The 288,358-nt window shown below is 39.1% G+C and overlaps 2 protein-coding genes and 2 pseudogenes across 20 annotated transcripts; 3 read left to right on the top strand and 1 right to left on the bottom strand.

Annotated features, from left to right (window-relative positions):
- The first annotated feature begins 6,911 nt into the window (after nt 1-6,911).
- LOC147829973 (uncharacterized) lies at nt 6,912-152,091 on the top strand. 16 transcript variants are annotated; one of them, XR_015447204.1, is made up of 8 exons: nt 8,227-9,341; nt 9,445-9,527; nt 86,391-86,604; nt 87,402-87,497; nt 92,421-92,733; nt 96,803-96,963; nt 119,539-119,636; nt 150,862-152,091. XR_015447204.1 is itself a non-coding variant. In XM_087200768.1 (3 exons), the coding sequence occupies exons 1-3, from the start codon at nt 119,166-119,168 to the stop codon at nt 124,903-124,905; spliced, it is 399 nt and encodes a 132-aa protein (XP_087056894.1). In that variant the 5' UTR covers nt 118,391-119,165; the 3' UTR covers nt 124,906-129,340. The 16 variants fall into 16 exon arrangements, 1 of the variants encoding a protein (XP_087056894.1); XR_015447211.1 differs by lacking the exon at nt 96,803-96,963 and having other exon boundaries at nt 8,232-9,341; nt 150,862-150,961; nt 151,700-152,091; XR_015447206.1 differs by lacking the exon at nt 96,803-96,963 and having other exon boundaries at nt 8,233-9,341; nt 150,862-150,961; nt 151,323-152,091.
- LOC110344459 (uncharacterized) lies at nt 38,018-194,003 on the bottom strand. 4 transcript variants are annotated; one of them, XM_087200762.1, is made up of 8 exons: nt 152,086-152,213; nt 100,508-100,645; nt 100,358-100,427; nt 62,886-62,977; nt 55,969-60,365; nt 48,378-48,440; nt 42,965-43,034; nt 38,018-39,584 (listed from the first exon to the last, which is right to left on the bottom strand). In XM_087200762.1, the coding sequence occupies exons 2-5, from the start codon at nt 100,531-100,533 to the stop codon at nt 60,119-60,121; spliced, it is 435 nt and encodes a 144-aa protein (XP_087056888.1). In that variant the 5' UTR covers nt 100,534-100,645; nt 152,086-152,213; the 3' UTR covers nt 38,018-39,584; nt 42,965-43,034; nt 48,378-48,440; nt 55,969-60,118. The 4 variants fall into 4 exon arrangements, 2 of the variants coding, with proteins under 2 accessions (XP_087056888.1, XP_087056889.1); XM_087200763.1 differs by lacking the exon at nt 152,086-152,213 and adding an exon at nt 109,870-117,056; XR_001184272.3 differs by lacking the exons at nt 38,018-39,584; nt 42,965-43,034; nt 48,378-48,440; ... (2 more) ...; nt 100,358-100,427; nt 100,508-100,645 and adding exons at nt 136,010-138,365; nt 155,426-155,484; nt 157,545-157,807; nt 193,888-194,003 and having other exon boundaries at nt 152,086-152,303.
- On the top strand, nt 84,493-84,591 carry LOC147829974 (U4 spliceosomal RNA; annotated as a pseudogene).
- Nucleotides 194,004-285,102: 91,099 nt separating the features above from the next.
- LOC101716316 (heterogeneous nuclear ribonucleoprotein U-like protein 1 pseudogene) lies at nt 285,103-287,486 on the top strand (annotated as a pseudogene).
- The last annotated feature ends 872 nt before the right edge of the window (nt 287,487-288,358 follow it).

A 288,358-nucleotide genomic window follows, 5' to 3' on the forward strand; every position in this document is an offset into this window, starting at 1 on the left:
ATTGAGCCAATACTCTTAAGTGAAATAAATAGGACACACATGTGTAAATACCGAATAGTTTCTCTGGTGTGAGAAACTGAAAGTGTAAATAAGGACTAAAATGTATAATAGGTAATGTGAAACAGGAAGAAAAGGGGCAAAGGGGAAGGAAGTGGGAGGGCTAGGTGAAAGGAAAGAAGGGTATGGAATTAATATGAGAAAATGGAAAAATAGGAACAAAATCTTTGTAAATAGGGAGGAATGGAGGGGTTGAAGGGAGGACTGGGCAAGGGTGAAAAATCAGAACCAAGAGAGATTATGTAAAGGTGCAAATTTCCAACGATGTATGTCATTATATTGTATACCTAAAATGTACCAATGATTAGAATGAATAATCGATAATGCAAAATAGGAAGAAAAGGTCCAAAGGGGTAGGGGTAGTGGGAGGGGCAGGGGAAAGGAAAGAAGGGAAAGGAAAAATGCTGAGAAATGGAAAAAATGGAAATAAAGTCTTTGTAAATAGGGAAGGGTGGAGGGCATGAAGGGAGGGCTAGGAATGGGGAAAAAATAAGAACCAAGATGCGTCATGTAAAGGTACACTTCCCAATGAGAAAGGTAATTGTGTTGTATACCTACAATGTACCAATAAAAGAATTTAAGAAAAAAAAAAGACTTATATCAAGTCCCCTCTGCCTAACTTTGTGGCAATTATCCTAAAGTTTATTTTGTACACCAGTCACACAGCCCGAGGAGATGCCAATCACATAGCTCTTGTTAGCGTTTCTATTCCAGGTTCTTATGTTCAAGAGTTTGTAACTTGGCCATAAGAACTAATCATGGGATGAATCCTGTATATAAAAGTCACTTCCTAGAGGAAATTTTTTTTTAAATTTAAAGAAAATTTTTTTCCCATTTTTACATTCTCTACAGGCCCCAAAATGAATTAGCAAGTCTAATCTCATAGAAATACTGTACTTCAGAGCCTTTGTGTCAGCTTGTAACCTGACTTGTCTGCTAAAGGTTATCACTTGGAACAAAAAGATGTGAGTGCATGTGTCCTACATGAAAATATTTTTTCTTTAGGTGGTGATGGGAGGAGGGCTGATCAACACTGAAATCTCAAGTTTGAGTTCAAGGCTGTGTTTCAGAATGTAAACAAGATGCAGTATTGTAGCTATGCCTTTGGATGCTCTCTCTTTCCCTTGACCAACTTCTAAAATGTTAAGAAATTCTAAACTGTGAAAACAAAGATTCAGTTTTGTTTACCTCGCAGCAACTGCAGGGGGTATAGATTGCAAAGTATGTTCCAAGTATTTTATGGACATTATGCCATTTAATATTCACATGAAGTCTTCAGGGAGGCATTAATTATTGACTTCATCTTACCAAAGAGGACACTTGTTCAGTAACTTGTCAGAGGGTCACAAAGTGAAGCCAGACCATGGGCAGAGGTTAGATCAGAGGGTCTCTATGTAGTCATAGCAGAAACAGATCTAATACTCAAGTGGAACAAACTACTCTGGGCTAAATATCTCCTCTAAAGGGCTTAGTTCCTACTATGCAGTAAGTTTGGATGGCAAGCACTAGGGCCTTGCACAACTGAGCCTAAGTAAAATGCTGACACAGACAGATCCCCCACTGTCAATTTCCCTGATCATCTTCAATTCATTCAAAAAGTTTTTATCAGAGTTAACTGATCATGATGCCTGGCAGGTAGTCTTAAATCAAAGCTATAAATATTTTTGCTCTCCAAGCCAAATCCCATACCTGGCCCTGACTCATCTTTATGCAAGGTGAACTTGTCCTCAAACGACTGTTAGTTATTAAAGTACTTTTGATCAGCTCTTCCCACAGTATTTAGCAGTAAAGGTTCACCAAGTTTCCTGCTTTTTCTTTCCTCATGATTAGTAATTTAAATGGAAAGAGGAAGGAAAAAAACCTCAAAATACAGTACACAAAATTTTTTACCACCTTTCATCATTTTAACAGTGTATTTTTAGCATAAGCCCAATAAGCAAAAACTAAGTCAGTTTCTGTATTTGGCAAGGAGCCTGCTGCAATATTGATGATATGATACCAATCAGATACCGTGAATATTATTTTTTAGCTTTAATAAGATGCTTAAGCTTCTAAGACGAATGGTTTAAAAGTCTAAATTCATATTCATGCCAAATACATAGGACATATTTTTTCATAATTGTTCTTGTCCCTTGGGTCAGTAATACAGTTTATAATCATCATAAAATTTCATTCTTAATTCCTTTTATCAGAAGGAAAATATGGATGGTTATTACCCAATTAGAATACTCCTGATGCTTTTAAGGTAGACATTATGGGGTTTTTGGAGTTTCACTGAAGACAATTAAAAAAACAAAGAGCAGCTGGGTGACTTCAAAGTGGTTTTAAGTACTTGATTTGTAGAGATTTTCAGCTGTTCTGCCATGCCCTGTTCCCACTTGTCTTGTTCTCGTATCATCTGTGATGTAATCAAGGAATGACTGGACCATTTCCCCATGTGAAAGGTGCAGGAGTATGAGTTTTCATTTGGTAGCTACAGAGTCCATTCTGACACAGTAGACTTACAGTTGCCAACACCAGGGAACGAGGAAAAGGGTCCCCAAAACACTTGTGACAAATACCTAAGTCTAGAGTCTGTCCTTTTGGCTGGATGGAGCATCACCACTTGCTTTGGGAAACACAAGAGATGTGGTCTTAGGATGGATGCTTTGTGAAGCTGTTTACTGACGTGTGTTCGCCACATGATTCACATGCTATTGGCTCGAAAGCAACCTGTGCCTGAACACAGCCCAGGAAGGCTAACTCTGTTACCAAGACTATAGTTTCTTCCAGAGAAATTAAATGGATCAAAGTGATTACTATCTGCAAAAAGAAAATGCATAAGCATCAAAATTCCATTCTAATTAATTGTGAAAGAATTACAAACAATTCAGGCTGACCCGCCTTCTGACACAATTTATGTGTAATTTCTTCTTTACTGAATCATGATCTTAAACCAGAACTGGATTGAAATCTATTTTTGACTCATTTATAACTTTTTAATTTTTATGTGGTTCCAGGATCTAATTTAAGGCCTCTCACATGCTAGCTAGTTCTCTATCTACCACCATATCCCCAGCCTGATTTACCAGAATATCTTAATTTCCTGTACACATGTCCGGTTCTCCAAAAAGAAAGCCCCAAAGTTCATAAAATTCTAAATGCTTACTTAATATTCATATGGAAACACTCTTTATAAAGGTTTCACATTACAAAGTTGCCTTTGTGCTAAGCCTTTGAAAACAATGGTTGCGTTTCTCCAACCCAGGACAAGCTAGGGAGCACAAGGATGAGTTGGTGGATGTGGCAAAGGGAAACAAAATTATTTAAATACCTGAAAATTGCTCTCATTTACAGGCTTGCCACAGTTTACAAAGTACTTTGCGTGTATTTGTATGATTTGGCAAAAAATCAGCTTATTAAAAACAATTTGCAGTTGTTTCCTAATACACTATTTGTGAATGATGGTTTTTATTCATGGACAAATTTTCAGTAGAAATATTTAACTGTAGGATCTATGTCATAAAATATGATGAAACAGTATGCATCTTTTAGGTAAAAGTCAAATTGTAGTTTGAAAGGGATACAAGTTGGTTTATCATTTGAACAGGTTTTGTCCCCTATGACACATTTGGCATTAGTGTGTTTTGCTCTGGCATGAGACTGATGCTTGAACACTAGATACTCCAGTTCTAAAAAGCTATGAATTTTGATATATGGCCCCTCATTATGAAAGCTTACCTCTTTATGGCTTTACCAGGTGAGTGTGGGGCCCCAGGCTTTTCTTTTGGGCTTTCTGACCTAGAGGAATGAAGCTTGGAACCCGGGAGGTGCAGGCGCTGACTTGCGAAGGAGAGAGAATCCCACAGCTGCAGGTACCACTGTACTCAGTGTGCTGGGAAACCCGAAGGAGGGAAAGTGGAGTCGCTAACTCTTTCAAAGTAGGAATAGAGCCTCAACTTTTAAGGGGGCTAGCCAAACAGGTGTCAAACTGCTGTACTTCAAAGACAGGAAAACCCTTCAAACGTTAAATTGTAAGAACACAAAATAACCTGCATTCAGGAAGACAGGGAGCCAGTAATTCAGCGTCATGTTTGTTCTAGTTAAATGGTGCGTGTTTGCTGGATATTAACTGATCCTATGAATCCCTCCTCTAAGTAGATGGCAGCCTTTTCCACCGGAAAGCCACGTTTTGAAATTTTTTAAAAGTCACTTGAGTTCAGATTGAAGTTACTAGGTAAAGACTCTCTCTGGGCTAGTTTTCACCCTTAAAATTAGTCTGGTTTAAAATTACCATTCCTCGGGATGTTTAAGAAAACTCCATGGAAAAGTTTTAAAGCCTTCCTGAACATCAAGACCAAAGGCATCAGCCTACAGTGCAGCCTTGGAAAACAAGCAGATGGACAAAGAGCTTAAGGTCTGAGAGAGATGGCCTGGAAGTTCCCCAATATCAAGGTATGGGATTCCTGGGTTGTTTTTCCCAGCTCACAATGCAAAGTCTTTGGTTTTTTTCCAATTCCCAAAGTCCTTAAGGCTGTCTGTGGATGTAGCAGTTTGAGCCTTGTGTCAGTGTTAAATTCCTGTCCAATTTGCTCAGAGTAAAGGGATGGTGGGGGTGGGGATGGGGAAAGGGGCAGAGAAATGGCACATGCTCTTTTCTTTTTGCAGGACTGCCCCCACCACCGGCTCTCAGAAGAATTAGTGGACAAATGTGTAAGTGAGAAGGAAATGGACGGGAGAAAGCCAATCCCACTTCAGAACAAAAAATTGTCCTTCTGTGTTTACATTCTCAAAAAGCAAAAATCCAGAAAAGGTTGAGATTAGAAAATTCCTGGGAAACCAAAAAGCTTAACCTACATTCCATACTTTTATCAAGTTAAGCTTTCTGAGCAACAAGGTCAAAATGAACTGTTTCTCACTTACAAAGCAAGTCAACTTATTTTATACATATAGCTATAAACTGTTTGCAAGTTTCCTAAGGCAGGCACTCTGAATGAATTATGAATGGAATTAGCTAGCTTGACTTGGAATTTCCTCACTTTTACTGGTTTTTAAACAAGATTTTTATACACTCATATGTAATCGATGGTACCAACACATGAAAAGGCCCTTCACATAAAACACTCTGTTTTTGAGTGATTTTGCAGTTAAAGAACCTTAAAGATGAACTTCTAATATGGAAAAGGGAGTTTTACATACTGTTTTAAAACTGATATGGAAAACTGATGAACTGGCCACAGACTTCTGTGAGAAACTAAAATTGAGTTTATATTTAAAAATGTGATTTTATATGTTTGCTCCTTTTTATAAAACCAATCTGCTTCTCATATTCTTAGCCATAATCACCTTCAAAATGTATAAATTTAGTATTTGATTATTAAGTTTTAAAGTTGTACGGTAGGATAATTTAGGTATTCATAAACACAGAACACAAGAAAATCCTTCCTGTGTACAAAAGTACCTCCAAAATTATAACCCAGAAAGTGAATGCTACATTACCTGATTTAATTTTAGCTGATTATTAGCTACTTCATATTTTAATATATGTTTCTCCATATAAAATTTTCATTGTATGAAAATTTTACTACAAATTGTCACATCCAAATTGAATTTGATAGCAATCTGTGTGCACAAAAAAGTAAACCCAGAATAAATGCCAAGGTAAAGAGAGAAATAAACTTGAATTGTTTTTTTCCCAAAAGACACATGTTCAAATTTATTACATGTCTATCAAGAGAAGATTAATATAATACACTTATGATCTTTCTAATGCAGACAAAAAAATGGACAGTAAAATTCCAATAATTTTTTGTCATATAGCTGATATAAGTAAATATTTGGAACTTTTAAAGCAAAGAAACAACTAAAAATGTTGTTAGAAAAAATACTCCTACTACTTAGAATATAATTAATTGCACATTTTAATGGTCACAAATTTCAGTAGTAAAATGTGTTTCCAAATTTCTTGCCTTTTCAAGTCCCTTGAACATATAAGGGTCTAAGAAAAATCCTTTTCTTCAGAATGCATTCAAAAGTATTCGCCATCTTAACAGAATTGTGTATTTTGGGGGGGGGGGGTACTGAGGATTGAACTCAGGGCCTTGCACTTTTGAGGCAGACAGGGTGCAACTGAGCTAAATCCCTGGCCCTACTGTGTATTTTTTTTTTTAAAAAAAATACCTGATTATAGCATTACTATAGGACTGAAAATAGATTCTGGATTTTTTACTTTTGGAAGGGGGAATGGTGTGGAAGAAGAGCTTTACACTATGTTCTTATGTTCATTTAAATGTATACATTTCCAAGTTTCTTCGCAAGAACACATGGCCTCACAATTTTACAGAGACTGAATTTATAGGCTTTGCAATCCTCTTCTATTAAATTTCTTGAATCAGGTTGTATTAATCTTACTTAAAATTTACAAAAGACTACTTACAGCAATAGTATATCAGAAAAGCAATGAAGAAATGTTTCCCAAAAATTTTTAAATGCAAAACTTTTAGCCTGAACTCCTGAGAACATCGTCAGTAGTAAAAGTTTGTTTCTGTACTTCCATGCATGCGCATGCCCTGCATTTCCAAAGGCAGCCCTGCCCTCTCACATCCCCATGCTGCTGACAGGGCCCGACTCAAAAGCAAGTACTCATCTGCTCCACCGCGGGGGCAGAAACATGGAATTTTATTATTTATATCCATTCCTTTTCATTCTGTTTCTATTGCTCTCAAAGCCCTTGATAGCAAATGTCAAACCACATTTAAATGGACTTGTTTGCTTTTTAACTCCGCTGTTTCAGCCTATTTCAAATTCAATACAGTACTTTGTAAATTACAATAAACAGTCATTTAAAATGTGTTAAACACCTTTCTCATACAACTTATAACAAATACATCGAAAACATGGGGGTATAATTTCCACTGTCAATTGCATCTATTCCAAGCTAGAAACATTAAGTGAACATTGCTTATGGAGAGATCCTCAGAGACGCCATTTGCCCTTGAACGTCGTCAGCCTTGCCACCTTAAAATCAAATGCTCTTGCCATCCGGAAATTTAAAAATGAGAAGCGTCCTCACCCTAATAACTTGGACCAGCCTCTAAAGGAAACTGGAGGCGCGTACGTGGTAACTTTTACTTACCTCTCTTTGGCTTTAGTAGCGAGTTTACTTAAAAATACTTACTGGCAAAAACGTGGCTAATTCTAAAATGCAGCTTGAAAGCTTGGCTATCCCTAAGGAGAAATGCTGCCATGAAACGCGCCACTGATCATTTATTTCCCATTTCACTAACTTCCAATTAACACAGAGATGCGGACTCTTCCGAGGGCAGCCTTAGCATCACTTTGGAACTGAGAAAGGAGACGTGGCCGCCGATCCTCTCCAGCGACAAAGGCACCCGTCTTTCACTGGGCACCGTAACCAACCTGCTCTCCCCCCGGAGGACAACACTTTTGAGACCTCGCACCCCTCTTTACAAACCTTCGCGAGGCCCTGGGGAGAGGGGATAGGCTTGGGTGGGAGACGATTCTCTTCGCAAAGCGAGGCGGACTGCCAAGGCGCAGGCTGCGCGTCCGAGCCGCTTCCTGCCGATCGCAGCGCACACTCGAGCGGCGTGGAGGAAGTCGGGCTCCTTCCCTGGCGGAGCCTCCGCGGGGCCCGGGAAAGGACCCCGCGGCTCGCGCTGGGCCCCGCTCCCGGCCCGCGCACCTCTTTGCGGGACCCCAAGCCCAGCGCGCGCGTCCGAGCCCTGCGCGGCCAGGAGGCGGGGAGAGGAGTCCCGGGCAGCGGGGCGCTCGCATCTCCGGAGCCAGGCCGAGCAGGGAGAACTCGGTCCTGGAGCCGCGGCGTCAGGAAGGAGCGCACTTGAACTCGCGCGGCCGGTGACCGGCGCCATCCGAGGGGACCCACGCCCCACGCGCAGCTGGAGCTGGGTCTCGCTGGCTCTTCGGCCTCTCAGGTCGGGACGGCCAGTCCCAGGGTGCTCGCCGGAGGAGGGGGCACCGCCGGGTCCCCCGGGGAGTTAGCCTCGCCCGGGGGCAGCGTATCCCACTCCCGCGCTCCCAGTCTGAAAGGGGACCAAGAGCTGCCTGCGGCAAAGCTCGACTTACATTTCATTTTCTTCCGATTTGGAAAAATGTCACAGGAGAGGGGGAAGGGGGAATTCACTGTAAAAATGACTTCGAGGGGGGCTCAGGAGCGGCTTGCGCAGGGCTCGGGCGGCGTGGGCGCCCCGGCGTGGATTCCCGGTCTCGCAGCGCGCCCTAGTGGACACCCTGCCCCTCGCCGCCTCCCCCTGGACGTCCGCGCCTTTCCTGGCTGGCGTTACAATCTGCGATATATTATTTCTTCCAAAGTATTGACAGTGTGTGAGACTCCGGTAACCCCGGAGCTCTTGTCTGTAATCAGCACATTTATTCACATTTAGAGGGGAAAATCCGAATTAAATCCCCTTGACCTTGGATTGGGTTACAGTGTCATTTTCCCTGGATCCTCTTCTAAATCCAGTCCACACTGCCTCTCTGTCTATTACATGCTAATTTAATTTTACTGTGGACGATATTTTCAGCATTTGCTGAGGACAGTAAATTTTGTAGTTTATGTTATTTCACTTTTTATGACTTTTTAACACTTAATAAAATTTTATTAGAGCACTTTTGTGTTTACAAGGCCACAAAACTCTTGGCAGGTTGTCAGAAGTCCTTTTTATTATGATCCTACTGATATACTGCGAGTAATGAAATAATCATGTCCAGAAATGTATCAAAGGCCAGAGGGATTATCCCACTTAATAGCTCCACAGATGCGCCCAGAAGGATGGGGACGCGGGCAGGACGGGCTTCGAGGCTGCAGGAGGAAGGAGTCAGCCCCCGCTTCTTTCTTTACCGTTTCAGTTGCTTTCCTAAAAGGCTACATCCAGGGTCATGTGACTTTCCGTGGTCTCAATAAAAAAAAGAATTTATTCTATTGCAAAATGTGCTTTTCTTTCTATTCTCCTTGTGTGGACATTTAAGGCTGTTCCTAGTGGCAATGGGGCTGGCTCAGCACATCCGTTGTCAGTCACTTTCTCTTTTCTAAGTACTTTCTGTGCCATTTAAGCAGACGATGGTGACACTGGTGTTAAGCGTGCGACTTCTACAGCCTACACTGCCGGCATAGGGAGGGACCCAGGAGGTTGCAAGGTGTTTTAATGTCCTTCCTCTCTTGCCAGCACTACTTTTTGCTCTTGCGTTTTGTTTTGTTTTGTTTTGCAAAAGAGGCAACAGCGATCTGCAGACTCTGCTTTCTGCCTTGTACCAGAGAGCCACAGTATGTATGTAATTTAGATTTTTAATTTTTTTGTTAGGACTTGTAATAAGAAGGACTGAAATGCTGCAGCTTTTCTTTTTAAAAATATTTCCTTTTCTTTTAAATAGATGTTCGATCATGTAACACACTGGTGTTTAGTTCATTCTTGCTGCGAAAGAAGGCCATTGTACTTCCTGACCCCAAAAGCAAGGTGGGTGGCTTTGTTTTATAATTAAATTTTCTGTCTTTAGCTTCATAGTTCTCTGTTATTTCCTAAATAGCGAGCCAGAGTGATAACAGAGATGAGGAATGGACTCATAAATGGAGTGATTTTCGAATGACTGTAGCTATATCCATAACATGTGTTCTCCTAAAACTTTGGCAGTTTTTTTCACAAGTGTGTGTGTGTGTGTGTTTGTGTGTGTGCATGTGCGTGCATGTGTTATGTCCCAACATGGCACATTGGGATTTTGTAATCTGTCATTGTTTAACACAACCCCTGGGAACTGGGAGCCTCCCTCTGGACAGTCTCCATCACACTCTCGTGAGTTCTCCCATTCACATGTACATGAAGCTGCTCTTGAAGGCTCTTTGATTTCAACTTCAGGGGAGCAATTTTGTTTTTTTGTATGTCGTTTGCTACCCATGAACACTACTTAGCACCTGGTCTGGTGTGTGCTGTGTGCCTGTGATGGTCTAGATTCTAAAAAGAACATAATGAAGGATTGCCCCCATCCCTTAAAAAGATTTATGTGCTGAAACTATTTTGGAGGTCATTTTTCTTTTTATGATGTTTTCCATTTGCAAAAATAAGACAGTTTTTTTTTTCTCTTTGTCAAATTCTCCAACAGTGAAAGAAATAGGAAAGGAAGAAATATTAGGCTCTGAGTAAGCATTCTTCTTCCATTACTGCCTGTTTGTGTTCTTTATCTTTTACTGCAAGAGGTGGAGAAAAAGATTCAGATTGTAGCCCTCTAAATTTCAGTGTTTTCCATAGGGAATTTATACCCAAGTGCGGGAATCAAGAACGTATTAATTTTCATTCCGCTGTAAAGTGACAGTTTGATTTTATAAGTAATTTGTGTCTAGAAGAATTTCAATATCACTTCAAAAGCTGCAATAGTTTGCAAGTTAAAAATCTGTCTTATTAGATTATGGGAAGTAAATCTCTCCTAAGGTAGATATTTTTAATGCACCTAAGTGTTTGTAGATTGGTTTATGTGTGATAACTGTTGTCATAGTCATGGAAGGCCTACCTAGTGTTCACAGGGACATTTCTGTCCCTTCTGAAGCCTTTAGTGTGGAAGGGAAAGAGTGAAGCCCTGATCTTATCTTCCAGGAAATCCATCATGGCAAAGCAGAGAGAAACCCAGCCAGGGGCATGAAAGGCCCCTCAGCAGTTGAGGAGCTGTCAGAGAGCAGGCAGTGCAGGGTTGCCAACGTGCCTAGAGCTGCTCTGCTCATTCTAATTCTGCTATGCATTGCTCCTGTGGCCTTGGACAAGTCACTTAACCTCTCTTTGCTTAGTTTCCTCATCTGTAACATGAGGTTAATGTCAATAGCTCCCTCCTGGTTTTGTTAGGGGTAAAAGTGCTAATTCCTATGAAATGCCTAAAACAGACCTTGGGTGCTTCTTAAAACAAACCCAGGCAAACTGCCATATCCACCACCTAGCTCAGGGCCCGGCACATAGTGAGCCAGTAAATACTTGTTGGGTGTGTGGTGAATGCTATTTTCTTGAGTGTTCTCATCGGTTCAGGGGTGGCTCATGGGACATTAATGAAGGCCATGTTGATCTCAGGCATGGACTTGACTCTGCTGACAATGGAGAGCATGCAGGAGAGCTTGTGTCCAACCTCTGTTTTTCTTCTGTGGGTTTCCATATGGTCTTTTCAATTAATAATTGGGTTATCAAGGTGTTGAGAAAACAAAGTCCAAATTTTATTTGAGTCTCTCCACTCATCATATGAGTAACAGTTAATTGATAATCTAATATACTTCATGTCTCAAAGCACTCTATTAAACCTATTATTCAATACATGGCAGTTATGGGCACTATGCTAAATTCTTTGCATCCCAGTATTGACTCTTCATGCAGGTAGTTACCACAATTACTAACTTAAAGGTAAAGAACAGAAAGCTCAGAGAAGTCAAGTGACTTTCCCAAAATCACACAGCTAGTAAGAAACACACCTGGAAGTTTAATGTAGTCTCTGAGAAGGTAAACCTCATGCAGTTGGCACCGCTCCACACTGCCTCCCACTGTTTGGCTTTCTAGAGCCCCCAATCAATTTCGTCATTTATAATTATTCTGTAAATTATGATCAAAATGGAAACGATTATGGGTGAGACCCAGGCCTATTATCCCTGAAATGTCTTGAATCTTGATCAAGGGAGTGACACAAAGCCCATGTTGCAGGCCTCGCCTGTCCCATCCCACTACTACAAGCAAATTCCTGGATGGAGGCAGTAGGGAAGTCAGGGTTACCTCCCCCACTTTGGAAAAATATGATTAAGCTGAACATATTTCAACTAGTCTTAAAACATTCAGAGAACAGACTTACATGGTGATTAAAGGCTAAGAAATCAGAGCCTGTACAAGTGGGTGGCAGAGCAGTTTTTTATCTTAACCAAAGGCTCCTTAGGAACTTCAAAGATCCTCATTCTGCCAAGATTCGTGCTGGGTGTCCTGGCCATTTCAGCAAATGCAGAACAGCCCAAGACAATAAGGAAGGCCTGGATGCATGGACAAGGTTCAATGCATAAGCAGAAGTAATAATGCAGGAGCCTGAGCTTAGCCATAGTACTTATTCTGTACCTTGGAAATAAATCATACAGAACCCCCAAAGAGAGAACCAAGGAGCCAGTGAGGGTTATAGGGAATGCTTAACACTCCTCCAGTAAAAAAGAAAAATCCTTCGAAGTTAAACTTTGTAAGTGGATGGTGGAAAGATGAGAGCCAGTGGCAGCTGTCTGTAAATCCTACACTTTTCCTGACAAGAAAAATCTTCTTCTTAGGTGGAGGGAGACTTTGCCACAGACAGAACAGTTAGGATTAAACTTTGACTCCTGACTTTGTAAGTGCCACTGCTGGGAGAGAGGGAGGGAAAAGGAGAGGAGATGAGGGCTGCTGCCTAAGAATGCATGATTCTACAGAGCCCAGGCTCACCTCAGAAATCTGGAAGCAGCAGTCTATAAGCCAGGAAACAAGGCCGTGCCAGGCTGGGAGGACTTGCTGGGAAACTGCCTGTTCTCTGACACATGTGATAGGAGCGCTTGATTCAACCTTTCTGTCTCATCTCTGAGTTTTCCTTTTTGAGAGAGAAAGCAAATCAGATTTTAAATACATGTTAATGGAGTTGAGGGAATTTAAAATATAGTTAGAGTTTGTTTGAATGTTTCACTATGAAATATGAATAAAAATTTTTAAATAATAAGAAACCTATTCTCTTGATGAATAACTGATAAGAATAAGAGAAAACCAAAAATGCAGCATCTGCTGCTAAATTCAGTCCCACCACAATAAAACTACTGTATAGTGCTATAGACATTAAAACTGGGCTTTAGAAATCTGTAGAAAGAACGTATCTATATTGCAGCAGACCCAATTTTAAGCCATCAAAACTTTTAAAGACCTTGAGCCATTTTCTTCACCCTTTCTTTCTGCATCTGCGAATTTGCCAAGTTAAAGTTTATTGCTATAACAAGGTTTGAATGATAGTGCATCTCGTTGGAAAAGGTATGCGTACTTTTTGATTATTTGATGGAAAGAATGCGTGCTGTTCCTTTTCATACATCTTTCAGACCAACTGCTCTGATATAAATAAAATCTTAAAAAACATATTTACTCGTTTTAGGCTAAAACCAAACATGGTCTTGAGTGATTGCTGAAAGGATATTTTGAATGAAATGGTATCTCAACGCTACTCTAACCTGCAGATCAGCCCTTATTCCCCAAAGCTTCAGAATCTAGAACAAATACAATGACCAGCAAGGCCAAAATGCAAAACCATGGCCAACAAAGCAGTGAACACCAGCGGGCTCCCGGGGCAGGAAGCCACTGGAATCTGGTTGCTAGGAGACACTTGTCTTTCCCTGGCAGCAGGAAGATGTCCTTGAGCATGGCTTCCCCTGTGGTTGCCTTTGGACTAGCTGTGATTCAGTCTGTCCTCCATAGTGCTGTCCTCCCAGCAGGGCCAACCAGCCCCATATTACAGATGCCACTGAGGGATAGTGGTGGGTCCTGTTTCCTTGGAAAGTTTCTCAACACCTCTGTTTTTCTGATGTAGTTTTCTGAAATCAACAAATAATATACCTACTCTGAGTTATGAGAATAAGGAAAAATAGCTTCCTGTATGATATTTGCCCCATAAGAATGTTACAAAATAAAATCACATGCTAAATGAGATGAAAAAGCTAACAAGGGTTGTAGGGGGGAAAAAAGGAAGAAGATAATTAGTTAATGGTAATTAAAAAGGAATTTCACAGGGGAGAAAGCACTAGAGCTGGAGGATTCACCCAGGGAGTTATGGTTCTGGCCTGGAAACACCGCTGCAGGAGCTGGGTGTGTGTGGGGCGGGGGGTGGTGGAGGCAGTGAGCTTGGCTTCCTTGCTCAGAGAGACACCCCAGCACCTAGGACAGTGCCTTGAAACCAGTGGGAGCGCGGGGCCAAAGGAGCCCAGGAGAAGGCAGGTGCTAGAAGATGGGCGGCAGGGTGGGAGCTCAGCTGGTGATTCAGGGAAAAGTCAAATGGAAGGGTGTGCAGTGGCGAAGGCTGACTTTATTTACCAGAGCATCTGTTCTAGAAAATGGTGAGAAATGAGGTGGGTCAGGCAGGCTGGAGACCAGTTAAGAAGACTGTCAAAAACCAAACTAAAAGTGGCTTAACAAATTGAGGAGCTACTGTGAGATTCCTAGCCTGGAAGAGATCAATGTTATATGGTTAACAAATGCTCTTTCAAATGCACTATCTCTTAAATATGTGAGGTTTATTACATGTCAATTATAACTTCATAAAGCTGTTAAAAATACATGATCCTGTTACATGTTCAAGATTTGGTGAAATAGACCTTATTATTATTTCATTTTTACAGATGAGGAAACCGAGACCCAAAGTGAGAGGTCTGTGGCTTGCCTGTGGTCCTGTTTCCATGACAAGCCAAGGTTTCCGGGTCTTCTGCCTCCACATGCCTCATTTGTTCCCCGCTGGAAGCAGCCCTCTACTGAGGGATTTGGGACAAAAATGTGCCTGTGGTTGGAGCAGCCAGCTGGGAGGCGATGGCAGATGGCTGTGAGGGGACTGCAGGGCTGATGTGGGGGTTAACAAGGAAATGGGGCAGCAGTTTTCCCTTCCTCCTTCACCTGCTTTCTTGCCTGTCCTTACCTGGTCTTACCTTTCTCCCCCATTCTTTTTTCTTCCTTGCCAGTGCCTCAGATGTCTAAGTGATTTCTTCTCGCTAAGAATTCTGGGACTCCTTGGCAGCTTTAGGGCACTGCTGTACTACGGGGAGAGGAAAGGCAACACCTTCTGGATCTGAAACGTTACCTCAGTGGTCCCTCTCTGGAAAAGTTGGATGGGAAATGAGAGCACAAAGAATGAGATTGGTAGTCCATAACATATTTCAAAAACATGAGCTGGGTGTGGTGGTTCCCACCCATAATCCCAGGTGCTTGGGAGGCTGACGTGAGGATCACAAGTAAGTTCAAAGCCAGCTTGGGCACTTTAGTGATACTCTGTCCCCAAAATAAAAAAGGGCTGGGGGTGTAGCTCAGTTGTACAGCACTTGCCTAACAAGCATGAGACCCTAGGTTTAATTGGCAATACACACACACACACACACACACACACACACACACACACACACACACAGGTTCCCAGGCACGCACCCTAAGCTTTGAACAATACATGGGAATGTTGCATTTAACTATATATTTAAAAGACCATCTTCTAGACCTGGTTTCAAAAGCACGCGTCCACCTCTTATGTGTTTGAGCAAAAATGCCTGAACTGTATTTACAAGCAACTAAGACCACTTCGAAGAGCCAGCATAGTGCGTGCTCTGGGCTTTGGAGGCAGATGTGTCTGATGTTGGAATCCACTTTCTACCATAACTAGAGGTTACTCATACTCAGTATTACTTAATCTCTTTGAGCCTCACTTTCCTCATCTGTCAAACGGGAACAACAAGTCCTATTTAAAAGATTTATTGTGACAATGACATAACCATGAAAGCTGTTGAGTGCAGTAGCAGGCATATCTTGCCCTCACCATGGTAGCCAGCAGCATCTTCATCCACAGCACTGCCTGAAACACTTTGTCCTGTTCATGGCATTGAGAAAAACAGCTTTCTTTCTTTTTTGTCTTTTAAACCTGTGTTTATTTTTATGAGTCCATGTTTGCAGTGCAAAGTGACCCCATTCCTCACGGTGAGTCGGTACATGCCAATAACACTTCCTAACTCTCTTATTATCCCCTTCCCAACCCTCCTTCCATCTCTTTGTCTCCTTCCCTTTCGCAAAAGATTGATTTAATTTTGCTCTTTATGTTTTGGATCTCTCATCTAAGAGAAACCATTCAATATTTAAGATTGGTTTCTTTCTCTATTGGATGTCAGCAAGGCTGAAGCTGATATTTGTGATGTTACAACTTCAGTGATTGCTTTTCCTGTAAAAGCCCTGTTAGCAGCCTTTCTTTTCAACTCACATGTATAGAGTTATTCAGTCAATGGCACGGAAGAGTCTTAGGAAATGTTTGATGAGTGAACACATGAAATGGGTACCACCAGGTCTCAAGCAAGTGTGTCTTCTTCCATTGATTCCAGTGAGGAGTCTCTGTTTCAGGGTTGGGGCGAGCTGTTGATGAGCAGGTGGTTCTGTGGAGTAGAGACTACAGCTAGCTCAGCCTCCCAACCATTTCAAAATTCCTCTTCATTATACTGCAAAGCAACTGGCTGGAAAAAGACCTAGTTAACTAGTTCTTTTTAGGGAAAATATCTAGGTTGACAAGAGTTCTTTTCCCCCACTAAATTCCTCTCCACACCTTCCCATTGGGTGACTAGATTGACTCATTGTTCCCAACATACCAGCAGAATTTGGGTGACAGAACTCTTGTTCCATGTTCCTTTTGTCTCCAAAAGCTCCAGCTGTTCTGGAGAGGGCAGATGTGACAATCTCCAGTCCCTACCCTTTGAATCTTACTAATTCTACTAGTTCACTGCTGAACCCCAGTTTGCATCGTGGATGTAGAATGTTTGTATTAAGCAGCTGAACTAGTGGCAAATTGGGATAGAAGACAAGCAAACGGTGAGATCAGTAGCTTGCCAGAGTGAAGCACAGTTTGGGCCAGTGAGACATTATACAAACACCTGGAAACAAGAGGTCTCCTCTTAAAAATAGAGTCAGCTGTGTGCACACCCTTTACTCTTTTAATAGTATTTTGAAAGTTAAAATAATTTTATTTATTTAGTTTATACTTTATTATGAAAGGTTCTTCTTCCAGATTTCACCAAGAATATTGGTTCTAAGTAATTTTCAACAGGTTGCAAGATCCTGTTGAAGTCATCTTACTTTGGAGCCCCTTCATTTGAGACTCAGGTTGCCATGCCAACACCCATTTTCAAGCCCATGTTGAGCCCAGGCACCACCTCTGCATTTGTCTGGAGACCTCTCTCCTCAGGATCAGGCTCTGTACTTCTCCCAATATACTTGGCCCAGGGATCCCATCCTAAATGAATATCAGCCTAGACCACCAGACCTGTGTCTGAGAAATGTTTTTCTCCAGCACACATTTTCCTATCCATCCATCCACCCATTCATGCATTCCTCAACCAATACCCTCACACGGGTTGTACACTCTGAAAGGTGGACACCGCTGCTGTTTTCTTGACTACTTCATCTCTAAAACCACCTAAAGGGTAACCATTGAAGAATATTTGTTCAAGAAATGAATGAAATGTTATCATATGTCAACTATGTATTAAAACAGGAGGAGGTATTGATATGGCAAATGACAGCTCCGGCTTTCCTGGTGTTCACTATTATTTTCCAGGATGGCTCTGTCCCCATAAGAAAAAATAGATTTTAAGGCTGCTAAGGCCCTTTTTATATTCAATTGACAGGCGGGTTCAGTAATTGACAGTGTAGTGCACTAAAACAGATGCCCAGGACCCTTCTGAGGGAAAAGGGGACAGCAACAAAAGCCCCCAGCTTCTCATCAGACTGACTCTGAGCATTTCTTCCTGAAGTGCACAGCACCTCCAGCTGCTAACGGTTAGAAGAGACTATGGAGACCCGGATCTTAATGCGCTGTTTCCTACAGGTCTTGTTAGTTCCTAAAACCATCTGTAAGAAGTTATTGTATTTGGCTTTCTTAAGCCGTATTTTTCAAGCAACATTTAATTAGTGCTTGTTAAGATGTTTCGAGCGCTTTGGCCGCTTCTCTCCTCCCTGCTGTTCTCCTTGGTCAGCATATTTTCTGGTAGCGTTGTTACCGGGAAGGGACATTGATGCTTCTGTTTGGAATGTTGCTCCGTGTGGCTATGGGAAGCAAAGTCAGCGGCAGCTGAAGGGAGACCAGGCTGTCAGATCCACTGCGAAGCAAGGTCTCCACGTTCACGGCAGCTATTTTGAAAGGCATCTGGTTTTGACATTTTTGGAGAAAACCTAGACCTCAAAATGGGTTTGGAACTGACCGCTATAGGAGTGTACACTGGAGCCCAAGAGAAGAATGTCACAAAAAGAAATGTGTTTGAACTATTAAGTCTAAGCCCTTTTGTAAAACTCCACAAAAAGGAGTTCCCTGGAAAAGGTGTGCTTTTTAGTTACTCCAAGAGAAACTAGAAAAAACCCTGCAAATTAGTTCATGGCAGTGAGAAAATCCACCAATACTTACTGAAAGAATAAATATGTTGAATATAGTTGTATTGTTTTGGCAAATTTTTAATATCATAAAATTAACTAACATTTCAGACAGTTTTACAAAGTAAGACATTTTTCTAAATTCTTTATTGGTATTTGGACGAGAATGGCTGATTCTGGTGCTGGCTGAATAATCACAAATGCACGTCAAGTCTGGTTATGTGTAAGGAAAGTATTTCAAAACAATAGGGAATATTTGAAAATGAGGAAATTAAGGAATGCATAACTAGGTAAGTTAAGAAATGTTACATAATCTACTAAGGAAACGCACTGATTTTTTTCCCAAAACACATTCAGGAACAAAAATTTTCATGCTGGTTAATGATAATTAAAACAAATGATAATTAAAACAAATTTCCTTTATCTTTGAATTTTAATGTGCTCCTGTAAGGTAATCTTTGATTAAGGAGGAAGTACAACAAATGTAATGTAAACCTAGCCAAATTATTAAGCCTCTATATTCCACGATAAGGTAGTTTCTATTAGAATCCTATTTGCCTCCATAATCTAAAACTTCTAAATATATTAAAGGCTTCAGTGATGGATTAGTGTTTGGCACTGGGTGTCAAAACATTTCCTGTTGAGTCCTTAACCACTAACAAGTTTTTTGTTTGGGAAGGGGGGACAGGGAGAAGGGAGAGGGAAGAGACAGAAGAAGGGGCTGAGTTGGCCACCTCTTGACATCTGAAATCTTTCTCTGTCACAGCGACTTTTTTGGCATCTGTTGATTTGCGGTGTTGTTGTTTATCCATATATCGTTCACTTGGACTCACTGCTTAGATGCAGATATCTCAGAACCATCTGCAATCTTGCTAGGTAGTTGTAGCAGCCCTGGCGGGCATCTGGTTGTCAGTTATAATTGCATCCTTGCTCCCAAAGTTGTGAGATATTCCTGATTTCCTTTGAACACACTACTGGGATTCACCACAGTTTCAGGCCATTGCTGGAGAGGCTGCTTTAGTCTACTTGGAAAGAAGATTTATGAAATGAAGAGGGATATCCACTTTGCGGGAAGGGTGGCTGTTTTGGTCTGCATTGGGTTTAATGATATAGCAGTTTCCTCTGAAGCCTGTATAATTCACTCTTTGAACACAGAGAAAAATAGTACATCCGAAAATTATTTCCACAGTGTTGCCATGTTTACTGTTTCCTGTTGTCTTTGTCTGAAAGTATCTTAACAAAAATTAGGGTTGAGCATAAAAACATTTGAGGCAGGGGATAAAAGGAGTTGTTATTGAGTTTCCCTTCCAGGTTAATGTGGCCTTTGATTTAAGCACTATAGACTCAGGACAGGATATGACACCAATTAAAAACACGAAACTTAATTTTTGGACTAAACAATCACACAGTCCTTCTTCTGGTGTCTGGTGGAAGGCTACTGACATGACATTTATTTCTTAGTCGCAATCTGAAATTTATTGAGTCAGCTTTATTTAAGGAACAAGGGCAGCAACTATTAGTACACCTAAAGGCCTAGCAATGTCTCAAGATTATAAAGTAGCTATTATAAAGGAATATGTTTTACCTGATAACTGTCAGCACAAGGTCAAGTATGTACACATGCAGACTAACTCCATGAGCTCAATCTACTCATCTTGGGTGAAGGTAGATTTTGATATGAGCTTTAAATTTAAGAATTAGTCAATTATTTTTATCTCAAAAAAGTACAGCAGGGAAAATTTGTACTAACAACCCCTTCTTAGCCTTAACTTTAAATTGCATTTTTCTCCAGAGGGTTTTAGTAGTTACTGAAAAACAAGTTTAGATAGCAATCACAAAATAATACATGAGCCATTTCAAAAAGATGAAAAGTAATGTATTTAAATTATCAAATTAAATATTAGCATTTATTTTTAATGCAAAGTAATTGAAAGGAAAGCAGGCAACATACAATGAGCCAGGTCAACCTCCCCATCTTTTCACTTTGACACCTTGTTTAACTCTAGCTAATGATCCTACGAAGAAAGTGTTAGTGGTTTCAGTTCAGCCCCTGGTGGTCTATGTCACATATTGCATGACCTGCTGGTGGGTCCTCCAGGACTATTTCTCATTTACAGACAGTCGCCTTTTATAATTCCGTCTGGAGGTGGAGGGGGTGTGAAGGGAGAGTGTCTTGTTGTAACCCACTTATTATGCACTTGAAAATAATGAAAATGTTTATAGAAAGAAGTCAAATTAAATTTTGTAAGGCACTTTAGTGTGTTTGCATGTTCAAATTTGAACCTACCACTCTTTACGAAGCTCAAGTCATTATGTTTAAAACAAAAAAGTCGCTTATGCCTTCTGCTCCAAGTGGAAAATTACCACAGACGGCAGTTTTTCTAAGCCACGAACATTCTCATTTCCCATGTGCAGTTGGCTAGCTCCTCACTGTATCCCCAAGGAATCTGTGTGAGCCTGAAATACTGCAGAAAAATGAGAATGTCCACACTTAAGAAGAGCCAAGGCAGCATTCATAATAATTGGAAATAAGAGCAGAAGATGTGGAAGAGGAGGGAAAGATTGATTCTAGTTTTCTCCCCCCACCCTCGCCCCTGTAAAAAACAGCAATGCAGGGTGCCCAGGTGAGAGTTGAATGTGGGTTTGCTGCTTAATTTTTATAAGATATTAGGGAAAATGAAAAAACACCAACCCTCTTAAATATCCTGACTCAAAGTTGCAAGCAGCAAAAGCTAAAATGAAAGGAATCAACAAGGCCAAATTCATTACACAGCTTTGTGAACTGCTAGAAGCATTTCCAGGAACTGCGTTTTACTTAGGTTTGCTTTCACTCTGAGCTTGAGTGTTAATTTTTGACTAGTCTTTTCTATTCTTTTGTCAAATGTGCACAGGCAATTGTTTCAGCATCACACACACACACACGTTCTATATATTTAAAGAAAAAATACCTCTAGCTACTTGATGACAATGCTTTAAAAAGCAGCTTGATATTAGCATTAGAGAATAGAATACTCTCCAAGAAAACTCGCGTGGGTGCAATGTGTTAACTGTATGCTGTGCCACCATTTCATCGTGTACGAGCGGATGGCAAAATGGTGGTTGCAGTATTTTGTTGTATAAGGGCTCCTTCGTGTTCAGCCTCGGATCACAGAACCAGTTTGTATACCAATGGAAAAGCCAGGTTTCTCGGGCCCGGGCACTGATTAAACAAAGCATACATGCACACACACACAAATCTTCTTCCACTTACTAATTTCAGCAAAATTATAGATAAATACCAAATCCTGTTTAAAATTTTAAAATGCAACAGAAAAGATATTTTAGTTAAACATGAAACTCCCAGTGTTGCTAACTGCATATGTTATTAATAGACCTTCCAACGTCACAGTTAGTAAGCTGCCTTAAGAAAAGATCCAAGACAGAGTTAGCATAGGGAATGTGAATGTTTTACTTGTGAATAAACGATCTTTCCAGATCAAGGTTGAGGTCATTGGCAAGCTAGTTTAGGTGAGCTCATTCCATAGTTATTTGTACATGCAAATCAGGGTTCTAGTATTTTAAAATAGCATTTTATTGCCTTTTGTTTATGAGAAGATTTTGGTTGATTTCTTTTAAAAAACCCTAATATTAAAATAATTAAGCAATTTGCTTTTGTTAATTGTGTGCAGTTTTGATCAGCTTCTAAACATAACCAAAGTTCAGATACATTAACTGGATCTCAAGTTGAAGAGAGATGAATTTGACTAAGAGAAGAATTTGACATTGCCCTGTACTACTTGCAGCTGAATTACCACTCTCTTTTGTTTAAAGAAAATACTTCTTCTCAGGGAGGTTTATATTTTAAGTCTGTAGAAAACTGAGGCACATAACATATAGTATTTGGCGGGGTTTTTTCTTTTTGACTGTAGTTGCCAAACATTTGAGATTATAAAAATGATAGTGCTACATAAAATAGACCTGCAGCAACACTGTTTATGGCACACACAACAATATTATTTTCTGCTATTTGGTGTGGAGAAGTTGTAAATAGGAAAATGTGTAAGCTATTAAATCTAGTAGCAATAGGAGTCTTAAAGCAAGGTTTATTATACCAATGCCTGAAAAGCTTTACTTTTTTATTTCGCTGTGTTAAGCATGTTTGCAACAGTATTTTAGCTCTAGAGCTATTTATCTGGTAGCATCTTGGAGAAAGAAGAAATGGACAGATGTCCATAAACGAAGGGCTCCACCTGGTGGTAGAGAGATGATATGAAATGTTGAAGAGAACTAATGCTGCAAAGGCAAACAGATGGAGGGGCAGCAGTGTGTGTGTGTGTGTGTGTTTGAAGGAAAGAGAATGACACCATTCCTCACATTTGGATTCCAATGTTGTTTTAGCTTCCCACATAACATCATTTGATTACTTCTTTTAAATTCAATCCTTTCAATACATTTATAAATGATTTTATCAATACATTGATAAAGCATTTTATCCCATATACTGTACATGCATCTGAACAGATATTAAGGTGTGGCCTTGACAGATCTTAAGAGCAATAAAAGGCAAAGCACCTATATCACCTGGTTATCTAGCAGACAAATGCCATCTAGCAGACAAATTTAAACAAAGAAAGCATTTGCTGCAACATGAAGGTGCTCTCCAGGTGGCTTTGTGCTCACCTCAGCCGGAGGATGTGGGCACGATGTGACAGGGAGCTCAGACAGAGCAGGGGGAAAATGGCTTCAAATCCATGACTAAGAAACAGATAATGGTTCATTTTTAAATGTCATCTGTGGCTGAAATGTTGAGGAATTGGAATCCATGTATTGTGACTCTTCCACCTTTTAAACTCTAAAATTAGGCCAGGAATTACATATATCAAATGCTATGCAAAATGTAAAATAGGCATGGCTGTTTATGGCTCTCTGAGTAAGGTGGAAATTAAATCTTCAGCCTCCAATAAAATTGTATTTCTATAATAAAACTGCTGCACCTTGACTCTAGACTACATTGAATCCCAAATTAAACACCCCATTTACTGTACTGTAACAAGCAAAAGGGTTTGCTACATTGAACAATATTACAGATAGGAAAAACGTATTATATTTCCCTTTATCACCTATATGGAGTGCACCAAAAAAGGCTTGTTCCCCACCTCTTCTTTCTTATGAATATAACATGTTAAAAAAAAAAAAGAAAGAAGGGAAATTCATAAGGTTTGTCTTTTATTGCTCCCATTTATATTTCTTCCTAAATTATATAAATCAGCTTAAGTGGTTAGGCCTAAAAAAGTCAATCAAGTAGGATATTTACTACAAAATGTCCTACTGCATTTCCTGGATAAGTCAGGCTCATAAGCAGAAACAGCTGGTGTGCTAAAGGCTAGGTACATTTCTTTATGCATTGTATATAATGTAGACGCTTTCCCTATAGCACACATGCACACGTACTGCTACAGAATCTTTGAAAGTTTTAAACTCGAGGTCACATTATGTGTCTCTCTTACACAGTAGTGGTTTAGAAGAATTAAACTGGCTGTTATTTTAGGCAGCCTAATGTTATAGGTTGATATTTTTCCCTGTCATGTTATGGCTCGGTCACCACTGGCTTCTGTTCTTTGTGAAGTGGCTTTATTGGAAAGGAAACCTATAGAGGAAGAGGAGCAGAGAGGAGGAATACTGATGCTGCTGTCTTACTACCTCAAGTGCAGCCAGCAGCGCTGCGTAGCTGTGTCTCTGCCTCTCCTCCTTTGGCTCGGCCACGCCACCCTCTAGTGGACCGAGCTGGAAACGTCCCCTCCTGACTGTCGCCTGCTGCTCTTCATTTCACAAATATGATCCCCTTCCCCCTCTCTCAGGAGATGGCGGATATTATTAACCTTCAAGCGCGATACAGCGAGATGAATGTTAATCACGAAGGAATTTCTAATCAAGTTTAATGGTGTAGGACACAGAGAAATTGTGTTAGCAGTTTCAATCCTGCTAAAAACGCTAATTGTTATGTTTCCTGTGATAGGTGAGGATAACTCGGAAATGACAGTGGCCTCAGCCTTTCAGTTGGAAAGTCATTCCCAATAATTTTGAGGTAAATATGGGGGAAAGGTTAGAGTCCTTAGTATGAATGACTTGTCAAGAGGCTAATTTATTCGGAGACATGGGAGGTTTGAGCCTTGATGCCTACTCAGCATAAGAAAAGATAATTTTCTGCTGCAAGGAACTGTCTTAGTGTGAGAAGCCAAAAAAAGTTTCCTACCTGGGACAAGCACGAGGCTCCACCAGGGGATAAGGAGGTTATGGGATGGTACACCAACCTTCTGAGCACCTTCTTTTACACTCCGTGGTTCGTTGTCACTTTTGCCAACATGTAAAGGTAATTTTTAAAAAGTACACATTGCATCATGACCTAGGAATCACAGCAGCATTTAGGAGTCTTGGCTGAGAACCAAGAGAAACACCACTTTTGTCTTCCTTGGATTTGTCTCTTTCATTAATTCATGAGTCATGACCTATGCTCTGGTGTAGGGACACTCTACTGTCCCTAGCTTTAATATTGTCAGTCTCACAATGCTGGCGCCTCATGGACTTCATGTGCCTGTGCTGGGTGGTTTCTGGGTATTAGAGATGGGATTCTTGTGGGGCAGATGCACCTAAAGGTAGAGCGTGAGCGATGTCTTCAGAGTATACTTTTACTTAACTTTAATTACTTGAACTTCTATGACTTAAATTCACCCTTCTGCCTTCTACTAGTTTGTCATGTCTCCTACTCATGAATTGGAAAGCATTTTGGTGCAGTGCAGTTTACTAGCTGATGGCAGACCTTGAAAAATATCCTTGTATTTTTGTAATTCACATCTTTAGTCTTAAGTTTGGAAAACATCTAAGTGCTAAATTTCAAATTATTTAAAAAAATCCATTAAGATATGAGGCCATGTAGAGATGGACCACTTTAGCTGTAGACTCTCAGCTTCTATAGATAGTTTTTGTCTACCTCTTTTCCTTTTTCTTTTTACAGATTCCTATAAAACTGATCCAGTGTATGGGTGATATAAATGATTCCTGGTGCCAAATTGAGATACAGTATCAGTGACCAACATTATTTTCGCATCAATAATGATAATTATACTAATTAGTCCAGGCATCACACCTGTGCAAAGCCCTTATCCCTATTTTACAGATGAAGTAACTGAGACACCAAAGGTTAATTGTTTGCCCAGAGCCATGTAGGAACTTGGTGTGTACCACGGTTTAAATCTCACACTCTTGCTCCCTTGGCAGTGGAGCAATTATGCCTGTCTTCAAAGAAGGGAAATTAGTTATTGCCTATTTCTCAGGAGATTGGTATTGATGGACAATGGAGGAAAGAGATCACATAGTATTAGCTGTGAAATTGTAGAATCTTATTTGTATTAGTTGCATCTTTTACTATATTTTTTTGGTTGTGGTGACTTTAGTATCATGAAGCTGCAGATAAATTGTAAGCACTGACAACAATCACCCACGTAAATCAGGAGATAGTAATTACAGGCGGGAGAGATCTTAACATAGCCTTTGTTTCAAGATAAATTCTACAAAATACCTAATTCTTTTCTTTTTTTCACAGAATACGTGAGTTTCCCCCCCTACCCAAATGTTTTAGTGAAAACTGCCATTGTACATCGAGAGGCAGTTTTGCATGTGTGTGTTCAGAGAACAAATGTGGAGAATTTATCCCTTGGGATTAAAAAAAAAACTCAGCAACAACAAATTTGAAAACAGATGGTTCTGATACACTCTGATAAGAATGTAAACAGGAAAATATCTTTGTTGACTTATTCTTAGTAATCAGTAATAATTAGTTATTGTCTAGAGATGAATTACAGATTTTACAAGCCTGGCCATGAACAGCCGTGCAAAGTGAAACTAAATTTCTGCTATGGATGAGGAATCAGTGACTCCTTCTGAACCTTCCTCATTAACATTTTCCTTGATTGACATGAAGGAATGAACCCCCCGGAGAGGATGATTTTTGCATTCTTTGTTGTTTCTTTTGTCAAATTTTGATTTAGAAAGATTAGCTCATGAATGGGTTCATTGGAAAAAGAGCTTAAAACTTCTCTACAGCTTGGAGAACTAAAGCTCTCTTTATTTTCTCCCTTTCTTCCCTTCTTACTTTATTTTCTTTCTTTTCGTGGGTCTTATTGTTCTAGATAAAGATAAAATAGTTTTTGCTTTGGAGTCTGGACTGGTGTTTCTATAAACTCATGGTGTTTCTATAAACTTGGGATATTTCTTTGTCCAAGAGTTTCTTTGCTGATGGCTACTTAGGTTCGGTAAACATTTAATGAATCCTTCCCATTTGCATAGCTCTGTGCTAGGCTCTGGGGATACTAAGATGAATCAGACAAGCTTTCTTTTGAGCCTACTGTGTAGCTGGAGGGGCAGGCACTGTACTTTAAGAAGAAGGCAAAGTGGTATGGAGAGGTGGCAGAGGACCCATGGATTCCTCAAAAGAGCAGAGATCTTTACAGTGAAGGCAGTTATTCAGGATTAAATGTTGCCACTCGCAAGTACTAGATACAGAGATCCTCAGGCCTGCAACTCTGACATCCTGAATGGATTATGAAAATTCAAACTGTTGGCCAGTACTTTGGTAATTTTGTACCATCCTATGCCTGGGAAGCATGTAGATAAGCTCATGATCCTGCCCTGATCCAGAAGGCCTGGAGAAGTACTCTTCCTGTAATAGAGAACAGCCTGCATTTCCCCATGGCAACATGCATTTGGAAAGAGCAGTGTCTTATTTAATATGCAATTCAGCTACCTTAAAATAGTTTTTAATCAAATAAACTGATACAAATATTATATTTACAGTATATTCCAGCAGCCTGTAACATTTCCTTTGTTCCACAATATTGAAGAAGTGCTTACTATGTGCAGACACTCTCCTAGGGACGTGGATTAACAGAACAAACACTATGTGTAAACTCTCCTTGTGGCACATAAAATCTATTGGGGAAAACAGTATCAAATGGATAATTTCTAAGCTATTCATTAATTAAAATGTGACACGTACTACTGTAATCATGGATGCTGCTATTTGTCCACGCTGCTTTTGTTCTTTTGTCTGGTGATGGCAAAAGAACTTTGATTTGGAGAATCATCCTTTGCTCATTGCATACAACCTCCCTGAAATTGTCAGTCGAGATGACCTGGTCCTCACCTGGATCCAAGATGGCTCTTCCAATAATGAACATTCTCAGTAGTTTCATAGTCTAAATATCTTGAAAGTTTGGTTCATCTTTAGCTATTCCTTTTGAGAATTAACCCTAGATCCTTGCAATCAAATTTTAAAGTTAATCTGTTTCAACTATTTGCAACCAGTTACAGTGTTTATAGCATTGTCTAAAAGCCAGGATTCAAATAAAAAGTAAATTAAATTGTGGCATGATTTTGATGGATTTTTGGAGTTTAGGAATAGAGATTCCATCCAATTGTGATGCCTGGAACATTGTATTTTGAATAGCATAAGTTTGGTGACAGAGGATTCCATCTTCCTGTATCTGCAATAAATAATATTTTTATAACAATAATATCAGAAGCCATAATATTTGTAAAACAGCTTGAAAATATGATAGTTGTAAAAGCTATTCCATGACAGAAGTCCAGAGATGGTGAGGTATGTTAACTTTCTTCTCTAAGAGTATTGAGTACTTATTTCCTAAAGTGGCCAGATCCAGAAATAGAGGTATAGATGAATCATTTAAAGTTATAGAGTTACTCAACTAAAGAGCTAAAAACTCATGAATTAATCCAAACTGGGGAAGAGATGAGGAGAGAAGGAAAGTCTAAAAATGAGTAAAATTTCACTTTTCATGGAGAGAAGTCAACAGCTTCTGACAAATCAATAAAGTGTAAACATGGCATTTATTTTGAGCTGAAAGATAGGTACAGGCGTAGTAATTACTTAGAGTTAAAGTAGAAACCACTGGAAGAGCTAAAACACAAATTTGTTAACAGTGACTTCCCTTAGGGGGTAGTTGGTGGTGAGAGAAGGTATACAGAGAGAGTACAACTTGAAATAAACTTGGCTGGGAAGATCTGGCTTTTCAGAAGTCTCGAGTGCCTAAACTTGTGTTGGCATCAGGAAAGCAGCATTATTCTGACTGTGTGAAGACAGTCTCATCTGCAGCTGAAAAATAATCTTGTGTCAAATTTATCACAGGTCAGGCCTTTTTTAAATATTATACTTTGGGTCTGTAACTGAAAACATATGTGTGAAAATTGCACAGAATCCACGTATAGAAAGAGGACCATGCTGACAGGAATTGGAGACTGAGCACACAGGAAAGGAGGTAGGTTGTTTATCCTGGAGAAGAGAAAATTGAAGGGAGACAAAATTAACAACCTTTGGGCAGTGAGGAGGAACCTTGGAGAACACTGGCCAGATTTTTCCTGTCCCTGGACCAAGCAGAAAAAATGAGTTTGGACTGAGGAAAGATTTTTAGACCCAGGAAGACTTTTTGAATTGTGTGACTGAATTTAGGAACAGGCTGTCCCCTAAACTTTGATAATACCAGAAATAAGACAGAACTATTCATTTTCAAAATAAAGGCTTGTACCAGACTCAAGGATTCTTAGAATGTAGCAAGCACACACTATAGTTAGAAGTCTGTGAATTTACATAGGGAGAAAAGTTAGTGAGAAAGTAGTCTAAATACAAAGTCCCACTGTGACTGTAAGTCCCAGGTAATATCTCAATGGGGGAATATCAACATTCACATTTTTTTCCTCCGGAGTACTGTGCTAACTATTGAGTCTCTTAAAATTTGTATGCAAATACATATACACATCATTTTATATATCATGTTTTAAAATAATTTCTTATGTTTCTGGGAGTAGAGCTATCAAATTCTTAGTTTGCACCATCATTAAAAGATTATAGTTTATTTTCCTAACAAAAGAATAATGTTTTAAGTGCGGAAAAACTTCAAAAACACAGAAAGCACAGGAAATACAATCTTTTTTCTTTAACTAAAAAGTAAGAAATCTAACAAAACACAAACAAATTTGGCCTTGCTGGATACTGAAAACAGCCATGGAAGTCCAGCTGGGTTTCCTTGACAGGAACTGTTACCCTGGGTCTGTCCTTTTAAGACTACAGTAGGAATACATGATCAGGTTCCTTACTGCAACTGGCTCTCTCTTTTCCATTCTTGGACATTTAGGTATTGAAGCAATGATGAGAAATGCAATCACAGAATATTGACTTACCTGGCACCCAAATGAAAGCCACTTCTTCTAGAAAGCTGGCTGGGTAATTTGTGTCTAGGTAGCTGTGGTCTTGGCACATTTAACTAAGACACTAAAATTAATATTTGGGTGTTGGTTCAGGCACTGTATTTAACACCTGGATCTCTTTCTTCAACTTTGGACTTTGGGTCTACCAAAGAACCCTGTGTACCTGGAACTCATGGTGGGTTGACATTTGGATTAGGAGAGCAGGAAGGGGGAATGAGGAGAAATGACTTTGGTTCTATAACCAACAGTGCTGGTCCCACCAGGGTAACAGAGCCAAAAGAATTATGAAAATTGCAGACCATGCTGGTCACAGATGATGGGAGGCCCCTCACTGGCTGGATCTTCCTACCCAAACAAAGACTTCAGTAGTGTACTTGTCAGGTCTCAAATCATTGCAGTTCTCGCCCATCACCTCTTCTGTTCTTGAACTCTTGAATCAGGATGGCACTGTGGTTTCCCTTCATTTTCTCTGGAAAAAGACTCTCCTTTCTCTATATCCTGTCCTCTTGGTAAAAAGGGTGTGCAGAATTCACAGGAGCTGTAGTTCTCACTTGTTCAGATGCTGCTACAGCAGGCATCAGTTTATAAGTCCTTTCTGCCCTCTATGCTTTGCTGGTTGCAGTGGTTGAATTCACATTTGCCCTGAGCACATTCATGAGGATTATGCAATCGCTTGTTGGCTCTGCACACTGAATTTAGAGAAGTTCGGAGCCAGAAGGAAGCATTAAGGAAGTTTTAAGCTCGTAAGCTTTTAATTCGCAGATGAAAAAAATCAAGACCTGGAGAAACTAGATATGTTTCCCAAGACCATCTAGCTGCTTACTGGCAGATCTGAGACTACAGCCTAGGTCGTTTATTTCCTAGGATTCTTCTGCTACTTCCAGAGAGGACATCCAGGGAAGCCAACAGCAGCTGTGAGATCTCATCAGCACTCCCTGTTGTGTTCTGCTTGCACGAATATGTATTCTAGGGGGCCACTGGCCCCATAATCTAGTAGTTGAGATTTGAAGAACAATCACTATTAATAGATATTCTCTGTAAGTTAGCATGCTTATTTTCCCACAAAGATCTGTAGCATCAGTGTTTAGATAGTAAGAAGAGGTTTATTTAAGGAAATCCAGCCAGACAGAAGTTATTTTTTGCACCAATTAATTCTTTCTCTACATCATTTTAGTTTCTAAAAATCTCAAAGAGCAAATGATTCTTATTATTTCAATTTTCAGCTTCTTTATATATAAAATACAGTGATAACGATGAAGACATGGTCTTACAATCCTGTAAAAACCTGAGAAAGATAGCTGCAGATGTAGCTCAGGAGTAGAGTGCTTGCCTAAAATTTACGAGGCCCTGGGTTCTATCTCCTGCACAGGAAACAGAACAAAGAAAAAACAAAAAACACTAAAAATGTGACATTCTGGGTTTGGGTTTTCTGAAGAGCTGAGATTTGGGCACTGTACTTCAGTCTTGTATACTTCATAAAGAAATCTTTTTAAAATGTATCATTCTTCACTTTCTACGGTGAATAGTGTAGGTGGGACACACTAAATCCCCCTTGGTTAGGCAGGGGCAGGTATATAAGAAAATCATGCATTTGAGTTTGTACTGATATGGATATTGTGACTTTCAGGGCCTAAAACAGCATTCAGGGTTTTTAAGGTTCCTTCATCCAAACTGATGTAGTTTCTGGAAAAGCAACAAAACAACAGGAAGAGAAGTGAGGAAGGTTCAAGGCCACTAATGAATAGGGCAATTGGCCAATGGAAAAATGCCAAGTGCCTTTTTATAACCAAAATGTCTTTCTTTTTTTTTTTTTTTTAAATACTTTTATTGGTACATTGTAGGTATACAACACAAGTACGTTTCTCATTGGGAATGGTATCTTTACATGATGCATCTTGGTTCTTATTTTTTCCCCATTCCTAGCCCTCCCTTCATGCCCTCCACCCTTCCCTATTTACAAAGACTTTATTTCCATTTTTTCCATTTCTCATCATTTTTCCTTTCCCTTCTTTCCTTTCCCCTGCCCCTCCCACTACCCCTACCCCTTTGGACCTTTTCTTCCTATTTTGCATTATCGATTATTCATTCTAATCATTGGTACATTTTACATATACAATATAATGACATTCATCATTGGAAATTTGCACCTTTACATAATCTCTCTTGGTTCTGATTTTTCACCCTTGCCCAGCCCTCCCTTCAACACCTCCATTCCTCCCTATTTACAAAGATTTTGTTCCTATTTTTTTCATTTTCTCATATTAATCCCATTCCCTCCTATCCTTTCCCCTAGCTCTCCCACTTCCTTCCCCTTTGCCCCTTTTCTTCCTATTTCACATTACCTATTATACATTTAGTCCTTATTTACACTCTTAGTTTCTCACACCAGAGAAACTATTGAGTATTTATACATGTGTGTCATATTTACTTCACTTAAGAGTATCACCTCAATGTGCATCCACTTAGCTATAAATGTCTCTAATTTCTCATTTTTTGTGGCTGAGTAGTACTCCATTTTTATAAAAAACCCACATTTTCTTTATCCAGTCTCCAGTTGATGGGCATTTGGGCTGTTTCCAAGTTTTAGCTATCACAAACTGTGCTGCTATAAACATGGGTGCACATATATCACTGTGGTATGATTCTTTTAATTCTCTGGGGAAGATCCCCAGCAGTGGAATAGCGGGTCAAATGGGACTTCCAGTCCTAGTTCTTTGAGGTATCTCCATACAGATTTCCACAGTGGTTGCACCAGTCGACACTCCTACCAGCAGTGGAGCAGGGTTCCTCTTTCCCCACAGCCCTGCCAGCATTTGTTATTGGTTGATTTCATGATAGCAGCCATTCTTTCTGGAGCGAAGTGGAATCTCAGTGTTGTTTTCATTTGCATCTCTCGAATGACCAGTGATGTTGAACATTTTTTCATGTATTTATTTGCTATTTCTACTTCTTTATCTGAGAAATGTCTGTTCATTTCAGATGCCCATTTTTGGATTGGGTCTTTAAATTTGGGAGGTCTGATCTTTTGAAGTTCTTTATAGATTCGAGATAGTAGACCTTTGTCTGAGGAAGAGCAGGTGAAGATTTTTTTCCCACATTGTGGGTTGTCTCTTCACACTGCTGGTGGTTTCTCTTGCTGTGCAGAAGCCTTTTAATAAGAAGGGATCCCACTTGTTGATGGTTTGTGCTAGTTCATGGGCAACTGAGGTTTTGTTCATAAAATCTTTTCCTACACCGATGTTTTTAAGGGTTCTACCTAACCTCTGTTCCAACTGGTTCAGAGTTTCTATTTTAATATTTAGATCTTTAATCCATTTTGATTTTAGTTTAGTGCATGGTGAGAGATACAGGTCTAGTTTCAATCTTTGGCAAGTTGAAGCCCAATTTTTCCAGCACCATTTATTAAAGAGGCTATCTTTCCTCCAGTGAGGGTGTTTGGCTCCTTTATCGAAGATGAGATGGCTGAGTGTGTCTGGCATTGTTTCTGCATCTTCTAATCTGTTCCACTGGTCCTCAGGTCTGTTTCCTTGCCACTACCATGCTGTTTTTATCACAGTAGGTTTGTAGTATAGTTGCAGGTTGGGGATTGTGATACCCCCTGCCATGTCTCTGTTACCTAGAATTGCTTTCGATATTCTGGGTCTCCTTGTTTCCAAATGAGTTTTTGGATTGTTTTCTCAAGGTCCATGAAATATGCTGCTGGAATCTCAATTGGAATTGCATTAAATCTATATAGCAGTTTTGGAAGTATGGCCATTTTCGCTATATTAATCCTTCCTACCCAGGAGCAGGGGATGTCTGTCCATTTTCTGCTATCATCTTCAATCTCTCTTTTCAGAGAGCCATAGTTTTCAGAGAAGAGGTCTATGATTTCTTTCGTTAGGATGATTCCTAGGTATTTCAGTTTTATGGATACTATTGTGAAAGGAATTATTTTCCCTATTTCTCTCTCAGTGAGTCTGTCACTGGTGTAGAGGAAAGCTATTGATTTTTGTGTGTTGACCTTGTAACCAGCTACTTGACTGAATTTGGTTATTAAGTCTAGAAGACTTTTGGTGGAGTTCTTGGGGTCTTCTGTAGAGAGTATCATGTCATCTGCAAATAATGACAATTTGAATTCTTCATTTCCTATCTTTATTCCTTTTATTTCTTTCTCTTGTCTAATTGCTGTGGCTAATGTTTCCAGAACTATATTGAACAAGAGTGGTGATAGTGGACGTCCTTGTCTTGTTCCTGATTTTAGTGTGAAGAATTTCAGTTTTTGACCATTTAGTATGATATTGGCTGTTGGTTTTTCATAGATGGCTTCTATCAGTTTGAGGTAGAGACCATCTATTCCAATTTTTTTGTAGGGTTTTTATCATAAATGCATGTTGGATTTTGTCAAATGCTTTTTCTGTGTCTCTGGAGATAATCATATGGTTTTTGTCCTTGGCTCTATTGATATAGTGTATTACATTAATTGATTTTCATATATTGAACCATCCCTGCATCCCTGGGATGAATCCTACTTGATCAGGGTATATGATCTTGATGATCTTCTGCATTCTGTTTGCCAGTATCTTATGAAGGATTTTTGCATCTATGTTCATTAGTGAGATTGGCCTATAGTTCTCTTTTTCAGTTGGGTCTTTCTCTGCTTTGGGGATCAAGGTAATGCTTGCTTCCAGGAATGAATTTGGGAGTATTGCTTCCCTTTCAATTTCATTGAAGAGTTGAAACAGTAGTGGCAGCAGTTCCTCTCTAAATGTCTTGTAGAATTCAGCAGTGAAGCCATCAGGGCCCGGGCTTTTCTTAGTTGATAAGTTTTTAATTATGTTTTCAATTTCATTGGTTGATATTGCGTTGTTCAGGATTTTTAGGTCTTCTTCGTTCAACTTTGGTAATTCATATGTATGTAGGAATCTGTCCATGTCTTCTGTGTTGTCCATCTTATTGGCATATAGGTTCTGGAAATAGGTATTGATGATCCTCTGGATTTCTGCTGGGTCTGTTGTCATTTCACCCTTATCGTTCCTAATTGCATGTATTTGGGCCTTTTCTTTCCTTTTTCTGACAAGATTAGCTAAGGGTTTGTCAATTTTGTTGATTCTTTGGAAGAACCAACTCTTGGCTTCATTGATTTTTTGTATTGTTCTCTTAGTCTCCATTGCATTGATTTCTCCTCTGATCTTTACAATTTCCTCCCTTGTATGAGCTCTGGGGTTGTCCTGTTCTTCTTTTTCTAGAAGCTTGAGGTTCAGCATCAGGTTTTTTAATTGGGCTCATTCTGTTTTCCTAATATGAGTATTCACTGTTATGAATTTCCCTCATAAGACTGCTTTCATTGTGTCCCATAGTTTCCGATATGTTGTATTGTTATTGGCATTTAGTTGAAGGAACTGTCTGATTTTTTCTTTAATTTCCTCTGTGACCCATTGGTTATTCAGAAGTGTGTTGTTCAATTTCCACGTGTTTATGACATTTTTTGAGTTTCTTTTTCTATGGATCTCCAATTTCATCGCACTATGGTCTGATAATATACAGGAGATAACTTCAATTCCTTTGCACTTACTTAAACATGTTCTATGTGTGAGTATGTGGTCTATTTTGGAGAATGACCCATGTGCAGCTGAGAAGAATGTGTATTCTGATTTAGTGGGGTGGAAGGCTCTGTAAACATCTGTTAAGTTCATTTGTTCAAAAGTTCGATTGAGTTCTAGTATTTCATTACTTATTTTTTGTCGAGTTGATCTATCTATTTGTGATAGTGGGGTGTTGAGGTCCCCCACTACAATTGTATTAGTGCATATATGCCTTTTCATGTCTGTTAGTATTTGTTTTATATAGTTGGGGGCACTAATGTTTGGTGCATAGATATTTATGATTGTCATCTCTTCCTCTTGGATTCTTTCCTTTAGAAGGATGTACTGTCCTTCTTCATCTCTCTTAATCAGTGTTGGTTTGAAATCTACTTGATCTGCCAAGAGGATAGCTACTCCTGCTTTTTTTCGGGTTCCTGTCATATGGAGTATTGTTTTCCACCCTTTAACTTTCAGTCTATGAGTTTCCTTTTGAATGAAGTTTGTTTCTTGTATGCAGCATATTGTTGGATTTTGCTTCTTGACCCATTCTGCCAGTCTATTTCTTTTGATTGGTGAATTGAGACCATTAACATGGATGGTTATAACTGAAACATATTGACTTGTCATTTCCATGACTTTTTCTTTTTGTTCGGTTCTCCCTCTTTATGTTTAATTTCTTGTCATGCCAGATGGGTTCATTCTGCTTTGCTTCCTGGGGTTGTGATCCTCAATGTCTGTTCCTAGGATATTGTGTAAAATTCTTTGGAGTGCTAGTTTGGTATTCACAAAGTTCCTAAGGTGCTCTTTGTCATGAAAGTATCTTATTTCTCCATCCATTTTGAAAGATAGTTTTGCAGGGTACATCAATGTGGGTTGGAGGCTGTTTTCTTTTAGGGCTTGGAATATGTCACTCCAAGCTCTTCTTGCCTTGATGGTTTGTGTTGAGAAGTCTGCTGTGATTCTGATGGGCTTTCCTTTGTATGTGATTTGTTTCTTTTCTCTAACTGCTTGTAGAACTTTGTTCTTCTGTTGGGTTTCTGGAATCTTAACAATTATATGCCTATGTGTAGATTTTTTTTGATCAAGGCTATTTGGAGCCCTGTATGCCTCCCTTTTCTGTATGTCAAGCTCTTTTCCCCTGCTTGGGAGGTTTTCTGCCATTATTTCTGTGAAGAGATTTTTTTATGTCATCTGCACTCTCACCTGTTTCTTCATTGACTCCAATCAGTCTTATGTTATTCTTCTTTGCATCATCTAGCAGCTGCTGGATTGATTTCTCATGTTCCCTTATAATTTTGAAGCAAATATTCTTTTCCTGGTCACTAATTGCAATCTTATCTTCTATATCTGAAATTCTGTCCTCACTTTGCCTCATTCTGCTGTGTAGACTTTCAGTGGAGTTTTTCATCTCCTGGAAATCTATTTGCATCTGTTTTATGGATTCCATTTGTTTCTTATGTTGGGATTCCATCATGTTCCTGAGCTCCTCTCTAGATTTATTAATCACGTCTTGCACTAGGAGCACAATTTCTCCTGTTATCTGAGAGATTATTTCTGATTTCCTTTTTTCCAGATCCCCTTTTGTTGCCAGTTCAGTGGGTCCAGGTGGTTGAGTATCAGATTGTTCCATCTCATTTCCCTTTGGGGTTGCTGTAGGTGATTTGGAAGTCTGGTTTTGAGACTTATTTACATGTTTTCTCATTTCGACTGGGGTGGGGGCCTGTTAGCACTTGCATGGATTACCTCCTCTGAGCTGGGAGAGGTGGGACAGGGGCCAGGAGCAGCAGTAGGGATGGTGGCCCAAAAGCCCTTTCCTGTGGGCTGGGAGCAGTGGAAGGGATGGTGGCCGGGAAGCCCCTTCCTCTGGGACAGGAGCAGTGGGACAGAAGGTGGCCCAAAAGCCCTTTCCTCTGGGCTGGGAGCAGTGGGAGGGATGGTGACCAGGAAACCCCTTCCTCTGGACCAGGAGCAGTGGGATGGCGGCTCAGAAACCCCTACCTCTGGGCCAGGAGCAGCAGAACTCAGTACTGTGGTCTGGTGGTCCAGTGTCCTCTGCGTCTTTGTAGTGTGGAACCAGGTGGCTGTACAGTGGAGCGGGGTGAGGGGGGTCCCCCCAAAATGTCTTCATTACTTTTTTCTACCTCTGTCATTTAAAATTACCTTCTGAGCAATTTTCTTATATGTTACTTTTGGTCTAATATTCGATTGGTTTTACCACCAGGCATACCAGGGGTAGGTACACGTGAGGCTTTGGGGACAGGGGACAATCCAAAAAACTGGGGACCACTACCAGGGATAAGAAGAAATACCTACAGGTGAGCCTTGCATAGTCCAGTTGTGTTGTTAACAAGGGTTTTTTTTTATTAATACATGTTTGCAATACATAATGTTTACATTCCTTGTGTGGAGTTGGTATGTGTATGTAACACATCTTCATTTTTTCATCCCCTCCCCCAATCCCTCCATCTCTCTCTTTTTTTTTTTGCTTAAATTCTTTTATTGGTACATTTTAGGTATACAATATGTTTACATTTATCATTGGGTGCTTGTACCTATACACGACGTATCTTGGTTCTTATTTTTTCAAAAGTAACAATTTTTTTTTTGTTACTTTGGATAGAACCTGGATCCTTACACTTGTGCAGCATGCGGCGAAGCCACTGAGCTAAATTCCCGGCCTCCCTCCATCTCTTGATCTCTTTCCCAATTGAGAAAAGTCTATCTCCCTACTTTCTCTCATCTATCTTTTATTTTACTCTTCATTTATAATTTGCATTTCTTTTCTTTTCTTTTTTTTTGGTAACAGGGATCGAACTCAGGACCTTGTGCTTTTGAGGCAGGAGGGGGACCCACTGAGCTAAATCCCAGGCCCCTATAATTTGGATTTCTCATGGAGTACTACTCTGCCATAAAGAAAGATAAACTGGGGTCCTTTGCAGGAAAAGGGTTGCACCTTGAGACCATAATGTTAAGTGGAATAAATCAGACGCACAAGCTTAACTATGACATGGTTTCTCAACAAGGATTTCTGACAGTTCGGTTTATTCATGTAGAATTAGTATACGTTGTATGATGAATAGGACTCTAAGGTTGTAAACACCTCTGGACTCGAAGAGTTAATTCTAGTCTCTGCATCTGGGAGTTACATGACCTTCTTCCTGGACTGGTGTGGGGAAATAATTTTAATATCCCCTCTCTTTAGCTGGAGTGGTGGGAGGTGAACATGAGAACCAAGATGGCAAAAGATTTCTCTCGAATCATGTCCCAAATCAGCCCATGATACAACCAACCCACTCATTCTTTTTTTCACAACTGGCAACAGCTGCAGATAGAGAAGACTGAAACAAGATTCTTCACACTCTGGATAAGTAGCAGGGATCTATATCTCTATCTCTATTTCTATATCTATCACATACAGATATTCTATGCAGTACATACATATTATATGCTATGAATATAGGACACACACATATGCACACAATTAAAAGCAGAGATGCAAATTTGAGATGTCCAGAAAGGAACTATTATACAAGAAAAACAACTGAGAAAGATGAAGGAGGAGACAGTGAGCTCATCCAGGAGTGTGGAGAAATATTCTAGAGGAGCTTTAGAGAGAGAGGGAATCTGGGGAGGCTGCCCCAGAGTGAGTTGGGACTATTGAGAGGAGTCGGAACTCATTTGGCTGTGTGTTATTCCACATTCTACACTGCTACACTGCTGCCCACAGTAACAGTCTACACTGGCATGGCTTTCCCTCATTTTTGGAGTCCAAATTGTGCCTCACTAGAAGCAGACTAACTTTTAAGGTGAACAGTTTTTCTTTCAGCTGACATGCTTTCATTAACAAGAATATAAAGCCTCCTTCCCCCTGCCCATGACATCTGAAAACTAAAGTTGAATCCACTGCTCCACTCTCTGCCCCCACCAAGTTGGTTTTGATTGTGATCTAGATAATAGCAATAAATATTGTGCTGAGCACCGTCTCACCCCCACCCCGTGCCTATAAAGAAAGCAGGAAGATTTTAGTCAGCTGTCTAGTTTTGAAAAATCTTATAGCTCTCTGGGTCTCATTTTTGGTGTCTGTAAAAGAAGATGCTTGACTGGTCCATGACTCTATGCAACTGGACATTAGGTTCATTGATTGCCACACTTGTAGCACAAATGCATTTCTGGAACAGTAGTAGGTGCTGAACTTGTCAGAAATTGAACGGGAAATTGGGAGATAAGGCAACTTCTTCCTATAAACCCAGAAAAAGTGTATGGACCTTTATCACTGCCAGGCACTTGACTAGTTCATCAGAGACTAAGTTGTGTCCTTTTAGCCTTGTCAGGGACTCAGTCTTCCTCCGGATGCAGTCTCGATCATACCATGGAAACAGCAAGGGAGCAGGACTGCACTTCTTCCAATAGGAGCCCAGAGCCGTTCTTTGCTTCCCTCCTTGGGGCGGAAAATTCCATCCCAGTGGGCAGAAGCAGCCCAGTGCATAGGCTCTGCTCTGTGTGTCAAAGGTGAAGTTTCCAGTTAGCCTCCTGTGTTTCCGAGCGCATTGAAGAGCCCCTTCCTTATGACTGGCTTGACGGTTAGAGCTGTCTACAGGAGAGAAAAAGTTGGAGCATTTTAGTTTCTGTGACAATTATAGCTCATTGTAAATTTTTTTCAAAAAAGAGTATTAATATTGATAGGGAATTTTAAAGGGATAGAATGTAGAATGTAGCAGAGAATGTAGAATGTAGAAATATAGAACGTAGTAGAGAAGCAGAGAAGGGTGGAGAAAGAGCAGAGAATTGGGCCAAAAATTCTTGTTCTGTGACCCTTAGAGAATCTTTGTAGGACATGGGAACATGGGTTAGAGCTTATCAGCCTGCCTGTGCTGATGACATGTCAATACACTGGGTGCAGATGGCAGCAGTTGATTTGCTTTATGGTGAAAGTGGCATTTTTGCAATTCACCCTTGATAAAGAATGTGAACAATTTGTTAAAACTGATTTGTATTATGAATAGTATTTACTACAAATAAATAAATATCGTAGCATCCACAAACAAAATGAGTAAAGACTCATTTAAAATGAGAGCTAGCATGAAATGACTGGAGAACTACCTTTATGAGCACTGTAAAATGTCTACTATGTTGAAATATCTTTGTATTTATGAATTGACATACTTCCATATACTTCTGGTTGGACTAGTAATAATGATGGGAAAAACTCAAACATTTTAAAAGTCAAGCATTTTTCAGATATGAAGATATCTAACAAGATATGGAGCATTACAATTAATAGGAGGCCTCGTGGTTTGTAAAGGTCATTTAAGATGTTTTACAAGAATTATTGAATAAGTGTGAATAGTACTTATATCTGCTTCTTTAACCTCAAACTGAAGCTCTTCAAGGGCCATGAACACAAATACCCTCAATCAAAAAAGGCCACATGGCAGTCTACGAAGAATATAATTAAAAGAGCCCATTTTAGGCATATATGCAATTATTTCAAGATATGTTCATGATTTGCATTCAGTAGCAGGATTGGGTTATCAAGCATACAACTTAACACCCTTAGTAATCATATTAACTGAAATAAAATGTCCAGAATCTTCAGGAAGTTGATTAGTAATCTACATTTTGTACTAATTGTAGAAGGGCACATTATAGGTTATAAATACACAAGATAAAAATTCCAGGTTACTGAGTGCAAAAAATAAACTTTCGCATATTTTGAGAAGCACTGGTTGGAGCTATTTATAATACATTAGAGTGTACTAGCACTTTTTTGGTAGTATAAAAAGTAATAGAATCTTAGTAATATGAGGTCCCACTAGAGATATTTGCTATTAAATTGTTGCTGAGTGCGCTGAGGTTTGGGGAAGAATTATCGAGTTTGCAGATTAGCAAAGCAGGTTCTGGCAATGTTTTAAAATTGAATCAGTGATGCTTTAAAATGAGGTATATTTTACGGATTCACAATAAGAATTTAAAAATAGATGAAAAGATTGGTTTGTTACCCTCAAGTGATGTATGTTAATTAGTGCTTTTATGTAAACTGATTTCATGTTTGTCTACAGGTTTAAGCATATATAAGCCAGGCAGTGAGAGTGAGGCTTAGATCAGAATAGACTAATAGAAAATGAGGTATTAATTCTAAATAAGTATTTTCCCATTTTACACTTATTTGTTTGTTTCTGTATGTATCATTCAAACATTATCAGAAGTACAAACCTACGGTGGCCTAATTATGTGACACTAGTCTTCAGCCTGAATTTCTAGTTCTGAGCTTGATACATTTTGTTTCACCCTGGATGTTGCCAGTAGAATTTCTCTTCTCTCCTGGGTACTGTAATCCTTGTGGGGACACCAAAGCAGGGATATGTCATATGCATTCCTTTTTCACTTGCTGTGAGGAAACTTTTGTTTGTATCTACTGAAACTTGTTGAGTTGTGAATGAAATTGCCCAACATAATGAAGCTACTTGGTGGTAGAAAAACTGTTAGATCTACTTTCTTAACCATGTCCATCAGTTTAAAGCTTAAAAGGTCCATGATATGACAACAGCACAGTTATTTCTCCCTTTTTTGTTACTATATATTTGCAATAGAAAGTAAATAAATTCATCACAGGCAACTTGAAAATATACATATTGCATCTTGATCCTTTTTACTTCCCTTTCCTTGCTATTTCTCTCATTTCCCCCCATCCCCAAATTCCCAAAGTCTATCTCCCTGTTTCCTATCATCTATCATTTATTTGAAGAACATGGAATTCTTTATAGTTGTCAAATAACTGCTTTAATTATTTATTGCCCTGTGTTTTACCTTACAATTATCAATGGTGAGAAGACACTTACTGGAAGCTCAAAGAAAAAATTCTAGTAACTTGTTAGCAATAGTTTTCAGCAATTATCTCCAATTTGTTTTAAAATTTTTATTTAAACCAGAATTACTTTGTTACATATAAAGTAGTTAGCTTGTCTGATATGATTATTCAAAGAGCATTTGTAATTAATTATCATGAAATAGCTACTGGACAAAAAGTCTTTAATAAATTGAAATAATTTTATGATATTAATAATTATACATATAGTGGTGGGGCTTTTGTTAACTATTCACATTATTGTTACATGATAAATTTAGATATGCAAGGATTCTGAGAAGTTTTCCAATTTACCTTCTTGTCCTCAGGCTGAAGGTCTACCCCTTCCTTGAGGATTCTTTCGGCCTTACAACTTGGAACTTTCTTTGCTGTGAATTCTGTGTCATGTTTGTGCTCCACCCTTGGCATTTGACAGTGGTTTCCCTGTGCTGCGGTTTTGTGCATGTTGTCCTACTCCTGAACCAGACTGTCAGACCCTTCTAAGTCAAAGATTAGATTTAAACATTTTGATCCCCTTCCCCATATCCTTAGGCAGTGGTCTCCCAATAGAAGATGTTCAGAATACTGGGAGAAACATGATATAAATTTAACTGCTAATCCTTAATCATCTTCTCTTGATATTTGATCAACTTGAATTGGAACCTGTTAAAGATGCTGGAGATCTTAGAGAGGATCAAGTCTAGTTTCTCTATTTTTATAGATAATAAAACTGAGGGAGGCCTAGAGAGCAAAATCATTTAGCTCAGATAGTGCTAGTTCTCTGGCAGAACTTGGAACAGAATTCCAGTTTCATTCATTCCAGGTCCAGAACTCTCTTTTCAGAATGTCATTAGATGTCAAGAGTGGTGTATGAGCTACTTTAGGAACAAACTTCATAGACAGACTATACTTTCCTTAGGTTTGTTTATTTGAATGAATGAATGAATAAGCAAATGAATGGATTATTATAACTGCCTGAGATGCCAGCCCAGTATTCTTTGTATTGTATTTAGAGATTGGCAGCAGTTTTATAGTGCTACAGATGTACTCTGCTATCAGCCAGTGACCCTGGTAACTAATTTACAACACGTGGATAGTCTACATTCTCTTGAACATGTGTTTCTTACCCTTTTAATTCCATGTCTGTTGTGTTGCTCATGGTGGAAGGTTTGGGAAAGACATCTTCATCGTTCACTACTGATACAAATAGGGCAAACCAGGTTAGTGCATTGTACATCTGTCTCCATGGCGAGGAAAGGCTATTTTCAGCATTCTCAGACACGTAGCTAAGCAAGTCTGGGACTCTCTGACATTACATATATATAATTTCTCTGCTAAACAATGATCTTATTGAGTTTGCTGTTCAACCATGTCTTATGTTGGATCAGGGGTGTATCTGTTCAAAGCTCAGTTTCCTCATTTGTCCAGCTTCATGGTATTTCCTCAGATAGGAAAGTTGCCTGTCAGGCTTGACTGCTTTTGCTGAGATTGCTGGGGGTAGTTTTCAGTGAATGAAGACAATGTAGTGTTTTCATTTGTGACAGATGTTATCTCATTCCTAATTTTTGTTCAGGCTATCTTAAGGAAAAACACCACCCTATTTTCTTTGACCAACTTTAAAAAAAGATGAAAAAATCATTTCAATATGAATAATAATAGCGAAAAGCACATGACAATCTAAGCTTTTGAACTCTGAGACAGCTGGGGTGCCAGCATCAGAGTGAGTTTTCTCTAATGACTTCAGTGCACATGTGTGCACAATCAGGGTAGGCAGTGTGCTCTTAAACAGTCCTATGTCATGTGGGGAGTTTCCATTTCTTGACTAACTAGACTTTCTGGATGGGAATTGTCATCCCATCATGAATGGCAGGACGATGTACAGGGAGGCTGGCAAGTGCCTTTGCCATCACTTGAGACATTCCCTGCTTTTGCCTGCCCTAACTTCAGTGCTCTGGATTGCCATCTGGGCTTGGGGACCGGGAGATTTTGAAGACTCTCCAAGAAAGGAGAATGCAATGAATCATTTAGTATAGAAAACTTGATTAAAAGCTCAGTCCCCAAGAGCACTGAGATTAATTGGAAGCAGACTATTTGGACTTCACCTTTGGTCAGCAGCACAGGGAAAGTTACAGACTCTAAGAGGGGAGATGTGGCTCCTCATTGCCTTTATTGCAGGCAGTCACGAGAGTGACAGGAACTCACTGGGACCATTTACTGTCACAAGTGCTGGCTGTGAGGCTAAGTTCTGTGGTTCCTTGGTTACCTCACCTTGGCATTTCATGAAGAACTGTCTCACCAGTTTGAGGGCTAACAGAGTTGCCAACTCCTCCCACTCTCAGTTCACCAAAGAGAGTAAACACATCCAATCTCATTTTCCCCCTTATTCCATACATGAAGGAAAAATTTTATACTGCAATATGAAATGACCATAATGCAGGAATGAAATACTTCACATGGAATATACTTAAATTTAGGACAGAGTCCCTACAATTGTCTCTCTTAAAAGAAATTCTCTGCTTTTGCTGTGGACCTGTAAACATTCACACAAAATTGTGTTTGGGAAATCACTATCCTGGGGTGAGCAACACTGAAAAATTCCTTCTGCTCAAGAGCATAGCATAACTCTGTTCTTAGCTCAAGCTAGCTGCTGGGGCTTGCTGGGCTTTTAAAAATTCTTGTTGAATGTCAATTAGTACTGACTGGATCCTCATAGAGGAGTTTTAGTGGATATTGCTGGTGTTATCATAATTAATTAATTTACTCATTTAACCAATATGACCAGACCTAGGTTATGTGCTCGAGAAATAATATAAGATAAATTTGCTACTCTCAAGGAGCTTTGAACTCATGTTCAAGAGTTGGTTATTAAAAAAGAAAAATCAAAACAAAACAAAATGGAAAACAAGTATCCCTTTTTATGCCATCAGGACTCATATAGAATATAGAAGGAACTGTAAAATGAGTATTTGTCTATAGATCCTGAATATAGCTTTATTGAATGAGTCTCACTTTCTGCTTATTTTTTCTTTATAGTACTCAATAAAGCCCCATAAAATAATAATAAAGTAATGTAGAAGTCATTCAACCAGATAAAATTCTGACAATGAAATTCAAATAGCAGAGTCTAATGCTGTGATTCTAATGTGATTGAGGGGCATCAAAATAAAAAAAAACACAGCAAAAACAATAAGTGAAGCAAATAGGAATAATGAAGAAAAATCTTATGATATAAATTATTCTAACTTGCTTTCTGCAATGATAAAAATTAAGTAAACATTTAACAAATACCCACATTACTTTGAGCTATGTGCAGCCTTTCATTACCAAAGATTTCTTTCAGCTGAATAGGCTAAGAAATTTTAATCTTTGTTTTGAATAGAAAGGTATGTGTTCAAAATCTTACTCAAATTCAATTGTTTGCAAATTTAAAATGGAAAGGCTTTGTATGTTACCCTTCTGATTTAGGACCCATTTCAAAGAGACATTGCTCACTGGATAAACTACTGTTTACAATCCCAAAGCAAAACAAAGGGGTCTCAGGAAACTTTGACATTATCAGATATTTGAGATTGCGCTGCTACAATGATGAGTAAAAATAAATTCTTGGCTAATGAGTACATGAATTTAATTAATGAATTACTTTAATGATCATATTATCTTGCATTGTATATAGCTTTATAATTTGTAAAGTGATTTCACACAATAGCACTTTAAAGAAATTAACTGAGTATGTTGGATTTTACTTTAAAGCCTTGAAGCCAATGAATGTCCTTGGAGGCCTACAGGCCACAAGTGGCTTTGGACCCCTAGTAACATGGCCTCACAACATTGTAAACTTTTAATATTATCATCTGATTTTTAACAATATTTTTTATGATTGTATCACAAAGTGTTTGAATGCAGGCTGTGCGGGAAACAACAGAATGTAGAATAGGGGAGTGCTACTTCTGCCTCCTGTGCCCATCACACACAATCAGTGGAATGGAAACTCATGTGTATCAGACATTCCACCCTTGATGATTTGGCAAGCTCAAATTATGGAAAATAATTTTATGCATTTTGATATATTGGTGAGACACAATCCTGTGAACAATGAAAAATATGCAGGCTTGCTTTTGGTTTTGATACAGGGATTTGAGAATAGGTTTCAAGATTTCAAACAAAATAAATTATTTGACTTATCTGTGACTATATTTTTAATCATCATAAATACATTGCTTTCAAATTTTCAAATGGAATGTATAGAGTTGCAAACAGACATTCAACTCCAAGAAAAATTTGATCATGTACAGTTTCTCTACTAGACTTTTAAGAAGGCTTACCTTCCTAGAGAAACATATTCCTCATTTCACTATCATGCCTGATAGATGTCTTTGCTTTTTAACCATATATACATTGTGAACAACTATGTTTAAAGATAGTGTGCATTAAATAAGATTAAAATTCGATCAAGAATTTCTAATGAGCATCATGAGAACTCACTAAGAATTGCACCCACTTCGGTGGAAGCAGACATTGATGCATTAGTCTCACAAAACTAAAATCAAATATACCACTAGTTATATATTTATATTGCCCTTTTAAAATATTACAATAAAAATATTAAAATAGGGCCAGGGATTTAGCTCACTGGTTCTGCCTCCTGCCTCGCAAGTGGAAGGACCCGAGTTAGATCCCTGGTGCCAAAAAAAAAATTAAAAAGAAGTAAGTTTTATTACTTATACTCATTAAGTATATTATATGTTTTATATACAGCTTAAGACAATTCCTCCTCACTAAGTGCAGTGCGGGCAAGCCAAAAGGTTGGACACCCATGGCCTACGGTGAAAACTGAATCAGAAATGTGCTAGGAAATATAAATAATTAGAAAAACAGAAATGATAAAGTATATACAAAAAACTTAATGAATAAAATAAAAATAAGCCAAGGATCAAATAGTAGTTTAAAGCATCATACTACTATTATTTTCATGCAATCTATGACAGAGTTGACCCTTAGAGCAGAATTCTGCCTCCAATTAATGTTTACATGTGTGTGTGCATATGTGTGTGTATGGGTGTGTGTATACCCAGGCATGTATCATACAATTTTCTATTCATTCCAGAAAACTAAAACATCTGGAAAGTTACAATCAAGTATTGACACCAGATCAAGAGTAAAAGTTACCAAGACAGCAGCCATTTACCCTAAGTCTTTCATTTTTCCCTAGTTGGAGCCATGGTTTTGCCCCAGCTTAATGTCAGTAAAAGCAGTTGCGTGCAATTCTCCCAGATAATCCATCTGAAGAGCCCCACAGTGGCCCTTCATGAAACTCTCCCTCCTTGCTAAGGCTGTGGATGACAGAAAGGCTTTCTTGTGAAATAAGAGGCAAAAACACATGTGGTAACTCACTTCAAGTTCCCAGACACCCAAGTTCTCAGTTGTGCTCCAAGGACTCAAACACAGCCCTGATCATCAATTACAGTGAGTTCTAAGATGTGTCATGGGAAAGAACATTGCAGCTGCCCTGGGCTGATAAGTGTTACATGAGGTTTGATGCATGTTACGTTGGTAGTAAGTAAATTATTGAAGTCCTTGATTTTGTAGTTGTTGATTTGTTTTCTTGTACAGTTTTATTCATTAAATATACTTTCAGCAAGATGGAGTTATAATACACTCATGAGAGTTAGAAGAAAACTTTAGTTCAGTCGACTTTGGGGGTCAGGTTCATGTTTTGCTTAGTACCTAAAGAACTAAGTATCCTTAGGCAAATTGCTTAATCCTTCTGTGCCTCCGCTTCCTCATGTGCAGATATGGATACCAGTATTCCATCACATTTTTTGTTTTTTTGGTACTGGGGATAGAACTCTGGACCTTGCATTTGCGAAGTAGATGGAGGCACCACTGAGCTAAATCCCCAGCCCTGCATCACATCTTTATGAAGATAAGATGAGATATCTACAGGAAAAGTCATCATAAAGTATACAATGATGTTAAAAGAGGCATTATTATCACTGTTAATATTTTATAACAGTATTTTTATTATAAAAGTAATATTTGTTGTAGAAAATTTTACAATTATATGAGTTATAATGTCCTGACAGCACACCTGGGGGATACTTGTGTGTCTGCAGATCCCACTGAGTCTAAGCATCTGCCTTCTACTTATGGGGTTTGCAGCCATTCCTGTTCAGGAGCTGACTTGGAACTCTGTATGACCACAGACCACCTGTAATGCCTAAACTCCTAGGGCCATCTAAAGACTTTCACCCAGAGACTCCTCAGAAGAAACCAACCAGCAATACTAAAAGCAGTCCCTAAAAACTATGGGGCAACTTGTGTACTGGAAAGAGACCTCTGGGATGGAAACCAAGGGACAGATCTCCAGTCTCAATTCTCTACTAACTTTTCACGTTCTTGGGCCTTGGTTTTCTTATAGTGAAATGACCAACTGGAGCTGGATATTCTTTGAGGTAGATTCTGGGTAGAGTGTTGCTCAATCTATGATTTAGGTGGGTTCTTCAGGTACCAACGGGAACAAATGAGGAAAGTGAGACCTACCTAATGTCTTCTCAGGGCACTTCCCATAGTATTTCCAGGTGCCTTCGGGAATCTTGAACAACACTAAATGAGAGGGAGAAAGACATAGAAGCAGCTGTTGTTGGTAAGGGACCAAAATTTCTTTTTCCTCTAAAACGAAAAATAGCATGTCTCAAGGCATTTAGATGTTGCTTCAGACAATGGATTTCAGACTATATGGAGCTTTCAGAATGTTCTGGAATGAAATATTCTTAAATAAGAGTATCTGAACACTAACGTTCAGATTTGATGCTGGGGTACTTTAATCCTAAATAAGCAGCAGCTACTACACTGGTTAAAGGAAGCTTTTATAAGTGATTTGGACACGGCAGAATTTCCTTATTTAAGGCAATTTACTGAAAATTTGGGTCAGAACTGATAATAACTCAGTAAGTAGAGTCTTTTTTATTTGTTTGAACTTGTTATCAAGATCTCTTCTATCAGAAAATTGTGTTAAATATTATGATATGTTCTGTCAAAAAGTGGTTTTGCTTTCACTTTAGTGTAAGAACAGTATATACCAGACTCTGAATGACTTAGAAGCTTAAAAAAAGTGGTGATTAAAAATGAATTTTTAAAAGCATAAGAAATCTAAAAACATGAATTTTTTTAGAACATAATGAAATACAAGTTGAAAGGAAACTTGCCAAAGTGACACTGCTCTTATAATATTACTGGAATAGTCTTCCTGGGTGAATCAGTAATTCACTATTTTTTTTGAATTAAAGAGAAGCTGATGTACTGACATTAAATTCCACACAAATATTCTGGTTATTTAATAGTAATTTATTGTAGTTTTACTGGAAATTTTCTCCTCTTAGTTCTTAAAAGGTTTTACAGGCTCAATTAGCACCTTTACTTCTAATAATCAGTATTGATTTTACTGCATTCATATTAGATTTTAAAAATTTTACCTAGAACTCAAATCTTAACTATTTTTGAAGTAATATATCTCATTTAAAAAAACAGCTTAATTGAGGGACTTTTGTTGCCATCTGGAAAATGATAAATTTCCATTTATTCAGTTTGGATTCTTTATTCAGAAAATAAATTACAATTCTGGGTATTATGAGCTCTTTGCATTTGGAACTGTTGGCAAAATATTAAACAAGAATGTATGTATCATTTTCCAGTAACTCCTTAAAATTGTATAGCAGTGGTTATTTTTAATCCTATTGCAGATTCTGTTTTCAGCCTATTTATCTCTGTACTTCAATATACTTGATGTGTCCAGGAGTTGATTGTCCTGCTTACAACTTACATTGATTTTGCAGGGCACATTAGCTGGCTGGGGACCTCCGAGGTGGCCCCAATGTTATAAGATGTCCTCCTGCAGAGATCAAGAAACCATCAGGGTTGACTCCTGAGCATTCAGTGATCTGTGACAAAGAGCTGGAACTACTTTTTTTTTTTTTAACAATATCAGTTTTTCCCCCTTAGTATGCCTGGCTTTCTCTGACATGGGACCCACTGCCCTTGGAATGTAAGCATTTTACCAAAATCTTTCCATTAAATCCTGCAGATTTTGTTTACATGTTTCCTGTGATCTTGCATGTGGAATTCAATTTTATCTTCTTTTGCCATTTTTGGTTGTTTTTAGCATTCAGTGACATTAGTAGGAGGAAATGAACAGGGTTTTTGAGGATGCTTTTCCAGTCACACATTTCATAAACATTCGAACTACCTTGGGTTGGAGAGGAAATGTCTGCCTCAACATTAGTGATGTGATAATGGGCTTCACATATCACCTGGATGTTAATAGAATGAAATCACTTACTGCTTCTGAAAGCAGCTTTGTTCTTTGTGGTGTCCTGACAGCACTGTTATGAGCATAGTGGGCTTACTATCAGGGAGGTGAAAATCAGAAATAACCTAAGCTTCCCTTTACCACTGGTGTGTGTGTGTGTGTGTGTGTGTGTGTGATTGTGTTTGTGTGTGTGTTCCATTTCTATTTAATGAGCTCACTGATACTTAATGGAAATGACCAAAATCTAGCTAGTTTCATAAAGAGTTTCTGGGTCTACAATATGCTCTGCTCAGTGACATGCAAAACTTCTAAAGACAGGGGACCTCTAACTCACTGCAATAGCCCATCAAAGGTGCAACTTTATTCTCTCATAACAGCTTTGTAATGGGATCAGCAGACGTACCTGCAAACTTTTCCCTGAGCTGTGCAGATGTGGCCATAAAAGAGTCATATATGCCACCATGTATTTTCTACTTTCTTTCAAAAAAGGAATTTGCTTTCTGATGATGGCAGAGTGGCTGCCATATAAAATTTCCTACAGGTGCATATTCACTTAAAGGAAAGCCAGTCTGTGAAAATCAGGAACTACAAAATGAGAATGATTCTCGGCCACTATTAATTTTACAAAAGCTTTTTGCTTTGCGAAAGTAAAGCCACAGAATAAAAGCCCTCTCCAGTGCATTTATGATACTCTTTAATTAATCAAAATTAGATGACAAGGTATTTTTCAGATAGACAAATGTCACCCAAATTAAGATGGATATTATTTAATAACTTGCTTTGCAGTATTTTTGGTTCAGAAAAACTCTAAACTGCAAATTGATTTACTGTACAATAGGTTTATTTAAAAATAGGTATGTATATTTTGCCTGAAAAAAATAGGCCTTGAATTATTGTTCACAAAAATAAAATGTGTGGTTTCTAAAACTTGGTTTTGAGGTTTTAACCTATTTCTCCTCTGAGGGCCATGGGCTTGTGAATAGCACACATTCTTCATATCACATTCACAGTCTAATCTGGTTTTTCTAGCAATCACTTGGATAGGTGTAAACAGATAAATAGTCACATACACCATTGATTGCTATGGCTCATTTTTCATCTTTTGAAATAAAAGCCCAAGAGAATTTTTGTCAGGATAAATTGGACATAAAAAAGTTCTCTTTTGAAGTGGATACTTTGAACATGGCAGATTTGTGGGGAATTTTCTTTTGCCTTTGACTCCTTTTAAGATCTAGAAGGCTCTACAAAATTGAAATTTTAGTATATGACTAAAAAGCGTGTTTATCTGACCCTGAATTAAAGAAGTGCTTTTGAACCAGGGCTGGGGTGGTTTTAGTTTTTGCAGTTTCAGATATATTATCAAGTTTAACAATAAATTTAAATATTATAAATTAGTTGACATTCCCTTAATTAGCCCCAGCTATATTCCTATAGAAATAGCTAAAATATGAATACTTACATTTATTTCCACATGCATCTAATTACATTATTATCTGAAATAATTCCTCCCTAATGATTCTTTGAACAATACTGCCTATGTTTTCCTCCTCTGCAGACTTTTTATAAATAACAGTCTACATCAAAACAAACAGTACATTCAGCAAGTGTTATAATATGGAGAAAGGTGAGTTGGAGAAAGCAAATGAACCAAAGCTTTGTATTCATAACAAGCTTCTAGACACTTTTAATGTGGAATGCACAATAGATGTGTACATTGTTCATTGGAGTATTTTAATATTTCTTTCACATAAAGTCATCCATCAAATATCCAAAGAAGGCAAATTACTCACAGAGAAGAATCTGAAGAAGCCCAGAAACACTGAGCTATATACTATAGCATCATGGGGATAAAATATACAGTGAATAATTATTGATAATACTACTAATAAAGGAAACACAGTTGCTAGATAAGTGATCATATTAAAAACAGGCCTTTTTTATTAAAGTCAAAGAAGAAAAGACCCTATCAATTCTGGTCTATCATCCTTATTTAAAACAAAAATAAAAAAACTCTCCTAGCAAATCCCTTTAGACATTTTAAATCCTACATAAGACATACCAGAATTAAAGAGCATTTCATGGGCTTTTGGATGGCATGACTACAGAATTACTATCCATTGCATTATAAGAAATGGCTTCCCCTCTTTCTAGGTCCCCCTAGTGCTCAGAGTCAATGTCTAACTCACTTTAACAGCTTAGGGGAGCTAGTAATGTCAGCTTTCCTTTTTCAAAGGAATTCTTCCATTCAGAGCATTACATTGCATCAAGGTAACATACATTGCTCTTTAGTACAAGTTTCTTTATTTTCCAAAATTCAATTTCTTTCCATATTTATTTCTTTAAGGACTACTTAAATTCACTGAAATAAAAAAATTCTTATACTTGCTGCATGCCATGGAGCCATGGGCATAAAAAACATGATGTGAATTCAAATACACATCCTTTTCCCACTCGTTTCTATTCTCACTGCCAACTTTGGCTCAATAAACAATGACCTTCAGCTTAGTATGAAGGAAGCAGCTAGTACATAATGCATGGAGTGGTGCCCCTCCAAAGAATGAAACTCTTCAGAATGGCCAGAACTGAAAATAGAGCAGAAGCCCTTGAAAGCAGGACACGAAGGCAAGTTTCAAATTCACCTGTGGTAACAACAGCAGCCACAGCTGAGTCAGAGAAATCATATCAAGCCCAGTTGTGATGATCATGTTAAAAAATATGACCCAGGAATAACTATGCAAAAATGACCCTAAAATTTAAAAAAATATGACCCTAGAAGATATTCATGAAGTGAGAGCTGGAATGGCCATAGAACTGAAGAAGAACTGAGATCATCTAATTCATTTCTTATTAAACACAATCCTCAGCTTCTCCAGCAAGAAAATGGAAACATTAATTCTTTCCACATTTCTCAAAAGTATGTTTCAAAGATTCAAGAATTTAAGGTTGTCGGGCTTGGGATTTAGCTCAGTGGTTTCCTCGTGCAAGCGCAAGGACCCGAGTTCAATCCCCAGTACCAAAAAAAAAAATTTCAAGGTGGCAAAGGATCAAATTGCTACTTATCAAAAAATAGAGGATCTGAGGAACATGATGGAATCCCAACATAGGAAACAAATGGAATCCATAAAACAGATACAAACATTTCCAAGAGATTAAAAACTCCATCAAAAGTCTGCACAGCAGAATGAACCTATGTGAGGATAGAATTTCAGATATAGAAGATAAGATTGCAATTAGTGAGGAGGAAAAGAAAAATTGCTTTAAAATTGTAAGGGAACATGAGAAATCAATCCACCAGCTGCTGGACAATGCAAAGAAGAATAACATAAGACAGATTGGAGTCAATGAAGAAACAGGAGAGAGTGCCGATGACATAAAAAAACTGTTCACAGAAGTGATGGCAGAAAACTTCCCAAGGAGGGGAAAAGAACTTGACATACAGATAAGTGAGGCATATAGGACTCCAGCTAGCCTTAATCAAAAAAAATCTACACATAGGCATATAATAATTAGGATTCCAGAAATCCAACAGAAGAACAAAATTCTACAAGCAGTGAGAGAAAAGAAACAAATCACATACAAAGGAAAGCCCATCAGAATCACAGCAGACTTCTCAATGCAAACCCTCAAGGCAAGAAGAGCTGGGAGTGATGTATTTCAAGCCCTAAAGGAAAACAGCCTCCAACCCAGACTGATGTTCCCTGCAAAACTATCTTTCAAAATTGATGGAGAAATAAGATACTTTCATGACAAAGAGCACCTCAGGAATTTCATGAATACCAAACCGGCACTCCAAAAAATTTCAGACAATACCCTAGGAAAAGACAATGAGGATCACAACCCCAGGAAACCCAGCAGAACGAATCCATTGATCGTGACAAATTAAACGCAAAGGGGGAGAATCCAACAAAAAGAAAAAGTCATGACAAGGCTTTTGAAACTTTTAACTTCATCTCCCTAATGAGTGTATAATTTAATCTAATTATTGTACTGATTAGTATTTTTCTGATTCTAGAGTTGCACACCATTTCTTGTGCTATACTGGCTAGTTATCATCTTCTTATGTCTACATTTTAATTGGGTTGTCTATTAATGAGCTCTAAGAATTCTTTATATATTCTTGTCATAGGTTATATGCATTGTAAATATGGTCTGTTTAAGGACTACTTTTCATTTTAATAATGTCATTTAAAGTTCTAAATTTTGATGGAATCTCATTTATCAATTTTTTCTTTTATACATCATGTTTTTTGTATCCTAGGTAGTTCTTGCCTACCCTGAATTCATAAATATTTTCCCTTATAATTTCTTCTTAAAGTTTTATACTTTTAGGCTTTCTTATTTAGGTTCATAGATCCTTTCAAGTTATTTTCATGCATGGAAAAAAAGGGTTGAGGTTAATTTTTTATATACAGATACCAAGTGTTCTAGTGCCATTTGCTGAAAACACTATCTCTTCCTCAGCTCTTGAATTGAGTTTATATTCTATAAAATGTTAATGTTAAATAATCTTTCAAAACTCAGTGGACCATATATGTGTGGTTCTATTTCTAGATTCTCTGTTTTATTCCAATGATCTGTATGTCTTTCCTTACATCAACACTGCCTTGATTACTGTAGCTTTAGAAGAAGTCTTAGAATTAGGTACTAAACATCTTCCAACACTGTTTTTGTTTTTGTTTTTGTTTTTAACTTTTCTAGGTCCTTTGTACTCCTACATAATTTTTAAATTTCAATATCCAATTCTTCATTTATAGCAAGTATACACAGACCTGAATTTTTATATATACCTTGTGTTTTCTAATCCTGATAAATTCAAGTACAAGTTCTAGGGACTCCTAGAGATTTCTTAGTATTTTCTCTGTAGATGATCATTTCATCTACATATAAAGATTTTGCTTCTGCCATGCCAATCCTATCCTAGTTGTGTCATTTTATTGACAGACTATTTTGGTGGGGACTAGGTTTCAAAATTTAATGGACAGATAAAGAGTAAGCATATCTGCCCTTGTTCCCCACCTTAAGGAGAAAGTATTGTATCTTCTCCATTTATATAAGGCATTCTCACTGGAAGTATGGAGTACATGTCTTTAATCTGTTGAGAAGTTTCTGTTCTACTTCTAGTCTCCTGATAGCTTTTACCATGAACAGCTGTGGAATTTAGTCCAATACTTTTTCTCCAACTAGTGATAGGATCATATGGCTTTTTGCCTTTCCTCTCTTAAAATGATGACTTTTGGGGGTGGATCTTCCAATACTGAACCAACACTGCCATCCCTATTACAAAACCACTTTCTACATCCTGCCAGATCTGACTTCCAATAGTTTGTTTTGTTAAACAAATTTCTATCTATGTTCATACTTTTTTCTTCTATTATCTTTATCCAGTTTTAGGATTAGCACAATGTTGAGTTCCTAAAATGAGGGGAGAAGTGTTCCTTCTTTTTTCTGCTTTGTTTGTTATAAATTTATCAGTTAAAATGTTTATGAGCCTGCCGTTGTCTTATAGGTAGGTTTCCAAGCTAGGAATATACTTTCTTTAATAGGTGCTATTCAAATTTTATATTTCCTCCAGAGTTAGTTTCATTAATTTGTCTTCCAAGGTACTTCTTAGAAGTTGTAAAATTTATTTCAGAAAAGATTTTTGTAATATGCTTTCTATATCCTTTTAAATTCTGTAAAATCTGTAAAAAAAAAAAAATTGCTACTTATCTAGGACTTGTTCTAACCAGCAAAGCATCGTGCGGTACTCTCGAAGAGTTTCTCGAATCCCCGAGTGAATTGGTCTCAGAGAGTTAGTACAACATCCACAGTGACAAATTTACTCACCATCAATGAATTGCATTAATTCCACTATTTGTGAATCACTTTCCCATCTGGGAAGAAAGTTGCCGAATAAATCTCATTCTTTTCAGTATCTTGGCTAGGGAGGTTCCAAAAAAAAATGGATTAATCTTTTATGACCTGAGAAAGTCAGGCTTTCTCTTTTATTAATTTACTAAGTATTCTTTTCCACATGAATTTTAGCACAGTGGAAATATGACAGGTGGCAGAGGATGAGCGTAAGGGAAAAGAGGTAGGAGGCCCTCTTGGAGGTTTCTCTGTTCATAAGATTTGGGATTGACTTTGGCTTAAAACGGGGGCCCCAAGTTAACAAGTAGGAGAACTACTTTAACTGAGACTTACTTTCAGTTCCAAAAGCATCTCAAAATTTTAAACGATTCATCACAGTCCTAGAGGTCCAAAGTCTTAAGTTCTTACCTTACTCCTAAGCATTTCCACAGAAGCAGTCTTATATAATGTCAGTGTATGTACTTAGGAACCTCAGTGATCTAGATCAAACCTTAATGCCACCAGTGTTCACTGTTTGACTTTGGCCAAATTAATGTCAGCTCTTTGAGCCTCAGTAACATTCTCTGTAAAAAGGGAATAAGAATAACAGCACATTAGAGGGTTATGGTAAGATTAAAAAAAAAAAAGGATAATGTATGTAAAGCTCCTAGTATTGTGCGTTGTGCACTGTAAACCCTCACCAAATGGTCACTGTCATGGTGGCCTTGTTTGGGCCCACTCACAATTGCTCCACTTGGCTAGAAAGGGTGCCCTGAATGGTGTAGGAGAGTCCACTAGACACTAGTTCAACTCCCTGATGTACAAACAGTGAGCTATAGACAGTTTTGCTGAATCTTGTTGACATACCTGCCCAATGGTTTTGAATCTTATTCTGGAGACTGATCTGCTTGTGCTCTCTCTCTCCCTCCCTCTCTCTCACTCTCTCTCCCTCACTTCCTTCCTTCCTTCCTTCCTTCCTTCCTTTATTCTGGTATAGGAAACAACACCGGAGATGATATATGAAAATATTATTTCTCCCAACCTGTTAGCTGTCTAATTTGCCAAGTTTGTGTTCTCTAAAAATCAAAGAATGAATTCTAGGAACCAAGGAGGTTAAGAGCAGAAAGATATTTGTTAATAGGATAGCTCCTGAGAGGCAGGAGGAGTCCCAAATTGATAGCTGGGGACCCTACTTTACAGAGGAGTTTTATAGAGCAAAACCCATGTGTGTATAACATGGACTACAGCCATGATCAACCAATAAGTTACAAGTATAGTCACTTAGGTAATAGTGGTCCATTTGGGAAACAAGTCACATAACAAGTGTGGATGGAAAGAACAAGGATTCTTCTAGGAAGTGGTGGGTCCAGAGATCTCTGATCACCCACTGGGGTGACTGACGTTTATCTAAACTTCATTAGGCCTAGTGTTTGTCCTTTGAGGAGGTATAGAGGTCTGTTCATCTTATCCCTAACTTAAGGCCAGGCCTCCAATAGATGTGTCTCCAGCCTCAGTTGTGATGTGTTTCATCTTTGTCCTGACTCTCTTGAAGACCTAGCCCTATTTGACTCCTTATAATATTTCTACCTAACTCAGCTGTCTATAATACTTCCTTCACACAGAAAGCATGGAATTAGACTGCAGGTCCTGGGGCAGGCCCTTGGAGAAGGGAGAGTCCTTGACTCCTGGAAAGGTAAAAATGTATAGAATTCCTTTTAAAACAATAGAAAGCATATCTGTACATACAGATGAGCTAGTAATGAGAGACATACAATTTAATTATTTGATAATAGTGTTAGCACATAGGGTTCCCCAAGGCCAGGCACTGTGTTAAGAGCTTTATGTAAGTTATCTCATTTAATCTTCGAAAGGATTCTAAAAGCCAGACACTATTATTATTTTAAACTTTAAACCCAAGGATTCTAACTCCAGCATCTGTGCCCTTGGCTATGATCCCTAACTACCATTCAAAGACAATGTTGATTGCTAACTAATTTTTTAAAAGTACTCAATGGTCCCAATACAGCCTATTCTCTTTGAAGACTTAATCCTTATGCTTTGCCACCATGTCTCGATGATCACTTGCAACTCCATTTATTAGCAGGCATGGTCTTTTATATTTTTATCATCAATTTCCAGGTTACAGACAGATGTCACATGTTTTGTTAGTTAGATGATGTTTCACCAAAAGGAATGTAGGGTTCTCACTTGCATAGCCCTCTCTGGGAGGTCATCAGTCTCCCTGTTTTGCTGCTAAGGAAGCTGAGCTTTGGCCAGGTCACTCCACTGATGAGTAAGACCTAGTATGGCTTGAACACATGACCTTTGATTCAAATAAATAATGAAATCACTGTTAGTCTCTTAAAATTAGAATAATGTATTTTATGCAACCAAAACAGACCAGTGACTTTGATATTGATGGATAAACCATTACACCATCTCTCTGACACCAGTCTATTTCTAGCTCATTCAGCCAACATCACCAAGGGTCTCCCAAGAGCTCAGCACTGTCAGGGAGGCAAAAATAAATAGGATACAGAGGCTGGCCTTAAGGAACTTATTTGAAAGGGGAAATTAACATCTTCAATCAATAATAATAATAATAATAGCCATAAATGAAAGAATAGGGATCAGCGAATTGAAGGAGTTTTACAGGGGACAGAGCACATGTCAAATAAATTGTTGTCTATTTTGTCTCTTCTACCAGTTGTTTTGTTTTCACAGATACAATATATAGTATTTTATAAACTCAAATGAAAGATTTCATACCCTCAGTGAAAACATTTGAAGTTGATATTTTTAGTTTTCTATATTTACTATTTAATTCATTTTAAAGCCATTCTATGCCCTTTAACTGCCGCATTGAAAATGCCTCTGAGTAATGCACTTATGCAGTTTCTCTTTAAGAAAAGATTCTGGGCCTGTTTTTCAGATGGTCATTCAGTGATACAAACCTGTAGGACTGAGATAAATTGCTCCTGGAAACATTTTCCTCTTGGAAAATCACAGATGAGACTAAATGAGACATTTTATATATATAGTAGCAAACAGTCATAGGTACATTTCATTTTGAAAGTCCCATCTGTCTTGCAACCCAAACAGGGTTTGGCACTGCAGAGTGATTGCAGCACTTCAGAACACAGTAAGAACTAGGGATATGCACCTGAGGCCAAAGAACTTGCTGCATGTTTAACATTTGGGCTTATTTTAAAAAGCAAACATATAATTAAAACTGTAATTATGTCTCTGGATCTATGTGGCCACCATGCTTTGCAAAGCATAACTCGAATAGTCCAGCCCCCCCACTTAAGTACAACTATAGCTTTTATAACAAAAGAACCAGCAAAGCTTTTTGCTAGGATTAGAATTTTAATTGATATCATTATAGCTAAAAGTTTGAACATGATGGGAATAATGACTCGTATTTTTCAGTATCTTATTATTCATTTTACATCTTTATGTCAGCTATGTGCTCAAGTCCACAGAGTCCGTGATATTTAAATTAATAATGTAAATTTAACTATTGCCATTAAAGCAAAGAGCTAATTAGGTCCCTGCTTGCTGACTGGCAGTGTGATGCAATGGGTGAAGTGCTTTGTGCTGATAGCTAATACTGCTAGGAAAATGTGAATTGAGCTCACTTGAGATTAAACAGCCTCTAAGATTCCAAAGGAAGGGAAAAAAAAAAAAGATTCAATGAAGAGATGCAAATAGCTCATCAAGCTGTGGAGATGAAGGTTTCTGAGATGTTGTGCAATTATTTTGTGGCACTCATTCATTTTGTGCTTTTCTTCCAAGCACTCTGTGGAGATGCAGTTTTTTTCGGGCATCAGCTACACTGTGTGCCTTTCCCCATAATTTACCATTCTAAGCCAGCCAGACAAGTAAGCTGAACTTTGCCCGTTTGGTAAACACCTCTTTCAAATAAGCCCTAGCATTTAAAAACAACTATATTATAAAAAGGTTAAAGACATCCCTATTTGCCGTAAGTCTCATTTCAGAAAACAGCCCAAAAATAGATAACAGAAATGGACAAGGAAAGGCAAAATAAGGTTTATTTTAAATTCAGATAAGGAGACTGTCCTAGAACTTCTACAAGCAGAAAAATAATGCAGCAAAACATAAATGGCATAAGCACACACTCCATCTAATAGAAAAGTCTTTGGTGATTGTCAGATACAAAATGAGGGCTTCTTATATGGTGTTTCCTTCTTGAGCTGAGTCTCTGCTCACTGGCCCTCTGGCTGGCTTGTTGGCTGCTGCAGACTGGCTCCATGAGAGCTGCTTCCAGGTCCTGGGGCAGCCCAGCCTCTCTCTCTCCTCTCAGTCTCTGACACAAGTAGTGGGCCGTTTGAACTTCTAGTGGGGAAGCCAGGATGATGGGGTAGGCCTGCCTGAAGGGGACAAGGGACGGTAATTGAATATGAAACAGAAAACGGGAAATTGGCTCAATGTGCCATTTAAAAATAAGTCTTGAACTGAATAAAATGTAAATATTGTGTTCATTGAGGGATAGCTTCATAAGTCATGTGAGATGACTCCATTTTTTAAAAAATGCTCATATTCTAAGGAAACTGATTATTTAATTGGATTGCTACAACCTAACACCATTAAATATTTGCTTCATTTAATTTTATCAAATGACAGTTCATGCATCTGTGTTAATGAATCCATTTGTTAAGAATATTTCCTCATAGCTAACTTACTCATGTTCTTCCATTTTCCCCAAACGTTCTCCTTCCCATTCTCCCCATTTCTAAGGCATCAGAACACAATTCTCCGAGGGTGAGTTGTCCTTCCCTGCAGAGGCTTTCTCAAGGGGAACAGTACCACCTCCACCAAAAGCATTGTTCCCCTTTACCTCCAGCTTCACAAGAACTGCACCAAGCAGCAAAATAGGAGTCTCAGACACTAAAAGCCTATGCTGGCTGACAGTGTGGGTAGAATTCTTCTCCTAGAACTTGTCTGCATGGGCTCAGTGGTTTTTGTTTCAAACCAAGTATTACTTTTTATTTTTTGAAGAAATTGGATTGTTTAACATTTCTAGAGGCAGTGCTGCATGTAGGTTTGTAAAAATAACAGTTGAAATATATTTAGAGATTGTCACGGCTTCACACACGAGATCATCTAATTCTCAGGACAATTTCATGACTGGCTTTGAAGTCAAACAGATCACTTGCATTGCACTGGAACTTAGTTTCCTTATCTGTAAAATGGGATAATGATACCTCCTGGTTTGGTAAAGATGAAATTATATATGTAAATTGGCTGGTAGAATAGCCCATAGCCTAGGGTCAATAGTGGTTTTCTACTGATTTATCAGGAAGCATGGGATTGTCATTCCTGGGAATTGATAGTTACAGTTACAGAGCCATCTACTAATTTTCCCCATATTTGAGCAATATTGGCTAGTTATTTAGAATATATCCTCTTTCAAAAGGGAGCTATCTCAGAAGTGTCACCGAGTCTGTTCTCTCAAACCTTCCTTCCAAATTAAACCACTCCAAAATCCTGAAAATTCAGAATAGATCCTCAGAGTTCAGTTGCTGATATTCCGTTGATTGGATGTACCAGTATCACTTTAACCACAACTCTATTGATAAATATTTAAGTTGCTGTCAAGTTTGAAAAACCTTAAATAGTGTTGTGGTTAATACAGTAATCATATTTTTCCTAGTCTAGTTGACTTCCTCAAACATGATCTCTGGAAATGAGATAGATGGATGAGCTAAAAATGTGTTTTTTTATGAATCTTCATCATAATTTACCATATTATGAAGTACTATATGAATATAGTTTCATCAAATTCTAGTCTAAGAATGGGTTTTTTTTCGTGCAGAAAGTCTTTAATTCAAAAATTTTTACTGAACGATAACTCTGTATTGAATGTAATAAGTATTTGTCAGAAGACACAATAATGGAAAAAGTACCCAAACTCTAAAGCATCTTTGGAAATTGACAGACAAAGAAGAATTGCCATAATGGGCATAAGACCCTTAGGTAGGAGTGAAGAACTATTATCAAACCAGGCTGGCTCACAGGAACCAGGGCAGGTAGTAGCTAACATTTATTGAAGGCTTCTTCTAATAGCCAAGTCTGTGATAAGCTCTTTATATAGATTGTTTTACTAAATTCTCCTTCAAGCCACCATTTTAGAGTTGAGAAAACTTACTAGCATCTGAAAGCAAGACTCTGGAAGCAAATTTTTCAGGGGGAAGGAACAGTCCCTAATAATCAACCCAATTTTCCTGTTTTGTATCTAGGTTACAATCTTGGTACATTCTCCAAAAACTTTGTAAGAAGTTGAAATCTCGGGCCAGGGATTTTAGCTCAGTGGTTTTGCTGCCTGCTGCGCAAGCACAAGGACCCGAGTTCGATCCCCGGTACCAAAAAAAAAAAAAAAAAAAAAAATGCAGAAGTTGAGATCTCTTTCCCTGATCTTGGGGTTAACTAAGAAAAAAGCAAGGAAGAAAGGCAGTTGAACTGTCCCTCCAGAAGCCTTTAGAAGTGTTAATGCCACCATGATGTTCTGTGAGCCTGGTCCAGCCCTCTCTGAAGACTTTCAGGATGGAAAGAGCCAATGCTCTGCCAACATTGCCAGATGCCATGGCAGGAGTGAATGCCAATGGAAGGGCCTTTCATAAAGCTTACTTTCTTCTCTAAAAGACAAAGACATTACCTGTTCATGTCCAGATCAGACTCCCAGGCTTTCCTGCTCACCTTTTCTTTGCTGAACAAATATATTTATCATGGTCAATGTATAAGAAATGACCCTCATGTGCAGTCTCCTTTTGTCCCTCTGCCCATGCCTTAGGCCATCAAAAGACACAAGATGCTAACGTTTTGTAGGATTTACCTCTAAGACACTGGTGTTAGAAAAGCAGCTAGAAGAATTAAATGTACTTGGTACCAACCAATACAATATCTCAGAGGTCTTATCATTGATTTTCCTTCCGAGTTCACAGGAAGAGGTAGGCTGCTTAGTTTGCCTCAGTGCTAGAATAGTCTGTAGAGAGAAAAGAGAAGGGAAATAAGTGGAAATGTGATGATGCTGGGCAGTTTTAGAAGCACCACCATGAGGCACAATGCCTGGAACTATCGTGCAGGCTGTATCTCAGAATTGGACCTTGATCCTATCCCATGGAAACTCTACATCGTGAAGTCCTCTGTGCTCTCAGGATAAAGCCCCGGCTCCTTCCTGTGCTGCACACAACTCTTTTGGATTCTGTTCCTTCCTCTGCTCCCAGTACCTCCCCTCATACCTCTCATACCTATGGTCCAGTCTTACTGATCCTTTTTTTTGGTTCTAGAATTATGTATCTCTCTTGCTTCAAGGGTTCTGTACCTGCTGATTTCTTTGCCTTTAGGAACTTTCTCCTTTTTTGCTCCTGGCTGGGCTACCTTGCATGCTACCTTCTACAGGAAGCACTTCCTGGTCACCCAAAACTGGGTCATGTTCTCTCTGATGGGTCTCTATGAATGCCTTTGTTCTCCATCTTTATTAAATTGCTTCTCCCACTGACTGAAATTCCCTCTCACCTGTTTCCTCTCTAGGGTGCAAGCTGGTTGGAGAGCAGAGGCTGTGCCTTATTCCATTCTTCTCATCTAATTATTAGAACAGTGATTGGCTCAGAGAAAGCCCTTCATAAATGTGTGTGATCGTGGAAGTCCTGTCTTTGTCTCCTCCTTAGATGATGTGCACTGACACTAAACACACTAAATGTATAGAGACTGATATCCCTTCTGCTGCATGTTCCACTGAATGCAGGCTGCCAAATACCTGTTCCCTCTACACAGCCCCCACCCTCTCTCTGTTTTAACATACAAACACACACATGCACCCATACATGCACAGTTTTTCAGCTACATTATTAAACTAGAATCTTGCCTATCACACTATTTATGCTTTGAAGCATTTACACATCCACTCTACATTTATCAAAAAAAAAAAAGCCTGATAACTCTACTAACTCTTTACATAAGCTTGGAAAGCAGTTGGTATAAGCTTAAAGGTAACTCACAGTGTTCTGTCTTCCTTCCACTTTAAATAGCTGAGTGTGGCTTCATGAACACCCCCAAAAACTCTCTTCAGAACCCCCTGGTTGATTTGGGGATTAGAAAATAGCATGCATGCATACATATTGTGGTGGTTGTTTGCAAAAGTCAGCTAAGACCTGAATAGATAAGCACAAAATGTGTCATAGAAGTAGTCAATTATTCTTGGGGTAGCTGTCCCCAGAGGCTTGCAAATCACCAGTGCAAAATACAACATACTTTCATGGAATTAAAATGCTTATTGGACAAATGGCACAAGTTCAAAGAGTGCCTTTGTTTAGAGCCACCTAGTGACATTTTCTCAGTTCCTGGCCAAAGAGTGGGAGCTACTACTTACCATCTACCTCCTGCCCTCTTAACCTGTAGCTTGTTACATTAAGGTAGGAAAGTTTTATGTGTATAATTTGTGAAGTCCTCTTGAACAGATAGTGCTATATAAATGTGAAATGCTGTTATTAATAATAAAGGTTGGATAACCTAAGAATACTGTAGAATTAAAGTAATGAGATTCTATTTTTAGGTAGACTTGCCAATAACATGCAAGTATGATAAGGCTGTGATTTAAAGCTCTCTTTAGCCTTTTGTAGCTCAAAAGAGTACATTTTCTGGGCTGCCTACACACAGTAGTCAGCCTCACAGAGCTCTATTAAGGCTAATGGTAGTTCCACATTTGAATCCCAGCATGTCCAGCTAAAAATAGGCCTTGGTCTTTCAGACATGAGAGTGTGTCTCATAGACAACTAACTTTCACGAAACGTAATCGGCCTTTTTAGGCCTCTAGCAAATCTGATCACTCTTTTTTAAAGGATAAAATAATAACTCTAGAATGTGTTTTGAAATTTTTATACATCTGTAATTATATGAAGATATAGGATGTGTTTGGGGAGCTTAGTTATGTTTGTTTTCAGACTGGAAAAAATATTTCACAGAGACCCAGGTTCAAAGTGATTCATAACTGGGAGAGAAGTCCCACTCCTAAGGAAAAAAAAAATAATTAGCTCTTCTTCCACTAATGTTCAGGTCAATGCTTTGTCAATAACAGTAACTCTTCTTCACCAATTTAGTGCAGCCTATAAAGATCATTATGACTCATAATTACAGATGCAGATTTATGTCAAAATGCCTATATAAATCTCCAGTTCTGGAGATGGGTCACCTCTTATCAGAAAAAAAGATTTGTGTGAGGAGACACTCTCCTTGATCTGCTAGACATTTTTCTCTTTCTATTTTGGGGGTAGAATTGTAAGGTTTGCTTTCAGTGACACTAATACAGCCCAGAGTGTGTTACGGATTCACAGCAGGAAGTGACAGGGAGCTGACTGGCTGTGGAGGTGGGCAATGGCGAGAGGGTGATGTAGCTGTGGAAATAGCTTTCGGGGGTTACTGTTATCTGGCTAAATGAAGAGCACCTTTAAACACCTGCAGGGCAGGCGCTGTAAATCGAAGAAAGATGATTATCTGGATGGAGGGAGATGGGTTTTAAAATGACTGACTCTTGTTGTGGCTGAAGTCTACTGCTTGATTCTGGGCACAGGGAAGACATAGTCTTCATGGGTTATCAGATTCTACAGAGGCCTGATTGGCCATTTTGCTAAAGATTTAAAAAATGCATTTCCTGCTAGGAGAGCTGAGCTTTCAAACATCACCCGGTTTCCAGAGAACAACCTCCTTGATGGCAGAGGCAGGGTTTCCCAGCACCTGTGGAGGACACACACTTTCTTTATGTGTGCACAGGCAACTACTCAAAAGCTGTGAGATCTTCTCTTTAATAACTATCTGAATGCTGGATTTGAACTATTATTCTGAAATGCTCAGCAAGCGCACTTTTTTCCTGCCTATAGATCTCAACCAAAGCAAGTGCCTATGTACGCAAGACCGGTACAAGGATATTCACCATATCTTTATTCATTACAGCCCAATCATGGAGACAGCCCAAAGTCCATCAAGAGGTGAATCAGTAAACAAATTGTCACATATCCTTGCATTCAGCAATAAAAAGCAACCAGCTCCGATCCCCACATAACATAGATGAATCTAAAAATGTTACTTTAAGTGAAAGAAGCCAGACACAAAAGAGCGCATAGTGTTGGAATCCATTTATTTGAATTTCAAGGACAGGTAAAACTGATCCATGAAAATAAATCAGAATACTTGTTACTTCCATGAGGCAGAGGGTTATTGACTAGAAAGTTACACAAGGGAACTCTAGGTGATGAAAATGTTTTATATCCTAAGCCGGGCAGGGGTTAACATGGTATATACATATGTAAAAAATTCATTGGGCTGTACACTTAAGATTTGTGCAATTTACTGTTTGTAAACTACAGGTCAATAAATAAAAGTTTTAAAAAGAGAAGAGGAAAAAGGGAGAAAAGCTTATTTTATAAGAGCAATCATGAACAAAGACAGAATCACATAGTCTGAAGAGTAAATGAAAATGGATAAATAAAAAATATGAATCTTTCACCTCTTCTCACTTTTATCACAGGACATGAAAATGCGGGGCTCAGAAAACTAAAATCATTATGCTATATGCTTAGGAATTCATTGAGAATTCTTCAAAGGTTTATTTCAGAGTGTTCCTCTCAAGTTAGGAAATGTTTCATTGGCAAGTTTCTTCTTAGGAAATGGTGTTGTTTAAACATAAACAGCCAGGAAATAGATATTTTCAGTTGATTCATCACAGGTCTGAACAAGAGATCAATTAGTTAATGATACTGTTATCCCTAACCCTACTTCAAGAAAATGTAGTTCATCCTCTTGAATATTTAGATTAATTAGGGTAGGAAGCTGTGGTGTTTAATGGCAAAAAATTGATATGAAGTAAACATTTTCCATTTTTCATACAGCATTCCTCTGTGCATTTGTCTTATGCTAAATATTTTCTAGTTGTTAAAAGAAGTCTTCATCAGGTACTTGCCTTTCCATGTCACTAACGAAACAAAGAAGCTTCTTTTTCTTTTCTTTTCTTTGGCACCGGGGATTGAACTTAGGACCTTGCGCTTGCGAAGCAGGCGTCGGCACCACTGAGCTAAATCCCTGGCCCAGCAGTTTCTTTTTTAAGAACGATCATGACAGAATTCCCAAATGGTGCCTGGTTCTCATTATTCAGTTAACATTTCCACTTCTGATATCCTAAAGTTTGTCTGAAACTGTTAATGACATTTCTAAAATGCTTTGAATTTTTAAATGGATCCTAGAGATCACTGAAACCTTCCTCTTCACTGAAGATGAGGAAACTGAGATGAAGGAAGGTTAAGCAGCTCCCTTGGGCTTGTCTCCTCTGGCTGCCATCTTGCTTAAAATTTGGGTGCTTCCCTTGAGAGAATGATAGATTCCATGATCAAAGAGATGTCACTCCTGCATCCCTTGAGAGCATGTGCACATCGTATAGAATGGAGTGGCCATGTAAAGATAGTCTGTGGGACCTAGAGTAGGTCCCAGTCATGGGATTCTGTTTCCAGTTTCTAGTTGCCCCACACTGAAGCCTTTATCAGACACTCTAGGCTAAACCTATGTTTCTCCTTACCTGTAGCCATGCACCTAGAGCTCTATGAACCAGTGTGCTGTACACAGTGGCCTGCGAGCTGCTTTGCCTGTTTTCAAATCTCATTCACTGCTTACTAACTACATAGCTGAGTTTCTCACATTTTAAATCTCAGGTCCCTTGTCTGGAAAATAGGGATAATAATATGATCTTACCTTTTTTTTTTTTTTTTTTTTTGTACTAGGGGTTGAGCCCAGGACCTTATGCTTGCAGGGCAGGCGTGGTGCCACTGTCCTAAATCCCTGGCCTGATCTTATCTTTTTTTAAGGTTCAAATAAAATGACATAAGTCAAGTCAGCCTCCTTTAGATAATGTGGGCATTTTAACAAGAAAATTATACCCCACCTTATTTTTCATGATTTTCCCAGTTTCACTTTCTTGAATATATTGTTCAATGAGCAGAATGACCTCCTCTTTCCATCATGTCCTGTCGGGCTTCCTCTCAGCTCCAGCTGCCCTCATTGTTAACTGTCTTGCCCTCTGCCCTCCCCTCATCTGCTGATCTCACACCACATGTGTAGCTCACAGTACACATTTTAGCATCTAATTCTTTCGGTCTTGTAATGCTCTTCAATTATTTTAGTGGATGTAAGCTTTTAGTAGCCAGGGACCACATAAGGTATTTCTTTTGCGTCTTTACCAGGACCTAACACAGTGAGGAGCATGGTGCAGGTGCAATGAAAATCATTGCAATAAAGGAATTAAAAGGAAACAAACGCTAAACATTGATCCTAATGATGATTGGTGAACTATTTCAGTCGTGATATTCTACAAAATCATTTTTTAAAGTAGATTTTATGTAGCAGAAACACTATAGCCAGGGAAGGGGCTTCTTGCCTGGAGTGGAGCTGTGACTTTCATTATAACCTACAATTTGAAAACCTGGTGTTTCCTTTTAGTCCTGTTAAAGTGTATGTGGTCTAGGTATCAAGAGAAAGTCCTGCTTTGAATTTATGTATCAAATAAAGACCCATAGCAAAAAATAAAATAGGAAAACATATCTGCAATTCATGTCCATGGTTTTGTTCTTTGTAAATACTAGGGAAGTAATAGAGCCAACAAAAATATACAATAGCACTTGTAAAACTTATGGTAAACACTATAAATATATTGGAAAATTATTTCAAAAGCTTTAGAGAAAGAGCCCTAAGTACTTGGACCTTACTATAGCAGAAACCTTTCTTCCCTTTTATTCTCCTATGACTGCCCAGCATCCATTTCACAAAAGATCTTTCTCAAGTAGAGCTCAGAATGCATAGTAGTTTGGAAGATTTCCACTTACTCTGCAACTTTAACCTTTTCAAGGCCTTGGTCCAATTTTGTGGTTTATTTCAACAACAAATATTTTTTCTTGTTTGTATGAGTTCACTGCTTGCCTTAGGCATCCTAATTTTAATCTTTGTGTAGTTCCTAGGTAGTGGCCAAGATATGCTAGCTGCCAGAAAGAACAAAGACAAGGAAAAGATAGTTCCTGCACCTTGTGCTTGACATTTTGGGGCATGAATCCCAATTCTTTATCCAGTTTACTTATTCAAAATGCCAGTATTTGGCTGCAATTGTTAGAATGAAGGGGTGTACCTCTACATAGCTATGCAACTATAATACACAGGGTTTTCTTATTTTTAACTAATAGCTAAAAATTGTATATATTTGTGGTATACAACTTGATGTTTTAAAATATATATATACATCATGGGATGGCTAAATCAAGATAATTAATGTAACTAGTACATATTCATTTTTTGTGGTGAAAATATTTAAGATCTCCTCTTACCAATTTCAAGTACATAATACATTATTATTATTAACTATAGTCATCATGTTGTAAATAAATCTCTTGAACTGATTCCTCTTATCTAGCTGACCCCTGACCAATATTTGCCCAATCCTTTCTGTCTACCTCAGGCCCTAGTAACCACCGTTTGACTTTCAAGTTTTATGAATTTGAAATTTTTAGAGTGAGGTTATGTAGTTTTTATTTTCCATACCTGGCTTATTTTACTTAACATAATGTCCTCCAATTTCTATTTTGTCACAAGAGATGGAATTCCTTTTTATTAAGGCAGAATTGCATGCCATTGTGCATAATTTCCATTAATGGACACCTAGTTGATTCCATATCTTGACTATTGTGAATAGCACTGCAATAAATGGTGTGCACATGTCTCCTTGGCACACCAGTTTTATTTCCATTGAATATATATACCCAGGAGTAGGATTGTTGCACAAGATAGTAATTCTATTTTTCATTTTCTAGTATCATCTTTCAACTTTTCTTCATATATCTGTCCATTCAACAACTATTGAATATCAGTTCTGTACACATCAAAGAAGAAAATACCAACACCCCTGCTATCATGGAGCTTAATTCTAAGGTCTTCTTTTTCTTTGAGCTTCTTGGACATTGGTCCTTTGTTACTTTATCTGAGTTCCCATCATGTTTTTGACAGTAACAGCAGATAGCTTTCTGCATGCCTGTGGACAGTGTGGATTTTAGTTTTCAGCATTATTTGTTTTTCTTATATTGACCATCTCTCTCTCTCTCTCTCTCTCTCTCTCTCTCTCTCTCTCTCTCTATATATATATATATATATATGTATATATATATATATATATATTTTAAGAGTCTGGTATAATTTTTCTCTTTAAAGCCTTTGCAGTGAAGACACTTTCTTTTCCTTTCTTTTCTTTTTTTTTTTTTTTTGGTACCGGGGATCGAACTCGGGTCCTTGCGCTTGCAGGGCAGGCGGTGGAACCACTGAGCTAAATCCCCAGCCCTGACACTTTCTTAATAAAGTGTGTAATGGGAGCATATTTAAACAAAGAAAATTGAAGTTATTGTAATTTTCCTTACATATTCAAATGTCTGTGATATTCGGACAATTAGTTTATAGATTGTAGATTGATAGATCCATTACTGTTTTGCAGAAGCTAGTGTTATTCTCAGTAAACTTCTTTTACTTTTTTCACAATCAAAAATGGAATTTCCTTGTTGTACCATTTGAAACCCACCATCAGTGCATTAAAGTCCAATAGTCATAGCATCCACCTATGTGTTCAATTCTGAGAGATGAATGTAAAGCTTACAGCTAGGTTTTTGGCTCTCATCAAGGATGGTTAACAGAAAGTGTGGTTCAGTTTCACACCAAAATTGGTAGGAAAATACACTGTGTTAGGCGAAGCATTAGTCAGTATAGCCTAAAGTGTTAACTGTTCTTTTAGGTAATGATGGTTTGATGAAGTACTGGGACGGTGGTGTAGTGTTCAAGATGAAGTGCAGCTTCTCTGTTACATAGGCACTCTTTTCAGAATTGTTGATGGTGTGTTCATCCCTGCAACCATGATGAGATGTACAGCAAATGGAGAAATCTTTGCTTAAAGACTAGATTCAAGATGGCCTGAAATTTAATTCAGTGGCCTTGCAAGCGCAAGGTCCTGAGTTCAATCCCCAGTACCAAACAAACAAGACTAGATTAAAGAAATCAGGAAATACACAAACCCCTTCCTGTTTTAAAGGACAGTTTTTCAAAGCACAATTTATGACTGTCCTACATATTCCACTCTACAGAGGCAGTTGGTTGTTACCATCATGTATATGTATTCCAGGCTAGAGCACTATGTAGGAATGTAATCTGAAGCAAAGAACAGTTGAGAAGTCATGAATTACAATTATGAATGGAAGTTATGAATTGCAGCTAAAAATTAATTACATCCATGTCTATGAATTTCAAATAGATTTTGGAATACACCTCTACTTTCCAAATAGAACTTCCAAAGAATTTCCTTTATGTCTTGGAATTCATAGCAAGACAAGTCCCTTTATTGGTTATAGAATTGAGCTAAATGAAAACAGTAAAATAAAATAATTTAAAATAACGAAACGGTAACATTTGCAGAACTCTTTTCATTTGCCAAGCGTATGCAAATCCTCAACATTATCTTGTTAACTTTTATTTTAATCTATGAGATTTTAATACCCTTTTAGCTGCTGAAGAAACTGAGGCACAGGGAAATAATAAACTCTCCCAAGCTCCTATATTCAGTATTTGGACTGGATCTGAGACCTCTTCTAGATGGATATTTTGTGGTTCTTTTTAGAAAATGGCTCCTGATTCTTTACAAAAATCTCTTTGATATAAGACATTCATATCCAACTTCAAAGCTGCCCCATCTGAGTAGCTTAAAATTATCTGGTGCTTACTTACAACCTTTTTAGTAAATGCCCTTCTGGCTTGGGGAGGCTTTGGTATTTCATATTTAGTAAAAGTGTCTGCTATCTGCCCTTAGAAAATATCTTGGTTTTATGTCTCCCAGACTGCTTGTTGCTAAAGGCAAAATGTGAAATGGAGAGTGTTGGACTTTCACTGCACTATAGAAATTAGGTGCAACTACTACATTAAAAGCAACGGCAGGTGCTGTAAATCTGAACTTTGTTTGGAGGAAGAAAGAGAATAAAAGCAAAACATGTGACAGTGGATAGGCTGCAAATTGCAAAGGTGAAGACAGTTTTCCTAAAGAAACAATTAAACTTTTCTACAAAGAAATCATATTTTATTTTGGACTGCACTTAAAATGTGATGGTATAACACAGATTTCCAATTAATGAATCATTTGATCAGTTTCTACAAAGACATGAGATCGTTTTCATTTCTTCTCTTTTCCCAATTAAAACAATTTCTTATTAAAACAATTCATGTTTATTGTATAATATCTAGAAATAAACAAATAACCCCAAATATCATAACACAGAAATAACCATCATTAACATTTTAGTGTATTTCCTTCTAATATTTTACACAAACATGTATTTTAATGTAATCTATTCTCTTCACTTGTTAATATATCACAGAATCTTTCTATCTTATTAAATATTCATTGATGGCCTTGTTGTTTAATGGTTGTTTAGCATTTTATGTGTGATTATATTTTAAACCATATGCTGGAAACTGAGGTCATTTCCAGTTTTACACTGTTAAGAGCAAAGCTGCAATGAACACTTTTGTAGCCAAATCTTGGTACACATTTATGATTATTTTCCTTAGAATAAATTCCCATACTGCACCTGTTGATACCAAGGATTTGGGAAATACACTGTCCAATTGCTTGTCCAGAAAGACACCAATTTCGGATTGGTGTACTTGTGATCTTTCATTTGAGCCCTTTGCTGTGCTGTTATCTCTACACCAGTAAAGCAGGGCCCCGCTTTACCTGTTTGTTCAGCGAGACAGTGAATAAGCTGAGATAGGGCATCAGCTACTTTTCCATTCATTTTCACCTCTACCTCAGTCTCCCTATTTTGGTCTATTGTACCTGGGTAAGGTTAGCGTAAAAGAGACATAAATGGTAGATAAGGAAGCAGAGTAGGGAGAGAAGTAAACACTCTTCTAAGCCAGACTCTTGTGGATGTGATGTTTTCCTTGTAACAGAATTTTGATAGGGAACATAAAGCCACTCCTTATTTGCATTTGTTTCCTGTAATGACTGGCATTTGAAACACTAGATTGTGGTGTGTGAAAGGAAGCAAACCCGACTAGGCTGTCTCAGTGCTCAGCTCATCCTTCAGACAGTGGCTGGAATTTCCTCTCTGGAGAATTCTGCCCCTTGTCAGTGGGCAAGCCTGGCTTACTGTAGGAAGTAAAAATGACTCTGGTCTTTAGAATCCTAAAGCACATCTTTAGGAATCAAGCTGGTCACGAGGAGGGACGATGCTCACTCTTAACTCTTAAGGAACACTTTGAAAATATGAAATTTCGCTTCTGTCTTTTCAGAAAACACTTAGAGTTGTCAATCATTTTTTCTTGCCCATATATATATAATATATATATATATAATATATATACCCATATATACATATATATATACCATGCAAACAAAATAGGGAAAATTAAACTCTTTGGATGCTATCTCAAAAATAGGAAAATGAAAAAACATCATATTCAAATAAGAGCAGTCTATTTTGGATAAAAATAGTGTTATTTTATAGCACCAGCCCCTCATTGTCCAATTATATCCATGTAATAACACTACAGGCAATACTGCTTTAATTCTACATAATTTACTTGCAGAGTCATACAGAATGGAAATATTGTTTTCATTTTTTCTTGTGAACAAGAAAAATAAGTAATTTAGTATGAAAAGTCCTGGGGATTAGACCAGTTGGGCTGATCTGCTTCACTGAGCACAAGGAGGAAAGTAGAGCTTTCTTCATAATAAAATGTCTCAGTAAAAAAGCATAGTTAAAGCAAGACTACATTTCATAACCCAAACATGAACCAAAATATTGGCCATATTCCTCCAAATAGTTGACAGATATGGGTTTAGTCCAAGGTACATGTAAATCAGAGTTGTTATGCATTAATCTTAGGAATAAATGGACCATTTAGCCTATAGATCGAGTGTAAGAGTGCAAAAAGTAGTTTGGATCAATGATAATTCCAAACTGAATTATTCAAAAGAAGTCTTTCTTCTGTTATGTCCTTCCTTTATAAAATAAATCAGTGTGTTGAAGTATATTGTGTTTTAAAACTAGCCTTTTTCCAAAATCCTTCAATTCAAAACAGTTTCTTGCATGTCACATACCTCTTCTTAACCAAAGTCAACTGTTTCAGATTCCGTAGCAAGCTTTATTAATATCTACCTTTAGTGTGTTTTTATTTTGACAAACTGACTGTCACCTGCTCTACAGTGTTCCCGTTGTAATAGTCTTGACTGGTGGCATGCTGTAGTGGTGAAAGAGCTTCACCAAAACCACCACACACCTCCTGGGAGAAAAGACTTCGAAGCTGCTAAATACTGAAATGATTTTGTTAGCATCCTTATTAGGTCATTGCAGACTATGACTGGGCCCACAACACCTTCCCTCATTTGCAGATTGAATAATCTCATAGTAGTAGCCTGCCAGCCAAAGCAACACACACAGCCACAAAGAGAGCATCTTCCAAAGAGGAAATGCAAAGTCCTTATTCACTGACTTTACCCCATAAAACCAGATAATGATGGAAAGAAACACTGTTTAACCTTTTTGGGAAAATAAAACTTCTCTGGCTTCTTAAAATGATAATAAATATTTCTGAGCTCTATCCAGACATGTAAACACTTAAGAAAGAGTCATGCAATGCAGTGATTCTCAAACTCTGGTACCCTTGAGGTGTAAAGGTTTGGCTGGAGTACTTCAGGAGGTCCTGGGCTGGGGGCTCCTCCTTCATCTGGAGCAGCCCTGCTTTTCTCTGGAGTTCTACCTTAAACCTCTTTCTAAGTGCTCACTTAAAGGAAGGCTTCCTTAGCAATAATAACAGTGATAGCAATAACAATAATAGAAAAGTGCTAGTGTAACTATAAAAATGTGATCTAACAATGATTTAAATATGGTCACAATGTTAAGTCAGCCACAGACAGTAGCATTGAAAACTATTCTGATTTATTCATAGACAATTTAGTTTATGTATTTATATTTATTCATTTAAAAAAACTGAATGATTCTTTAGTAATTTTTGTTTAACAGTTGAAAGTCTGGATATTCAAAATTCCAAATTCTATACACACTGGAAGAAATTTCCACCTTGATCCTGGCTGTACTTTGTCTAAATGAACCTTTGAGCATAGACTCATCAGTCTCACACAGATCCTCTTGTCCACATTTTCGCTTAGGAAGACCATGTCTTCAAACATCGCATCATCCACATTTGTCAGAGTCTGGTTTCTGGGATGCTTTTGCTTATTTTTCATGTGGCTTTTTGTTGGCTTAGGCAGAATTCCCCTCTGAGCAGTAGGACCATATGCTCTGCACTGAGCGTTTTCTCCAAATTCTGCACAGGCTGGACGTTGGCTTTCACTGCCTTCAATTTCTTTGATTGATGTAAACCCGTAGCTGAAGCCTGAGATCCAAGTTCATCACCAACTCCACAAGTTCCAGGGAGATGCCAGACCCTAATTTTTCCAGGTGCTAGAACTTGGGTATCACAATCTTGACACGAAAACTGAACATGACCTTCTTTTTGTTGAGCATGGGTTTAGGAAGGAGCCTAGCTCTCCCTAGATTACAGAAATCCTGGGACTAGCATTTAATGGGTGTTCAACAAATGTTTGTGAAGGGCCAGGTATTTAGCTCAGTGGTTTCGCCTCCCGCTGCGCAAGCGCAAGGACCCGAGTTCGATCCCTGGTACCCAAAACAAAACAAAACATGTTTGTGAAACAAATGAATGGGGAAATATTAAACCCATATTTAAAGACCAAGATCCAAATCTTGATTCCTTGATGGACCTTGGGTTTTTTTCTCTTAGCTTCTTTTTCTCAAACTGCATGAGGAGTTTAAACTAGATCAGTTTTGAGATCCCATCCACCTCTGACTGGAGTTATGACTGAAGAAAGATGTGCTGTATTGGAATCAGTTGGAAAGGGAAAGAGCAAGTCATGAATGTTGATGGTTAGATGGTCACTGAAAGCAGCCATCAGTAGCATCTACAATACCCAGCACAGCCTGCACCAAAAGTTGTATATCACTTTGCTGCTCGCTAGCAATTACACACACATCCTCAGCCTTCCGTCAGCCCCATTTCAAAAATTACAAGACTGAGGTTCAACAAGGCAAGCAATTTTCTAAATGTCAGAGTTGATATTAGGGATTCAGTCTTGAGATTGCATTAACCCTGTCTGCTAAAATACATGAAAAGCTTCTGTAGCCAGGTTGCCCAGATGGGAGGGAAAGCTAAACTGACAGAGGCATTCCACAGAGTTGGGGTAGCTCAGTGTTCCTTGCCCTAGAAGGAGGCCCATAAAGTCTCATGATTTTCCATACACATGAAACTTTATGGCCTTTTGAAAGGTGAGTGAGTAGATTTGATTCATTGGAAGTCAGAAACAGCTTTTTAAACATTTGGGAATCAAGATAGGTAGTTAGTTTGCCCTGTAAAATTTTCTTATGGATGTCGCCATTAGAAAAATTTATCTTTGCTTAGTATACTGCAAAACTTATTCAAACCTATCACATCTTTGGCTTCAGTCATTGTTAGTCCAAGGTTTGAGCATTAATCCATGGTGCATCTTAATTCATGTGACTTTAGAAAGTAGCGATATGTTTTGCTATCTCCAGATTTCATCCACGGAAAATAGGTCACCAAGACGTCACATTTTATGAGGTTATTTATACCTCCTCTCCCTTTTGGGCTGCAGTTTTGCAGATTATTTTTCTTCGCTGTATTAATGAGAGGAGTTCAGTGTACTAGAATTTTGTTTATTGAAGAAATTGGCATCTAGGAATCGTGAGTAAACAAAAAGTACAAAATGTGATTTATTGAAATCCTTTAGCTAAGAAAAGGTACTTTCTAATTTCATAATATTAAATAAGAAAAGCTTAAAATGAAAAATGTTCTTTATTTGCTTAATTATTTGTCAGTTGATATAATCTGTATGTGTAAAATCACATACAGATGATCTCAAAATCACCCAACTATGCTTTAATAATCTTTGCTTGAGTTTCACATAAACACATATTCCAACATAACAATCTTTTTGATGGCCCCTTGTAAAAAAAAGTCTTATCCAGTACTGACTATAGCTTCTAGACAAATGAGCAAGATAACTTTTTACATATCAAAGATAGTTAACAAATGGCAATTATGTCTATTAGCATACAACTAACTATAAGTTCTAGCTTGTCCTAATTATTTCTAATAATCTCTGTGGAGACTATTACCTTAAAAAGTATGCCTGTGTTGATGATAGAAAGCAGGTCGAAAGGCACTGATTTATTACAACCCTTCATTAAGGTTAAAAGCATTCCAGTGAGATGAAGACATCTGCCTTGTATTTTCACATTGCAGAAGAAAAGTTAAGGACAGGAAGAACAAAAAGAAAAAAAAAACAATGTTCCAAGTTGAATTCAAGCCAGGTTTGAAGAAAACAATTCTTGCTTTATATCCTTAAGAGTTCTTAAGAAACTTCCCATGTCCATGACTATCGCTTATTATTCTGCTACTAAATATGTTTGATATTGAAAATTAATAATAAACATTATGCTATGTCCCTAAATTATTTTTCAAATTTTTGCGCACAGTTAATCAACACTAGTGTCTCTTGATTTTTTTTCTTTCCTTAAAAAATTAACTATGAAAGCTACTAATCTAAATAATTAAGATGGGTTAATTATGCAGTGCACTGGGAGCGATTTTTGAAATGGACCATTTCTTTCCACTTCTTTTCAAGGTAGGACTGGGTAACATTGGCAATTATAGGGTTTAGTGAACAGTCACTTGATATCTTGGAAATCAAAGGAAAGGGCCACTGGAGAGGGGCTGAACTTAGCTGTTGCCGGATTTTTATCTCTCTAAATGAGTGCTACTGACAGGAACCATGTGTTACTTACCTTAGCCGAGGAAGAGAACATGGGTGGCTTTCCAAGGAGCTGTGACCTGCCTGTGTGTGCATGTCTACCTGTGAGCTCGTGGACAAATCTGATGTATTTATGATGCTTAATAAACACTCAGAGCCACATGCGAGCTTGGGGACTGTGTGTTTCTCTCAATTTAAAGGATTATATGTGAATATTCAGGTTGATTTTTGCCTTAGAATTAAAATCAATCTTTGTACTTAGCAGTGTTTGTCACTGCGCAAAAGCATTCATGGATATGTAAGCTCCCCTTGGAAATGACAGAAGGAAGATTTATAATTAAGCTTGTATTTAGCTCAAGTGAAAATAAGAAATAGCTTGAGCAAAGCTGATTACCCCAAAACAGTAAATTACGGATTTCACTTAAGTACTTACATAGATACACCTCATATTGTGATGTCAGAGCTCTTAAGTGGCATTTTACCAGGAAAAGCAGATGGAAGTGGCATTTTCAATTGTGTTCTTGGGTTGTATAGCTGTTCTATCTTCTTTTACTCTACCTACATTATTATACGCGAAGCGATTTTCCTATAGAAAACATGTAGTGGGGTGGGGAAAGTTCCTGATTTTAAAAGAATAAAAATTCAGCCAGGCACGGTGGCACATGCCTGTAATCCAAACACCCTTGGGAGGCTGAGGCAGCAAGACTGCAAGTTCAAGCCTGACCTGGGCAACTTAGTGACTTAGACAATATCATATATTTTTTAAATGGTGGGGCGGGGTGGGGGTAGTACTAGGGATGTACTATACTGCAGTGCAAAGGCCCTGGATTCAATCTGCAGTACAATAGGAAATAAAATCTATTCTGTCACTCTTTTTTATTGTTTTGTTTGTTTGTGCTTGTGGTACTGAAGGCTGAACCCAGGGAGCACTGAGCTACATTTCTAGTCCTTTTTATTTTATTTTGAGACAGAGTCTTGCTAACTTGCCCAGACTGGCCTTGAATTTTCAATCCTCCTGGTTCAGCCTCCTGAGTAACTGGGATCACAGGTTGTATGCCACTACACTTTATGTAGATGGACCATTTATATTTAATGCAATTATTGCAATGTTTATATTTAAGGGTTTTTTTTATATTTAATTTTTTCATTGCTTTTTATGAAGCCTCTTTCCTCCCTTCTTTTGTATTATAGAAACTTTTTTAGAAGTTTATTTTTGTTTATTATGGTTTTGAATATAACCCTTCATATGGTTGTTGATTTTTTTGCAGTTGTTCTAGGGATTATATAATATATACTTCTTATAATCTACTTACACTTAATATGTTGCCATTTCAAGCAAATGTAGTAAACATGCCACCTTACTGATCTTTTTCCCTCCCCTATGATGTTGGAGTTGGCGTATATCTACCCATATTGAAAACTCTATCAATGTTATAGTGTTTTCCTTTTCAACCTTTCAACCTCTTTTAAACAAGAGAACAGGATAGTCTATATATCCAGGTATTTGCCATTTCTGAGGCATTCTTTTCCTTCTTGACATCCCAAGTTCCCTCCTGATATCACTTCCTTTTCTGAAAAACTTCTTGTAGCAATGAATTACCTAAGTTTTCCTTCATCTAAGAATGTTTATTTTGCCTTCATTTCAGAATGATATTGTCTCTAAATACAGAATCCTGTGTTGATATAGCTTTTCTTTCAGTACTTGAAAACTACTGTTACACTACTTCCCCCCCTTCTCCAAGGTGTCTTATGAGAAATCTTTGTTCTCCTATGTGTAATACTCCATTTTCCTCTGGAAGCTCTCCAGATTTTTTCCTTTGTCTTTAGTTCTCAGTAATTTGGCTATGATGTGAGTTTCTTTGAGTTTATCCTGTAGGTAGTTCACTGAACTTAACTCTTTGGGTTTATATCTTTCACCAAATTTGGGGAGTTTTCAGCCATTATTTCTTCGTTTCTTTTAACAACATACTTTTTCCTATCTTATAAAGTTTTAGGTGTAGTGCTTTCAGTAATCTTTAAAAAGAAGTTTTCAGTACATAAGTCCTTAGTCCTCTAATGTCATGTGGAAATACTGAACCAGGAAATAGCCATGACAAAATCATTGCTGTGTCATATAACAAGATAGGCATGGCAGTAAAGATCCATTCATGCACTTGTATAAGATGCATATGCAACTCTAAAACATGCTCATTCTTAATCTTGTGGCTGGTCTAAATGCTGGCGGATCAAAATATACCATAATGTGGGACATTTTTAGCTTACAGGTAGTCCTTCTGTTCATGTGAACATGTGTGTGCATGCAACACTCAGCCTTATTCCAAAAAATGAAATGTTTGGAATTAGATTTCCTTCAAATAGTGGCTGATAAAATTGAATGAGCCCCACGTTCAGAGTTTTTCCTTCAATAATCCTGGCACAGAGCCTAAGGACTTGCAGTGCAAATAAGATGATGCTAGAAAATGTCAGTGCTGCTTGTTCTGGGGCCACTGCTTGAGAATGGCTCCCACAAGGGAAGTAGCAGAGTTCCCAGAATTTGATGCAATCCTCAAAAATATAAATTAAAGAGTAAATTGAAATTTATGATTGTCTATTCATTTTATGAGATTTACAAAGAACAAATTCATTCTGGTCTTGAGCTGACTTCGTATCACAATTACTCTTTAAAGTTTTGATGAAAGTGAACATTTTAAGTCAGTTCAATTGCCATTATATATATATGTGTACATACAAAATGCATATGTAGTACGTCATGCTAATAATATAAAACAAAATGAAAATAATCCAGTCAATCAAATGACTTATTGGGTTTCTCCAGTGTCAAAAACTTTTTAAAAAATGAATTATTTTAATTGCTTCTCACACATTCAGGTTTTAGTTTTAATCTCAAGTGATGCTGTTAAATTATGGTTTATGAGGTAACTTGCCTCATGGTCTATTTTGGCGTGTCTAGTAAGCTAAGAATGGATTTTAAATGTTTAAAATGTGAAGAAGAAAAAGAAGGAGAAGAAGATGTCAATGTCTTAGGGATTTTATGTGGTAAATTGGGTACAGTGGTGTGTGCCTGCAACCCCAGCTACCGGGAAGGCTGAGGAAGGAGGATCTCAAGTTCAAGGCCTGCTTGGGCAACATAGCTAGTCTCCATCTAAAATTACAAATAAACTACATGTGGCCCACAATGTGTAGAATACTTACAATTTGACCATTTATGGAGAAGGTTTACTGACCTACATCTAGAGCATTATCTGATTATATCAAGGAAATGGGATAGGAATGGGGATTGAAACTATGTTTTTTGTTGTTAGATTGCTCTTATTCAAATCCTAACTCCACTAAACACTTTATATAATTTTGGACTATTAGCAAAATCTTTCTGTGCATCCATGTCCTCATCTACAAAATGTATATGATAAAATCTCTAATACAGGACTACTGTGTGATTTAATGAGCTAATACATGTGAAATTCATAGAATGGCACCTGACCAAAGTCAACACAAATTCAACAGTAGCTCCTACTTCCCACGTGAGAGAATACTGTGTAAATATTAAAGTGATATTATACTAAGGTTTTAATAAAATATATATGTGTGTGTGTATTTGATATTAAGTGAAAAAAAGAAAAGCACAGAATGTGCTATACAGACTGTAGAATAAGTAAAACATAAAAACCTATGCACTGGAATAGAAACAGAGAGAAAAATGCCCCGATTAGTGAGTGACGGCCATGTTAGTCTGACAGGACTATGGAAAAATTTCTCTCTTCTATCCTTCTGCATTTTCAAATTTTCTAAAATGCACTATGAAGCTGAGCTTGTGACTGAACCTCAGGAGTAGCTTATCCCTTCCCAAGGTGCTTATCTCTTAGATAGGATAACAAGATGAGCTAGAGCCCTGCTGGTCACCATAATTCTGCCAGCATTTATTTTGGTCTTTGGAAGTTGGGCCCCTCACATTCTTTGTACATAGTTGTATTTAATTAGGACTCAAGCTAGCCATAAAATGTGCATTAATTGTCTGTTATTTCATAAATGATGGCCAAAATAACAGCCCTTGATAGGAACTGTTTGGGGGTAAGCACCATTTGGTCTGTTCATCTTCCAAGGCGCCCTGCCCCAAGCAAGAGATTTCCATTTGTTATCTCCTTTTATCCTGGAGAATTACTAATCCTGCACTGCCATATTAAGTACCAATTAAGCAGAGATTTGTCATTCCTGCTCGAGAACATTGAGCTGGGCTGTGGCTGCATATTTCACAGACTTCTGACAGAAATTATTTTAATTAGACTGCTGCTAGCAGCATTTAAAATAGTCTGTATGGGTAGAGAAAGGAAGAATGGCTCCTCAGTCAGATAATTTACTTATTTTTCTTTTTCACTCACCATAAATCTTAGGATTGTGGTTATTAAGCCTTTGGAGGGGGAAGGGGATAGACAGGGAAAGAAATCAGCTAAACTTTATCTTACTTTAAATACCACAAAAGAAAAATCTCCCACAGCTTTACTGGAAAAAAAATTTTTAAAAGAAAAATGTGTTCAAGCAAAATCTGACAGCAACAGGATATTTTTATATTCTAAGTATCTAACGTTTAAATAACAAAGAGGATCCATGTACCTTTGCTGTATTATGAAGGTGAGCCCTTTCCTTTTTATTTTTGTTATGCCTCCCCTGCACAAATTGAAGCTATTGCTTGGCAATTGTTAGGTTAATCTGACATTGAAGGACAAACTTAATAAGAACTACATTGAATTCCACATTTGGTAGACCTTGATTAAAAGCACAAGATTTATCATTTTAGAGGGATACATTTTATTTTATTTTATTTTATTTATTTATTTTTTTGGTACTGGGGATTGAACTCCGGTCCTTGTGCTTGCGCAGCAGGTGGTAAAAGGATACATTTTATTTTATTGATTCATTTACTAAGATGAGATATAGAATGAATAAAACATTTTTTTCTCTTTTGAAATTTTTAAGTAAGGATTTATTCTTCAAACTCCCAGAATTTCTGATCAATACCTTGTTAATTAGAGCATTGCTCAGTTTATTTCTAAAATTTCTGATTTACTTAGTCAGATCAAATGTATTGGAGCACTTATTCTTAAATATGGTATAAGATTAAACCATCAAAATGCATATTTTCCTTTGACTTCTTCACACATATGGTCCAATTCTCTCTTTATGAAGCAGCCACAACCCCATCATTTTACCTTTAGTTGATATTTTAATGCTTCATGGGTTATTTTAGAAGTTTTCTACATGAAAGCCAACAAATTCCAAAGTAGAAGATAAATCCAATGACTGTTGGTAGCATAAGGTCTTAAAAACAAGTTAAAAGACCCTTTCTCTGCCTATCACTAAAAATGAAAAAACTAAGTATCACACAATTTAATAAGAAGGTTGAGAGAAAGAGCTGGTTTGGATGTAACACGAGGAACACTGACCTGCCCATGGAAACCCAAAGGTCCCAGTAAGTCACACATGGCTTATAATCTCTCTACTAGACTAATTTCACCATCATTAAAAAATTTTTAGAAGAGGAAGCATGAAGACATGGTTTCGCTTCTTAATATAAAGCTTTAGAAATGCTAAGCTGTGTAACTGCTGAAGAACTTGTGTTTAGAAAACATGAGGTTAGAAGTGCTATTGGCTTGTGAGAACCGAAAGGTGACCACAAGGAATGACAGGCGTCAGTTGGAGGAAAGGAAAGACTGGCCACGCCCACCAGAGCTCTGGAGATGGAGATGGTCTCCCCTGCCAGGCCTGTGTGGTGGTCCCACGAGCTGTCTCTGTTTCTGCCGGCACTGAGAAGTTGGACATGGCGGCCACAGACGGATGGCTATGGAAGGGAAAACAGGGCTCTTCCTGGAAACAGTTATTGGCAAGAAACTATTATTGGCTAAGAATTAGCAGCAATTGGGATGGGCTTGAAGTCATAATCTTTACCGGATTTCTAACTATTCAAAGTCAAATTCTTGAAGTCTAAACTCTCTAGTAATTTTGAATGAATATCATACTTCTCTTTAAGTGCTTGTCACATGTTTAATGTTATAAAGAGCAAATTATCATTGACCAATATAGAAATTCCAAACAAATGCTTAGATCAGGTTGTAAAATTCAGGTGAGGGAAGGATATGAACTTAAAATCCCAAGATAAATTTCTGCCATGATTTAAAATCAGCCATTCTTTTCTCCTTGTTGATATATGTTCTATTTGATATCATCTCCTAAAACAGAGCTTTTTTATCTACATTGAAATCCTGGTGAGGCCCATCACAATCCTCTCTGATCTACTCACCTGTCTTAGCAAACAGTTCAGCAGCTGTGTATCTCACATGCTGCTCCAGTACTTAACTTCACTGTGCATAGATTGGAATGGCCCTTGAGACTGAAAAACTAATCACCAGAGGGAAAAACATTTTTTATCAAGTGTATTATCACCAAGAAGTTAGAAACAAACTCTTAGGTTTCTCTTGAGCTGCTACCAGATTCATAGGATCCAAACCTTGAAGGCAGAGTCTCTAGTCCATTATTTTTCAGTGTGTACTCCCAAAACAGCAGCAACAGCAACTGGAAACTTGTTAAAAATGCAAATTTTTAGCTTTGCGCAATGGCAGTATCACAGCCAATGAGGTTTATCCGAGGCACGATTATTGCTAATTTTTTAAAAAATGCAAATTTTTAGTCTTTGCCCCAAACCTAGTGTATCAGAAACCCTGCAGTTTGGGTCCAGCAGGTTAATAGTTTCATAAGGTCTCCAGGTGATTCTGAAACTAAAACTTGAGAACTATTGCAGTGGTCCAAGCTTGACTGTGAATTGTAATCATGTGGGGAGCTTTAAAAATTGATGTTGCCTGTGTTCCAACACTAGAAATTCTAATTTAATTGGTTTGGGGTGAGGCTCCAGAGGCAGTATTTTTTTAAAAGTTCCTTGAGTGATTCAAAAGCACAGTGAGGGTTGAAAACCACTGGAACAGCCCAGACAAAAATAGCTCTAGTTTCATCCATTTCTTGGCAACAATTGTTCATTGCTTGCCACAGACCTTTCCAGAATGTTAGACGATTACCCCCTATCCTTCTGAATTTTTACTGCCAAATGTTTCACTGCACATTGATGAGTAAGGTTTGTTTTTCCTTAGCACTTTCACTTTTTAGCCCTTTCACGTTAAAAATTGTTTTCATTATAACCATATGTTAGTATCTTCAGGATTCTCATGTTTTTGCAGTTATCAACTATGATGGGATTAACGAGCTTTGTTAATCCCTCAAAATGAAATACAGACATACAGAACACAACTCTCCTGCCAGTTTAGTGGTGACAAGCACATTCACTTGCTTCACTTTGGAGGGTCATTTTGTCCTCATCTCAAAACTTTTTCATTAGACAAGCTATTTTACATGATTACTTCTACATTTCCATTGGGGGATTAAATCAAGGCAGGACTAACATGCATATAGATGGAACTACACATCTAAAACACTTCTCACCATAAGGCACCCAAACAAACTTCTTCAGGATTTAACCAATATTATACCTGTTCCTTGCAGTAGTCAACAAACAGTAATTGAGAAGAAACTATATATTCAAGTAAACTCTAAAGAAATAATATTGAGTACCCATGGCATTGATAGTACTTCAACAGATACTAGCAAACAGCTACCCATTACAAGGTGGTCTGATTGAAATTTCATCAACAAAGAATAGCCTGTAGAACCATATTCAAAGAGTTTTACAAGTTAACGTTGGCAGTATGTGGTGCTGACCCTCCAGAAAATGGCAATAAATAGGAGCATGGATGGAGGCACACAGTGCCATTTCCACAAAACCAGGGTGATGGTTTAGACTTCTCCCCTCTCATATACAGTAAAACTCACTCATATGCTTGTTGAACATATGCCAAGTATTTATTAAGCATCTTCTATGTAAAAGATGCCAAACAGTAATAACAGAAAAAAAGCTGTTACTGATACATTACCACAGACAAGTATTGGTGGCCCTACTGGGTCTGGCTAAAGCTCTCCAGTTTTCCCGGTAGCCATACTTGCTTGACCATGCCTGGGTTGTTTGGTGGTTGGGGGTTGCTGAATGCCAAGTGAATAAATGCATTGTCTATTATATGCAGGTTTCACCCTGTGTGGAGTAAAGAAATGGAGACATTTTTATGAAGGGTTATTCACTGGCTAAAGGTCCAATGAGATTTGGGGAATGTCTTGCTATCTGACTCTCCATTCTGGTGAAAAGTCAAGAAAATGCACGTGGGAAGATTAGAGTCTGAATTAATATTCTACCTGTCTTCAGTACCCTCCCCCTTAAATAAACACAACAACCCACGTTTTCCCCAGGACCGGGGCTCCTCAGCCCTCTCCGAGGTCAGGATCCATTTGGTTTGGTTCTGACCCATTTCTCAGCATTTGTAGGTTAGAGGTTGATGGTTTTTGCTGCCGCAGAGTTTCCATGGATCCCACCCCTCAACTTCTGACGTATTGTGTTTTGCAGTTAGCACAACTGAACTGTGGGGCGTGTGGCCAATGCTGAGGCTGAGGAGAGAGAGATGGGCGTCAGGGGGATGTGGCCAGGAGGAAATAAGAGCAAATTCCTCCAAAACGCTCTGACAGGAAATGACAGAGTATCAGTCTCCTACCACTCCACTCGGCCGCTTCTGGAGGGAAAAAGGCCTTCCTAATCACGGAGCGGAGCCAGAGCGCAGTAGGTGAGGATGATGAAATAATAAAGCATTTCCCGTGTGTGTTTTTCATTAGGCCGGTTTTGTTTCCCTTCCAAGTGCTGGGGAAACAGAACAGAAGCCCCGCTTAAAGCACGCGCAGCAGCACAGCCTCCCCGGGGAACCGCCGCTTAGCTCTGACGGGAGGGGCATCCCGTGGACCGGTTTCTAACACCTTCCTAATGGAAACCGTGATTTGTAAAGCCCTCTTTATACCCTTCGCTGCATAATTAGTAGCCCAAAGAGCTGGAGATTAAGACTGCTGTTCTGACTCCCAGCATTTTTGAAAATTTGGCAAAACGTGGAATGTTCCGTGTGGAGAGCCAAGCAGGTAGAGGGCTTTGAGGAGACCCAGCCCTGGCTGGTGGGGCTGGGCCGCGAATCACTCAACACTTATTATATAGAAATTAACTGGCTCGATGTCAATTAGTGAGAATTTGTTAGCAGACATATCCGATGGACCTCCCCTCACACAATTTAGTAGAGTAGTTATGGAAAAATGTATGAATAACTTCCATCCAAACTGACTTAGTGTTAGGTACTCCAAGTTGTTTGGTCCCCTTTACTAGTGTGTGTGTGTGCGTGTGTGTGTGTGTGTGTGTGTGTTCAAGGCCAAGGCTGAACATCAATTTTTACCCAGATCTCAGAGAAGATAATTAAGAGGAGCTCAGAAGCAGGCTGGCTGGAAAATACTCTCCAGCCCTAAGACATAACCAATCCAAAATGCCTGTTGTTAAATGGGTCATAAAAGCACCAGGAAATCAATATTTGACTTTCTCTTTCAGGGACGGTGGCTGCTACATGCAGTTTCAGATCAATCTGCTATCGTCACTGTGCCTGAGACCCAAATAATTTCTCTGTCAACTCTGGACACTTTGAAGGTAGAAATCTCACTCGTTTATCTTTTTATAAGTAACTGCCCCTCCCCATTCCAATAGTGGGCAGATTTTGTAAAATAAACTGTGTAAAATAAACTTTTGTAAAATAAGTAAAAGAAGGACTTATTTTATTAAATATCTAGGAGAAATGCTCAGGTGACCTGAAAATGTAATTAAACCTGTAAATAAGTAGATTACTGGCTGAAAAGCGAGATTGATAGATGAACCCCTTCAGCTAAAAGGGATTGCTTAATGGACTGGACAACAATCTTGGACTCTGTCCACCTCAGAATCACAGGTCCAGAGTCAGGCAGGCTCCACTCCACCACTTCTCTTCCTAAGATAAATGAAGCTCCAGCAAGCTGTTGTGGAGAGGCCCTGGAGAGGGAACCCAGGGCTGCAGGCAGACACACGGGTGTGCTGTGCCCCAGACTCCCAGACAGGGGTTCTGAGGAATTCTCCAGACTTCCCACCCAGGAGGCCTAAGCAACTTGTTCATCTCAAATGTTCAAAGTTATTTTTGGCTTTTTGAGAAGAAGATATTAATTGCACTAGAAAATGTAGAGCTGAAAATGAAATTAAAACCTCAGAGGGATAAAAATAGGCTGAAACAATGAAAAATTACCTGTTGTAATTGTAAAGGTACTTATACCATTAAAGGAAAAAGAGGCCAGATATTCTACCTTCTTTGTGTTAAGGATGACTAACTTTCTAAATCTGAGCTTTTGATCCTTCTTTTCTGAAGGTAGGTTAGATGTTTTTAGTATTATAAATTTTGACCATTCTGTGTAACTAATAATAGTACTAATTTAAGTATTTGGGGGCATTTTTGGATTTATCATCTTGGTCTTCTGCTTTAACTTACAAACTAAAATTAAATGAGCTGTTCCCTATTGTGCTGTGTGACACTTCAGAAATTTGACAATGTTAAAACAGTATCTTTTCTCTGGTGCCGATCACAGCTCTGTAACCTATATAATCAATGCAATTTATCCTAGGGTAGAGGCGGCAGCCCTGAGTTCAGTGCAGGTTGTCCAAGTTGAGTTTCTGTTTGCAACTGTGGGCATCTATCCAGGTCTCTTTGCTTCAGGACAAAAGATCAGACCTTAAGCCAGCAGCTCACGGTCAAATTCACTCACAGTATGATTTGGTCCACAATATTTACTACTCTCCCTGAGGAGGCAACCAGATGGATGCCTCAGTGAAACCCAATTTCCAATCTAGTTTTGCCAAACAAAGCATGTCTGGCTTTCAAATTAGGAAAGGTAGAATTCTGTCCTCTTCTCACTTCTGGGAGAGAGAAAAGGTATAGTCCTCATTCCTGTCTAAACCCATGAAAGAATATCCTGAAGGTCATGACATTTGTGTTGTTTAGCAAGCTAACAAACAGTGGTTTACATCTGGTGATAATAATAGGAAATGGAAAAAAATAGCTTCAACTCACATAGGCCACCCTATATACTCAATCTTGAATAAAGTAAAGGATGGTTTTGATGCTAACATCCATTTTTCCTCCCAGAGTTAATCATCAGTAAAGTTAGTGCAATCATAACTTAGTAGTTTTTTGGTTTGAAACTCATCAAATTTTGTACTAGATTCATTTTTACATGAAAATTTTGTCCCAGCACTCATCATTTGTTTGGTACTAGACTCACAAACTACAACTTACTGGTTTTGATTGCATCACAACTCTCTACCCTTTCTCACCAAAATAATCTGTGTGGTACTCATCATTTTTTGATACCAATCATGCTTTCCAGAACCAATTAACCACAAGTACCAAGGTACCACTGTATTTTCCCAAGTATCCCAATTTATCTTTCGATTGGAGCAACTCATTTAACTCCCCAAATCCTTATATTCTGGCTTATCTTGGTTCCGAGTTCTTCACCTTATTACATTGTGCATCATGGGAGAATGGTTTGGTTCTAGAGTCAATTTAAGAATATCAATTTCCAGATTAAGTATGAGTCTGCGGTCTTTAATAACTATGCCAGACTGTCTATGGAAAGAACACTTCTATCAGATATTTGCCCTGATATGACACCCAGCAGGGATGATAGGTGAGATTACTTTTAAAAAAGTGACTCTAAGGGACCAAGACCTGAACAAATACTCTGATTTCCCATGAATCGGTTCAAGAGCAGTCAAAATAGAGCTCTTTAAGAGAAGAGATACTCTGAAAGCTGCAAGGATCTTTTTCATATCACTTGGTTATTACCAAATGCATATAGAAAATAGTCCAGAGACTAATGAAATTTGGAAAAAGAATTATTTCTTAGTTTTATTTCCTAACATTTATCAAATAATGAATTAGTGGTACTGTGAGCACGTGGACAAATTGGTGTGTGGCACCTATAATGATATGCTAACCTCTTAGGGGGTCTTTACCCCCTAAGACCATGTGAAGGGTGCTGGTTGATTTGGAGTTGAGTCTTGATCTTCCACTGCCCTTCTGATATGGGTCATGTGTGCTAGTTGACTAGAGTGATGGTGCCACAACCTGAGGGGTGAGAAAGCATCATGATCCAGCAAATAGGCCAGGAGCCAGACTTCCTGGGCCTGAAACTCAGCTATACCACTTCCTTGCTAGGGAAGCCCTGGAGAGCGATGTTGACTTTTTGTGTCTCGGTTTTCTAATCTATGAAAGGGAGTTAATTCTGTTACCTCATAGAGTTGTTGTGAGGGCTAAGAGTTCACAGGAAGTGAATTTTGCTCAGCATTAAGCATTTATAATTTCTATCTCCAGCTTCTAGGCTCCTCCCTGCAGCAAAGGCCATCTGTGGTAGGAGTTCAGGAAAGGTCCTCTCCAGCAATGATGCTTATGGTAGCTGACTTTGCGGAGCACAAAGTGAGGTTTCTCAATGCTTCTCTCTCCCAGAACTCCTTCACCACAGTTCCTTCCACAATGCAGCTGCTCATTCCAGCTTCCAGAAAATTCTCAGCCCTTCCTCTGTGGCCAGATCTTCTCACCTTTTTCCTCATCTCAGGCCTTTTGATTCCCTCCAAGCAGTATTATGTCCCCACACATGTAGATGAAGTATGTCTCCCTGTTTCTCCCTCCTGCTTCCTCCCCGTCATCCCACCCTATCCATTACCGCTGGTACAAAAGAATCCTCCTTGTAAGGAAGGAGAAGGAGAAAGGCTGTGAATAATTACAGGTTTAATATTTTTATCTCTGTCAGAGTAAATAACTTTCTAAAATACATTGAGATGATCCTATGAATCTTTCTAATCTGAAGGCAATACCTAGAGTCTAGTCATTGGCATCTACTGCAGTGACAAATTAATTTTTTTAAATATACTATTTGCTGTTGAGCACACTGGCAGTGTGATAGAATCATTACTTTATTATTATTTGTTGTTTTTAAATTACAATAGCAATCTACATTAAGAAACCTACTGAAGCCTATATTTCTCTTTTTACTGAACCATCAGTATGGATTGAAATTAATTTCAAATCATTCCTTAAACAGAACATTTAATGTTTCCTTGTTATTCACTACTCGGTTGACAAAGACAAATTCTATTTTGAAATATTATGTGACATTACCTGATACTGTTTTCCTATAAAGAAAAAAATACACCTATTTTTCTGCTTAATGAACTAAGATAACTGAAGGCTATGGCACTCGATACATCTTGTGGCTTTTATGATTTTGTCCAATTTTGCAAGATTCATAATTCACAACTCCAGTGGAGAAAGCAGGGGTGGGCATGAATGGAAATTACTAACTCATCGAGTAGCACCGCTGAGTGGAAAGCCCCGAGGATGACTAAGTTGAGATGTGCCAAGCTCTTCTCTAAGTGCACACCAGGTTGGTAGCAAAGCCATTCTTACTCCAGCCCCATTGCTACAAAAGAGGAACAGTGTACAAAACTCCCTTAAGCTCCCTGGCTGCTTCCTCCCAGTACCCATCCATCTTTCTTGGATTAGCAGATTCCTACCTTCCATCTCTTCCTTGCCCCATTCAGTTCTCAGAATGGCTGTGATGGTAGCTGTCTACCAATAATATCTCCCCACCACCACCAGTGCTCTAGTCTCAGTCAGCAGGATGATACTGCCCAGGGGTAAGTCCAGAGATGGGGACTAGTCTTCTTCCTGCCAGGGGATTTGTGCTACATGGGGAACTGCCCTTTCTTCTCCCACCTGAGGTGATACAATGCATGGTTGTACATGCTGAGCACAGGTTGTTGACCTTGCCACCCATCAGCATGACAAAGAGAAGAGGGTACTGGTTGGAATCATAGTTCTTGGAGCTGACATCTGGTAAGTTAATAGTTACCCACTCCTGTGCAGCTTCTTAACTTCCCGAGCCATAGTTTTCTCATTAGGAAAATAAGTAGGTGAATGCATTGTTGCATTTAAGACCTTGGGACTCCACAGTCCTCTGTTTGTGATTATAAGATGCTGACAGAGTCCTTATTCTTTTAAAACCTTGGTTTTCTCTTCTGCAAAACACAGACAAGAACACCTTCATTAGCTCACTCATTCATTCATTTAATCATTTTTTCAAAGACACAGAGTACCTACTTTGTGGAGCACATAATATGAATACAGGGGATGTAACTGTGAGGAACACAGTTTCTGTCCTTACAAAATTTATCTTTTAGACTGAGGATTTAGCTCAATGGTGCTGTGCCTGCCTCCCAAGTGCAAGGTCTTGAGTTTGATCCCCATACCAAAAAAAACCCCCAAAACTTACATTTTAGTGGATATGGCAGGTAATAAACAATAAATAAACTTGAACTCAGCTAGTGTGCCAAGATGGAATGAGTTGATGTCTATGAATTGCTTATAAAGTGCCTGGTATATGACAAACCCTGAAAAGTGAAGGCTAGTACTAATAATAACCATGAATATAAAATATTCTGCAATTATATCTGGTAATAATAAGAATACGATATTCCTTTTCATTATTTCAGTGAGTGGGGACTTTTTTGATTGGCATAAACTGCCTGCATGCATCCAGAGGACAGAGAATCAACAGTGATAACCCTCCTCCCTCCCACTCCATCTGTATCATTTTGCTAAAAAGCCTTAGAGGAAATGTGTCTTCTTCAAGCAGAAAAAATTTAATTTTGGCTGAATTGAATGAGAGAAGCCAGGACTATTCAAATGGCCTCTGTATTCTGTCATTGGCACAAAGGCGAAGACAAGGCCCTGGATCCTAAGTAGGAATCTACCTGGACTCACAGCAGTGTCCGCCTGCTGGACAGAATCTCTTGAACCCCTGGGGTGAGTAACTCTGTGCCCTGCCCTTGAGTAAAAACTTCAGCTTATATTTACGCACAGGATAAAGGACAGGTGAGAGTAGGCAGGTAAAAATATGTGCAAGGCACTTTCTCTTCCTGAAAGTCTTGCGTGATTTTCCTATAAAGAAGTAAGCAGAGCACAATGTTAACTGATTGTTTGGGCTGGAAAAGTAAAGTCACTATAAAATTTATCATCCAATGTGGGGCACCTGTGAGAATGAAATTAGAATTAGTAATTCTATCAGAACAAGGAATAAATTGGGACCAGGTAGTAAAACAGGATACATATACTCCCTGGGCACACATCCTCAGGAACATAGCTTCTATTGATTATTAATACTCATTTCTTTTGGAGAAGGACACGATCATATTTATGAAAATGTCTCAGAAGTAACAATATGCTAGTATATCTTTGTCATGGTGCAGCAATATATGAAATATTTTGAGCACTTCTTCATGTGAAAGAAGTTGTACTAGGCCTTACAGAAGGTATAAAGTTATCCAGGACATGACCTCAGACCTCAGGAAATTTAGAACTGAGCAAAAATAAGAAACTATGTAGAGTCCATCTCATGGAAGAATGTGAGACACTGCGAGAGGGGCTCAGAGCAAGAGTTTTGCTTCTAAGTGAGAAGATGATATGGAGGAATTCAAGTTGGCCCTTTTAGTTTGGGATGCACATTGAGGCCATACTCTTAAGTGAAATAAATGGACACATGAGTGTAAATACCAAATAGTTTCTCTGGTGTGAGAAACTAAATGTGTAAATAAGAATCAAAATGTATAATGTGTCAATGTGTATGTGACAATTATTATGACAATGTGTATGTGACAAATATGGTAATGTGACAATGTGTATAATGTGTAATGTGTAAATGACAATGTGAAATAGGAAGAAAAGGTCCAAAGGGGAAGGGGAAGTGTGAGGGGTAGGGGAAAGGAAAGGAGGGAAAGGAAGAAATATGAGAAAAGGAAAAATGGAAATAAGGTCTTTGTAAATAGGGAGGGGTGGAGGGGTTGAAGGGAGGGCAGGGGAAGGGGGAAAAAATAAGAACCAAGATACATCATGTAAAGGTAAAAGATCCCAATGATGAATGTAACAGTATTGTAAACCTAAAATGTACTAGTGAAATTAAAAAACAGACAAACCTGGGTGAGAGTAGCGAATGATGAGCATCTGAGCATTCTTGGATGAAAATGTTTGAAGGTAGGTATAAAGGTAGAAATGTGGCCTGGGACCACATAGTGGAAAGTTGAGGGCCATAACTTTCAATGTGACGGCTCGGCTCTGGAGGCCTCCTGTCCCTGCAGTCCCAGAGGAGGGGGGAGGGTACAGTTCAGTCACACAGCCAGGGAAGAATCTATGCCTAAGCAGATGTTGTGGCCAGGTTTTCAGGAGTGTATCCATTTTAACGGGATGAAGGACTAATTTTTAAAAACCCAGATTTGACATTAAAACAGATTTTTTTTTCCTCTAAATTAATTGGCCTTTACATGGTGAATGGGGAAAATACTTAAAAACCTTTTGATGGTTTAGATTCTCTGAAGACCTAGTGAAGAAAAAGGGGGAAGTTCTAAGCGGGGAGTTAATGGTCACAGTTTACCGTTTCTCACCATTCCAGAGCAGGGATCACCACAAGACTCGGCAATGGAGAGGTATGGGCAGAATCCTCTGGAAACTGAATTGTAAGAGCTGCAGAACTTTCATCAAAGGCCCTAAGAAAGGGGACCCAATTAGCAGGAGAATAGTTGTGTCCTGTTACCTTGGGCCATTCCAGAGTGGTAGCTAGGAAGCCCTCCCTCTTGTGAGGCTGGCTGTATGTTCTCCTAACCCTTCGTCATCATGAGAGGCCAGACAATTTAGATTTGTTCCCTTGAAAACAGACTCAAAGATGGTGATTTGCATTTGGAAGTTTATTGAGCTGTGCCTTTGGATCAACAGCTGTGAGGGAGCAAGGGCTGCAGGATGGGCAGAGAAAGCTGTGATGCTGTCATTGCAAAGGTCTCAGTGGATCCCATGGATTGATGGCCCGTCAGAGATGTCCCATATTGAGTAAAGCCTTTGGGTCCTCCCTCCTTAGTCCTGTAGATGACTTATGCATGCAGGATGCCCTGAAGAAGAAGCATGACCTTGAGTGAAGTAACCGGATTCAACTGACAGCAATGCCAGGAGAAGGATTAAGCTGGGACCTGGCAGCTGCCAACACTCCCAGAGCCTAGGGCAGTGATGATGAACCTTTTAGAGACCAAGTGCCCAAACTGTAGCCCAAAACCCACTTATCACAAAGTGCCAACACTGCAATTAAACCTGGATATCCGATGCTCGGCTGCTGGGGCAGCTTGGCTCACATAGTAGCAGAGAGGGCTCTGTGTGCCCACTGCACCACCCGTGCTAGAGGCCTAGGGGAGGGAAGTGACTGTTGCACTCCTCCAGAGGAAATCTGAGCCAGCCACCATAGCATACGCTACACCAGTGGTCCCCAGATCTAGCAGTATGTCTCAGAATCACCTAGAAGGCTTGTTAAAATGTGGACTGCTGGGCTCCAACCCTAGAATCTCTCATCCATTAAGTCTGGGGTATGGCCTAAGAATTTGCATTTCTAACAATTAGCCAGACAAACATTTCCCTAACTTGCCTCATCGTAAAGTTTACTTCAGAGATACAGATTTACCAGGTCTCTGGGAAGCTTTATTTTCAACAAGTATTACAGGGGTTCCAAAGTAGGCAGTCTATGGGCCATGCTTTGAGAAACACTGAATCAGACAGTCCCTAAGTTCTTCATTTTCCTTTGACATGAGTCTGAATTAAGCCTAAAGAATATAGGGTAGTAAAATTGTATAGTTACATTATCCATATGTGAACATATATGTAGTTGACATGTATAATTAGAAGCTTAGAGAAAAATTTGTTAATAAAAAAGGTAAAAGTCCTTTAAGAGAATGGTGATTTTTCTTATTCTTACTCATTCCTTCCAAGATGAGATTTAATTTTCCATGACAATCATTTTATCAAATGACACACCTACAAATACATAATTTTCCTTTGAAAAAATTCAATATACTGTTCACCTCCAGGGCCTTTTCTTTTCCAGTGAAATGATTTGTATAATTTCACACCTTAGCAGCAGTCTTTGAATTTTTATTGATAATTGTGCATGATTTGTTATGAGGACAAACACACATCGATAGGAGCATTGAGCACTGCAAATTATAAACCCAAACAAAATGAAGCAACTTTCTGTTTGTGCTGGCTTGTCTGACAAACATGTTTTCTCACTTTGACCTTGAAAATGAAACTAGAGTTTAATCAATTGTTCAGTCATTTTGAGGCAGATTTGAATATGGACTTCATTCAATCTATTAATTTTGAAATTATAATATTCCAACTAAGCAGAGCTATTCAAACAAGCCACTGTGTCTTTTTTGTTCTGGTTTTGTTTTTTTAGTCACATCAAACTTTGTTATCCATTGTGATCATGTTCAGCTTGGGGGTTTGGTACATACACATACTAAACCTTGATCATTTGACTCCCCTGCCTCACCTTTCCTTCTCCACTTTCCCCTAGATTCCCTTCCCATCTCTACAGAGCCCACATCTCTGTTTCTTAACATGGATTTTTTATTTTGCTCTTTAAATTATTTCTATTTGGTGTTTCTCATATGAGAGAAACTGTGCAATATTTAACCTTCTGTGGCTTCTTTCACTGAGTATTACGAAAACCACTGCATCATATTCTCTAATTTTCCAAGTATTTAGTTTCTACAGTAGGAGGTTATTAATGCCTATTTGTTAATTCACAAACTTGCTCATTTTCCCCTGACAGCCAATAACCTATGGTTTGTAACAAGTATTTAATGAACAAATGCAGGAGTACTGTGATATTCTAAGATGAAAGCTTTACAAAAGGCATCACAAGACATTTACTAGTAGGCAATATGTATTATCATTAGTAATTAAAACTACATTACCCTTGTCAAAATGAATGGAAAAATGAGTCTTATGATGTACTATTCTTGTATTTTATCATGTTTGTTTCTCATCTGCCTACCAGGGTGTTTCACCGAGTCTCCCAGTGCAGTTTCTGCATAGTGTGGTAGAAATATTAGAGAACAACATGAAAGAAGATGATGGATTCATTCCCTGTTCATGCACCAGGAACTCACTGTGCAAAACCCTGTAATCTAAAGTGGGCCTCCCCACTGTCATTAATGAGTAAGCAAAGTATTGCTTTCCTTATCACTTTAGAAAAGTGTTCTAATTCCCATCCTTTCTTTACTTTTGCCTTCAATTTCTAGTACACATGTATCTCACTTGGGTCATGAAATTTTTCCCACTACAATAGATGGTAATGAAATGGAGACAAAGAATATGCTGCCTATTTATTCAACCAACACTTCAATACATGAGTACTTAGCATGTGTAAATGCTGATAGACACTATAGAGAGATGAAAATCAATAAAACAGTTCCTGCCCTCCAGGAATTCACTGATTGGAGAAACCAGTGTATGAACAAATTAATTGAAGTGAAGTGGAGTGAGGCCCATGTGACCTGGAAATAGGGTTATATTAAATAAGACTCCTGGCTCCATTTTTTTGTAAATTTAAAATTTTGTATACTTTCTGGGTGATTCAGGAAGAATTCACTGATTAAGTGTGAAAATCATTGATTTGTAAAGTGTGATTGCCCACTGCTGCCACTGCTGCCAAATGCTAGCCTGCTCTGCAGTTGACTGGCAAGGTCGTCTCCATCTAGAGCCTCACAAGCCTCTCTGGCATTGCTCTGGTCAGAAACGCCAATGGTGACAACCACATGGCTCTGCCAGGATGCTTAGTTGGCCTTGTAATGCGTGACCTGGTCCTCTTCACACCCTCTGCCAACCTGTGGCCCTTTACCTGTGTTGTTGCCCACAGAGAAGGGCATCACCACTGGACAGTGCTCTGTGTCCTTCCTTGAATGGGGAGAAGCCCCGAGTAAGTAATACCCGGTCAGGATACATAAGCAGAACTGTGGTTCAATGATTCTGTGTCTCTGTTGAGCCAATACAGTAGAAAAACGCTGATGCTTCCTTCCCAAATGACCAGAGTGCGAATCCTAACTCAGTCATTACTCCATGAGTTTACTATGTGATCATAAGCAAATTGCCAAATCTTTCTGACCTTTATTTTCCCCTCAATAAGATAGATACCTGGAAATAAGATTGCATTAAATAAAACTCCCAGCCCAAATTAAGGGCCTTAATAAACATCTGTTTTCTCCTCAATTATAAAACCATCAGGTTTATTCGCGGTTAGGGACGGTTGCTAAATTAGTGCCTCCCATGAAACAATTGACATTAACCACAGTAAAGCACCCTCCTTTATTGACTGGACAGAGATGAACTAACATAGACAATGAAAGCATATTTCAGAGATGCGCTTTGCCAAGTCCACTTTGATGTTTCTATTATACAAGAGAAAAACCAGATGGAAATGATAAAATGGCTAAGCTGGGTGCAAATATAGGAGCCAGAGGTATTTTTTTGCTAGTTTTCACCCATGGAAGTATTTGGCACCCTCCCCACATTGTAGAAGAAGAGAGCTTCTTTTCAAAGCCTGCTCATCACATAGTCCCTGTCCAGAGCTCAAGAATCCTTTAGCAAAATCCAACTGGGAGTTAAAAGCAAAACTGAGTTGCAAGCATCTGCTTTGGAGGCCTCAGATAACACTCTTGCTTATCAAACCTTGATCAGAGAGGATGCCAGAAACACATGGGAAGGCCTGGCCCTTCTAACCTTTCCACCATAATATTTGGAAACGAGAGGGCTCGGTACTTCAGCAGGGGCCTGAAAGAGAGGTCAGTGTGCCTAAGTTCAGTTTCACACACATCCATCAAACCTGTCCCAAATGCCAGACATTGTGCTGGGAGCTGGGGTAGCATTAGAACATCACAGAGGCCAGGAAGTACTGCATCTCTGGAGTTAAAACTGTTCCAGAGCACCAGCACCTTGGTGAATTCATACCCACACATGGCATCTCTTTTTACCTTGCAAATTGGCCCAAATACAATACAGCCATTATTATTTTTTGTTGTTTTATATGTATGAGCTCACAGAGTTCTAGGCATTACACAGAATATAATCATGGTAGTTTCATATTCAGTGTTGACTCATATTTGAGAACTCAGTTACCTAATTAAAAAATATAAAAAATCATATTGAAGAGGATGATATACATGAAAAACTCATAATTTTTGAATTTCAGGACTGATCTCATAATTACATGGAATGATTCAAAAAGGCACCCAATTGAGTACTAGCCCATTGTAGGTCCCTTAACTATATATAGTAGGCATCACCAAGATTTGTAACAAATCAGAGAAGAGTTGCTCTAACAGACAAGCAAAATCATGAGTATAATTAGGCAACAATCAATAAAATTATGCAATCATTGAGTTGGAAGGGATTTTGAAATTTCATCTGATCTCCTCTTGGAGCTCGCCTAAGTCTGTCAGCCTTATTTGTAGCCCGGTTTTCTCATCCTGTCTAAGCTTGTTCAGGATGAATCAATTTTTGGTTTTACTCTTTACAAGGGCCTAAAATGAGAATTACACCCTGACTTTTTTTTTTTAACAAGCTGCATGTGCTGTCCAGGGAGAAATGTTTTCCCTCTAACCTCACAGTCCAACTTCAAACAGAAAATGTCCTTCTGGAAAGACTGGCCAGATGCAGGTATATATCTTGGGAGTTGTTCTGGTTTCTTTTTAAATTAGGCAATGAATATACTTCTTGACGTGCACACAAAAGATTTGTGGCAAAAACACCTTTCTTTTATGTAACTGATTTTCCTTTAATTCCAGCCTTAATGTATATCATTCTTGATGCATAATCTCAAATGGGCTTTGAACTAGTGAATGCTAACTTTGAATAATGAAGAAAGAAATGACAGTTTACTTTATAGCTGGGTGCAGGATACATGGGGTTGAGGGGCAGTGGCAGTATAACTGTTCACCTTTCACCTTGGCACAAGCAGGTAAAGTACTAAGGGAAGTGATTAGTAGGAGGTGACAATAAGTTAAAACCCAAAGGCTATGCGTTCCCCATGCATTTGTGTTCCTGGGTTTGTAAGGCAGCGTTTAAAATAAAAAACCATCACTAAGACAGAAAAACTGCTATAGTTATATCATCGCACACTGAGTTGCAAACCTTTTAATGAAAGACATAATTCTTGGATTGTCTACTTTATACTATATTCTTATGCAAAACACTTTAATGCCTGGTATAAATTACTTTAGACTTTCTTAGCATGTATTACATTTTTTAATCATAGGTGTTCAGTTCTATTTTCCATTTGGAGTCTAGGAGAGCAATATCCAAATCAAGCCAGAAGAGCTCCACACCTCCAGCCATTTCTTCTCTGATCTTGCTCTCCCCCCCACCATCCCCCACCATCTTTCTTTTTCCCTCTTCTTTTGGAACCTCCTCATCCTCCTCCCCTCCAGGACAGTGAAAGCTCCTGGCACATCCTCAGTTGGAGGGTAAAATCTGGTACTTGGTCAGAAAAGTGAACAAATACAGCTTCCATGAGCAAGATGTTGGACAAAGAGGTCGTTGGAAATCCTCGGCCTACCTCACAGTAGGGCCATCTGTAGCAAGAGGAGGCTCCCCAGCAGAACTCATCCCTCTTCCCAGTAGGGTACCTGAAAGTGAGTACAAAGAGCACCTCATGCCCATCTGCCTTCTAAGAAGGCCACAGCTGAAAGAATTTGAAAATACTCACATAAAATGGCATAGGCCAGGATCCATTGTGGGTCCCCAGTAGGGTGCTGCTTGCCTGACTCTGCGCTGTGGTCAACTTTCTAAAACACCAAAGAGACCAGACTGCTCCTGGCACATTCTGCTTCTCTTCCATTTCTCCCTGGAAGCCAGAATTCATCATTCATGTATGCCTCCATCACTCTGTCCATATGCCTTATGTGTGAGGGGTGCTGGGATCCAACCCTGTGCCTCACACATGCTAAGCACACACCCTACCACTAAGCTAATCCCAGCCTCCATAAACTTTTTTTCTTTTTTATAGCAAGTGCTATGGTGGACCATGGCTGGTGCATAGTCTTCCTGGATGATCTGTAACCACAAGCAGGACCCGGATGTAGACAGCTAAGAATCCCAGGGCATAGTACAGTGCTGGTATGCTCAAAGTGTGCTGAGTGAATGAATGATATATCTTATGGAGAAAGCTGTTAGATGTATTGGCTGCCATTTAAATCATTTATATTTTCACGTCACAGTCTGAAAATTGTATAATGAAAGTACTAAATACTCTGTGATGGTGGCACAATTTCATATTCTGCAGTCTAGAAAATATGCAATTATAATAAAATACTGAATGTGTTTATTGATTTTAATTCAGGAGACTGGCAACATAGCTGCATTTGAGGTTTTTTTCCTGGCGGAGAGGGAGAGTGAATAATTTAATTTGTCTTTTGCAGGAATCCCCTTTTTTCCCTGATGGAAAAAAATGCAGCTTTTACTTATTTATCTGTAATCTTTGGAGAGCTCTATTTTTTCAGCTGGTTCTTCCTATCTTGGTTTGGGGTCTGACTAGGAGGTTGTCCAAGGTTAGCTAAAACCCTGGACGAGATGACTGTTGGCATCTGTTTCTGCGACTATTGATTCTGGGGCTGTGCCAGATCTCTGGGGACTGGAAAGATTCCCTATCTGAGGCTACTTGGCTACAAAAACCCTTCCTCTAGCTCTTGCCAACTAAAACACAGTAGGAGCAAATGTTGTGTGGCAACCGGGTATAAACACAACAGTTGGAATGCTTCAGAAAGAAGTTTGGATTTCCTGGTTAAGTGTATTCAATGTTAAAACAACAATAACAGTGTTAAAAACACATTTGGGGATTGTTAGAATGCCTTACCCACTGATTCTCATTATTACTCTTAGAGGCTTATTGGATGCACTGGTGTCTTTGAGAAATATTTCCTTTGGGCCCATAATAGAGCTATGTCCACACAGACATGATAAGATGAAGATGAATTAAAGTAGTGCTCAAATAAGGCCAATATGATGTTTATTAAATGAGCTGCTTACTTTTGAGAGTATGGGATAATGAAAGGGGAATAGAGAAACTTGGGTTCTGCTTTTGACTATAACCTTTATAAAGCTCTGAAAGTTCAGATAAATCATGTCTCTGAGCCTCAGTTTCATCATCTGTAAAATATGTAGATCACTTGAAGAAATCTCCGATTTGCCTTTTAGCATGGAAGGTTGGTGTGCTTTGCTGCTGTTTGAAATAGACCCAGTGTCCCCACCCCAGCATGTTTGTGCTTGAGGAGAGAGCAAAGGCTCATTTTAGATTTTTTAAATCATAGCTTTTGGTGTTGGCACAAGGACAGAAACATCAAGAATATCTCTCCCAGGAGCTATCCAGGGGGAAAAGGCCCTCTTAGGAGTTGAATTGTGTTCTTACCTGCCCTGCCCCCAAAAGAGATATAGTAGGTATTTGGAAATACTGTTTTTTCAGATTGAAGCAAGTTGAAATAAAGCCATTAGGGTAAACTCTATTCCAATACCAATGGTGTCCTTGTGCAGAGCGGAAATGTGGGCAGATGATATGGGGAGATATGTAGAGACACAGGGAGAAGGGCACATCAGGCAGAGTGATAGTCACACTACCACAAGCCAAGGTATGTGAGGGGTGAAAAGAAGTACAGGAGGCAGGATCCTTCCCCTACAGGTCTCATGGCCTCCTCTGATGTTTCATCTCAGACTACTAGCCTCTAGAACTGTGAGTTGATACATTTCTACTATTCTAGGACACATGGTTGTGGTATTTTGCTACAAGAGCCTTAGGAAATTAATACAGGCTGTTAAATGAATCAGAGGTGACTTATATCTCTGAAGCCCAGGATCCACTTGGCATCTCTGAAAAAGGGAATGGATGTGTGGTCCAGGATGAATGTGTTTGATGTTGTCCAGGTGAGAGAATAGGCATGAGACAAGAAGAGAAAGAACAAATTACGGTGAAACTCGTGATGAACATGGAGAGGGCTGGGACTAGGGCTGATAGCTAAGCTGTGTGCACAGATATAGCCTCCTATTAAAAGGTGAAGTGTGTCTGTACCATGTACATGGCCACTGCTCCAAGCTCCCTGAATATCCTGTAGCCACTTCAACTGTCTCTGCTCACCAGAGGCTCTGTCCCTTCCCTGAGGCCCCTGAAGAGTCCAGGAAACAGGAGGCATAAGTGAGATGAGCTATTACTGTACAACTGAGCTACTGCTTCATCTCCAAATGCCTTCTGGGTTTCTGGTTCTTTTCCTAACAACTCACCATAGATTCAGGAGTAAGACAGAAGGGACAAAAGATGACCCAGGAGATAAGCAGAGAAAGATCAGTTGCTCACATAGATGCTAGAGGTAAGACTGCCTTGACAGACAGATGGCTGGGCACCTGACCACCCATTGAAACTACCCATAGAGACTCAGGTGAGCTGGCAAAGCTTGGTGATAGGAAACTCCTGTGTCCATCAGTCTAGCTGGCAGTGGGATGGGTAGAGGCAACACTAATAACAATAATAACCCTTTTATCTCTCAGTATGCCTCATCTCAATCTTTACAAAGTAGGCATCTCTAAAAGTAGATATCATCATTATAGTCATTTATAAGTGAGGAATCAGAAATGTAGAGATGTTACATAATAAACCTAAATATCTGTGGCTAATAAGGAATGGAACCAGGTTTTAAACCCAGGAATACTTCCCTCCAATACCCAGGCACTTAGCTCCTAGTGCATTAGCCCCCATAGGCAAGTAATTGGCCAGGTCTAAATCAGCAGCCTCTCAGATCTGAGAGTGCATCTTGTGTGCCATTCCTAGGCCAAACCTCTAATTTTTCACCAAAAAATCTTTTCACCAAATCGAGGTGACTCATATATAGATAAAACCATCTAATAATGAACACATTATTTTCCACATTGTCTAAGACTTTTATCCAAGATATTTACTGGATGTCCACAGCAAGCTGAGCATAACGTGTGCCATGGTCACCTACTGGCATTTTCTGGATTTTTTGTATTGGAAACAAAACAGGGACTCCCAATTCTCTACTGTCCAGCTGTGACCTTGTGAGATTACATACCATTATACCTTGTGAGATTAGATACCATTCTAACTGTAACACCCCCTGCCCCTTACACCTATCAAATATAAAGGGGCATTTCCCAGACACAATTCAGATTTATGGGTAACATAAAGGCAGTTATTCTTAAATATTTGCCTTTATCATCTAACCATCTCTAGAGCATTCTTAACTCTTTATCCATGTTTCCCAGTTAATTCTGTTTGGTGAACACCACCCAAGCATACTCAAACACACTGCATTTTAGAAATCAATGTAAATGTAATTGTACCAACGTCAACTAAGATAATAAGATCTGAAAGGTCATAATGGTCCCAGACATGCCATGAATAATAGCTGTAAATGCGACTCAATGATTGATTCAACTGATGACCATGAGGGTCCTGGGGAAAATGAACTATTGAATTTTCTTATATGCTGTAGTATCTTCTCAAGCACCTTTATTTTGGGACTGTCTTTTAGGCTCATTGTGTTGTCCCTACATGCATTACTGTAACCTGCAGAAAAGAAACTGTGAAAGTACAACTTGATTTCATTGCTGTATCCATTGCAGCCTCACTCCTCTAGCATAGAAAGACCATAAATCATTAACCTCCATGCTTTATTATTAGCGTTACATACATTTGTGTAACTTTCCTAGGGCTGGCATAAGAAAGCTCTACAAAGTGAGTGACTCATAGTTCTGGAATTCAGAACTGGGTGGTTCTGCCAAGGCCTCTGAAGGAAAATCTGTTCTATGCCTTTTCCCTAGCTTCTGGTAGCTCCAGGTTTTCCTTGGCTTGTCGATGGATTACTTTAATGTTCTGTCTTCACACTGATTTCTTCTCATATCTCTGTATCTTTACACAACTGTCTTCTTATGAAGACTTAGTCATATTGAATTAGGGGCCACCCTATGCCAGCACAACCTCATCTTAACTAATTACATCTGCAATGACCTTGTAAGGTCAATGTGACCACTAAGGTCACATTTTGAGGTGGGGGGGTAGAACTGAAACATATCTTTTTGGGGGACACAATTCATCCATACATTCAACATTCAAGCATACAAACATTAGAGTTCATATTACTATAGATGTTTGGCTACAGTCAGAGAAATATTTATGAAAACTTGGTTATAAATAAATAGTTTAACTTTTTTTACTTTTTAAGTTATAAAAAAGTTAATGAGCACATATAATGTTTATATGTCCGTGTGTCATATAACAATGTTCAGTGACAGATCATATAATCGCCTGGGGACATCATACCCATCCCAGTTTGTGTAAACATACTCTATGATGTTTACACAATGATTAAATCACCTAATTATGGATTTCTTAGGCAAAATCCCTGTCATTAAGCCACATGTAACTGTGTAAGGAAGAGACAATAATAAAATGAATATCAGTGTGTACCTGTCAAGTTTAAGATATAGGACATGACCAATAAAATTAAAACCTCCATAGGTCTCTCCCTAATCCTATCCTCCTCCTTCTTTCCTGATGAGCAAGACCGATGAAGTTCCTGACTTCCAAGAGCTTGCATTTCAGCTAAGGAAGATAGACAATAGCCAATGACAACAATAACAAAAATGAGAAAGAATATTTGAAATAAGGAAAGTGCTATGCAGTGGATTATATATAAAATATAGTAATGCCACAGAAAGTAGCTGGCTGGCTATTTTGGATTAGAAGGTCAGGAGGGTTTCTTTAGAGTGGTAATATTTAAGCTGAGATCTAAGTGAAAACAAGGAATCAGCTATGTGAAGATAAGGAAGAGAATTGTTCTGGGTGAAAAGATAAGGAAATGCAAGGCCCCAGCGAGACAAACTTGTCCAATCAAACCTCAGTGACTGGAACTCTGTAGGGGAGAATGAAATAGAGTCCTGGTTAAGAATGGTTTTTATGACCCATAGCAAAGAACTTTAGATTTTATTCTCAGGGCAGTAATACTGTTGGAAGGTGGTTAGCAGGAGGTAACTTGTCCTGACTTAATGTTTCAAATGATGGCTATTGCTGCTTTGTGGAGAATGGAGGCCAAGCAGATGAGCAGCAAGACCTAGTCTGGCCAGATGGCTGGAAACGAAGATGGATGCAGGGTGGAACTGAGATGGGCTCAGAGGAGGCTCTGGAGGGGCTTCTGGAGGCACTGGGGTGGGCAGTAAAGGAAAGAGAAGGTGGTGCCAGTAGTTTTGTTCTGAGCAATTGAATGGAGTGTAGTGTGTGTATTTTAATGAGATGAAAAAGATTTACAGAGGAGCGAATTTGGAGAGATGTGTAAACTACAAGTTTTCTTTTGCCAAGGTTGAATATCACATCCTGACAATCAAGTAAAGAATTTAATAGGCAGTTTTCTGTATAAGTTTTTATTTGTTTGTTTTTTCAGTGTCGGGGATTGAACTCGGGACCTTGTGCTTGTGAGGCAGGTGGCAGAACCACTGAGCTAAATCCTCAGCCCCTAAGTCTTTGTTTTTTGTTAAAAGCAATTCCCATTCCTTGTGAACTGTCCGCAGACACCAGTGGGCTAGGTGAGTGTTTGTAGAATAACTGAATGAATGAATATCTGCTCAGGTTCTCTTGAGGAATGAACTAGTAAAAGAAATAATCAAAATATTTTAATACCTAAAATATGAAGTAGGAAATGGTGAATTGAACAGAAAAGTTACTAATAAAGGACTGTAGGAGTTCCAAAAACGTTACGGGGTTTGGGAAAGCCTTCACTAGAAATGTGTGACCTTTAATGACAGAATACCATTCAGTCATGAGAATGAAAAGAAAAATAAAACTACATACAACAACAAGAATAAATTCCACAAACATAATTTTGAGTAAAATAAGTCAGAGAAAAGAATACACATTGTGTGATTTCATTTATATGAAATTCAAGAAAGGCAACACCAATTGATAGTGTAAGAGTCAGAATAGTGGTTAATCTATTGGAGGGGAGCCTTAAGGGAATTTTGAGATTCTCTTCACTTTTTGTTTCCTGGGTTTTATTTATATAGGTATGTTTACTTTGTAACAATTCTCCTGTTTGTACACTTGTGATTTGTGTACCTTCTTAATGGGTATTTTGTCAAGAATGGTGAGGGATCTGAGATTCCCCTATTTGCAAGCCTGCCACAGTTATGGGTGCTGGAAGAAGCTATGGTTCTCCTAGGTCAGTGACAAAGAAACATACACCTCAGGGGCCAGGGATTTAGCTCAGTGGTTCTGACGCCTGCCTCGCAAGCGGAAGGTCCTGAGTTCGATCCCTGGTACCAAAAAAAAAAAAAAAAAAGAAACATACACCTCATAGCATAGCTAAAAGCATGAGCTTTAAGTTTGTTCAAACCCCAATCCCCCAAAGTTGTATTAAAGGGATATAGATGGATGTTGCACATGCAATGGGGTCTGCCACAGCTGAGGGACCCCAAGCTTGAAGAAGCCAAACCTTTCATAATGGAATACAAGCAACCTCTCCTACCTTTGCCCTAGAGAGAGACAGTGTCTTTGTTATACTAGATGGTAAAGACACCTGGTCTCTGCTTGGGAGGAAGACCTGTCACCCAAATTCAAAAGCCATTCTCAATACAAGCATCCTTGAAAAGAGTCTGGAACAAAAGTTGTCCATGCCTCTGCTCAAGACATGCAGAAACACGAGAGGCCTCCAGAGAATCGTCACCCAATAAGATCAACTTGAAGAGAATGTTCACAATTGCAAATAGGTGGTATTTTATCCAGGACTTATTGAGGCATAATCAAGTTGAGAGCAGATGACTTTGAGCAGTTGAGTTTGAGTGGAGCATGGGGCTTTCCCTGTCTGACAGGTCTTTGGACATAGGAAGGTCAGTAAAATGAAACTCACATGGACAATTTTATTGTATTTTTTACTGTTCAGATAAAGGCTTGTAGAAGAGAAGAAAATCACATAAAAAATGAAATAAGACTTTAAGGAACTGTCCCTGGATCTCATTTATTCTTTCCCCTACTCCCCCAGTTGTGCAAGAATTTGGATTACTTAGAGTTGAGATGTAGAAAGTGTTTCCATCATAATATGTGCACAGTTCAGTAGGAATTTTATTTTGAAAATAAACTAAGAAATATGGAAAATAATAAACTCAAATGCCTTTAAAAGTTTTTTATTTCCATAATTGAAAATTTTAAACCAAAATTATATCGGCCCTAATTAACTTTACCCTGAAAGACAAATCTCTAAATTTCTCTTGTCTTATTTACAATAAATCTAGATGACCCAGTAGCATTTAAACAGAAATGTGATCTACTTAGTGTTAACAATTTCTTAATATTTTCTCATTGAAACATACATTTTTATGCTACCTGGGTAAGAGTATGGAAGTGAATATTAAAATCCCATAACTGTATCTTGGGGCTGATGCTGTGTTTTCACATTTTATGATCTATCTTAAGCTGTTTGATTGAATGGCAGTCTGCTGTTTAATCAAAAGCCATGTGTTATTCTATGTAAGTGTACTGTATTATAAAAGTAAATGTAAAATTAATTTCAGGATATATATGTTTAATTACACAGCCTCGTATTACATAGCTGAATCAAATTGTCCATTGCTTCTTAATAGCTTAAAAAACTTTGGAATTAATTTAAGCAATGAAGCCTGAGATATTTTTAAATAGGTTTTTCTCAGATCATAACTCAGTTCTCGAAGTTGGGTCTTTTGTGGTTTTTACAATTTAGCCCTTTGGTTGGAGAAGTCAAGGATATAACATTTATTGAATGTCTGCTATGCACCAAGCAATAGGATAGATGATTTATATATGTATATCACCTCATATTAAAGCCTAACAAAATTCCATGAGGTCAGAGTAATTATTCCCATTTTATAGATGCATAAGCGAATCAAGGATAAATTACTTGAGACCACAATGTTAAGTGCTGGAACCAAGATTTGGATCCAGCACTGCATAACTCTGTATTTAAATTATTTTTAAAAATAGGACTTGCACATGAGTAGAATGGAAGGATGAATATATACCACTAGGTTAGTAGTGATGATATTCAAGTTAAGTTTTAATTCTTCATCTTACTATTTTACATCTTCTGAATTTCTGGTCAAGTATAAGTATACAAATTTATTGAACTGTAGTATAGGACTTAAAATGACTTGAGAAGTCATTAAGAAAGATACAATTAATGCCAAGGGGTCTCCTGAACTGTATTATATAAAATCTCTTGACAAAGGAAGTTTGAGGTTGGTAATCCTCTGAAAGATTATGGGCTGACAGGGTGCCTCCTACAGAGACTCAAAGGTTTGGCCCAAAAGATAACCAGCTCAGGGCTCTACTCCAAGCTGGAAATGTTGTAGAGGACAGACCTCAAATGGCTTAATTATTGCTAGGTCATGTAAGCAATAATGATCCCTACTTCCCCCCAACACCATCTTTCAAGTTTTCTCTAATAGCATATGGGAATCACCTGGATTCATTTTACTATTAAAGGATACTCAGGGTTTATTTAATAATAATCTACTTTGTATCCTTGTATAGTCTGGATCAAGATTCAGTTGATCATTCCTTCCTTTTCTCTCAGTATTTCTGAACTAAATTTAATTATTCTTTGAAGGAATGTGAATGAAGGGTTGGTTAGGAAGTAGTAGATGATGTCATGTGTCACTCAGATTCCCGCTTTTGGACTGAGATATCATTCTCTCAGCTTCCGGGAAGACTGTCACAGCTGAGACTCTCCTGTGGGTTTGTCCATGGGCAAAGGCAGCTGCCTTGCCTAAGGTTAAATGGCCTCTCCACATGTAATGCCTGGAATCTAAGTGGGTACAAAGCCCGGTCCTCTTGTCTCAATTTGAGGACATTTCTGCAAAACCAACCCAACTCCAGATCTCCCCCATAGGATAATGAGATTTCTGTTACAATGATATAACAGTTCAGTATCCCCTTCTGCCCAGTCCTCCTTTCCTCACTGTCTTCTATTGCAATCACCCATGAGACTCTGCATGCCAATCTGTCTCAGAGTCCCTTTCCAGTAAACCTGAGCTAAGACTCACCTGTAGTTCCTATGGCTTCCACTCCATCATTCTCTCACTGGTGAGCTGTAGAAAGAGGAACTCTGAAAGATGAAGATCACCATAACTCTGCCAAGCAGACTACCAGATGGATTGCCCTTCTTAGAGGAGCTGAGCAGGAAGTGAGTCAGGTGGGTTCACATAGCAAGTTTGCTCAGGAAGTCTTTCCAAGTCCCAGGGTCCAGAGCTGCACTGTCTGTGTCCCCTATTAGCCTTTCACTGACAACAGTCTCCATGGAGTAGGAATAAAATGAGCATTGGCCTCAACTCAAGCTCAAAGACAGTGTGACTGATCTCCTGGACTTTGGAGGCCAGAGGGAACACTGACAGGTCAGTGCTGAGATTCTTCTATGGTCTCAGCAGAACTGCAGCAGCAGTAGTGAGCCAGAGGTCTCCAGTTCAGGATGCAGTAAAGACGCCACTTCGTGGGTGGTCCTTTGCATTCCGATGCTTGTCTTTTGGCCTGGGCTCCACCATTAATCACACATACAAGGAACCACAGAATTGAAATAGAGCCTGCCTGCTCTGGATTTGGGTGACTGGGTAATTCAGCATCCTATCTTGGATTTGCAAACGCTATCACAAAGCTCACAGAAGCAAAGTTAGAAGAGTGAGATAGCCTCGGAGGACACCACAAGGAAGCATGTTATCTCTTTATGAAAAATACGCTGGAACAGATTACAGTGAGAAAACTGGGTCAATAAAGACATGGGATTTAATCACCCATTTGGGGGATTGTTTCTTTAAAATTAGAGTGAGTTATTTTCCCCAATGCGGCAATAACTGTTACCCATTTTGTAGACCCCCAGAATTTCCTCTAGATAAGACCTGTAACTCCCATCCACACTAATACAAATGATTGATTGATTTCACTGGGAAGACTCCAGGAGAATAATCTTTGAATGTCACTGTGAGTGGTGGCGCCTCTCCTGCTAAACTGGTTTTTCACTTCTCAGATATAATTTCTTCTCGTAAGCACTTCAAGAAGTATTTACAGTATGAAACCATTTCATTCAACCAGCAAATTGATTTCATTTAACAGTGGAAGCTTTGTAGAGAGCCCCTCTGACTAGATAGGGATGCAATGTTCCTCAAAATCAATCTATTAAAAAAAAGTAAAACAATCCAAATAGCCAATAATCCTGTTTGTTAACATTATTTTTGCCAAAATTGAAATAAAATTATTTAAGTCACCAGGTTTCCTTCTTACCTTGACCACTAGGAAACTCAGGGCCAAATTTCATAAATTAATTACAATGGCAAATTTTAACTGAGATTTTTCTAATACATTTCCTCTTCCTTTCTCAGCCTACTTACCCAACATACAATAATTATATAGTTTAAGAAATATTTTGAAGAATTTATCCTGGGTGAAAATCAAGAAATATTCTGGAAACTATCTATTTTTATCTGGTGGGTACAACATCTTAAGACCAAAGTAGGGGAGACAAGTAAATTGTAAGTGATTAGATGTTCAAGTTCAACAACTCTCCAAAGATCAAGAATTTGCTGATGAGTGGCTGAACGTGGATTATATGTGTTCCACAGGATGGAATCTATTTTCCAAAACTGAATAGATCTGTGCCCCCAGCAGTTAAAATTGTGATAAATTGTGTCCTAAATATTCTTTGAACTGCTGAGTTTAAATCAAATTTAGATATAAAAAGTTTCATTTTACATAACCTAGGTTTAAGGCTTCTATTGAGTCTTCGACATGATTTGCTACAATGTATGTTTTTGGTATGAGTCCAACTTCTTAACCTGTCTATGGTTTAGTGATAAAAGTTCCCATTAACTTAAATAATATGCCAGTACTGAAAGCTCTCAGGCTACTTGTCAGTGTTCCCCATGTCTTTAGTATATTCAAATAAGATGAATCGAACCTTTATAAAAACTGACATTAATTGATAAGATTCTCTGTATCAATAACTATCAATTTAAAAATACAATTCTGTATTTTTTGTATATTGGAATCGGAGATAATGGGACATATATGTTGAGACAGCATGGGCTCAGATGTGCTAAAAATATAATCCTAGGGTCCCAGTGACTGAACACAATAAAGGTCTAGCTCTTATTCCTGCTAGCCCAGCCAACAGGAGTTGGCTAATTCTTAAGGGTAGCTACCTTCCATGCTGTGACACAGAGACCTAGGTTCTTTGTGTCTTCTGTCTCTACCGTCTCCACACACCCCCTTCATTGTATTGTGACAGGAAAAATGAGGGTCACATTGCATACTGACTCTTGTATGTCTCAACTCAGAAATGACTCCTACCTATAGCCTATTGTCCAGACCCAATCATTTGGGAAAATGTGAACATTCAATGAGCAGTAGATGCCTCTGTCTTAGGGAATGGTTAGCATTCTGAAGGAATATGTAAATGTTACATCTGATTCAGTTAAAATGTAGGTTAGTTAAATAATACCTCAGTTCTTGGAAGATCTCTGAGCAGTTGAGAAGAACAAAGGCTTGGTTTATCTTTTGGCCAAATTTTAGAAAGGAAGTGGAAAATTTTGTTAATTTGGATGGGATAAAAGAAGCAAGACAACCCCAAGAGAAGCTGATGTGTTGGGAGACAAAGGCAAAGCTCAAATCCTTGATAACGATTGTAATGTTTGATATGTCTGGGGACAGGGGTGAATGGGAGGTGGGAGCAGGGGATGAACAGTGGCCATATCATAGATTTGCTTCTAAAGTCAGTGTAGAGTCATGTTGGAATTCATATCATGATAACAAATAAACAGATTTTCATTTCACAGACAACAGCTGGGAAGCTAGCAATACATTCTAGATATGATGATTTTATGAACCCTGACAGTGGTAGAGATAGAGATCAAATACTTGGCCACAGCGTCCACAGCACATGTTGATGATGGGAGTTAAGAAAGCTGTAAGTAAATTGGGATGACTTTCAGGTTTCAGGCTTGGGAAACTGGGTGATGACTGGGACATATTCACTGGAAAAGAGCAAAAACAACCTGAATGTGGAGAAGGTGATAGGACTGTCATATGCATGATGAACTGAGTTGTGACACAGAGCAAATAGTTAATAATTATTCTTTGAAATTGTGTATTTCTTACTCCTTCAAAAAGAAAAGAAATGACTGCTTCCGAGTGGCTGGGGCCCACATAGAAAGGGTCTTTTGAATAGTATCACATGTCTACTAGAAATTAAAACAATAGCCAGGCTTGGTGGTACATGCCTATAATCCCAGTATTTGGAATACTGCTCCCTCAGTGTCAGAGTGCTTATATAATACCCTGATTTAGTCCCCAGTACTGAGACAGGAGAGACTGGCCCAATGCTTCCCAAGAACTACTTCTCATTTTTCTGAAACATCTTACAGTCAGCCTGCCTGTATCGGATGCCCCATGGCCACTCTGGGAGATATTTGCTTCAGCAGCAGGCTGATCAGATCACAGACTGTCCCAGATGCCACCCCCCCCACCAGCCTCCCTCAATGATTCTACCCTTCTGAAGCCCTCCTTAGCTAGGTCCATGGGGCCCTTTCCCTATCCATGACCAAACAGAAGGTCGGACATAGGGCATGCATGAGCCCACATTTTTTCCTTTATAAGGAGCCTCCTTACACCCTTCACAGATTCAGCCCAGGTATTGTTCCCTCCTATCCTGGAGCATAAGTTCTAATAGAGCCTCTTCCAGATGGCGTTTTTGCCTGTTTGTGATTTCTGTCTTGAGGAGACCAGGCTTGCAGGTACACTAAGAACTGGCAATACCAAAGGTCACTGAAGTGGCAAACAGCCAGAACTGATAATGCTGGAGACAGCTGGAAGCCAGAGAACAATGGAGAGCAATGAAGAATAGCCAGCAGCTGCCATCTCCTGTGGCTAGTAGAGTTTCCTAGGCCTGCTAGAGCTGCTTTCTCTGAACAGCAAGGAGGGTTGCTATTATTAAAAGAGTGGATAGCTGCTAGCATCCAAAGCCCAGTGCTGTTAACACTAAAAGAGCTACCCTCAGCCAATTTGTGATTTCTCTACGAAATGAGCGAGAACTCTCAGCCAACTGGTAACAACTTGGAAGCACATATGAGGACCTTCCCTTTTAGGGAGCCTGGAAGAAGAGGGCAGACAGTGCTGATAATGGCAGCTTAAGAATCCATCCACATCGATTTCCATTTTATGTGTGGCTAAGAATGGTGGCTGATGACCTCTGTGTGTTGGGGGGGGGGGAGGAAGGAAGGAAGGAAGGAAGGAAGGAAGGAAGGAAGGAAAAAGAGAGAAACTTAAACAATAAAACTCAATTCACAGTCAGAATTGTCCCCTTCTGAATTGGAGGCATTCAGAGTTAGTCTAATCCTGATGCTGTGTGCTGCTCATTGAGTTAGACTGCTTGAATCATGACTGAGTTGTTTAGATGTTATCAGGTCTATGCCTACACCAGCATCTCCAATTTGGGTTAGGATCCACAACCTCCCTGCGAATCTCCTAGCTAGCCTCAGTCAACCTTCCATCTGCCCTCCCATCTGCCCTGCTTAAGATACTGCAGGCCTGATAATCATCTAGCTGGCTTCCTAGAGCATGATCCAGGCACTGTCTCTGGGCATGGGTCAGGAACTACTTTGTATGGTTGGAAATCATGCCTACTAAAGCAATGCTCATCAGTGCCTCTACAACTTTCAAAATATGTTATTATACTCTTCCCCTAAACTTCAATGAGATACCAGATTCAGTGCTCAGTACATGCAAAGTACTCAGTCAATATTTGTTGAATATTTGTTGAATATTACATGGTGACAATTTTTAAAAGAAAACTCTTATTACTCTACCATACACCTTACACATCTGTGATTTTTTTAATAGCCCCCATCCCAGTGATACATAACTCTTTCCTAGTGATGAACAAAAATGTAGTGGTAAACACAATTTTCACTGACAGCTGACTGGAAATAGCTAAATTCATCATATATCAGTGGCCTAAGAATTCAACATATATGTGTCAGAGGAGTGAGGGAGACAGATCAACCTTCTTTGTAACACAGTTTCTCAAAAGTAATATGATAAGGACTCTTTTTGCAGACATGGAAAACACAGCAGGAAATGGAACAACATATTTTTAATTAGAAATATTCAGATTTACTCTTAATTTAATTCAGCTGCCCAGCAGCCATGATTAGATTTGCATCATGATGTATCTTCAATACTATCTATTTTCATCAGTGTAAACTTTCTCAAATATCATTCTGATGGATCCTGACATTTTAAAATATGTCCTATTGTCCTTTTCTGTGCAGTAGACCAAGCATAGAGTGTTCACTCCTATATCATTGTCACCGTACTATCAGACCAGATGGCTACTTCATCACAGAATCAAGAATTAGGAATAATTTATACTCTTCTTTGCTCTAGAATGTGAAAATAGAAAGCACTGGCTGCACACATACTTGGGGAGAGCAGCTCAACTCCGCAGAAGCATCCTTGTCAGAGGGCATTGGTGCTACGGCTATATCGTCTTCAGGAACCAGATTTTCTTCTGTGAAGCCCTGAGCTCTCAGAGGGTCACAGAGAAAATTGTTGAAATGCAGTTTCACCCCATAATTAAAGTAGCCCCTCTTTAAGCTTCTATTTGTTAAAGAAAACAAGTTGTAGTTAAAATAGTCTAAACTGGGAAAGATTATATCTGAATCCTCCATTGTTTCATATTCAAGAATTTCTCTAGGGAAAAAATATGAATGTTGGCTTAATATTCAGAGCAGTTGTTTTTGTGTCTGTGAACATTAAATGTTAGAAACGGAAGAGCTATTTATCCTCAGCTTGCTGAAGAGAACAGTGGAAATTTCTCTTTATTGGTCTATAAATAAGCAAAGTCTGAACACACCCTTTATTGGGAGAAGAGCCATGGCAACTCATTAGGCACACCAACTGGCTCATCAGGATCGCTTTATTTGATATTTCTGTAAGCTTGCAGATGGAGGCCTAGGCAAAAGATGGTCCTCAAAACTATCAAAAGCATTTAACCCTAAGGTCTACTGGTATTCTCTAGGTGAAAGAAAATACATATAACATTGTAAATGCTCCTGGTTAACAGGTGCTACTGTTAAGAAAAAGCTAAGTAAAGTATCATTTAATGCCAAAATGACAAATCCAATGGCCACTGGTTTCTCTTCGTTATCAACAAAGTAGTTTGGCATTTGTGCTTTGTCTATATAGTACCAAAACAGCTTGTCTGTTCAGTAAAAAACAAACAAGCAAACAAAAACCTTTCCCAAATACCAGCTAAGATACCTGTTCAAATTCTGCAGACCAAAGATTTGATTGAATTAATTTTATATATCAATTATTTGTAGTGGTGAACATGTAGAAAAGTCATTGAAAATGTGTCAATTATATGGACAATAAAATCCATCCTTTCTATTTGAATCTGTTTAATTGCTCATGTGTGTTGGCTTTTTTAGATTTGATAGCCCACAAAACAGCCAGTTGCACTAGAAGAATTTAGTTGTGTAGGCAAAATTAAAAGGTTATCAGTGTGAAAAGTAGAACAGACAGGGAGCTAACAAATTGGCAAGAACAACAGGCAGCTAGCAATAATTATGTTCCCTTTCCAAGGAAGGAACTCTATCTGCCAGTGCCTTGTACGTGATATGAGTCTTATACTCGTATTAATGATGATACCTCTTCCATCAATATCTTGGATTATTACCAGTGTCTGGAAGAAATTTTATTGGCTGCTGCAGTTCATTGAGAATTAATTGATATGACACCCTTACTCTACATGAACTTGGAAAAAAGTCTGTCAAGTGAGTGATTTAATTCATTTTATGTTAATTATAAATTATGCCAGGAAACACTGTTATGGATTGTCTTGTTTCCCGCTTTCAGATTGCATGTGTGAGCAGTTTGTACTTCCGACATGCTGGATCCCCTGACTTTGACTGACTGACTAACACCTTAGGAAAGGCATTAATTTGGCATTTTCACTAACACTTGCAATATGCCATGTTCTTAAACAAATTAAGCCAGGAGGAGGCAGCAAAATGGCCCACTTGTCTTTATTTGTAATTTAACCAACGTTACGAGAGACAACCTCCACATTGGTTTTAAATTCCATTTAAAATTTTTACTCGCACTCTGAATATATTTAAATAATCTCCTGAGTGTTTCATAAAACTGAAAAGGAAGAGGGTGGGGGTGGGGCTGCTGGCTAGTCAAATGGAAAATGAAAGATTATTTCAGAAAGAGGACAAAAAGAGTTGCTGGTTGCATAGTAAGGCAGCGTCGTGGAGAACTCTTATTTTCATTTCCTGTGCAATGCTGTCAATGAGTAGATTCCTCTTGGTGCTTCTTTCTGTGAGCACAGGCTCCCACTTTTATTAAAGGAAGCCCGTCAGAACAGGGTAGTTGTTATGCAGAAGCGGTAACTCACATAATGGGGGATGGCATTTCTTTCCACTTGTGCTGGTCCGCTGGTTCTAATAGCAACCTGGAGCTCAATTTCCTCCTCAAGAACATAGCATTTCATGTGGAATGTCAATTATTAAAATGCAGTGTCCCGTGTCTTACTTCTCACTAGATGAATTCATTTGCAAAACTTGCTAATTTATGCAAATTATCCTTAACCTGTAACTGCCTGGAATCTATTTCACTGATTCTATTTTTTGACAGTCTGGAGTCTAGACGTGGGAAGGAAATCCATTAATGCAGAATTTGTCAGTTCTGTCATCATTATATTGGTTATTGAGTTGTTAAAAAAAACAGCAACAACAACAACACCAACAGATAAAAATGTGATATTAAGTGGAAGCCAGCCGACAGCTAGTGCTGAAAAATCTAGAGATTAAATTAAAGATAAACCAGAATGAGAGGATCTGACACCTGCATCTCCTGACACCCCTGAGTAATGTTAGAAGCTAATGACCTCTTTTCTGGAAGAAACTAACTGGTTAATAACCCAGGAAGGGTCTATCAGCTACTAAGACAGATACAGATCATGGGCAGATAAGAAATTTTTCTTGGAGGAAGAAGGAAACTGCTTAGGTTTTAGTGAATAAAAAGCACAAAAGGAACTATATCCAATTCTTTATTTTTGGTCATGATTTCATAAAAGACAAGGCAGCCAAAAGGAATGTTTGTCTGGAAGAAGGGGATTACTACCTGCACGTGTGTGTGTGTGGTGTGTACATGTGCCTGTGTATGTGTGAATACAAGGAGGAGTGCAAAGGGGCCTGCCCCTTGCTTCTGTGCAGGTACCTCATTCATCAAGTCCTGAGGCTTTCCTCTGAGCCAGCTGGGCTTTGTGCATGCCCACGTCAATGGCATCATATTTCCATCAACAGTTGGGAAGAGATATATGGTGATTTTCGCCCCTACTGCCCCTCACTGTTACAGTCTCTTTTTATGAACAGTGTTGAAAAAGAGCTTTCTGCAAACCTTGGAGCTGCTTTTCCTTTTCCTTTTTGTAGGGCAGAAGAAGGGTTCTGATTCCTGGCCTCCCTTCTGAATCTACAGAACGTAGATCCAATCCTTTTTACTGGGTGTTATTCCAGTTATGTCCACAGTGAGCATCCTGGATTAGATTAGCTAGGGAGGGGTAGGTGGGGAAGCAGCTCATCCTTTGTGTGTGTGCACTTCTGAGGGAGGGTGGGGGGAGAGGGAGAGAGAGGTCGTCTGTGGAAATTAGCAGCCCCTGCAGACTCGCATCACGTTTATGTTCCAGAGCCCACCCTGCACTGTCCTTGGGGATCCACTCTACCCTGCTGAGCTGGAACTGACCTGAGTCTGCTAGGCATGTGTAGTCACAAGGTTACAAGCTTATAACCACCCCACAATTTTTTTTTTTTTTTTTTTTGGCAGTCCTAGGAATTGAACTTGGAGCCTTCATGCTGAGCTACATCCCTGGTCCTTTTTTCATTTTTTATTTTGAGGCAGGGTTTCACTAAGCCACTAAGTTGTCCAAGCTGAACTCAAATGAGATCCTCCTGCCTCTGCCTCCCAGAGTGCTGGGCCTGTAGGGGAGTGCCACCACACCCAGCTAACCACTCTTCAAGTGTACCAATAGTAGTAAAGTGGGAAGGGCATTTGCTGCAGATATCAAAATGGATTCTTCCAACTCCATAACAGATTCTAGTGAAAGAAAAAACAGAATCTTCTCTGAGTAAAATGTACAACTACCACTTCAAGGACCCTGTCCAAATTCTGAAGAATAATAAAAGAGCATATCTTTAATCTTTCACTTGCTCCTGGTTCTCTCAGAACCGTGTCTCTTTAAATCTACCGAGGATGATATTCCTTCTGGCCCACAGGATGCCAAAGTGACTTGATGATTTATTTATGCAGCGCTTGGCAGCCCATCATCCAGATTGTGGCTGAAGCTGAATTTTATGAGCCTTCCCCTAGTGAGTATATTTTAAAATTATATTAAAAATATATTTTTTGAAAACTTCAGTCATGTTTGGCTTTGCCTCAGGCCCTGACAACAGTGATGATGGGAATAAGAAATTAATATTGCTAAGGATCTTGCTGGTGAAATTTTTACTGTGAGAGCTTAGAAAAGTGTTAACCTTTCCATTTGAAGAAGGGAAAAAAAGGTATTCAGCCCTAAATGCTTTAGGATATCGAATGTGACCTTTTCTATTTGTATTTACTATCTGGTCACTCTGTAATTATTTACTGGGCTTCTTACTGTCTTCCAGGTAATATCATGACCCCAGGGGACTGTGGTGAAAGAGAGGAATGCTGGATCTTCTCTTCTGGAACAGACATTGCAGAGGAAGAGATGGATGATGAACAGGTAGGTAAATACTGCAGGTGAGCAGAATGGTTTCAAACCACAAGAATAGTAAGTTCCATGTGAAAACCGTAAGTCTTCTTGAAGTGCAGGAGTTAGTATATTTGCTGGAAGGACGGCTTCTCTAATGTCACATCAGAAAAGGAGAGGATATGGAAAAACTATTTTCTAGAAATTTTTCCCTTGACAAGATCCAGGTCAAAGGAAAAATATGCTTTCAGTCTCAAAGACAGGGTTTTGACCAAAAGATGGGAGTTGAAGATACTGAGGTGCTTCTAGATGCAGCTTTATAGCTCAGCATTGTGGGTTCAAACTAAGCAGGACTCTAGCCTACTTATTGTGAGGACCAATTTTGGAAAGTCTGAAGTAAGCTCAGAGGATGCAGGATTTTTATCAATGAATAATGAATGGTGACATAGCAAGGATGAGAATTTAAAATCCGAGTCAGTCTTTATTGAGATGATTAACACTAATACTTGCATAATACTTTATATTGTGTCAATTCTGTAAGATAGTCCAATCCTTCCATTAGATGAAGAAATGAAGTCACAGAAAAATTTATAGTCTAAAAATGGTGAAACTAAGCCCGACCTGGTGGCCCGTGCCTTTAAATCCAGCATTTTGGGAAGCTCAGGCAGTAGGATCACAAGTTCAGGCTCAGTCTGGCATCTTAGTAAGACTCTATCTAAAAATTTTCAAAAGGCTTTTTAAAGGTTGATGGAGATGTAGCTCAGTGCAAAGGCCTTAGGTTCAGTCCCTGCTGCCACACACACACACACACACACACACACAGCAAAACTGGTTTATAGCAGTTATTTACCCAAAAGAACAAATACTTCACAGCCTTAAAGGAAGCATTCTTTGTGATTATGTCCCTGCTGCTTCTGTATCAGCTGGAAGTGAAAATTCTTGAAATCTATAATTTGGTGTCTAGTTTTATCCACTTTTGTGCATTTTGTAAAAACTGAAATGATGCCTTCAAAGTAAAAAGCAATTATTTAATTAAGCATATAGGTAGAGAAAGTTAATCTTATCTGCGAAACAGACTGATTGAGCCTACGGTTTGCCGGACAGTCAAGTAGACAAGAGGACTCAAGCTCACAGGCTCACATTTGCTCTGATTACTGGCAGTAATACAGATCTTACTGCACTCACCACTGAAAAATGAAGGTCAAAGGGAGGCCTGAGATTGTGTCTAGACCAAAACCATAACTAAAAAGAACTACTACAATTTAGACCTTTGCCAAAGAACTTCCAGCCAAGGAACAAAAAATTAATCATTCAAATTAAACTCACTTAAATTATTTTAATACCTATCTTTAGTAAACAAAGACTTTCTCAAAACATAAAATTTCAGAGAATTTATCACTTATTAGGGAATAGATGCAATTATTACCATGTAACATTAATTAAGTGTCAAAAGCATTTTAATTAATTTATTGGATACTAGTAAAGCACAAAGATATTGAATAGAACATGAAATTAGATACTTTCCTGCCTGTGAGTTTGCAATCACAATTCAACAGGCAAACACAGCTCAATACTCTTAAGTTAGTATGCATCTATCACCAGGAAACTCGTTAGTGATGATCTTTTTAAAAATTTTTATTGTTGTACAATTTCTCCACAATGTAGCCTTCAATGCCTAAGTCTTTTAGTTGAGATTGCTGTTTGAGAAAATTGTGTGTGTGTTTCATTGAAGGTACTTAAGCATAAATTTGCCCCAGGGTTGTAGTAGTTTTGTTGTCCAAAAGTATTGAGGGAGGAGAGATCCAACTTAATAGATATTCCTTTCTGTCATAGGCACAGCTACACAGTATATTACACTGGCTGTTAGGGAAACCTTGGGGATGGTCAAACCTCAGCCTTGGGGATATGGAAGAATTTTCCTGCCTCATTCCTGTCAGGGGGTTAGCGCTTTGAGGGTTATGATAGATTCTGAACTCTGTGGGGCACACTCTGAAACAGTCTTGGAGAAGCTGGTTCATCTACATTCTAGAGGAAAGTTCCTCAACTCATTAAATGCCTGAATCTCCTAGGATTCATAAATGCTTTTCTCATCCAAAGCCAGTAGCTCCTGTTACCGGTTTTTGCCTGAGCTTTGGGGCTACACTAAATTAGTTTAATTCCTCTTATTCATGATGGCTGGGTTTTTAAAAAATTATTATTATTCTAAAAGATTCTAAGTCAAAGCTCCACTTGGGCCAGAAGTCCTAAGCAGTCAATACCATATTGATGGACAGGTCTAGTTTGGGAAATACGTAGATCTGAATTTGAATCTCAGCCTTGGTAATTCCTATTTGAACTCGGTCATTGATTGCACTACTCCTTGAGCCTCAATTTCTGTATTTGCATGTGGGAATCTGTGTGTCTACTTTATCGGGTGAAATGAGAAAAGAGTACAGCACAAGACATCTAGAAAATGCTCAAAACTTTGTGCAAGCTCCTTTACCTTCCTTGCTCTTTAAGACTTGCCTTATAAATATAACGGCATCTCATACATCATTTCAAGTCACAAATATGCAAAGTGGTTTTATGACTCAGTTTCATCTGACTGCATACTTCATCTGAAATTTCTAAATACTTCACTGCTACAGTGGAGCCTTCCTCTAATGCCATCCTTGGATTTCTTGCTCTAGAGCCTTTGTAGAAATGGAAAGGTATAGAACAGCATTAGCTTTCTTTGAACGGGGCTTAGGTCAAACTCACTCACCTTATCATATAGCACATGGCATAATGGAGAATGGGGTTTCCATATATTATCCTCCAAGGTGATATGAAATTCCACTTTGTTGTTAAAACTTAATTAAGATCTTCCATATGCTAAAGCTGTCATTCAAAAAGTCAAAAATGGGATTAACAGTTACTGAGTTCTGTTGTCAATACTAAGGAAAATAATCAAATTGCTTTAATCAATTCATCACTTTCTCATCAAGGAGCATCCTGGTAACATTCACTGAGGCAGGGATTTGGTTCCTTTCAAAGTGTGCATCTTAGAAGCAGAATTCTGAACAGGCTCTGTGATTCCTGCAGCACGGGCTGTTTTCCTAACAGCTATCTAGACAGGATCAGTGCTGTTACTAAAGGAGTTATACAATGGAATGGGGGCAGTTATAGGTATTCCCTTCTTCTGAACTAGCTTGAAATAAAAATTAAATGGGCCTTGAGCATTTGTGAATTGCAGTGTTTCATTGGGGCCATGGAACACTAAGTGAGGCTCAGAAACAGGGTGTTAATTCAGGCCTAATCATTTAATTCCACTCTGTTATGTGCCGTATTTATTGCCCTCCTGGATCTGTTTTCTATGGCTTGATAAAGAGACAGTGATTCTCTGAAGCTCAGTCGGGGACCATTTTATTTATATCGTTAGTTAATCCAATAAAAGCACTGGCTTCAGATTCCTGCTGTTATTTTTCTGTTTTGTGGCCTGCCATTAACTATGAAAATGCCAATAGGGTTTTCATCTCCTGGGCTGGAATTGCTTTTCGGTTGAGTGGGAGCTTGGAAGGAGTGAGCAAGGTCGGCACTAGATTGACTGGAAAAGTCAAGTTTGTTGTGTCCAGATACAAACTGCCCAGGAGTCAGTTCAGGTTTTAGCAGCAACCGGAACTTCGTATTATTGTGTGTGCTTGACTGATAGTTTTCAAAGTAAACTTGGGCCCTTTTAAAATGTGATTCTATTTGTGAATTAGACAGGCTTTCTAAATTTTAAAAAATCAAACCTTGCTAGAACTCTTCCCAAAGCAAAAACAGTTCTGTTTTGGACAGAAGGAATGGAACATGGCAGTAAACCTGTTTACGTATGTCAAGTGCAGGAGAAGTCATGAAAACCAACAGGAGCCATTCAAGAAAATTACACTTCAGAGCCTTTCTTTTTGTTTTTAAGTTTTAACTGTGTAGTTTTATTGTTTTTCTAACAGTCTCTAAAATGTTACAGAGTGGCCCAGAATAAGGAAATGATGGTGGGAGATGGATTTATAGAGGCAGCTTAAGTTAATGGTATGGCAATCAAAAGATAACACAGGTACATTAATGTAACACACTGTGTAATTGCCAGTGCTTCCAATGGAGTTAATGTGTAGTTATCCATGTAATAACTGACATTATTTCATAGCAGATATGCAATTAGCTCATCTAATTCATTTGTGTAGTGCACAAGTGAAGCAAATCATCATTGTTGCACACTAAAAGGTAAAGATGTTTTCAGAGCAAGTGAACCTTTCGATCTGATAGGTCATATTTTTAAGTCTGTCTAAATCATATATTTAGCAAGTAAGTGTGAAAAATAGTAATAGTGGCTTCTATGCTGATGCTGGTACTTAGATATTTGAAGCAATTGGCACTGCAGAACATTGTATTTGGGTATGTGGTTGGAACTGCATCAGCAAATCTGCTTGGAAATGTATACATCAAAAGTTAGTGCATTCTCATGGCAAGGTGGGAAATGGATATTCATTTGTTTTGCCAAAAAAAAGATTATTGACCATCTTCTATGGAATAGCTGATGATTTAGATCAGTCCTCTAAGCAATGCCTAGGACCTGATAAGCCCAGAACCCTTGCCTACCAGAGGGGGCAGAAATTTCTGCAGTCCCCAAAGCCATCAGAACTGAATACAATGAGCAATCTATGTGGTCCTCCTAAAATACACAGATATTCTTGTGAGTTGAGGGAGGAGTGGGAATGTGCAGTATATGGTGCATCTAATAAGCAGGACTATCACTTAGAGCGTGAGAATTTGTGAATTATTTCATCATTCAGTATCACATTTGCTTTTCAAAACAACCTTGTGAAGTAGGTAGTGCAGGTAGTTCTATTTTACAGATGTGGTAAATGAGTCTCATAAAGTTCACACGGCTGTTCCAAGGTCACTTGTCAAGAAAATAGTAGTCAGGTCTTCTTATCCCTAATCCACTATGAAACCACCAAAAGAAAAAGAAAAGATGGAGAGAAGCAATGTGAATGAATGACAAATGGCCCCACTCATGTCCCTGGCAGTTCTAACTGGTCCTAATTTTGTTACGTAAGTGTGAAATCTTGTATTTTAGAGAGAAAACAAAATTTTAAAAATGAGAAAAAGATTTCAAAGAAAATGTGGGAGTCCATGGAGAGAGCTGGACAGAACGGCAAAGACATTGAGAACACGGGATTATCAGAGTGAGAGGAAGGTGTGGTGGCCGGAGCTGCAGCAGCCTAAGGAGCAGAGAGGACGCCAGGATCAGAAGGATGTCACCGGGAAGCCACAGGCTGTGTTGAGTGGTAGCCAGTGGTGACGGTGGTGGCAGGCCTTGAATACAGAGTTTACTGTAGGGAAGGAAGACCACTAACAGTTTTGGGTAGGAGAATGATGTCATAAAAATGGCTTTTTATGAGGATTAGTCAAGTGGTGTGTGAGAAAAAGTAGCTCTTTGTTGGCAAAGACACAAGTGCTATGCCCATAGCATAGCAATTGTCTAAGCATGAGGAAGTGCTAATACTGCTCAAGAGAGTGTACAACCACAAGGATTTAATAATTCTCTGGTGAATTAGGAAAACTATTTTTAAATGTCCCAAAGTATTCAAACAATCAGCCACAGCTGCTTTCCTTTCTCAAAAATAACTCAGAATTAAACTTGGCTCTCAACACACATGAAAAACAAAATTAGTCAATTATGTAAAATCCAGGGCAATACCTTACATTTAATAGGTGCTTAATAAATTTTTCTTGTAATGTTGGTGAAAATATTATCCAATTCAAGCAAGAAAAAAACATATTTCTCTAGATATCTAGCACTTATAGATGTCAATATCCTTGTTAAATTACAATTCAGAAAATTGCTTTGATTGTTCTACCCATTTTAAATGTATAAATGTAGATTAAATGAATTTGGAGATCATTGCTGGATTTTCTGTTTCTTTATTGGCTGACTGTCATAGAAAAGTGGTAAGAGTGGAGGAAAAAATTTAGTGTTATGAATTGAGTATGGAATCTTTATTATAAAAAATCCATAAAACTTTGTATTTGCCAAAGGTTGCAATATCAATTAATCATGCCTTTGAAGTAAGTAAGCTCTATTATTCTTTTTTTGAGAGGGTACCAGGGATCGAACTTGGGACCTTGTGCTTGTGAGGCAGGTGGTGACACCTATGAGCTAAATCCCCAGCCCAAGCTCTATTATTCTTAGACAGTCTTGGCTAAATGATGAGCTAAGATCAGTGGACTTTTAGGAATACCCAATTCTTCAGTATAAATTGTCACCTCCTGTAGACAAGCTTGATGCACAGGTTTCTTATCATTGTTGGGCCTCAATTTCCTCATCTGACCCTTTTAGGTACCTCTGCATCCTGCAGTGCCCAGACCAGTATAGTTGGCAACACTTCATTTTCTCCTGCCCCATACTAAAGTTACCTGTCCCAAGTTTCAACTCACTCTACCCAGGACCCTCATTTTAGCTAAGCTGATTACCTGCTGCACACCAAGACAGTCCTGAATGTCCATACATCTAGGTATCGGCTTCTCCAGACAGCTTTTTTGCATTCTAACAAGATTTAAAAGGCTGAAACTGAACAGTGAAAATGATTTTAAATTCGGGTTCCTCAATTAGCTAGTGTGGAACATTCTAGCAGAAAGTGGAGGAGGGCCAAAATCATGCCTATACCTAAGGCATACCTGGATAGAGCCTAGCCCCTCAGTGGCTCCAGGTTGTCAATCCCAGACCCTGGGTCCAATGATCAGGAGCACTTTTCTGGCTAATCGTATATGCCACCAGCACTTTCCCGTTCAGCACACATGAAGTCTGCCCCGGTTGGATTTGGCATCTTTGCTTCCTATAGGTTTTACTGCAAAGGGCTGCACCCTGGTGTCTGCTGGCCCTCCTCTTGTGTTTGCAAACATGGGCATGTACTCATGGCCATGCTTTCTGTCGCTGGAGCAGAGAGCTGCCCTGGATCCCCGCATGATGCACTCTTTCCTCTCAAACCAATTGTGGCACTTGCTTCCCTCGGCTCTGGCACCTACCTACAGCTGTGGTTACTGAAGTGAGACTGTAATTTGCTACAGCATGCCAGAGTATTAATAGACAATTATTTATTGCAAATCAGAACCATTTATACTGTTTACTGGCTGACACAATGTAAAATTTTGATCCAAATGTTAATGTGTCCATGACATTGCATAATTCTGTTCCATGCCATGGTTTTTCTTTTCTAAATGAATCGAACTTGCAGTACAAGGAAATGGCATTTTTAATGGATGAAGGATTTACAGCCCCAAACTTATAAGGCTATTATTTGTGTAACTAAGAGAGAATTGACTAATTGCAATAACATAGCAAATTAGACAAATTTAAGATTATATTGGGAACAAATTTGTAGGGAGAAAATGAAAATAGCTCACAAAGTTCTTAAGGGTAACTGAATAAATCTCACTTTAGCTTTACAGGGCAATTGTATTTTGGGGGAAAATCAGGTACCTTTGAGGCCAAACAGACTTATAAATATTCAATTGAGTAGAACATAGATAAAAATTACCTCTTCATAAAAAACCGTATGTGTAGGAGAGAGCACTTCCAGTTCTCCAAATGTTTACTGAAATTGCCTACACAAATGTTTTCAGCAGTTGGAGGAAAACAAAGAGCTCTATAGCAATGTGGCTTTGTGGAAAAGTCACCAATTGTAGCATATTTACCTTCTATTTGTTGAGAATGTAATGCACCACGAAGGAAGAATGATTTCCTAATGGGTATCTTCATGATTTTTCAAAATAAAATATGTGCATCAGCAAAAATAATATCACTTTCTTTCTGAGGTATTCCTCTTAGATTGTTTATATCGATTTCTGTTATTCTGTTACCTCTACCCACAGAGAGATTGTTAAGATAAAAAGTACCTCAACACAGCTCTAATTAAAGTTTGAAAACTACACTGGTTTGTGGAAACACAAGGACACTCAAAGTGAAGATTCTGCAGTACTGTAGTCCATGGGGATCCCACAAATTAATGATGAGAAAAAATGATGGAGAGTGCTCTAAAAATGATAAAATATTTATATGGACTTTCAAATTAAGTAAAAATGGTCTCCTCTTCTCTAGTTGGCAAGATCCTCCCTCTCACTGGTGTATGATTGCTTTCTTAGTTTTCTTTCCTGCTTCCTGTGACCAGTCATACCCTTTTCCAGGCTATTCTCCACAATTTAGTCATCTTCCTTCTTCAGTGTGTATCTTGTCTTACCTCTCTCCTTCCAAAAGCCCTCGCCAGCATGATGAGGATAAAGTACAAGCACTTTTGCATGGTGCTCAGCTCTGAACTTCATATCCCTTTCCTGCCCTCCTTCCCCTCAGCAACCACTCATTCTACAGGTCAATACTCAGCTACTGATGATTCATCTTCAAGCTATTTTCTCTTTGTGACACCCTTCCACCTTTGATTAGCCTTTACTGATGCTTCAAAAATAAGTTGGAAAGAAGGGAAAGGAATAAATATGAGAAAAGAAAAAAATGGAAACAAAGTCTTTGTAAATAGGGAGAGGTGGAGGTGTTGAAGGGAGGGCAGGGGAATGGGGTAAAAAACAAAGAACCAAGATAGATTATGTAAAGGTACAAATTTCCAATGCTGAATGTCATTATATTGTATGCCTAAAATGTATCAATAAAATCAATTTTAAAAAGATATATCATGTAGAGGTACAAATTCCCAATGGTGAATGTCATCGTATTGTATACCTAATATGTACCAATAAACTTAATGAATAAAAAAAAATGAGTTGGATGACTTCTACCATAGGAGGCCTTTGAAGGGCCCATGAGCCAGTTGGCTGCCCTTTCCCAAGTGCCACCTTGACCTTATTGCTTTGGATTCTGGCACTGCCATACCAAATGAGAGCCTGGTTCTCTAACTAATTTCTCCATTGTGCTGGAAGATCCTCAAGCCATGACTTCTTTACTGGGTGTGGCTGCAGAGTGAATACCTACAAACATATGAAAAATAAGTGAAATATCTCCTGAAAACCTGTGTTGTCCTAGGTACTAAACATGGTCATGTGAGGAATACAAAAATTGTGTATATGCTCCCTTCTCTCAAATAGAATAGCTTATGATAAAGTAAGAGGTCACATAAGGCACTCAGAAATAACAAAGCAGAATATAATAAGAGTCAGAAGAAAAGCAAGACTTGCTACTGGCTTTCAAAATATTGAGATTCATTCTTCAAAAAACATTATCTTCTCTTTCATTCAGTTACTCACTTTGAAATTAAGTACCCTGGAATTAAATCCTCATTCAGTTACTTATTAACTATGTAGCCTTGGATAATTTACTTTATCTAAGCCTCAGTTTCTTCATTTGAAAATGAAGATAATAATATTAACCTTCCAGAGTTCTATGAAGGAGAAGTCAGATCATGCCCAGGGTCTAGTGCATAGAAAAGACAGCAAATAGAGCCTGGGATGTTATATCAAGACACTGTACTACTTTGTCCCTCTGACCTTTTCCATTGTGCTTCAGGTTTTACCACTCAGAGCTCATATTTCAACTACTGGAAAGATATTTTAGAATGGGAATCTTATCTATCTATGGTAATTAGCTTGTTTTCAAATTAGGACACAATATAGTACTCAATTCTTTCCAATACTGATTATAAATTAACATTTGGGGAGCCTGTCTTTCTACTAATTTTTATAGCCTAAGCCTTAGTTTGTGTCTTTTGAAATTTTAAGGGCCCAAGGACAGAAACCATAGCTACACTTTGTAGGTAGTCAAAACTTTTTATTGAATTTGAGTTAGGGAATTTGAAAGAAATCTGATTTAATTAGTAAACACTTATTGACTTTTTGGATAGACCCTCTTGCTGTATCCATCTCCCTTCCATAAACTCTAGAATTAAAAAGAGTCAGGGGAAAGCAGTAACCACATGTGGAAATGTAGGCAGCTAGGGATCCAATGAACAGTTGAAATTGGATCAGACTCTAGTATTAATTGTAGTGCCCATGTCAGATTGAAGAATCGAGTACCATTTCTATAATTTACTTGATAAATGAAGCCAAAACCATTGTTCACCATATTAATAGTGGACCTGCGTGTATATGGTAGTTAAGGATTTGGGTTGTAAAACTAGACAGACCAGTAGAACTACGTGATTTTTGTACAAATTACTTAATCTTTTTAAACTCTGGATTTTTCAACCATTTCACAGACATTGTAGAACCTACCTTGCAAAATTGCTTTATAGGTCAGTTGAGCTATCAGATATAAAAAACCTAACATAGAACTCAATGAATAGATATTTTTTTTATTATTTTAAAGATAAGTCACAAAACCTATGACATTTTAAAGTATATTGGCTTTCTTTAGATGTCCCCCCAAAGCTTCATGGGGTCATAGATGGGGTTTTTAAGAGGTGGCTGGATGTAGAAATTAAGTGTGTGATACTGGGATCAAGGGTGTATGATTACTAAATTAGTGCACTAATTGGTTTGGCATAGTTCTGGGTGTGGATAAGGGGAAGGCCCACTCTGGGTGTGATTGCTACCCTTCCTAAGGCCTGGATAGAATATAAGGGACAGAAAGAGGGGTGCTGTAACCATTTGTTGCTTGCTGCTTTGCTGCCTTCTGCCTGCCATGAACTGTTTCTCCTCTGCAAGGCCCCTCTGCCATGCCACACTGCTTTGGAGCCAGCCATCTATGGACTGAAACCTCTACAAACTTTAAGCTAAATAACCCTTTTCTCCTTTAACTTTGGATGTCGGATATTTTGTCTCAGCAATGAGAAAAGCAACTAAAACAGAATGAAAGGGTCCCTCTTGAAAGAGAATTTTATATTGTTCTGACTCAGCTCAATGCCTATTCCACACTCATGTAACAGTGCAATCTTGTCTTCCACCAGAATGCCCAAGAATGGCACAAATGTGAAACATGCATTCAAGAAACAGGATCAACAGAGCTCAGACTCCTGACTAAAACAACACAAATAGAAATTTCCTAAATCATTCACCCACCCTCTTCAGTACATGATATCTCTTAGTCTTGCTTTCTTTGTTAACAAGTAAATTTGGGATGTGAATGTGTTAATCAAGAAGAAAAGAAATACTTGTAGTTATTCTCACAGAGAAGTGAGGAAAGTTGTTCAGCTCAGTCCTCTGCATTTAGGAAAAGTCTCAAATTAGCTTTTGAACATTTTTTTCCCTAAAATACAACTACAAAGACATACTGGCAAGTTTGAAAGAAAATATACATGAGATAGATTTCAACTTGAGTTCCTACATTGGTTCACAAAGCTTGCAGCAGCACACTATTAAGAAAAAAATATTTATACATTATTTAAATGCCATTGGAATAATTTCCCCAGTGATCTTATATTAAATATTTTGTATTAAGGCACTAAATTTATGAATCTTATTGACAATATGACCCAATGTATATGCTCTTTCTCTTTTTAATCCTCAGACCTCTAAAATTAGAAGTCCTCTGAGCCACTTTCATGACTTTTAAGAAATATACCCTTTTCAACTCACTCATCTAGTTAAGACCGGATTTTGAACAACAGAGGGAAACCACCCCCTTTTCATATTAAATGTATTTATTTTTGTTTCACATCTCATTTAAAGAGGGAAGCCATAAACAGGAATATATTGGTTAAGAGCCAGTTTTTAATTATGTCTAAGGGAAGAATTCAGTGGGAGTTGTGTAGGCCTCTGTCACTGATGTACATCAAGAGGAATTTAGATTTTATATTATTTGTTCTAAACCAGAACATTTCACTTATTATTCATAATACATGTTGAAAGCAGACACCAAAATGGCTCATTTGGAGCCTTTTTGTGCTTGCCCGCTAATGCACATTAACGCCAGTACACATTCTGTATTACAGATCCATAAAATGCATTTACATAATATTGAAATTATAATCCCAAATGTGTACTAAAAACCTTTATGAAAAATTGTTACTGCTCAGCTACTATACAGTGGCTAATTTTTAATCTTCAGCCTCTCAGATGCAAGTAAAGATGGGGTATTCTTTAAATAAAAATCTCTGGAGTAAGAGCCAGGAACTTTCTTTGCCCTCTTTTAAGCAGTTTTTAAGGGGAGAGATATAATAAGAAAAATGTTGAACAGTTGTGTTCACTTTGATCCTGGCCTTTTGTGGACTGAGGGCTTGACTTTTTAGATTAGATGTAAAGATCTCTAATTCTTACTATTATCAATGAGATGAGGGTTTTGTGATTTCAAGAAAGGCCCCTTTCTGGTCTGGGTTGAAGCCCCCGGAGGAAATAAAAAAAACAGTGAAAAAAAACAACTGCTGGCCATATATATGCTTGGTGCTGTGGTAGATTCTTGAAGAAATAATAGAAACAAACACTTAAGAACTGCAATGAAGTAGCTATCTATCCCTTAGATGAAATCAAGTCTCAGAGAGGTTTGGCACCTGCCAAGTCTCCTATCTCTCAGATGTAGACACAGATCTGTTGACTCCCTCATTCCAACAACAGCAGTGTTAATATGCATGCTTGACTCTTCAAAGGATTCTGCAACTGTGCACTTGAATATTTTTCAGAGAGTTCCAGAATTAAGGACATTGAATTGTGTTTCTACCAGGCTTTCTTGATGTGCACTTTAATAAGGGGAGCCCATGAATGGACCAAACTCTCCTCATGGGGTAGGATGACCATGCCTTTCTTCTGTGCAGCTGGTACTTCATGGCCATCACTCCTCTTGCCTTTCTCGTGGTCTTAGGCAGAATTCTCCTGCTGTGGAACCTCACGAAGTTATGCTCAATTCACCAAACTGTGCAGTAAGGAAACTTCTCTGCAGCTCTCTCATTTAACTTCACCTCCTTCTTCCTCCTCTATCTCTTCTGAAATTGACAGATGCAGGAAGGGAATAAGAAATACTCAAGCCCCAAAAGCCTATCGCCTACTAGATAGCAATCTTACACCAGTGGCTTCCTGACAATGGGCTTAGAGAGCCAGAAATAAAGACAAATAACTCCCCTACTTTATTTGGGGAATTTCGGTCAGTAAAAGGGTTTCCTTATTTTCCATTAGTCATTTATTTAATTTTTATTTGTTTTATACTAACGAGTGTCACATACACTGAATACAAATTCAAAAGGCAGATTTGTTCAGAAGTTATTTTTTATGCCATAAAAAATATGTCCTGGGAATGTATGTAATTTTAAGGTTACAGAACATATGCATTTTTCATTTTGGTAAATTTTGAGAAATTGTTCACCATAGAGATCACGCCAATTTACACCCCTCCTTCCCAAACTCACAGCAGCAATACATAAGGGCTTAACCTTTTATATCAAGAGGTTCTGGGAAGCAATGACTAAACCTTGAGAGAAGATGGATTCAGAGGAAGGTTGGACAGAGGCCTGGGTTGGTGGACATCTGCTGGACAGATAGCCTGTTCCCAGGCAAGTGACAGAACAGGAAACAAAGAAACTCCTGATGATCCCATTCTATGCTTTTCAAACAACTCTGAAATAAACCCAAACATATGTGTCTCTTGTCTGCTGCTAAAAATCTCCAGGAGGTAAATTCCACAGCCTTCTTGGGTAAACTTTTGGGCTTCTCACAACTCTTCTGAAAGTTGAGATGGTTTTCCTTATGTCTAATATAAATCTTTCCTGTATACATTTACTTATAAAAAAGAAAAAGAAGTGTGCTAACACTTCTCCAAAGCAATTCAAGTTCAACTATGTACATAACATGGCTCTATAATTTCATAGCTAAAGTATATATCTTCCTATTTTTAAAAATAGCATACATCTTATTATTCATTTTAGAAACCTTTAGTACCTACATAAGAAATACCATGAGCCCTTTCATTTTACCCTGCATTTAATTTAGCAATGGGTTTTATAAAGACTGCCTATGTGTGCAACTGAAAATTTTGCAGTGCTTTCTTTCTTCTTTCCATACTTTATAACCAGAAAATAATGATACTTTCATAATTATTAGATACTGATGAATGTGTAAATATCTTAACAGCAATCCAATATCACTTCTGCTGAAGGAGACAGTGTCTCTGTAACTGAGAAGCTTGTAGGTCATTTCTGAGTGTATCTTTCCCCTGCTGTCTAGATACAATGACTATTTTAGGAACATTTGGCATCCAAAAAAATCCCAGCATTGTGCAAATTAAAACATCTGCTTATACTTTGACACCCTCATTCTTCAAAGGTTAGTTGGATTTGCGGTTGCTTTGTTCAACAAGACTGCACTAAGAGCCCAAGGATGCACATTTAATTATTGGGAAGATATGTTTGACAGAGCTGTGCGGGAAAAATTACCCTTCATATTCAGACCAGCATTAACATTTTTATAGAACGAGATTGCCTGAGAGTCAAAGAAGAGGGAAATCTCCAGGAAAATAAATATGAATCTATTTGGTCACTCGTCTTCTCCTACTGATTTACAAGATGCCAACCAATGACTCTTTGCTCTGTTCCCTAGAACTCATCAGCTTGCTGTTAAACTGGCATTTCTGATTTCTGCTGAGGTTAAAGACAGCAAAGTAAACTCTGCTTCCAACAATAAATAACAGAGGGAGTTATTCTTTTCATTCAAACAGGCTTTAGATCACAGCAGACAGCTACAACCAGGTGCATTTAGCAACATTTGTCATTGCCATGAATGCAAAACATGTAAAGAATCTGCTACAAACGGGTCTATATCCAGCCTTTTTCCACCTTAAATATTTTTCCATTTTTAACTGTGGCTGAGTCATTGTCACCCACCACTATCACCATAAGGAAGGGCTCTGATGACCTAGGTAATGCCAGCAACCCCTGACTGGTTTGTTTATTTATCCAGGTCAGCTGTGCCAGGTAGCAGATTGTAGCCTGGAAGGCTTTCTGTATCTCAAGCCAAAGATTGATAATCTTCTCCCTGGGCAATGCCGAGATAACACATGTCAAAAGGCAGCAGTGGCTGGTAAGCCAGCTCAGTACTCACTCAGCCCCACCCCTCTGCCTGGCCCCCTCTTGCTGCCGTCCTGTTCATTGCATTCCAGGGGCTCACAGGCCTTGACTAAGGGAAGAAAGGGATAGGAACTGTAATGCATCACACAAGCAGCAAGTGGGATTTGGGGAGACAGAGCCAGCAGGTGAACAATGGCTCATTTGGAAATTTGAGGCTGGGTGTGTGTTATTTGTATACTGGGGACCCTTTGTTAAGCTTGCCCAGCTGTGTGGACACATTGGTTGCTGGGGATGCTGCTCTGGAGCTGGAGATGAATTTTCAGAGAGTTCAGAGTTACTTCCCATCTAATTTGCACACAAGTTGAAGGAAGGCACTCTCATCAGGGACCTGCTGCAGAAAAGCTGCATGGTTCTGAGATTTATTTTCCTTCTGCCAAGTATATTATTTCCAAACTTGCCTTTTCAAGATCTTGCAAATTCCCTTGAAAGATGATTTAACAATTTCATGGAAACAACAGCAAAACAAAAGGCCATGTTGATGAGGGACAGAGGTAAAGTTGGGTTTGAAATGAGTGACGAACCTCGTAATGAGGTGTGCAGCTTTATATATTAAGCAATTTCTCTGCGATACTTTTCCAGATGTGATGGAATACATTTATTGTTGTGCTCATCTGAACTGAAATAATACAAATGAGATACTAAAATGATATCATTATGTGCAGAAGTAGGCTAAGAATTTAGAATCCCAACTCTATAAGTTAACAGCTGTGCATGAAGCAATTCTGAGCTGCTTGGAGTCTGCAGGAACCTGTCTAGCTCATATGGACTGCCCGTGATCTACGTGTGAATCCTGCATGTTGATAGTTCAAGGCTACTTTATTTCAGGCAAAAAATAAATAGCTGGTAGTAAGAAGTCTGTCTCCACTGAAGCCACAGTACAGTTGAAGACAGCCACTGCAGTAGAGCAATAAAACGGGATGAGTTTCAAACTACCAGATGGTACCCTGTACAGTGCCTGAAATAAAATAGAGAATTAGGGTGCCCCAAGGTGTGCACAGGAAAGGCAATTACATGAAATAAATGGGCCTCGGGCCTACAGGATGCTCAAGTATGCTACACAGGAGACATATAGTACATCTGGTGAACAGATTTTATCACACACTGGAAAGTCATAAAGCACGCCGTTGAATATTGGATCCCCATCTCACAATGACATTTTACCTGTGTTGGTATTCAGTGCTGTTTATTTTAAAAGGTGCCGTAATCTCAATGATGTGTTTTAAAAGTCTCCTTAACATTGTTTTCTACTCTCCGCCATTATAGAGGGGACAGATTGATACAATGCATGGAGAGCCTGTGGACAAATAGCCACTGTGGTCACAGGAGATCCTGTTCTTATTTCATTTATCTCATTGCTGATGTGATTTGAGTAATAGGATTATATTTGTCAGCACTCCCCATTTGGGAAAATGCCAACACATTTTTAATGCTAGTTCCCACATCTCTCTAGATCCACTAGCGTTTCCCTGCCCACCTGCCTCTCCCTTTTCTTAATGTTCAAAGAAATGGCTATTTTCCATAGTTGGGGAGTGTGTTGTGAGAAGGATTTGTTGACATGAAGGCCTTTCCTGTTTCTTCCTCCATGGAGGCAAACCTGCTTTCTGCTTGAAAATGGTGCTCTCCTTTCTACTGTAAAATGACTGAGAAACACATAACATTCATTATTGTTTTAAGAGTTGCTGTAATAAAATCCCCTCAGTACTTAAAGATAGTTTTAGTGTCCCTTCTAGGATTCATCCTCGCTTTGATAATTGGGTAATTGCGTCCCCTCCCCCACCAATAAATATTTTCACCCAATTAAGTTTAAAACTGTAATAAATTTTAAAGAATTATAGTCTAAAAATTCATACCCTAGAACCAGTATTAAGTATGAATATTTATCTGAAGCCGCTGTGCAGTGCAACCCGAGTAAATGCTGTCATACCTTCTGCACAGTGGCCCAGCTCCCAAAGCTGCAGCCCGCTGGTGGCTTCTAGAAAGCTTGGCAGGAGCCCCAGATGCCAGGCAGGACTCATGCCCTGCGCTGCCCAAGTGGTGATCAGACAAGCAATCCTTCACTTCCGTGTTTCTGCCTTTTTTGTTTCCAGACAGCATTCACTTTGTTTCCATTCATCCATTTCCCATTCACTTATTCACTTGTTTATTAGTTCATTTCTTCGTCCCTGGTGGCTAATACTGAGTGCAGAGAGAAGCACAGGATGAAAAAGGTCCCTGCTAGTGCACAGCGTACCTTCCACTCCCTTCCATTTGCTGCACAAACCAATGTGTCTGGATGTATCTTTCAGGCCTTCTGTTGGCCAAGCTCACATACTCTCAGGGCTAAAGGACAACTAAATTACACAGGGCAGTGTCCCTGCCATGTGGATGTGTAATAGACAACAGAGCAGCCCCAGAATGTTGGTCAGGAGTTCACATTTCAAACTCTAGTCCCCTGGAGACACTGGATCTCCTGTTCTCTTCTGTTGAAAACAGAAATTCAATTGCAACCTCAAAGCTGGTAAGTTTTGGCAACAGTGACAACAGGAGCCCTGGAGCCAAGAGGAAGGACAAAGGAGCACAAATGGCAGAGCTGAAGCCACAGCCTGGGAAAAGAAAAAATGCAGGACTGAAAGAGAGGAGGTGAACCAATTACTCAAGAAGAGAGAGGACCCAAAGGAGGAAATTAGGGTCCTGGCTGGCTGGTGAGGGGACAGTGAGCCCTGACTCCAACACTCACCTGGTCTTCTCGGACCTGCCTCCTCCTTTCAGCCACTCTGTCTTCTCCTCCTAGGCCAGCCCAGTGTACAGTGCTGTCCCTAAAGGCCAAATGTGTTCTTCCCTGGTCACCCCTTCCACTCCACCATCACAGCGTAATCATACGTCCCATTCCCACCCATCTGCACACAGGGAAAGCACGTGGCTGTCACTGGATGCCAAGGCAGTGGGATTCTAAGTGACACATGGTAAGAGAACAATGATTTAAAACCCCAAAACAATGACACTTAATCTGAAGGTAACATGGTTTGTGTTCTGAGCTCTGTCAATGAAGAGTGTGTCAATCATGATACTCAATTGGTAGGAAAATTATAGGATATTTAGGGGGAAATGTTATCTTCAACAGCTTATATAACTTTTGAGAACTTTTGAGGACATTAACAAGGAAGCCACTTTATAATTCGGGCCCATAATACCTGAAAAATATCAGAATCTAGTAATTTTGGCTCTTCAAAAACCAGGTGGGGGCATTGGTGGTGGCAATCAGAGTTTACAAAAAAAGAAATACACTAAAACTTGAAGTTCAACTGCTAACTGGAGCTAAAGCTGCCTGGCACTTGGCTTTTCATATCATACACAAAACTAGCCAAGATCATGGTATGATACTGCATGTTTTATTCACTCTGAAGTATTTCAGACAATGTTAATTGTTTTCAAAGATTTACAAAGTACATTTAAGAAATACATTTACGAAACAGTCTAAAACAAGAGCAGGACAAAAGGAGGGGAAAGAATTTGCAGAGATTGTCCTGTGTGTCTGGATTCAATTTTTACTGTATTCAGATTTTTCATCAGTTCTTAATAAGCAGTATAAGCCGAAATTGCGGGCAAGGGTGGGGGAAGAATGGTGGTGGTTGTAGATTTTTAGGAAAATAGCAGGAGAAACTATGTGGAGGAAGCTCTTGTTATGAATCCTGTAAGTTTGTTTCAATGCTGTCTCTCCAAGGGCAGGTTGGGCTACAGCTGGCTGCTTGCCGGTCAATGTCAGTTGGTGTGTTACTTGCCCTAAGGATGAAGTTTTCTGGAAAAAAGGATGAGACCAGAATTAGCCAAGGTTCCAGGGAGCCTCTCCAGTAGGAAGTAGCCTGAGCAGGTGCATAGAAAGGTCGTTTCCATGGCAGCTGTCACTAGGCGCTCTGCCAGGGAGGCTGTCTGGTACTTAGCAGGCTGGATGCAAGATGTCGGCATTTCCAAACTGCCCTGCTGTAATGCAGGCAGTTCTTGGGCAGCCCTGGGCTTTCATGGTGCAAGGCATCATAGCACTGTAGATACAAAGAATGGGTCTATCTCTTAGACTCATCTCAGCCTCGGTTCTCTATCCTATGAAGTGGGTGTGAAAATACTGCTGTTTTTCTCATAAAACTATAATGCAGGGTAAATGAAACATCCACATAAAAATACATTGCCAGACTTATAGCAAGAACTCAATGATGTTTAGCTGTGGTTATAAATAACTCTGTAGACAAGGACGAATGAACTAGAGGTACAGAGAGAGGGAGGAAATGAAGTTCTCCTGTAATGGAGCATTGCAGAAAATCATCAGGAGACTCAGATGAGTCAAACAACATTTGGTGGAAGCGTAGATGGAGGTGTGCAGGTGGTGAGGAATAGTTGCACTTCACCTGCTCTCCTCCTCATGTCACAGGGTTTTCTGACATTAAGGATCAATCACATCCCAGGGGTGGCAAGTGGTGAATGTGAGAGAAAAAAATCTAGAAACTGGCTTGTGGCAGTAAATGATGAGAACTGCATGGTGACTTAGCTGGTAAGTTCATGGCTACCAGTGAACATGTAGGGATAAAGACAGGGTAAGAGGGCAGACAGGTCCTGAAGTTAAATGTTGGTTATTAGGAAGGTAACTGAAGCCCAGACAACTCCCAGTTTTGATCCTAGGGATGTTGTCGATGTCTTTCAAGCAGATCAGAAGATCTAGCCTCCACATGTGAATAAGGGTTGGTACAAATGGAAAGGTTTTATGCTCAGAAGAAATTGTTGCTATTGAGGGGCAGGAGGAACCAATTCAGAAGGGCCTGAATGAATATAAATGACATCAGATGTTTGCATTCAATTTTCTAAGGTGACAGAGTAAAACACATTTTAATTTAATTTCCAGGGAAATAAGAAGTATAGTAAAAATATGCATTTTTAATTGATCTACAGACAATTCTAAAATGTTCTGGAGATAAAAATGATTGAAAAAGACCTGATCTGTCAGAATTCACCAGCAGTAATGTAGTATGAAGCAGAAATGAAACGAGACTGTAGAAAGGTTTCCATTCCCATCTTATTAACTAAACAAATATGAGATTTGTAAGGTTTAGCAATCAGCAAACACCACACTAAAGTTAGTTCCCTATGCTAGATAACAGAATAATAAGATATATAATTTTCCAAGCTAAAAAAAGAAGAGAAATAGAAAGAGAAGCTAGTAATTATGAGAACAACACTTATAAATGAAAAGTCCACAGATGCATACCACATTTTCAGCTATCATTTTGGAAGAAATGTCTATTTTTTACTACCCTTTCTTGGCTTACTGTCTTGAATTCTATCTCTTTGACACCATTAAATCTCCTTTATCAAAAATCAGTGGCCAAATCTGCTTACCTGTGTATGTAACTACTTGTTAAATGTACATTTATTATGGATCCGTGACATTTCGGACTCTGTTAGGTATTGGCTGATATCATTCTTGCTCTCTGAGAGTTTACAATCTGGAGGAAAGGCATATGATCACAGAGAGATAATACACCACGAGGCAGGCAATCAGTATTATGGTTCTATAAAGATAATGCTTTGAGGATATGACACATGAGACAAGAGCTGTGAATTCTCATGGGGTGGACTGAAGGGCCTTCATGGGTGTTCAGGATTTCATCAGTGAGGGCAGGGTTGTGAGCAGATTCTGTAAGCAGAGAGGATCAGGAATGAGCCGGGATGTGGTGAACAAGTTTCAGAAAGCTTGTGGTGGTGGAAAGGGCAGCAGCATGGAGGAAGCACCTTCCCATTGTGGAGGGCCAAGTTTCATATATGATGGATTCTAAATAGAACAAAAACACTGTTCTCAGAAGTTCTCAGAAGTGGCATAGAGAGACAAATAGTTCTGGAGCAAGATGACAATGGCCTGGACTGAGCCTCTTATTGAATCTATAATAGACCAAATGGAACAAGGAGGCATTGGGGTTGGCAGACACTGAGGATGGAGAGTGAACAAGGCCAAAGGATCTGTTGGGAGTGGGGAATGGGGAAGTGGTTAGAAGAAAAGGTTCTTTTCATAGTTCCCATTCTTTTCAGCCTTTCTCTCCCACATGACATTGCTCACTCCTCCTGCCTTCCAGAAGCTCTCTTCTGTTTCCTTTAATGAGGCAGCACTACCCTGCTTCTTCAGGTCATGAGCAAAACCTTAATAAATGGCCTTCGGTAAGAAGTTTGGCTCTTCTTTCCAACACTTATCTCTCCGAAAGATTAATTGATTTATGTGTCTCAGGTCAAGTTTGAGTTAAGTGGTAGATCTCTGAGACCATGAGACTTATCTTAGCTGAGCTGAGTTCCATTCCGCCCAGCCCCCACCCCTAAGAAAAGACAGAGGTAAGAGATTTGGTTGCAGGTGTGTACAGATATAAGCTTTGGGAATTGAGATGTTCCTAAAACTTTCTTGGCAGGGGAACTAATGCTTCATACCAGCAGGCAAAAATAGTTTGAAGTTCATTCCCAAGATAGTGAGTTTTAAATAGAGATTTGATTTGAAACGGTGGACAAATAAATCTTCATCCCAGGCATCCACATGAAGCACACATTTGATCCAACAGACAGCAATGAGTCCTTAAGCGCTGTAATGACCCCTCCTGTCAGGGTATTTATGAATTTACAGAGCCTTCAGATATCTGGATCTTGTGCAAGCATGATAAAAGCCCTCTGAAATTTTTGCTCAAATAAATGAGTGCTCAGCTAGCTGTGTTTCTTAAATTAAATGACTCAGCCATTGTTCACTTGTAAAATACCCAAGAGTCCTAGTCTATATTTTCGAGAAATGTGCTGCATCATTTCTGTTGGAAGAACAAAGCAGTTTGGGGGCTGTAGGAAATCACTAGCTTCTATTTTCGCTTTTCACACAGCTAACTTAATATGAAATATGCTGCTGAGTGAAAGTTTTTCTGGCAGGCAGTTCTTAGGTCATATCTCTAGTGACAAACAAGGGTGCTAGGAACAAAATAGTTTTGTATCTGAAAAACTGATTTGGGACATAGGTTAATAATATTAGGAACCAAATATTTTGTTAGACTGTTAAGTGATAGTGCTCAAAAGCTAACAGTTGTAGGAATGGAAATATCACCTTTAGAACTATTACTGCATGCTCCCTTTTCCAGCAAGTGGTTGAAGAATCTTTTGTTGTCATCATGCAAGCCCTCTTCTTGGATAAGGACAAAATTTAATAGTTATTCTTTGTATCTTCACAAAATGATTGGTATGATATAGATTCAAAGTACTAACCCTTTGTATTCAGCATTTGAGGCAAAATATTTTATATCTACAAGGTGTGATAGAAATCTCAGCATTTAAACTTTTAAAATTTATTACAGTAAACAATATGTTGGCACCAATTCCCCTTAAAACATTCCCCCTCACTTCAAACACACTTATCCAGCCTTTCTTGCCACTTTCTAAAGCAGTTCTGGAAGTGCACTTTAGTCGTGTTGTCCTGGCTGCCTCAATGTCCTGAATCAGTTCAGGCATTGAATCAATTCAGTTCAATTTCCATGGTCATTTTGACTATGAAGAAGAACCAGAAGTTTCATACTGCCAGATCCAGAGAATAAGGTGGATGAGGACACACCATAATGATTTTGACAAGCCTGCTTTTCCATTGGATGGCACATGGCAGCAGCATTCACCATACTTTTGATTATACCTCACAATGACACTCACAAGAGAACTTCTAGAACTGCCTCAGAAAGTGGCAAGAACAATGAGATAGGTGTATTGCGGGGGCATTTTAAGAGGGGTTAATGGTGATGTGTCTTTTACTGTAATATTTAAAAAATAATAATTAAATATTCACCATATATTTTGACCACCCTTTGTAAGTTGTGATAAGTAAAGCTCTGTGTGTTTGTGTGTGTGTGTGTGTGTGTGTGTGTGTGTGTGTATGATGCTAGAGATCAAACTAAACAAAGGCCATAGGACACACTAGGCAAGTGCACTACATTACCACCGGAGTACCTTTCCAGCCCAAATGAAGGTTCTGACAAGTAGCTGGTACTAGAACACTCCAATGTGCCAGAGGACACTCTGGATCTTCTGCAGGTCATAAACCAAGGCCTTGACTCAACTCAAAATCAGAGACCAAAGATTTTGTGATTTGTGTAAGTCAGATAAATCTAGTCCCACAGGGATAAATGGTTTACAACAACAGAAAAGTGTTTCCTTAATCTATACTTCTGTGTGATGCAATGTTGGAAAGGGATGAATGTAATGTTTCTTTCCTTAAGTAGTGAAAAGAGCACATGAATATAACAATGGACATGCTTGGAGGAAAGTCTGTCAGCTTGAGCAGGGCTGCTGCCTTTGTCACCACTGTGTCCTCCCAGGCGGCCTCCTAAGTCCCCAGGAGAGAGGCAGGGTTCTCTAGTTTGCTGGTGTAGAGCCAGAGGAGTTGAAATAAGCGCAGAAAGGCCTGTACCTTCTATCACTGCCAAAAATGATCTACCTTGCCTTCAAGTCAAGCCCTCTATGTTGAAGAAGAAGTTATTTCTTAACATATCAAAAGAAAACTCAGTTCTCCTAAAGAATCTGAAATGAGCAGCCTCAGGTTCTACTTACATATGATTTAAATGATTAATCAGGGAACATAGCAAAGCCATGTACAATAGAGGCACTTCTAAGAATGACACAGATTTCCACTCAGAGAGTGCAGGTAGGCATTTAGAGAAAAAAATGGAAAAATGGTTAAGTCAGGAGCACTGGGCAGCAGATATAAAAACTTGATTCTAAAAAGACAAAGGAATTCAATGAAAAACTCCAGAACCAACAAGAACAGCTTTTCAGAAATATGATACTATAACATTTCCTTGGTGGTAAAGATACTTAATTTTCAGGCAAGAGTGGAAACTCATGTGTGTCTTCCACTTAAGGCTTCATCAACCCGATTACTAGGGGAATGATTAGAGGGAAGGGAAGAAAACCTAACTTGAGTTTTCCAGCCTCTTCCTCACATTTCTTCTACAGTGGGCAACCAGAGACACCGGGATTCAGGGACCAAGGGATGGGCAAGCATGTGCACAGGACTAAGGGATTATCCTTTTGATTCTTCTGATCCCTGGATTTCACTGGATAAGCAATAGGGACCACCAAAGACCATTGAGCAGAGAAATAGCTTTATTTGAGCTGTGTTCTATAAAAAGTACACTGGAAATGGTGTGGAAGAATTAATTGGATTAAGAAAAGGATGACAGAAGAGACCAGAGCCACGCTATCTCATATACTTCAAGTGAGAAATAACGAGAATTTGAAGAATAGTGGCAATGACACTGACCCATCCATAACTACAGTTATAGTATCAAAAGCAGCCATGATCCCAACATACCTCCACATGACCTCAGACCATGTCATACCCACCCTGGGGGCCTGAGTGCCTATGTTGTCCCAGGACATCTTTTACACCTTCCTCATGAGTTCATATGTCATAAGGATATCTGCTTTTAATGTGCATTCCTTGCCATAAGGGACCTTGGATACCTGTACAGTGTGGGCACAGCACCACTTCCTCACCCTTCTCATAAGCTAACAGAGGGAACCAACATAGGAAACAAATGGAATCCATAAAACAGATGCAAACAGATTTCCAGGAGATTAAAAACTCTATTGAAAGTCTACACAACAGAATGAACCAATGTGAGGACAGAATTTCAGATATAGAAGATAAGATTGCAATTAGTGACCAGGAAAAGAAAAATTGCTTTAAAATAGTAAGGGACCATGAGAAATCAATCCAGCAGCTGCTAGACGATGCAAAGAAGAATAATATAAGACTGATCAGAGTCAGTGAAGAAACAGGAGAGAGTGCAGATGACATAAAAAAAATGTTCACAAAAGTAATGGTAGAAAACTTCCCAAGCAGGGGAAAAGAACTTGACATACAGATAAGGGAGGCATATAGGACTCCAGCTAACCTTGATCAAAAAAAATCTACACATATGGATATATTAGTTAAGATTCCAGAAACTCAACAGAAGAACAAAGTTCTATAAGCAGTTAGAGAAAAGAAACAAATCACATACAAAGGAAAGTCCATCACAATCACAGCAGACTTCTCAACACAAACCCTCAAGGCAAGAAGAGCTTGGAGTGATGTATTTCAAGCCCTAAAGGAAAACAAGCCTCCAACTCAGGTTGATATACCCTACAAAATTCTCTTTCAAAATTGATGGAGAAATAAGATACTTTCATGACAAAGAGCACCTTAGGAACTTCATGAATACCAAACCAACACTCCAAAAAAATTTAGGCCATATCCTAGGAAAAGACAAAGAGGATCACAACCCTAGGAAGCCCAGCAGAATGAATCCAGCATGCACAGCAAGAAATTAAACACAAAGGGGGAGAATCCAACAAAAAGAAAAAGTTTTGACAATGATAAGTCAATATGTATCAGTTATAACCACCAATGTTAATGGTCTCAACTCACCAAACAAAAGAAATAGACTGACAGAATGGGTCAAGAAACACACTTAATTCATTTCTTGCATACAAGAAACACACTTAATTCAAAAAGAAACTCATAGACTGAAAGTTAAAGGGTGGAAAACAATACTCTGTGCAACAGGAAGCCGAAACAAAGCAGGAGTAGTTATGCTCTTTGGAGATAAAGTGGATTTCAACCCAACACTGACTAAGAGAGACAAAGAAGGACACTAAATCCTTGTAAAAGAACAATTCAAGAGAAAGTGATGGCAATCATAAACATATATACACCAAACACTAGTGTGCCCAACTACATAAAACAAATGTTAATGACATGAAAAACCATATAAGCACTAATACAATAGTATGGGAGACCTCAATACCCCACTGTCACAAATACATAGATAAACTAGATGAAAAATAAGCAGCGAAATACTAGAACTCAATCAAACTCTTGAACAAATGAACTTAACAGATGTTTACAGAGTGTTCCACCCCAAAAATCAGAATACACATTCTTTTCAGCTGCACATGGGTCATTCTCCAAAATAGACCACATACTCACTCACAGAACATGATTAAGTGAGTGGAATGGAATTGAAGTTATCCCCTGTATATTATCAGACCATAGTGCGATGAATTTGGAGATCAATAGCAAAAGAAACCACAAAAATTTCATAAACTCATGGAAACTGAACAACACACTTCTGAATAACCAGTGGGTCACAGAGGAAATTAAAGGAGAAATCAGACAGTTCCTTCAATTAAATGACAATGACAATACAACATATAAGAATCTATGGGACACAATGAAAGCAGTCTTATGAGGGAAATTCATAGCAGTGAATATGCATATTAGGAAAATAGAGTGAGCCCAATTAAACAACCTGATGCTGAACCTCAAGCCTCTATAAAAAGAAGAGCAGGACAAACCCAAAGCTCATACAAGGGAGGAAATTATAAAGATCAGAGCAGAAATCAATGCATGGGAGACTAAGAGAATGACACAAAAAAATCAATGAAGCCAAGAGTTCGTTCTTCAAATGAATCAACAAAATTGACAAACCCTTAGCCAACCTTATCAGAAAAAGGAAAGAAAAGGCCCAAATCCATGCAATTAGGAATAAAAAGGATAAACTGATAATAGATGCAGCAGAAATCCAGAGAATCATCAATACCTACTTCCAGAACCTATATGCCAATAAGATGGAAAATACAAAAGAAATGGACAGATTCCTAAATATGTATGAATTACCATAGTTGAATGAAGAAGACCTAAAAATTCTAAACAACCCAATATCAATCACTGAAATTGGAAACATAATTAAAAATTTACCAACTAAGAAAAGCCCAGGTCCTGATGGCTTCACTGCTGAATTCTACAAGACATTTAGAGAGGAACTGCTGCCACTACTGTTTAAATTCTTCAATGAAATTGAAAGGGAAGTAATACTCCCAAATTCATCCCTGGAAGCAAGCATCACCTTGACCCCCAAAGCAGAGAAAGACCCAACTGAAAAAGAGAACTATAGGCCAATCTCACTAATGAACATAGATGCAAAAATCCTTCATAAGATACTGGCAAATAGAATGCAGAAGACCATCAAGAAGATCATACACCCTGACCAAGTGTGATTCATCCCAGGGATGCAGGGATAGTTCAACATACACAAATCAATCAATGTAATATACTATATCAACACAGCCAAGGACAAAAACCATATGATTATCTCCATAGACACAGAAAAAGCATTTGACAAAATCCAACATGCATTCATGATAAAAACTCTGCAAAAAATTGGAATAGATGGTCTCTACCTCAATCTGATAAAAGCCATCTATGAAAAACCAACAGCAAATATCATACTAAATGGTCACAAACTGAAATCCTTCACACTAAAATCAGGAACAAGACAAGGATGTCCACTATCCCCACTCTTGTTAAGTATAGTTTTGGAAACATTAGCCACTGCAATTAGATAAGAGAAAGAAATAAAAGGAATAAAGATAGGAAATGAAGAAGTCAAATTGTCATTATTTGCAGATGACATGATACTCTATATAGAAGACCCCAAGAACTCTACCAAAAGTCTTCTAGACTTAATAAACCAAATTCAGTAAAGCAGCTGGATACAATGTCAACACACAAAAATCAATAGCTTTCCACTACACAAATAACAGACTCACTGAGACAGGAATAGGGCAAATAATTCCTTTCTCCATAGCATCCAAAAAACTGAAATACCTAGGAATCAATCTAACAAAAGAAATCAAAGACTTCTTCTCTGAAAACTATAGCACTCTGAAAAGAGAGATTGAAGATGATATCAGAAAATGGAAAGACATCCCTTGCTCTTGGGTAGGAAGAATAAACATAGTGAAAATGGCCATAATTCCAAAACTACTATATAGATTCAATCCAATCCCAATTGAAATCCCAGGAGCATACTTCATGGACCTTGAGAAAACAATCCAAAAATTCATTTGGAACAAGAACAGACCTAGAATAGCAAAAGCAATTCTAGGTAACAGAAATATGCCAGGGGGTATTACAACCCTCAACTTGAAACTATACTACAAATCTACTGTAATAAAAACAGCATGGTACTGGCAAAGAAACAGTCCAGAGGACCAGTGGAACAGATTAGAAGATCCTGGAACAACTCCAGACACACTCAGCCACTTCATCTTTGAAAAAGGAGCCAAACACCTTCACTGGAAGAAAGATAGCCTCTTTAATAAATGGTGCTGGAAAAATTGGGTCTCAACTTGCCAAAGATTAAAACTAGACCTATATCTCTCACCATGCACTAAACTAAAATCAAAATGGATTAAAGATCTAAATATTAAAACAGAAAGGCTGAACTGGCTGGAACAGAGGTTAGGTCGAACTCTTGAAGTCATTGGTGTAGGAAGATTTTATGAACAAAACCTCAGTTGCCTGTGAACCAGCACAAACAATCAACAAGTGGGATCTCTTCTTACTAAAAAGCTTCTGCACAGCAAGAGAAACCACCAACAGTGTGAACAGACAACCCACAATGTGGGAAAAAATCTTCACCTTCTGTTCCTCAGACAAAGGTCTACTATCTAGAATCTATAAAGAACTTAAAATGATCAGACCTCCCAAATTTAAAGACCCAATCCAAAAATAGGCATCTGAAATGAACAGACATTTCTCACACAAAGAAGTAGAAATAGCAAATAAACATATGAAAAAATGTTCAACTCATCATTTGAGAGATGCAAATGAAAACAAGGCTGAAATTCCACCTCACCTCAGAAAGAATGGCTGCTATTATGAAATCAACCAATAACAAATGCTGGCGGGGCTGTGGGGAAAGAGGAACACTGTTTAACTGCTGGTGCGAGGGTAGACTGGTATGACTACTGTGGAAATCAGTATGGAGATACCTCAAAGAACTAGGACTGGAAGTCCCATTTGACCCTGCTATTCCACTGCTGGGGATCTTCCCCAAAGAATTAAAAGAATCATACCACAGTGATATATGTGCACCCATGTTCATAGCAGCACAGTTTGTAATAGCTAAAACTTGGAAACAGCACAAATGCCCATCAACTGGAGGAGACTGGATAAAGAATATGTGGGGTTTTTTAATAAAATGGAATACTACTCAGCCATAAAAAATGAGAAATTAGAGACATTTATAGCTAAATGGGTGCACTTGAAGTGATACTTTTTTTTTGAAGTGATACTCTTAAGTGAAATAAATAGGACAGACGTGTAAATACAGAATAGTTTCTCTAGTGTGAGAAACTGAAAGTGTAAATATGGACTAAAAGGAATAATAGATAATGTGAAATAGGAAGAAAAGGGGCAAAGGGGAAGGGGAAGTGGGAGGAGTAGGGGAAAGGAAAGAAGGGAAGGGAATTAATATGAGAAAATGAAAAAATGGAAACAAAGTCTTTGTAAATAGGAAGGGATGGAGGGGTAAGGAAGGGAAATGGGGAAATGGGGAAAAAATAAGAACCAAGAGAGACTATGTAAAGGTGCAAATCTCCATTGATGAATATCACTATATTGTATAACTAAAATGTTCCAATAAAATAAAATAAAATTAAAAAGAAGACAAGCCTGTCTCAACCAGTGGAGGACTGTCTTGTATTTAATCTATCACTTGGAATATGGGGCTTCAAGGAAGGGGATTTATCAAAGGATCCAGATTGGATGAACTCTCAGATACACTACAGTGTGGACCTAATCCTGATCTGGTAGGAAAATGATGGAATATATCCAGCACCTACAATGTCCCTCCTTCAAGGGTTGGTGACTAGACTCATTCCAGTCACCTTGCAGGAAGGGACTCCTTGAATGGGTTTTCTGGCCCCAAATTTGTCACTCACAGGGCAGCAATCTTCTCAGACTTGGAAAGAGACTCAGTGCAGCTTTGTGCTTGAACATTAATGATCTATTAGCTCCAAGTGCACTAGCAGCCATATCTGGGAAGGGAAGGGACCTCTCAGCCAGGTGTCTGAGATCAATCCTACACCTGCCACAGTGAACTGTCATTTAAAGAAGTCACTTGGTTCCAAATGCAGAAGCTACTCCTGATCATCAGTTATTGCCCATTACAAAGAACTCAAAAAAGTCTGATGGCATAGAAAAAGTAAACAAAAGATTAATATCCAACATTTATATGCAAGCAATACATCATTAATGATCATTATGGAGAACTTGCTTAGTTCAAATGAGGTTCCAGAAGACTGGAAGCGTTTCACTGTAGCACCAGTATTTATAACAGCCACCCTGGGGAACAGCAAGCCCATCAACTTGACATAGTTAATATGCAAGGTAATGGAAATAAGTAGAGGTGAAACGGAACCACACGGACACTGAATTATCTTGGGAGCCAACTTCCATGCAAATAATTAGAAACTGCCCCGTTTATTAACAGAATGGAGAGGACATTGCCTCAGACACCTTAGGTCACATTTTAACTTACCATTTAAAACTAGCACAGCATGTAGCTAGCTCTGCTGCTTAAAAACACAGCAAAGAACATTCACTGAAACTGACAGAGGACAAATCGTTTCTAAGAAAATTTGAGGAAGAAATTGTTTACATGGTTAGGAAGCAGCAGGATACCAGAAAAGAGGTGGTCTGAATTTTAGTCCCTGTTACTTTGCAACATTTTTCATTCTTTTATTAATTTCCTTAGCTGCAAAACATGGATAATATTGCCTACAATCTTATAGTTGGTGTAAAACAAGAGAGACAAGTGAAACTACTTTGCAGAATGTAAGACAGGAGAGGGAAATGCAAATGGCACGATAGCCGAACAGCACAGGCACTCAGTCACCATGGGGATTTTGCCAACCTCCTGAGATAGTGTCTTTCAGCTCTGCCTATTGTTGCCTTGAAAACATGCTGGACTGGTGTCCCAGGCAGGTCTTCCCATTTTAGAGCAAAATTGCAAATAGCTGTTCTCTTACTTGATAAGAAACCTCTCAATTTTGAAAATGCAGCAACTGAAACAAAAGTTCCTGAAACTGTTTATGCAGCCTGCATCCTGTCCATGGGTTATTTGTCTTCTCTCCAACCTTTCCCCAGTAAGTAATATGGTATAAGCACAATTAGGAATTTTATTTGTTGATAATAACAATAATTACTAACATTTAAACAATTATAGGATAGAATACTTACTGTGTTTCAAGTACTTGTTTTATTTTGCTGTGAAAATGAGGGTCCCCTCCCCCGGCTTTACTAAGGTATAATTGTCAAATAAAGATTATATATATTCAAGATACACAGCATAATGATTAGACAATGAGTTTTTTGTTTTGTTTCTTGTTTGTTTATTTGTTTGCACTTCTAGGGTCAAACACAGTGCCTCGGGTATGCCAGATGAATGTCCAACCCAGACTGATGTTCTTCTATCTGTCATTGCAAAATAATCCCAAGAAGTCTACTAGAAGGTAATATAATTTTTGTTTTTATACACATGGAAACTGAGTGAAGTTACCCCTGGTTAAAATTATCTGAATTTTCTGGAAGTTCTAATTTTTTAAAAAAATTAATGGAAACCTTAATTTTTAAAAATATTGATAGTGGGCATGATGTAGAATTCCCTCACCTTCAGCTTTTCTTAACAAAATTCTTCACTGTGACCGTCCAAGGGAATTTTTCTAAAAGCACAATTAATTGTGGATCTTTCTAGTAAATAAGTACACAGAATTTGTCAAAATTTTCTCTCATACATTTACTTTGCTTCAGCTTACCCTGATCCGTGGAGTTTGTAAACTGAGTAAAACTAATAGATCATTTTTCTTTCACCAGGCAAAAGAGGGAGTGGGCAGAGAAGGCAATTTCTTTTTCTGACTTACATATTAAAGTTAACTACGAGGTGGAGAAGATAAGCTACTCAGTGCCAGTCCTGTGTCAGCTTCAGATGCAAGGTAACTGAGTTCAAAGGGAGCAAAATAATGTTTCATCTTCTTGTTATTGCACATTAAAGACTCCTCCAGAGGTCTGTGCTTCTGGAAAGTAGCATCTAGAAGGAGTCTTCAAGTTCAAAAAAGATATTTCCAAGAAGATCTTGGAATACAGAAAGAAGGGACTTGCTGGAAGCAAGCAGCGCTCAGTCAAATGACCAGGTGAATACCTGAATGATGAATGAAACTTGGCTTTACTTTCCCTTTCTCCTTCTCCCTTAGCAGGTCTTTGTCAATCTCTATGCTCATTTGTATGACCACCAGAGAATATAACGAGGAATAGTTAAAATGCAGTGTTCTTCGTGGGACAGTTAGTACTAAAGGCTCATCTTTGGTGATTATCAGCAAAGCCCTACCAAGGAAAGAAATTTCTGATTGCCTAAAACCTTTAAGGACTCAGAAACCTGAACTGTTTCCTAGTCCAGTTTTGTATTCCTGTTCCTCCTACACTCATTCCCAATACTTCTGAATCCTCTGCCCAGTTATTTCCAGCATTTTCTTGTTTCACTGAGATGAAGGACTTCCAGGCAATAGAAAGTAGTCAAAAATATCAAAAAGAGCTGGCTAAGGAAGGTCATAGTGAAAGGAAGTCAGAAATGGACTCTTACCCAGGGTCAGCGTGCAGCACTTGAATGGTTCCGGCACACATGAATGACGAACTTGGGCAGAAGGGGCAACAAAATGGAAAGCCAGATGCCAAGGAGCCCCACATCATCTCCTTAATGACATTCTCAAGGCCTGCAACCTTCTCTTCCCATCACAGGCTGAAAGTTTCCGCCAAGGAACTAGGGGATTGGAAGAGGAAGTGTGTAACCTCCGAGGAAATCTGAAACAAAAGCAAAACAAGAAAAGAAACTTCTTTCTTCACCAAAGGAGCAATCATTCTGAGAAGCAGAGTTCTCTGAAAATGCTGTTTCCTGGGCTTGTGATAGGAACTAGTCAGTGAATTCTCAGAAGCAACCACAAAAGAAGAATCTAGGGATTATGACAGCTTGTGGGAATTTTTAACAGTAACCATGAAAAGGGAAATGACAACAATTTAAAAATTCCCAAGAATGGGTTAAGCTAGGACAGAAAAAGGAGCAGCGCTTTTCTAAAACATGAGCAACACACTTCCCCTCCATATCCCTGGAAGCAGCCTATACAGCTTGTGAGTCCAGAGCTTTTTCTATTGCATTTAACTATGTGTTTATAGAGCTTTGGGGTGTGCTTAGCACGATGCGGGGAGCTTCTTTCAATGGCCAGCAAGAGAAGACTTTTTGATTAAGCAAAGGCATCACGCATAGGAATGGCGTTAAAAGGGGGCACATTTAAGGAACCTCACGTGTCCAAGAAATCATGGAGTTTTTAGGAAACTTGCAGCTTATTGCAGACCCAGACTTCATGCTCTGTGGAGAACTAGACCCAATTAAATTGGGGGTTGCTTTTCAGTTGCCAAATTTCATGCAACTTCCGATGGATTTGGAATGAGGAATAGAGAAGCTGCCCAGAGCAAAATGAGCTGAGTCGGGAAAGGGGAAAATAGATTCAGAATGCAAAAAGCAGGGCTCTTTGATGGGGCTGAAGAACTGACACATGGAAAATGTAATGCATTATTGACAAACACGTATGCTGGCTGCAAAAATAATTAACACAAGCAGAAAAGAAATAGGAATGAAATGGAGCAGAAAGACTTTGAAAGATTGTGAAGTAGCCGCTGAAATTGCCAAGCTAATGTCAGAGAGATGATTAAAATTTTCCAATAGAACAGGTGAATAGGTACTTAGGAGAGTGTGATGTAAACCAAGAGAGAGTGGATCTTTATATGAATCTGCACTGAGGTACTAATCAGCATTTTATGTGCAACTTTGCAGTACACATTATAGCAGATGGAGGAAGCTCTTAAAAGCTGATAGCTAAACCAAGTCCCACTGCCTTTCTGTTCCGTAATAGCCAGCCCTGGAATGGGTACTTGTTCCAAGTGAGCACTGTGCAACCAGTTCCCACAATAGAATTCCAGAAATACCAATATGCTCACAAAGTACAGATATCTGCAGAAGTCTCGGACCAAGGAAGAAGAATGGGAAAGAAGGAGGTATTTAAGTCTCTAAATGAGGGTGCCTGGATGGGCAGGCCTAATCAGACAAGCTGAAGACTCAGCAATCAGATCTCAAAGGGAAAGTCAAGTGACAGTGAGAATAAATTCTTCTGTGGGCCAGACTCAGGAACGCACGCTCACACTCTTGCAGAAACTGTATTGCTGCAATAACAAAAACAATTAGACAGTGGATTGTGGATATGTTAAAAGAGAACGATTCTTCATAATCAGAATGACTTTTTCGCTCATTCAACAGAAAAAGACTCTTATTTTTTATTTGTTGGCAAAGCCAAATTAGAAAAAATATATATCTTTACGACCATAGGAGACAAATGAGTGATACCAAATATCACTAAAAATGCTATTAATCTACAGTGATATAAAATTACCATCTCAGCACAAAGAAAGCCTATATAATCTGAATTTCTCTAACATCATAAAAACGAATGAGAAGTGAAATTGAGAGTAAGTATGCTTCTGAGATGCTGTTAAGAGTTACATGCATTATTAACAAATGTGGGTAGACAGACTGGTGGTTCACCTTGAGTAACACATTCATCGAGACACAGGCAGTTTCCAAAGGGGACCAACTAACTGCCCTGTGAGTGGGTTGATGACACCTTCGATGGTGTTACTCTCCTTTCTTAGATGTTTAAGTGTAGCCAATTAGTCACTGACTTTTATGAACTATTTCCCTCAGTTTTCAATTGCTCATTTTCTGTATATTTAAGAAGCCAAAAGTACCTGGAGGGAGGGTGAGGGTATGCCAAGGAAGAGGACACAGAGTGGGATTTTCTTCTGCATGTACAGGAGCGGCCTGGGTGACCTCACCGGGTGACCAGTGAGGAACACAAAAAGCCACTGGCTCCATCACAAAGGGCCCTTCCCCAAATCTGAGTAAGATGCACACTTGTTAGTGTCCCAGCATCTCATACTTGGTCCAGGGCAGAAGAACATTAGCCTGCTTCCAGGCTATTTGCCCAAGCCTCTGGAAGAGCTAGAAGAGGAAGACAGCAGGAAGCAGGGGGCAGTAGCACCAGGCTGTTGCGAGGGTGGGAAAACAATAAGGATGTGGAGGGGGAAGGGCTAAGTAGGCATTTCTTCTTCCATATTTAAAAGAAGAAAAAGGAATGCCATCGTCACTGCTAATAGCCACACTTAGGAGAAATTTACAAAAACACATGTTACAGTTTTCAAGTTGTCTCAAGGATGGCACGGGAGCGGTATATTAAAATGATAAAGTTTTACCAAGATACCACTAGTAATCTCTGAAAGTTTTCTGTTAACCAGTGAAAAATGCAAGGGTTGATTGCAATGCCCCTTTTCCTTTTTTGTTGGTTTTCTTCTGCACAGATTATCCCATCACTATTGTAATACTACATGCAATACATTCCCAAAAGATGAGCAGGGGCTCTTCCTTAGAATCCCCTCTTACTGAGACTGAGCAGTTTCCTGCCCACAGGCACATACTTAGATCAAGGTTAATCTGGAAATAAAATTGAAGTCTCATCCAGTCCATTGTTCTTTCCATGAAACTGAACCAGGCACCTTTTCCTAACATCATGATAGGTAGAGGCACCAGCTGTATGGATGCAGAGATGCTGGGGTCTCAGGATGATCCCAGGGACAAATCCAGCTTTGCACGATCTGATTCTTAAAGGTTGGGGGGATTCTTAAGAAGGATAGCTCAAAAAGATGAATGCAAAATCAGGCATTAATGGGAATATATATTTTGAACTAATAAAGAAATCTCAGCATCATCAATTTTATAAAACTGTCACATATCATAACTTCAAAAAACCCCAAGGAAAATCAGATTACTTTTTAGTGACCAATTGTCTTATACAGTTCTATAAAGCTGGTTTCCTTACCTTTTGGCTTCCATACTCTTTGATTGCCTCTTTATATGGTAATGATTTTATAATATTTCCTAGAGAGAGGATAGGTGAATAATTTAGTCTTTCATGTAATGTCGTTGATCAAACTGTGATTATTGATGACTTCAAAAAGTGACTTTTCACGTTAGCCATTCACTGGCAATGGCAATATCTATAAATTCCTCAGCAGTTTCTTGCTCTAGGTCAAAGCTTTTGGAGACTGCCAGCCCTCTGATCCCACTAGGCAACTCCTCACGATGCCCCAGGCCCCGTAGATAGTGCCTGTTCCTCACAAGGCCTGATCCTGGTGTCAGGGGGCTCTGAAGCTGGAGGCAGAGCCGCAATGAGTACAGCCTGGTTCAGACCCCTTGTCCTTAAAGCAAAGGCAGGCCAGGATGTCCAAGTGGCTTGCCAGAAGACATTGTCATTAGTGTCAGGTGAATAGAGAGGAATTTTAAAGCCCACCAGTCTAGCCAGCAGCCCCAGCACCACCTCAGGCAAGGACTAAGATGCTCCCAGGATGAGCCTATGTTCTTGGTCCAGGCAGCTTTCTCCTGCAGATGACACCTGAGCCTTGAATTTCAAACTTCTCTAGCTTTGCTGTGAACCCACCTTTAGTTGGCTCTGGATAAATTATGAAACAGCGGATTCACTTTTAGGATCGCCCTTTGTTATGGCTTGTATTCAGTGCCCCCCCAGAAAGCCTCATACAGTCATAGGTGGGGAGTTTTGAAGGTGGCTGGGTTAGGGTGTGTGAATGTGGATTAAGGGTGTGATGCTTGGATTAAGGGGGTGGATAATGGAAGCTTACGCTGGGTGTGGGTGGCACCAATCAATAGGCTTGTAGCCTGGATGGAATACAAAGGGAGAGAGGGAAGGCAGGCTTGCTGCTGCTGGTTGTTGCTTTGTTGTCTTCTGGCTGCTTGCCATGGACTATTTCTCCTTTGTGGTACCCCACTGCCGTGCCACCCTGCCTTGGAGCCAGCAAACTATGAACTGAAAGCTCTACAAATGGGAGCTGAAATAAAGTTTTCCTCCTTTAAGTTTGCATGTTAGGTATTTTTGTCTCATCAACAAGTAACTAAGATACCCTTTAAGCACTCTTCCTGTTTTTCGAATGAAACTGCAGGAGAAATTCACAAATAGAGAACTTACATAGTAAGAGTGAAGCTCAGAGAAACTTCTCTAATCTATCAACAATAAATTATTAAATTTTGATCAATCCTTTTGGAGGAAAGACTGAATAATCTTTCTACATTCTTTGAGGTAAGTTATAAAACTGTCATATGAAGAGTATGCAGCCAAAAACTGTAAAAGAATTGTAGTGGGATGGCCTCTCACTGACCCTAGAAGCCAGAGGAGATATCCAAGTTCTGTAGGACTCACTCTTGGCTTCCAAGCGGAGCTCATGAAGTAATATTTCCGTGTAAATAAATGCCTGGAAACTGATTACACTGCCCCATACCTAGAATGATAGATTTAAACTAGAAATCTTTAAAATAAAATGCCCAAGATTTTAAAGACTAGCTTTAACTGTGGGGTGTAGTGGAGCCAGTAGGGGAAAATGCTGTGATGTTGGACAAATTTCCCTTAATTAAACCAAGAGATAGACACACCCATGACGGGATGTCTAAATACAACACCAAGTCTGAGCTTAGTAGGTTTGATCAAGTTGCCACCTGTACTTTCTATAACTAATTTTTTAGCCTCCTTTTTAGTCTTCCTCTCCTCTTGTATTAGAATGGAGAATGATACTGTGGTTAAACTTAGCTTGTAGGATCTAAAAACACCAATATCACCATGCCCTACATATAGTGCTTAATAAATGTGACTTCCTTCTTCTGATTTTACACTACAGGCCCTTATATTTTACAGATACTTTTCTAAAGTGTCTTTCATCTTTGCTAAATTATCCATTTATGGAACTTAAGTTCTGCTGAAAAAGTCCTTGAAGAGATCCATTGTTTTTAAGTCCTTACTAATCCTGATTTTTGCTTTATCTTCTTCACCCAAAAATCAAACCCTGAACTCTTGCTTTGACTGCATAGTATTATGGTACATAGTATACATTTTTCTCCTATTCACACTTCCAGAGTCTGCATGTATTTCTAACCTCAGGAGTGTCTGAAAGCAACGAGGAGCCATCCCCTCCATATTCAGTAGCCTGCAGCAAAGTTTCCCATGGCGATCAGAGGACATACACTCAGTTGTCTAAATTGGATACTTTAATGTCTCAAATTTTTCTGATAATCAGAAATGTATTTTTCTGGACCTCCTTCCAAAGCATGTTGACTTCTGGGACTGGCATGGAGCTGTGTTCAGTTCTTGGTTGTTGAATGCATCAGGCTTTATTTATTTCTTGAAATTCATTACCTGCTTTTGAGGGAGACAGAAGGGATTGGGGAGAAGAAGGCAGGTAAGGTAGAATGCTAGCTCAAAACAAACCGATGAAAAGGTAATTACTGCCTTTGATCTTTGGCTTCATGGTCAACCTGAGTTCATTGTTTTCAAAACTGAAAAGAGATGACTAGAAATAAACAGGAAGGCACATTGAGTTGCAAAACTGATCAACATGGGCACACTCTATACCAGCAGATCCCTCTGACTGTAAAGGGGAAGGACAGTATACCATGGCTTCCTTCAAATTGACTTGTGTTCCCAAAATTAAAGGAACAAAAGAAATGTTTTCAGGGGGTTTAATTTGAACAAATAGGAGTGTAGCATTAGCACAGTATTCTTTGGAGTCAAAGCTAAATTTCCCTTGCTGATCTTTGCTGATAAACATTTTAGGCTCAAAGTGGACCCATTTCCATTATCTGTGTGATGCATACCAATTTTCATTGGTTTTTAGAAGGACCGTTTTCTATTGAAGTTATGCAGAAATCACTGACTGATTACTAATGTATATTCTCATAAGAAATAAATGCTTGTCATGAACATAGAAGTAAATAGTTGCTAAAATAACAGCATTTGGAGTAACCAAGAGAATTTAAGCTAATCCAGTCATTTTATAGATGGAAGAACCTAGTCTGAAGTTGCTGGTGGGACCAGGACAAAGAAAGATGACTTTCTTTGACCAGTTGCTGTCGTTTGAATGCATCTCCTCCAACAACCATGTGCTGGAAACTCAACTCCCAATGCAACAATGTTGAGAAGTGAGCCCTTTTGGGAGATGTTAGGATTAATGCCATTATTAAGGAGTGAGTTCTTGCTCTTCTCCTCTTTTTCCATATAAGAACATAACATTGCTCCTCTCCAGAGGACCTAGCCTTTACAGCACCATGAAAGCAAAGAGACTAAGCCTTAATCTGCTGGTGACTTGACCTGAACTTTCAGACTTCAGAGCTATAAGAAATAAAGTATTCATTATAAAGTGTTCAGTCTCTGAGTACTTTGTTTTAGCAGCAAAAAATGGACTAGACACCAGAATTAACATCCAAGTGTTTAGGTATCTACTCAAAGTAAAGCCATGAGATCATAGTATTTGTTTGCCACAGTGAAATAACCTGGAGGGGATTTGAGGACATCTAGGTGATCTGGATGACAACATTTACTACATTTTCTTTATATTTTATGATGATGATAATAAAAATAAAATATAAAATATTAGAAGCAGATATTAAATATTGAACTTACTAAAAACTCAAATTTTTTCAAAATTTTAATGAGAAAGTTGAATTTGCTTCCATGCACATAACTAGTTTATACTGTTTTATGCTTGAAATGGCTATGAGAAAGTCTTGAGAAGTCTTTTTAATGATCTCTTCAAGTTCTTGATAGTCACCATTGATGAGAAACTTTGTTCAAACAAGTAGGTGATAAAAAATTTAAAACCATTTCTTACGGCCATTCAAAAATTTACAACAGTTGAAATTATCTTTGAGGAATCCAAGAGCGCTTCTTTTAAATTTTCTTTGACTGATATAAATGTTGAAATTTCTTGTGATAATAAGAATAGAGTTTAATTCAGTCAAACATTTTTATTCCAAGTATTTCAAAGGAAAAGTGCTTGGGGGCCGGGGATTTAGCTCAGTGGTTCTGCTGTCTGCCTTGCAAGCTCCAGGTCCTGAGTTCAATCCCTGGTACCAAAAAAACCCAAAAAGAAATAAACTATATTTGAAAAAAAAAAAAAGAAAAGTGCTTGGACATGCAGAATGTATGTGAAGAGCTCTCACCTTTGCCATGCCTCTGGCATGGACTCCATCAAAAGGGTACATCTACTGCAAATGGCCTTAAGGTACATGTGAAGAAAGAGGTGCAGGGCTCCCTTCGGAGCTTTGCATTACAAGAGGCCTCCTCATCTCCCACACTCGATCTAGACTTAGATTGACATCACCTTCCATAAGGCCCTAGAACAAGTCTCTAGCATCTCTGCAGAGCTCTTACCCACAGTGGGCAACAGTGTGCTCTGCAGTGGACTGCTGAGGTAGATAATGAGGGTCACTTTCTTGGCAGTGCTCAGTGTGCTACAGACAAGCTCATGACACTGGCCATCTACAGGGACTTTGGGGTGCACTGTCAAGGCCCTCTTGGGCTGCTTTTAGGAGTCAGACTGATGTTTAACTCAGGACCTCAGTTACCCCAGGCTTCCAGGGCTAAGTGTTCATAGTTTACAATACACAAGTAATCCCTTTTGTGGCCCAGAAATCAGAAGGCCCAGAGAATGCAAAAGGCTGGCCCAGGTCCACAAGCCATGGCTCAGGTCTAAACTGGGATTGTCTACCATTCTGTCTTTGTTCCTCTTTCCACAGTCCATTAATAATCTAACCAACTTAGCATCCTAGAGGATGGAAGTGGTGTCTCTGAGTTCTACCAGTGAGCTGCAAATGTGGTAGCTTCACTTCTCATGTGTAACAAATGATGGTCCTTGAAATTCCTACAATGAGTATCCAATAGAAAATTTGTTTTACACATAAATTAAAAATAAGAAATCCTATTGTGCTCATTGTCAGATCACAAAGATATTACTGTCCTCTCTCCCAAATGTTCAGTGTCAATGAGATTGGGACCACTGGCCAAGTTGAAGTTAAACAAACATCACTACAGATACCAAAAAAAAAAAAAGCAATTTCTTTTAACATTACTTTTTACCCAAGCTCCATTCATTATCTGACTTTGCATATGCTTCATCCATTTCAATTCCCCTGGGCCAAGCAGTTTATGTTATAAAGAGCTGCAGCCTGCACTGAAAATGCCCTTCTTCCATCTTTGCTTTTAAAAAGGAAAACATTTCTTTTTTCTATGCCCGAAAAGAAATGCTGAGTGGACAGCCCTGGCGGCTTCTGTTTATACTGTGTGAAGCTGCAGCACAAATCAGCACCAAGTGTCTCTTGATTTCTGCCTGGAACAATATTATTCTGCAGGGACCCACTATGGAGTCCAGAGGGTGATGTATTCCTTGCTGTTATATGTCTATGCCCAAGAGGGCAATCGCAGCTCCCCGCGATGCTGCAAGATGGCGAACAGCGATGGTGTGGGGAGGGTGATACACACTCTCGACATAACCCATTGGCAGCGCACATTTCTTGAGGACCTACTGAGTACAAAGCCATGTGGTAAGTATTATGTGCTCCATAATATGAAATAAGTCGACGTGCTAAATCCAGTTCTGGATAAAAGGAAATAATAATAAACATTTATTAAACATTTCCTGTAGATGAGGCACTAAATCAAAGACATTACATGAATCATCTAATTAATGTTCACTATGCTCTAATAAAGGCTCCATTGTTATCCCAATTTTATGAATAAATGTTTTATTATTCCTAAGATTATAGCACCTCTATAAAAAGTTTCTCCCTAATCACCTTCTCTAATGCAAGTACATTTTTCTCCACCTCAGCTCCATGTTTGTTTTCTATATGATACTTCCCACCCTTCATTTGTTTGTTTAGGCTGTCTCTTTCACTAGTATACTATCTTCCATGAGACCAGAACATGTATCTTTTGTTTCACCCCCTTGGAAGAGCCCTTGGACACACAGAAGGATCTCAGTATTAGTTGAATGAATGCACGAATAAACATATAAGCAAGTGAATGAATAAAACTGAAATGAAGAAGTTAAGTGCCTTGCCTGAGACCATAGAGCTAGCGAGTGGCAAAGCTGGGACTCAGTGTTCACCATTACCATTTTACTTACCTTAAGTACACATGTTCTCTCCTAAATATATATATTATGTCAGTTGAAGATTTGTGATGTAGGCAGAAACACCAGTACAGAAGACTCCGGGCTCTGCACTGAGATGAAAGTCCCATTCTCAGGAACAGGCTAGAGCTACTTCCTGTTTTAGAACTCAGTCCTTAGCTGAAAAAAGGTTGGGACACCTGCTAGATGCACTGACCCTCTAACCATTTCATTCTTTCTTCCTTATCTTTTGATTTCTGTCCTCCACTTTTCTTTTCCACCCCAAAACAATGGGTATAGTAGACACTCCTCAGAAACTAGGTATTGTGGATACTTGCACAGCTGTGTATCATTTTCCCTAGTGTAAGAAATGGAAGGGACTGGAAAAATGAGCTCATAAGCTGGTTGAGCCAGCACACGAGCTGGAGCCAAGAAGGCTCATTCATTATCCAAACTCCATTCATTATCTGACTTTGCTCCCAGAAGCTACATGGCCAGATGTCAGTTTTTCCCATTGATATTGGACCAATTGGAAGAATAGAAAGATTAAATTAGTGAGAGAATTGGTTGTCTTCTAGGGCTTTCCTCTCCTCCTGGGCCAAGAGGAGAGAATTAAACATGGTGACCAGGGCTTCAATCAGAGGAGACACAACAAATTACTGGACTAATAAGTGACTTCTTAGTTGGATTTTTAAAATTCCTCTTTATTAATAGTGAATCTTTCCCTTAAGCTCCTTCTGTGGGAGAATTTTAATGGGAAGTTCTGTCTCATAATCTTGTAAATATCACTGTTTCTCTCATATATAGTTCAATTATTGCATTGAGATTAAAATATCTTTTTCTGCTCCTTCTCACGGGGAGATTTCCCAGAGACAGTGAGACTCTGCAGACAGCCAGCTGCTTTGGGATTCATAAAACAGTGATATTTAAAAATCTGCAGATGATGCTCACCAAAATGTTTCTTAGTGAAAAAAGTAGCAGATGGAATTTATTATCTCATCTCGGGGAGAGGGTGCAGCTGAGTCCCTTCTCCATGTGTGGGGTCAGGGAATTTCCTGAGGCATGAGTGGATGTAACTTACTTCTCATACACAGGCTATGGAATATTAAGGGACATTTCTCATCTCTTTTTCTGAAAATGGCATCTCCACGTTATTGCATGAGTTTCTTGGATTTTCTCCTAAATATCATAGTATCTAAAAATAAAGAGCACTGGTGTTATCAGTGGTTAGAAAAGAATCTTTGTACATCTCATAGCTAAACTTTTCACATCTTTCACTGGAGGCTTTCCTTCACCTCCTGTCCTCCCTCTCTCCCTCTTTTCTGTTCTCTCTCTTTCTCTCTCTCTCCTTTGTCTCCATCTTTTTCTTCCTAACATACATCTATTTCTCTTGAACAATTGTCTATCTTTGGCACCTTCTCTAACATCTCTTGGCAATATTATAATGAGTGTGTTTTCATCCTAAACCACACAGCAAATCCCCAGATGCAATACCTTAGATGCTCCTCTTCCAGGGGTTGAGTCATCTGTTGGGCCCAATGTGCAATTGAAGAGAGTTCCATGTCCCCCAGCATCATCATGATAGTTTCAAGAGTATTGGCAGCTAGGAATTGGGCCAGCTGGACCTTTAACCTCATGTATAAAGTAACTGGAATGTCTTTCATCAGCATGGGTGTTCAGATGAGCTCCCATTAATATTGTCTCAAATTTCTTTCTCTTGTCCCCACCCTGCTAGTCCCCTGCCAAGTCCTCCTATGTGTTCCTGGAAGTCCCCAAATAGTGTCTCGTCTCCTCACACACCCGCCACTCAGGCATCCATACAGTCCCACTCCATCCTCCCCGCTCTAGACCTCCACTCAGAACAGGCTGACAGGAAGCTCCCTGTAGCACCAGATGGTAATGCTCATGGTGAGAGCACAGTGCTTAAAACACATGCAACATTGGCCCAACCCACCAAGTTTTGAGGAGCCAGAGCTGACTCTGGGTGCTCAAGGGAGTGGAGGAAAATGATCCCCATTCTACTTCTGTGCCATACTTTGGTATGTACAAGAAGGGCTGCCTTGGGGTCCAGGTAATCATACTGTTACGAAAATCACTTTGGCTTCTGGCCCTCACCCTTATCCCCATTAGATAATAACTCAGCCTTAGGAATCAGCTGCTGGAAGAGGCTAGAGTATGTCCTTCATTCTCCATGTCCATGTCCTCCTTCTAAGCCTATACAAAACAAAAAATAAAGAAACTAACACATACTTTCTCCTCACCCCCAAAATAAGTGCTCTCATGGATACTGACACATATTAAGTTGTACACAGAATGGTCCCAAATGCTGACCTCGATCTACATTAAGCAAGAGTCTCGTTTTGCCATGCACAGAGTCAATGCTCTATACAGTAGCTCCTCTCTCCAGGCCTCTTCAAGTCCCTGCTGGAGACTTTACCATCTCCCTCACTTACTGTGCCTTACTGATACTGCACAGTGAAAATTCCTTGCCTCCTTTACTTGCTCCTTCATCAGTTCTTCTTGTATCTGATAGCTAGAGCTACAGTAATGTTATATGACAAACCACCCTCAAACTCTGTAATTTTAAAAAACAATCTCCTTCAGATATTTGGATTTGATCTCAGGCTATACACTTGGTCCAGATTGACTCCTTATGTTTTCTTCCCCCTTGTTAGACCACCAGACTAGCGATTACATTTTCTTCTCATGGCAAAAGTAGAAGAAAGGCCACCCAACAGCACATGCACATTTCCACTCCCTGCTGTGTCATGTCTACTAATCTCCCATCAGGCAAAGCAGGTCCCATGGCCAAGCCCAACATCAGCTGGGGAGGGAGGGATGGAGGGACACAGGGGCTGGAGCTAGGGAGGACAGGGAGTGAATATTTGCCAAATGATAATCTAATCTCCCACAAAGCTCAACTCCAAATTTGCATGGTCAGTAAACATGCCATCAGATATAGTCAAGGTTTTGCCTGACACCGTCTGTTTGTGTGAGGGAACACTTTCATGCTCCTATTGTAGGACCATATGTACAAAGATTTCACATCAAAGTTTTACTATTTGGCTCCTTGGTCAGCTCCCAGATGACTCTGTTTGAAACAGTTATCACTTGCTCAGTGAAGGATTCCTGATTTCCAGCACCAACTCAGCATTGTCCTTAAGGAATCATGGCTTCTTCTCTGCCTTGTATTCTGTATTCTCTCGATCCCTGCATTTTCAACTCTGCTGGATTCAGACTTCTCTCCCTGCCCCAAAGTATTTTGGAGAAGCCTATAATGGCTTTGAAAATCCACAGGAAGAAGAAACAGAGACCTTTTCCTGCTACCAGTAGTTATGAGTGCATGTGTTTGAGCAAGAAGCAGTGTGTGTGGGGGGGTGTAACATTATCATTGGTGATAGGGTTGAAGCTAAATAAAAAGAGCAAGCCTCCTACCATGCACAAGTGCCCTTTCTGAAGGTGAGAAGGGGTACAACACTCTCCATGGGGCACCTTTTCTCTGTTATTCTGCATTCCATCTGATCTGAAATAATCACATAGACTATTATGGGGACAATGACATTGTTTTAGCCCCATGTTTAATTTTTTAAAGTCAATATTTTCAGAAAACATAAGCATAGCATGATTTTGCCTTGGAGTTGTTGATTAATCCCATTCTGAAGCTTCCCTTCTCTTAAGTTTCCTCTCTGTCTTCAGCTCATCATTAGTCCTGTAATGGGGTGTGTGCCTGTTTGTGTAAGCACATTATTACATTGCCCCAAAGCCTAGTAATAACATAATTCCTTGTTGCCATTCTATTCAATAAGCAGTGCAAAAGTTTATGACTGACTTAACCAGCATCCTTGAGAAACAGTAACCAGCCACAAACACCTGAGAGAAGTAATGATGGCACTGATGTGATCTCCAACCTACATATGCCAGGAATGTTTGCCATCCGTTTAAGAAGTTGTCACCATGAAGTACATAGTTCTTTGATACCCATTTCGCATGTGAACCAAAGGAGGTACATGGACACTTGAGATGACAAAAAAGAGTCACAGTGTGAATGTGTGGAGCCTTGAATGACCTCAAGTAGTCTACTCCTCAGGCATGAAGCCTCCAGGCAGGTCAGCAGAGATTTTTCACTGTGTGAACCCTTTTCTCTGCCTGGCCCTCGCTTTCAGATATCAGTAAAGAGAATTGGGAAAATATGTAAAAAGCTGTTCTGTAAAAGAGGAAGGATTTTCAGCCTCCTAACAACTTTCCATTCCTCCTTTTTAGAGGCTTAAACAAATTTTAATCACAAATCTGCTGGGCCATTGATTTTCAACCCATCCACTAGAATATAAGATAACTTTCATTTTTCTGTTTATATGATTGCTTGCGTGGCCTGCAGACTTTCAGAGAGACGTACCATTGGTTTCCATCAAATCCTAGGGCTTTATTTTCTTTTCATTTCTAAAATGTAACGTCTGAAGGTCTTAGCTTGGGATCATTAAGTGCCAAGAAATTAGCTGAGTTAAGTGGCTCATAGAACTTGGGACAATTATAGCTTCTTGCAAGGCAGAAAAGAACTTCTGAGTCAAGGTCATTCGGTAAATCTCATATGGAATGCAAATTCTGTTAAGTTTATAAAACCCTTTTTTGCTGGGCTAGAAGTGAAAAAATAACTTACAAACCATTGGAGAAACTTAGAAGTCATTCAGATTTCTCTGGGAAAGACCTCCCTCAAGTTTCTACCTATTCCTGCAGGCAAATCATTGACTGACTTTTGACTCAGAAGTCCTCTTCCTCCCACCCAGAGCTGGGCCCACAGGACTCATAGTACGCCCGATTCCAGTTCCTGTGTGCCAGCATATCTGCTAATGTCCCAAGCAGCTTTCTTTACAGCTGCGTGACCATCTGTGTATTATTAACTAACTGCAAGTTAAAGTCATTACTTGGTGCTTAATTTTATGTAACATTTCTTTGTAATGTGTACAAAAGAAATTTGTTTTTAACAGGAGTTTGGTAAATAGTATGTGCCATGATTAATTAGAGAATATAGTGGGTCTGCTGATTTGAAATTAAATTCAGTGCAACAATTTTCTTAAAAATAATTTATTAAGTGACATATCCTGGATGATAGACTTAATGCCCTGTTTCAGTTGTTTGTTGGCCTTTTGCAGCTACAGGACTCACTTTTATTTGTCTCAAATCCATAGGCCCTGTAAGGAACAGCAACATTCAAAGAGCTATTTCAAATCTTTTTCGGAACCAGGCTAAGCATAAATGAGTAAACTAACAAAGAAGCAAATCCTTAGATACTTGGGGGCCAATTATATTTTAGTATAGTGCAGTCCCACTAAGTGAGATAAGTGTGCTCTTTCTCTTTTGACACACCACACACATCCCCACCTGAGGGCCTTTGCACTTGTTTCTTCTGCCTGGACATCACTCCCCTTGGGTCTTCATGAGGCTCAAATCTTAAGAGATTTGTCTGACCACACAAGCTAAGGAAGTTCCCTGCTCCAGTCTCTATCACATTACTGCTTTCATCACAGAACAAATTCCTCCAGGTACCGCGAGGCTCTGTATTTGTCCATTGTTCTTCCTCTGACTTCTGCTACAGAATGTGAAAGTCATCATGAGCAAACTCATGTCTGTCTTATCCTCTTTGATACCGGCCACATTAGTAGGTGCTTAGCAAATCTCTGAGAAAAGGAAGGCGTGCGTTAACTGTACTCACAAGTCAATAGCGCACTATGCTCTCAATAGAGAAGTATAACTGCTTTCAAAGTTTTCTTGGAGGAACAGAGAGAGAAACTCAGGACATACTGGCTAGGCACGAGATACCTTGCAATGAAACAAGGAATTAAAATGTGAACAAATCAGATAACAGGAAGGCAAGGAAATCATTTGGTGCCACTACACCAAATGCCATCTGAGAAGGGAGCCTTCAATTAGTTGGCTCTTTCTGCCTTTCTAAGCCCAGCAACCTGTTGAATATTTCCATTAAAACGACTTAGTCAAGCCACTATCTTGAAAAACTTCCAGAGTTCTATCCAAACCCGTTTAAAGAGGATCCAACTCATCAAAGATGGGATAATTTGAACATCAGTAGAATAACAAATGAAATATACTGATATATATCAAGCATACTTAAATGCATAAATCTAGTGTGATACCTGAAAAAGTAAACTCATTAATCACTTGTAAAGAATGCTAAGGAGCCAATTTATTATTTAAAAACTAGTCAGCATAACCAAAAGGGCAAGGAGAAGTTTATCTTTATAGAATTTTTCTAGCTAATAAAATATTTGTTTTACCTGAAGTTTGGAAAATGTGTTCCTGGTAAAACACTTCAAATGAGATGCACAAAAAATTGGGATTTTACTCCTGTAGATTTTTGGACAGCTTGGAAGAAAAAAATACCAAATTTCAACTTCTTGGGTTAAAATATTAATGCAGAATGTACTAAAATCTCATCCCTTTGTATTAGCAAACATTTTTGCAGCAGCATTTGCCTGTGAAAATTTACTCTTGAGACATATAATATTCATTTCTAAATGCATGACTGTACATTATGTATAGATGGTATTTTTAATTTATAAATTTCAGCCTTCATTGCATGTTTCTCTGCAGCTTGTTTTGAATTCCTTGGTTTTGTTTAATTGAAACATTTGCATATATTTTATACTAAAATATTGATATGGACAATAGAAATACTTCATGGGCTTGCTGCAGATATTTGTAATATTCTGCATCTACAAATAAAACAACACATAGTTTTGTACTTAGTTAATAATCTCAGTTAAAACATGGCTTTATTTTCTAAAGTATTCAAAAAGTAAAATTATTGAAACAAGAAAATGTTACCTGACAACTTCACTATTCATGCCCTTGTCTTTTTTTTTTTTTCCTTTTGGTTTAGAAGAAGATACCAGCCTCTAGAAAGTGTGCTTCATTAACATTTCTTCTTAATGAAGAGTTAGTCTGAACATATATTCATTGCAAGTTGGACTATAAGAAGTCTAGATATAACCTGCTTTTTCCACCTATACCTAAAAATAAAGTTGGAAGAAGTGGTGAAAAAAAAATAAATGATTTGGGAATGGAAGAATTAGTATATCACCATTTTACACCCTCCTGATGAGTTAAAGGGTCTGAGCAGAGAGTGGCTGCTAACAGTGCCCAAGAGACAAGTGGACATTCTGTACTTCCTAATAGAAGTGCAAGACACTATGTATGACATATTCCCAACAAAATGATTGCATCTGAATCTGACCAAGCATCTCAACCTAACCACTAATTTAGAGCTTGCAATGACAGAGAAGTCAAACACTGTCCCAAGGACACATCAAAATTCAAACCAGGAAATTCCAGGACATCCCATTTCAACAATGCTCAGCATTCCCAAAACACTACAAGTGAGAGAGTAGAGAAATCCATAGCTTTTAAAAAATATTTAAGTTTACTTATGTTACCATATCTAGAAAGGCAGGGCAGAATTACATTCACTTCTTAATAGTATCATGGTAAACAGACTAGATGCCAGAGCACTTAATTTGCTTTGGAAACTTCTGAAGAGTTGACCTTAGCAGCCTCAAAAGCCTTTCCTTCCCCTCTAGGCTCTCTTGGACTCTTTTATTTTTTTCTGGGGGAGCAGGTATTGCTGACAATTGATGCTAAGTAAATAGTATGTGGTTGTGCTTGCTAAACCTTTCCCTCTCCTCCCATAGAAAAAGGGGTATCTTGGCTTATCCTTTACCTAAAGTTATTGAGGAAGAAAGTAGATCATCAAAGACAGAGAATAGAGAGAAGTTTCCATTTTAGATAATCTCCAAAGTTGGATGAATGTCACTGGAGCTTAACCGTCCAGTTTCATCTTCTGCTGACCAGAGAGTCATGCCCTAGTGATGGAGCTCAGATCCCTGGTCCATTGAGGCTACAGTTTAATGTGCTCAGTTACTTTGATTAAAACATGTTGGGAAAGCCATCTCTAGGTGGGGAAAAGTAGTTTCTTATCATGATGGTACTACAAAAGACAAATCAAAGAGGCAAACAGCAGGCTGTGACACTTTGCTCTTGAACTTCAGTAATTCTGTCACTTTACAGTCCAAGCAAATCAAGCAGGAGCACAGAGGGTGGCCGTGGTGCAGAGAAATGAGGAGGTTGCTACCAGATCTGGACAACTTTAGATCTTCCTGGATTCCCAACATTTAGCTGAAGTGGTTATGGGGATTCAAGGCTTAAGACTCTTCTAGCCAGTGCTGTAAAATGGCATAAGAAGCTGATCCTTTTGATGTACATCCATAGACTCACTCAGTGTCCTTTTCTGATGGTGCCTCCTGTGGTTTAAAGACATAGATGACTCCCTATTGATGCTCAGTCACTTTCTAATGACAAGATGCCTTTCTTGGAATACAGGAACAATCTGTCCATCTTTAATTGATCCAGTGTTAATAAGATAGTTGCTCCCAAACTTGCTGTCCCTACCAGTTCAGAAATGATTTCAGATTCAGTGTGTGACATGCCATGTTGCGATGATAGTCTCGGGATTCCTTGTTGAGGGCAGTGTGTGCCTCCTGCTTGTGGCATGGCAAATGCCTTGGGTTGAATTTATCTTGACAACTGTAGCATCCTCGTGGTGGCAGGAACATTTCTGACCCCATCAGTCATTTACTACCACCTCATCCCCGATGAGACTATCATTGTAGAGCCAAGAAAAGAAATTTGTAGAATTCCAGTTTGTCTCAGGGCATTCGCACTTCCCATCAGACCAGATCATATCAGGTTTGTACCTGTTAACAAGGTCATCTTGGTCAGGTATTGTTTCACACCAACACAGTGCTGCACTTGGAAGCTTTTTTTCTTATCAAGTAGGTAGATTGATAGAAATATTCTAAGAAGGAGTAATGGAGTTCATAGCCTGTGTGCCTCTCCTGGACAGCTGTTTCCAACTCACCAACCAAATCCCATTTAGTTTGTCCCTAGAGTTTGTGTTCCAGGGGACAGGACTCAGCCAGTTTGGGAAGCCTTCATGATGCTTTGTCTTAAGGTCTATGTATCTGGTCCCTTCAGCCTGACAGAGGTTGGCCCACTCATCTAGGGAGGAGAAAATGCTGTGAGCCACAGACCAAAGTTGGTGTAGCTGATGTTGGGTGGGAAGTTGGTATGCCCTTCCATGCCACCAGAAACCCTCACTGCCAAGGCCAGCACTAAGAAGATGCCCAGTACAAAAATGCTCCAAACTCGGCCTTGTCAAACCAGTGCATCAGCAGACAGGAGTCCAGGCTTGGCTAATCCTGGATCTACCTGCCCAGAGCCCTGAGTACCCATGCAACTGCCAGCAGTGGCAGCAGCACTAGGGCATTGACTGTGACCTCATCTCAGGAACTCAGAAACCTGAAAATGAACAGAGTTTTTACAATTTTTTTAAAATAATTTTATTATCAAACACACACACATACAAAAAATTAAAATCATTCAAAGAAGAACAATGCAAGGGGAAAAAACTACAATAATATTCAAATACAGTAGAACTCAATCAAAACAAAACTGAAAATCACTTAAACATTTTTCCATATAACTTAAAAAAGCATCTCAAACACCAACAAGACACCAGAGGGTGTGATTTGTTTCAGAAAGATCCCCAAAACCAACATTGAACAAATAATGATCTGGAAAATCCTCCAGTTAGTTAGCAGACTTCACATAAGCCAAACTTCTCCCTAATTTAAATTTCAATACAGTCATATGACATGCGATGGAAACACAATCCGAGAAATATGTTATTAGGCCATTTCATCCATGTGTATCCTTAATTACACTCTCAGTTTCTCACACTAGTGAAACTATTTGGTATTTACACATGTGTGTCCTATTTATTTCACTTAAGAGGATGGCCTCAATATGCATCCATGTAGCTATAAATGTCTCTAGTTTCTCATTCTTTGTGGTTGAGTAGTACTCCATTTTATAAAAAATATCACATCTTCTTTATCCAGTTTCCAGTTGATGGGCACTTGGGCTGTTTCCAAGCTTTCGCTATTATGAACTGTGCCGCTATGAACATGGATGCACATATATCACTGTGGTATGATTCTTTTAATTCTTTTACTTTTTTTTTTTGGTACCGGGGATTGAACTTGGGTCCTTGCACTTGAGAGGCAGGCGGTGGAACCATTGAGCTAAATCCCCAGCCCCGGATTCTTTTAATTCTTTGGGGAAGATACCCAGCAGGGGGTAAGCTGGGTCAAATGGGACCTCTAAGCCTAGTTCTTTGAGGTATCTCCATACTGATTTCCACGGTGGTTGCACCAGTCTACACCCCCACCAACAATGGAGAAGGGTTCCTTTCTCCCCACACCCCCGCCAGCGTTTGTTATTGGTTGATTTCATGATACCAGCCATTCTTTCTGGGGTGAGGGGGAATCAGTGTTGTTTTCATCTGCATCTCTCAAATAACCAGTGATGTTGAACATTTTTTCATATGTTTATTTGCTGGTTTTACTTCTTTGTCTAACAGACTTTTAATTAGCATTCTAATGAATGCACCTTATTTGGATCCTGATTCAAGCAAACAAACAGCTTTGCCATGCCTGGCTATGTTTTTAGGAAAGCAAGGCCAATATGGAACCATGGAAATACATGGGTCCCACCATAGAGCTCAGGAGGAATAGAGAGCCCTGGGTCGAGAAGTTGGGAAGGCCCAAAGTGCCGGCCAACAGAGCTGATGTGTGCCTTCCCACTCGTGCAGGACTTGTCACAATATCATTTATTATCAATTGTCTCCGATCTTTCCCTCAGGGAAATGGTTTGGTGTAAATAAAACCTCAGGGTATGAATCCAGAAAAAGATCAGCTATATTAAGCCATACACTCCCATTCAACTAGAGATAAAACAAAAGAGGAAGGAGACATATCTCCAAATTCAATTCTCCTATCATCAGTTATGTTTTATGGAGAACTTATGTCATTCACAAAAAAGATGAAGCTTCCCCGGGGGAGATAGCAGGTGTACATTTCCTCTCAAGGTTATTTAATTGCTGTCAAGAAGACATATGATTAACAAAACCAAATGCTGGAAATATGAAGTATAGACAATTTTAAAGTTGTTTATATAGTTGATTACAGTATATCACACAATGTGTTTGTTTGCCATAAACCTGCCTATCACAAACTGTTCCCACACCTGTGCGTCGCCACTAAACAGCCCACGGCTTAGCTGTGCTTAACTCCCCGTCTGTGAGAATGGCCAGCAGGTGCAGCAGAAAGTCGCTTCTCCCGGTGGCCTTTCTGAGCCCCCTCCCATGTGCCAGCTTCACATGGGTGGTTTGACCCCCTTCCCTCCATCTGCTGACCTACAGAGCTCACTGTTGGATGGGAGCCTCAGAGCATTGTGGAAGGAAACCGGTATGGAGACAGTCAGCCTTCCTGGTCCCTCCCCAGGGTCCTGACTGTCCTCCATGGCATGGCTGCTCAGAGTGAGGCCTGAGACCTGTCATCTGTTGGCTACAGTACTGACCGGGACCATTTAAGGTGTGGAGAGCCACTGCGAAGCATATGTTTATTATGTCTGTTGAAATTCATAATAAAAAGGGGACTTGAATTTTACAGGCATTGTTTTTTTATTTCCACTTTAAGTTACTTTTATCACACTTTACCAAATATCAATTGGTGACAGATTGGAAATAAAAAAGAACTGACATTTCCTGTGCATAGTTTGAGAAGCAGGGCTTTGTGGGGACAGGGCTTCCCTCTGACACTCAGACAGTACTTAAAAGCCAGCCACGGCAAAAATAGGCACCCTCCGAGATGGCTTTGAAGAGGACGCTCACAAGCAGAAGGCAAACAGCTCGTGTACTACATATGTGCTTGGTTCGCTGCCAGGGGGTGGCAGGTCTAAGGGAACTTGGCCAGCTGAGCCCTAGTACAACACAGCTCTTAGGGTTTTCAATACTAACAGTAGTGTTAATAAAAGAAGGAGGAGGAGGAAAGGAGAAAGGAGGGAAGAGTGGGTGAGGGAGGAGAGGGAGAAGAAAGGGGTTATATAGGACATACTGTCCTAAGTGCTTTACCCACAAAAAGTAGCAAATAATCTTCCACTACCCTTAGGGTGATACATGGTCTACCCTATACAGATACATGGGGAAGATTAGCATTAAGTCTGCTTACAGTGATTCCTTGTGTAGCTGTGAAAGTTTGCTAATGACTTATTCTTTATTAGGCTATTTTAAGATATCATGCCAAATATGCTAGGGACTAATAATCAAAGAATAGAAATTTAATATCCCAGAAATACAAGTTTTGTGTTTACATATTGGCCATATAACATAGATGGAAAGATTAGCAGCATAGACACAGCATTCAGTTGGAAAATATGGAGATAGTTTGACTTCAGTTTTTATTTTTTGTTGTTGCATTTGGAAATTCTCAAGGATAACACAGAAGGAAAAAATGTTCAAGGAGCAAAGACAACACAACAAAACACATCACACCAGAGAGATACATGTTTTTGGCTTTGTGTCACTACAGCAAGATATCAGATGATTAACATATAAAGAGAAAAGGTTCATTTTTAGGTCCTGGTTTAGAAGCTCTAGTCTAAAATCGGGAAGACTCATTGCTTTGGGCTTCCGGAGGACAAGCCAGATGGCAATAGTGGAGAGGCCATCCTGAAGAAAACTGCCTTGTGGCCAGGGTGCAGAAGAGGAGAAGGAGGAGGCTGGGGACCCAAAATCTCCTTAAAGACCACACAGATGAGAACCTGGAGGCCTCCCAATGGTCCAAAACATCTCCCAGTAGCACCATTCTGGGTACCAAGCCTTTACTGCCTGAACCTTTAGGGGACCCCAAACTATCACAAGACATTATCCAAGTACAAGTCCTGTATCTACTACTTTAAAGTTATTCCCCCCAAATAAACTGAAAAGGCTGAGAATTTTAGATGTATGTGTATTCCGCTCCAACATTGGAGTTTAATAACTATTCAAATTTCATAAAGTCTGCTTTTCACAAACAGAATCTGTTCTTCAAGAATGAGCCACCTTAGATCCTGTGTAAGGGAAGCTGCTTTCTGCCCCCTCCCATAAGCTCTACAATAACCAGAACCATCTCTACCACCACCGGCAGCCAGGATTCCTGCTTGGTTAGGGTGGTCAGGAAAAGTTGGTCATATACAGATTTTCTTCTACACATTGGTATAGAAAAAGAACCCACCCTGGGGAAACATGAATGGTGGTGGTGGGAAACTAGCTCCTCCCTCATCTTTCCACAGCCTCTGCCCCTTCTTGGAGTCTGTGGACAAGTTGGTGATGGACTCTGTTGGGGTAGGAGATGGTTCCATACGCAAGTGAGCAGCAAAGAAGATGTTTTCTCTCAACTGACTAAAATCTCCTCCTTCCCACAAATGTAAAACCTAGTAGTAATATAGTAATGTTCAATCTCCATCAACTCATATTCACTGAAAGCCCATAACATTCCAGAGCCATGATTCCTGTCCCCAGGGGCTTCACCCTAATTAACCAGGAATCTCCGGAGACCTTTCTCCACAGTAATTCTGAGGTCATGGTTGTAGGGCCTCCTCATGAAGGTGGATAATTAAAGAAGGAAGTTTAGGGTGGGTGATGTAGGCAAGTTGACTGAGTTTGCTTCCAACATCCCTTCAGATCTTTGAGCGTTGGTACCCCAAATCTTCTTCAGACCCTTCTTCTTGCATTTCCTGACAAAGTACACATTTCTCAGGAATTTGGGGTTACTCCCTTAAGAAATTAGTGGTTTTGTGCTAAGGGTTTCTTGCTGGCATTTCTGTTCGATTTTCAGGACTAATTGTGCATAGGTTATCCTCAGACTTGGCTGTGTCTTCATCATAGCCTGTGGCTTCCAAAGCCCCAATGAGAGAGAACGCCCAGTTTGTCTCTTTGTGTTACTGCTTATGCCTTTTGCCCTAACAAGGAATAGAGTAGCTACTTATAAAATGCCTTGAAAAGATTACTTTTCTGTCTTCCTTTACACTGACAAGAGAGCTGTTAATATCATATTTTCACTTTTCAGTTAAGGAAACCAAGACCCGGCAGAATAGGCCCTTGCCTGGGGCCACACCTTGTTGGAGCAGAGTCAGGGCCTTAATTGATGTCCTCTGCCTGCAAGTCCAGGGCTCTTTGGGCCTCATATCTTCCTTTAAGTTCTTTTTCTGGGTTTTTTCTTTTGGCTGTTTCATAGTTTCATAGTTTCTTTTGGATGTTTTCATGATAAATTCAAATTCAATTTATCCAAAATAAATCCCTGATTAGACCTTCAAATTGCTTTCTTCTTCTGATTTATACATAAACATTCTGGACATCATCTTTGACACCTTCCTTCTCTCACTTTCCCATATCCAACCCAGCACCAAGTTGTAGAAATTCTGCTTCCCAAACACTCTTCCAACTACCTCTGCCTCCAATGCCTAGTTCAAGGCTCCTGAACCTTTGTTAAATAAACGTTAAATTGGAATGTGTTCAATTAATGACACCAGGAAGACAAACTAGTTGGGAACAAGCTAGATTTCCTTTAAAAAATAAGATTTTGAGAGATTTCTTCAAAATAAAATAAAGAAAAATTAAGTTTATGAGTCACCATGTTTGTTTTAATCTATTGGGTAGTATTTATAATAATCATAGAAATATTTTAAATTTGCATTTGAACTTCTCTAAGACCAACTCAGATCCTTTCTGGAACAAAGGAGTTTACATTAAATGCATTTGTGGTTTTAGGACAAAAGAAACTACTGCTTTAGATAGATTATCTAGCTGTCCTCTCAAAATTGCACTCTTAAAGATAGGAGAAAAAAAAAAGGAGGCAAAATGACTTGCATAGATTCTGGAATGGCCATACCCCTGTGGGTATATTTCTCAGGAGGATCTCCCAACCTCTTTAATCCATCTTCTTCTCACATTTTAATGTGAGACAACTAAATGTGAGACAACTAAAAAGCAGAGAACAGTGTAGGAAATTCACTGATGTAGCAGAAGCCTGAGGTACATGCATTGTAGCTCAGAAGCCATACTTGCTCTGTGCTTCTGTTTCTGCTCTTTCTCCTCCATCTCTTCCTTCTCCTCCTTCCTACTGTTTTAGGGATACGGTGTGTGCTCAAAAATCCAAAACTAAAGACCTGAATACATTTTCTTCACTGGTAGAATAACAATCCTGAGGATAAAAAAAATTCCAGTGACCCATAATGATGCACACTATTCTTTTTGCTTTGGATACAAATCTTTCATTAAGTGACCGTTGATATTGCTGAATCTCATTCTTCAACATATAGTTTTTTCTTATGGCTCATTTTTGAAGCAGAAACCATGTATTCTAAAGAAATTCAAAAAGCAATGTAAAATTTTAAATTTACTGTTTTACATACTTTAAATCAGGTCACTATAAAATGTGGGTTGTTTTTTTTTAGCTCTCAGCCTAGAAAAGCATTTCTTTTCTAAGTCCACAACATTGAAATATTTACTGTGGGCTTCCCAAATTCTGGGTTTTAGGCTCAAAAGCACTCCTGGAAGGGCAGACAAAGATAATGGGGTAGAAAATCTCTCAGGGATGTAAATGACAATGAATGTTAGAGCAATTCCTGGGCGGAAGAAAGACGCCAGTGTTTATATAATCCCCAGGAGCACACATGGCTTCTTCCATATTTTCCTGCTAAAATTCACCTGGCTTTGCTCAAGATCCCAAGTGCAGTGAATTCTGGACAGCACCTAATATTTATTCATGCCATTGTCAAGAGCATCTTTGCAGTTCTCACCAAGGTCTGTCATTGAATATGTTTATCCAGCTGCATGGCAAAAACATAATACACAGTCATCATTTTACTCAGTCACCTACTCAATATTTTCTACTATGATTAAATTAACTCATAAATATTACACTTTTAATGCTAGAAAGCCATGGCTCATCCAGCAGTTGAATGCTTGTTTGTCCATTTTCTAATGTTGCCCAGCACTCCGTCATTTCATGATAAAGACTGAAATAATGGAAATCATCACATTTACTTAACATGCACCATAAACAGGGCAAGATCCTTCTGAGACCTCCTTTGTTATGTAGTACAAGGCCATGGAAGAAATGTTGTGAAAAGCATTGAAGAACTATGAGGGCTGTGTTGCAAATGGTTTTGGTGTATAAAAACAAATCTGCCCTGACTGCCTAGAATGAAGAACAGAAGTGCTGGCTCTATTTGCAGCTGGCACAATTTCTTACTCAACCAAGTAAGGAGACACATGAACACACACATCTGCATCAGGTTTATACCCTACCAATATGTGCTTAGAAACCCTGTGGGCTGTTCCTACGTACTAGAAAAATTTTGGAACTCCATCCTCTGAACAGCCACACCCAGGCTATATTTTAAAGTAGTCTTCAGAATGCTTTATACACTCATCTGCATTGTGTAAGGATTGTAGCTGGAGGGAAGAATTTGCCTTTGCCCTCTGATGCCAGCCTCAAGGCCACCAACACAATGTGCATCCACACAGAAACTGGTACCCGGGAGGCAGGAGCCATATTCCATGGGATCATTATTAAATCACCTTCTGAAAGAAATATTTATAGTTGGCACTATGAGCCCCTTAACTTCTCTAGAATTATATCTAAATTTGTTTGATCATTCTGAGATAGCCTTGGTTAGCAATTGCTTATAACATCATGCTTTTGGAAACTTTTACAGTCATTTTATTGTTTTTATTTCAAAAATAAAACTTAAAGGATCTTGAAAAGTAGATTTTTAGATGATCACACAATGCCCTGATTTCAGTGGTTTCAGTTCTGTGCTTTTTACTTTATGTGCACCCACTGAAATTAACCAAAATTAATCCATATTTGAACAAAGACTACAGATACAAATGAGCCCTAGCTGCTGAGACTTCGAAGTGCAGTGCACTAGCTAAAGTGTTTGGAATGCATTGGCCCTGGGAGGCGAAGAAGTTATAGCAAACAACATATGGGCTTTAAAATCTGGAACTACCCAAGACAGAACAAGAGAACTATTTTTGCTTTACTTGTTCCTAATTTTTTCCTTCCAGAAGATGAAGGATTTCTAATCACATTTTATTCTCATCTTTAGAGCTGGATCCTGAAAGAGCCGGTTTCATTTAAGCCTGCTGGTGAGTCTGCAGCTTTGTCCGATGATTACCTAATGCATTTGTGTCATCTGCTTTCCTTGTTGTGAGAAAACACATGGAGGAAATGTGTAAGTCCACTGAATTGTTCCCAACTCTTTTATTCACCTTTCAGCATGCTAGTTCCTTCCCCTGGCGTTGATATCATTATGCATTTGTCAAAGAGAGACTGTCACTTTAGGGCCTCTATTATGCACAAGAATTGGCAGCAAATTTTGCCACTGGGATTTGCCTATATCCTCTGTATGTTATTGTACTTCCCTGGCATTCAGTGAATTCTGTACACCCACTTCTTTGATGTTCATTCCAGCCCCTAAATGTGGAAACAATGACTGAAATTTTGGATCAAAGCATCCCATACATGGTAGGCAGCACAGCTGTCTGATAATTCACTAATACAGAGCACACCTCCCCTCCCCCACCAAAATCTGGGCCAGCAGTTCTCCAAGAACTGCTCTGGCTTCCCCAGAAGTGCAAAGGCATGCAAGGAAGTTAAAAAAAAAAAAAAAAAGGCAGCTCCGAAGTTTTAGTGAAAAGAAAGAGACTGCTCTGGGTAGCTCCGCTGCAGCTCATGGTCATTTCTGGCTTGTTCACCATTTCTTTTCACTGGGCTGCCCTAACCAGCACTTGAACTGGGCCAGGCCTTTCTCAGATTTGTAACAGTCTCCAGGTTTAATTTCTGTATAATGTCAGGTCTAATTTCTATATAAAATAGCCCAGATTTTTAAAATGAATTCTTCAAACAGAAATTAAAGGCTTCAAGGATTAAAGAGTTTTAAAAGTAATTGTTGAAAAAGAATCCCCAGATTTCTACTCATAACCTTTGCAAATTGAAATGAGCTATCTAGAACACACTTTCAGTGTTTGTTTTCGCTTTACTTCTGGGATGCCAGTGCAAATAATTACTTCATTCCATTTATTTCACAGGTCAACTTAGATTCATAAGAAGAGCATCAAAGCAGGTAACTAGAAATGCTGGAAAGATGTATCGTCAAATAGATATGAAACTGTTGTAAGCAATGTTGGGTTGAGGAGAGGGAACTTTATCAACCTAGGGCATTTTATGATCATGTTTTCACTTCATCTCATTTGGTATCCAGAATGTGCTAGTTATAATTAACATACAACGATGGGAGCCATTAAAAAAATAACATATTCCTTTTAAATAATGAAGAAAATAATCATTTGAGGAACCTTATCCTTGGTAAATTAGAATTCCCAGTAGAGTGGCATAATGGAGAATTGGGCTTGCTGCAGTGAGTGGAGAAAGGCATCATCTTAGCCTAATAGGCTCAAGCAAAAGGTAGAGGACCCAAGAGGTAACTGGCTGCTCTTAAAATTAAGTTTCAAATTGTTCCACTAGATTGGAAGTTTTACTGCCATAAGTATGCAACAGTGACATCCAGCGGTTGTTAAAATAATTACAAGTGTATCTCATTTTTTTTAAAATATAAAATGAAACATATATAATATATAATATATATATAGTATCTGCAGTATAAACAAATACTATTCTGTATTGTCCAGGGCTGTGTGTATTCTTTTATCCATGCCAATAGTTCAGGCTAGATGCTAGTAAAGCAAAATGCGCTCTGCTGACTCACCAACTAGTTTCCAATGTCTTGTTCTGTTATTTTGTGGTTTTTTAACTTTTACTAAAGTTGCAGTACATCTACTCTGCAAGGGTCTCACTGGCCCTGTTAGCACCCCAAGTTATGTTCACAAGCCCAAATGAAGTGGTGTGAGCACTGCACAGCCTGAAAAAATGGAAGTTTCACCTTTACCACCGTCAAACCCTGGGGGAAAGACATCTGTGGCCTGGCACATCTTTATTGTTGGAGTACTGCACTAAAAATTGCACTAAGATTTTTTCCAAACTATTGAAGACAAAGAGAAAGAAGAGGAAAGGAGAAAGGAAAGGAAAATAAAGAAGACAAAGGAAAGGAGAAATGAACAAAAAGCAAGAAAGGAAAGAAAGAGGAGAGGAGGAAAGGATGAAGGGAGAGAAGAAGAAACGAAGGGAGGAAGAGCAAGGAAGGAGTGAGAAGAGCAGGACTACCCACTGATCTGTACTTGGCAGTGAGGCTGTTAACTTGATAACACACTCACGAGGCAGTTCAAAGAGATATCCACCTCCAAAACGTTCTTGTTTTAAATTGTACTTCTTCTACTACCAGGCAATTAATTGAGTAAAACAAGTGTTTTTCATTAATAAAAAAAATCGGGACAGGTGCCATTAATACTCTAACCCAGTGTCACTTGTGCGGATGTGCCCAGAACACCTCCCCCGTCCCGCAGAAGCCGGTGACGTCGTCTCAGTATAAATTATTCATGTCCTTGCCAAAGCTGAGCACACTAGGTGACCGCTTAGGAACTTTCCAGGTGCTGCTCCTTCAGAGAGCCCTTTGTGCCCCGTTTCTCCTCCATCTTCAACTCAAAGTTAGAGGGTTTCTCCTCCAACAATCACCTGGCTCTTTAAAAAGTTCTGGAGAGGGGAAGAACATTCACCTCCTTGCTAAGGAGTAAAAACAAAAAAGAACAGAAAAGAAAGGGGAAAATACATCTACACAACTCCAACAGAAAATATTAAACTTGAGGTCTAGTTCCGTTTTTTTAAAATTCCACATATTTGTGGCCAAGTCTGTGCCCAAGTAAAAAATGTATCGAATTGAAGGTAACCTATAGGGGTGAAACCTGTGATTTGCATTAAGCAAAGAGCCCTAGGACAAAGAGAAGAGAGGCCTCCTTTCACTCTGGGAAATGATTCCCATTTGTGTCAGTGAGGGTTGGGGGAGAGATGCCTTGAGACAGAGCAGGTGAATTTGCAGCCTTTACCCAGTTTGCTTTGCTTTTACAAAGCCTTTGAACTCCAAGCTGGGTTATCCAGGCTCTGAAGAATGCCTCCCTCCTGTACTGTTCACAGGGTATCTTCTGAGATTCTTTCTCTGGCTTGCAGTGTTTCTTAGTCTTTTTCATGGCAGGGCTTTATCAGGAATATATGGAGGATTATCATGGTCTGCTCTCACCTCTCCTTCTAATTCTGCAGGAGTCTGGATGACCTGGCTCTTATCTCATGCACCCCAGAACCCTGATTGGAAGATTTTCTGGAATCCAGCTGGAGCCTGTGGAGAGTGAAGGTAGAACATTCCCTTAGCATGCAGGGACCTCCTACACCAACGCTGACACTGCCACGCATTACCAGCTCCTGCCAGTCTGAGGAGCAAGAGGTTGGCATGAAGAAGTAGTTCCTTTATTCCTTCCTAAAGGAAAAAGCCTGCTTTGCAAAGCTTTTTTGAGTGTTTCAAGACAAAAAAAAAAAAAAAAAAGGCAGGTGCCCAGCATGCACATCCTCTCCTGGCCCACAGTCCAGCTCCAGGTATAGTTTTACTACAGCATATAATCTAATAATCCATTTAATTTCTTTAGAGCAATGTTATATATACAGGTGGCATTTGGATGGAATCACATGCTATAAAGCTGTCTGCTTCTATCCGGGTTCAGAATGCAGAGGAAGAATCTGTTTTACAGGCCTTCTAGAAATTTTACATGGTCAATTGGCTGCTTTTTGTATTCTGGAACATATCAGAGCATCTGCAGGAAAAAATATAAATAAATTCTATAAAATGGTGGCAGGATTTCTGATTTACTGATAGTGCTGGTTTGAATTTTCACAAAAATATTTAGCTATAGGACAATGTATTAGGCGTATTCTTAAAGGTAAATAACTGCAGCCAATAAAAGTTCGGCCCATAAAGGGTCCCATCTTCTACTAGTTTTCTGCACCGAGAATTACTACCAGTATAATCATGGCTCCCTGCACACTAATATTTCCTCTGATACAGTATGATCAATGTTGTGGAAAAACATTTATTATATTTCTTCTAGCTACTTAAAGGCATTACTGAATTATGGGCATCGCAAAACGAATCCACTGTGCATTTTTTCTTTATGTGACGTTTTTACAATCTTCATTTTCTGCTTTGCAGCCACTGAGCTATAGAGATCCACACTGCATCCCTCTTACAACTGCCACTGGGGCCACCGTCTCCTTTCTGCTTTATTACACCTGAAATGCACTTCATATGATAGCCTTCCTTTTCATTCTGTGCCAGACTTATTTGGAAGGAAGAAGTTCTGAAAGAAATTTTGAAAATCAGTATTGTTAATAACAGTTCTTAATCCCCTTACTTAACAAAGGTTATGAAGTTTAGACTGAAAAGGACGAGGGGAGGAGATGGTATTTCACAGTATCGTTCCAGATGGGCTGCGGGGCTCCAAATGGGTGTGGGGTTTGCAGTTTTGACATTTAACAATTTTATTAATGTCTTTGCTTATTATGCATCTCAATCCACAGGGTCTGCAGCTAGGAGAGAGTGTGGCCAGCTAATAGCCCCGGTCTTGGGCCCTGCCGGGGGATGAATCAATTAGTAAGAGAAGCAATGATGCAAATGCTCCGGGGTCACTTGAGATGCTGTTTGCCTTTTTGATAGAGAAAGCACGCCATAAATAACATCACACCTCAGGAAATCATTCCGCGAGGCCCAGATGCTGGCAGGGCTGCTGCCAGTGACGGAAGGAGTCCTTTGCTCATTGTGTGCATTTCCCCATCTCAGTCAATGGGAGATTTGTAGTAAAATCTAAGTATTTAAAAGGAGGACAGTATGTGGTAACAGAGGCATGTTTAGTAATTTTTTTAGTACCAGAAACCATGATTTATGACCCAGAGCTACAGCCAACTTTATTACAAAAATGACTTCACCCATAATAACCTTATTCAGGTCTCTCCGGAGAATGATGTAGTACCCAACAGCATTATAATCTGGCAAATATTCACAAACAATTCCCGCCTCTGTCTCGTTCCCGCCACCCCTCTCAGAAGCAGGCTTCCCCCTTTACCTGCTGGGAGAAGTGGGGTCCCAGGCAAGGTTTCATGTTCTTTCTGCAAGAATTTGCCTGAATTGGACATTTATAATCAGCCAGGATAGAAAGCTACATCCTGGATCTCAGTCTTAGGCACACAACCTGTGCCCTGAGGAATAATGAGCAGAAGACCCCACTCACCCACATGTTCATGTCTTCTCCCTTCCCTGCCCCCTGCCCACCCTGTGGAGCTCAGCTCCTTGCACCTGAGAGGAGCTTGCCTTGCCTCTGAGGCACCCTCTGCTTTCAATTGCCATGGTAACCGCCAGCTGCACTAAAACTGCCAGGGCTGGGTGTCCAAGCAGGATCCCCTGGGTGTGCCAGGAACTAGAAACTAGCCTTCCATCTTATTAAACTCTGGTGTCACTTCCTAGCAATTGTTTTAAATTTACATCCTCAGAGTGTCTTAGTGGGATTACATGTCCATTTGCATTAAAACAGGTTTCTGTCATTAAACTGCCATACAGTAAGCTTCCTTGGGACAAATTAATGAGCTCTAAATATCATCAAGTAGAAGTTCACTTCACCAAGACAGCCAATAAAGGGGACAGAAGGAAGTGGCTCCTCAGAATCCTCACCCAGGAGAATTATAAGTGCCAACTGAAGAAGGGTCTTATCCTGCTTCTTCTCTATAAAATAAGTGTTCTGGTTTAGACCTGACTAAAGAGAGTTGGCAACATTCTCTTTGTTCACCAAAATCCTACAGCTCGTCTCCTATTTCCTATTCCTAATATACCTTTAGCCTTGACCTTGTCTGCTGAAATTTGCTGAGGAACCACTGGCCGCCTTTCTACTCCGTGACCATGTCTTGGCCTCATTTTCTTTCCCCTGAGTCTGTCTGTCCTTGAGGAACTTGTACGCATCCATGCAGCCTGGGAGCAACATACAACAGTGCAGAAAATGTGTCCCCTGATGCTGAAATGCCGTGTGGTTAGTGGACTGTCTGACCCATCAGCCTGCAGCTCAGCCCCTGGAACTCTTGTCCTGGTAGAGCATACTTGTCCTAGTCATCCAGGAGCAGAACAGGAGCAGGGACAGTGTTTTCGGCCACATTCATTCTGCTCATGAATATTGCCCATGCTGCCCTCACATGCACGCGCGCACGCACACACACACACACACACACACACGCATGCACGCATGTGCATCTAGGTAAAAATTATCCATCGAAAACACAAATAAACCCCCAACCTTCCCTTATATAAAGGAGATAGGACTAGTATTAGACAGACTCCCCCATCCACACAGGCTCTGATCTCATTTCTGTGTAGCCTTAATGGGGGGACAGTAATGTATGATTGAGACACTGCTATATTTAGGAATGACAAGATGGGCATTATTAATAGCTTAATTGACATTAAGGCAATTACCCCTACCCTTATTACAGTTTGTAGAATTACACAGAAAATATTGGCTGAGGCCTTTTTTTCCCTAGAGCTACCCGAGGATATAGCATTTTATTTCATGCCAGATCCCAGCTTTGACATTAGATACTTAGCCATAGAATGATTCTAGTAAATCATTATAAATGCATTATAATAAAGATGTTATGAGCTATCAGATATTAACCCCCAACCCCTAAAGAGAGATAAATAGTCGAGTTGCATGAGTCTCACTTTAGTTTCATAAGAAATAAGCTTTTGCAAAGAGCAACTGACTAATGAATTATAAAATGGTGTGTTGAGCTCAGATAATTAAACAATGCACTTTAGTGTCTAGTGCAGGATGAACACTAAATCATACACAAATAAAAAAGGGAAAATCCTAAACCCCAGGCTGGACTCCTATCCTCAGATACCATTAAGTTTGGTCTACAATCCAGAATCACTTCAGTACTCTTCTTATCTGACTAGAGGAGCATATCGAGTATAAGATCAAGATGCAAGTAGGTGAGCTCAACTGAGAGGGCAGAGCAAGACTTCTGAAGGTGCTAATTTCAGATAAGCCCACAAGGTTATTTCAGGGGAGATTTTAAATGGAGATTCCCTCTTTTCCCCAAAGTGCTAATGGGGTAAAAGTCTAGATGAACATGCAAGTTTCCAAGTTTCCTTACACTTTCCAACTTTTACGTTTGATCTATGAACTCACGGTAAAGCATACGGGAGGGGGGTAAAAGCCATGGTATTGACGGTGTCTTGGCCTTGTAGTGTTGGAAAGACAAATAGATGTCCCAAAAACTTCTCTGTGCCCTGGAGGTGGAGGGATGGGAAGGCTGGTTTGGGTTGCACCTGCTGTCCTCAGGTTTGTCACTGTGCCCATCAGGGCTCCATCTAGTGGTCAACCGTGGATCACTGTGACATTTTCACTGGCACCCATTGACTGCCATTTCCTGGCTTGTTCTGGACTTGCTACATGATTTGAAGCTGAGCTTCAGCACATCCTGAATGTGTTTTAGTTTTCAAGCTTCTCAAAGAAATGGGGTCCTTCTCAAGGCAATCTCATACTGCACACCGTTAAGGACTATGTGACCAAAATTAAAGATGGCCTTGGACATGGCACAGGCAATGGCCACCTGTGCTGGTGGACAAGGCTTCCTTAGAGCACCTGGTACATGGTGTATCTCTCAGCCGGTCCTCTCCTATGCCCGGCCAATCTGGACTACACCCCCCTCCACATCCCGACCCACACATGTCAGACACTGCAGATTGACTGATCTTTCTAAGGCTTATTAATGCCTACTCATAGTATTATGTGAAGAGTAAATGAGATCAATTATATCTAAATCTGTCTGTGCAAAGTGCCTATTACAGAGGACGCCCACAATTAAATGTTAGCCCTTTTTGTTTTAATTATCTTACATTTTTCCTATCCTGCTACTTTTCTCTCCATTTTATTCTTACATCTAAGCTTCTCTCTCTCTCTCTCTCTCTCTCTCTCTCTCTCTCTCTCTCACACACACACACACACACACACACATTTGCAAATCCCTTAAATTGCACATGCTGCCACGTTTACTCAAATACAGTGATTTGCTTGTGGTGCACACTCAATACATGCTAGCTACCCTGAACAATATTGAAAATCACAGAAACTGGTAATACTTAATGTATTCTGACTGCTTAGAATGAGCCAGGTCCTGTGCTATCACCATCCTGTGCTATCAGCATGTGAGAAAAATACTATTTTAATCCTCATCATATGAGAAATTAAAGCTTAAAGATGTTACATAACTTGTTCAAGCTCATATGTGCTTATAAGTGGAAAGCTAAGACTCAAACTCATAATCAGCCTGGATTTGGAGTTTAGGTTCTTAACTACTATAACTGTGTCAGGCTGATTTTCTCAGCTTTCTCCTCTTTTAGACTGACCCTCATCAAGAGGTCAGTCATGTCCATGTACCCACTCTTAGTGCATAACACTTAGGACCTTGATCTTTGGGGGTTTCTGGAAGTCTAGAAGTGTATGCTAATTAGTTTACAGCTACCCAAAAGTCACTTGTCTAAAAACTCCTGGGACATTATGTGAAACCCTCTAAAAAGCCTTTACAACTGCACACCTCATAAAGTTAATTTCACTTTGAGAGAATGCGTCCGAGGGAGGTGATGCACTTGGCTATGTGTTCAGGTTGGTGGCCTCAATAGATAGAGCTATCCTGTCACCCTTGACACCCTGGTGGGCAGCCTCGCTTCACCACACTGTCAAAGGGGAGAGATGGCCTCCCAGCCTTGGCTCACAACATTTATGCTTCCTAATGGCCCAAGACTTACAAACTTCATGCTTCCCTTAATTAAAGGAGTAAATTAAGAGCATTATCTTAGGGTTGAATTTTCTTAGTAATTTAAGATTGATATTTTATTAGATAAAAGGATAAGTTTAAGATGGTCCCTTCACAAACAGGGATCCATGGAAGAGGGTGCCATGAGGCTGCAAGGGGCTGGGTAGCCAAAAAAAACCCATTTGCAACACAGTAGATGGAGAGGTTAGGAGTGAACCCTTTTGTTGCAAATCATAAGACACTTGTTCTGCACTTATCCTTCAAGCATAGCAATCAGACATTGAGGATTTTTCATAGACTTCACTTTCATCTTGGTCATCCTGATTGCTGTAGTGGACACTACTAGTTTCACAAAGAGTAAGGCATCCTCTCCTTCCAGTCATTTAGAGGCTTGCTGTTTAGGTGCTTTGCAGTTGGATAGGCCATGTGACTTTGTATGTCTCTGTGAGCTGAGCTACTATGTGCCACTTCCAGGCCAACACATTTGATTGTCAACAGAAGAACCTCCGTCTCCCTCCTTCCCTGCAAGTGATCTTGGAGGTAGGAATTGAGATGACTGAGTACTTGGTAACCTGGATTCCTCAACAGGACCTCAAGAGGACCATGTTGGACATGTAGCATCAACAACAAATAAACTTTTGTTGGATTAAGCCACTGACATTTGGATGTTGTTTATTACTACAACAAAACCCAGCCAGTCTTGACTAATCCAGGAGCTGGCTTTTTGTTCAAAAAATATGGGCCTTCTTTCTAAGCCATAAACCCTTATTCTTTTTCCAATAGTTTTATTTACTCATTAAATAGTTTACACACTTTTTTCCCCATTCTTCTGGTATGTTCTAGAATGCTTAAAAATGCAACCATGACCTTGAGTTGGACAGGGTAGTGGTTTGTCTTTCATCCATCGATAAATATTTCTACTGTGGAATAAGTAGAGGAAACAAGAAAGGACAAAGTTGGCCTTTTGAATATAATATATATAATATGGTATATGATAATGAAAAAGAGAAAGCATACCAAAAACGAGAAAGAGAAAAAAGAATGAGAAATATAGAAAAAAGAAACAAAGCAAATAATGGTCAATTTGTATCAAGTTGGCCATAGCCAGTTGTTTGCAGTCGGGGTCCACTCCAGGTTGCATTTCTCAGGATGTCTTTGACCTTCAGCATCTATATGGATGTGTGCTTAGCATGCCAAGGTCCTCAAGAAATGTTGGCTGAAGAGGTAAAGAAATGAATAAACCCTCATTTGTACAATCTTGGGAGCCTCTGTGGCATTAACTGGCCTAAGACTGAACAGAAGTTCCATTGCACATTGAAAGGCAGTTCAGGAAGTGAGAAGTGAACTAGAAATAAATGAGTTTGAATAGCTCTTCATAACCTTTACACCCGAGTCCTTGAAAAGAGCAACTATGAGATCGCAGCAATAATTCTTTGTCCTAGAAACAGGACATCACTGATATCTCAGAGCAGTCTGTTTAAAAAAGTGTTTCAAATAACCTTGTTTTATTTTCCTCTGGCTGCTGGGCAGAACTGAGCAGTCAGCACTGAGGTATCTCTAGTCTTGGTGTGGTGGGACGTGAAAGTTGGGGAACTGAATAAAATTGTCTGAATAATTTATTTTTCCAAAATTTTGAATGGGGCAAGGAATACCCATGTGCTATGGAGATAAAAAGGAGGAGTTGGGATTTATTCTACTGAGGCAACCAGAAACCCCCAGTAGAACACTCACCTGGAAAAGAGGTAACTTACTTTGCCTGAGATATAGGAAATGTGTGTGATAAGGCCACCCACATGCAAAGATGCTCTCGGGTAAAGTTAGTAGGAGGTAGTTCCAGGAACACAGAAGAAAGTTGACCCTTCCTCGGAGGATGGGTGTGCATGCACACTCATATGCAAAGATCAAATGTTTAGGATTTGAGATGAGAATGAAATGCACAGTACCAGCAGAAGGCTGAAGGCTGAAGGAGGATAGCTGACACTTGAAATGGGTAAGAGAAATAGACCACATTGTATAGTGTCTCTGTAGAATACAGAGTAACACAACAAAAGCATTGGTCCACTTGGCTTTAGTTTTAGAGGAAAAGAAAATCTCTCAGCATGAATATCTCTTGGGAATATTCTGTACTGCCCAATTCGAATTCATCATCTTCCACTTGTCATCCCAAGCCACAGTTCTCTCCCATTGCTTATCAACGGAATAGACATTCTTCTTATTCCCTGGCTTAGCTCCTCCTGAGCTTTTTGTCCCTATTTCCCACTTCATTCACACTCCTCCTTCTAAGTGTTTCTTGGATTTCCTCTTGTCATATCCCTGCTTGGACATGTATCCAGCTGGTCTACAAAATTCTAGACCATTGCCTTCCTACAGGAAATATAAAACACACAAATAATAGAATATTATCCCATAATACAGAAATAATGAGTGTGATGAAAACAATGGCCCTATGTAAGAGATTTCCCTGTGCAAGAGAGTTTAAGTTTCATGCAATTTTATTATTTTTAATAAAATCAAATTGTTACATTCATTATTTTAAAGGATACAAATTTTTAAATATATTTTTAAAATATGATCTGATTTTTTTCTCTGATATTTCTTTCTCCCCTCTTGATCTTTCTTCTCCCTTTCTCAAGTAGCTAGACCTATCTGTACTCTTTAACTAAAGGAAAGAGAAAATATTAAGCAGAACAATTCTTTTCACGCCTTGTGTATTTCCAAAGCCTAGCCCCTTCAGAAAATAAACATTTAGGTCAGAGACAAAAAAGTTGGGCAAAACATGATTTCAAGGTAGGCTCTCTCCATTTGCTTCCTATCAAAGAGCCCCAGGACTGATGGGAAAGATCTGAAAGAAAGCAGTGGGAACAGAGATGAAGTTAGTTGTGATAAAGTGGCAGCTCCCTCATTGCAGTTTATGTGAGTAGCAGTGAAGGGAATGAAGATTGGTAACTTGGTATAGTTACTTTTGAGGTTAATTTGGCACCATTTTAAAAAATTGAAACTCTAGAAAAATTTTTACAGATACATGTAAGAGATCTGTAGAAAAATGTTTATTGCAGCATTACTTTTATAGAAAAACTTTCAACAGCCTAAATATACATTAATAAGGGAGGGAATAAATAAAATGTAGTATTTTCTGGGCATAGATTATTGTGTAGCAATAAAACGAAATGGTTAAAATGATAGGAGGACAATACAGAAAAATTTAGACCTTAGACTCTAACCTAATAATCCTTCAGAGTTAATCTTTAAGTGCTTCACTTTACAGGTGAGAAAGAATGGGAACTCTGGAGGGTAAATGGGTTTCTAAGAATCAGGCCATTGTTCAGACTTCCAACCTGTCCATGATGTCCCCTGTAGCCCCAAGCTATCTGGTTTACCCACTTTCAGTCTACACCAGGAAGCAGAAAGTTATCCCCTCTGACCTGCCCATAGGCTAGCACAAAGCAAAAAGAAGAGGAAGGAATGGGAAGAATGAGAAGATTCTGCTTTTGCTCTTGACAACACAGTCAAGATGATGAACAGAACCAAAATACGAAACTATAAAGCCCCACCACCAAGTGACATAATTCTCAAATCGATAGCTGAAGGATCTCTTGATTTTCTCTGACTCTGTCCTTTTATTAACAAAACAGAGAAAGAATTGTCATCTTCAAAATACTATCCTTGATAAAAAAAAAAATACTATGCTTGATAAACTCGAATCATTTGTAGGAAAATGGATTGACCTTGAGACCATAATGTTAAGTGAAATAACTCACATACCCAAGCTTAAATACCACATGGTTTCTCTTATATGAGAAACTCAAAATATAAATAAGGAGCAAAACACAAGTTAGACTATAGTTAGTAGGAAGATAGAGCTTTCTCAAATGGGAAAGAAATCAGAGATGGAGGGAGGGTGTAGAGGGGAAAAGGATGAGAGAAAAAGAATTAAGATGTGTTATGTACATGCACCACCTCCCCATAAGGAATGTGGACACTATGAACTGCATAATGTATACATGCATAGTGAATACAAAAATAAAACCTTTTAAAATAGTATTATCCTTGCAATAACTCTAAGTTTAAACTATAAAATCTAAGCTATCTTGATTTCACTGCTGATATCTGCATCAATAAAATATTTTTTCACTGGCTTGTTCCAAACCTTTGTCAGCATTCTAACGTTTTTCTACTGGGTGATTAAACCTAAAGACTGGATCTGATACTTTTTTCCAATGTAATGTCTAATGCTTAATATTGCTATAAACTTGTAGAAGAATCTCCGGGCTTTCGAGGAAGGCACTTACATAAAAATTTCAACTGTATCTGGCAATCGGGTATTTTTTCTTACAGATTGGGAGCCCAGTGTCAGGAGAATGGCCTTGACTCGAGCTCTCAGAAATCCTGAGGAGGGAGTGGAAGTCTCCGGGCCCCGCTGCTGACCTCCCAGCACAGCCTGGTAGCTGAATGGGAGTGGGAGTTGGGAGCTCCACTTTAAGTACTAATTGTGTGCCTGACTTGGGCTGTGACATCAGAGGAAACTATTTCACCTCTAGGCTCCTCTCACAAAGGAGGAAAAAGTTGCAAAAACAAAAAGTTCTCAGAAATGTGCATCATGCTGTAGAGGCCAAATGTTACAGTCATTACAGAAGCTTCTTCCTTAGCCGGAGTAGGTCTTTCATAATGCCCCCGCCCACAGTGACCTTGTGTCACAGCTCAGCCATAAGAGATATGGTGAAGTCCATGAAAATGGCTCAAATTCACTTCTCACGTATAAAGTAACACACTTTTTGTAATTATTAATGGTTCATTCGTGTGATCACCCATGAGTGAAGGGCATTTCCGTCTCCCACATCTTTAATGGCAAATAATTAATGATGTGTTAGAAATTAACAACAATTAACAGTGCATAAGAAACAATGGCAGCAGGTCAGAGACTCCAAAGAAATACGATGTTTAGCTTCTCGAGCAGAATCTTGCCATTTCAAACAGGGAGACTCCGGAAGAATGCTTCCTGGGAAATGTATATCTGGCCATCGCCATGACTTTTCAAATGGGAAAAACATCAACTATGACTCTAGTACATATTAACAGTTCAGATTTCTTGATGGACCAAGCAGATTCGGAGCACTGGATCACCTTCCTTTAGCACATGCTGCATTTTGTGGCTCCAAACATTCATTTTCTAAGGTTAAGCATGTTAATGGAAGGAACTTAGCAACCACCTGACACTTTATTAAGCTTATTAATTTTGCTAAACAAGCAAAATACATTATATTTTAGCTTAGTATAAATAAGTACTGCCTGAAATATAGAACAATTTAGCAATTACACAATCATTTTAGACTATAGTAGATTATAGTGATTTTCTGAAATTCTTATTTTAAGCAATATACAAATTATATATCAATCATAGAAATAATACATATATGTGTATGTCATATTTTTGTGTTTAACTATAGGATCTCTGCAACTATCATTGTTGTATACAAGTAAGCTAGTAAATTGCCTCAATTTTATCTACATGATGGAAAGTGCCCAAGAATATTACTACCAAAGTGTTAGATCCCCCAGCCTCACTCTGTGAAGGATTTCCTCATGCTAAAGTCTCAGGTGTTTCATCATTGTTAAAAATAAAGTCAGAGAGAGTGAGTTGAGCCCAAATATATAAATGGATAATCTAACCAAGGATATCCACCAAGGGTATCCTACTGTAGAATGGGAATGTATATACCTGCTTCCACCCACAAAGTAATTGCAATTATAATTACATTACCTGTAATTATAAACATAATTAATTATACTCCTGCAGTGCTTTGGAGCTTACAAAGTACATTCACATGCATTAATTATTTAACCTCATCAGTATCCTGTGAAGCAGGCATAGCAGAAAACCCACAGAATAAAACCAAGGGCTTCACCCTGAGCCCAAGGCTACTGCTTCCTGCTGGCCATTCTTTCTCTCATGATTATTCCCATAAACCAGGCTTACACTGAAAATGAGAAAAAGAACACATTTTCTAGAGATAATGTGTTTCTAGCTATTTGGTCCAGCAGCCACCCAAAATGGAAGAGTGGTTTTAAGGGAAGGACAGGCCCAGAATTTGTGAGGAGAGGATGCCAGTCCCAGTGACCTAGAGGCCCTGGTTTGTGCAGAAGCAATTGGGAGGCACTGACCTTCAGCCCATGTTTTCATAGATAAAAGTAACTCAGAGAATGACAGCCTTATAGAGCCACTGTGCCTCTGTGTACGCAAGCTGCTGAGAACACAGCTTGCGCTGCACAGCACCTTGCGGCAGGAAGAAGGAACTAGCCTGACAGGGCCATGACGGTCAACCTTTGTGTTCCTCTCTCTCTCTCTCTCTCTCTCTTTCTCTCTCTCTATTTTGTTTGGTTTTGGGTTTTGGTTTTTGGCTGCACTAGGGATTGAACCCAGGGCCTTTGCATGGGAATACATCCCCAGCCCTTGTATGCATGTATGTATTATCTCACTGACTGGAATATTTGTTCCTTGAAATAACTCAAGCAGATTTTTCCCACACTTGGAAGCAATAGCCAAATGGAGCAACAAGTCCAACCAACCATAGTGTTCCTACCTTCTCCATGCACAGACACTTGCAGGACTTTGCAAGCCCTCCAGAGCTGAGCACCCGGCCGAGATCAGGGTTCACCAGGTGTGGGGTGAGGCCTGAGCAGTATTTATTGGTTGGCTTGTTTATTTGTTTGCTGTTTAAAGCTCCCAGGGGGTTAATGTACAGACAGCTCTGGGACTACTGAATAACTCGACTGGCAAACATTTCTCACTCTCCTACTTGGTAGCACATGCCACATGCTCCTCGATGGGAGAGTCTAAGGGTGAACAGCATATCATCCCTGCTCTCAGTTCATCCTTTCCAGGAGCTGCATAGGATTAAGGAAAAAGATAGAAACAGTATTGGGGAGCAGTGGGGGGGGGGGGTGGGGGTTGAGCCACTGACCCAGAATCAATCCTTGCAGCCTGCTGGGAGAAACAGAGAGAACTTAAGAAAGACAGTGTTGGCACTAAGTAAAGCAGGTAAGGAAACCTCAGGAGATTGCTGTGTAAACCAGCCTCCACCGCAGCGGCCAGTTGGCATAGACTAATTTGTCATCCTGCGCCTCCCTTCTATGCAATAGGAGCTGTGAACGGCTTAGCATCCAGGCACAGGTCAGGCCCTGGTGCCTGCATAGCCCATTGTAGGCCACGGCTTTTCCTCCGCCAATGGGAAAGGAAGAACATTTGAGCTGCTGCTAAATCCTGGTGTCTTTATTTGAACTTCTCCGAAACAGGCAAGCTAGTGGTATTTATGGCTTAAAGATATTTCCATCTGTAAGTTTATCTTCTTGTTAAAAATCCCCCAAACCCAAACAACCAAAGACAATAAATCAAAGCTGAAGTGAGAAGCAAAGACTTATCTTTACAAGCAGGAATCCCTACAGCTGCTGATGTACTAATTTTTAGTATCAGGCATCATAAGAAGTTAAGTGATTGGGGAGTAGAAGGGAAGGGGTTCCCTTCACCTGGGCAAGCAAAAGGTATGGAACTGAGACCAGATATGGTCTGTGCTCAGGAGGAAGAGCTGGGTAGCTTTTCTCCGGAACTCCAGTGCTTGTTGAGGCTCCATTTCTCACAAACAACTCGTGTTCCTTTTGCACTGTTTTGTTGTTTGTTTGTTTGTTTTTGAGACAGGATCTCACTAAGTTGCCTCGGCAGAGATTAAACTTGCAATCCTCCTGCGTGGGCCTCCCAGAATGCTGAGATTATAAGTGTGTGCCACCATGCCCTGCTTATTATTCTTAGCTGCTCCTGGCTGTTGATGATGATGCTCTCCAACCTGGTTCTGTGCTCTTTTGCAGAAACAATGGTGTCAAAGCAAGTATGTCTCATTTCTGAACACTGAATGGCTGTACATTGTCAAGGGAATGACAGCCAGATTTGGTGGCAGCCAACTGGTGCCATAAGCTATGATTGTTCCAAAACATTAAGGTACTACTTAGTGTCCACTGGCCCAAAAATCTGCTCTTCAATACAACACAGTACTTCTTGTCCACACCTGTGCTCTAGTGCAGTATCAGTGACGAGCCCAGACAATGGCCCTTCAGCACGAGACCCAAGTTGTTTCCACCCATATGTCACTGCATGGGTTGGGGGTGTCATTTCCCATTCAGGGACAACAGAAGGAGCCCATGTGAGCAGAATGCCTTTTACTCCCAGATATGTCTACCAATCGACTTACCACACTGTCTGAAACTTTTCTGAATAATATCTAAAATGTTTTTCTGAAAACTCTTTGTTGATTTTTTTCTTCTGGGAAAATTTGGGCACACTTCCCACTGCCTCAGAGCTTCTCCTTTAAAATAGGCATTTTTAATCTCTGAAATTTAGGATCCACATTTTAGCTCACTTTCTATTATTTATTCCACATTTTCACAGAAAGTTTTCCAGGAAAATATAATAGTAATCAAGGACACACACAGAGGGTAGAATTTAAAATCTATGACTCATGGTCAGGGAAATTCTTTGTTTTCAAACACTGTCCCATGTGGTCAGAAAAGGACTTGACCTCCCAGAGTTAGAAATGATACTGTTTCCTAAGAGTCTCATGTCATCTGTGGTGTGGGACAGGGCAAGGAATTGCTGGTAGGGAAACGGGCCACCCTCAGCCAAGTTTCTACCAGAAGGAGCCAAGTGTTAGCTCAAAACTTCTTTCTTTCACAAGGAAAGCACACATTGCTTTGGCTCTCCAAAGCTCAAAGAGAAATCTACATTATTCTTCCTCCTTGAGAATATTTTCTCCCACTTCCTCTCCCTTTTCTCGAGAAATTTAAAAGATACAAAAAAGTTGAAGCAAATTCTCACAGTCAGATTTCCCAGAATTAGCAATAGTTAACATGTGGCCATATTTTCCTCAAGTTTTCTATTTAAAATAATTTATTTCAGATTCTATACCCAGTTCCCTCTGTCTAGTCCACTTCCCTCAGCCAAGAGAAACCACTGTCACTCGTTGGATGCAGATCTTCCCAATCCATTAAAATATGTACACATTATACACTTATGTATGCCACACATTTTTTAAATTTAAACAAATGGCATCATTCTTTATAGTTCATGCAACTTACCCTTTTCTCTACTTAACAATGGGTTTTTGGCAATCTATTCAGGTTGAATTAAATAAATCTAGTTCATCACTATTCTTGGTGCAATAACTGGTTAATGGATATTTAGGTTCTTTCCAGTCTTTTACTACTTTCTACAGTCCTAAAGTAAACATTCTTGTACATGTCTCTTTGTACACACATATAATCCTTTCTGTAGAAAACATCCTCAATCATGGAATCTGTGAGCCTCGGGGATGCACAATGTCTATTTTGCTTAGGTTCTGCAAAAATTTTCCAAAGTGCCTTATACACCAGCATAAAATGAAAGGATCATTTCCCTCACATGTTGGCCAATATATATTACTAAAGGCTCATTTTTTCCAACCTTATGGTTAAAAAATAAATAATACTAAACATATTGGTTTTATTTTTCATTTACATGATCATTAGTAAGTTTATCTTTTCACAAGTTTATCAGGGTAAGTTTTCTTTTATCATATCATTTGCTCATTTTTCTGTTAGAGTACTTCTATTTTTATTACCTATTTGTAAGGACAGCACAATAGTACAAGCTTTATAGACATTCCAAATAAGTCTTATTTTTGAATTGGTAATATATCTGAATGATATAAAGCACACAGTGAAAAGTCTCTCACATCTCTTCCCTCTCCCTCTTTCAGTTTCCTTTTTAACATAAAAGGAATAGTTTAGTATCCTTCCAAAGAATTATATGCATATATAAAAATAGTTTATAAGTTTCTCTACAGTCATGGTTTATAAATATCATAGTTAGTGTACTATGTATTTGTTGTATACCTTGCTTCTTTTACTTAAAAATACCTTAAAGACCATTTTATATCAGTTCATATGGAGCTATTTCTTTTTCTCTCCTCTCTTTCCTTTTTATTGGCTGCAGAATATTCCTTTTTAATTGTTGACCAAAATTTAATGAGTTTCTTACTGATTCACATTTATGTTGTCTCTAATTTTTCAAAATTAAAATTGTGCTTCAGTGGCTACTCATTTTATATGTGTACAAATGTTTAAGAGATAAATTCTTAAAAGTGGAAGAACTAGGTTAAACACTGATTGTCTTTTTAAAAATTAGGTATTGCCAAATCATCTTCTGTAGACACTGTACCGATATATACTCTTACTAGCATTGTATATAGCACTTGTCTTTGTAAAAGATTAATGTAATAATAACAGGTAACATTTATTTCATGTTTACTTACAGGCCAATTCATATTTTTAAGAAATCTTCATGGAAAATGTCAGATGAATAAAATAATATAGGATACTTACACATATACTTCACCAAGCTTCAATAATTAAGAACACAGGGCAGGACCGGGGATTTAGCTCAGTGGCTCCACTGCCTGCCTCGAAAGTGCAAGGTCCCAATTTTGATCCCCCGTACCAAAAAAAAGAAAAACCCAGGGCAAAACTTCTTTTTTCCATACCCCCTCCCTTTCCTTCTCCAACTTTCCTTCTGTTAGATTATTTTAAACCAAATGCCAAGCATCATAAAATCTCATTCACAAATAGTACTTCTAAGAGATAAGTATTTTTAAAAATAACCTCAATATCATTGGTATTTGTCTTAGTTATTTTCCTTGTCACTGAGACAAAATACCTGACACCCACAACTTTAAGGAGCAGAGGTTTAGTTGGGTTCACATTACAGACTCTGGTTGAGGGGCTCCAAGGCAGAAACACCGTGGTGGAAGGGCTTGGATAAAGAACAGCTGCCTAGGTCAGGAGGCCAAGAAGCAAAGAGAGGAGGGAGGAGCCAAGGAGGGAGATACCCAGCCAGGTCATGCCCCAGGGACCTCGCCTCTTCTGTCCAGCCCCCACCTCCCATCATCCATGGCTTAATCCACAGTGGTGACCCTGTCATCCACTCAACCTTCCAAAAGCCCCATCTCTGAGCCAGGGGAGTCATCCTTGATCTAAACCTCGACAGTATTCCTTAAACAGTAACAATAATTTTTTTACAATCACTAAATACCCACTCAATATTAAATATCCTCAACTGACCTCAAAACATCTTTCCATATTTGCTTTGTTTGACTCAGAGTCCAAAGTCTCATATTTCATTTGGTTGCTGTGGCTCCTAAGTCTTGCTTGGTCCCAAACAGCGGTCATTCCTCTCATTTTTTCACCATTTATTTATTAAAGATAAGAGCACCATAAGTCTGATTCAGTTGTATTTTAACTTTGTTTAAAGTTGAGGCCTTTGTTGTATTTTAGTTGTGTAAAAGAAGTACAATTTTGCTATAGTCAAATTTCAATTCTTTTACTCTATAGTGTATTTTTTTGGTATCTTGTTTTTCAAACATGGATTTGAAAACCCTTTGGGTCTTTAATATCTTTGGAATTTATGTTTGCATATGGGATGAGGTAGATATCTCTTTTTATCTTTTCCCACAAGTTAGGTCCATTCTCCACCCCTTTTTTCATGATTTTGTGATATCATCTCTGACACAGACTGTATTTTAACATCTCCACGGCTGTGTTTACAGGCCCGATTGATTTAGCCTATGTATCTGATCCTACCCTACTACCACACTGCTCTAATAACTATAGCTTTTTAATGTGTCAAGCCATTGTTAGGACAAATTTAGTTTAAGTTTTTAAAAGTGCAATAAAATCAAGCCGACCAGAGCCCTCGCATGTCTAAACAATGAAGAACATCTGGCAGTCTATTGAAACTGAGGTGGGAGTCTGTGTTGTGCTAACAGGTAAAGTTTAAAGGCTTGATTTCCTTTGTTTGGAAAAGTTTTATACAGCTCTTCTGCAAATGCCAGGCTTTCACAGTGTCCTCTCAGGTCACCGAGGAGATTCTGTTTTCTCCCTTCTCTTCTTCATCCCTCTCCACACGGAGGAAAGGAGGAGAATGCTCAGGAATCCCCCAGCTGGGTGAAGGGAAAAGCTCAAATCTTTGGTTTACAGATTAAGAATAAGAGGCTCCAGATGTGGGAGAAGGTCAAATCTCCCATTCAATTCTTGTTATTACTTGTGATTACTTGATTCTTGTTATTTACTGCCAACTACTAAATTTAGTAGGCTTACATGCCTCACAGAGCCAGTAACAGTGATCAGGATTAATTCCAACACACAGAGCTTGGCCAGTCTGGAAAGTGAGGGAGGGATGGCAGCAGTGAGTGTCCTGACCTGCTCTCAGATGACAAAGGAGAGAACATGTGGAACCCAAGGAGCAGAAACCTGTCTCCCTCCCTCAGGGGATTAAGGAAAAGGACTTCTACCCTGCCTCGCTGTGAGCACCCTTCCCCCAAAGCAAATGTGGTGTTCTCCATGCCAAGGTTTTGAAGATCTTTACACATCTTCATACTACTAACTAAATAATAATGTTTCAGTGAGAAAACATGTGGAGGTCCACAACCAAAGAGAACAATACACTTGCTAAAATTTAATTCAGGGTAGAGCATAGCATTTGAAATGCACTATATGAAGAAGAGACTTGCTTGAGTGTTTTAGAATCGTTTTGATGAAGGTGAGAGGCAATTTCATCACCAAGATTGATAAAGAGGATGCTATCTCTTTGGAGACTTAAAAAGAGGGGTAAAAGAAGAAAACCAATACATCACGTATTTTCTAAATGATAGATTGCAGAGAGTTATGCTGCCGCAACTTAGCCCTCTTGTGAGATATGTTGAGATATGAGATATGTTTAGTATGTTTAGAAGTGTTAGTATGGTTAGAGTATGTTTAGAAGTGAGATATGTTTAGCACAATAAGACCAGTGACTAGGACTTTCATTCACCCATCCAGTGAGTATTGGCTGACCCCTATAGTATGGAGGGATCCATACTGAATAAGACATACATGGAACCATGTTTCATGGAGTGTCCATTCTTGTGCTAAAAAGGCAAACAAGTGAAAAATAATGACAAGCTGCATGACTGATATGAGGGCTGAGATAGAGGCCACATTCAGAGAGCCTATGCTATGTAGGGTTGTCACAGAAGGCTCAGCGGAGGAGCAACAGTTTGTACCTGCCATGAGGAAGGCAGAGGACCTGGCTAAGCAAATACCAAGGGGAAGAAAGTTCCTGGCAGAGCAAAGAGCAGGTCAAGCCCTGCAATGGGCAGGATGTTGGTTTGGTCACGGAGCTGAAAGGAAAGCAGAAAGACAGGGCCTAGTAAAGCCAACCAAGAGTGCAGCAGAAAGGAAATGGTGGTCACAGGCTGGTCTCTGGTGGGTCACACAGGGCTTTGTAGAGTACTCTGTTCACAATTTTAGCCTAAGAGCAATAAGAAGCCTTGGACAATGCATTATTGTTTACAAGAGGGGAAAAAAAGAACCCACTTAAATGCCCTCCCCCTGGGATATGGTAAATATTAAATATGGCATTTTAATACAGTTGATTGTTATGAAGCCACTGGAGAAAAATATTCTGGTGCTGACATGAAAAGGCCGTCATCATTCACTGTGTATGCCTGCCCAGCATGCACTGTCTTCTGTCTGCCTTCCGATAGGTCCCCAGCTTTGCTTTGGTCCCCACTCCCTGCCCAAGGCAGCCCATGCAACTCAAGTTTAGCCCATCCACATGTTCCCCTACGGACCCTAGATGTGATGACCAAGACTGTTCTTATTGCTGTAGCCAGAGAAAATTTTTAAAAATCTAATCACATCATCTTTCTCTCCTTGCCCTTGAAATGAACGAATTTCCTTGCAAAGTCATTGAAGTCCTGCATGATCAGATCATGAACCAACCATCCCTGCAGTATTGCCACCCTCCTGCTTGTTCTCCAGGCTCCTGCTACACTGGCTTTTTTTTCTGTCTTTGAATCACAATGTTTTTCCCCACCATAGGAGTTTTGAACATGATGTTCTCTACCATCATCCTTCAGAAGGCTCCAATGTCCCTTCAGGGGAGCTTTCCTGACCACTTAAGATAGGTCAGATCTGTCTCCTTTTGTGCTCAAAATCACTGTGTACATTTCTCTTTTAGCTCTTTGCTTAATATGTATTATTTGTGTGTAACTATTTTATAAGTAGCTATTTTCCTCATTCAAACCCAAGACCTCTGAAGGAGGGACTGCGTCTCTCTTGCTCACCATTTTAGCACCTAGCAGGGTACTTAGGGCATAGTAGGTGATCTATAAATGCTGAGGAAATAAATAAATCTGGAGCTGTCTTGCACAATCATTGAATAGGACTGAGTGGGAAATACAGATTTGTATTTGTCCAGTTGATTTTGATCAAATCAATTTATATGACCTTATCATTTAGGTACAATATACAGTGGTACTTTGGCTCATGGAAGCTTTTGTTGGTAGACAATGGTTCACACACAGAAGCATTTGGCAAAATTTTTTGTTTGCAAAATCTGCATCAGATTGTGACAAACACAACTGTGACCATCTTTCCCAAATAAACACAAAAGTGGCCATCTCTTCCAAAATCATAGAATAAATTAAGTTCGTGAACCAAGGTACCACTGTATGCCTCCTTCCTCCACCCAAGACATCAATACATTCTATCAATTCTAGCTCCAAAAAAATACACCCAAATCTATCTTCTCCCCTTCATCTCCACCACCATCCTGGCCCAAATCACCAACAGCTCTTATGCGAACAATTGCCATCCCCTCCCAACTGACCTGTCACCACCTACATTCCTCTGTAGTCATTTTCAGGAGGCAGACAAGATAATCTTTGAAATAAATTGCATCTTGTCAAACTCCCACTTAAAACTATCACTTCCCAACATACATAGAAACACACCTGAGATATAGTTCAAATTCCTTACCTTGGTCTTCTCCAGCTCCTGCAAATCTCTGTGACACGATAACCTTCTCCAACTATGCCGCTATGCTCAGAGACGGGCCTTTCTTCTATGTTTCCCATAGCACCATTTTTTCCACCTCAGGGTTCACACTGGCTGGAGTCTTTGTAGATAAGACTTTCCCACACAACCAGCCCCAACAACCTAAACTGAAGGAGCCACTCAGCCTGCCACATCACTCTGTTGTAAAAATCAGTCTATCATTATTGTTAATTTCTTCAGGTGTCCTGTTCACTCCTCTATTCTTTGTACCTAGGACAATACCAGGTTCATAAGGGATGGTTGATACATTTCTATTGAATGAATGATTGACTAAAAGGATGGCTTCTTTAATTTGTTACAAAGTGCTTTCCAGCTCTCTTATTCACTGAAAGTAAAGTACTTTCTTTCAGGTGCCTCAAGTAATGGCTTTTGGACCTCCTCTTGGACCTCTTTCCTGCTCCCCTGCTTGATGCCTCTTTTTCTTTCCAAGGTGTCTTCTTTCTTACTGTAATTCTCTCCCTTGCTACCCAGCTGACTGCTCTTCCTTCTGCCTTTCAATGGCTTCTCCATTCTCACACTTGGAACAGCCTTCCTGTTCTTGTTCTTCTCCCTCTCTTAGAAACACGATCTGTCCCAAGACTTTTAGCAAAATCTCTGTTGCCATGACTCAGTGGCCTACACTTCTCACCTTAGACTTTCACTCACATTTCCACTGTTCTCAAATTCCATCTTTTCCTACTAGCTTTGCTTCCAAAAGTCCTCTTTAAGGGCAAATGCATTATGATTCATCCCTGCCCCATAACACAGGAACTGAGTTATGGTTAATTCTTCCTTTTCCTTTAGCCTACACAGCCAAGCTGTCATCTTGCCTTCTGAGTCTTCCATGTAGTATTTTTGGATTCAACACTTTTTCCATTCCCATTCAAGACCTTCTCTGCTTTTCATCTACAATAATGCAAACTCTCTTTACTTTACAAATAACTCTCTTAGCAACAAAATCTCAGAATCACAGGGTAGAGTTGGAAAGAATCTTTGAAGTAACCTGCCTCTCATATATATTTTTTTGAGACAAAAAAAACCAATCCCATAGATAGGTATGACTTTCTCAATACTGCAGTGAAGTGTTCACTTTAGAGATCTTTCCACCTCTCCTTTCATGCTCTCTTGTTTGTTTCCCACATTTTCTCTTCAATTTGGCTTTCTTTCATCCACAGCTGCCATGTTTATCTTCCTCAAGATAGAAATTGTCTTATCATTCTCCTACTCAAATAACTTTGGGAGTTAAACTAAGACAGCTACTCACACTTTCTAGATGAACTGCTTCCAAATTTAAATTCAAATCCTCAACCTGGGATCTGGCATTCAAATTTTTATAAGCTGTTACTTCTTCTGCTAGCCTCAGAGATCATAAAGGAGATCAAAGGAAGCAAAGTATTAGAAGACAAGTTTGAGACCGATATAAAGAAGAGTTTTCGGATTATCAAAATTGTCCAAGATCTAGGTGCCAGCATGGCCACATTCTGGTGAGGGCCTCTTAGGGACTTTGGGTTGTATCCTTACATGAGGGGAAGAGAGTGAGCCAGCGCTCTAGCCTTTTCTTCCTTTTCCAGTACCGGGGATCAAACTCAGGACCTTGCGCTTTCGAGGCAGGCACAATGGCACTGAGCTAAATCCCAGCCCCCTCTAGCCTTTTCTTATAAGGACACTAATCCCACTCACCAGGATTCCATCCTGATCAGCTAATTACCTCCAAAAAGCCCCATCTCCAAATACCATCACATTGGAGTTAGAGTTCAACATGTGAATTTGGGGTTAGGAGGACAAACATTGAGTCTGCTGTACACTCCATTCTAACCTTCTTCAGGATTTCTTTTCATGTCCCCCTCCAAACAAGGTAGCTTGCCTCATGTGGTCCCACACCTTCCCATCCTTCTATGCTTTTGCTTATGCTGTTATTCCTACCTGAAAGGTCCATGACACCATATACATGTCACACATCTAGATCTCATTCTCTCTCTCTCCCCCTCCCTCCCCCTCTCTCTCTCCTTCTCCCTCTCCCTCCCTCTTTCCTTCTCTCTCACAATCTATACTTCTCTGTGTAGAATCACATTAGTTATGTTCCTCACATTTGGGTTGGAAGGAACATCAGTGGGCACCTGGTCCAATCACCTACAGTTTCATTCCCTCCCTGGCTCCTCTTCCAGGAAGTCTTGCACACCATTGCTGGAAAAAGCCACATATGTTTCCTTTCATTGCATTTTGCTTTCTGTTAGGGACCCTCCAGCAACCCCTGCCTTGACTCTATGCCTCTCCATCCTGCAGCTCCAGGTCTCCACTCGTGGTTCCTATACCCAGCTCACCCAGCACAGGGGTCCCCCAAGTTCATCAGATGGTCAGATGAGTTCCATCTGCCTCTCCTCTCCCAGCCCCTGCCCCTACTTCCCATGATGTCCAGGTCATTCTCTCAGCTAGAAATGCTTTTCCATTTCTTTTCAGCTAAAAAATGTGAAATGGTGCTTTCCAGAAAGGCTTTCTTAATTAAGAAGGTTATTCTTTTTATTCTAAATTTTTTATTACTTAGCCAGATAGTAATCAAATGCCTGCCTCTAGATTGATAGTGAATTTTTTTCTAGGTGTTTCGAATATTGAAATCTTTTCTGCTGAGAACATGAGCTACCTCATATTTCTATTGCTCACCTCCTACCCACCCAATGTATCAAGTACATAGGAGACAATAAACACTTGTCGATATTCATTAAACAAGTTATATCTGTACAATGACAGTTTTATAAAACAATGGCCAAAACTGTATGGTGTTCTAAGCAAAACCAGATGGGAGGGCACAGAGAGACTGGAACAGGGAGAGTAGATGGAGAAATTGAATATTAATAGTGAAACAAAGAGGTAATAAGCCCTCAATAGTTCCCTAAAAGAGCAGGCATGGGTAGCCTTAATAGAAGCAGAAAGACAGGAATACCAGGGATGTGCTCATTTAACACCAGGAAGATGAATTAGAAAAGCTGCCCCCAATATTTTTTTCCCTGGGTGATGTCTTATATGATGAAAAGTTTGTACTATGTTATGGTTGTACCTCTGACATCTGATTTAACCCATTGGCGCAGTGTCTGGATCTCTCGATTTGTCTCTGTCTGCCTTTGCCTATTAGAGTGGAGTTTCTAAAATGAGAGCAGAAATGGGTCTGTGCAAGAGTTCGATGCAGAGGGTAAAACCTTTCTGCAGATTTATGCTGAGGATTAACAGTAGCTTAGGAAGTACAGCAAAACTGAATAGTACAGTATGAAAGTTATTCCTTAGACACAGATTGCTCTGAAGTCAGGTCCCAAGTGGTCTTCCTGCTTAAGTTTCCAGGCCAAATGATGGCAGACAAATGTATTGCTACAAGTTGGAGATGTGGCACATCACTCTTCCAAATAGTTCCAAAAAGATAACTTTTAGTGCAGAAAAATCTTTAATACAAAGCAGAACTAAGCCAAGGTGTAGCCCTTCATCCTGGCATGGATAGTGGGGTTGGTCACTGCCTAGAAGGGCACCAGAGGGCTCTGTGAGGGAGGCTACTGAACATTGTGACATAAACTGAGTGAATTGAGTTCAGGGATAGAGAAGCAGGGTTCCCCCACCCCTCCCCGTGGAACCTTCAGGCATGCTCTTTAAAGGCAATTAGCATTGCCAACCAAGCTTCTGGCTTGCAGCTTACTATCTTTCACTGTAGAAATATTTAAAGTGTTTTAACAGAACACATGATTTCTTCACTCCATTGCAATGCTGCTAGCTCATTTGAAAAAACAAAAAAGAAAGAGCATCAAGACCTCTAAATGCTTTTCTGCCATATTTGCATAGGGCCAGCCCAGCTGCAGCTCACATTTGGCAAGTTTAATGAGTTTCCTCTCCTATCTCTCTTTTCCATCAATAAGATCATTCTTGAACCATGTAAGCAGGAGTGGGCTCAGCCCAATGCTCGTAAACCTTGCCCTCTTCTGCTTTCTGGGTCATGGTGACCTGGCCTTGGGCAACCACACTGTGGCTGCCTCCTGGCAGCTGGCTGGACATCCATCTCATGGTGCTGTGGTCCCCCTAGCATTTCCCAGACTACTGGTGTCCAGGACCTGTGGGAGGGCATCAAAATCTGGAGGTAGAGAATACTGGCTGTGTTCTTTCACTCCCTTTGTCTCCTTAAAACTCTTTTCAAAATCATTTTTCTTCTACTTTGCTAAGTTTAGAATAAGCATCACTTTGCCATTGCTGTACCTTTGAGATCTACTTGCTGCCCTTAGCCATAGCATTCTCCTTTATATCTTCTTATAACAACAATCCCATCACATATTCCCTACATCAAGTTCATGTTCAGCAGATCTCCAGACTCCTCCTCCTCCTAATCTCTCCTTGTGGCAGGCTACAGTCCTAGAGCAGATTTCAAATGCTAGGTTGCTTCTTTTCCACAGTATCTTTTCCTCAGCATCTGATGAATTAATAGCCTGTCTTTCTCCAGGACTGTTCCTTTATAGGAATGTATGTGAATGATATATGAACAGTTCCTACCATCAGGCTTGGGAGATATGGTAAGACCAAAGTGCCTGACTCAGGCTTTCCCAAAAATCTGAGAAATTAATCCAGAAAATTCTGGTATTCTTTAACAGCTGTCTTTGAAGGGGAAAAGACGGAGGGAGAGCAGATGTTCTGGGCCCACCAAATGAGGCTGACCTCTTTGAGACAGGTGCAGGGCCAGATGGACCCACAGCAGAATAGGCTGACATGATCTAACAAGGCGATCTAAAATTTTCACCCCAAGAATTGACAAACTGGCATTTTCTTTAAAAGAAATAGTTTGCTTTGAAGTGGATGTCCCAACAGCACAAGAGAGACCACAACTCAGACCAGGAATGTAACTGTTGTCTAAAGTTAATAGCTCCATTAAGAGAAAAGAGAGAGTAACTGATCCCAGGTTATAATATCCAATGAAATCCTCAAGAATACTTTGGCTTCTTAATCCATTTAGAACTGAAATGACAACACCTGAATTCTCAAAGACTTAACTGAAGGAAAAACCCGTCAGCTTATGTAAAACCTTTTCTTATTAACACTAATAGCAATTAATTACAAACATCTATTCTGATTTATGGACACCTGCTTAGCATCAGCAACACAGAACCACCCCTCTAATTATTTAGTGATACAATGGCACATTCATTTTGCCTGGTGGAGTCAAGACTTTTCTCATTTCCTATGTAGCCACCTTAAACTCAGTGCCTATCTTCCTATCTTAAATTGCCACCAGGCCTCAAACATGTTTGCCTGGTTTTGAAATCAGCAGGAGGTGCCTTTTGAAGTTGCTGAAATACATACACATGTATACACACACACACACACACACACACACACACAGAGGCCACTCAATCGAAGTACAACAACCTGAGATTCTTCTTGTGCAAAAGTTTTCCAAGGGCTTAAAAACACTCAGACATACAAAACTTCTGTTTTCTCCCCTTATTTTAATGATCTATCACAATTAGACCTGTTTCATATTTATAACACCATTTTTGCAGCAACAAAGAAAAACAAGGTAACTGATAACCATGATGACTTTAGAAGTCAGCCTAGGACATTATTTTCTGCTATTAGTCCTCACCAATGTCAAGTGCAAAATTTAAATGAACAGGCACTTCCCTTATTGGAATGACTTCAGCACTTTTGCTGCCTCCCATTGATTTCTATTTACTTTGGCAGCCTCAGGCAAGAAGAACATATTTCTGTGCCTGGAGAAGCAACCTAAGACTTCACAGAGCATATAGATGTGAATGTCATAATGAAATGCTACTGGAAGGTTATTCTAAAAATTAACATAATACAAGAGGAACACTATGTATGTAGTGTTTCTACAGGGCTTACCTTCTTGTTAGTGTTGTATTCAAGTCTCCTCTGTGCTATATTTTTCATATTAATGACTAGGCTATAGGGTTTTAAACCTAGCAGTACCTATGATGTCAAAGCCATTTTAATACTGAACAGAGTAGCTGCAAATATGTCATGTGTCAAATATTCTGGACCAGAAGTAACCTTAAACCTGTGCTAGCTCATAGGGAATGAAGCTAATACTTCTGCTAAGTGACAAAGTTACTGTTGGAGGTAAGTGCATGTAAAGAATCATTTTTCATCAGAAATACCAGTAATAAATATTGCTATGGTCCAAGTAGGCTCTGGGAAGGTATGAAAACCTATAGAAGAGCCAAAATAAGCTTTGAACTCATTTCTAATGTTTTTGGTACTTTGTAAAAAGTTAGCCTGAGGGCTCCCAGAGTTGGAAAGCTAATGGAATAAAAACAATCAGAAGATACTCTTGGTTTTTTCTCTCTCCCTTACCTTACACCCACAGTAAAAACCCAATCACACTATGGCATATCCAATTCATCTACCAAAGAGAGTTGGGCAGGAATGTGAGTTACCACATTTTTCTGAACCCTATCTCCTATATTCTGACACTTCAAACCTTTACCAATGCCCAGTGGCTATACTGGTCATATCCCTAATACAGAAATAAAGTTAAGCCAAAGTTTAAAAACTAAATTCAATCCTAGAGGACTGTAAAAGATATTTTCTCACCCTGTTTTTAAACTAAAAAAAGATTGTGTTGATCCAATGTCAACTTCAAACCCTCCTTCTAGCATTGATGTCAGAAAATGGCCCTGGAATGGAAAAAGAATATGCAGACCTAAATTAACCAGGCCTGGGTTCTGTCATCAGAATCAGACATATTCTTGTGCCTCAGTTTCCTTATAGAGGCAGATATCCATAACAAAATCCCCAGGAGTACTATGAGAAAAAGGGTGCAAAATTACTCTGCAAACTTCTGGGCCTATCATCATTACTATGACTTTTCTGGACTCCCAATCCAACATCCCTTCATCTACAGGCTGCAACAGGACATAAGTAGCCTGTGTGATGGAAAACTGGGTGGGATGAGGGCCATATTGCCAGGCAAGAGGCAGTTAATTCAGCTGTAACCCAACCAGAGCACCTCAGGGGAGGGGGGTCATGGGCTCCTTTAATGATGCCAGATAGGCAGGACCTCTGTTTTATGTCTTATCACAATTACTGGGAGACTGGGCCTGGTAAGTCAAAGCAGCTGCAGGCCCACATCCACATTAGCTGCAGAGGTGCTGCCCTTTCAGATCTTGCCCACAAAAGGGACCCCCCACCCCCTACCCTGAACTGAATCTGTTTCTTTGAACCATTATATACAAAAGCCACTTCTTGGAAATTCTGAGCTACCTTTGAGTGATGCTATGTGCTTACTCTTCACTCCTTGTTGACATTGGCTAATGAGGCTCATGGGGGAAAAAAAAACATTAGCCAGACCCTTCGGTAAGTGGACAGTGCTAATGAGTACATTTCTACAAAGGAAAATTTCTCGGTGTCTTCTGTCATGGTGATTTCATAAGTCACTGCACTAATGATTGTCAGCGGGCTTTATCTAGTCAGGTCCTTACCCTGCCTCAACTCTCTCTTAACCACAGAACAAAGCTGTTCTAACTCCTTTCCGGGCACTCAGAACAGAGCCAAGAGCAATGTTTGCTGGTGTTCCCAGTCAAGGGACAATCCATTACTGTGAAGCAGGGAAAGATGCAAAAAATAAGATCCCAAATTATACTACCAGTGACAACTGTGGTTCTCAGGACCACCACACAGAGGCCCCCTTGACTTCATAAGGTCAACTTGAAAGGGGCAAAGAGAGCTTTGGAATAGCTTTGTCTCAGCAGGCATCTGTAGTCTTCCAGGACTAGATATGATTTCCACCTCTATCCTTGTACATTTCCCAGGTTTTTTAAAAACAAGGAATCTGGCCCGGGGATTTAGTTCAGTGGTTCCACCACCTGCCTCACAAGTGCAAGGTCCCAAGTTCGATCCCAGATACCAAAAGAAAAAAAAAAAAGGAACCTAAATGCAATAGTCTGCCACCTTAGAATGTAAGCAAAGACTGAATTTTGGGAGGTCTCGTATCAGTGACCAATTTCCTTATAACTGGCATTCCTAAAATCTATGAGAAGCACCACTTGAGGATTTGGAAAGTTTTGTCCATTCAACAAATGTCACAGTAATGTTTAATTTTATCTGTTCAGCAAGCCGTTATTTAGGCTTCACTATGTGCCAGGCACTGTTGTGAGCACTTAACTGATCTTTGCTCATTCAAGCCTCCTTAAAACCCTAGAGGGGGGATGCTGCTCTTATCTCCATTTACAGATGACAAAACTAAACACTGAGTGGTTAAGTAACTGCCACAGGGTCACACAGCAGGTAGGAGTAGGAACTTCTACGTGATCCTTTCTCAACTATGTGGGCATCTGCTTGCCAGGGAAGAACTCTGAGAGTGACAGTCTGAACAGCCTAGTGGCATACTCAAGGTTTTGCCTTCTCTACTGGCTCTAGGAATGCTCCAACCTGAACAGAGTGTCCAGGGCAACATCTGTTCAATGTCAGGCAGGAGGAGCAGGAGGTCTGAAACAGTGGCACCACCTGCAAGTGAGGCCAGGAAGGAAGAAGCAACACAGAGCCCAGCCTAGACTTTCTGGATGAGAATCTTATGCTGAAACAGATCTTAGGGGATGCTAAGATCTATTAATAAAAGCCTTACAGAGTGTCAATCGTGACTCTCCCCTTGAGATTGAGAGCCCTTGCTCCAGGGCTGCATAACTGGACAGAAGAGGCAGGAGAAGACGGTAGGACATGCTAGGCTCATACCCAGAGTCCAGTCAAAGGCCAGGGACTTTTGGGCAACACACTCTCCCTGCACTGGCCATATATGGGAGTGGATTTTGAGTAGGAAAGGGCAGCAGCGTCAGTTTCTTTCCCAGGAGTCTAGATGTAATGTGTAACCCTGACCAGGGCAGTGTGAGAGATACCATCAGTCTAACTCCAAGCATGTGAGGGAAAACTGCCTTACAGCATGGGCAGTAGGCATTTGCAGTCTTGTGCCGGTAAATTAACCATCTGCTGTTATCAGACCAGGAGGCAGAAACACTGGTGACAAAACGCAGGTGAAAGCTATTTTGAAGGGCAAGAGTGAGTTCCCCAACACAGGAGGTACTCAAGCCTCACTTGGCCAAGATGTGATAGAGGAAATTTAGATATCTAGATAGGGTTCAACTAGATCAATGGTTTCCAAATGCAGACATTCACCACAGTCCCTAGAGGACCTTGAGAAAACATTTCCAGGCTCAAGGCCATATGGGTTCATTAGAAGCAGGACTGAAGGAATCTGTAATCACAATGATTCTAGTGCTCACAAAAGTTGGTAATCTTGGGACAAAATGACCTTTCTGATTCCTTTAAACTGGTGAGTCTGATTTTTTGCCATGGCTCTGAGCCTTACTTACCACACATTAACAGGTAGAAAAATGCCTATGTAGACTGCTTGTCACTGGGAAATAGTTTTTACCTCCAAACAACGCAGTGATTTGCAAATTTGCTGATGTTTCCCCAAAAAGCACACAGGAATGAATCATTATTGAAACAATTTACTTTCAGTTAGTGCATGAATGCCTTCCCACGATGCTCTGATGCTTTGTTTGTCCTCCTATAAAAATTATTTATGACCCAAGTGTGGTCTTTTAGATCAGAATACTTATTCCTGAAATCAAAGCTCTAGCATGCTAATGCAAGTAGAAACCTTGATAATTTTTCAAAGCCATGTTGAATATTCAAAAGCTGGAACTGAAGGAAAGGAGTTAGCATTAATTAATATTTGAAGCAGTAAAATAAAAGCAACAGTGAAGCTAATTTTGCAGGACAATTAATCATGAGTCTTGCTAATTACACATGGGATTTTGCAAATGATTTTTTCTCAGGTAGCAAAGTAAAAATGATAATCCACTACCCATCAAAATCATTGGCTTCTCACCAATGTCCCCAGCAAGAGCAATTACTGGAAACAGCAGAGCTCTAGTAATTGCATGTCAAGAGAGGAGAATGTTAGAATTTTAATTGCTCTAAATAAAGACCACTTGCTCATATGTACACCTGATTGTCCAAAACAGTGCTGCAAGCCAGAGCAAGTATGCCACCACTTCCAGGTGCCCACATAAAAATAACTCTGTGGGAGCAGTATTCTCCCAGCAACCCATGCAGTTTCTGGAAGAAAATATCAATATCCATTCACATTCTGAACTGCAGTGTCATCACTTGAATATAAGAACTGAAAAAAAAAATCACCCACTTGCGAAAATGTGCATATTCTTTATATTTGCCAAATATTTATTGCTGACATTTTTTGAAGAACTTTAACTATCTACAAGGTACCAAGGGCTTCAAATTTACTGAATTTTAGGATCCCCAATAAAATGTTTTTAACAAGACATCTCAAGAGGGCATAAAATAAAAAATTACCATATTCATGAGTGCAAGCCTCTAAGATTGCAATACTATAAACTGGATGTTTATAATTTGCTTGTGGCTTTCTTAATTAAAAACTGGTAATTAGAAACTCAAGTACTATTTTTACACTTCATCTTCTGCACTTTACATGCTACTGTTACTTTTCGGTTTAATATGTGTACACATGGATGCACACAATTGCAAATGATCAATAATATTTAACTGTGTGTCTAAAACCTAAATGATGATGGATACATTTAAATATTGCTTTCCAGGAGATTATTATTCCAATGGCCATGTCGAGGCTTAAACATTTAGTTTAAACAAGACAGCTACCATTTTTTGCTCTTCCCAACATGCATCATTTACTCTCATTTTTAAACTGAATTGCTGAAATGCCTTCCAAGTTCTCCTCGTATCTATTGTCTCCCTGGCTAGCCTTGCATCTTTAAGTACACTATATTGAGCTGCTAAACCACCACACACTTCCTGCCGTTAGCTTTGTGGGCTGGGGCTGGGTGTTAGGGAGCAGTAACTGTAAGCAGTAACCTTACCTTACCACTGTACCTTCTTTGCTCGTCCAAAATTGTGTGCGTGGTTTACTACACCAGAACTACTTGAAAACAACGAGCAGGGTGTGGGGAAGGCTGCTTCCTTTGCTGAATTACCAGATCACAAGTGTGTGCCTGACTCTCAAAGGTGATTCAGTTAATAACGCTAGGATAGTGATTTAAACAGTTAGAAGCTTTTCCAGGGAAGCTGGTCCTCAAAGTCCTACCATTTTGCTGATATTGGTCACAAATGGCAATGTATTTACCTGGCTTCCTTAAGTGATTGCTTTGATCTTTATTACATTTTAAAGTAGAAACCTTTGAAGATGAGTGTTTTTCTGTTCCAGACGCACCTTTATGACATCCATAAGCTAGAATTCTTTGTTGAGGTTATTATATACACATATCTCATTAGACTTTATTCTAGCCCTCCTCTCTTTTCCTTCTCAAATATCAATCAGGGGCTAGAAAAGCATATGAGTCACAATAATAATTATTCGCTTGGAAATATTTTACCAAAACACAAAGAACATAACAACTATTTTTGGTAGGAAGGTTTTTAGGAGGACCTACAATAAAATGAACCGGGAAAAGGCCATGAAGAAATGAAAGCCTGTTGGCCAAACTAGTATGAGACTAAAGAATCTGATGTAACTTATAGGATGACTGATCAGAAAAAAAAAAAGCATACTTTCTACAGATCAAGATCATAAGGACATAGTATTGTTCTGTATTTCTAAAGGAGGAAAGTGTAGAAGTCTCAAAGTTTTCTCTTTGGGCTGTAGAAGTCTTATAGCACCATCTGGAATGCTTACATGAACATTTTGTTTCCCAGGTTGTCTGGCATTGACATCAGGAGATCGCTAATGTGCTACTTATATTGCTACTCATTATTAGACGGGAGAAGGATAAAGAAGCTTTTTGATCAAAATGTATAATTGACTAACATTAAATATAAATAAAAGGGTGTTACAATAATAAGGGGTTAGATGTGTCTGTACTTTCCAAATCAAGGGCCAAACCACTCCAAAGTGAACTTGTAAGTTTTCCTAGATTATAGCTACTCATTAAGAGCCTGGCTTGACCTTTGCCCCAGGAAGGCCCCAGGACCTTTTGTGGGTTTTCTTTACTATAGCATCTGCAGACATGTTGGTAATTTTAACACCACAGCAGACTTCCATTGTAATAAAGCAGATCTATTATATTGGCCCTTTGACGAAGTTTATGGTGCCACACCAATTAAATGAGGCAGAGAGGAACAGTGAGCAGACGTCCTATCACCCTTCATTTGGGAAGAGATTTGCAGTAAAAGAATAAATTTTGTGCACACCTAACATCATCAAAGAAAAAAATATAATAAAAAGAAAGACAAAGGAAGAAAGGAAAATGAAGAAAAGGAAAAAAGAAAAGAAAAGAAAGAGGATTGGAGAAAGGGAAACAAAGGGGAAACTGAGAGCTCACATTTTTGTGTTTTTGTTTGCTCCTTTGGTCCACAATCTGGGTTCCATGGATCCACTGGAGGACCCACTGATAGGTCTGATGATACCCACAAGTCCCCTGAAATTATGCCCAAACATTATGTATCTGCACTTATGCATGCTTTTCTAGGTTCAGCTTTATAGCTTCCATGAGATTCTCAAAGATCATAACCCAGATAAGGATTACAACTACTTGAAAAATTGGTTGCTGAGGCCTGTCCCCGTTCTAATCATTTACAAAAGAGGACCATTTGCTAATTTCTAAGTAAAGACTGCTCCAAATGGCTCTCTTATGTGTAAGAATCCCAGAGTTCAAAATCTTATTTTAGTTGTATTGCTTAATATAATTGCCTTCTTTGGTTGGCGCACATCTCAAAATTTGACATCTTCAGCAAATTCTTCTCAAACTTTTATTTTACTCTTTGTCATCCAACCATACTTTGATGCATTACTTAATTGTCTCAGTAGCCACAAAGAAAGCAACAGGAAATAAGCATTTTCCTCCAAGCGGGCCAAAGCCACTTGAATACTTCAGTAGCATAAGCAGCACGTTATCTTATGAGTTGGTAACACCTTCAGAATTAGTGAGTTTGAAGTAATCTCTTGGACCTTGAGTCACATATTTTCCTTGAAAAGTATGTATTGTCCTACAAAATTTTGTTGGGGGTTATATTATTGAGAGGTGGGGTGAGATGAATATGAGGTTTTATTTAAAGGCACACTGTACTGGAAATCTGAAGACCTACAGCAGATTTAAATTCCAGCTCTTGTTATAATTTTTTAAGATTGTGAAATTACAAAAATGCACATGAATCAAGTTTTAATATACTGTACGATGGGTGAATGAGGCAGTCCATTGTACAATTTCTTTCTTTGGATTCTCAGGCATGGTTTGGCAATGCAAGAACTCTGTAACATTAACAAATTCAATAAAAAGTAAATAATATAAAAAAAGAATTAATGAGTTTGGTTGAAGTTAGCTATTATTGTTATAACAACATTGCAAATTTTGTCTAATATGTTGTTGAAAATAGACCTGTACATACACTGGCCAGTTTTGCTGGTTTCTGTGTTAAGGTCTCTCAGCCTATAGAGTTGCTAAAATCAAACAGGACCCATGAGCATAAAAATTGAGAGGGCAAATGTAAAACCCAATAGAACTACTAGAAGAAAAATAAGAGAACTGTTCTATGATTTTGGTATGAGGAAAGATTTTTCTGAACAAGAATTAAAAAGTATAGGCAATAAAAGAAAAATAGGTAACTAGAATTACACACATGAAATTAAAAACCTCTGCAGAGCAAAGGATATAACCAACAGAGTAAAGATACAACCTACAGAATGGGAGAGAATATTTGCAAATTATCTGACAAGGGATTAATATCCAGAACATACAAGGAACTCAACTCAACAGCCAAAAATCTTTTTAAAAATTAAAAATTAAGTCTAAAACAAATAATGTGATTTTAAAATGAGCAAAAGTACTGAATAAATACTCCTCAAAGGAAGATATTTAAGTGCCCCACAAATACATGAAAAAAATCCTTAACATCACTAATCATCAGGAAGATGCAAATCAAAACTGCAAGGAGGTATCCCTTCACTCCAGTTTGAAGGACCATTGTCAAAAAGGCTAAAGTTAACAAACACTGGGAATGATGTAGAGAAAAAGAAAGTGTTGTACACTCTTGGTGTGAATGTAAATTAGTATACCCAATATGGGAAACAGTATAGAAGTACTTCAAAAAATTAAAAATATAACTACCACTTCTGTGTATATATCCCAAGGATATGAAATCAATAGGTAGAAAAGACATCTGCACTCCCATGTCCATTGCAAAACTATTCACAAGAGCTAAGATATGGAAACAATCTAAGCATCCATTAATGGGTGAATGGGTAAAGAAAACTAGGTACATATGCACAATGGAGTACTATTCAGCAATAAAAAAGAATGAAATCCTATCATTTCCAGCAACACAGATGGCCCTGGAGATCATCATGTTAAGAAATAAACCAAATGCTGAAAGACAGCTATCACATTCTTTCATTCACCTGTAGACTCTTAAAAGTCCAACTTAAAGAAGCACAGAGTAGAACAGTGGTTCCCAAATGCTGAAGAAGGGAGGGAAGTGGGGAGGGGTGAGCTTGTTTGAGGGATACAAGTTACTGCTAGGTAAGAAGAGAAAGTCCTTGTGCTCTGTTGCACAGAAAAATGATTACAGTCAACAATATTTTATCATTTAAATCAAAATAGAAGATATGATTTAAAATGTTCTCAACATAAAGAAATGGTGCTTGAGATGATAACCCAAATATCTTGAATGTATCATTACACAATTCATACATGTATCAAAATTCACACTGTACCCAAAATATGTATTATTGCTACCTGTTAAATAATAAAAACATAAATTTATTTTTAATAAATAAAAAGAAAATAATTCAAGAATCTAAAATAAAATAATCAAATTTATGGATGGAGAGGTAGCCCAAAATTATTTGGAACCAGCCCTTCAAACACATCTGATAGAATGAAGTGGACACATACACCATGGATGGATTATTCAAAATAATAAGCGTTCTAAGAGTGTTTACTCAGATATGACTACAGTGAAATTTGAAGTGCAAATCAAGTGGAGTTTGGAGAAACAAATCATAGAACAAAGCTCTTGGATTTCTTAAATGGTAGGCCCCAATTTTTAAAATGTAAATGTCTGTTTCCTGAATTCTCAGTTGAATGGATGATACAAAAGAGCTCCTGTGAAGCTGGAGATTTGCTCAGTGGTACAGTTCCAACTTAGCTTGAGCATGGGAGCCTGGGTTCAATCCCCAGCACCCAAAATTAGGCATAAAGTGAAAGGCTCTCTTTAGCATACCCACTCTGGGAGTAAATCATTAAAGGCAGTCAAGAAAATATTGTTCTTGGAAGGATATGAAAGCTGTTTCTAAGGAAGATTTACAATGAGAAGTTATGAACTAGAGAAGAAAACATGAGCAGGATTCCATACGATGCAATAGCAGAACGGTCTTCCCTTCTCTTACTCTATGCCCTCTGCCAATAGCAGTATTTGCTTCAGTGTTCACCAAGAATGGATAGGTATCACAGGGAAGAACTGCCATTCAGGGTATGTGGTGGATTGATTGATGGTCACCTTGGGTGGGAATGCCCAGCTGAATTGAGTCAGGATGGTTCTGGGCATGGAATATCCACCTGAGTCTTGTTCTCAGAACAGGTATAGAAGGAGAATTGGAGGGAGGGTTTTCATTGCTAATCTTTGTTGCTGTTGATTTTCCTGGAGAAGCTTGCCATGGCTGGTTTCCCTGATAGAAGCTCTGCTGTTCTTGTTGTCATCAGAGCTCTCTCTCTGGTCCTCCCTGTCACCTGGGATGGCTGCTTTTCTCCTTGGGGGGGGGGGGGGGGGCTCTGGTCTTTGCCTTGAGTGTCACTTCCTGGCCCCAGAGCAGATTCCTCAGCCTTCTGCACAGACCCTTCACTCTGCTGGCACAGGCTTTCTAGCTTCCCTCACTGGTCTTTGGGGCTTCCTGGCGCAGATCCTTGCTATGGACTTGTAGAGGACATTGCCCTGGGCTTTAGGCCTTCAGCTGGCCTTGTGCAGGACATTGCCATGAGATCGAGGCCTTCATCTGGATTCTTCAGGTCTCTAGCATGCAGACAAATCTCTTGCACTCTTCTGCATTTGACTTTTGGGGTGAATAGTATAAAATAATCCTATAAATTATGTATCCTGTATTAAATCTAATCCCTTGCAAACCTTGACTACAACAGGGTAAGTTTAGTGATCTCAAATCCCTAAGCTCTATTCCACCCAACATGGAAGTAGATTAAAAAGTGGCATTTTCTTTTTATGTTGACCCAAAGAAAGTAAAGTTTTTAGGCACTTTTTCAAACAGATGATCCAGAAGAGAAAGTTCCATCCGGGAGCGAAGTATAGTATGTGCTCTAAGGCAACCTCTCTATAGTTATGCATGGGGCTGGGTTGGGGCTGAGTGTTGGTGAGCAACCCCCCCCCCCGCCCCGCTCCCCACCCGGGAGCAGGACCTTGTCTAATGCCTGAGAAATACCACAACCAACACAGAGCCCCACCATTCCCTTTTCTCCCCACCATGCAGTTTCCCAAGGTCCACAAGGAGAACCCAGTTGCTTCTACGAGCAGCCAGGCCCTGCCTTTAAATGAAAACACACTGTGTTAATAGGGGAGAAAGAAGAAAGGATTGATGTTAGAGCTGTTTGGACAAAGAAGGACAAACCCCAGCGATCTCTTTATCTCCAAAAGGTATCTATCATCTTCAGAAATTCAAGACACCCCTTCCTTATGCAGTAAAGAAGGTCACCCTGAGCCACATCCTCCTCTTTCCTGTCATTATTCACTCCTCCTCCTGTGCCTTGAACAAAACAAACATGCTCATCCTGTCCAGTGTCAACTTGTCCTTCTCAAAAGCTCTCGTCTAAGAAACAGCTGCTCCACGTCTCTACCCGCATTTCTGTTCCTCTTCATTTTGACCTTTTAAACAAGCTGTTGACCTGTTTTCAAACAGGGAGCACTCAGAAGGCACAGGGGAAGGGAGAAGAGCAGAAGCAGTCAGGCCACCAAGAAGAAATGCCCAAATAACGGTGACCACGGAGACCTCCGCTAACATCTGTAGAGGCCCTGATTCCAACAAAAGCTTAACCACCATGGCAAGGCAGTTGTGAAGGCCAAGACCTGACACCCCACCTCCCCTTCCCTGCTCACAAACTGCCAAACTTTAAAGACATGTTTTTCTTCTCCTTTCTCAGTTTTCTAAATTCTAGATAAAATGTTTTCCCACTACACTTTGCCAGAGGTTGCTAAGCATTTAAAATAGTGTAGAACTTTGCAAGACAGTTTAAATAAATTTGCATCTTATAACATGTCATCTATGGAGTTAGTCAAAATAATAAAATTTCTTATTAAAGAGACATAAAGACCTCAAATCATTTTATAATTATTGCATTTTGAGAAGGAGAGTTCTTAAAAAATCTTAACAGCTAGCATGAAAATCCCTTTTAGAAAGGAAATCATCTTTGTTTAGAAACATATCTTGGTAAGCTTTGAAGGGGAAATAGAAAAACCCTGAGGATCCAGAGTTTGCGGGAGCTAAGGTAGCAAAAAAGAGCTAACCTGTTCTTCAAGGGAAAGAGAATAGGGGAATAGAAGTGGGCCAGAGGAGCCAGGAAGATAGCGTGAGATGGGCACTTGAGAAGAAGTAGTGATGACAAAACCTTTGGCAGTGTGATGTAGGCAGATGGAGATGGATAAATTCAACTTGAAGCTATTCATTTTAATGTCATGTATACTTCACATGGGTCTCCAGTAGTCTCAAGTAAAGTCATTGAACACATGCCTTGGCTCCATTTCTTCTGATTAGAAGTCAAGGATGGACATCTGCATCACATGGTGCAGAGCAGAGACCCTACAGGAGATATGGTGCGTGGACACAGGAGAAAGCAGCCAGAAGTGGCCAAGAGAATGCATATCCTCTCCTTGCCCTCCTCACCCTCTCAGGAATGCACAGACCTCCTGGGACTTTTCCAATAGAGGCTTGAGTCCATCCCAAGAAATAGGAGGATTCCAGGAAACACCTGAGATTAGCTCTTCTAAGTTACTGTCCTTTATGTATAAGAGTGTAAGAAATTCCCATAAAAGAGTGCTCTTCATTTAATTTTCAAATGATCCTAACATATTGTATCTTGCCTACCTGTTGCATGAATTTGTGAACTACATTTACAAGGTCTGAAATGCAATTCTAGTCACAGAGCACACAAAGTGAGCTCTTTGGGGAGTAGTAGCACAAGGTAATTTGGGGACATAATGGAATCACCCAGTAACTTGAATTTGTGGTATTTGCCTAACATCTGCATTCATCCAAGCTTAAAAAGCAGTAGACCAAATAATAAATATTCCTGCAAGTAAATAAAAATTAATTTAAAAAAACATAGGTGCCAAATCAGAACAAGAACAGTTTTAAATTAAACAATCTGTCAATTTCAAGAAAAGTACACTTGTAGAGCAAACAGCTGAGTGACAGAATGTCTGTTTTGCTCTGTCATCATTCACAAGTTCCAGCCCTCTCCCTACCTCTTTCCCTCAGTACTCCTTAAATGGATGCAACATTTTCACAGGAGGAAATCAAGATTTAAGAAACAGGTCTCATTCTGAGATTTCCAAGGCTTCCTCTTGACACGAATTCCTTGGAAGAAGTCAGCAATTATCTATTTCCATGCATGAGAGGTTTCTATGGTGAGCTTAAGACTCTCACCCCAGAGAAAGGCAGGATCCACTTGAGATTCTGATGAGCAGGGGAATCATTCCTTCACCACCCTGCACTTCAGCTCTTCACAAAGTGAGAGAGACCCTGAGACTCCAGTCCCTAAACCCCCGCTGCTGCCTTCCCCTTGCTTTCTTGTTTCCCAAGCTCCTTTTATCATAAGGTGAGCAGCTTTTCCATTCTCCCCTACACAAGAGGAAACAGTTCTTTTTATCATACTGGTATTTATGGCTATTGCTAAAAAAAATCATAATCAGTTCACGCAAAGCATCGATAGAACTGCCTTTCATTGTATTTATGTGTTCCTGTAAATTTTGTCTATTTCTGAAAATTATTTGACATGGATTTATTTTAACTCCACTAAATAAATACAGAGTTCCCAATATGTGCTAGGGGCTGGAATATGGGATCCACAGTCTACTAGGTAGACAGAGAATATACAGTTGTATTTCACTATAATAAAGGTCATGGCAGGCCTCTCCCCCTAGGGAGGGGACACAAACTGCAGCCTGGGGGTCTCAGTAGTTGTCACAGATAGGGTTTTTTTCTGACATACTCAACACAACACAAAACACTTTATCCCTGGTTACCAAAACATATATGAGCTTTCCCCCCAACACTGCCCAGGTAATTCTCAGAAGACATCCACTGGGTAGTCTCCAATTCAGTTCAATCCTGACACCTACCTACCTGGACACATCATCAGATCCTATAGGTTAAGGTCTCAGTTCCACAAGTCCACCCCTGCTTAACATAGTCACGAGCAATAGGTTGTCATGTACACTTCTGTCCCACTGGCTTCTAATTAGGGTTCTCATGACCTCCTCTTTGAGTTTCATTAATTTGCTAGGATGGTTTGGTTTATTATAAAGGATACAGATGTATAGCCAGACAGAAGAGGTGGGTAAGTCTGGGTGTATGGGAGGAGCACAGGGCTGCCAGGCCTTCCATTCATCTACTGATAGACAAATAAGTTGATTCCATGCCTTGGCTATAGTGAATAATGCTGCAGTGAACATAAGAGCATGAATTATCTCTGACATGCTGATTTCATTTCCTTTGGAAAAAGTATATCCAAAAGTGAGATTGCTGGACTATATCATAGTTCTATTTTTAATTTTTTGAGGAATCTACATTTTGTTTTCTATAATGGTTGTATTAATTTGCATTCCTGGGCCAGGGATTTAGCTTAGTGGTTTCATCGCCTGCTGCACAAACGCAAGGACCCAAGTTTGATCCCTGGTGCCAAAAAAAAATTTACATTTCCTACTGACAGTATACGAGGGTGATATTTTCCCATATCTTTAATAAAACTTATTTTCTTATGTCTTTTTGTTAACAGTCATCCTAACAGTTGTGAGGTAACGGCTTTCTATGGTTTAAATTTGCATTTCCCTGGTAACTAATGATATTGAACATCAACATCATTACATATCATCAGCACGTGTGTTTTTCATGTACCCACTGATCATTCGTATGTCTTCCTTTGAAAATGTGTAGTTAGGTGTTTTAAATATTTTTAGTTGGGATACTTGTTACCTTGTATCAAGTTATTTGAGTTCCTTATATATTTTTATATAAACCCCTTGGTTTGCAATATATGGTTTGCAAATATTTTCACCTATTAAATAGGTTCTCTTCACTCTGTCAACTGTTTCCTTTGCTGTGAAGAACTTTTTAGTTTGATATAATCCCACTTGCCTAGTTTTTCTTTTATTGCGTATGCTTCTGGGTCATTTCCAAAAACTCATTTACACAGACAAATATCAGGAAGCTTTTTCTCTATTTTCTCTTTTAATAGTTTTACAGCTTCAGGTCTCATTTTTAAATTGAGCTAATTTTTGCACACCGTGTGAGACAAGGGTAAACACCAGTTTTACCCTTCCATGTGTGGATACCTAGTTTTCCCACATTTATTGAAGAGACTGTCCTTTTCCCATTGGTGCTCTTAGCCCTTGGCCTTCATGATTTCTGGTGAACAATGCACAGTCAACTAATTGTTGTTTCCTGTAAGTAATTCATTTTTTTCCTCTGGCTGCTTTCAATTTTTTTTCTTTGCATTTAGTTTGCAAGCTCTTTATGCTGTCTCTGGGCAGTCATTTCTTTGGATTTATCCTGTTCGGAGTTTGCTGGGCTTATTAACTCAGCGGGTTTTTGTCTTTTGCCAAATTTATGAAGTTTCCAGCCATTATTTCTTCAAATAATTTTTTTCTTTTTCTCCTCTTCATCTCAGACTCTGATAACACAAAGAATAACTGTTATTATTGATCTAGTTATGTTAATAGTGGCCATTTTTGAACTTTTTTATTCATTGTATTTCTTTGTTTCTTTTCCCCCATCTTTCTGTTTTATCTGACTTTAACTGAGCATTTTGTGGTTTGAGTTTACCTCCTTTGAGCATGTCAAATATAATTTTAAGAAATTTATCATTTACCCAGAGTTTATAATACAAATTCTAACTATAAGTCTACATTCAAATAACTCCTTAGCACTTCATGTATAGCGCATGTACTTTGTAATTCCCAATTATTACTATTTATTTAAACAGCTATCTTCTAGGTCAATAAACAATAAGAAAGATTTCTTTATCTTTGTTTATTCGCTCCCCTGCTCTGAGTTTCTGACCTTTATCATCTTCCTTTGGTCTGAGGAACTTACATAACTTTTTATCAGCGCATACTGTCCTATTGGTGCTGATTTTTTTCAGTTTTTGTTTGTCTGACCAAGTCTCTAGTTTTTACTCACTTTGAAGGATAATTTTTCTGGTTACAAAATTCTAGGCTAGGGTGTTTTTCTTTCAACCTTTAAATATTTCACTCCACTCTCTTTTTGCATGCATGATTTCTGATAGGAAGTCTACTGCAATTCTTATCCTTTTTTTTTTTTTTTGTCCTTGGTGGTATTTCTCCCACTCTGGCTTCTTTGAAGATTTTCTGTCTGTCTTTAGTTTCCCACAATATGAATATGATATGTTTTGTTGTGGGGTTTGGGGGATTTATATTGCTTAATGTACTGTAAGCTCCCTAGATCTGTGTTTCAGTGTCTGTTATTACTTTTGGAAAGTTCTTGGCCAGTATTACTTCAAAGATTCCTTCTGTTCTATTCTCTATTTCTTCTCATTCTGGGTTACTACGTGCATGTATGTTTCACCTTTGGTATTGTCCTACAAGTATTGAATGTTCTCTTCTATTCAGGTTTTTATGTCTCATTCTTTTTCTCCCCGTGATTAATTTTGGAAAGTTTCTATTGCTCTACTTTCAAGTTTACTGATTCTTTGGCTGTGTCAAGAGCACTGATCAGCTAATCTGAGATTTTTTTCCTTTCTATTACAGTAGCTTAGATTTATAGTATCTCCATTTAATTCTTCCTTAGAATTGACTTCTGTCTGTTTAAATTATCCATTTGTTCTTTCACATCATCTGCTTTTTCACTTGAGTCCTTAATATTTTAATCATAGTTAAATTCCTTGTCTGATCATTTCAATACCTATGTTATGTCTGAGTCTTGTTCTGGTGATAGCTCTAACACTTAAGACTGGCTTTTTTGCCTTTGTCATGCCTTGTAATTTTTCATTGAAAACAGACAGTGTGATGAGGTAAATGAGCTTTCAGCACAAGCATTTATGTTCAACTGGGTAAGAGTGAGCTATGTTTAATGTTTGCTATACCTGTAGATGCCAGAACCTTCCAGTTCCTTTAGTGTCATTGTCTTGCCACCTCTTGACTCTTTGTCACCTCTAAATACTCTTGCTAAGAGGAGCCTGTATCTTATAGTTCTTTCAGCTATAATCCACTGTTATTATACTATACTCTGTTAGTGTTATGGTGAGCTATAGAAGAGGAAAGATATTCTATAATCCTCTAAGTCTCCATTATTTATAAAGCTATGTCCTGAGCCTGTGATATTCACAAGTGTTTCTCCAGTGGAATACCTTTTTTTCCCACCTGTCCTCTCTTCCTTTCCCTTGATGCAGTATTCTCATTTTTATTTCTTTGAAGCCTTGACCCCTATCAACCATGATTTTCCCCTTCTGGGTGAAACAGGAAGGCTGTATGGGGTTAGAGTAAGAGGAATTCCATTTCTGAACCTGGAATAAGGCCTTGGCAAAGTCCTTTCCCCAGAGATGGTCCTTTAAAAGACCCTGGCTGTATATCACAATGACTGCTCTTCCCTTCCCCTGCCTGAGCTACAAGGAGTCTTCTCAGATCTTTGCTGTGGGAAACAGATAGATTTCTAGAGATAAATAAAGCCCATGAAACACTGTAGCTACTAGAAGTTTCTCACTGTCACACTCATCCACAGTTAACCTCCCAGCAATTTGTCAAAATTACCATTTAAGTGTTCGCACCATTTTATGACTGGCTTCTGCTCCACACAAGCTATTTCTTTCTGGATGTACCCACTTGTCTCTCCAAATTTCAGGGTAATGTTTACCCCTGTGACTTCAGTTCTCTATTGGGTCCAAGAAAGGTAATTAATTTTCAGTTTAATCAATTTTTTCATGTTGTAATAAGAGAAGTGGTGACTTCTAAGCTCTTTAAATGTTGAGATAAAACTGGGAAGCACTCTATTCAATTTTATTTTATTATTTCTCCCCCTATTGATTAGCTTGGGAAAATTCTACTGATCTATCTTTAAATTCGTTGACTTTCTACTCTGTTCTCCCCATTCTGCTATTAAGCCCATCTAGTGAGTTTTTATTTCAGTTATTGTATTTTTCCATTCTAAAATGTCATCTTGATACTTCTTTATACCTTCTATTTCTTTGTCATGACCTTCTGTTTTCCAATTCATTTCAAGAGTGCTTAAGATTACTTTTAAAAGACTTGTATAATACCTGCTTTGAAGTTTTTGTCATATTATTGGCCCACAGTGTCATCTTTGAGTTGGCATCTTTAGATGGTTTTTCCCAAGGTTAGGTGACAGACCCTCCCCCTTCAAATGCCAAATAATTTTAAATTGTGTCTGGACATGTTAAATAAATCCTATAAGGAATATTGATATTTTTGTTTCACCATGCAAATAATCTGGTTAAGTTCAGGTAGCAAGTTCCAAATTATTTTTTGTGAGCCACTGTTTTGATCTTAGCTCAGCATTCCAAGGCTTTTCAGTGCTATTACCATTCATGCCCCATGGCGCCACCTAGTGTCCAGTCTGGGGACCGGGCAGCAGTCTATGTGCTACTTTATTTCTCCAAATACTTTGTTAATTGGGAGTAGAGCCATGTAAACACAGCTCAAAAGTGAGCCTAGAATTGATAAATTATTTCATAAAAATAATTTTACGAAGTTCCTACCTCTACATGATCTTGCAAGTGGTTTCTGGTACTGGGAACTCCTAAAAAAATACTTGTATCTTCCCTCCAGAAAGTTAGGGCTTTTAGTTACTCTAATCTATAAGACAGAAATAGAGATTTTCTCTGTTAGCAAATTCTCTTAAGACTACAGCTCTATAGACCAGAGTAAAGTTCAGCTCCCTGAAAATTTTGGCTGTCATACATACTGTACTACCACAGAATTACTAGAGGGCTAGGTTGCAAGAGAATGGAGGAAGATTACTTTAAAAAGAAAAAAAGAGTGATCCCATTCTTTCTGAGTATTAGGAGTTCCCTCTCCTGATTCTCAGTCCAGACAGAGAAGATTTCTCCTGATGATGTCTTTGTACCATGGCAGCCATTTCTGAATTTGAGGCTATACTGAGTCCAAGCCAGTGGGAAAAACAAAAGCATGTTTGATGACACTTTTCCCTTTCTCCATCTACTGCTATTCATTTCTCAAAGTCCTCAAATAACTGTTCCATGTATTCTATTCAGGTTTTATAACTGCACACAGTGGGACAGACAGCATAGTGTGTGCTTAAATCTTCTTAACAAGAACAAGAATTTATCATATATTTAATAAAGTAGGAATAATGATAATTTTAATGACTACAGTTTGTAGAGTGTAAAGGATGTAACAAACATTACATTGTCTCCAACAAATGTTAAATGTTATTAGTTATTGATGATGATGCAAAGGTGAGAAGATACATAGGAAGAAGTGGAAAGAGGCAAGGGAGAGGTGCTACCTCCTATTATTTATTTCACACTTCAGTAGTTCATAATTACAGGCTACATTTGCTTTTGTTGTGAAATGTTGCATCCATGTGAACAGTATATCATGCAACAAATAGCTGTAGGCAACAACAATGTATTAATGTATGATTCTCCATGATAAAGTAGATAAGAGTGTCTTCAGAGACACAGTTTTTCTTTTTTGTTTTATTGAACAAAGATAAAGAGAAGAAAGTCTCACCTGTATGTCACCAATTGGAGACATATGTGGAGTTAATGAAGATAGACATGGAAGTGGAAGTCTTTATACTTACTTATTTTGCCTCTAACTGTAAGAGAGGTTTATGTGGTCATTCTCATTGCTTTAGTCATTCTCATCTATCCCAGGTTGATGTATTAACAGTAAGAAATTTTTATTATTTCTTTATTGTTCATGTTTAAGTGGGTTTTGGGGGGGTTTTTTGGGGGTTTTTTTTGGTACCAGGATCGAACCCGGGACCTTGCGCTTGCAAGGCAGATGGTGGAACCACTGAGCTAAATCCCTGGCCCATTTAAGTGTTATTAAAAATGTTATGGGGACAGTGCTAATAGATTGCAAGTTGGGGGTGGTAATGCTGTGGGACTGAATCCAGATCTTCTACTTAGTACATTCTCAAGGAAAGAGTGTCTTTGAGCTGTATATTAGATTTTCCTGGAATGTAACTTTGACATATAATGTGGTTCTCTGTACTAAGACTCAATGCCATATCAACAATCTATATATTTCACCCAAGGACACCAAAGCAGGGAAGAATGACATCTTTCCAAAATAGCTGAGCTTTAGGGGATTATTCCCTTGTGTGGAGTATGTGGTAAAATGAATAGGGATGTTTTTATTCAGGCACAATTTGCTTCAAATTCTGGCTCCTCTACTTTTAATGTACTTAGAATTGGCCAAGTTATTTCAACTCTCTGAACCTCAGTTCCTCATATGTAAAAGCAGGTTAGTATTACTTAGCACAAAGAGAATCTTTGGTGACTAAAGATAACATACATACTATGTGTATCTTGTGTGCCTAAATAAATGTATCGAATACTGAGGGCACCCTGTGTGAAATGCAGATATTCCATGGTGCCCTTTGAATTCTAGGGTTTAAAACTCAATGAACAAGCATTCATTTCAATGAATGTTTACAATTGTTTAATCTTTGTATTTATGACAATCCATCCTAAAGCTCAATTTCCAATAGACCCTCAGTGCAAAGCAGAGACTTCTATACTGTTAAAGATCACTGTGGTGCAATGAGCATCAGGGCAAATTTTTGGAAAAGGCACATTATGGGGATATGTAATGCCCATGTTTATTTTTTATGAATATTTCTATTGGTGAATTTTTAATTTTAATTTTATGTGTTTCATATTAAATAATGTGTACTTAACAGGAAAATGAAATATCAATAAAATAAAATGTTTTAAATATATAATGAGTGTGTAGAATAAGCATCAATATTTTCAATATCAACAATTTACCTGCTTACAAGGTCTGAAAAAATAACAGCAGAAATAAATTCCTATATGAGTTACAATGAAAATACAATCAAAACTCTACTGCAGAAATAATCTTTGCTTCAATTATCACACCTAAGGCAGTCTTTAAACATGACAGCATATTCCATATACGAGTCTTGCTTACACTGACAGCACATGTGCTTTGCTTTCCTTTCCTGTTGGTCAGGCCATACTTGTCACCTCTTTCATCTTCTTCTTTTGTCAGGAGCTTCCTACTATATTATACAATGTCCACTTAGCCAAAAAATGAAATATCAACAAAATATCAACTATATACTGAGTGTTTAGAATAAAAATCAACATTTTCTACATCAACTATTTGTTTGCTTACTAAATCTAAAATATAACAGCAGAAAAAACATGTAACAGCAGAAAAAATACGTACGGTATGCCTCCAACAGACGCTCCAAAAAGGCAGGAGATTCCTCTGATCCTTGAAGGACCTCGCTTACCTTGCTTAAATTGGTAGGCTTCTGAGCGGCTCCCCTCAAGCCAGCCAGGAGATGCTGACGATAGTTCTGGAGAGCCTCTCTCCCGCCCAAGGAATTAACTTGCCACTGGGGACTGGTGGACGGAAGTTGCGCCTCAATACGGGCTTGTTGTTGTTCATCGAGAGGGCCCTGTGTTCCTCCCAGTACCGACTTTATGGCTTGCCCTCAAATTCTTTCCCTTTCTTCGGAGGTAAACAGGACTTGGAGGAGTTGTTGACAATCATCCCAGGTAGGATCATGGGTGTGAAAAACAGATTCTAGGAGGGAGATTAAAGCCTGGGGTTTTTCTGAAAAAGGGGGATTCTGATGTTTCCAATTATATAAATCACTGGTAGAAAAAGGGATATAGACATAGTGACCCTGCTCTGTTTCCCGAAGAGGTAAAAGAGGAACCAAGCCAGTCCCTTCTCAGGGGGCTCCACTGGGACCATAAGCGGCTCCTGTTCACATGTGAGAGGGAGAGGTTACAGAATCTGGGGATTTATCCCCCTCGGCAAGAGGGGGATAGAAAGGGTTTCGAGATCTAGGGCTGGTTTTATCAGAGGAGGTGGATGGCTCCACATAGGGTGTGGGTCTTATTAAGAGGTCTAAGGGATCAGGATCTTGTGAGAGCACTGGCCTGGGAGCCCATTTTTTTAACCACTCGGTGTCCCCTTGGTGCCATGACCAAAATGCAAGTGTCAGTCCAAAGGGAACAGAGCTGCAGCCAGGCCAGAGGCTCTTCACAAGCCTGGACCCAGATATCTACGTAGGGAAATTGGTTAGGGTGGCTGGGGCAACCAGTGACCTTTCCCCATACAGCTTGACAGAGGCTCGGCTCAAAGGAGCCCTCGGGTGGCCATCCAACTCCAAAGGCTGGCCATTCCAATTGGCACAGAGAACGAAGCTTTCCTCAAGAGAATTTAACCCCATATTCGTCCTCCTGTTCAAGGGAAAAGGCTAATTTAAAATTAGTGAGAAAACAATCCAGTGGGGTACTTTTGGAGCAGGATCCTCCCATCTCTGTAATGTAAAATTAAAACACACAACAGACAGGACACTAACGTATGAAAGAAAAGACGAATGGGTGCCACAACAAAAGTAAAACTAAATCTTGCCTTGTTCCTCATCAGGAACTTTGGGGTCAGGGGAGGCTTACCAGCTCATCAGCCACCTCACTCCTGACTTAACAAACGGTTGTAGCTGGCTGAAAACTTACCTCTGGAGGTTTTCTGAGGTCTGTGCCCAAGAGCCTCCTGCTGGATCCTGCCACGGAGTCTCAGCTGAGTCGGGATTCCTACCCAGGGATCTCACTGGGGCCTCCAAAATGTAAGACCGAGGGCCTTACCAAATGCTCTGAGGAGCTGACTGCAGTGAAGAACACCCGGGAGGGAACACACCTGACTAGTTGGTAAAGTAAAAATCAGACCTTTATTAGTCTGGCCAGATGGCACTCCCAAAGCAAAGTACCTTAGAGAGGCAACTGGCTCAGAGTCCAAGGCTCTTTTATAGGGGTTGCAAGGGGAAGTTAGCAAGCAGAGATTACAAAAGTGAGATGCTGACGGTTAGGGGATTTAGATAGCATGTTCCAGTACATTTAGATAGTAGCATGTTTCAGTACATTTCTGTTTATGGGGAGTTGGGTAATTTCAAAGAACACTGTGCATTCTGTGAACCTTTGTTTTTCTTCCCAGAAATGACATCACATGGTTTACTCAGAAGGGGAGGGGGAGCATGGAGTAACCTTTGTTCAATTTCATATAGTCCCACAATATAGGACTCCAACTGGCCTTGATCAAAAAAAATCTACACGTAGGTATGTAATTGTTAAGATTCCAGAAACCCAACAAAAGAACAAAATTCTGCAAGCAGTTAGAGAAAAGAAACAAATCACATACAAAGGAAAGTCCATCACAATCACAGCTGACTTCTCAACACAAACCCTCAAGGCAAGAAGAACTTGGAGTTACATATTTCAAGCCCTAAAGGAAAACAGCCTCCAACCCAGATTGATCTACCCTGCAAAACTATCTTTCAAAACTGATGGAGAAATAAGATACTTTCATGACAAAGAGCACCTTAGAAATTTCATGAATACCAAACCAGCACTCCAAAAAATTTTAGACAATATCTTAGGAAAAGAGAATGAGGATCACAACCTCAGGAAGCCCAGCAGAATGAATCCATTGGGTGCAACAAGAAATTAAATGCAAAGGGGGAGAATCTGACAAAAAGAAAAACCCATGACAAGGATGAGTCAATATGTATCAGTTATAACCATCAATGTTAATGGTCTCAATTCACCAATAAAAAGAAATAAGACTGGCAGAATGGGTCAAGAAGCAAGATCCAACAATATGCTACATACCAGAAACACAATTCAAAAAGAGACTCATGGACTGAAAGTCAAAGGGTGGAAAACAATACTCCATGCAACAGGAACTCAAAAAAAAGCAGGAGTAGCTATCCTTTTTGCAGATCAAGTGGATTTCAAACCCACACTGATTAAGAGAGACAAAGAAGGACACTCCATCCTTGTAAAGGGAACAATCCAAGAGGAAGAGATAACAATCATAAATATATATGCACCAAACACTAGTGCACCCAACCATATAAAACAAATATTAATGGACATGAAAAATCAAATAAGCACTAATACAGTAGTAGTGGGGGACCTCAATGCCCCACTGTCACAAATACATAGATCAACTAGACAAAAAGAAGCAACAAAATACTAGAAGTCAATCAAAGTCTTGAACAAATGAATTTAACAGATGTTTACAGAGTGTTCCACCCCACAAAATCAGAATGAACAATCTTTTCAGCTGCACATGGGTTGTTCTACAAAACAGACCACACACTCACTCATAGAAAATATTTAAGTAAGTGCAAAGGAATTGAAGTTATTCCCCTATATTATCAGACTGTAGTGTGATGAAATTGGAGATCAATAGCAAAAGAAACCACAAAAATTTCATAAACACATGGAAATTGAACAACACACTTCTAAATAACCAATGGGTCACAGGGGAAATTAAAGAAGAAATCAGACAGTTCCTTCAATTAAATGACAATACAACATATCAGAATCTATGGGACACAATGAAAGTGGTATTATGAGGGAAATTCATAGCAGTGAATACTCATATTAGGAAAACAGAGTGAGCCAAATTAAACAACCTGACACTGACCTCAAGCTTCTAGAAAAAGAACAGGACAAACCCAAAGCTCATATAAGGGAGGAAATTATAAAGATCAGGGCAGAAATTAATCCAATGGAGACTAAGAGAATGATACAAAAAAATCAATGAAGCCAAGAGTTGGTTCTTTGAAAGAATCAACAAAATTGTCAAATCCTTAGCCAACCTTATCAGGAAAAGGAAAGAAAAGGCCCAAATCCATGCCATTAGAAATGAAAAGGATGAACTTAAATAGATGCAGCAGAAATCCAGAGGATGATCAATACCTTCTTCGAGAAACTATATGCCAGTAATGTGGAGAGTGAAAGGTTGAAATAACCTTGAGAGACCTCTGAGTCTCTTGAGAACATAATGAATCCTGGATATGCAGCTGGCACAAAAACAAGAATGGTTACTTGTAACGAGAGTGGTTAAATAGAAAGAGTTCAAATGTCTGCAGTGCAAGGGAACGTTATTCCCAGAGTTGTAAAGATACATTTGACCTTTTCCCTGGAAAATAATTAGTCACTGAATTATGTACAGAGGAGGGGTTGGGGGTTGTGGAAAAGGTATATAAAGGGCAATAAAGTGGGAAGAGGGGTGTCCCCTCCACCTCTCTCTCCTTTTTCTTTTCCTCAGAGGTTGTGTTTTTCTTTCATCCTCTCCCCTCCTCTCAGGTACCGTTCGACTAGTGACAGCTGGCACCGTCACACAGTAAGATGGAAAACACAGAAGAAATGGACAGATTCCTAGATACATATGAATTACCAAAGTTGAACAAAGAAGACCTAAAAATTCTGAACAACCCAATAACAATCACTGAAATTGGAAACATAATTGAAAACTTACCAACTAAGAAAAGCCCGGGTCCTTATGGTTTCACTGCTGAATTCTACAAGATATTTAGAGAGGAACTACTGCCGCTACTGTTTAAACTCTTCAATGAAATTGAAAGGGAAGCAATACTCCCAAATTCATTCCTGGAAGCAAGCATCACCTTGATCCCCAAACCAGAGAAAGACCCAACCGAAAAAGAGAACTATAAGCCAATCTCACTAATGAACATAGATGCAAAAATCCTTCATAAGATACTGGCAAATAGAATGCAGAAGATCATCAAGAAGATCATACACCCTGATCAAGTGGGATTCATCCCAGGGATGCAGGGATGGTTCAACATACGCAAATCAATCAATGTAATACACTATATCAATAGAGCCAAGAACAAAAACCATATGATCATCTCAATAGATGCAGAAAAAGCATTCAACAAAATCCAACATGCATTTATGATAAAAACCCTACAAAAAATTGCAATAGACAGTCTCTATCTCAATCTGATAAAAGCCATCTATGAAAAACGAACGGCCAATATCATACTAAAAGGTCAAAAACTGAAATCCTTCACACTAAAATCAGGAACAAGACAAGGATGTCCACTAGTACCACTCCTGTTCAATACAGTTTGAACAGGAATAGCCATAGCAATTAGACAAGAGAAAGAAATAAAAGGAATACAGATAGGAATTGAAGAAGTCAAATTGTCATTATTTGCAGATGACATGATACTCTATATAGAAGACCCCAAGAACTCCACCAAAAGTCTTCTAGACTTAATAACCGAATTCAGTAAAGCAGCTAGATTCAAGGTCAACACACAAAAATCAATAGCTTTCCTCTACATGAACAATGAACTCACCAAGAAAGAAATAAGACAAACAATTCCTTTCACAATAACATCCAAAAAACTGAAAAACCTAGGAATCAACCTAACAAAAGAAATCAAAGACCTCTTCTCTGAAAACTATAGCACTTTGAAAAAAGAGATTGAAGATGATATCAGAAAATGGAAAGACATCCCCTGATCCTGGGTAGGAAGGATCAACATAGTGAAAATGGCCACACTTCCAAAACTACTACATAGATTCAATGCAGTCCCAATTGAAATCCCAGCAGTATACTTCATGGAACTTGAGAAAACAATCCAGAAATTCATTTGGAATAAGAAGAGACTTAGAATAGCAAAAGCAATTCTAGATAACAGAGATATGGCAGGGGGCATTACAACCCCCAACTTGAAACTATACTACAAAGCTACTGTGATAAAAACAGCATGGTACTGGCAAAGAAACAGACCTGAGGACCAGTGGAACAGATTAGAAGATACCAAAACAACTCCAGACACACTCAGCCACATCATCTTTGACAAAGGAGCCAAACACCCTCACTGGAGGAAAGATAGCCTCTTTAATAAATGGTGCTGGAAAAATTGGGTTTCATAAACCCAAATTTGTCAGAGACTAAAACTAGACCTATATCTCTCACCATGCACTAAACTAAAATCAAAATGGATTAAAGATCTAAATATTAAAACAGAAATGCTGAACTGGCTGGAACAGAGGTTAGGTCGAACTCTTGAAGACACTGGTGTAGGAAATGATTTTATGAACAAAACCTCAGTTGCCTGTGAACTAGCACAAACAATCAACAAGTGGGATCCCTTCTTACTAAAAAGCTTCTGCACAGCAAGAGAAACCACCAGCTGAATGAAGAGACAACTAACAATGTGGGAAAAAATTTTCACCTACTGTTCCTCAGTCAAAGGTCTACTAACTAGAATCTATAAAGAACTCAAAAAATAATCAGACCTTCCAAATTTAAAGACACAATCCAAAAAAGGGCATCTGAAATGAATAGACATTTCGCAGACAAAGAAGTTAGAAATAGCAAATAAACATATCAAAAAATGTTCAACATCATTGGTCTTTTGAGAGATGCAAATGAAAACAAGGCTGAGATTCCACCTCACCCCACAAAGGATGGCTGCTATCGTGAAATCAACCAATAACAAATGCTGGCAGGGCTGTGGGGAAAGCGGAACACTGCTCCACTGCTGGTGGAAGTGTCGACTGGTGCAACCACTGTGGAAATCAGTATGGAGATACTTCAAAGAACTAGGACTGGAAGTCCCATTTGACCCAGCTATTCCCCTGCTGGGTATCTTCCCCAAAGAATTAAAAGAATCATACCGCAGTGATATATGTGCACCCATGTTCATAACAGCACAGTTTGTAATAGCTAAAGCTTGAAAACATCCCAAATGCCCATCAGCTGGAGACTGGATAAAGAAAATGTGTGTGCATGTGTGTGTGTGTGTGTGTGTGTGTGTGTGCATGTGTGTGTGTGTTTATAAAATGGAGTGCTACTCAGCCATAAAAAATGAGAAATTAGAGATATTTATAGCTAAATGGATGCACATTGAGGCAATAGTCTTAAGTGAGATAAATGGGACACACATGTGTAAATGCCAAACAGTTTCTTTAGTGTAAGAAACAGAAAGTGTAAATGAGGACTAAAAGGTATAATAGATAATGTGAAATAGGAAGAAAAGGGGCAAAGGGGAAGGGGAAGTGGGAGGGATAGGGGAAAGAAAGGAAGGGAATGGAATTAATATGAAAAAATGGAAACAAAGTCTTTTTAAATAGGGAGGGATGGAGGGGTTGAAGGGAGGGCAGGGGAATGGGGAAAAATAAGAACCAAGAGAGATTATGTAAAGGTGCAAATTTCCAATGATGAATGTCATTGTATCGCATACCTAAAATGTACCAACAAAATTAAATTTAAGGACAACAACAAAAAAAAGAGGCATGCACCTGGAACCAGATTATTCTTTTCTTAAAATGCTTCTAGCAGCATTTTTCTCAGTAAAATCTTCATTTCACAAAGGCAAAGGTAAATAAACATTGTAGCCCCTGCTTTTTGAAGAAATGAAGACCATTCATTCAAAATATTCCTAAAGGATGACGTAGTTACATAAACTCTATTAACCCTTTCCATTTAAATATCCCCTGTAAGATATAAAACACTCTTGCAAGAGTTGGCCTGTATGTATAATCTATTCTAAAAGAGAAAAGTCAGCTTTAAATGAGTAAGTGACTTTTCAAGGCCATGTAGTCTAACATGGTAAAATCACAACTGGGACCTAAGTTCTCTAAATTTCGGTCCAGTTTTCTATATGGAGAAAAAGTGGAAGTGGCATTTCTCAAGAATGTTTGTTTACTTTTTATTTTGAGGGGTTTTGTGAAACAGGGTCTCACTATATATCCCAAGGTGGCCTCAACTCACAACAATCTTTCTACCTCAACCTCCCGAGTGCTGGGACTACAGGTGTGCACCACCAGGCCTAGCTCTCCAGAATGTTAATTTAAACACAAAACACTACAGCAGATGTTTGATGCCACCAAACATACATTATAGTTGGAATTTGTCATTACTCATTTACTTGCCAAGAAATTAAATAACATCCTTTGTTATCATTATATAATTATAATATTAGAGTATTATGGTTATTTTATAAAGAACATTAGATAAAAGATGACTTGTCCAGGGAATGATAAAAATAGGTGATAGAGTCAGGTGAAGACACAGAGACATATCTTATTATTTGGTAATTAATACTTTAAATAATTTCTTGGCTCAACTTTGGAATTATTTTATAATATCAACCATATAGCACTGTTAAAAAGCATTGGCTTATCATGGAGGACAGTGAAGACACATTCACTGAAGGCCAGCATTGCAAAAGGAGAGAAACTACCACACCCATTAGGATGAATAGCAGTGATTGCTATTCTAAGTAGGTATCAATCACCTGGGTGGGGGGCCAGGGTCTTAACCCAGCCTCTCCAGGAAATATCCCTGACCCACCTTTACTGAAAATCCTTGTGTGCTTGCTATGTGACTTGCTCCCCCATGTGACCCCCATTTAATCAATATTACCTGGGTGACTGTACTTGTAATCCTATTGGTTGCTCATGGTTTTGTCCCACCTCATGCCCACTTTGTAAATTTCCATTGGGTCTTACAGTTTTGTCCCACTTTGTACCCGCCTCACCACATGGCTTTGCTGTATAAAACATCCTTGAAAAGTGGGGTGGGCAGGAAACCCATTTTCCGATCACCCTTCTGTCTCTCTTAGGTAGAAGCTTTCTTTCTCCCAATAAATATTTCCTACTCTTAAAAAAAATAAAAAAGCATTGGCTTTAGTCAATCATGGGCTGTTATGGAAATGTGATATTAGGTCTTCATTTCCCATTTTGGGAAAGAAAAGAAATATGTAATATGAATGTGAGCTTCTTATGTACATAAAAAGGTTAAGAGAATTATGTTGAGTAATAGAATATTTCACTTAAAAATTTACACACTTCAAATAGAAATGCATTAGACATGTTAATATGCCTAAATGCACAAAAGGAATTTAAATATGATTAATTCATCACCTGTTGACAAATAGCATTTTATACTTAATGTTAGAAGAGAAACATTTTCATGAAATGGCCAGTTCTAATAAATATGCCAAATGTGCCTGTAAATAAAAGGCAGTAATGTTACTCAGCTTCTTATAATGCCATGAATTCAATCAACTCTAAGTAATGTGAGTGTTAAGGAGAAGGGTAATAAGAACACATTGACAGAGAAAAGACAGCCAACCTCCGGGAGAAAACCCAGGTCTGAGGACGCAGGCACATGCATGGTTTGGCTCACCATTTTGCTTTCTTGAAGCTGCAATTAATTTTAAAGAGGAAGTCACCACATATTTATTTGAGTGTGCCTGGATAGAGACCTAAAATTCTTGAGCTTTATCATAGGCTCAGATATGAGGGTCGGGGATGTTTTTGTTTTGATTTGTTTTGTTGGGAGGGATTGGTTTGTTTGTTTTAGTTAGAAGCGGGTTTTTTTCTTTTAAGAGAATGTTGATGTTTTGACAAGTAGCTGGAATTTCTTAAAAGCATAAATAATTATTAGCTTTTAACTAGTAAGTATTTAATATGCCTACTGAGTAAATAAATATATTTGGTTCCTGGCCTATTTTTCTTTTTAAAACAAATATTAATGATTCACGATACCATGTTATGACCATTACATGATCCAGTATACAAAGAACAAATATCACTGTCGAATGGAGTTCCAAAAAAGAGTAACAACAAAAATAGGGAAAATGAATGAATGTTTTGGTGTGAGCAGCTTACCTATTAGTCAACACTAAACTTGTTACATTTTCTTTTTGTTCTTCAACTGGAATTCAGGGACAATCTCATCCTTTCTCTTTTCAGCTTACAGTGTTAAAAGACAACAAGAACAAAAGTACCTCTTTATCATATGCAATATTTGTTAAGGTTCATTTGGATTCTTCAAAAACAAAAATTTCTATTACCAGCATCCTCACCCACAAGATAAGAATAATTGATGTTTTACAATGATGATCCTAAAATGTAAGATTCTGCAGAATTCTACAAAATATTAAATCAAGAATAAATTATCAAGTATCACTGTAGCATTAATTATAATGTTAAAATTACCTGAGTATCACATTCATTTAACATTGTTCTCAGAGCAATTGGTCCATCCAGCATGTGAGCCACAAAGCTTGAGCTGTTCAGAAGCTGGAGCTTGAGCTGGCAAGAGGTTGTGACTGATCAGATTTGGAACCCCTGCTCTGCTTCTCATTGGCTGTATGCCCATGAGCAGAGCGTTACCTTGGTTTCCTCATCTGAAAGTGAGGATTATGTAAGTACCTACCCCACAGGGTTGTCATAAGGGTATCAGATCATGTAGGCAGAACACTTAGACAAAGACACATGATATATACTCCAATAAAATAACTAATACACCTATATTATTTTAGGGTTACTGAATATGGTGATGATAAAACATCTCACCATGTGTGTAGATAGGGCAAAGCTAAGCAAAAACATCCTCAAATGAGCTTGACCCAAGAAGGTTCACACTGGGTTAAATACCCCATCCAAAAACAAAATGCTCAACCCCAACCCTAAAATAAGCGAAAAACAATTGATACTCTGAGCAAGAGGATACATTTATTTCTTTCTTCATACAGTGCTAAGGGAAGCAGCACTCTATATAAACAAGTGCTTTGTCGTGAGTTTTTAGAAAGAAAAGGAAAGGAAATAGCCCCCCTCAGTTTTCCTAGCATGGTCAGTGTCACGGCACTGTTTGGGAGGAATGCAAAGTATCTGCCCAAAGAATCAGGTCGGGGCTATGGATCCAGCCCCAGGCATCACTCACACACAACACAGCTGCTTCAGGCTGCTAAGTGAACAGAAATGCAAGAACCACTGTCGCTGTAGCTTTTCACTAGCTTGCTTATTTACCCATCAAGAACCATAAGGACATTTACCGCATAAAATGCCAAGTGTGGTGATAATTGACATCAAACGATCCATGTCTACCAACAAATAAAAGACTAAAGTAATAAACATAGAGAGATGAGTGTTTAATGACCTTCAACAAATTTTTATTGTGAGATCCATAACAGTTAACTGTATACACTGACATCTCTGGCCTGGAGCAGTCTCTGTTTTCAAAGTCAGAGGAAGAGGCTCAAATCCTTCCTTGCTATGGTGGTTCAGAAACCCTGATTGAGCATTTATCAGCCTGGCACAGGCTTTCCAAAATTGCCAGGCTCCTGAAGTTTCCACAAAATTAGAATTTCTCCACCTCGAATACCCTCTTCCCAGAACATACATATATACAGTCCTCTAACTCTTTCCATAACTGGATGGAATACTTTACTCAGTAGCTAGTTTTAGACCATTTCTTCCCTAAACCAATACACTCAGGTGATGCATAATAAATGCCATCGTACAAGGTGCTCTTGGATTTCCATAATTCACAACCCCAGACCTCAACTTAGTCCTCCAAACATCTGGTCATAACCTGAATTGAATGGTCATTTTGCAAGTGTTAAAAGACAACTTTAGAATGTTTCATTGTATATAGATTTTTATTCATAAATAGAACAAAAAGACAGGAGAAGGCATGGATTGTCCCTCTTGCAGAACATCATCATCACTCCAGCACAAAGCTAGAAAGACAACACAGAGACATTAATTTCCTTTTAGACTCACTGCCTAGATTTCTTTGGCACCATAAGGCTTCCTTTAGGCCCTTGGTCTTCATTCCAGTGTTTAATTTTGTGGCTGGATTCATGGCATTTCACTGGGGACAGGGAAGTGGCTTTGAGAACTCATCACCCCGACAGATCCATGAGGATTCTTAAGTAAAAAGCTGCTTCTCACTCACCTCATAATAGCCAAGAGCAGACCTCTGCCCTGAGACAGACCTAGGAGAATGTGCTTTAAGTCCCCTAGTAGTTTCAGGCTCTGGAGAAATAGCTTACTTGGTATCTTTTTGGGAGGGACCAGGGGTAATCATGCTAAAGCACCTAGTAAGCGATCAATAAATGTTTACTAAATTCAAGTCTGTAATAGGTGCTTGGGAGACTAAATAATAAAATGGAGATTTTTTTTCTTTGTGGTTTCCAAGGTATTACATTTGTATGTTAGTTTAATAGAAAAGAATTTCAGAGATTATAAATTCAATCAACAATGGCAGTGATGATTGGTAGAGGAGACCAGTTTAGAGAAGACAAAAGCTTCTCTGTACCCCAAAATCTCCAGGGTCACTTTTTAAATAACTTAGGCTTTTATGAGATAAGAGAGCAAGTCCTAGTGCCTAGGCATTTCCCTGGAAGGGAAATTAAAGATGGGAGTCTAGTAGCTGCTGGCTGTCCTGTTCCAACCATGTCAAGGAACTGGTCTGCATCACAAGAGGACAATACTCAGATGCAAGAAGAAGCATGGCTGGACAAAGAATAGAGAGGGAGAGGGCCATTGGCTTAGTCCTTGTTACAGGTGTCTTCCTCCCTGAAATCTGGTTATATTAACTCACCATCATAAAGATACACAAACTCTAGTATAGATAACAGAAAAGTATGGTGAAATAATTAGGGGAAGAGATAAGTTGTTTTATATATCTATTATGTTTATTCTTAGTATATTTTATTTAATGGAAAACATACATAATTTTTAATGATGGATTCATTTAATAACCAACTGGAAACATTTCTGAAAATTTTGCCAGCAGGTCTGTTATGAGTTGGATGGTAGAAGAACTTCCATGAAGCATGGGATTTTTTTGTGCTAAAGCCTAAATTTTTACATAAAAATATCTATCCAATCTTTGTTTTAGGCTTCTGGTATTAAGGAACATCTTCTCCCATTAGAAGATTATAAAATACCATTTTTTCACATCAAAATCTGTAATTCTCAAAATTTTTCCAAGTTGAGTCATGCAGAAGACACAGAATCAGCCCGCTGCAGACAGACAGGTCTGTGCACACCCTACCAAGGTCCTGAGTCACCCAGAACATGCAGAATCAGCCTGAGCCCTGGCAACAATCCACTGGACCCCCACCCCCTCTCCTCTATACAGCCACCTGGTTCCACACTACAAAGACACAGAGGACACCAGACCACCAGACCACGGTACTAAGTCCCGCTGCTCCCGGCCCAGAGGTAGGGGCTTATGAGCCACCGTCCCACTACTCCTGGTCCAGAGGAAGGGGCTTCCTGGCCACCATCCCTCCTGCTGCTCCCAGCCCAGAGGATAGGGCTTTGGGCCACCTTCTGTCCCGCTGTTCCTGGCCCAGAGGAAGGGGCTTCTGGGCCACCATCCCTCCCACTGCTCCCAGCCCAGAGGTAGGGGCTGCTGAGCTGCCATCCCACTGCTCCAGGACCAGAGGAAGGGACTTCCTGGCCACCATCCCTCCCGCTGCTCCCAGCCCACAGGAAAAGGCTTTTGGGTCACCATCCCTACTGCTGCTCCCAGCCCCTGTCCCACCCCTCCCAGCTCAGAGGAGGTAATCCATGCAGGTGCTAACAGCCGCCCCCCCACCAGTTGAAATGAGAAAACATGTAAATAAGTCTCAAAACCAGACTTCCAGATCACCTACAGCAACCCCAAAGGGAAATGAGATGGAACACTCTGATACTCAACCACCTGGACCCACTGAACTGGCAACAAAAGGGGATCTGGAAAAAATGAAATCAGAAATAATTTCTCAGATAACAAGAGAAATTGTGCCCCTAGTGCAAGACAAGATTAATAAATCTAGAGAGGACCTGAGGAACATGATGGAATCCCAACATAGGAAACAAATGGAATCCATAAAACAGATGCAAATAGATTTCCAGGAGATGAAAAACTCCATTGAAAGTCTACACAGCAGAATGAGCCAATGTGAGGACAGAATTTCAGATATAGAAGATAAGATTGCAATTAGTAACCAGGAAAAGAAAAATTGCTTCAAAATTATAAGGGAACATGAGAAATCAATCCAGCAGCTGCTAGATGATGCAAAGAAGAATAACATAAGACTCATTGGAGTCAATAAAGAAACAGGAGAGAGTGGAGATGACATAAAAAAACTCTTCACAGAAATAATGGCAGAAAACTTCCCAAGCAGGGGAAAAGAGCTTGACATACAGATAAGTGAGGCATATAGGACTCCAAATAGCCTTGATAAAAAAAAAAATCTACACATAGGCATATAATTGTTAAGACTCCAGAAACTCAACAGAAGAACAAAGTTCTTAGCACAATCAACAAGTGGGATCTCTTCTTATTAAAAGGCTTCTGCACAGCAAGAGAAACCACCAGCAGTGTGAACAGACAACCCACAATGTGGGAAAAAATCTTCACCTGCTCTTCCTCAGACAAAGGTCTACTATCTCAAATCTATAAAGAACTTAAAAAGATCAGACCTCCCAAATTTAAAGACCCAATCCAAAAACGGGCATCTGAAATGAACAGACATTTCTCAGACAAGGAAGTAGAAATAGCAAATAAATACATGAAAAAATGTTCAACATCACTGGTCATTCGAGAGATGCAAATTAAAACAATGCTGAGATTCCACTTCACTCCAGAAAGAATGGCTGCTATCATGAAATCAACCAATAACAAATGCTGGCAGGGCTGTGGGGAAAGAGGAACCCTGCTCCACTGCTGATGGGATTGTAGACTGGTGCAACCACTGTGGAAATCAGTATGGAGATACCTCAAAGAACTAGGACTGGAAGTCCCATTTGACCTGATATTCTACTGCTGGGGATCTTCCCCAAAGAATTAAAAGAATCATACCACAGTGATATATGTCCACCCATGTTCATAGCACCACAGTTTGTGATAGCCAAAACTTGGAAACAGCCCAAACGTCCATCAACTGGAGACTGAATAAAGAAAATGTGATTTTTTTATAAAATGGAGTACTACTCAGCCATAAAAAATGAGAAATTAGAGACATTTATAGCTAAGTGGATGCACATTGAGGCAATACTCTTAAGTGAAATAAATAGGACACACATGAATAAACACTGAATAGTTTCTCTGGTGTGAGAAACTGAGAGTGTAAATAAGGATGAAATGTATAATAGGTAATGTGAAATAGGAAGAAAAGGGGCAAAGGGGAAGGAAGTGGGAGGGCTAGGGGAAAGGATAGAGGGGAATGGGATTAATATGAGAAAATGGAAAAGTAGGAACAAAATCTTTGTAAATAGGGAGGAATGGAGGTGTTGAAGGGAGGGCTGGGCAAGGGTGAAAAATAAGAACCAAGAGAAACTATGTAAAGGTGCAAATTTCCAATGATGAATGTCATTATATTGTATACCTAAAATGTACCAATGATTAGAATGAATAATCGATAATGCAAAATAGGAAGAAAAGGTCCAAAGGGGTAGGGGTAGTGAGAGGGGCAGGGGAAAGGAAAGAAGGGAAAGGAAAAATGACGAGAAATGGAAATAAAGTCTTTGTAAATAGGGAAGGGTGGAGGGGGTGAAGGGAGGGCTAGGAATGGGGAAAAAATAAGAACCAAGATGCATTATGTAAAGGTATAATTCCCAATGAGAAATGTAATTGTGTTGTATACCTACAACGTACCAATAAAAGAATTTAATTAAAAATTTTTTTTTCCAGGTTAAGTATGAGATAAGGATCTATACTTTCTCCCTCAATGTTAGCCTTTTGTCTCCTTTTACTTGAATAAACCATCCTTCAACTTTCCCATCATGATGTATAAGTTCTGGTGAATACCTAGATTTGTTTTGAAGGTTCCTATTTTGATCCATTGATTCATCTATATTTTTATGGCCAATATCACACTGTCATAACTAGTGAGTCTTTAAAATATATCTTTATCTCTAGAGCATCATACCTTTAAATTCTTCCTGGACTATTTTGTATTATTCCAGATGAATTACACAATAATTTTTTCAGGTTTCTAAAAAAAGCCTATTGGAATCTTGTTCAATTTCCATGTGTTTATGAAATTCTTTCAGTTTCTTTTGCTTTTGATCGCCAATTTCATCACACTATGCTCTGATAATATACAGGGGATGACTTCAATTCCTTTGCACTTACTTAAACATGTTCTATGAGTGAGTATGTGGTCCTATTTTGGAGAACGACCCGTGTGCAGCTGAAAAGAATGTGTATTCTAATTTTGTGGGGTGGAACACTCTGTAAACATCTGTTAAGTTCATTTGTTCAAGAGTTTGATTGAGTTCTAGTATTTTGTTGCTTCTTTCTGTCTAGTTGATCTATGTATTTGTGACAGTGGGGTATTTAGATTCCCCACTACTATTGTATTAGCGCTTATTTGATTTTTCATGTCTGTTAGTATTTGTTTTATATAGTTGTGCGCACTAGTGTTTGGTGCATATATGTTTATGATTGTCATCTCTTCCTCTTGGATTGTTGCCTTTACAAGGATGTAGTGTTCTTCTTCATCTCTCTTAATCAGTGTTGGTTTGAAATCCACTACAAAGAGGATAGCTACTCCTGCTTTTTTTCGGGCTCCTGTCGCATGGAGTATTGTGTTCCACCTTTTGACTTTCAGTCTATGAGTTTCTTTTTGAATTAAGTGTGTTTCTTGTATGCAGCGTATTGTTGGATCTTGCTTCTTGACCCATTCTGCCAGTTATTTCTTTTGACTGGTGAATTGAGACCATTAACATTGATGGTTATAACTGATACATATTGACTTATCCTTGTCATGACTTTTTCTTTTTGTTGGGTTCTCCCCCTTTGCATTTAATTTCTTGTCATACCTGATGAATTCATTCTACTGGGCTTCCTGGGGTTGTGATCCTCGTCTTTTCCTAGGATATTGTCTAAAATTTTTTGGAGTGCTGGTTTGGTACTCATTAAGTTCTTAAGGTGCTCTTTGTCATGAAAGTATCTTATTTCTCCATCAATTTTGAAAGGTAGTTTTGAAGGATGCATGAATCTGGGTTGGAGGCTGTTTTCCTTTAGGGCTTGAAATACATCACTCTGAGCTCTTCTTGCCTTGAGGGTTTGTGTTGAGAAGTCTGCTGTGATTCTGATGGACTTTCCTTTGTATGTGATTTGTTTCTTTTCTCTAACTGCATGTAGAATTTTTTCTACTGTTGGGTTTCTGGAATCTTAACAATTATATGCCTATGTGCAGATTTTTTTTGATCAAGGCTATTTGGAGTCCTATATACCTCACTTATCTGTATGTCAAATTCTTTTCTTCTGCTTGGGAAGTTTTCTGCCATCACTTCTGTGAACAGTTTTTTGTTTGTTTGTTTGTTTTTTGGTACTGGGGATCGAACTCAGGACCTTGTGCTCGTGAGACAGGCGATGCAACCACTGAGTTAAATCCCCAGCCCTGTGAACAGTTTTTCTTTGTCATCTGCACTCTCTCCTGTTTCTTCATTGACTCTGATGAGTCTTATATTATTCTTCTTTGCATCGTCTAGCAGCTGCTGGATTGCTTTCTCATGGTCCCTTACTATTTTAAAGAAATTTTTCTTTTCCTGATCACTAATTGCAATTTTATCTTCTATATCTGAAAATCTGTCCTCACATTGGCTCATTCTGCTGCATAAACTTTCAATGGAGTTTTTAATTTCCTGGAAATCTCTCTGCATCTGTTTTATGGATTCCATTTGTTTCCTATTGTGTTGGGATTCCATCATGTTCCTCAGCTCCTCTGTTTTTTTTTTTTTTAATCTGTGTCCTCTCTAGATTTATTAATCATGTCTTGCACTATGGGCACAATCTCAGCTGTTATCTGAGAAATTATTTCTGATTTCATTTTTTCCACATCCTCTTTTGTTGCCAGTTCAGGGAGTCCAGGTGGTTGATTATCAGAGTGTTTCATCTTGTTTCCCTTTGGGGTTGATTTAGGTGATCTGGAAATCTGGTTTAGAGGCTTGTTTAAGTGTCTTCTCATTTCAAAGGGGAGGTGGTGTGTGCTGCTGACAATCACATGGCTCAGCTCCTGGGCACTGCGAGGGTGGTTCTGGTCCTCTGTGCTGGGGGTGGTGATATGGCAGCCTGAAAGGCTCAGCTCCTCAGCGCTGGGATGGGGGTGGGGAGCTCTGTAGCCTATTGGAATTTTGACTGCATTTGCATTAAATCTCTAGCTCTTCACAATTTTGAGTCTTCTGATCCAAGAAGATGGTATTCTGTGTTTGTATCTATATTCTTATATCTCCCATTATTCATGTCTTTTATTTATTGCTGTTAAGTTTTATATATGTTTTTACTTTAGGTCTTGCACTTTTATTGTTTCTGCAAATATTCTATTATGTTGTTCTTGTTAATAAAATTTTTTATTTCATTCAATCAGAAAATTTTAGTTAAAAACGTGTCACTTAAGGAGGCCGTTTTTACATTTTTTGTTATATGCTAAAATTACCCACTTTTCTGGTTCATTTATTAATTCTATTGGTCTTTTATTTTATTCCTGTGTTCAAAGAAAAAAAGTTTTTATTTTATGTCAAATTCTTTACCTCTTATTTCCTTTCCTTGTCTGATTACATTGGCTACCACTGCCAAAAGATAATGATTAGTAAAAGCAGATATCTATGTCTCTTTTGTGTAGATTTCTCTAGCCACTGTCTTCAGATGGATATACTATTTTTTAAATTTAAACCAGGTGTGGTGATGCACTCCTATAATCTCAGCAGTCTGCATGACTAAGGCAGGAGAATCACAAATTCAAGCCCTGCTTAGGCAACTTAGTGAGACTGTCTCAAATAAAATTTTGGTTTTTACTTTAAAGTCGTATCATTATAATTGCACTGTAAGAGATTTTATTAAGACTGAATGCTGATTTTTATCAAATGCTTTTCTGCCCTATAAGAAGATCCATGGGTTTTTAAATTCTATTTGTACATTTTTAAAAATTAACTCATTCCTTTGTCCAGTTAACAAAGAATTGGTCAAACTTGTATTCCAGAAGCACCTTAAATTACTCTTTTAATTCAGAATTTCACTGTAGCATGATAACTTTGACAGAAAAGCTACAAAATATATTGATTACTGATTGATTGGAAAATGAAAGTCACTGATCTTTGTCACTTGGAATTGAAATTGATTATTTTGTCCTCCTCAAAAAATGTAAGAAAACCAAGGACTCAAATTTATTAGCCTCTGGAATGATGAAATTTGCTAGAGCAGAAAGTCTCAATTCATGGGAGAAAGCAGTTACTGGCTTCTGGGTGGATTTTTACATACCCTGATTCAATAAATGTTAAAATGAACATAAAACAATAGCAAGAAAGCTGGCTTCATTCAACATGTTGAATATGTGGACATGTTGAATAGGTTAACATCAGGAAAACAGACCTAGAGACTTTAGGAGATATTAATCTGTCTAAGCAAGTATAACAGGGCTAACAACTTTAGTACTGACAATTTCCTGTGACATTGATCGAGTCTGCCAGATCCATCTTAAAAATTTGCCAAAAGCTTCTTTTGCACTCCATCCATGCTGAATGGTTTCCTTTCTGCTACCATGCTCTTGTCATAAAATCTGAGCCTAGAAGGTAGACAACAAATCTCCTTCTCCTCCATCAGTCCCATACTTCCAGGTAGAAATGGATTTAACTAAAAAATCTGCAATGAAATATGGTAGTCTTGCCTTTGGCTTACAATTTCAGAGTTCTCACAGTCCTCACAGTAAAGAAATACTTTCTAACCTATAGCCTCAACTCCTCACATTCTTTTTTCTTACTAGAATGTCTTTAAACGTTCCTATGAAAATTCTTCCCCCAAAGTTCTTACCTTTCCAAGTAGCTTCCCCCACTGTGAATGAAGCTATCTGTGAAATTGCTATACAAAATCCAATTCTCCTAACTTTCATTCTCAGCAAAGCTTTGTTGAGCACCTACTATGTACCAAGTACCAAAACACGTGCAAGAGGTTAGTAGGGAAGAGGAGATAAGAAAACCTTCAAAATTAAGATAGATTGGACCTGGCTTCTGCCTTGAGAAGCTTGTGGATTACCTAGGAAGTGAACACTAGAGATATAAAATTATTTCCTACAGATATTTGGCCTGGTATGTGACTTTCAAATGAGACTCTCACATATGGGAAAATGTTATCTGCAAACACAATACAAAGCATTTCATGCTAGATGATGTTTAAAGAGATCATTTTCCAAAAAAATAAAAGTGATTTATATATGTTCTCTTATTATCTACACATCCTCTTGCCCGCCAAGAACCCTGCTTCCCTGCAAACACACACATAGGCCTTTTATTGACTTCAAAGGGAGCGTGGTGCGTGAAGGGGGAGACCCACGAGGCTGAAATGGAGACCCACTGCCATTAATCTCAGAACATTTCTCTGAGCTGGGAAGGCAGGAAGTGCTGGTATAACCTTTGCAGAACAAAGGAATTAGACGTAAAGGTTAATCAACTTTTCCAGAGTCACAGCGGTTCCTAGGAGGTGACCGTGGTGATGAAGAGTGTCAGCTCTGAATTCAGACTTGGAATTGGAATGCTTGTCCCAGCTCTTAGCACCCATGCAACCTCAAGCAACTGACTGAACCTCTCTGTGGTTTCTTCACTGAAAGATGAGAACAACAGCAACTCCTACTATGTAAGGTTGTTTTGAGGATCTGAGAAAGTTCACAAAGGGTCTGAGAAGGTTCATTTTGCCCCATCAAGATTTCCTGGCTACTTCCAAAGAGATCTCACAGGCAAATCTTGAGAAGGAAAGGATATATCATTCTTATGGCCAAGCCATAAAAATTTTTTAGACTTAAACTGTCAGGTCATTCTTCGATTCCAGGTAGTTTCATATATATTATTATATGATTGTGATTACAAGCTGTATTTCAATACATCCATACACAAAACAAAACTAGGTATTAAAAACCTCAATCTGTAAAAACTTGCTTCTCACTCTGAAGAATCATCATATGGGTATCTATACCATAAATTTATTGACATGTATTAGAAGCAAGAGTAATTACAAAGCTCTGAACTATACCACCACCACCCAGCCAAGACTTAGACCGGCTTCTACTAACCAGAGGCAAAGGCTAATGAGCTCCCAGTGAAATTCTGAATTCAATCTCTAATCAAATCATCTCCCTTGCCTTTTCACAAACAGGAACTGCTTGCCCCAGCTGATGGACAAGGATCACAGACTGAACTCAGATGCTTGATTTAGAGAATCCTTCATATCAGACCAATTATGAATTCAGCTAACTTGCCCACAGTCATACAGATAGCTTTAACATTAGATTCATGTGTCCCTCTGTTCTTTTAGAAACATTTTAAATAACATTATCCATGGCCACTACTGGATAAAATGATTTAAGATACATACTCCATTGGTAATGTATTGAGCACCAGTGGTATTAAATGAAGAACTTAGAAACGATATTGGATGTATTTTTAATTGTCTCAAGTGTGAAATGAGTCTCTGAAATGCCTGCTCTGACCTCAGTGGCCACCTTGTTTGGGAGCTGCATGCCTCAGCCTCCAGCATGAGCCCTCAGTGGCTACACCGACACCACAGCAGCTCCTTTCTGAACACGGAGCACACTGGCCTGAGTTGAGCTCATCATATTCCATCCTGGAAGTCTGGCATCTGCCTTGATAGGTCTGCAGAGAGTCTGAAGATGCCTGCACAATGCAGTGGAAACTGAAACCCCAGGCAGGGAAGCTGCACATTCTCAATGGGATAGCATCACCTTGTTCTGACAATCGCCAGCCTTCCCACAGGAAGCAAGGCTCTGTGTCTAGAAAACCTGTGACGTCACAGGAAGGTGGCCTGATGTCAGCTGTCTGTGTGAGGCACTGAGAGCCCAGTGGCGGCTGCCCTCTGGGGAGCAGGCATGGCGTGTTCACATGGGAGGATGGTGTGAAGGCTGTGTGCAAAGTTGATCCTTCCCTGGGGCCACTTTCTTCAGTGTGTGAAGGTATGGAGACCTCACCCTCTCCAAACATTTACTTAGCAATTTTCATGTATACAATACATTGTTATCAACTATAATCGCCATGTTGAATAATAGATCTCCTGAACTTATTCTTGTATAACTGAAACTTCGTATCTTTTAGCCAACATCTACCCAATCCACCTACCCTTGTCTCTAGCCCTTGGTAAACACCATTCTACTCTTCCATTCTATGAGATGAACTTTTTGAGGTTCCATGTGCATGTGGTGACATACAGTATTTCTCTTTCTGCGTATGGCTTATTTCACATAATGTCCTCTAGATTCATTCATGTAGTCACAGGATTTCCTTCTTTTTTAAGGCTGAAAAATATTACGTTGTGTATATAAGTCACATTTTCTTTGTCCATCATCCCTTGATGTATACTTATGATGTTTCCATACCTTGGCAGTTGTGAATGGTGTTATAATAAACACGGGGATGTGGAGATCTCTTTGACATACTGATTTCACTCCTTTTTGATATATACTCAGAAGGACCTACTAAATCACATGGTAGCTCCATCTTTAACTTTTTTCTTTTTTTTTTTTTTTTTTTTTTTTTTGGTTTTTTTGGTACCAGGGATCGAACTTGGGTCCTTGTGTTTGAGCAGCAGGCAGCGAAACCACTGAGCTAAATCCCCAGCTCATCTTTAACTTTTTGAGAAAACTCCATATTGACTCCAAATTGGCTGTACATTCCCATCAATAGTGTAACAAAAATTCATTTTTCTCCATATCCTCACAGATACTCTTAACTTTCATCTTTTTGATAATAACTATTCTACCAGGTGTGAGTTGATACTTTATTGTAATTTAAATTTGTATTGTCTGATGATTGATGATGTTGAGCATTTTCTTTCTTTCTTTCTTTCTTTTTTTTTTGGTACTGGAGATCGAACTCGGGTCCTTTCGCTTGCAAGGCAGGCAGTGGGACCAGTGAGCTAAATCCCCGGCCCAATGTTGAGCATTTTCTATACACCTATTGGCATTCAGACACTTACTTATTCACAGAAAGTGATGACATTATCCACTTTAAGGGGTTACTTGTGAATACTTTTAGATGTTATCACTTTAAAGAGAATTTACAGTTCTATAATGAGAATGGCTAACAATTCACACTTTTAAACTGCCACCAGCCCTAACATCCCCTATGAGCTCTGCTACTTCTCCCAACTACTCTCTCCTACACAGACACCCACTCTCCTCCAAGTATGGGCCCCCAGCAGTCCTGAGGAAATCACTCGCAGTGGTCTTCCACCTCGGGTAACCTCCTTTGTTAACCTTATTTGGATGTCTCAGAATCCAACACACAAGCAGACTGATAGAATGAGATATAGGAGTGGGAGTCCTTGCCTGGAAAGGAAGGCTATGAGAATGAGTGTGATCCTGCAGGGTCAGGGTACAGAGTGGGAACAGAGACAAAGATTGATTTTGGGAGAAGAGAAGATCTCAGAGATGGTGGAGAATGAGGAGGAGTCAGAAAGGAAGAACCAAAGGAAGTATCAGTGAAGCCTAGGTGGTGAGAAAGCCCCTGAGAGGCGGGGAGGGCTTACTGTGCCAGAGCCAAAAGAGAGAGGAGGAAAGCTGAGAATGGCAACTGGGACAGGGGCAGAGGCTAGGAGACTCCGGAGCCCCAGTTTCTTACTCAACTCTAAGAAGGTACCTGTGACAGGGAAAGCGTGGGCTGCCAGGGGCAGTCAGGGTTCCCCTGGGGAGGCAGCACCCAGCAGCAATAGAGGCCAGAGGCTAACTGGCTAATGCTAGTCCCAAGGAGCTGTAGACATTGAAGTTGCCAAACTGAGAAAAATTACATCACTGTTGCATTGAAAGTAGTTAAAAATCTGTTCATCAATGTCCCTCCTGCTTCACTACCACGGAAATGCCACAGATTAGGGGCTCCTCACTTTCAGAAGAGCACAACTAGGCCTGGTGGTAACAGTGATATGAGCACATGCCCCAGGAGATGCCCTGCCACATGCACTCTTCAACCAGATTCACGCATCTGCCCTCTACTTCTAAAAGAGACAGGATGATGTCAAAAGAGAAAAAAAATTTAGAGATTCAATCAACAGAGAAATATGAGGTCTGTACAGATTCAACTCTATGCCATAACTTTTCTAGGCACATAAATTTCTCCTTTATGAGAAACTCAAAATATAAATAAAGAGCAAAATCAAAAGTAGATAATAGGAAATAAGGAGACAGATCTTTTGCAAAAGGGAAGGGGAAGGGAAGGGAGGGAAGGAGATGAAGAAGAATTAAGAAGTGTTATATATACGTACCAACTCCCCATGAAGAATGTAATCATTATGTACTGCAAACATGGACCAATATAAACAACAATAGCACTTAAAAAACAACAACAAGAAAGACTGATGTTCTGGATAATAGCCTGGAACAAAAGGTCCCAACCACTGAAGAAATACTTAAAAGCTCATATGCTTTATTTAGCAAAAATTTTATACTTTAAAATTTACCTCTATTCCACTTAATCTTGACAACAATTCTATGAGCTAGATATTGTCTAAGTAGAGTTAATCAAACTCAAATGAAATAATCTTTAGTTAGAGTCTAACAACAGATTTATTTTTGCAATATTATAGATAAATTTGGCTCTCCTCTGAGTTTCACAAACCAAAAAGTAAATCACTAATGAAGAAATTAGCCTCATATGGTCTGAAAAAATCATTGACTCAATATTTTGTTCCTTTTATAAAACTATTTTTAAGTTATTAAGATACAAAATGAGAAAAAACAATTGGTTTGGAATACATTCATTTATTCCCATTAGCTCAAAAACAACAAATTTGATAGGATTTTAAGTCTATAACTTGGGTACAGAAATCCTTTTGAAATATCTGTACCCTTACCCATTTTACTACACAAATCTATCAGAAGAGCTTAATCTGAAGGTGGGAGAATATATTCCTCATTCTCACATAAATCAATGAAACAAAGATATTAAATAAATATCTAAATAGAGATGCCAAAATTATAACTTATTTCTCCTATTTTTTTCTTTTTTATTCTATTTTACTATATTATTTTTCTGTGCACTAGACTCTTTGACCTTACTAATAAAGTTACGGTGAATTACTCTAACATAATAACTTTAATGAAATTTTGCATAGCTCATGACTGACCCAAGTGTTTTTGTACATGATTAGAAATTACAATATCCAGCTAGAATATATAGTGTGCATACATCTTCCCTCTTTCTCTGTCTCACACGCACACAAGCTGGTCTGTCTAGGATGTCTTTGTGAAAGGTTGTTGGTTATTGATGGACTATTAATTGACAGAACCTTCTGGATACTCAGTAATAGCTGACTCATTCTCCTTCACCACCAGCCCAGCTACATCGTCGGAGGAAAATGGCCATCTCTGAGGAAAGAACGCTCCCAGAAAGGGCATACATGCATAGGGCAGCTGTTTCCCTTCTCTCTCAGGACATCCAGGTGCCATTACTAAATTTCCTGTATGCAGGGGCCTAGAAGAGGTCACTGACCTTAGGCAGGGTCTGGGGGTGGGGAACTCTCCTTTCAAACCTCCTTTCTTTACACATTGTAACTTGAAGATCACTGCTTGCTATGTTGCCTTATAAATTATTCCTATAAGATTTACAGCCATTTCTATGCTTCAAGTCAAACATTCTTTTAAGGCCAAACAGAGTAATTTACAGGATTTGTGTCTCTAAACTATCTTATAAATAGTCGCTCTCTAGTTCAAGGTGAATAACAGTCGGTGGCAGGCTAGTATCAAAGAATACTGATTGCAATTCAATTTTATTACCTTTGAAGATTCACCCTGAGGAATAGGGCAAGCTGGTCAAAAATCTATGGGGTGATCATCTTGGGCCTGTTTTGGAAAATCTTTGGAAGTAAATACCTCCTATAAGGTCTTTGCCCTTAGTCTTCATTGATGACCATATATATTTTTCTCTCCCAGAGATACCAAGATGACAGTGTTGCTAATCATACCTGCAGTTGTGGCTGGGACAGACAACAGATGCTCTTTCCTTCCTGCTCACATATAAAGCCTGATCTCTAGCTTGTGACCACAAATGCTTGTTTAGACCCTGAAATGCCCAGTCACCTCACTCTATCCCTGACATCACTGCAAACAGCAACAAACATCATGTTGCTGTCATCTTTGCCTCTCATTCTTTATCCTTTTGTCTGTTATTTAAGTTCCAAGATTGCTGGCAAAATTTTTGGAAAACTAGATATTTCATCTGGGAAATTTAACTCTCACAGTTCTAAAAATACTTCCATTAGCCTATGATCTTTGGTTTGGTATGGAGTTTGAAATCATGGAATTTGGTACATTTTCTGCCTGTTGATCTGCCAAAGAACAGAAACATCTCTTCACTTGCCAGAAATGCACACAATATTCCAAAATGTGCCACTGGGAGCAGCCATCCCAGGAAAACTATGGTAGGTAGTGAAACAACCCAAAAAACTCTAAACTAGGAAAGTCAGTTCTGGTGGTGATTTTAACCTGAGGGGACACAATGGAGGTAAGCCAAGCTTAACATTCATTTCTGTTTCATGTCCACAAAACCTGGAGGATATTCAGTCAAAGTAAAAATTTAACTTTTTCTCAAAGGTCCTTTTCTCTCATAATCACATTTTCAGACTTTAGTGCTTCTCCAAAGCACAAGACTACATTCAGCAAGTAAGATTTTACCAAATGTGTGTATGTCCTGCCTTAGCAGCCAGCTGCCCAGGGACAGTGGAAGATGAGGAACAGAAAATGAAGTGCAAATGAAACTGTAATGTCTCTGTTACTGGTGTTGTGTGTGAGAAAGGAACCAAGATGTTATTGTGGGATACAAAAGATCTGTGTTAATATAACAATGAGGTAAACTTTATTAAAACTACCTTTCAGCTTCCAAAGGGCTGCTGCTACTGCATTAAGGTAGCTACCTTAATGTTCATCCTGTTACACTGCAGGTTTCTATGGCAATATCCTCCTAGGTATTTGTAAGGTCACAAAAGGAAGAGCTAACCCTCTTACTCCTGGAATAACTAATGTGGTTCTGTTACTTGCTTGATGTAAATGGTCTCAAGTGACAGCAAACTGTACATATAGTCAATTACAACTGCTCAAAGGAAATGATTTGTTGTAACAGCCACTGTTCAACCTCTGTGACATCAATGTTTCTATGGAAACAGTTGCCTATTGCACTGCTTTGAATTGAGTATTGATCAAACTAGGGCCAACACTATTTCAGAGACTTGCTACTTTACTGTGTGGCAATTTACGATAGGAACTCATAACATCACTGTATATTTCAAGCCCCAAGGAACCAATTTAGCAGACAGTTACAGTAGAATATTAACAGAGGTCAATAATGGAAGTCTGATTATGGTCCTAGGACAATTATTCAATGCTTTTGTTGTCTGTCCTTTCAACGTTCCAGCAACTATTACAATTTTCAAATAATAATATTCATGCCTGAAGAAAGTGCTACATTCATTCATCTTCTATTTTAAACTTTATTTTTCATTGTTATGTTATCTATCAATAAAGTTATTCAGCTATATTAACCAAGCTGTGACCCCTCAGAAGTAAATAACTATTGATCAAGGAGTAAAGATCTCCTGGCGCACAACACTGTTTTCCGTTAATGATCTTATTGGCCCAGCTGATAAGACGATCTCTCCAAACCAGTGAAGATTCAAAAGTAAAGAATAACGGAGGCCTAAATTCTATGAAAAATAGGAACTCAATCTCCCATCTCTGTGGAAGATTGGATTCTCCAACCTTTATTGAAGGAGTAGTGAAAATAAAAACAATGTTAAGCAGAATCCACTTCCAAGCCCTTCCTTCTGTGTAAGACTCCCATGGATGTGTGTATCTCTACTCTTAGATTGATTTACCAGTAACTTCAGTCAACTAATAGTAGAAAATTATTTATTTCTTCCCCTCTTCACTCCAAAACAGAATTTGGGGCACAGAGTTGGGCAGCTCACTGCTGTGACATTAACCAAAGCACTGCTGCTCTTGTGACAATGAAAATTAATTTTTGCAGCTGAAGTTATAAAATTTCAGAAAGCACTTGGATAGCATGGCTACACGCCAAATAAAGGAAGGTACCTATGAATGAAATTTGTTTCATTACAAGGATAAGAGCACTAACTTTTTTATTACCATAATTGAAAAATTATGGCTTAGGGAATGATTTTTGTCAGGTAATAACAAATTCATCCACCTGCTTTTTGAAGGTCTTTCTATACAAAGAAAAAAGATATCTCCTAGCTTAGCTATTGATTTTTACAAACTTATCTGGTAGCTCAAAACTGAATTCAGCAAAGAAAAATCAGTTCAGGTAAATCCAAGAATCATACTAAAAGCAATATGGGTCCCATCATCCTATTTTTTTCAATCGACTAAAATGATAATTCCTAATGATAAGCAATTTTTATATTAGAAGGTGGATTTTCCCTGTTCATAAATAAAATATTTAGTGAGAATGCCAGGTACTGTTGAGAACATCAGGGCACAGGTGAGCAAGGTGAGGTCCTGGTCCTCACAGACCACGTATTCTAGAAGGAGGTATCATCTGCCATGTGGAATGGGGGGGGTCAGGAAAAAGGTGGTCTCTACTGGTCCCACATTTGTTTCTCGCTTATCTCTTTTAACATATTTTTACTACAATTTTGCTCATTTGTGTATTCATGCCCTGCTTTGTTCTTAAAAGGATTTAAAATACCATATGAGATATGAAAGGGAATACATGATGGCAGATGGAAACTAAAAAAGGAAAAGTAGACCAAAGCCAAGAAGAAAGGTAGTAAATGTAAGGTATGCTAGAAGACCTGGTATACATTCTATGAGCAGTTAGGCATGAAATTGATTCTGAGCTCCTTCACATTTAATGAATAGAAAAAAAACATAATCAGTCATATAATTCAGTGTCTAGGAAATTAAAACAAAGCAAAACATAAAACAGGTGCAATGCCTCCTGGTATTGAGATCAGGGAGAATTCTCTCCAGACCCCTAGAAACTAGAGCCTGATGATGTGGTAAACAACATCTTCCTCAACACTCTGCCTAAAAACACACATTGTGCTCCACAGGGTTAGAACCGTAAGGCTTTTCAAACTAAGTTCACGACTGTGCACAAGTATAATTTAATACACACAAGTCTACAGAAGAACCAAACACCTTTCGAGAAATATTGCCTTCTATTACATCTAGGTTTTAAGGAGCAAGAAAAAAAAATACATAGAATATTATTAAACCACCTACATTCATCTAACTTAAGATTATGTACCTTCATAATCTATCTTAAAGATCAGATCACTGAAGTACACAGACTTATTTATATATAGATCTATATAAGTGAGTTAGCTTACTCCCAAGTCTATCTACATCTATCTATATACATACATGTGTAAACATACACATATATGTGTATGTACAATTTTTAGCTCTGTAAGTGAGATAATGTAGAAGACCTTTCACCAAAATGCTAACACTGATTTTAGTGTATGGATATCAAATATTTTTGGCTTGGACATGTGTAGTTTATCCAAATCAGGTCCTCTATATATATAAAAAAAAGGAGAAGGAGGAAGAGGAGGAGGAAGACAGTTACAGATTTAGCTAATCTACAGGTGATACTAAATTATTTAAAAGCATATTAAGCAGAAAGGGGCTGGAACACACTCTGCTTTACCTCCACTGGGGACATCAAAAGACTCTACATCGAAGTCATGTTGTTTCAACTATATGTAGAGTCAAAGCGAGAGAAAGGCCCCGCAAAAGTCCAATGAATCTGTTGACTGTAGGACCGTGAAGGTCATACCAGAGGTCACAGAGCAATAGCCATTCAAGCCCACTCAGTCCTTGTGCTCCTTGTGACTTTTCAAGAAGAAAATTGACTTGTATTTTACTTATGAATTTATAAGTCTACCATCTGGAGGAGTACATGCTCAGAGTAGCATCAAAATAATACAGCTCAATGTGATTAAATAGGGAAGAGTGATTTTCTCTGGTGCTACCAGATATTGAATCTAACTTCACTCTCCAAACCATATATATCCTGAGTAATTAAGTCCCTGAATCTGCACTCATCCTTGTACCAAGCAACCAAACTTAGATCTATCCTCTCCCAACCAACCAATAGATGCATACCTGCCATTTTAAGACAATAAAATGTTTGTAATAATATTTATATTTGGAAAAATTGGGGATGGCTTTTTCTTTCGATTTTGGTTTCATAGTCACTTACCCCCACCAGGTTTGCTTTTTCTGTGCAATAGTTGGGTCAATAATAAGATGTGGCAAGAAAAGACCACTGTCTGCAAAAGTACAGCACAGAAGTCACTGGGTTTTAAATGATTCTCAATCCATTCATGACTTCCTGCCAGGGTAAATGGGGTCAGTTCTGGAAGCCCTTCAGGAAACAAAATACCAGTCTTAGAACCTATAAGCTCTTGGGTCCATTTTACAGTTTTAAGCTTCCATTCCAATTTGAGAGCAGAAAGACCAAAGGTTTTATTTAGAGTATTTATCATGTTCAGAGATTCAGTGCCAACTTTCTTATGATATACTTTCTTATGAATCCTCTGAGAACAATAAATATAATCTAACTTTTCAAGAAAACATAGAACCATATAGTAGTATTTTCTTTTAGCCAGCTGTGTAATAGACTCAAGCTAGACCTAGGCTCCATCTAGCCCATTCATATTAGTCAAACCAGAGACTGTTAATTGCACTCTCTTCTCAGAAGAGCAGTAGTCCTCCTTTAAGATGAGTTTCAATCATTCACCTTAAACTATTTCTGCATTCTCGACTCGGCTTTATCAATGTAGTCTTGTGTTTCGTGACAATTATTTCGCAACTTCTGCAATTGTGCATTGTTTATAAGGCTGAAATCAACTGCTCTCCAGAGAAGAGAAAGATGGGTTAAGAGCCCTGAGATTGCCTGTTGGAAAACTGAACGTGCTAGTATAGATTCCAATACGTAAAGAACAGTTACATAGCTCACTCCAGATTCAAAACAGAGAAAACGAATGTGGTTCATGGTGCATGAGGGCTGGGTAGGCAGAAATGGTGAGCTGCTGAGAGAGTAGCTGCCCTGAGACAGATCTGACAGTTGTTCTCTATACAGCAAGCTCTGGCAAAATGATAGCTCAGGATGTCAAAATTGTAGGACCTGGAGCAACAAAGCCACAGGTTAGAGGGCCAAATTGATCTCTAAGTGCCCTTAGAGAAAGTCTGTGTTCTGAAAGTCTGTGTTCTGAAAGTCTGTGTTCCTCACTCACCTTTATCAATGTGAAGTGTACCTGCAGCCTTAGCTGAGAAACTTTGTAAACCCTCAGGTCCTGGTCCCATCCAAGACTTACTTGGCCAAATTCTCTAGATGTGGAACCCAGGGATCAGTAATTTTTAAAAACACCTCAGCTGCTTCCAAAGTGCAGCCAAAATGGAGAAACATAAAGAAAGACACCCACCAGGAAATGGGCTTAGTTTCTACTTCTAGATGGAATATGGATACTCTTCAAACTCATGGTTTAATCTTTTCTTTCCTTTTTTGGGGGGGTACTGGGGATTGAACTCAGGACCTTGCACTTCCAAGGCAGGTGGCGGAACCACTGAGCTAAATCCCCAGCCCTAAACTCATGGTTTAATATTATTGCCCAGACTTCTTACCGAAGATGCTCTTGCAGCCATGACTACTGTTACAGAACAGAGAAAAGGAGTTCCCTTTATGTGGGAAGTGGAGACACTTGAAAGGATACAGTAAGCCATCATCATGGTAAATATTATACCAAACACTAGAGTAGTCCAGCTTTCCTAGAAGGGGGCATGATCCAATGGGGAAAATGAAGTTTCAGAACTTAAATATACTGACCTTGGAAGGTACAGACTCGAAATTAGTTGGTGCCTTCTCAGCACAAAGCCTGCAATATTGATAGTGCCATCTAAAGGATTTTTATCAAATATCACAAATTAAAACACTTTATTAGACCTAAGTGACTGAGACATCTTACAAAATTAGGTTGTTTAATCTTTTTCTCTGCTCCAAAACCCTCTTTATAAAAACATCAATATAAATATCTACTAAATACTTGTTAATGATATTTGCCTATTAAGCATAAGAAATAAAGGCAATTTGAAGCAAGAGTTAAAGAAATTAAACACCTGAGACAAGTTAATGATTACTCTCTAACTGGCATTATCATGTTATTTCACCTCTCTTTTTCTTCTCTTAGTCTTGATATTACTTTCCAGACCCAAGACAGAGCTTTTTAAGCTTTGTTTTTAGCACAAATATTCTTAGAACTCATAGAATTGCAAAACTATGTGGGAACAAAAGAGATGAATTCAGGCTTCTCACTTGTGCCTCAGCAGTGCCTGGCAACAACTGTACTGACATCCTGGGCAAGAGCTTTGCCAGGCCTTACTGTGCTATTACAGAAAAATGCTCAGCTCCAGCAAGGAAATGTTTCCTCCCATCTGAGCTGCACTATGCACCAGAGTCCAAACCTCAGTTGGTTAAGTCAAAAATTGTTTCAAAATTCAGTGAAATTATTATTTTGTTTTACCCTTTTATTCTCAGACTATATGCCCATCTCCAGGGTGGGAATGGGTTCAAATATACTGCAGCTGTCACATGATAGAAGCTGTAACTTCTTGCTATCTTCATCCTATAGACCTACTTACGCTCTTGTTTGGCTTCTCCTTAATGATGAATTACACAAATTTATAGAGAAATCTTAAGTGGGACATGTCTCTCCTCATGTCTTGGAAGAAGACATCCTAAGATGCCAAGTTCAACCCAGGAAGAAGGAAGGTCCCATGACAAGGTGGGTAGTTGCTGTGTCCCCTCCCAGCTCTGCTAGCTCAGCTAGCACTCAAAAGTGGGCCACATTACAAGTCCCACAAAACTCTAATCTCATCCAAGATAAGGCTTAAAGGATCTCTGAATAGTAAGAATCTTTTAGGTTTAATTTCATCAAGATTTAAGTAAAGAAGGAATAAGGACAGGGAAAGAATTAGTGACCTAGGATGGGAGATTTCAATAAAATGTCACTGTATCTGGATTCTTTGACCTTGTTGGAATATGAATTCTCATGACCATGTTTGGTTTTCTGGACCTCAGAACCAGCTTATGGTTTAAGCATGCAGATCATAAACCCAAAGGGCTGGCAGTATACACCTTATGTCATGGATTTCCCTGGTCTGAGAGGAAGAAGCCAGAGTCTGAAACTACCACTGTTTTCCCAGCTTTCAGAAACCTCCTGTACACTTGAATAACTGCAACTCACCTTTAGGAGAAGTGTCACTGGGATGTGGCCCCCAGAAACCACAATGAACTGGGACAAAAGGAGATGCTATGAATTCTAATTCACTAATTAAATAAAAGAATACTATATGTCAGAAAAATTATTAAAGCAAAGATATTTGAAATGAACTCTGAACTAATTCTGAACTTTCCAATAGAGCATCTTATATTTTGTGATCATTAACCCTCTTCACTTGAGAGGTCATTGTGCCTATTCTTAACCTTAAAAATGAGTAAGAGAAGTGTGCTACACATGTACTTCAACAATCATTTGTTCCAGGCTTTTGAAACAAATATTGACTTAAAAGAGCTTTATGGTTTCAATGTCGCAGTGTGCGACCATGACAGTGTAGAGGATGAATGATTACTCAGAGACAAGTCTTAATTCAGTCACAGAGAGGCCCAGAGAGGCTATCTCAACTAAGAGTGCCCAGCACCAGGGAGATTCCCAGGAGAAAGATCACTAAAGCCAAGAACTCTCTGGCTTTTATTTAGAATGCCAGTGTAAGACAAAAAAGCAGGAGAAAACGGTTTGGGCAAGGAGCTGTCTCAAAGCTAGGCAGTTTTTCTTGGGGAATGGGGAAGGACACTGGCCAGACACAATATGCTTCACTAATCTAAATTTCTTGGTTTTTAACCATTCAATTCTTACACAGCCTGTGTGCTTTTGACCCATAGTTTAACCGTGTACTACTCACAGAACCTGCATGCTTTTGCCCTGTAGTTTAACCCTTCATTCCTCAGCCAACTCCCCCACATTTCAGAAAATTGAAAAAGTCATTGGATTGGAGCCAGAAATATGCCTTTTCAAAAAGGTACAATTTATGCTGAAAATATTTCAGAAAATACAAGTCCTTGAAAGAACGCCATTTTATTTTGTTCTGCTTCACTTGCATGCATGAAAACTAGAAAATTTTGATGTTCTGGGAGTGCCCTAGCCTTTGGCAATATTGCACTCCATCCCATCATTACCCTCTTACATATGAAGGTGGAGCCTCCTCCTATAGCTTCTAGGTCCTTTCTGAATGGAGAGACAGAGGCTCAGTTCAGTGTATATGCTCAGCCTTCTTGGACTTGACCTCCAGGGAAAAGTGGTGGAGCTGGCTAAGTGGGAAAGGGTTGGTCTGTTTTGTGTATGTTTATGACCAGGGCATTTACTAGGGGTGGAGAACAAGGATGAAACCTGAGGGGCAGAGTAGAGAATTCTCTCAAATGCTGAAATCTTCATGTCATTTTGTGACAATTCATTTAGAGAAATTCATTACTTTCCATATTACAATCTCAAATTCAGCACATCATGACACTTGGCCATATATGTACCATTAGATTATGTAAAATAGGATTATGTAAGATAGGAAATTTCTGAACTCTAAAGTCACACCACAGTGAGTTTATTACAGCAGGCATGTATGCATAGGGGAAAACCTCAGTCTTCCTATTGGATCAAACTTGGGGGCTGATGGGTATGTGAACATCCTATGTCCCAAAGCCTCATCCTGCTCCTGCTTTTCCTTCAGTCAGGTCCAGATCACCTTGTTAAGAAAATGACTTACGGCTCAGTAATGAATTCCTGGATTTCTTTTATTTATTTGCTTCTTAAATACAAATGCACAGATCCAAGAATGGCACTGTAAACCCCCTTTAATACAGGAATAAAGCTTGGTATTTCCATAAGGCCACAAAGAAAGGCACTGGGTCTGGCTCAGCTATTCCCACGAGCTCTCTCCTAAAGTCAGAGGTAAGAAAAGCTGTACTCCCCAGTGTGGACATAGCATACACCTTTATTACTGAAAGAGGATGTTTTTATTTGCACTGCATTATACCCATAAATTCCACCCACTCAGCAAGTCAAATTATTGCTGGCCTCCAAAATACATTAAGTTTGGGTTTAAATCAGTCACTTTTGAAGATATACTGCAGCCCACTTCCTAGCCATATTTGTAATATATTCACTCTGCAAATGTTCTTTAAAATGCATGGTTTGTGGAGTTGCCTTACTTCCATCAGCCCTGTGAAGATATAAAGAATAGAAGTTCTCATTTGCAGTTTCTTTTTGTGTGTGATTGTTCATGATCCCTCGCCATAGAGCTAATGGCTGCCAAAATGCTTTCCCACTATGAAGAGAAAGAGCTCTCTGAAACTGAATCAAATTAGAATTAGTGATATAATAGTAAACAGCAATGGGAAAATATACATCCCTGAGCAGTTTATGTTAGAATTTGGTGACAGCAGACAGGCTTTTCCAGGTAATGGCAGGAAGCAGAAAGCCAAGGAATTATTTGAGATGCTTAATGGTGTATGGTAAAATTAAGGTATGCTTAATGAAGATACTCAAATTTTCTTGCCTTTGTCTAGACTTCCTATTTTACAAAGTCACATGTTTGTGTTTTTCAGATGGTCATTCAAATAATTTCAACATAATGAAGAGATTCAGAGAGTATAGGGAAACTAGGTTGATTATCATTTTAAGTTGCTGAGAAAGGGAAGTAGAGGAAAATAGAACCAGATGCCCATTGCTCCTTTGGGAAAGAAGGCCTGAGTTCTGTGAACTCCCCTTTGGCAAGTTGCTCTTTGTGGCATGAGAGGGATGTCCCTGATAGCCCCCAACCAAATGCTCAGCTTTTCTCTGAGCTGGCAATTGAAACTCAGGCCTGTTGAGTCTATGCAAAGCAAGACATTAGGATAGTTATCTACGTGTCACTATTGTTTATGCTCACCTTATTTCAAAATACTGTATTTTTATAGCTAAAAGTTGCATATACCTTACTAAGGAAGAAGGTACCACAGAACTCTGCACCCTGAAGGCACTATCTTTAAAACAACATGATAAGGACTATTCTTTTGCAACCCAAAAGTTGAGCACCCATTTGCTTTCCCAATACTATTTGCAAGGTATCTTCCCACCTGTGCACACAGCTCTGCTATAAAAAAATACCTGGTGAATATTAAGATATAATTTTCATATAAGTGAGGACTAGTTAATGGCTATAATACTCTACTTTCTCTGAAAATTATATTTCTGCATAGATTTGGGGACTGATATATGTACTCTCAGGATATAATTATATTAACTAATATTTTTATCATTCATATGCCCAGAACTTGCAGTGCACATTTATCATCCCCTTTACCTTCCTATCAACCTTATGAGAGATGGTATTTCCATTTGCCACTGAAGAAACCAAAGATGTGGATATTGCTCTCTCCAGAACATCTTTAACCATTACCCATGTCTATCACTCTATCACCACAATTTCTCTACAGTGAGGATAAGAGTTTTGCTGGAGGTGGCTTGTGTCGGCTTGTAAGAGCTAATTGTTAAATTTTCAGGAAATTTATGAGCTGGTTTTTGGCAGCTTGAAATTGGCCATCATTGGAGCATCTGTACCATGGAAATTGGCAAGTGCTAAAAATCAGGATCTTGGTTTTGTTTTGATTTAGAGAGAGAAAAGGAGGAGAGTGTAAAATACTTACCAAAATACTACTGCCAAGGAAGAACATTTCCAACTATCGTAGAATTATTTGATTGTTTCTTCCCTTTCATATTGTTTGTTAAAATGGGACAACTATTTGATGAATGGTACTAGGCCAGGTGTAGACTGCTCTAGCACAGTACCAGATCCAGTGTCCCATCTGGCTTGATTCTGCCTTTTCTCTCCAACCTCTTATGTCACACATGCAGCCCATGGTGAGGGACAGAGCAAATGGAAATATTTGTTAGTTGTTCTAAAGAAAAATTCTGTACACTGAATTCAGTTCTTGTGCCTCAAAATTCAAACCCTCAGCCTGAGGCACTAATTAGCTCTTTCCCAACTCTTTTACTTTCCATCAGGTGAATGTAAAGTAAATACAAAAGAAAGAGAGGTTTGAGCACAGAGGGTTTCCCTTTATATCCACAACATAATCTCCACTGGGAAGAGTCATGCTCAATATTTTTATTATTATACAATTAACATTTATTGAATGTTAATAGTGAGCTTACATATAACACAGAGACCATTACTGTACCTGGTTTCTTGGCAGATTGTAGGAACAGCATGTCTTTGATATCTTGGATGGCACCTAGCTTGCTATAATTTCCCAGTGAAGTCAGTTGCTAGTAATTTCCCGAACATCTGTGCATCAAATTCATTAAATGGCTAATGAATCCAGACATATAAGGTTCATAAAGATATTTATATCTGACATTAACAAAATGGCACTCCTGCTTTGTTCCTCTACGTGACACTCTTAAGACAATCAAGTTTTTTTGTCACTTCCTGGAATCTGATAGGGGAAGATAAATGGCTGAAATCAATGCCTTCATATTTCTTCCATGAGACTGGAGCTCTAAGTGGTCATTGAATGTGGGACAGAGAGCCAGGGGTGCAGTCAGAGCCAGAAGATACACATATCCCATAAAAGCCATTTATATTAAAATCTCAGAAAACATCCTTGTGCAGGTTTTTTGTGTGAACATAAATTGTCAGCTCCATTGAGTAAATACTAAGGAGCATGGTTGCTGAGTTGTATGGTAAGGATATGTTTACTTTTGTAAGAAACCACCTGTCTTGTAAAGTACCTGTATCACTTTAATTCCCACCAGCAATGTCTCAGTTTTCTATTAGTGAATTTTAAGATAGGGAAAATACTGTGTATGACACTTGAATGGTGGATACATCATTATACATGGGTCCAAACCAACACCAAGACTGAACTCTAAAGTGAACTGTAGACACTGAGTGATAGCAATGTGTCAATGTAGGTCCATTGATAACCACAAGTGTACAACTCTGTGGGGGAATGGGTGGCTGACAATGGGGAGGTTTTGCATGTGTGGGTACATGAATCCTTGCTTGCCTGTGCTGCCACCATTACCACTGGCCAGGAGGTCCTCAGTTCAAGACTATACTTAAAAAATTAATAATTAGCAATGCTCCATTTGTAAAAGCTAAAATATTCTAGAGACAATGAAAGTCTCTAGAATATTTGCCATGATCTCTGAACTAAAAGTCAGGCCCTGGTCTTTCCCTCTTAAGTCTGACATTCCCTGGCTCAGAACCTTGAACCTGTTATTGGATCTCACTCTTGTCTCAGGTATAAAAGGATTAGATTGGTTAGATTTTTTGTGTCTTTTGACTCAGAAACATTCTCAGCTTTTTGTAAGGAGGAAGAAAGCAGGAGGCTGACAATTGATGTTTGTTAGTGGAACTTTAGTCCAAAGTTTGAAAAAAATTGCTTATGTTTGCTATTGCAGTAAGTAAAAGGTTTCCACTGGAGGCTTAGCAGAGGAATCTTCCAACTTTATATCCTCTGTTGTTATTCCTTTCCCCTTCCTGCTGGAAGTGAGGTTTGCAAAATAGGAGTAAGTTTGGTCTGAGAAAGGAAATCAGCAACTCAGAGAATCTGGAGCTCGGAAATATCTCTCCCGGATCCTCAGAGGTGCAGTGCTTGGCAAGTAATATTTGAAGTTATACAGGGAGATTAGACAGCACATTACCAAATGCAGGCCCCTAATGACCCTTAACAGAGACAGGACCTAGAACAGGGCTTTATTTACCACCACTGCCCCACTGCCATCTACAAGAGATGAGAGAAGTCTTCCATGTTGCATTTGCTTAAGCAAAACTTTCTCTGTCATTGAAAGTGTGTCCACTCTAATTTGCTGCTCATCTTATTAAGTCCTAGACTCTCAAAACATGTTCTTCAATTATCTTTCCATGTCAGGCTGTGAAATGGTGAAAATGAAAAAGCTTCCATAGCAAAAGAGACAGTAGAAATTGTTTCATCCATTACACTGAAAAGAATAAGCCAGTTAAATTTTCTGATCCTCTAATTCTTCATTCACAAAGTCAGAAAAACAACTCTCCCTCCAACTTCTTGCTGCTGTACAGATCGAATGAATAATGCTTTCAAGTTATAACAGTATGTATCATTTATTGGTACTCTGTAAATATGATTTGGTTGGAGAATTGTTGCCCATATTATATGAATGGCTTATCTTTTTCCATTTGTGGCTGAAAGGGCATTGGCCACGCATCTTACACAATTGAAGGAGAAAATGGGGTACTCCAGATGCTCTGAGTTTCTAACAACTGGTTTACATAGGTAACTCATAGCACCTTGGCTACCTAGGGTGATGTTCCAAATGCCTCAGCATTTGTATTAGAGAGATGTTTCTATGCCACCATAGCAACCAAATAAAAAGGCAAAGTATCTGCCAACCACCCAGTTGTTTTGATTAAAAAGTAATATACAAATTTTTAATAGTCAATGGATCGATTATGCTGGCATAATGGGTGATACAAACCCAAGGGAATCATAGAGGTAGAAAGTACCATAGGCTCCAGAGATCTCCCATGTTGCCTCCCTTTGGGACAAAAGCCTCCTCTAGCCTGGGCACAAAGGGCCCTCGGTACCAGCACAGTATGAGGTTCCCTGACCAGGCCAGATAAACTATCACTTTCATGAAAAGCAAAATAAATCACAAAATATGTTGCACAATTCAATTTCCCAACTCCTCATGATTAAACCTATTCCCCTATCTCCAAACCATAAACATGATAACTTTTACCTTTCAGGCTCAGATAATCTGATATCAAGTATCAGATGGCATCACATGCCAGAGGCAACTAAGTCATATCCACAACACACCAAATATTCATCTATGCACCAGTTAATAATTTAACAAGTCTGTGCATAAGATACCAAGGCATATAAAAATCCAGCTATTTGACATAGTTTAGTTATTTGATGTTATTTAGACAACTTACCTTAGTAGCTATGAAGATTTGTTTATTTGCTGTTATGTAAGCATAGTTTATAATATTTCCATTGACAGTACTTAAAGAAAGAAAGAAAAGCCATCCCAAGCTCCTAGGGCACAGAAAGTGAGCCGGTCCCAGCACCCAGAAGGAAGCTCCCTCACCACCATCCCAAACTCCTAGGGCAGAGGCACCAGAAGCACGCCCCCTCCCCTGTGGAAATGAGAAGACACATAAACAAGCCTCAAAAACAGACTTCTGGATCACCTACAGCAACCCCAAAGAGAAACAAGATGGAACAATCTGATACTCAACTACCTGGACTCTCTGAACTGGCAACAAAAGAGGATCTGGGAAAAATGAAATCAGAAATAATTACTTAGATAACAGCAAAGATTGTGCTCATGGTGCAAGACATGATTAATAAATCTAGAGAGATAAAAAAATAGGGGATCTGAGGAATATGATGGAATTCCAACATAGGAAAGAAATGGAATCCATAAAACAGATGCAAACAGATTTCCAGGAGATTAAAAACTCCATTGAAAGTCTGTGCAGCAGAATGAACCAATGTGAGGACAGAATTTCACATATAGAAGATAAGATTGCAATTAGTGAGGAGGAAAAGAAAAATTCTTTAAAATTGTAAAGGAACACAAGAAATCAATCCAGCAGCTGCTAGACGATGCAAAGAAGAATAACATAAGACTGATTGGAGTCAATGAAGAAAGAGGAGAGAGTGCAGATGACATTAAAAAACTGTTCACAGAAGTGATGGCAGAAAACTTCCCAAGGAGGGGAAAAGAACTTGACATACAGATAAGTGAGGCATATAGGACTCCAGCTAGCCTTGATCAAAAAAAATCTACACATAGGCATATAATAGTTAGGATTCCAGAAATCCAACAGGAGAACAAAATTCTACAAGCAGTGAGAGAAAAGAAACAAATCACATACAAAGAAAAGCCCATCAGAAGCACAGCAGACTTCTCAATGCAAACCCTCAAGGCAAGAAGAGCTTGGAGTCATGTATTTCAAGCCCTAAAGGAAAACAGCCTCCAACCCAGACTGATGTACCCTGCAAAACAGCTTTCAAAATTGATGGAGAAATAAGATACTTTCATGATAAAGAGCACCTCAGGAACTTCATGAATACCAAACCAGCACTCCAAAAAACTTTAGACAAAACCCTAGGAAAAGACAATGAGGATCACAGCCCCAGGAAACCCAGCAGAATGAATCCATTGGGCATGGCAAATTAAACGCAAAGGGGAGAATCCAACAAAAAGAAAAAGTCATGACAAGGCTTTTAAAACTTTTAACTTCATCTCCCTAATGAGTGTATAATTCAATCTTGTTATTGTACTGATTAGTATTTTTCTGATTCTAGAGTTGCACACCTTTCCTTGTGCTATACTGGCTATTTATCATCTTCTTATGACTACTTTTTAATTGGGTTGTCTATCAATGAGCTCTAAGAATTCTTTATATATTCTGGTCATAGGTTATATGCATTGTAAATATGGTCTGTTTAAGGACTACTTTTCATCTTAATGATGTCATTTAAAGTTCTAAATTTTGATGGAATCTCATTTATGATTTTTTTTCTTTTATACATCATGTTTTTTGTATCCTAGGTAGTTCTTGCCTACTCTGAATTCATAAACATTTTCCCTTATAATTTCTTCTTAAAGTTTTATAGTTTCAGTCTTTCATATTTAGGTTCATAGATCCTTTCAAGTTATTTTCATGTATGGAAATAAAGGATTGAGGTTAATTTGTTTATATATGGATACCAGGTGTTCTAGTGCTGTTTGCTGAAAACACTATCTCTTCCTCGGCTCTTTTTTTTTTTTTTCCCATTAAGTTTTTTGGTACCTTTTTGGTATAAAATACAGTTACATTCATCATTGGGATCTTGTACCTTTACATGAGTATCTTGGTTCTTGTTTTTTTTCCCCTTCTCTTACCTTTCCTTCACCCCCTCCACCCTTCCCTATTTGCAAAGACCTTGTTCCCATTTTTTTTCCTCTTCTCATATTTTTTCTTTTCCCTTTTTTCCCTTCCCCTACCCCTCCCACTTCCCCTGCTGTTTTAAACCTTTTCTTCCTGTTACACAATATCAGTTATACATTTTTTAAATTACAATATCAAGATCTAGGAGACATTACCACAGATTTTACAGAATTTAAAAGGATATAGAAAGCATATTACAAAAATCTTTTTTGAGATAAATTTGACAACTTCTAAGAAGTACCTTGGAAGACAAATTAATGAAACTAACTCTGGAGGAAATATAAAATTTGAATAGCACCTATTAAAGAAAGTATATTCCTAGCTTGGAAACCTACCTATATGACAACAGCAGGCTCATAAACATTTTAACTGATAAATTATATCAAACAATTAAAGCAGAAAGAAGAAGGAACACTTCTCCCCTCATTTTAGGAACTCAACATTGTGCTAATCCTAAAACTGGATAAAGATAATAGAAGAAAAAGTATGAACATAGATAGAAATTTGTTTAACAAAGCAAATTATTAGAAGTCAGATCTGGCAGTATGTAGAAAGTGGTTTTGTTACAGGGATGGCAGTGTTGGTTGAGCATTGGAAGATCCACCCCCAAAAGTCATCATTTTAACAGAGGAAAGGAAAAAGCCATATGATCCTGTCACTAGTTGGAGAAAAAGTATTGGACTAAATTCTACAGCTATTCATGGTAAAAGGTATCAGGAGCCTAGAAGTAGAACAGAAACTTCTCAACAGATTAAAGACATGTACTCCATACTTCCAGCGAGAATGCCTTATATAAATGGAGAAGATACAATGCTTTCTTCTTAAGGTGGGGAACAAGGGCAGATATGCTTACTCTTTATCTGTCCATTAAACTTTGAAACCTAGTCCCCCACCAAAATAGTCTGGCAATAAAATGACACAACTAGGATAGGATTGGCATGGCAGAAGCAAAATCTTTATATGTAGATGAAATGATCATCTACAGAGAAAATACTAAGAAATCTCTAGGAGCCCCTAGAACTTGTATTTGAATTTAGCAGGATTAGAAAACACAAGGTATATATAAAAATTCAGGTCTGTGTATACTTGCTATAAATGAAGAATTGGATATTGAAATTTAAAAGTTATGTAGGAGTACAAAGGACCTATGAAAGTTAAAAACAAAAACAAAAACAGTGTTGGAAGACATTTAGTACCTAATTTTAAGACTTCTTCTAAAGCTACAGTAATCAAGGCAGTGTTGGTGTAAGGAAAGACATATAGATGATTTGAATAAAGCAGAGAATCTAGAAATGGAACCACATATATATGGTCCACCGGGTTTTGAAAGATTATTTAACATTAGCATTTTATAGAATATAAACTCAATTCAAGAGCCGAGGGCTCTGTTTTATTCCAATGATCTATATGTCTTTCCTTACACCAACACTGCCTTGATTACTGTAGCTTTAGAAGAAGTCTCAAAATTGGGTGCTAAATGTCTTCCAACACTGCTTTTGTTTTTGTTTTTGGCTTTTCTGGGTCCTTTGTACACCTACGTAACTTTTAAATTTCAATATCCAATCCTTCATTTATAGCAAGTATACACAGACCTGAATTTTTATATATACCTTATGTTTTCTAATCCTGCTAAATTCAAATACAAGTTCTAGGGGCTCCTAGAGATTTCTTAGTATTTTCTCTGTAGATGATCATTTCATCTACATATAAAGATTTTGCTTCTGCCATGCCAATCCTATCCTAGTTGTGTCATTTTATTGCCAGACTATTTTGGTGGGGGACTAGGTTTCAAAGTTTAATGGACAGATAAAGAGTAAGCATATCTGCCCTTGTTCCCCACCTTAAGAAGAAAGCATTGTATCTTCTCCATTTATATAAGGCATTCTCGCTGGAAGTATGGAGTACATGTCTTTAATCTGTTGAGAAGTTTCTGTTCTACTTCTAGGCTCCTGATACCTTTTACCATGAATAGCTGTAGAATTTAGTCCAATACTTTTTCTCCAACTAGTGACAGGATCATATGGCTTTTTCCTTTCCTCTGTTAAAATGATGACTTTTGGGGGTGGATCTTCCAATGCTCAACCAACACTGCCATCCCTGTAACAAAACCACTTTCTACATACTGCCAGATCTGACTTCTAATAATTTGCTTTGTTAAACAAATTTCTATCTATGTTCATACTTTTTCTTCTATTATCTTTATCCAGTTTTAGGATTAGCACAATGTTGAGTTCCTAAAATGAGGGGAGAAGTGTTCCTTCTTCTTTCTGCTTTAATTGTTTGATATAATTTATCAGTTAAAATGTTTATGAGCCTGCTGTTGTCATATAGGTAGGTTTCCAAGCTAGGAATATACTTTCTTTAATAGGTGCTATTCAAATTTTATATTTCCTCCAGAGTTAGTTTCATTAATTTGTCTTCCAAGGTACTTCTTAGAAGTTGTCAAATTTATCTCAAAAAAGATTTTTGTAATATGCTTTCTATATCCTTTTAAATTCTGTAAAATCTGTGGTAATGTCTCCTAGATCTTGATATTGCAATTTAAAAAATGTATAACTGATATTGTGTAACAGGAAGAAAAGGTTTAAAACAGCAGGGGAAGTGGGAGGGGTAGGGGAAGGGAAAAAAGGGAAGAGAAAAAATATGAGAAAAGGAAAAAAATGGAAACAAAGGGCCAGGGATTTAGCCCAGTGGTTCCATCACCTGCCTCACAAGCGCAAGGACCTGAGTTCAATCCTGGTACCAAAAAAAAAAAAAAAAAGGGAAACAAAATCTTTGCAAGTAGGGAAGGGTGGAGGGGGTGAAGGGAGGGGGAAGGGGAAAAAAAAGAACCAAGATACTCATGTAATGGTACAAGATCCCAATGATGAATGTAACTATATTTTATACCTAAAATGTACCAATAAACTTAATGGGGAAAAAAAAGAAAGAAAAGTATTATCCAAGAAATACTACAGTTAAAAATGCTTAGAATTTAGTGTTCTTATCTTTTGAGACAATGAAAGGCAAAAGAGTATTCAGAAAATATATTCAATATTTTAATATGTTCATTCTCATTGATCAAGGAAGAACAGGAAATGTACAAGTGTGTTTTCACTTGGTATAGCAAAACAACCCAATAAAAAGTTAAAGTATGGTGAACTATACAGGCTTTATGGTATTCCTTGAAATTATTCCACTTTTATAGAGGATGATATTCGCACTGGTAATAGCTGTAAAAAATATGGAAATGTAAAAGAAAAGAGATTAAATATAGGATTTATCTACAGGCTTCAGTACATTAAACCCTTAACAACTTTGAAATATGACAATAACTTAGACCCTGAACATCAGGGTAATGAAGTGAATTTTAATGGTGACCTGTGCCTTCAAGCCTAAAATGTTTCAAGCCTGAAGTTTTGTTGCTTTAAATGTCTTTTTTACGTATTTTCTCAATTTGCTCAGCTACAGCAATTGGTCAATTTAACCAACCAGACTAAGACATTTGAAGCCTGCTGCTGGGTTGCCCATCATGACCTTACACACATCAAGTGGAAGCCATCTTTGGCCTTCATCTCTCAGCCTGAGAGCTTAAGCCATGCTGCCAGGATAGAGTGGATCATACCAGTGAGATAAGAAGGGTGCTCAAGTCTAAATCCTCTGTCTTTGAAGCAGGCTGGACCTGTCCAGCAGAGTCAGGCTCAAGTCTGCAAGCTGCCAGGATCCAACACGGCTATTCCTCCATCTGTTACCTGTGAAGCCTCCTAAATAAGGTATAAGCTGACCTGCTATGCTTCTGTAAAAAGTGGAAGGAAAAGGTCAGGCCACTCCAGTAGATATCATTTCTGCAAGAATTCAGCATCTGACTGATCTAGCACCTGGCCTAGAGACATCTGGATGAGTAAAGTTGGGGTTGTCAGGGAGGCAGAAAAGAAAAGATGGTGATCCCTGTATCACATAGACATAACAAGGTGGATATTAAATAAGGTTTAAATTCAGAAATCCAAGCTTGGGAGAAGGAAGAAGGAAGAGAGGACAAAGAGAAGGCCTGAGGCAGCAGGGGGCAGTGGGAGAGTGGGAGGTATACAGGCAGGAAACAGAGCACAATTTCCAAGTTTCTCTACTTTCTTCATTCCATGCAGCATCTTCTGGCTCTTCTCTTAGTTAGGTCTCACACACGCCACCAAAGTTGGTAGATAAAAGCAACCTGTTAGTTGCTTTTTAAAATTAAAAACTCCCCAAGGAGTTCCAGTTTAAAATGGCATCTGGCTAATGGTCCTGATATGGTCTTTTCCACCAATAGACACACACACACGTGCGCTCACAAACATTTACATTGCCATCAAAAATTTAAATTGACAGTCAACCTTACCACTAACTGTAAGGTCAATGGGCCTGGAGTTTTAAAAGCAATTAGTGGCCCACCTGTGCTTGCCACTAGCCCTAGAGAAAGCCCACCTGTCCGAAGTGAAAAAGGCTCATTATTCTGTCCTCACTGCCTGCCACCTGGCTCATTAAATCAGAGAGCCATGCTTCTACTATGCAAGTGCTGCTTTCTAAACTGGAGTACTATTTTCCATCCATATCCAATCCCTCAGCAGCAATCTTTTTCATGAAAAGAGCCAGAGTGGCTTCCTAGAAAAGCACTGGTCAGCCAGAAGATATGGAAGGGGAGGGGTGGGGGTGGGACTTGGTGCTTCATTATAACTGGGAAGATGTCCCCTATGAGAAAGCACAATGTAAAGGAAGAAAGAACAAAACTCCCTGGGGCCGGGGATTTAGTTCAGTGGTTCAGGCTCTTGCCTCAAAAGAACAAAACTCCCTGGCAGGCACAAATACCACATAACCCAGCTTGCATGTTAAAAGGAATGGAATGAAGGCAGGACAAAAGTTGATACTGGATCACCACCTACAGAATGGAAGCAAGTTGAAACCTGAAATTGAGGTAGTAGCTCTGGACACCAACTGGTCCTCCATCTGTAGCTCTGTAAAGGACATCCAGCAGACAGAAAGTAGGACCTGCTAGAAACACTAGGTTTGGATATATTTCTTTTGTTAGGAAGATGGACAAAAATAATAATTAACAAATGCACTGCGATGAATGAAATGAAAGTAGAAATACTCCTACTCCAACTGAGCAATGATTTACAATAAACAATATAAGAATGGAGCAATTATGCTTTTGAAAGATTGGCAATAAACACTGAAAAAATTCACACATTTTAACTGTATTAAAAAATTATTGAAAAATATGTTAGGAACATAAATCAAGTGTCAAAAACTTTCCATTGAATTAAAAATATTATGTAAAAAAAAGACCAATAGTAACCCTCTTAAATCTAGGTTTATGTTAAAAAGATGGGAAAGTGATAGAAAAAAGAAAATAAAACAGTGTTAACTTCTTCCTGGTCTATAAGAGGATTTTAAAGTTATATTTCAATTCTTCATTTTGAAAAATATTAAAGAACATTTTTGGACAGAGGAACCCACCACCACATGATGTTCACCCCCAGCCAACTCCATGCCTGTGAATCCCGTGCCCTGCCCACAACCACCCACAAATTCCAAGCCCACTCTGCATTTTGTTTCCCTTCAGCACTGACCAGAAGAGGAGTTGACCAACCCACCAACCTGATCATGCACCATGACAATCCCCCAGAAGAGAAGGTAAACTCCAAAAAGTCAGCAGCTTCAAGGAGAAATGACAGACCTGGCCAGAAGGGCTAGCCCCAGGCAAAGCCCACAGCTCATGTAAACTATAAAAACAGACTGATATTTGACTCCAAAAGTGATTCCTTGACTGCAGACTGAGTTGGAGGAGAAACCCAATGGATCACCTGACATATTGCCAAGGAGTGTTTAATTGGGCTCCATTTTACAAAGGAATTGTTTAAGATTGAGCCACAGAGCAATTCTACCTCGGAGTTTCCAGCCTTACCTTCCCACAATGACTAGGTGAGAGATAGCTATAGGAGACAGCCACAGAAAAGGTGTGGACTAGACATAGATCACCTGAGAAGTTTAAAGTGAGGTTGGGAAGACCCTAGCCTTCATGATGAGAAACCAGGACAGATAAGTATGACTTGGGGCTGGGGATTTAGCTCAGTGGTTCCGCCACCTGCCTTGCAAGTGCAAGGTCCCGAGTTTGATCCCTGGTACAAAAAAAAAAAAAAAAAAGAATGGCCAATAGATAAGTATGATTCAGAGGTGTCTGGATCATAAAATATTTGTACCAAATGTTTGAGGTCTAGCAGCCTTCTTAAACTCCCAGCCCACTGCCTACTTCCAGCAGAGATTAATGGTCTGATTACTTTCCCCATCTACCAACATAAGGAAAGACACACCTTAGTTTGGATGGTTGCCACAGTCTGAAGTATATGGACAGAAAGGCCTCTGGAGCAGGCTGGATCTCAAAAAACTGACAGGCTGTAAAGTGACTTGCTGGTTTCTAAGGCCACAGATACTGGAAAGAATCACTCATTCCAAAAGAAAGAGGAATTATTTTTGGACTCAAATTTTTTTCTTTCTTTTTCTGTCATTGGTTTTTGGGGGGACTTGGAGGGATTTTTCTTTTTCCTTTTCTTTTTTTCTCTCTTTTCTTATAATTTTTTTATTTTATCTTTTATTTTGTATTTTTTCCTTATTTCTCTTGTTCTTTTCTTACTTTTATCTAATATTTTCAATTTACTCCTCAATAGGATCTTTTACTTCATTTTTCTCTCCTCCTAATTTTCATTCATTTATTTTTCAAATTCTTCTTTTTTAATCCTCTGGTTCCCCATCCCCATTATCCTTACTGTTATAAAAAGATTTCTGAATATTAAATTATTAGTTAACTCCATGCTGTTACAGTTGAATATTGTTCTATTGTTAATGGAGGTATAGTTGTTGCATTTAGTAGATATTTACTGTAGGTCAATGTTTCATTTATCTTAGTGTTTATACTATAAGAAGAGATCTCTTTTATGGTTAAGGGTGGTACAATACAAGTTCTAAGTTTATGTAAATATCCAATTTGTCTTTGAAGCTAGTAATGTTGCTGATTTTGTTGCTATTGCCAATGTGGCATAGATGTTGGTATTAAATGATTACCTCTGTATGTCAATACCTGGAATGTCTTTGCATTATTAAAAATCCTGTGTCATCCCTCCCACCGCTCCCAGACCAGAGGAAAGGGCTTTTGGGCCACCTTCTGTCCTGCCACGCCCGGACCAGAGGTAGGGGCTTCTGAGCCGCATTCCACTGCTCCTGGTCCAGAGGAAGGTGCTTCTCAGCCACCATCACTCCTGCTGCTCCCAGCCCAGAGGAAAGGGATTTTGGGCCACCTTCTGTCCCACCACTCCTGGCCCAGAGGAAGGGGCTTCCAGGCCACCATCCCTACCACTGCTCCCAGCCCCTGTCCAACCATTCCCAGCTCAGAGGAGGTGAGCCATGTGGCCACCAACAGCAACCACCCTGCCCCCCTAGTCGAAATGAGAAAACATGTAAATAAGTCTCAAAACCAGACTTCCAGATCACCTACAGCAACCCCAAAGGGAAATGAAATGGAACACTCTGATACTCAACCACCTGGACACACTGAACTGGCAACAAAAGGGGATCTGGAAAAAAGGAAATCAGAAGTAATTTCTCAGATAACAGGAGAAATTGTGTTCCTACTGCAAGACATGATTAATAAATCTAGAGAGGAGTTGAAGAACATGATGGAATCTGAAAAATAGGAAACAAACGAAATCCATAAAACAGATGCAAATAGATTTCCAGGACATGAAAAACTCCATTGAAAGTTTACACAGCAGAATGAGCCAGTGTGAGGACAGAATTTCAGATATAGAAAATAAGATTGCAATTAATGACCAGGAAAAGAAAAATTGCTTCAAAATTATAAGGGAACATGAGAAATCAATCCAGCAGCTGCTAGATGATGCAAAGAAGAATAACATAAGACTGATTGGAGTCAATGAAGAAACAGGAGAGAGTGCAGATGACATAAAAAAAACTCTTCACAGAAGTAATGGCAGAAAACTTCCCAAGCAGGGGGAAAGAGCTTCACATACAGCTAAGTGAGGCATATAGGACTCCAAATAGCCTTGATCAAAAAAAAACTACACACAGGCATATAATTGTTAAGATTCCAGAAACACAACAGAAGAACAAAGTTCTACAAGCAGTCAGAGAAAAGAAACAAATCACATACAAAGGAAAGCCCATCAGAATCACAGCAGACTTCTCAACACAAACCATCAAGGCAAGAAGAGCTTGGAGTGACATATTCCAAGCCCTAAAAGAAAACAGCCTCCAACCCAGATTGATGGACCCTGCAAAACTATCTTTCAAAATGGATGGAGAAATAAGATACTTTCATGATAAAGAGCACCTCAGGAACTTCGTGAATACCAAACCAGCACTCCAAAGAATTTTACACAATATCCTAGGAACAGACATTGAGGATCACAACCCCAGGAAGCAAAGCAGAATGAACCCATCTGGCATGACAAGAAATTAAATGTAAAGGGGGAGAACCCAACAAAAAGAAAAAGTCATGGCAATGACAAGTCAGTATGTTTCTGTTATAACCATCAATGTTAATGGTCTCAATTCACCAATCAAAAGAAATAGACTGGCAGAATGGGTCAAGAAGCAAAATCCAACAATATGCTGCATACAAGAAACACACTTAATTCAAAAGAAAACTCATAGACTGAAAGTTAAAGGCTGGAAAACAATACTCCATGGGATGAGAACCAAAAAAAAAGCAGGACTAGCTATCCGCTTTGCAGATCAAGTAGATTTCAAACAAACACTGATTAAAAGAAATGAAGAAGGACACTACATCCTTGTAAAGAGAAGAATCCAAGAGGAAGAGATGACAATCATAAATATCTATGCAACAAACACTAGTGCACCCAACTATATAAAACAAATACTAACGGACATGAAAAGTCATATATGCACTAATACAATTTTAGTGGGGGGCCTCAACACCCAACTGTCACAAACAGATAGATCAACTAGACTAAACATAAGTAATGAAATACAAGAACTCAATCGAACTCTTGAACAAATGAACTTAACAGAGGTTTACAGAGTCTTCCATCCCACAAAATGAGAATATACATTCTTCTCAGCAGCACATGGGTCATTCTCAAAAATAGACCACATACTCACACATAGAACATGTTTAAGTAAGTGTAAAGGAATTGAAGTTATCCCTTGTATATTATCAGACCATCGTGCGATGAAATTGGAGATCCACAGAAAAAGAAACTCAAAAAATGTCATAAACACGTGGAAATTGAACAACACACTTCTGAATAACCAATGGGTCACAGAGGAAATTAAAGAAGAAATCAGACAGTTCCTTCAATTAAATGGCAATGACAATACAAAATATCGGAATCTATGGGACACAATGAAAGCAGTCGTATGAGGGAAATTCATAGCAGTGAATACACATATTAGGAAAACAGAACGCGCCCAATTAAACAACCTGATGCTGAACCTCAAGCTTCTAGAAAAAGAAGAGCAGGACAAACCCAAAGCTCATACAAGGGAGGAAATTATAAAGATCAGAGGAGAAATCAATGCAATGGAGACTAAGAGAACGATACAAAAAATCAATGAAGCCAAGAGTTGGTTCTTCCAAAGAATCAACAAAATTGACAAACCCTTAGCCAACCTTGTCAGAAAAAGGAAAGAAAAGGCCCAAATCCATGCAATTAGGAATGAAAAGGGTGAAAGCACAACAGACTCAACAGAAATACAGAGGATCATCAATACCTACTTCCAGAACCTATACGCCAATAAGACGGACAACACAGAAGACATGGACAGATTCCTAGATACATATGAATTACCAAAGTTGAATGAAGAAGATCTAAAAAGTCTGAACAACCCAATATCAACCAATGAAATTGAAAATGTAATTAAAAACTTATCAACTAAGAAAAGCCTGGGCCCTGATGGCTTCACTGCTGAATTCTATAAGACATTTAGAGAGGAACTGCTGCCACTACTGTTTAAACTCTTCAATGAAATTGAAAGGGAAGCAATACTCCCAAATTCATTCCTGGAAACAAGCATCACCTTGACACCCAAAGCAGAGAAAGACCCAACTGAAAAAGAGAACTATAGGCCAATCTCACTAATGAACATAGATGCAAAAATCCTTCAGAAGATAATGGCAAACAGAATGCAGAAGATCATCAAGAAGATCATACACCCTGATCAAGTGGGATTCACCCCAGGGATGCAGGGATGGTTCAACATATACAAATCAATCAATATAATACACTATATCAATAGAGCCAAGTACAGAAACCATATGATTATCTCCATAGATGCAGAAAAAGCATTTGACAAAATCCAACATGCATTTATGATAAAAACCCTACAAAAAATTGGAATAGATGGTCTCTACCTCAAACTGATAGAAGCCATCTATGAAAAACCCACAGCCAATATCATACTAAATGGTCAAAAACTGAAATCCTTCACACTCAAATCAGGAACAAGACAAGGATGTCCACTATCACCACTCTTGTTCAATATAGTTCTGGAAACATTGGCCATGGCAATTAGACAAGAGAAAGAAATAAAAGAAATAAAGATAGGTAATGAAGAAGTCAAATTGTCATTATTTGCAAATGACATAATACTCTATATGGAAGACCCCAAGAACTCCACCAAAAGGCTTCTAGACTTAACCAAATTCGGTCAAGTAGCTGGTTACAAGGTCAACACACAAAAATCAATAGCTTTCCTCTACACCAATGACAGACTCACTGAGAGAGAAATAGGGAAAATAATTCCTTTCACAATAGCATCCAAAAAACTGAAATACCTAGGAATCATCCTAATGAAAGAAATGAAAGACCTCTTCTCTGAAAATTATGGCACTCTGTAAAGAGAGATTGAAGATGATATCAGAAAATGGACAGACATCCCCTGCTCCTGGGTAGGAAGGATTAATATAGTGAAAATGGCCATACTTCCAAAACTGCTATATAGATTCAATGCAATTCCAATTGAGATCCCAGCAGCATACTTCACAGACCTTGAGAAAACAATCCAAAAATTCATTTGGAACAAGAAGAGACCCAGAATAGCAAAAGCAATTCTAGGTAACAGAGACATGGCAGGGGGTATCACAATCCCCAACCTGCAACTCTACTACAAAGCTACTGTGAGAAAAACAGCATGGTTCTGGCAAAGAAACAGACTTGAGGACCAGTGGAACACATTAGAAGATGCAGAAACAATGCCAGACACACTCAGCCATCTCATCTTCAACAAAGGAGCCAAACACCCTCACTGGAGGAAAGATAGCCTCTTTAAGAAATGGTGCTGGAAAAATTGGGCTTCAACTTGCCAAAGATTAAAACTAGACCTATATCTCTCACCATGCACTAAACTAAAATCAAAATGGATTAAAGATCTAAATATTAAATAGAAACTCTGAACCAGTTGGAACAGAGGTTAGGTAGAACCCTTGAAGACATCGGTGTAGGAAAAGATTTTATGAACAAGACCTCAGTTGCCCGTGAACTAGCACAAACAATCAACAAGTGGGATCTCTTCTTATTAAAAGGCTTCTGCACAGCAAGAGAAACCACCAGCAGTGTGAAGAGACAACCCACAATGTGGGAAAAAATCTTCACCTGCTCTTCCTCAGACAAAGGTCTACTATCTCAAATCTATAAAGAACTTAAAAAGATCAGACCTCCCAAATTTAAAGACCCAATCCAAAAACGGGCATCTGAAATGAACAGACATTTCTCACACAAAGAAGTAGAAATAGCAAATAAATACATGAAAAAATGTTCAACATCACTGGCCATTTGAGAGATGCAAATGAAAACAACACTGAGATTCCACTTCACTCCAGAAGGAATGGCTGCTATCATGAAATCAACCAACAACAAATGCTGGCAGGGCTGTGGGGAAAGAGGAACCCTGCTCCACTGCTGATGGGAGTGTAGACTGGTGCAACCACTGTGGAAATCAGTATGGAGATACCTCAAAGAACTAGGACTGGAAGTCCCATTTGACCCCGCTATTCCACTGCTGGGGATCTTCCCCAAAGAATTAAAAGAATCATACCACAGTGATATATGTGCACCCATGTTCATAGCACCACAGTTTGTAATAGCTAAAACTTGGAAACAGCCCAAATGCCCATCAACTGGAGACTGGATAAGGAAAATGTGGGTTTTTTTAATAAAATGGAGTACTACTCAGCCATAAAATATGAGAAATTAGAGACATTTATAGCTAAGTGGATGCACATTGAGGCAATACTCTTAAGTGAAATAAATAGGACACACATGTGTAAATACCGAATAGTTTCTCTGGTGTGAGAAACTGAAAGTGTAAATAAGGACTAAATGTATAATAGGTAATGTGAAATAGAAAGAAAAGGGGCAAAGGGGAAGGAAGTGGGAGGGCTAGGGGAAAGGATAGAAGGGAATGGGATTAATATGAGAAAATGGAAAAATAGGTACAAAATCTTTGTAAATAGGGAGGAATGGAGGGGTTGAAGGGAGGGCTGGGCAAAGGTGAAAAATAAGAACCAAGAGAGACTATGTAAAGATGCAAATTTCCAATGATGAATGTTATTATATTGTATACTTAAAATGTACCAATGATTAGAATGAATAATCAATAATGCAAAATAGGAAGAAAAGGTCCAAAGGGGTAGGGGTAGTGGGAGGTGCAGGGGAAAGGAAAGAAGGGAAAGGAAAAATGATGAGAAATGGAAAAAATGGAAATAAAGTCTTTGTAAATAGGGAAGGGTGGAGGGGGTGAAGGGAGGGCTAGGAATGGGGAAAAGATAAGAACCAAGATGCATCATGTAAAGGTACAATTCCCAATGAGAAATGTAATTGTTTTGTATACCTACAATGTATCAATAAAAGAATTTAATTTAAAAAAAAATTAAAATTTTAAAAAAGAATGTTTTATAAGCAATCTATTTTTTACTATTTTTAAGCATAACATTTATTAGTACATTTTAAATATACATAATAATAACACTCATCATAGGAAATTTGCACTTGTACATGATATATCCTACCTCTTCTTTTTTTCCCTCCCCCTCCAGTAAGTTTAAAATAACATTATTTATTTTCTTTTTTATTCATTAAGTTTATTGGTGTAAATAGGACTAAAACATGTAATAAATAATGTGAAATAGGAATAAAATAACATTATCTTTTAAGATTGCCATATCAGGCTAATAAAAGTAAAATTTAAATATAAATGAATAAAAACATACATCATAAAGCAAATAAGCAAAAGATAAATAGTAAAGTGTCAGAAAAAAACACTTAAATTATGAGAAAATTGTAAATGGGCTAAATAAGCCCATCTAAGGATCATCATTTTCAAATTGGCTTCAAAAATAAAATTCAACTCTATGTTCCCTTAAAGAAACTCACTAAAAACTAAGTGATTCAGAAAAGTAAGAAGAACAAGAGTTGGTAAATTTGTGTTTGATAAGTATACAAAAGAAAAATGCAAGATTTAGAAGCAATGTCCATATATTAGGTCACTAAAACATTTTTTTAAAATAATTTCCAAAATCAGAAATTTTAAAGGCCATATATTTCCAACCATAATACAATTAAAGCAAAAACTAGTAACATCTGTTTAAATAAACTAATAAACAAAACCAATAACTTAGAACTTTAAAGAAATTATCTAAACTAAGTTACAAATAAAATAAAATCTTTATAGATTGGGTTTTAAATAATATAACAAAGAATTAACATTATTAAGAACACTAATAAATTGTGATAGGCAAACAAAATTCTAAACAGAAGTGAATTTATATCTTTGATGAATTATTAAGTATAGTATAAAAATTTTTAAATGGATAATATGATAAATTGATGAATTTGATAATTGATAAATAGATTGAAAATAAAATGATACTGATATTCAATCCAGGTAGTGAACCAGGTACTGAACCAAGTCCCTTAGGTAATTATCTTATTAAATACTCATATTATTCCTGAGATATGAGCATTATTAGTGATAGTGATTTTGAGACATTAAGTACTTTACTAAGATCACACAGTAGAAAATGGTGAAATTGGGCCGGGAATTTAGCTCAGTGGTTCCGCCACCTGCCTCGCAAGCGCAAGGACCTGAGTTTGATCCCTGGTACCAAAAAAAAGAAAAAAGAAAATGGCAAAGTCAGGATTAAACCCAGGTTTATCTGAATTCAAAATGTTTGTCCTCAACTGGTACCATAACAAGATTAAAAATCAGAAAAGAGACTAAGTGATAAATATAAATCAAAGCTGACTTCTTAGAAAATTAGATAAAGATCTAATAAACCCAAAACCAGAAACAGAGGTAAAAGAAAGTTTAAAAGTTTTAAATTAAAAAAAGGATACAAGATACATTAAAATTTTAAAATAAAGCATTCTTGATGTTAATACATTTATAAATACTGATGAATTGGGTTATTTCATAATATAGTATAAATTACCAACTGTGTCAAGAAAATACACCATCTAATTAGATAAATAACTGCAAAAAATAGAAAGGTTTAGAATGATTTATTAGTGAATATTTTAGTTTTCAATCCAAAAAAAGTAAAACTTTAAAACCAAGGCATGCAAACAGACTAATGCAGAATTTTATCAAAACAAAAAGAAAAACTTGAATAGATTTTTGTGTATAAAAAATCCAATTTTAAAAAGATGTTACAAATCCTCTAAAATTGATTTAAGAATTTTACCACTTCTGGTCTGGACTGGAACCTCCAGGCCCACATGTCATGGACAATATGACCAGGCAGAACCAATTCTACGAGACCCAAGTCATCAAACAGGAAAACAAGTCAGGCTATGATAGGCGACCACTAGACATGGAGCCGCTGCAACAGGCCTATTGCCCAGAAGTGCAGACAGAGATGAAGCAAGAAACACCTCCCAGCTTCCTCCCACCCGAAGCTTCTCAACTCAAGCCAGACAGACAGCGATTCCAGAGTCAAAAGAGGACTTTTGAAGAAAACCAGGAAAGTGGATACTTTGAGCATCGGGAGGACAGGAGGGGCCGTTCTCCTCCGCCTCCTGCTGAAGAGGATGAAGATGACTTTGATGACACCCTTGTTGCTATCGACACATATAACTGTAACCTGCACTTCAAGGTGGCCCGAGACCGGAGTAGTGGCTATCCACTCACAATTGAGGGCTTTGCATACCTGTGGTCCAGAGCCCGTGCCAGCTATGGAGTCAGAAGTGGCCATGTGTGTTTTGAGATGAAGATCAATGAGGAAATCTCCATGAAGCACCTTCCATCTACAGAGCCTGACCCCCATGTTGTCCGTATTGGCTGGTCCCTGGACTCTTGCAGCACCCAGGTAGGTGAAGAGCCTTTCTCCTGTGGCTATGGAGGCACAGGAAAGAAGTCCACCAATAGCCGATTTGAAAACTATGGAGACAAGTTTGCAGAGAATGATGTGATTGGCTGCTTTGCTGACTTTGAATGTGGAAACGATGTGGAACTTTCCTTTACCAAGAATGGGAAGTGGATGGGCATTGCCTTCCGAATCCATAAGGAAGCCTTGGGGGGTCAGGCCCTCTATCCTCATGTCCTGGTGAAGAATTATGCTGTAGAGTTCAACTTTGTTCTGTCCTCCCAGGGTTCACTTTCATTCAGCACCTTCCCCTTAGTGAGCGGATCCGGGGCACCGTTGGACCAAAGAGCAAGGCAGAGTGTGAGATTCTGATGATGGTGGGCCTGCCTGCTGCCGGCAAGAGCACATGGGCCATCAAACATGCAGCCTCCAATCCTTCCAAAAAATACAACATCCTGGGTACCAATGCCACCATGGATAAGATGCGGGTGATGGGCCTGCACCAGCAGCGGAACTATGCTGGCCGCTGGGACGTCCTGATCCAGCAGGCCACCCAGTGCCTCAGCCACCTCATCCAGATTGCTGCCCGAAAGAAACCCAACTATATCCTAGATCAGACAAATGTTTATGGGTCAGCCCAGAGATGAAAAATGAGACCATTTGAAGGCTTCCAGCGCAAAGCTATTGTAATTTGTCCCACTGACGAGGACCTAAAAGACCGGACAATAAAGTGAACCGATGAGGAAGGGAAGGATGTCCCAGATCACGCGGTCTTAGAAATGAAAGCCAACTTCACATTGCCTGATGTAGGGGACTTCCTAGATGAGGTTCTGTTCATTGAGCTCCAGCGGGAAGACGCAGACAGGCTGGTGAGGCAGTACAATGAAGAAGGCCGCAAGGCTGGGCCAACCCCTGAAAAGTGCTTTGACAACCAAGGAGGTGGCTTCCGGGGCCATGGGGGTGGCGGTGGTTTCCAGCGCTATGACAGCCGAGGTCCCCCTGGAAGCCACCGAGGCGGCTTCCAGAATCGAAGAAGAAGAAGTGGAGGAGGCAACTACCGAGGAGGAGGTTTCAACCGCAGTGGAGGTGATGGCTACAACCAGAACCGCTGGGGTAACAACAACCGGGATAACAATAACTCCAACAACCGAGGCAGCTACAACCGGGCCCCCAGCAACAGCCACCACCACAGCAGCCGCCACCACCACCCAGCTACAGCCCTGCTCGGAACCCCCCAGGGCCCAGCAGCTATACAAGAACAGCGACATCCCTGGCTCAAGCGCCAATACCAGCACCCCCACTGTCAGCAGCTACAGCCCTCCACAGCCGAGTTACAGACAGCCACCCTACAACCAGGGAGGTTACAGCCAGGGCTACACAGCCCCACCACCTCCACCTCCACCCGCCTACAACTACAGGATCTATGGCGGCTACAACCCAGCCCCTATACCCCACCGCCGTCCCCCACTGCACAGACCTACCCTCAGCCCAGCTATAACCAGTATCAACAGTGTGCTCCGCAATGGAACCAGTACTATCAGAACCAGGGCCAGTGGCCACCGTACTACGGGAACTATGACTATAGGAGCTACTCCGGCAGCACACAGGGTGGCACAAGCACACAGTACCAATGTGTCCAAGGATCCTGGAGGCCCCTGCCGGCTTCCTGCACAAGCGTCTATCTTGGCCCCTCCTCTACCCCCACCGGATCCTGTGGTGCTGGGGTTGGGGTCATCCCAGGGCTGCTTCCCTTCAGCCCACTGCCTCCCCTCTGAGGGGCTTCTTCCCACACACAGGCCAGGCAATTTTCTCTGGATTTAAACAGGCCACAGTGACCTTTTATTTTGTTTGTCCCTCCCACCTCCTCCTTCTGTTCCTTCTCATCTCCATTTTGACTGAAGAATCCCCCTCCCTTGGTCACATGGTGAGGCCACAGTGTCCAAAGGGAAGACCTTTTCCTGTTCACTCCTCCCAATCCTGCTCCAGACCCTAATGCAGTTGGTTGTAAATTCTTCCAGAAGCTGTTTTACTGTCTACTTTTCAGGATTTAAAAAAAAAAATCAAAAACTTTTTTAAAAAAAGTTTTAAAAGCAAAATGCAGAGGGAGGAAGCAGTGACTTTTTTTTGGTAATTATGCTTTTTTTTTTTTTTTTTAAGAACTTGTCTGTTTTTACTGTCAGTCAATCATCAATACTTTGTCAGAATAACCATTTCTTGCTGAGTTCAGGTGACCGAGGAAGAGCCACACCCTCAAAACAACAAAGCACACAAAACCACAGAATCATCTTTAACCTGACTTTTTATATGATGTCTCAGTTCCCCGTAACTTTGCACACAAGCTTCTTTGTTCAGCTGAATTGTAACTGCTTTCTGTATTTGGAGAGAGTGTGACTATTGAACTTGAACTTTTATTCCCGGCATCTTGGTAGTTTCTGGTGGCGTTGAGTGGGTGTGAGGGTGAAAGAAAGGTGTGGGCTCCTTCCCTTCAGAAGACGGAATTTCCCCCAGTGCACCCTCTCCAGGGCTCTCCCAGGGGCCAGATCTCAAGTTTTCCTGCCGTGATCCTCTGATTATTACTTCCCCTTGACCCGAATGTTTTAACAGGATTTTAACAAACTGCACTAAGAAAAAAAAAAAAAAAGAATTT

Source organism: Heterocephalus glaber, unplaced genomic scaffold (genome assembly GCF_053883595.1).
Source record: "Heterocephalus glaber isolate CG9 unplaced genomic scaffold, H.glaber_assembly_v1.0 deba00000347, whole genome shotgun sequence".
Lineage (NCBI taxonomy): Eukaryota > Metazoa > Chordata > Mammalia > Rodentia > Bathyergidae > Heterocephalus > Heterocephalus glaber.

What these genes read in the sequence shown, in the direction of transcription:
- LOC110344459 (XM_087200762.1), bottom strand. Translation starts at nt 100,533, where the DNA reads ATGGATCCTGGCCTATGCCATTTTAT. An exon ending in CCTGGCCTATGCCATTTTAT is followed by an intron (nt 100,428 to 100,507) that starts GTGAGTATTTTC and finishes ACTCACTTTCAG; the next exon opens with GTACCCTACTGGGAAGAGGG. An exon ending in ACAGATGGCCCTACTGTGAG is followed by an intron (nt 62,978 to 100,357) that starts GTAGGCCGAGGA and finishes TTCTCTCTACAG; the next exon opens with ACTATTCTAGCACTGAGGCA.
- LOC147829973 (XM_087200768.1), top strand. Translation starts at nt 119,166, where the DNA reads ATGATTTATTTATGCAGCGCTTGGCAGCCCATCATCCAGATTGTGGCT. An exon ending in ATTTTATGAGCCTTCCCCTA is followed by an intron (nt 119,242 to 119,538) that starts GTGAGTATATTT and finishes ACTGTCTTCCAG; the next exon opens with GTAATATCATGACCCCAGGG. An exon ending in AAGAGATGGATGATGAACAG is followed by an intron (nt 119,637 to 124,680) that starts GTAGGTAAATAC and finishes CTTGTATTTTAG; the next exon opens with AGAGAAAACAAAATTTTAAA.